General features: G+C 46.4%; 2 protein-coding genes and 4 long non-coding RNA genes across 9 annotated transcripts in view; 5 read left to right on the top strand and 1 right to left on the bottom strand.

Annotated features, from left to right (window-relative positions):
• Positions 1 to 29,406: 29,406 nt before the first annotated feature.
• LOC144149373 (uncharacterized) lies at positions 29,407 to 35,940 on the top strand. The gene is made up of 5 exons (XR_013318285.1): positions 29,407 to 29,581; positions 30,489 to 30,558; positions 31,926 to 32,012; positions 32,664 to 32,765; positions 35,840 to 35,940. It is a non-coding gene; the product is annotated as an uncharacterized LOC144149373 (long non-coding RNA).
• Positions 35,941 to 45,473: 9,533 nt separating this feature from the next.
• Positions 45,474 to 55,479, top strand: LOC144149215 (uncharacterized). The gene is made up of 5 exons (XR_013318234.1): positions 45,474 to 45,691; positions 49,427 to 49,496; positions 50,612 to 50,698; positions 51,964 to 52,065; positions 55,341 to 55,479. It is a non-coding gene; the product is annotated as an uncharacterized LOC144149215 (long non-coding RNA).
• Positions 55,480 to 61,396: 5,917 nt separating this feature from the next.
• Positions 61,397 to 73,985, top strand: LOC144149116 (uncharacterized). The gene is made up of 5 exons (XR_013318189.1): positions 61,397 to 61,580; positions 66,558 to 66,627; positions 69,508 to 69,591; positions 70,981 to 71,082; positions 73,836 to 73,985. It is a non-coding gene; the product is annotated as an uncharacterized LOC144149116 (long non-coding RNA).
• A 29,541-nt stretch (positions 73,986 to 103,526) lies between these two features.
• On the bottom strand, positions 103,527 to 138,109 carry LOC144149599 (uncharacterized). Its single transcript, XR_013318339.1, has 3 exons — positions 136,718 to 138,109; positions 125,207 to 125,323; positions 103,527 to 104,361 (listed from the first exon to the last, which is right to left on the bottom strand). It is a non-coding gene; the product is annotated as an uncharacterized LOC144149599 (long non-coding RNA).
• LOC144149598 (ATP-binding cassette subfamily G member 4-like) lies at positions 120,447 to 223,636 on the top strand. Of its 4 annotated transcripts, none has more exons than XM_077681237.1 (14): positions 120,447 to 120,798; positions 184,869 to 184,990; positions 194,225 to 194,356; positions 199,124 to 199,241; positions 202,575 to 202,764; positions 208,321 to 208,466; positions 210,989 to 211,112; positions 213,912 to 214,026; positions 214,946 to 215,112; positions 215,873 to 215,962; positions 218,137 to 218,305; positions 221,344 to 221,444; positions 222,352 to 222,507; positions 223,276 to 223,636. In XM_077681237.1, exons 2-14 carry the CDS (start codon positions 184,969 to 184,971, stop codon positions 223,633 to 223,635), a joined length of 1,890 nt encoding a protein of 629 aa, XP_077537363.1. In that variant the 5' UTR covers positions 120,447 to 120,798; positions 184,869 to 184,968; the 3' UTR covers position 223,636. The 4 variants fall into 4 exon arrangements, with proteins under 4 accessions (XP_077537363.1, XP_077537366.1, XP_077537364.1 ...); XM_077681240.1 differs by lacking the exon at positions 120,447 to 120,798 and adding an exon at positions 166,709 to 166,863; XM_077681238.1 differs by lacking the exon at positions 120,447 to 120,798 and adding an exon at positions 169,530 to 169,709.
• A 46,402-nt stretch (positions 223,637 to 270,038) lies between these two features.
• The window catches only part of LOC144149597 (ATP-binding cassette subfamily G member 4-like), a 73,760-nt gene continuing 55,440 nt past the window's right edge, over positions 270,039 to 288,358 (top strand). The window contains exon 1 of the mRNA XM_077681236.1: positions 270,039 to 270,288. The gene's annotated coding sequence lies outside the window, so the exon portion shown is untranslated. The remainder of the gene's footprint in view (positions 270,289 to 288,358) is intronic.

The raw sequence follows: 288,358 nt of genomic DNA, 5'->3' as shown, positions 1-288,358 counted from the left end.
TGTTTCAGTAGTCTGATTAGATGAGAAGCCGATAGCCCGACCACCGAAGGTGCATCGCTTCTAAAAATTCAACGTCTTTTTGATCCTCCCAGTAGAGTGGGGCTAAAAGTGATGCGATTCGCCTGCTACCGCATGATCCTACATGTAATCGTTCCCGGATTATCCTTATGAAACGTCCATTCAGGTAATCCAATTTGAGGCAGTTATTTATTGCTTTCTGTTGTTACGACACACCTTTCTGTCGTAACGACAGAGTCAATCTTCTCAACGACAAACATTCCTGTCGTCACGACAGCCATCATGCTGTCGTGACATAGCCAGCTGTCGTGACGTCTGTCGTTACTAGAAGACTACGACAAAAATGCTGTAGTAGCAAAGCTGGCTGTCGTGACGACAGAATCTTGTAGTAACTACAGAGGCATAAATGCTGTCGTGACGTCTGTAGTTGCCACAGGAACACGACAATAATGCTGTAGTAGCAAAGCCGGCTGTCGTGACGACAGATTCTTGTCGTCACTACAGATGCGGCTGCCGTGGCAAAATATGTCGCGATACATGAATCTGTCTACACAAGAGCCAACAGTCGAACAAGATAATTCTGTCGTGAGGACGGCTTTGCAACTGCAGTTGCAAAGCTGTTATGTGTTTATTTTTTGCGATGAAAGATAATATTTTTACCACTTTCCTGCTCACACAATCAACGACGAAATTAAACTTACAATTTTAACACCGGGGACGCGGAAGCAGAATTGAGTTTACTATTTTGCTTTACACATGAGCTTAAGACAGCCCTGACAACATGTAGTCCTTCAGCTCCAGGTGCCGACGAAATCACTTACACCATGATACAACACCTACACTCAGACACCCTTGAAACACTTCTACATCTATACAATAAAATAGGGTTTTCCGGTCACATTCCACGCTCTTAGAGGGAGACCATAGTAGTGGGTTTCCTGAAGGAAGGGAAGCACCCTTCCGCTCGTGCCAGTTACCGGCCCACTGCTTTGAAGTGGCCTGTGCAAGCTCCTCGAGAAGATGCTAAGCAGGAAGCTCGTGTACTTTCTTGAGTACAATGGTCTTCTCGGGAGCTTCAAGGCAGGTTTCATGGCAGGGGGTCCACTAACAATCAACTCGTCGCGCTCGACTCTGATATAAAGGATGCGTTTATTCGTAAATAGCTTTGCGCAACGGTGTTTTTTGACCTTGAGACGGCCTATGACACCGCCTGGAGCTACGGGATCTTTAGTGACCTGAAGTCATTTGGTGACTCAGAAAACATGATGAACACTCGTGGTAGTTACTTGTCCGAAAGAACATTTTGCGTGAGAGTAGGTAGCGCACTCTCAAGGGTTCATGTACAAGAAAACGGCGTTCCGCAATGTAGAGTTCTAAGCTGCACTCTATTTATAGTTAAAATGAATTCCCTTGTGAAGGCCTACCATTTCTTATTCAATGTATGTAGACGACGTCCAGCCATCTTTTAAATCAATCAATATGTACATCTGTGAGCGTCAAGTCCAGCTCGGTGTTAAAAAACTTGCCAGCTGGGCAGACAAGCAGGGTTTTAAACTTAACCCAGAAAAAAGAGAAAAAAGCACTCGTGTTGCCTTTTCAAGGAAGCGTGGGATTCATCCAGACCCAGATATTACCCTTGATCGCGTTTCGGTTCCTGTGAGGAAGGAACAATAGTTTTTAATGTGGTCTTGGTTGAAAATCTTACGTTCATCCTTCATAATAAACAGCTTAAACATAAATGCCTAAAAGATATCAACATTCTTAAAATATTGTCACACCAGTCCTAAGGAACGGACAAGCAACTACTCTTACGTATTTTTACTAACCTAATGTGGTCTCAATTGGACTATGGGAGTGTCGTTTATCGGTCTGCAACAAAAACGGCTCTAAAAATTCTCTACCCACTGCTGCATCTGGGGCTACGCCTTGCGTGTGGCGCTTTTCGGACCATCGCAGTTCCGAGACTCTACGCCGAGTGTGATAAATGGGCCCTGTATGACCAGAGGATTTACATGGACTTGTTATATTCGTCGAAAATCATGGCCCGGACTAACCGCCCTTTTAATTCCACCATTATATTATATCCTCGCAACAACTGTTTTTAAATCGTCCTTCTATCTCTCTGCCTTTTTCACTTAGGGTAAGCGAGGAAGCCTCTGAGATCAAGGTCCCCTTTTTAGATATTCACAAGACAACCATCACTGATTTTGTACCTCCATGGAATCTGCGCCCTGTGTTCTGTTACCTGTCTTTTACGCAGCTTAATAAGAACCGGGCACCAACAATTCCGATTCTGCAGCATTTCTTCTTTTTACAAGATAAATACCATAGTACAGAATTTTATAGTGATGCGTCGAAGACTACTACCGCTGTGTCTTTTGCTGCGCACGGACAGAACTTTGTTATCGGTTAAACGATGAATACCCAGAACAGTATTTTTAAGGCTGAAGCATACGGCATCTTAGTGGGTTTCGATCACATTGTTAAACACAAAATTCCAAAGTCCATCTTGTACACAGACTCCCTCAGGGTTGTACGTGCGCTATTTTCTAACAAACGATCCGAAGGATATATAGTTAATCTTATGTTTAAGGCTTTTCTATCCGCATGTACCGCAAACCTTGACATAATTATATGCTGGGTTCCAGGCCACTGTGGGGTCATCGGGAATGAGGTTGCTGATGAAATGGATGCCGGTGCTGCAATACAAGCACAGTAGATACAACAACACTACCATACAATGATATTAAGCCACACATCAGACAACTTCGCGAAACATGGCAAACACACTGGAATGAACAAACAAACAAGTTACACGTAATAAAACCACACTTGGGACCATACACAACCGACACACGCAAGAAATACACAGAAGTCGTTCTGGCTAGGCTACGGATAGGGCGCACACATGCAACCCACTCGTATTTTCTCCCGGGAGCTTCAAGACCCCTGTGCAGCAGGTGCGGAGAGGCCCTATCCGTAGTCCACATACTAATCACGAGCAAGGCACTTCACACAACACGACACAAACATTTCCCTGAATTATACAGACAACACGTTCCACTCCGTCCATCGTTGTTTTTGGGTGACAATGCCACGGTCCCTGTCAAATGTGTTCTTAAGTATTTCTCAAATATAGAGTTTTTAAACCTTATTTCTTATCATGAATAATCAAATCTGGCCCTATACACCAGCCTTCACCATTATCTTTAATTGATTTTACTATGTCCGGTTTACATGTGTTTATGCCTACCTTTTTGTGGTAATCACTTCTCTGTAACCATTAAATAACTTCTTTTCTGGCGCTCTTTGCCCTCGTTCGCCTTGCGTCAATAAATACCAACCATCATCATCATTATTCCCGTACTTTAAATAATTGTATAATATGTTAGTTCATTTTGAACTGGTTCTATCTATTGGAAACTTGTTTTTTATTATTGTTTGACAACATGATTTACCGCGACAACTTCAGACGATGACGACAGGAGACGCCGACTAAGGCGCATCTCCCCTAAAAGATTTCAAGTGGAAGTCGGAGTAAACGCGCCACTGGGAACACGAGCACTCAAGAGCGGGCTAGGAGCAGGACGGTTCTGAGAAAGGGCGGTGAATCATGATCAGGGAAAGGGAAACAGATGCATGGGGGGAGGTGAGGCTTCTGCCACACGTAATAAGACCGCCCCTAGAGAAGAAGTCACTGACGAGAGTGAACCGGAGACTCCTACAGCCAACGAGCGTAACGACTTCCGAGGGCGCGGTCTACAAGCTCCCAATTTTTCGTGGGAGCAGACAGTATTCATTTTGACCCTATGTGCAAAATCCCAGTTGTCACATAGTACCCTGGGCCACTTTTATTGATGCATCAACATTCATAATTACTGCTGGGTTATGCAACTGCAGCGATGAAATATATTCATGAAAGGCCTGCTAAAACGACCGCTACGTCTTCGCGTAACCTCTACCAAAACACTATGGTTAATCTTCGCAGATACTCTGGCTAGACAGTGAGTGTCAGCGTATTCGCAGTTGGGTAAAAATGAAGACAATCTGCTTCCTACCATAGGAGCTGATGCGTGCGTGGCTCGAGTTGGTGGGAAGGTTAGGATGATTTGATGTCGTGTAGGATGCGGGTTTTAAAGCTTTTTGTTAAAATTAAAATGGAAGTACAGTGTTTGTCTAAATTTGAATAAAACGTTTTGAGAAACTTTGGGCCGGCAAGAAGAATTTTGCTCATTTTTTTTTTATTCACTGAAATGCCGTTCAACATCTTATAGCATTTTTTAGTTTATTGAGTTGTCTTGCACACGCGTTAAGGTTTTGAGCAATTTTAAAAGGTTCTCTGTAAACAATTAGTTCCATAAGGATTTTCCTGTAATTGGCGAATTATGTAATTGTGGTAGCATTGTGCAATTCGCAGTCGGCGTAGTTGAATTTCCCTTGTATGATAACTTTACGGCGCAATAAAGACACACACAAGTACGAGTAAAGGACATACGCAGCGCTGACTTTCAAATGACAGTTTATTGACATGGAAGAAACATTTATACAGGCAGTATATAGTGACACTACAGCATAAAAGTAGATAAAGAAGATATCAAATGCACTACACTTAATCTGCCCGCCGTTGCTGTCCAGTGCCAACATGTGCTTCGTGTAAGTAAGCCATTTCCTTTGCAGTTAGTGAGATTGAAGGAACACGGATGCAGCCGTCCTCCAACCATACAATCTCTTCTGCTTCGATTATCTTCCTTGTGGTCTGATACAACTCCTACTCAGCACCGTACACTCTTCAAACCTCGGTACGCACTTGTGATTCCGACAATGCGCTGCCAAGTGCCATGGCAGCCCCCCTTTCCCATTGCTATCATGTTCCCGCAAGCGGTCATTTAGGCATCGGCCGCTCTGGCCTACGTAGCACTTTCTACATGAAAGAAGAATACCGTACACGATACCTTCGACACACTTCACATAACGATTCGGGTGCTTGGTCTGACATCCTCGACGTTGCATGGTGACTCCACTATTTACTCGGCACAGGCCGAACAATTTATGTGTCGCGGGAAGTGCCACGCGAACGTCTACTAGCTTCCCAATCCGTTTGAGGCCATGGGAAACCCAGTGAATGTGAGGCACCACTGTCGTTTTTTTTGTTTGTTTGTCGTCTGCTTATCTTGTGCAGGGTCATGTGGCAGTCGTTTCGATTTTTCCCTCTGATGAAGGCCCTCGGACACAGAAAAATAATAAATGTTCAGGATACCCAGATGCCGCAATCAGATGTGGCAATCAGACCACAAGGGTGATAATCGAAGCAGAAAAGATTGCACGGTTGGGGGATGACTGCATCAGTGTTCCCTCAATCTCACTAACTGCAAAGCAAATGGCTTACTAACATGACGCACGGGTTGGCGCTGGATAGCAACGGCGGGCAGATTAAGTGTATTGCATTTTTCATACCTTGTTTATCTACTTTTATGCTCTAGTATCACTATATATTGCATGTACAAAGGTTTTTTCTCATGTGAATAAACTGTCAGTCGTAAGCCAGCGCTGCGTATGTCCCTTACTAGTACTTGTGTGTTTCTTTATAGCGCTGTAATTTTAACATGTTGAACCAACTAGCCCAGACGTCAACCTTACTAAGTTCCCTTGTATATTGGCGCTTAAAATGTGAATTGTGATTTTAGCACTAGAGCAGTATTATAGGTTCGATATCTTGTTACGGCAAACGGTTCGGATATCTACGTTTCAAACCACTGCGTTACGTACAAACAGTAGGTGGTCAACAAAAATGCCTCCAATCCACGCTTGGAGTATGGTTAGAAAGCAAAGCTTTAAAAGACGGCCACAACAACTGCCCATGCGACGACACTTGAATCCCCACGCGTGGCTCAACAAAGAGTGAAAGCAGACATTCTGACATTCGTTGCTTGGAATTACCCGCGCCCTGGCGGCGACGCGGCGCGAGACAACCGAGGCAGCGAAGAGGTCACCGAAGATTGAGCGAGCACGAAAGAGGAGGATGAAATTATAACGAAAGGTGCGGCATATGGTCCGCCGCAGTGACGTGCTACGAGACAAGGCCGGCGTAATGGCGAGCCTTTGTGAGTTCGCTGATGTGGCAATCATTCTTCGTGGAACGCAGAAGGTTGTCACCCTGCAGGTCGCCCAGCACACAAATTTCGCACCAGAGAGTATAGTAATTTTCAGTCGAAATATTTTGTTACGATTTTTTGTAGTTGTTGCTGGGTTTGCGTTTATTTAATGTTCTCAAGGCTTAGTGTACATTAAGCGAGGCTGGTCTATATCCAGTAAACTAGGTTAGCCTGTCAGAGAAAGTCTAACAAAGAACAGTAAGCAGGGCCATGGAGCCACCGATGGTAACGGGCGTCTTGCCGAAAATTTAGGCCAGCTGCCATCAAACATTTCCTCCGAATGTCCTTAGTTCTAGCTCATGTTAATAATAGGCGGTGAAGGTCAGCTGAAACCATTTCATTATGGCAGGTTGGACATCTGACGTGCCTTTGGTAGTCCTCTTTCCATCGACAAGTGCGTACAGGAGTAAGAGCCACCCCCAGCCGTATCCTTCGTAGTACAACCTCCTCCATCCTGGTAACGTTGAGGGGTAGGAGAATCGAACACGAAGGTATGAGAGCACGTGTTCAGCGTCGAAGATACTCCTTTTTAGCCATTCGTGTGGCCCATGGGTCCCTTGGGAGCTCGGCATGGGATGATGGCGACGGTAAGTTGTGTGACAGGAAGACAGCCCATTCACTTCCTAGAATACTGTGGTGCCCTATGGCTCATGTCTCACGTGACTCCGTCATGGGACTCATGACGCGATCACCGTTCATGGCATTTTGGTGTGGAGCTGGTGGATTCGCTGGCAGAGGATGGGGGTCTGCGCAACCAGTTCCAGGTAGTGGATCACTTGCGTAGATTCGGTACGACGGCTGATGGTTGTCAAGGCTTCATTGGATGCGGCTGCACACAGTCGTACTTCGTGTATAACCTGCAATTCTATCAGGATTCGGGTACATATGACAGAGGCACAGAGAATGCGGCATTCGATGCTGCGATTCGTGGGGCTGGTCCACGCTGTGGCTCCGTGTGTCTGCGCATGAAGCGTAGGTGTAAAAGAGGCATTGATTGTCTTGTCCCGGGTTACTTAGGAGGAGAGAGAGCTGTAGTTTACCCTTCTTGGTCCGCCTTTTCTGCAGACAGCTTGTATTGTTGGAGGTTTAATCGTATAACCCCATGCTGGCAGGTCATCCTGACTTTCTGGAGGAGGCTGCCACCGCACCGGAAACATCGCCAGGAACGTTTACACACATCGGATACGTGCGCGAAGTTCTGGCAATTTTTGGACTGCCTGGGTGTTTCCACGTAGTTATACACCCGGTAGCGCGTGTATCCGATGATGACATGATCGTGTGTTGTTCCGTGCAGAACACGATTCCGTGCAGATCAAGAACTGTGCCGAATGGTTGTGGATCCCAAAGAGATCCACCCACATTTATCGAGTTCGAGCTGAGTCTACGCTTTCCACCTAACATTACGTCATTACGACCTCCTCGCTTTGCCCACGAACAGGACCTACGGCAAATACGGGTCGGTCAGGGACACGGTGAAGGGATAAGCTACGAAAATCCCGTATACAGAGTATCGTCACATGCGTTTCCCAACTACTTTCCAATATTCCCGCGGTTCTGTCTCCTCTGCAAGTTCGGCAAACGATGGAGGGCGCCATAAGGCCGACCTAAAACTCACCTTAAATAGATACGGATCTCCTCTCAAAGATCCGCCACGTAATATTGCTCGGCGTGGCTCTAGAGCCCAGCGGCAGAGGCAAACATACGTTCACCCAAAACTAGAAAATTTTAACCGATTCCCCAGAATACAAAATGTCTCACCAAGAGAATGGCAAAAAAGAAAGAAGATTAAATGGGAAGATTCGTTCAGCCACTGATCATGCGCCGGATATTTCAGAACCTACAGTACCACAAATTTACCCGCACCGAGGAAAATCAACACCCTCATCAGTACAACATCTAAGGCATTCTTCAACCTCGCAGAGACCCTTAAATTGCGTCGTCATAACGCTTTTGAATAAATCAAACAAACCCGACGTAGCCCGAAGAGAGGGAATACGGAAACAAAATCGGGATGAGCCACCGTATGAAACATAGGCTACTCCCCTGAAACGTGACGACTGCGCGTAACGATAGGAATGGCACCGGTCATGCGATTCGGCCTAATAACTCTCCTCTATCCAAAACCGGGATCCGAACCTACACATTAAGAGGCAATATGGCAGATGAACCTTATTTCCGGAAACTTCTAAAACCGTGCGACCGCAGTATACACCGACTCGGGCATGCACGAAAGTACAACACAGCAATTTCCGCAGTTGTCTACTATTTGGCGATTGCATGCCCCTTCAACGTAGAGGAACAAAGAAACAGAAGTCAGATGCATCCTCAAGAGAATCCCAATAGCGACAGTATCGAATAGAATCGTAAAATCATTGCGGATCCTCAAAGGCCGCTGGAGTGTTTTTGCAGTCAGGATAATTTAACACTCCGGTAAGATACACCCCTCCACAATTCAGGAAGCTATTAAGGTCGCCTGAACACCGGGACACAAATGAATGGAATGAAACGACGCACCAACCAAGAGGCCTGCGAGCTCGCATACCGTGGTTCTTGCTACCACCATTACAGAGCTGCACTCGAATAACAATGTTAGGAGCTCTTCCTCTTCTTCAGCACGAGAACACATTTTTTTCCGCTTGCTTTGAAGTGGTCTCAATTCCTAGGAGACACAAACTCTGTGGAGGGTGAACCTACACAAGTATCTAGAATCTTATGCGCAAAAAGATGTTCGGCGGAAACATATCACACATTAAACTAAGAATACTGCTAAAATCGGTGAAACAATAACCCCCTTCCATGGAAAGTAGCAACGTCCAAGGTTGTGCTCAAGGAGAACAACTCAAGATAAATCATCATAGTCAACAACAGCCTATTTAGGTCCACTGCAAGACGGAGGGCTCCTCCATTGACCACCACCCGTTTCCTTGGTCTGCGGCCCGAGTCAATTCCGTGCCACCTAATTTTCTTATTTCATCTCTATATCGCGTTAATGGCGTCCTTTCCTTCTAATCCTGTCTCTCGGTGTCCAATCTGTTGTCATTGTGGTGTCACCTGTTGTCCGTTCGTCGTACCCCATGGCCAGCCCAACTCGAGTTATTTTTTCTAAACCTGAACTATGATATCACCTATGCGAGTTTGCTTCCTAACCCAGTCAGCTAGTTTTCTGTCGTTTTTCCGGGTCGCTTTTTGTGTGATAACGGGTATGCAAAGTGTGGGTAACTGCTGGGCATAACGCCAGCCCCACATGAAGCCTGCGCAGCACGACCTCGTCCCAACAGCTCATTGGGAAGGTCAGTTGGACGCAGTGAACGTAAAGCGCACGTAGTGCGACAGGGGGTTTTGTATTCGCCCAGCAGTTCTTCTATGGTGGATACTGGAAGAAGTGGTAGTGGCCGTGACAGGTCTTTGTGGTGGGTGCGATTCGCCGTTTTGTGGGCAGGAAGCATATCATGGCGTGTCCACAAAACCCGGACAGGGCATGGATATGTGTCCATAATCACTTGAATGCGTGCGCCCAGGTTTGTACACCGCGCAACGAGACGCAAATCCCGAATCCCGCCCCTTGAGTCAGGATAAAGTTCTAGCTGGGCCCCACTAGTCAACGTCAATGTAACGGCCTGCAGACCTTCCCGAATAGCAGTACGTTCGGCTAGCAGGCTTTAGGGAGCAGAGAGTGTCTCGTACACGCAGCTTTGGTTTATGGCAGGGTAAGAGGGACACCTCAAGGCCGTGGTGACCAAGCAGTCGTACGCCCCAGTCTCAACAAAAGCCTGTACAACGAGCTGTTGCGTCGCAGGCGCACAGTCAGGGACCTGAAGGACGGCATCGCGGGCCGGTGAAGGCCAAAGTTACGGATATCTAGCCTTGTCAGATGTTTGTTGTTCGTCACCTCATGTACAGCCAGGGCGGCCTCGCGGTGGGAAAGGCTGGCACCATATCAGGTGGCTTGCCCATGTACAAGGCGATAGCTGCTGCCTCTGGAACCACTACAGGTTTCAGCAGGCGTGCAGAAAGACGCTGATGTATGAGTTCATCTATCATGTTTAGCTGGGCTTCTGTTTGGAGCTGTGGATATACCGTTAGGCGTTAGGCGGAGGAGCTCAGGAATGGTGCGTATGGCGGCTCTGTTAATGGTCCACATCCGATCCCGTTCCGCATGCGTCATGTGATGGAACTGTGACTGGTACACGAGCCTTCGGAGTAGTATCGAGAGCACTAGGAGACGGAAATCGTCACACTTCTGAGAGATGCGGCGAACAAGGTGGAGCATTCGTCAGGGTTTCTGTCTAGCGGATCGGAGCCACTGAGATGCTGCCCTGAGTCTGATATCTCCAATCCCAGAACACAAATGTGTCCAAATATGGGAATTGGCGACCCATTCAACTCCAGTGCGCTCGGAGATAAAGCAAGGGAGCAATGGCGCCAAGCATTGGCGGCGGGAAGCGCAGCAGTCGTCTGTTGAGAGAGGGTGATGCCCGCACACTCACACCATTTCTGGCAGTGTGTTAAGGCTTGCTGGAGGCACTTGGCTTGTCGTGACAAGCCCGGGTAAACTGTCCGTACAATAATGTCATCCACGTACTTAAGAAAATACCTCTTTTAGATAGTGGGGTGGTGCCCAACGTTTGGATCCTCGATGTAAGGCGCGATAGCGATACTTCGATTTCCACGGAGCGTTTTCGTGCGCCAATGCTGCAATACCGGTGGTTATTTCACGAGACCTAAAAGTCATCAAAAAGGGAAAGACTAGCAACGAGCATTTTTAATCGCCGTGGCCAAGGAGAGGCCAAAGCTCTCTTCTCTTCTATGGCATAAAATGTGAGCGTGAAAAATTGCGGATGCGAAGTGTTGATCAGTTGGAGGGAGGAGGCAATAGTGGGAGTGTATCAAAATGTTTATCCTGTGTAGTCTACGCCAGCCTGAACAATATTGCTTTTTTTCAAAGAGAGAGAGAGAAAGAGAAGGAGCGAAGATCTTTGTTTAGGAAGAATTAGTTCGGTTTAGGAAAATGGGGTAAAAATATGCAGAGGGGCTAAAAGCTGGAACCTGAGCCTACGGCACCGCTTATGCAGCAGCTCCTGCTCCACCGATGCTCGAGCCCCTTCCCTGGCCCTCTCAATCTGATCCCGCTTATATTGAGGTAACGAGGGGGCCAAAGCTGCCTCCCATGTCTCGAAGAAGTGGAGTATGCTATGTTTGAGCGCTTCTACCCTGACCATAACCTTTTACCTGTCTAGGCTGCGTGTAAGAGTGTGGGTGTTCCCCGACATTATCGGAAATTTAAATTAATGTCATCCAAAACAAAACCAACGAAAAACCAACACAGGTTACAGACTTGTGGTGGTTTTTCTTGGACGGAGTTTGTGATTCTTCGGCATTAAGAGCTCGTTGTAGAAGGGGAAAGATCGTGTTTCTAGGCATTATATAGCGATTAATCTTTGACGCTTTCCAAAGACGGCTATGTGGTAGTCTTCTTCACAAGGAGCACGGTATGTGAGTTGGTACGCCTCTTGGTCAGTGCGGCGCGCACTCCCAGATAATTTGATCAGGGTATCGAGGTGACGTTAACTTTTTCCATAGTGGTTGGAAATTTGTTAGCGAAACGCTCAGGTATTCTGCCCGAAGAAAACAGTATAATGTCCTTCGATGGTCCGTAATGATGTTACACTTCTATTTGATATTTACCCTATTCGGATGGCTCCAACTTCCACTTCTGTGTTCCTGTATGTTGAAGGTTTATGCAGGCCCAAAGATTCCCAGAGAAGTGAACTACAATAATTGGGGCCTCCTGCTTCCCTACATCCCAAAGTCGGTGTATGCTGTGGTGTGATGATATTGGAACTTTCCCCGAGACGAACTTGATCCTGACATATTGCTTCGTCTTGTGTAGGATTGGATCCATATTTATGGTACGAGAGAATTTTTATGCGGGGCCGCTGAATCGGTGCCACGTCTTATGGCGTGCAGTAGTTTCTTCTAAAAGGGGGGGTGCTGTCTCCTGTACCACTGCCCCTCCCGATTTTTTTTACCATCCGCTTTTCCACTGCCATGAGGGTAGTTTTTTGGGTTCATTGAAATGCATTAGGAAGACACAAGTTAGGAAGACACAAGTTCATCGTGATTATGGCTCCAGGTTGATGGGCTCTCCCATTGACCTTCACCCAATCGTGTCCTGCGCTTTCCGACTCCATTGCTTGCTTCAAATATTGTTATTTCATCCCTGCATCGAGTAAATGGCCTTCCCCTTCTTCTTGAGCCGTGTATTTATGTCCATTCTGTTAGCCTGGTGGTCAATGCTTTCTTAGTTCGCCTTACGGTCAAAACTGCCAGGTTGAGGACTGCCTTAAATGCTGTACTAATTGTGCTATTTTTTCTACTTTCTTTGGTGCAAGCGCATTTGTGGTACGCCTGGCTATACAACATTCGCGTCATCATCAGTCGTTGCAGGAGGCTTATCGTTCCTTTTTCTCTCTTTATTGCGTCGCTTTTGGTTGGGCATTTTGGTTATGGGAAATTGGTTAAATATTTCCTGTTTCTAGCGATTGTGACTTTGGCACTACCGCCTCTAGAGCAAAGCCGAGCATTCTTACGTGACTGTTGACTGGGAGGAAATTCGCATCTATTTTAGGGTGATTTTTAACTTGGTCGCTTGGCGCCATCTCTCCTTTGCCAAACCGATCTTGCAGCAGCGTAGAGAGAACCGTAAGAATATTAAGAAGTATTTTGAAAATTTGTTGTGGTTACAGGCTATGTAGTGAGCTTTCATTTAGTTCTTTCATGCCTTTAATACATGCCCTCCTTGATTTCTCCGAGGCCGGCGTAACTCCTTTTTCCCCATGCCAGTTAGGTCACACAATTCTGCTGTCGCATAGATCCCTAATGAAAACACGCCGCGGTGGCCCATTGAGTTAGGCATTGCGCTGCTGAGCCCAAGTAAGAAAATTTGATTCCCCGTAGCGGCGGCCCTTCTCCAAATGGAAGCAGGAAACCTAAACACGAGTGTGGCAGGATTTTGGAATACGTTAACGATACTGAAGTGGTCTGAATTCTCCTGGAGGCTTCCACTACGGCGTGCCTTGTCGACCACGTGTAGCTTGGGCGCATGAATGACCACGAATTAATATTCTTTCATCTTCTGGCGGAAACATGCTTTGGTGTGATAGAGTATGCTTCGGGCACGGCTGGCGACCGTGTCTGCCGGCTGTGCTACCACCGACTAGGCGTAGAACAAGCTTTACCGCGCAGTTTCGGTGCCTACTAATAACGTTTGTCCTGTCTTTCGTATCCGACATTGTATCGTTGTCGTCCTGTCCAAACTTCTCTTGTCGTTGTCCTACATTGCACATTCTGCGGAGCCATCCAATCTTTCTGCTTCAGCCGTAGCTTCCGAGGGCAGCGGTGACGTATTTCAATCGACGGCTGATGAGCACGGCTGATGGCGGACTGTTAGAAGGACCAGGGAATCCAGAAATAAGCCTAACAACGCTGTCGCGTTAAAAATCAAGATTGCGAGCCCCAGCTTTTCTTTCCCAAAGTCAGCGTAAAACACGCTCGCAGTAGCTGCTGGGAAGTCCATGTGTGGAAAGTTGCTACCTATCGCACGTGCGTGCAAAGACCCGATAGGGTTACGCGAAGAAGGCCCTCTTCTGCTTTTAGACTGGAGAGCTCAGTCCATACCACTCGGAGACTGCTTTGACCCTGGATTGTACATAAGCTTCCTTTCCGTCATACGGGCGGCGAATAAATTTCCAAATGCAGTAAAGCTTAAGGTAATCTGCTTTTAAGGACTATTCGATTAAATTTCGCGAGATTCGGTACTTGTGTAGCCGGTTTTACAGCATTTAAGTGGAACGCAAGCAGATATAAAGGCTTAAAGTTTTATGCTTGAATTTCTGGATGATCACGACAAACTGGTATTTTAAAGGTGTTGTGCCACCAAATTTGTTGCTTGTGCATTCTTTGTTGCAAACGTTTTATAATTCGTTAGAAAGCATGATACATGCTCTCACACGCACATATTCTGAGTGAAAAATTTATTATCGCACGATTCATGTGAACAGGATTCGGTTTCGGTTTCTGGGCGCCGATTCAAGCAGTGACGTCAATGCGTTGCGCCATAGCCTCCTTTAGTAGGTTATATAGGAGGCTATGGTTGCGCGGACGCTCTGCCACGCGTGTCTACCATGCGGCGCTGCGGTACGTTGCGACTTTACTGCGGCATCTGCTCCTCCACATACGTGCTTCACCACGGAAGTAAACACGCCAACTCGTCACGTCAAGCCGCGACAGCTCCGACCTGGATTCTTTGTCTGCATCCTCGGATGCAGACAAATGAAAACCATGGATTTGCAAACCATAAAAATGCTAAAAAAAACGCTAAAAAAAAAAAGCTGCCCCGCCGCGAATCGAACCGGCAACGTTGACCGGATTGGCGGAACGCGCGAGACCACTGAGCTAGCGAACAAACGATTCCGCTTTGCGATATGGCCGGTGTACTAGATGGAGGCCCATCCTTGGAGTCGTACGTCGGTGTTTACTAGCTAGTTTACAGAATTCCTGGCTTGTAAACTCACATTTTTTAAATAGCGCTTGCGCAGCAAGGTTCCGCGAAGCCCCCGCGACAGCTTATCGCCATCAACTCTGCTCTTCTGCGAAAGCGCTCGCAAAAATAAGTGTGCCCGGCTGCGACTGCGATTTTGCACTGAAGGGATAGTGCTTGCCGTACTTTGGTTTTACGTTTTACGTTAAAAACCTTTGCCGATACTGATCCCTTATTACCCAAATTACCCTACGTAACTGTTCTTCTGCACGAAACTGACCTTATATTTTCAACAGGCGAGCCGATCGCACACACATTCCGGGGTAGCGGCGTCGCCGAAGAGCACGGCCGAAGCGTCGAACGCCAAAATACGGATCGCATTAGCGCTAGTGTTGAGTTGTATGGGCTTCATGGAACTTACTGAGCTTATTACCCTCCAGAAACTAACAAAATAGAGCCGCGTTCATTGCGGCACGAATGTTGTCGGGGCGCAGTTCTCGCTTCTCGGTCGATTGACGACGCGTCGTGCGACCAGTCAGGCGACCGGTTTTGTTGGCGTCTTCGGTCGGCGAGTCAGTCACACTATGGCGACTTTCCATCGGGCGACGTATTTGTGTCGCCGTCGGCGTGGTGTGACAACGCGGTCTGGCAATTCGGCAGTCGGCCGATGTTTTAACTAGAGTAGTTCACTCTAGTTTTAACGACTCGCCGGCGTCGCGTCGTCGTCGTATCGGTATAGTGTGTCGATACGACCAAGCGACCAAACAAACTGTGGTAACTGGAGTTCACGTTCACGTCGCCCGAGTCGCTAGCGTTGTATGACGTCACAAACTTTGCGGCGCTGGCAATTCACTGACGTCATGGTTAGTGGCGCTAGCGATGGGTCCCGATTTCCAGAAGAGCATTTAGGTAATTTTTAGAAGCGAATTAAAATATATATTAAGCGCTTGCTGTACCCAGCACTTCGTGTTGAGGGTCGTTGCATGCAGAGGAAGCCTACAGCAGGCTTTTTACAGACTTAAAATTTGGTGGCACAACACCTTTAACTGAACTCCAGTTCCACTAGGTTCTGTACTTTTCTTTACAATTGCCATATCTAAACTCCTACAGAATGAATGAGAAATATATCGCTGTTATGGTTGTAAGTGGCCGGAAGAACTGTAAATACTCATGCAGTTGCGTTGGAATCATCAGCATCATTTATTATACCCTTAAGGGTCCCTTGCGGGGTATTACATAAGGGGGGAGCAAATACAGAAATTCCACAGCAGGTGATGGTTAATGGTACAGGCGTAGAAGTGAGGCAGATTCATAAAGAAATGGCAGCAACACAGCAAATATATGTACATGTGTACCTAAATGAGCTGTAACAATAAAGTAAGGAGCGACGACTCGTTTCAAAATGATTAATTTCAGAGTCATTTCAGAAGGCCATGATTTCCATGTTCTTCTCCCTGAACCTTGTTCTTGTTCTCCTGACGAAAGTAATCTCAGGCAAATTGCTACCACTTCAAATCGAGAATGTCTGCTGCAACGATGACAATGAAAAGCATTATGTTCTCATGGTTTTCCCATCTTACGTATTTGAGGCGATTTTTTTTAGAAATGAGCCAGATTCAGAAACCGAAACTGAGCCGGTTAAAGCGGCAGTGACCAGAAGAAATCGGCAACTTGCCTCTAAAAAACGGCGTGGCTGGAAAAGATTTAAGACAACACCCGGAAACTTTTACGCAGCTCATTGTTCGTCTTTTCTGATGGAGGCGAAAAGCAAAAACGCCCGTGTGTACGAGATTTCGGCGCACGATAAAGATCCCCAGGTGGTCACAATTAATCCGGAGCCCTCCACTACGGCGCGCCTCATCGCCTGCGTTGCGTCTGCGCGTTAAACCCCTCAATCAATCAATCATTGTTCGTATCGAGAATGAATTGGAGCCTGCTGTTTCACGGATCAATTTAATTGCGTAATGAACGCACTTTTTATCGCGTAAAACAAAATCAATGCTGGAGGTGCGTTTATTATGCGGGGTAATATTCCGGAAACTTTTGCGGAGTGAGAAAAAATGCCGTACGAAAAAAGATGGGTTAGATAACAAGCATTTCGCAGTAAATATACCCATACGCAATTGGTCAACAAAACGCGTCTTTATTGAACTCCACTCGACTTCGCTTGTCAAGGTTCACTTCAGACAATTCCCAAATGTCTACCGGCAGCACGGTTCCCATACTCAACTGCCTACTCCAGAGCCTTTAGCTTAGAACTGGCAGTGTAACTGACATTTCGGCCCATCACCGATTGAACGGTGCTAAGCGAGCAGAAAAGCAAGTAACGGACATTACTACGAAGAGAAAAAGTAGGGCTAGACGCTCAGCAGAGTGAACCGAATGAGCGTCGTTGTGATTGAGTGTCCACCGTCACCGCGCCGCAGTGTTTGTCGTTTTAAATCCGAGAGATGGCTCTAGGTTGCCAGCGCGATCATCATCAGCGGCAGCGAGTGAAGTGGGAAAGCTCCAGTAAGGTTTTTTTGTCGTACTCCGGGGTTGAAATGTTGGGGTGGCGTATATTACGCGGGTGAAAAAGAAACCTAATTTTCATGACTAAAGTTGGGGATGTGTTCACTATGAGAGTGCGTTCATTATGCGAGTAAATGCGGTAAGCCAGATGCATTCGCCCGATGGGAGTTTGCTTTTGGCTTGAGTGTTGAGACTGTTTCGTGGGTGTTTTCAGAAGTTTGTTTGTGTGTGCGTTTCGGAGGTGCCTTAATATGATTTCAGACGGCAATTAGGGGCTGGGCGATAGATCTGTCCTCACATGTCAATGACGAAGTGAACGGAAGGAGTGAACGAAATGAAATAGAGATGTGAAAAATTGATTTGCATCGCCTCCCTCGTTCCTACGGAATACCTTTGGTTATATTTATTTTTTAATCTAATATTTACCATTTCAATAACTTGACTAAATAGTCGCCGCTTGCAAACCCTGGCCAATCCCAGCTTTCCCCTTCGAGAGCACGAACTACTTAAATCTAAGTGATGAATAAGATATGAGCAGCCTATTTGGGAAACATTTTGGAAATCTATAGCAAAGCAATTAACAGCTCGCCTACTTCGTTAGTGCCATAAGACGTGCCCACGATAGTTATCGTAGGGAAGAATTCTAAAATAGCAGCTAATGGTTCCAAGAGGACTCACCTGCTCATGTATTGTTATACTGTTCTTGAGGCCCTGTTGATTTTCATGCAGTTTCCTCAAACTTCTATCGCACAATGCTTGAAAGTCAATTTAAATAAAGTTTTCATAAGAATGCAGCATCGACTTGAATGTTTCGATGCAATAAGAGCCAAGCCCGAACTTATAACCCTAATATTGCTCAAAGTCACGACATTAATTTCCATTACTTGTGGCCATAAACTTCCCCAGACTGACATTTAAAATATGTCATATATTAGTTGTTGTGGCGCTGCATTTTGGTCCAGTAACAAACTTCCGCTTGTTTCTCAAATTCGCGTTAGGTGAGTCTGGCTCATGTCGAAAAAAACGCCTGATTGGTTCCACCTATAAAAAAAACAGCGTTTGAAAGGATAAGTAAAAGAAAACACACAGCATTAGCGTCAAGGTCGACAGAAAGTACTCTTGCGCCACTTACTGAGAAAAATAACCATGGAGGAAAGAAACTCAGGAGAGGCCCCTAGCATCCCAATGCATTGCGAAAAGTGTGGAGGAAGTGGCGTCATTTTTCTTGAGCCCATGGACAATGTTGCTTACTTGTTTACAACTGCGGCGGCCAAATTTGGGCAAATAGAACGGACAATTTTTTAAGGCGCTTGGTATGTGGCTGCCTCGCAACGCTTGCAAACCAGTACAGTCGCTACGACAAACGTTTTTAGATTAGGCCAGTTGGAAAACTCCGCCGTCGGAGGCGGCCTTAACTCGTATGCGATCGCCATCCCGCGCGCCTGTTTCTATGACGACGACAAACGCTACTTTGCTAGGCTTAAGAGCTGAAAAATCGTCCTTCTATCTCAAAAACGAAGGCCGTTTTTCGATTGAAACTTTGGGTGAGGGCTAGAATGGGCAAATTGAAGGCGAAATCAGCAGCTTAGAACATGACATCGCACAGAGGAATTAGCGACGAAGCTGTTTTCGCTGCGAAGCGGGAGGGCAGGGCGACGCCATGTTAGTCAAATCAAACCGGAGATAGCAAAGGATGATGGGATAGAGTGCTGGGCTCAGTGGGCTCAAGTCATGGCGGGACTTGGCTTCACAAATGTGACGTCAGGGCCTCTCCTAACCTTTTCTTTCCTCCATGAAAATAACTCAGGAAAAGCTGGCCCTTCCAGTACCGCAGCACCAACGCAACCAGGTCTGCGAATTCAAAGGAGACGGTGAACCAATTGACGTTAGCATGGAGGAAAGAATACTCAGGAGAGGCCCCTAGCACCCCAATGCATTGCGAGAAGTGTGGAGGAAGTCACGTGAATTTCGTTGAGCCCATAGACAATGTTGCTTACTTGTTTACAACTGCGGTGGCCAAATTTGTGCGAATAGATGGGACAAATTTTTAAGGCGCTTGGTATGTGGCTGCCTCGCTACGCTTGCAAACCAGCGCAGTCGCTACGACAAACGTTTTCAAATTAGGCCGGTTTGAAAACTCTGCCGTCGGAGGCGTCTGCGTTCGCCAGCCCGCCAGCCTGTTGCTATGACGACGACAAACGCTACTTTGCCAGGCTTAATAGCTGAAAAATCGTCCTTCTATCTCAAAAACGAAGGCCGTTTTTCGATTGAAACTTTGGGTGAGGGTTAGAATGGGCAAATTAAAGGCGAAATCTACAGCTTAGAAGATGACATCGCACCGAGGAATTAGCGACGAAGCTGTTTTCGGTTCGAAGCGGGAGGGCAGGGCGACGCCATGTTAGTCAAATCAAACCGGAGACAGCAAAGGATGATGGGATAGAGTGCTGGACTCCGTGGGCTCAAGTCATGGCGGGGCTCGGCTTCACAAATGTGACGTCAGGGCCTTCTCCTAACCTTTCTTTCCTCCATGGTCGTTAGGTAAGGTTACAGAGTATGGGCACTCTTTTCTCCTACTGCTATGCGCCGCCGCCGTGATCATTGGTCTTTTCGCATCACGTGACATTTCTTTACTCTGGAAGGCTCGTGGGCACTGGCATTTTGTTGTTTATGCGTTTCCTGTCGTTTAACTGGGATACTGTCAGCTTGTCCTCTCTGCTCTCTGGGTGCGCCCGACATTCGTCGTTCTGAACGTGAATCAAACATAACGCGTTTGGTAGTATTTGAGCGGCAGAAGTGTATCCTAAGATGCCGCTTAGCTGCGTCTTCGCCAGTGTTGCTTACAAATCACCTAATAAACGTTAACTGTGAGGCCGCAGAAGCGGCTTTTCTCTCTCTCTCTCTCTCTCTCTCTCTCTCTCTCTCTCTCTCTCTCTCTCTCTCTCACACGCACACGCGCACGCACACACGCGCACACACGCGCACACACACACACACACGCACACGCACACGCGCGCACGCACGCACGCACGCATGCACGCACACACGCACACATGCGCGCACACACACACACACACGAACGCGCACACGCACACGCACACGCGCACGCACGCACGCACGCTCGCACACATACACACACACGCACACACGCACACACACACACACATACACGATAAAGCTAAGATAAAGCTAAGCTGATAAAGCTAAGCTGAGCAATGTTGAGTTTTACCTTACGGAAGTGGCTGAGGTGTGGTTTCGTAACAACGGGAGAACCATCAAAACATGGGGCGAATTCAAAACCCGCTTTGAAAAGGCGTTCGACAGCCCGGCGGTGCGGAGACTCCGCGCTGAACAGAGTCTACGTGTACGCGCACAGCAGCCCGGCGAGAGTTTCACGAGCTATATCGAATACACTTGTGGATTTCTGCAGGCGTGTCAACATGCATATGTCTGATCAAAAAAATATTCGGCACATCTTGAAAGGTATTGAAGTCGGTGTGTTTCTGATGTTGATGTCCAAAGACCCAAACACCGTGGCTGAGGTCATCAAGCTCTGCCAAAGCTATGATGAGCTGCGGCGGCAAAGGACGTTCGTTCAACAGTCGCTCGGGACAAGCGAAGAACTTTAATTTTGTCATTCAGTCCTCAACAACCGTCGCCTGAAATGAAGATTAAGGACTTCGTCCGAGAGGAGGTCGCTCGGCAACTTTCGCTATTGCATTTGTGGAGCAGCCCTCGGCAAGTTTGCCTCAAGCTCTTCAGAACAACATCAGGCAGCAGGTCGCCGAGGCCATTTCACCTGCACACCAGTCAACTACCCCCACTGCTTCGCTGACTGTTCCACCCATGGCTACTGTTTTCCCCCCCGTGACCACTCCGTTGTCGTACGCGGAATGCGTGGCAAGGGCTGCCCCTCCCCTTTTCCACTCGTTTGTCCCCGCGTATGGACCGTACATAAAACGCCTGGGCCGTTCACTACTCAGCCGGTTTCCCAGTTCTGCCGTCCCGCAGGTGAATCCATGGCGCACTCAGGACAGCTGAGCTATATGCTTTCACTGTCGTCTCCCTGGACATGGGGCACGTTAGTGCCGCCGTGCAATGCAGCATCTTCAACCACCTCATAGTCCAGTCTATGTTTCCCGGCAAGCTGACCGTCGCATACCTGCGGGACCGCCACCACCATCCTTCGAATCCGACCATTAGACGTTCGCAAGTCGCCGAGCGCCTTCGCCTCGTCGCCGCTCCATCTCTCCTATGCGCCGACAGTCTGCCCTTCATGACACGGGAAACTAATTTCCACAGTTCCGGAGGCACGAACTGCGTATGGAAGGAAATGTCAAAGTCCTCGTGTATCCCTGAAAAATGTCGTCGACGTAGTTGTTGAAGAAGTTTCTGTTCTGGCTCTTGTCAATACTGGTGCCGCAATTTCTGTTATCCGTCTGAAACTATGCCGCTATCTGAAAAAGGTTATGACGCCACTGTCCGGATTTTCGCTTCAGACTGCAAGTGCAGAACACGTTTCACCACTGGCTGCAGGCACCGCTCGAGTAGTTATCCAAGACACGGTGTACACAATCGAATTTGTCGTTTTCTCTTCATGTTTCCATGATGTTATTCTTGGATGGGACTTCTTGTCAAGCCATAACGCAGTGATCGACTGTGCTAAGGCTCAGACTGAACTTATTTCCCAGGCGGCACAGAAAGTGTGCCCCAAGACCGGCCCGTCTATGGCCGCTTTCTCGCATGTCCGGCCAGCATCCAGGTTCTGGCAGCCACTGATCATGCGTTGAACGGCCAACATTCGGCAACCAGCGCTTCGGCATTTTTCCGTCCGCCCGTGTCCGGACGCACAACGGCAGCTAACCGGCTGCCAGATATTCAGTTCTCTTACGGCTGCCGATGTTGAGAAAGAGAACGGCCGAAGTACGGCCTGAGGGCATCCGTTTTTTCTTCGGGAAGCGGTAATCGGCCGAAGCATGGCAAGCGACCGGCCACAGAATATGCGTATTCTTGCGGCAGTTGGTGTTCGAAAGGAGACCGGCCGGAGCACGGCTGCCGTGCATTCGTTGTTTCAACGGTGAACCGCGCGTGCGGCGGTAGAATATTCGTTTTCTTCGGGCAACCAATGTTATGAAGGATACCGGCCGACGTACGGCCCCAGAATATACGTTTTTCATTCAGTTAGCTGTCCTCGGCCGAATTACGGCAAGCGAATGGCCACAGAATATTTGGCAACCGGTGTTCAAGAGGAGACCGGCCTACGTAAGGTATTTGGTTATACGTCATTTTTTCGGCAAACGGCATACAGCCGAACAACGGCTCCCGCCTGGGCGCCGAGAATTCATGCACAGACGTGTTTGGAAGGAGACCGACTGGTTTTTTCCTGGGGGGAGAAAAAGCCGTTAGGGAGCCGAACGACGGGGACGCGTTTTTCATCCGCTCCGTGTTTCTACGTTTTAAATGAACGAACACCGTTTGTCAAACAGTAATGAGTGTTCTCGGTGAATGGGCAAGATGCAAGGACTCACTGGACATTAGCAGGGAACCTTTTAGGCCATCGAAATGTCATTTATTGCCACAAGAAGACTGTGCGACACCGACGGGTGAGCTAAGCCTCGTCAGTCATCGCCGCTACCACGCCTCTGCCGCCGGCTTCGTCGACGCATCAGCTCGAGGCTATTCGCCCCCTCAAGAAATGGAGAGCATTGGAGACATCGACCCGGCAGAGATGTCCGATCCGAGATGGAGATGGTTCACCAAAATAACTGGCCTTCAAGGGCGTCTGTCAAGAGAAGGCCTTCAAGAGAAGGCCAAAATAACTGGCCTTCTCCTGCGTGGTGGCCTTCAAGCGGCCACCACGCAGGAGCTAAACCGCCACCATGTCAAGGACTCCCCACCAAAGAAAGGCAAGTGCGAGCAAAAGCGCAAGTTATTCTGCTTACAATGAAACTGCGAAAAGCAATGTTGCACTATGTTGTTGGTGATAAACGTAGAAGAGACTCGCTCGTGCATTGGTAGGATAAACTTCATGCCCTCCACTATGTTACTTCATGGGGATTTTACGACTGCCTATTTAGAAAAAAAATTATTTTAAACTTGCGATAACAACACAGCCTTGTCACTGACGAAGCCTAGCTGTTAATTTAATTCCGATGTTTGAAGGTGAGCTTAGCTACTCTTGGGATATGACTCATTTGGTTAAACATAATCGCCAGCATCCTAGAAAACACGGATTTTGTCAGGATTTTCTTTCTCAACGCAGATTGTTGAGTTCACGCACGATTTGGCTCTTGCAATAGATAAGCTTAAAGTGGTTGACTGTATTCTTGGACTGCAACAAAGCAAATGATGGTGTTCCATATCACCTTCTGCGTAGTACATTTCATCCTATGAACAGAATGAATCGGTTTTTGCATTGTTATTACTATTGGCCCTGTACTGTGTAGTTTACTGGACAATAGCGAATGAACGTCATTCCGTATACCTGCAGCTTTATTCGAATTTAATAACATCCTGGTGTGCTGATTCAGAAAAGTTTTTGGAGGTTAAACAGTGTGGTAACGGCACCTTTACAAGAAAACCTTCATTCCAATTGAATACGTATACCATAAATTATGCTGCTGTGACAACGGCCGAGCAATGTAAATACCCAGGAGTTTATTTAGGGAGTGTTTAGAGGTTAAATAGGCAGGTTCACACCATAAAAGTTACGGCTGCATATCTTTTTGGCTTTCTGAGACGAAATTTCAATGAACCTCCATCTAACTGAAAAAAACAACCGTATTTCACTCATGTGCGCTCAATCTTGCAGTACGCATGTGTTTTCGTGGATCCCTACACCAAAGAGCTGGTCGATACGCTCGAAAACATACAGAATATGTCAGTGCGATTCGTATTAGGTAATTGGCACGCTCAACTTAGCATGAGAGAAAGTAAAAGGAAACTGAAATGGCAGGACGTGAAAGATCACAGACGAAACCACAGGTTAAACTTTTTTTCGTAATATCTATCATTCGAAAACTGGAGTAGAAGGGTAGAAGTATGTCCAAGCGCCATTCTGCATATCGCAAAGTGGGACCGCTAGCTTAAAGCAAATTATTAACTTTCCTTTAAAGGTGACGCCTTTCGCGATTCTTTTTATTTTACTTCAATTCTGCAGTGTAATTGTCTTCCACGTATGATCGCATTAACTGTTTATATTGACGATTTTCAGCGCGCTTTGTAGAATTATTTTGTTATTTTGTCTCATATTTAATACTTAGTGTTATGTATCTCCCTTCTGTAATGCGTGCAAAGGCAAGCAGGCATCAAATAAATAAATGAATAAATAAAACAATGAATAAATAAATTAATAAAAATAAACAAACACTTCTTTGCGACAGCGACCCCACCGTGTGTCGGGGCCGGAACGGGGTGTTATTAGTGAATACGCCGATGACATGCTACAGCACGCCGTCATTTGGCCGTCCCAAAGCCCATGGTCGTGGCCCGTGGTTTTCGTAAGGAAAAAACATGGATCTTTACTGTTCTGTGTTGACTACCACCACCTAAACAAAATTACCCGCAAGGACGTTTATCCACTTCCTCGCATCGACGACGCACTCGATTGTTTACACGGTGCAGAATTCTTCTCGGCCCTTCCTTTGCGCTCTGGATACTGGCAACTGCCAGTTGCTGAAACGGACCGCCCAAAGACCGCCTTTGTTACCCCGGATGGTTGATATGAATTCAACGTCATGCCATTTGGATTATGTAACACACCTGCCACATTTGAGAGAATGATGGATAACATCTTGCGTGGTCTCTAATGGCATATATGTATTTCTTACTTTGATGACGTCGTCATATTCTCTCCCGATTTCGCCACACATCTAACTCGTCTCCACCAGATCCTGACGTGTCTCACCGCTGCCGGCCTCCAACTTAACGTAAAGAAGTGTAGTTTTTGTGCGCGCAAGTTGACTATTCTGGGCCACGTTGTTTCAAAAGATGGTGTGTCACCTGATCCCGATGCCCCGTTCGCCCGTATGAGCGTGTTGGCACTGATCTATACGGCCCTCTTCCATACACTTCTTCTGATAACCGTTGGATAATTGTGGCAGTAGATTACCTCACGCGCTATGTCGAAACAGCAGCGCTTCCTGCTTCCACGGCCCCTGAGGTTAGTGGATTCATTCTGCACTCCCTCGTCCTACGCCATGGTGCACCACGGGAACTCCTCAGAGATAAGGGGCATGTATTCCTGTCTCAGGCCATTGAAACGCTCCTCGGCGAATGCAAAATTGTGCACCGCACCACATCCGCTTACCATCCCCAAACGAATGGGCTGGCAGAAAGATTCAACCGCACGCTCGGCGACATGACCATTCGAACTGAGACTCCGTGCTACCGTTTGTAAAATTCGCTTATAATACGGCTGTGCAGACCACTACAGGATTTTTGCCGTTCTTTTTGCTACACGGACGAGAGCCATCGTGTACCATGGATACCATCCTTCCCTACAGCCCTGATGCGTCCGAATGCCATCTTCTTACCGACGCAACGCGCCACGCCGAAGAGTGCCGCCTGCTCGCACGTAAATTAACGTCAAACTACCAAGCTCAACCGAAGCACCGTCATGACCAGGAGCGCTCACCAACTTCTTACCGAGCTGGCGATCTCGTTTGGCTGCGGATACCATCTTCCACTCCTGGTCTCTCCTCCAAGCTCCTTTCTAAATACCATGGTCCCTACCGTGTCGTCAATTCTCCCTCCCCTGTACACTATGTTGTAGAATCACTGACGCCATCGGATGACCTTCGCCGTCGCGGCCGCGAAACTTTCCCCGTCTCTCGTCTAAAGCCCTTTACGATCCTATTGTACTGCACTCGCCATAGGTCGCCAGGGTGGCTCTCTCTTCGCCGGGGGGTAATTGTAATGGCGAGATGTGAAAGGATCAACGGACCTCGATCGGCCAATCCCTTCTGGGATATACGCCGGAAGCACCCAGCTATCATTTTCCCTGTGCGTCCGTGTGCTAAGTGCACCGATCCACACCTGTGGACCGATTCGGTCACCGGGAACAGACTGTGCGGATTCCCTCTCGCTTTCACCGCTTTAGTGACTAAACCGCCTTGCAATATATATATATATATATATATATATATATATATATATATATATATATATATATATATATATATATATATATATATATATATATATATATATATATATATATATATATATATATATATATATATATATATATATAGTGGATTGCGTATATATACGTATATATATATAGATACAGTGGATTGCGAGACGCCACCGTTGCGCTTTTGTTTGATAACCTCACAGGTCAAATGAGGATTGATTTCGTTCGTCAACGAGAAAGATCTCATCGAGGTGCTATATTCCCTCCACGACCGTATTTTTTCTCTGCATCTTGAGTTGGCTGAGTGCAACACCTGTTCCTACTGCAATGACACTGTTGTCCCTGTTACTTGGAACACGTATATACATAATATGCATCATCTTCTATGCCTAATAGATGGCATCATCATTATCTGCACTGGATTTGTGAGACTGTCGCTCAGAGGGGCTGGTACCGCAAGCACAATATATTATTCTGTTTCGGCGTTGTTCAGACAAAATTAACCTTCGCTTGGAACTTGTCTGTACCGCTTACTTGCTTTTTACTGACAGGGCATTCAACTTCCTAGTAGCTCCTGATAAAATTGCCAACCCCTTAACATTTTGATTACGAACAACATTTTCCCGAGTGTCGGGGGGGTAGAGCTGTTATAGGACATCCGTTCCATTCGTTGCAACTGTGTTCCTTATTATGAAGCAGCCTAGCCTCCATTTTGAACACGTTTGTAGCAAAAGCTCCTTTACCATCTGCAACTTCTTTGTATTTCGGATGTACACGTCTAACAGTAAATCTGGAGATATCGCATCTTACCGTTTGTGTTGTAAAGAGATGCAAGACCCATTCGATTGCGGCGCCATCTAGTGAAAACTGCTGAGTTACTTGTTTGCTTATTTATTTATTTATTTATTTATTTATCTTTTTATTTTATTTATTTATTTATTTATTTATTTTCTTGTTTATTTATTTATTTATTTTCACGATAGAAAGAATACTCCCAACAGAATCGTGTATTCACACCAATTTTTTTTTAACCTCCTTGATTCACACAGGCTAACCTATGCCCATAAACGAGCTGCAACGTCAAGTCTTGGCCTAAATGCCAAGCTCTTCACTCTTCTCTTTTCCTCCGGCTCGCTTTCATCGTCTTCATAAGTTATCAGCTGCTATCCCCCAGTTGGGCATGTGGAGAAACGAGAGCAGCTGGGTGGTGCCTGTCCAGGGGCATGGCGTGAATAGGCGGGAGGTTGAGACACGATTTACAACAACATGCTCGGCGGAGGCGACGCGCTGGGGGGATAACGACAGAGCAGAGCACGCTGTGCGCCATCGCTAGTCACGCAATGATTTCTTCAGACGCAGCAGCTTTCTGACGTGACCGAGAGAACTGCCATCCGCGCTATGCCCAAAGTTCGGATTATACCTTTGGCCATTACTGTCGTATGTTTAGGACGCTGCCCAAAACCCTCTTGCAAGTTTTAGAACAAAACCTGAACATCTAGTTTTCTTCGAAACAGTTTTTCTTGCGATTTCTATTTCTATAGATATCATCATTATTCTTTTTCTCCCGCAGCTGAACGGTAGAAGGAGAAATTAATTGCAATGAAGACAAGGCTGACGTCAGGGTGACGACAAGGACCGAAGTCCTAGCTTGATGACGTGGCTCCACATATTAAAATGGTTGCACTACCCGCTGTACTTTTGTATGTTGGCTAAGAACCCCCCCAAAATTTGCGAAGGAAACCAAAAACATCCTGCTGAATATGAAGTTTTCTTTCTCATGACTCAATTGAACAACATGCTTGTAAATCGCTATTTACTTGCACCAGAAGCTCGATTTTTTGTTTTTACGCTGATAGGGTCGAAACATTAAAGAGGGCACTGACAAACTCCTTTAGGACAAACGAAAAAAAAAATCAGGGTTGAAATGGTTGTGTTGCAAGAGTCAGATATTTTTTTTATTTCATTTCATTAGTTCGTTTTTGTAAAATTGTTATTTTTTCCGATTTTTTGTTATTTTGGCTTTCGACTCCGTGTCCAAAAAAATGTGCCCGTTTAGGCTAGTATTTCGATCAGTTGCGCTACTTCCCCCATTTAGGCATTTTTGTGGAAATGGTGGACGATAAACGTTTTACCCATTTTTGTTATTTTTATTCGTATTTAGGACGTTCTTTTGTTGTTGTTTTTTGTTTTCGTTTAGTCTTCGCCTATTGTAAGGGATCTACAGGAAGCGTATTTGTGTTCCGTCCGTTTATTTTTCGGAAACTTTTTGTACTTTCTATTCTTGTTAATTCTTGGTTTTTCAAATATCGGTTCTACCAACTGTCTCTATACGGTCTATGAAAACGATTAAACGCTTTATTACTTACGAAAACTTTGCCTTTTTTGTGCAAATGCAGTGCGTTGCATGGTCCTGGGTGTGGGGAAACTGGGCAAAGTATGCTAAGCCTTTCAAGAAATTACAAAGTGTGCATACCGTAATAATTTGCCAGGCCTTGTAAGGCAGCGTGCGCTCCAGAAAATGTGTCAAAGGGTATCGCGTTGTACGTGACTGTTGCCTTCACTCCGTGCGAACTATTGTGATGAGGCGAAAAGCAACAACACTCGTTTGTACGAGATTTGGGGGCACATTAAAGATCTCCAGGTGGTCAAAATCAATCCGGAACCCTACACTATGGCTTTCCTCGTCGCCTGCGTTGCGTGGGCGCGTTAAACCATAAAATCAATTAGGCAATTAACAATTGTTATGCTTGTACATTTAAACTAAAGAAACCCGAGGTTGCACATGGTCGCTAGTCTTCTGTTTGGCAACTATACCTGGTAAATTTATTTTTCCGTCATTTTTGAAAGAACATCTGCTTGTTAGAACTTATTTTCGGCATAATTTATCTTTTTCATTCCCTCTTCGAGCAGTTTCTTTAAATTGCAACGTCCGGCGCATACGGAAGAAGCTCCTTGCCACAGTTGATTGCAAGCGCCCATGGCGGCTTTTTCCTGTTGTGCTCATTCCCACCAGGGGCAAAGTCCGATTGCTTTACCACTGAGAAAGGAACTGGCATTACGGTTAGGGGCCAGCCTCTCAAAGGGTGGGTGCAAGAACACGGCGGAGAGTATTTAAACGCGCTCCGCGAAACAGGCGCCCATCAGACCCTCAACCGGAACGTTTCTTTAACAAGGCCACTGCTCATACATTGCCGTGGATCCCCTGGAAAGCACACCCTTCCTGTCAAGGTAAGTTCACCTGCTGACGTGTGCACTAGTCTAAGTTTTGTCCAGATTTTTTGCTTAGCTCCTGAAGGTCATGCTAGCATTTGGGTCAGGTTTGTGACGAGTGCTATATGGAGGACGGCTTTCGGCACAGATTAAGTGAAATCCTCAGTTTGTGTACTACAATCAAATGCAAGATGCTGTACTGACTGAGACCTTTGTACTAAAAAGGTTTACTTAGATGGAATACCTCCGTATTCAGAGTATTCTACATACTACCTTTTTTTTGCTGAAAGTGACTCCAACAGAAGTTACTGCGATTTGATGAAACGCCAGGAAAACCGGACGTACAACGTTCGTAGCGGGAAAACAAGCTCAATTAGCAAGATAAACATCTCCCCTTGCAGCATACAAACGCATTTCATCACCTTAAACTCTGAACGTAGCAAAACTGGCAAATATGTCACATCGCGGTCAATCAACTGTTTTCTGTGAGGCACTCCGGTTGTGCCCTCTGTTATGCATACGATACAGACGGGAAAGCATGTGGTGTCGTCAGCTGGTTGTATTTTAACGGTATCGACAGTGTTCTCACCAACTCCTTAAGATGAACCGCCTCTCGAATTTCATGGCTCGGTTGGATTTCGCATGAAATTTATGACTTTCCGGAATGCGTTTCCCTCCAGAATGCGTTTTATTTATTTTTTTTTTTGCCAAGTAGAGCAATGGTTGCGTAAAAATGTGTTGACTACTTTGCCCATTACTTCCTACATAGGAGTGGCTTCCATTTTTATATATTTTGAGGCAGTATGCGTGCTTCAATGATGCTTCGCTCCTTGAACGAGTGGTCTTGTCTGCATGATCTACGAAATGGAAAGTAGCATAATCGCATTTTACAAATTCCTGCTGTGCCTAATATTTGTCATTTAAGGTAATCATGAACGGATCCATCCTAGCTACTGGTTTCCTGCTCCTGGTACTTCTCGCCATTTCTGTTTCAGGCAAGTCTTTATGTATTTTGTCCAGCTAATCCCCTCCCCGAACCTCTGAAGTTTTTATGCATTTGCATGCCAACAATTATGCAGCCTAAATATCCCCGTGCTGCCGTACAATACAGCGAATCGATTATCGAATGGTTTGCTTTGCTGGAGTGGGACCACACACGTCTCAACTGCATATTATATGCAAAGCCTGTGTATTCAAACTGTTTTTTTTTCGAACAGCGCAAAAAACACCGTGCAAGACGTCTACGTCTCTTCCACTGATAAGAAAATGAACGGATGCAAGACGTTGACAAACTATATTGCACTTTGGCATTATCTGCCATGCTACAGCAAGGTTTCTCGCGTTTTCCCACTACTGTTCTATTAGCAAATGAATGTCAGACAATCGCAAGATGTGTGCTTTTTAAATGTAATAAAATTATGACAGTAAGCAACTGATGTATACTTGTGAAACACCCTTACAGAGGACCCTGGTTTTCTCTGTATCCATAATCATAAACGCCTTATCGTCCCTTCCCGAAGAAAGTTGAGAGAACCGCAAAAGATTTCTCACATCAAAACTCGTCAAACTTCCCTGAAAAGTTTCGCCAAAAGTACGTGTTACCGTCGCTGAAATTGCGTCCAATAAATCGTTAAACCATCAAAGACGCTAATAGGAAACGACAAGCGAACTCATTTGACGATCTTGTGCACACTGAGAAAACGTATCTACTGAAGGCCTAAATGCATACCGATGCGTGCTTTACAAGATAAAGACGCTACTGTAGTCCTGATTCATAACCGATGCGGATTTTGTCTTGGCTAGAACCGTTCCTTTTTAGGGATTTTGAAGCAACGGTTTTGATACTACGGAAGCCCAGTTTCAAACACGCTGGGCGTCCCGAGCGAGGTCTTATCAGAGCTGTTTGAGTGACCAACTGGTCCTACGGGGAGTGCATTAGAATTTAGGCACAACGCAACACTCCCACGAATAAGGATTTCGCATGAAAACCTGGATATGTTTTTTGAATCTCCGCTAAGTTTTATGTGGTACATGGCTCTGAAGCAACCTGGCAGAGTTACCTTATAGCGTGTATGCTAAGCTATACGAAAAATTAACGATTGAGTCGTATCGCTTAGCATAGTAGCTTTCCGACAGATACCATAACACAATGATGAAAAATACAATAATGTTTAGAAGACAGCTCTGAATAACACGAAATTAAAAAAAAACTTTTCTAAGCAACCATATACGGGTTATATACCATGTATATGCGCGGGCTTAAGGGTATACCTTGTCATCTACTTGTGTTATTGGGAACCTCAAATTATGCACTAGCGGTCGGGAAAAGCTTCCTTATGACATTTTTCCCGTTCACATTCAGGAGAGCCTCCATGCCCTGAAATCTACTGCATTCAGGCAAGCAAAGTCGCCTGCTTCGTAGGAACCGATCACTGCCGCTGCAGCTGCGGTAAACCTCTTTCATTTTCCAGTTGTGTTCAATTGTCGGTATTTTTTTTCCTTCTCTGCAGCAAAGAGCACGTACCACGGTTGTTAACAGAAATGAAAAGAACGGGAGCCACAATAAATTACTTTCACTCGCGCTCCAGCTTCCCGCCAGTATACATTCACAGTCCGTTCTGCTCGCTTGCTGCGTGAGTCAACTCCTAAAATCAGTACCCCAGCGGACCTCATTTTAAACCCGTTTGACCTAAAATTGTTTCCCTAAAGGTTGACGTTTTACAGGGCGCGCCGAGTATTACCACTTAATGCTCTTATTTGGCAGTAAAATTGATCCTGCTCGTACAGGTTCACAACAGCTCTTTAAAACGACGCACACTAAATATTCTTTGTGAACCCCTTGCATAGCTCCGTAATGTTAGTACGACGTGTTTCGATTTTGTAGATGAGCTTCGATATTGCCAGCATGGTCTTACGGGTTCCGTTTGCCTTGTTGCTCTTCTTGGGAGTTCTATTTTGGCCCTCTCACGTTGCCCTACACGTAAAACACTAATATGGTCTTGTTTTTTCATCTTCCATGCACTGCCATGCCAATATCGGTAATTAAAATATTTCCTGAAAGGGTGCTCTCTTACTGGAGATCGTTTTTTCTTCCCTTCAGTGAATGACAGAAATACCTGCGAACAGTTGCTCGGCCGCAAGTGTCCAAGAGGATTCTCACTCAGTTGTAACATTACCGTCAACAAATGCACTTGCAGATGTGGTCAGTATTCCACCTTCTGTGTAAATACTCACACAAAACCATACCTAATGCTAAATTCCTTACGGAGAGATCGGACGCAGCCAGCAGGCTGTAAATAATGCTCTCCTAACACAGTCCTTCTACACTCATCTTCGGCTCCAGTATGAGTGGACTTAGCGGCAATATTGCCTGTTCTTGCTCATTTTGCAAGAGTGGAGCATGTTTGCCGACTTTCTAGCGTGTATACCTGCGTGTGCTCGTGTTTATCGCAGTGTATTAGAAGTAGGCACGCTTTTTTCAACGAAGAAGCGCTTAGTTACCCCCGCTACCAAAAACGCCAGCTCTCACTTCCAGGCGAGGAAAATAAGCAATGACAGGAGCCGAGCCCATCTAGTGCGGTGAGTGCCTAGCGTTCCAGCAACTATCTAAGCCTTTTCACGTGGAGCACAGGTTCCGAGTGGATTTAGGTATACTCCAAAGAATTCCCAGAGGAGAAAAAGTTGCCTTCGGGCGATTGAGTTTTCTTACGTGCTTCGAAGGCGAAAATATTGACTTACGCTTGCTATACTTGGCCTCTATCAGGCGGTTTTTGTAATGTCATACCGCGAAGCTAGGGTAATACAGGTTTGTCTCCTCACTAGGGAGTTACGAAATGTCTGTGCTGTCATAGTGAAATAAGGAAAAGAACGGAAGGCGATGAAGAGGGCACCGCGCGATTTCGCCGTAAACAAGTATTTAATGGGGGTCGCTAGGGGAAACCATGATGCTTCCCCATAACTGCGGGACTAATTCGTATATCCTAGTCGGTAGCAGCTGTTCGTGAATGAAAAGGCCGCCTAAATTTTCAAATATTTTGTTTTTCTTGAGCAGTTAACGAACGTAAAGCACGTTTGGGGAGGGAAAGAGATGCTTCTAAAATGAATAAGACCAGTCACTAAGCGGCAGAACTCGGACCCAAAACACACACCTAATACGTATAGCAATCTTAGTACATAGTTTTCCGCAACACTACCAAAAACACCAGCGCTACCAGACAGTTTTATATCATCCTATGAAGAAAGTATGGAGAAACAGTAAGTGACTGAGTAAAATGATTAATGAAGCCGGGTAAAAATAACCTTCAAAAAACGACAGGTGAGTGACCCTTGTTCTTTCCGGAAAGCCGCGAGAATTCACGCTGCTGGGGTCAATGAGACCAAATGTTCTTGAACTTCAGGCCTTCAACTTATCAGTTCGCACTCCCACTGCTCCGATGACGTGGAAGGAAGGGGTGTTGAATTCCTACGTAGGTGGTTTGTGCAGGGAGTCTGGCAAGAAAGGCAGTTGTAGGGGTATTGGGTGGAAGAAATGCGGCACAGAATGCGGATGTTAAAGCATATTTGGGTACAGAGTCGGCACCAAGGGGTACCCTCATGATCCTTAAGGAGAGGTGGAATGATAGTGAAGGCAGATAATTTAGTCTAACTAGTTCGATGAGGGACTGTACTGCCGACTCGTGAATTATGAGCGGGGATGCTTGGAAAATGATTTCGCGTGCAGCGGCGTGAGCCCTTTTGTTTCCGTGGAGGGGGGCATGTCTTGAAATCCGTATTTTGTACAGTAACGCTCATTATTAAAACATTTAACTACCCCTACTAAGGAAGGCTCAGAGGAACGAGAAAGCTTCCAGCCTTCGCTGGAAGTGCATCTAATCGATGGTCAAAAGTTCAAATGCTTAAATCGCAGACGGAGTGCGTACCGATGCGACTAAGTAAACCCATCCACTAACTCACTGAACGTATACCGGCACACGTGGGTTATGAAATAAAGGTATAATATTTTACTCCTTCAGCATTATCGAGGCTTGCATTGTACTCATCTGTCACCGTCCTTATTTCACAATTTTCGCACAACCCTTTTGACACCATACAAGCCCAGTTTCAAGCCCACACATATGTACAGAGATGTTATCAGAGCTTTCCGGTCCGCCAGTGGGTCTATGGAGAAAAGCAATAGGTTTTGGCAAAACGCAATCGATCCGACCACGAACGCTTTCGCTTTAAAAACACCTTTTGTGGGTCGATCAGTCGGTCGTACCGCATTTTGGTATTAAACTATCTGGGGACTCAAAGCAAGAGAACGTATTTCATTTTGTGACCCAGTTGTGTAAAAATACAACAGCGATACAGAAGCTGCGCCTATTCGAGACCGCGTACCCGCAATGAAAGGTTGCAACCTGGCTAGCTCTCTGTCGTCGTTCCCTGTTCTTATACCGAAAAGAAGGTGAGAGAGTTGGGCAGTGTTGTTATTTTTTTAAGTGCACATTCCCCCCGGGAGAGTGACATTTGACCTGCTGTCGTTTGAACGACTCTCGTATGCAGAGGGAATACGGCACTACTCCCTCCAACGTACAGATCAGGCCTGATCGCTTTTACGAGGCAATACAGTAAAATAGAAAGGCTAGGTATGCTTCCACAAAATTACCATTTCAAACGTTGTGGCACGCAAGTACGTAGTACAACACGCATCCAATCACTCAGTGGGAAGCACCGAAGCAATCTTCATATTTTTGCTGTTAGTACAGGGATCTACTAAACCTACTTGCAAGCTCGTCTTGTTAAAATGCATATGCTCTGGTGTAATCATGAAGACGTTACGGCGTCGGGCCACTGTTTTGAAACCACGTGGCTTGATAGATCAATAACCAGAGCGTTGTGCAACGGGGAGTGCTTTATTTGGCTTCTCTGTAAAAAACAACAGCCACTCGATGAAAAAGATTATTAAGTGGCCTGTACTTCATAAAGGGGCGTGCAACTTTAAATTATATCTATTCATTGAACTTGAGCACGGTTCGACATGTTTGTATCACATACTAATGTTTTACTACAGAACCAACAGGCTACAAGTGCGTTGATAGGCTGAGGCATAGAAGGCCGTTATCTGGCTGATTTCGGCCATTGTAGCCTTTTGATCGCTAGGTAGCCGCATAGGTCGCAATTTGCTGCCTATTAATTTTGAATAGCAATGCTGGATTGGCATTCTTTCCTCTATGTGCTCTTCACCTCCTTAATTTGTTATGTACAATAATGCAATAGCCGAACGTTTTTATTTTTCAGTGCGCTACTCATGATTGAAGATCTTGGATGCACATTTACTACGGCGGCCTGCGGGTTTTGGGAAAGTAGGTTTAAGTACCAATAAACGAATGTTCTTTACATTGCTGGCATTGCTGCGTTTTGTAGCTTCCACACCGCAAGTTGGCTGTCTAGATTTCACCTACCGTGGTGGGTATGTATTAGCAATGACATTACATTTCTGGCATCCATGAGCTACTGCATAAAGACTCTTGAGGACTGCATAAGAAGTGACGGCACGCGTCACGTGGCCCGCGGCTCTTACGCAATCTTCAGCAGAACGCCACCCCAACGCAGCGCACTCGGGTGCGACTCGCTTCAGGCTTTGCAGGATGCGCGTCATATGGTAACGCCAGAACGTTCTGAGTCAAATGGACACCGAACAGACCATTGTCGTTATTTGTGTGCCCAGTTTAAATAGTCTTCAACAACAGCAGGAACCATGGAGTATAAATTCTCAAATATCTGTATGTGAATTTCAGTGCTTGCCTCCAAGCCCACGCACGGGGACGTATCCTCGCCTTTGTGGCCCTCGGTTATAGGCCCTTATAGGACGGCGTTTTAGGATATCAGCGGTTAGCCTGTACTATAAAATGTGCAAGGGCATTTTTTGAACAATTTATTTCGTAATGTATCTAACAAGAGAACGTCGTGTCAGACGTTACTGACGGGCGGGTGTACGGACGGACGGACGGGGTTCTGGGGAAAGTCGCCATAGAATGCTTGCGCATAAAGATGTTAAACCTATAAAAAAAAAGACCGAGGCCTTTTCCGCTATGGGGGTTTCCAACTCAATATCACACCAGAATATCTACGCCCACTGCAGGACAACGGCCTCTCCCATAGATCTCCAATTATCCCGGTCCTGTACTAACTGCGACCAATTTATCCTCGCACACTTCTTGATCTCATCTGCCCACCTAACTTTCTGCTGTCCCCAGCTATGTTTGCCTTCTCTAGGGAGCCACTCTGTTACCCTTATTGACAAATGGTTTCCTTGCCTTCACATTACACGCCCTCCCCACACCCATTTTTTCTTCCTAATTCCTACAAATATGACCTTAACACGCGTTTGTTCCCTCGCCCACTCCGCTCCCTTCTTGACCCTTAATGTTACACCTATGACCTCCCGTGCCGTTTCTCGCTGAGTCGTCCTCCATTTAAGTTGAATTCTTTTAGTGAGCCTGCAAAGCCCTCCCTTGAATACGCCAAATAATATTACAAAAGGGTCATCAAATCCTGTTTTTGTGGAGGTTTAAATATTTCCTTACCAGAAACCCTTGCGACGACCCATCACCTAACTAGTTTATTTCACAGGTATCCAGCTCATTCCTACGGTACCAAGCAGCACTCCAAAAATTGATATTTAAGAAGCAATTACTTATGTAATTCCGTGGGTACAGGCCTCCCTGATTGATTGCGGACCAATCAAAGGGGAATTTACGTCAGGAAAGCTGCTTTCACTCTTGTGAGGGGCCCCTGACCCTTGTCCATCTGGCGGGGCCCGCGGCCATCATGGCGTGTTGTGCTATTGCCGAGGGTTTAAGAGTCTGGCGGCATGTCCTGGAACAGGCGGTGGTGAGTTGAGCGTCCACCGTGGCTTTGGAAGGCACCATGTGCATTCGCTTGTCAAGTTGGCGCCGGGCACCTACCGGTAAAATAGGTACAACCGACTTCCCGGCCTGGAGCTCGGCTGTTTTGTGGGGCTACAACGGTTGGGAAGTTCACCCGGCTTGCACGGGAAATTGCCCCTATGGAAAGGCGCGGCTGCAAAAACGCAGATAACTTTTACAGATCTCGGTGGACCCCGGTATAAAACACTCTCGTATTAAAAACGAAAAGGAAAGCAGTTTTTCGCGCCGTTTTTCCGCTGAACTGAAACGAGCTTCAAGAAGGAAAAATTGAGCGCACAAGCAAGATAAGAAAACGGGGAAAGAATAGTGGCAGAATAAGGTTCGTCAATTCATATCTTTGTAAATGTCTGGTTTAGTAGGATAGGTCGAGTTACATAGCCGCGGACCAGAGGCAAATACACGGGAAAAGTGTCACACCAGCTTCTACTGGGTTGTCTTCGCCACATGTTGTTGAACATATTGGTGACATTCTTCGGCGTGCTCCGCTAGTTGCGAAACCGGCGTAAAATCACTGGAATCAGGGTTGCAAGGCAGGATGGGGCCCAGTGTGCAGGTGTGCTCAAATCATGTCACTGTCTCTCTCCGTGGCCGTATTATGTGCATATTTTATGAACGCTAGTACGAGCTCCCAAATGGAGTGATACAGCGACACGTACATTGCAAGCATATCTCCCAGGGCGTGTTTGATTGGCACGGTAAGTCCATTGACTGCCGGGTGGTACGAGGAGCTCTTGTGGTGAACAACGTGGCATTGCGTGAATAGAGCTTCCACTGCGTCACTAAGAGCGTAAATGTGGCAGTTGCTGTACAAAAGTTCCTCTACATAGCTCTTCCCCTTAGGCAGAAGCTTTGCACGATTGTCGCTCCCTTTACAGGCATAAACCTTTTTAACTTACTAACCTCGAAACTTCCGTTTTATTAGTGGTCTGTACTAGCGGTACTGCTATTTTCGCAGTCCACAGGAAGATGTAACTGCGCATTCGCAACACAGCCGAGGGCATGTCTGGATCTTATTGAAGTTGAACGGATGAAAATATTGTTAGCATCCTTGGTCAATCTACCGCTACCGGTTGGCGGAGTCGTTCTTGGTGTGGGACCATCAAACTGCCTTCAGTGCTTACTCCTCATCTGTACATTACCATAATCATTAGCGAACGTGCTCCAGCCCTTCGCCCTTATCTCTGAATTTCTAATTATCATGGTGTGTACCAGCTTGTTTCTCGCTTGAGCATCGGAATAAACGGTCACCCTGGACATCGACCTCCCCGGTGAACCCTGTCCTCTCAATATTTATATGCGTGGAGAAAAGCCATCCACCGCGCTAATAGGAGCCACAACACCGATAGCAGCTGCCGGGTGAATCGCTGTGAGTCGCTGAGGTGGAGAAGCCTCACAAAGTTCTACAAGCTTTGTTCCACAAGCTTTGACTGCCCCCCTTCCCGAAGCCTTCGTGAGGTGGGAAGTTATAGAGCCCTCGATCATGCACCGCTTGAAATAAAACCGAAGGGAGTCGCAATAAATGGTATTAAAAATGGCAGTTTCTGTGTGCAAGGCAAATTATGAGCAGAAGAATGTATACTTTTTACTGCCGCAAAAATTAACACCTCCATCCCTATTCTATTGCCAAGTTATGCGGTGGAATATATGGCCTACTAACCTAACGCTAACTCTGCGTCGTTCTTTCACGCTTAAAAACCATTGACATTTTGCTAAAAGTTGGCTGAAATCAAGACCAACAAAACAGCCGTACTTCGAAAGATTCCTCATTCGGCACTCACCAGAGAATCATTCTGTCAAAATTAGGAGCACAACAGTAAGATTGACAAGACTTACTTCATAACGTGCGTTCGCGCGGGCAGCTTTCGGCATGTAGGAGGGGTGCCGCAATGCGCCCTGTACCGGGTGGAAGGGTAGTGTTATTGTTAATATGATCCCTCGTATTAGCCTACTTTACTTTGAAAAAAAAATAGCGCAAATCTCGATAACAAAAGGGAACTGGTATAATTGTATAGTGACCACGGCCGTATATACGTCACTATATACGTCAGTAGTGACCACGTCACCACGTCACTATTTGGTATAGTGACCACGCACTATACAAAATTCAAGATAACTTGGGTGTCATTGGATACTGCCATGGTTGATGTGCTCGCACCGCTTCTACCTTCCTACGTTTTTGGGTCCGACTCACCAACTGAAATGCTAGCATCATAAAATTATTAGAAAAATACCAAGAGAACAGTTCGGTGAATAGGTGTTGCTAGCAGTGTTTTGTTCCTTTTTTGCGCCTACGAGTCTCCGTTTTCCGTTTGGTACTTAATATTATCATTTGCGGCGCTTTACCGCACCTAACTAATCGATGTAGCGAGCTGTACCGTGCGCGAGACTTATTCAATGCCAGAGCCACCCACCGCTGGTGCCTGGCTTCTCGTCCTATATCAATCGTCACGGCCGCGATATCATATCAGTGCCCTCAAGACGCCTGTATCCCTCTGCGGAAATGGTACTTTATTTGCGTGATATTTTCGCTCTGGCTGTTATTAGCCTGAACGAACCCCCGGAAATTAAGAACCTGTTTATCCGGTGTTACGAATGAGCCCACCGATGGGCATGGTTTCAATGCTCCTCGACCGTGCGGCGAAGCCTCCACTACGTGCGCCTTTCAAGCAGGCCCCCTTTGTCGGTGACTCACGCTTGCCCGTCTCGACAAGCCTGGATCTGTGGCGCCTATCTATCGGCGCGATCAAACTGCGGTGGAAGGCCGACGCAACACGTAGAGACCTGCCCCAAGGACGTAGAAGCCCCGCGTCCTCAGCGAACACCTCCTCTCTCACCTCTCTCGGACTCAGCGTGCACCGCTACTACCGACTGCTCACGAACTCTGGAAAGAGTGTTGTGTGTGTCTGTGCCGTTCGTGTCGGGTGCACAATCTAGAGGGAATGCTTGTTTCGACCGTTAGCGCTTTGGGTATAAATAAGACTCCTCCAAGCGCTGTATTTCCTTCCTGTTTGAGTAGTGAATCAATGCTGTCACTATGCACGAGTCCTGTACTGTAACCTCGCACGTTAGGGCATTGTTCTTTGGCTTCGGCTCATCTCTCGCTATGAAGTAAACAAGCTAAGTTTTGCCTACGGCTTCTGGACTTCCTCACGGCTGCAACATTGGCAGGCCGCTCGCTTCAAACCATCAAACCATGCTTCAACACGTATGTCGGAGGCGACGGAGCTCGGCTCCGGTCAGCCTTCCCGTAAGCAACACCGGACAAATTTAAGGACTTATTAAAATTCAAAGCGGCGTCGATCTGAAAGTCGGGATTTGTCACGCAGAAGTGGGGGGATGTTTGAACAGAAATAGTTATACGAATGATTCGTACTTTCACTTAGAATTTTCTCTTGTGAAGTTGTAAGTGCAATGCAGAAAGTGGCGATTGTGAACCTATTCTACATCTACCTCCCTTTTCCCACTTCTTTCTTCTTAACAGTGCCGCCTCAGAGCCAGCAGTGATAGTGCTCCGTAAAGTCGTTTTCGATGCATATGTACCATTTGCAGGGGCTCCAAAGTTGTGCAAGCAGGCGCAGTTTATAGTATACCTATCACTATTTCAGCTGCTTTGCTAATCCATTAAAATGGCCCGTTAACGCTGCAGACTATTGGGTGGTTAGCGCAATCTCATATTCACTGCTGGTGTACTAGCGAACGGCAAGTTCTGCTGGGAATATGCTATATGCACTGCATTGGTCGACTTCCTGCTACCACACATGTACCCTCCCACAAACTGGCGATAACTTCTCGTGACAACGTATGGCTGCGTATTTGTAACCATCTCAGGAAATATTTGAATACGGACGAATATGAAGAAGGCGCAGATATTACGGGAAGGAACAGCAACACGTCTGTGGGTGCCCGAAACAAGAGCGTGCAAGGAGAGAAGAGTAGGATGACATCGGAACGCCGTAGAGAAGGTAAATTGGCTGAAGCTCCGGGTGTGATTTTAAAGGGCGAACTTCAACGATTGGCGGTGACCTGGCCGTAGCGGCGATACCCCGATGACCCGCCGCGGTGGCTCAGTGGGTAAGGCGTCGCGCTGCTGAGCACGAGGTCGCGGGTTTGATTCCCGGCCGCGGCGGCCGCTTTTCTGATGGAGGCTATAAGCAAGAACGCCCGTGTGTACGAGATTTTGGCGCACGTTAAAGATCCCCAGGTGGTCAAAATTAATAGGGTGCCCTCCAGTACGGCACGCGTCATCCCCTGTGTTACGTCGGCGCGTTAAACCCTTCAATCAATCAATCAATCGATACCCCGGTGGCTTATGCTGGCACATCGAGGTACGCCCCACAGTGACGGGCCACCCATTTAATGCCCGAGCTTCAGGACCACGATCTTTGTGCAGGTACCCTGCCTTCATTTCCTTCTTTGGGGCGGGATGCCACGTTTCTCCGGTAGGCAACCTGGTTCTCCCGCAACCATAGGCACCCATGAAGTTTCATACTGATATGTACTAGAGGGAAATTTGGCGCCACTGTCTAGGCAAGCCGCGCTTCAGCGAGTGTTCCATCATAACCAGGGCAGGCACGTCGCACTTGTCCTTTGTCTGGCTCATGAACAGGCTGTCAAGTTTCCTCTGGCTGCAAAAACGCAACAGTATTAAATGAGAAGATTGATCAAATTTGTTTGGTTATTCCACGTTGAATCTCCAAAAAGATTGTTTTTTTAGAGATAATTTAGAAGCTTCATGCAACACGAACAAAAAATATCTAACCGTATTTACTTGATTTTGGAATCGAGACAAAAACAAAACCTCGTGGTTAGGCAAGGTTAGTTGGCGAGGAACGTCGCTATCTGCAATGGCGGTGCCTTTCCTCTATGGGCGGCGCCCACGACAGCCGCGACTGCAGGGCCACATTTCCCTCTCGTGTATTTAGTATGAAACTCTGTGTAGGCACCTACGCTGTGCGCTAAACAGCTTCGGGTCGCGACGACTCATCGGGGGCATTACGTCTTCAGTGGGAGCCCCGTTCTTTCAAATCTAAGCAACGGCGCTCTAGCGCGACTGTGCCCTCGGGACAAGACCCGGGGCTTCAGTTTGTCGCCGATGGTCAAAAATACCTTGGCAATGCGAAGGCATCTCCGCAGCTCCATATCCCGCTCCTTTCCTGCTTTTATAGAGACCTGTGGTGCCAGCGTTTTTTAAATGCAGAGCATTTCTTCAACTCACGATGTTATACGTCCGTAACTCGGCGTCCGCACCATGGCAGCTGCGCCCTCTCCCCCACTCCTCCTCGCTCTCAACAACAGGTGCGGGCGCGCATGCGCGTGCTCCGGCGCTGAAAGAGGCGTTGCAGCAGCAGGTGCTACCTCCTCTCTCTCTACTGCGCGCGCTACGAATATACTCGTTGCCCGAGCGAAGGATACGCGGCCCGACGTTGACGTTTGGCCGCGGCTTCTCGTGCACGAAGTTCGGCGTCGGCAGCGCGCTTCAGACGCTTGCGTTCGGCGTCGGCAGCGCGCCGTCTCGCCGCCTTGTCTTCTGTCGCCGTCGATGAAGAGGATGGCATGATATCTTGAACTGGTACTGCAACGCTGTCGTTGGCTCGCGTCGCGGTACTGGTTGAAGGTGTAGCTTCCATCGCTTATGAACTTCGACGATGGCGCACTGCCCTCCCGAGAGGGATAATAAGAAAGAAAAGAATAATAATAAAGATCCAACCAATTGCCCCGCAGAGAGGGTGGGGTGCAAACGATGGCCATAAATAACACGTTACGTACTTACGCCTCTCGTCTCTCTCTCTCTCGTCTCGCAACCCAACTACCCAACCCCTACGACAACAACAACTACAACTACCACCGCCAACTACCACAACCTACGCCACGTGACCACCCCCAATGCTCTGCATTTACTCGTGTCCCTCGCGCGGGGGCAAAAACGGAGAATTTTTTGCGGACCTTGTCGGCGCTGCTGCTTGTTTGTCATGCTCGCTCGCCGTACATGCCACTTTGCATTTGACAACGCCTGAAAGTTCGGACACCTTGGAGAGTTGACACAAGGGCATTAAGTTATTTATAAAAAAGCATCCCAGGTTACAGAACGCGAGCTTTTTAAGGAACAAAAAAAAAGATAACTTGTAAACAACCGACCGTAGGAGTATAACATTAATACAGTAATTTATACCAAGAAACGCGAACACGTGTTTTAAGTTAGGTTTTTACGTTTCTTTTTCCGAATTAAACTTTGTAAATATATCTACTGCTCTTTTTTTTTTACGTTACAGCTGGCAAAATTTTGGCCAAGTGGGCGCAGCTGAAGAGTGACATTACCCTGGCTGTTATCGGAGTACGACTGCAATTGGTGGGGCCTCAATTCAGGACTTTATGCGAGCGTACAAGAAATAAACTTGTTTTTTCTTGATTCCTTTGTTGTTATTTACAGCTTTATGTACTTAAATGAGTGTAGTGAGGAAATTACTCGCGATTGATGTCGGATTTTGTTTGATCTGATAGAGATGCTGTTTTGCTGGAGCGGCTATGACAGCCAGAAGTGGACAACTGCGCTAGGTGTTGATCACGTGTAGTGTGCCTCCTCATCAAACAGTTTTCAACCAGCAGATGCTGAAGGAAGCGCACGGGCTGCGCCCTCATGAGTGATTAAGAAAAAGTTTTCACCTGAACATCAACTTCCCCAAAATTGAGGGACGTTGATGTTGCTGCTGAGGTCGGATGAGCAGCGCGACTATCTTGGCCCGGACTTCCTGCCATTCTAATATTTTATAACACGCGATGAGATCAAAAATCTTCAGAACAAATCAGACTAACCTAATTTACACGATTCCGGTTTATAAAAAAATTTGTATTCATCGCTTTTAACCCCCGAGAAAACCTTCACTTGTGGCTTATGTAAACACGCCGGTTAGCCATGTAGGCATCCAATAAAAACGCGTTGTTTTTGTTTAAACGCTATCAAAACGCTAGATAATTTCGCTTTTTTTTTCACTAATACGTATAGCTTAAAATGGTACATGATATTACGTTGCTACTGTGCGTCGCACACTTGTGTTTTTCTTGTAATAATGGTTAAACACAGTAATCACTATATCTTGGAAGGATAGACATCATTCTTCCCCAGTTTCAACTGGTCTTCCTCTTCTACATATTGGTGTTTATTTATTTTTATTTATTTATTTAGTTTTATTTATTTATTTATTTATTTATTTATTTATTTATTTATTTATTTATTTATTTGAGTACCTAGAGCGCCCAGGTTTTTTCGTTACAGTCGGGGGGGGATATAAAACTTGATACAGGGTATTTATACGATAACAAACTAGTAAGCATGCTCAGCTTGTATACTCTGCACAGATTCCAGTGAACACGTGGCCAACTTGGCAAAAGAAAGTACATAAACCGAAATGCAAACAGAAATTGACATCTTTCATTTCAACAGCAATCGCCATAGAGCATTTTGAAATTAGGTTGGTGGGGTTGAGACATTATATTCTGGTAGGTTGTTCCATTCTTGTGTGGTTTTCGGGAAGACCGAGTTTTTGTAGGAATTTATACGAAATCGATATTCGCTTACTTTGCGGGAGTGATCTAGCCGAGAGGATAGCTGATAGCGACTTACAGGGTAATATTTCGCGTGGCGTTGTAACGCAACGCACCGCAAACATGTTCCTCAACGGGTAGCGCGCGCTTTTTGCCTTTATGCAGCTCCACACTCGTGATTTTTGTATGTTCACAATTATGCAACCACTCGACAGACATCGTCGCTTTTCTTCTATTCAGAAATCATGACTAGTCTGCTAAGTTCGTGCAGATTTTATTCATGAACGTTTGCTATACTCAGTGCATTTTTTTCCGTTTTTTTATTGTTTCCTTTTTAAGAACTTTATCTTCCTTGCAACCTCTGGCGCATACGGAACCAGTTCCTTGCCGCAGCTGACCGCAAGCTCCTGTGGCGGCTTTTTCCTGTTGTGTGCTCGCCCGTTAGGGGCACAGTCCGATTGCTTTACCACTGAGAGAAGAACTGGCATTCCGGTTAGGGGCAGCCTCCCACAGGCCGGTTGCAAGAACACCGCGGAGTGTATTTAAATGGGCTCTCTCAAAACATACGCGTATCAGGCTCTCACCGGAAACGTTTCTGCGACAAAGCCGCTGCCACATAGATTTTCGTCGATTCCCGGTCAAGCGCACCAATCTAGTCGAGGTAAGCTTAACTACACATGCATTTACCAGTCTATTTTTTGTGCTGGTTTCAGGCTTGTCTGTCTAGGCTCAAATTAGCGCTGAAAACAACTTTTTGCCGAGTTCTCTATACAAGCCGAATTTCGGCGACAGATTCAGTCTACTCCTTATATTGTGCACTACGCACATTGAAGCAGCTGTACTGACTGTAACCTTAATTAAAGGAGCCATGAAGACAAAACAAAAGTTTGTTTTATTCGAAAGATTATGTGTTTGGTAATACCCCGAGCGCTTTCCTGAAAGCAAACGATACGTTATTCACTGAGAAATAAGGCAATTTAACCCAACTTTTTAAATCTCCCGCTAAATTATACATTTCGTCACGCGAACAATGGCGTCATATGAGCTGGTACATGAAACAGATACTTAGAATGTCGACTCTATATAGCACCCACACGCGGGAATCTAACAGGAACCGGAACTCATGCCGAAACTGAAACGGCTACCATTTTAAAAATACTAGTAAAAGCTATTACACCCGCAGCCCTAATCATGGAATCGCCTGATTCGGACAACAAGGCTCTTACCGAGGAGCTCGGTCTTGCATTTAAAAACCTCACACCACATGAACGCTCAGCGTTTCTAAGTGCACGAGCGGAAGGAGTTGTGGGATACACGGATGGACCGGAAAGTGACCATTCCGCGATACTTACGACAGATAACCGCCCCGCCGTGGGCACCGCTGCTTCGTCAGCCCCATCGCGACGGACGAATATAGACTTTTACGTATCTGCCGTATTTTTATTACGGTTAATAATATTTAAATTACAGTAGCAGTATCGCCTATGCCAGTTGACTGATGTCGTGTATGGGAGACCGTTCGCTGGAGCTCTCTGCTCGGACCAGAAAGATAGGAGCGTCAATGCGCGGTGTGTACGGTTTTCTTTTTCCAAGCTCAGAGCGTTTGACGGCGATTTGACCAAGTCGGCGACGAGCGGCGGCATGTCCATGAGTGAGCTAACGTAACGGTCCCTGCCGTAATCACTTCATCGGAAATGAAACGAGCGCACTCGTACTTCCTTCAGCTCCCTTTCTCCTCCGTTTGCAAAGTTCACAAAACGTAGCCACTTGCTTCGCCGGGGTTCGTCGCAGCAACGTCGCAGGACGCAGCAACGAAATTTCATTGCAAACTACTCGAAGAAACTGAAGTTTTCAGAGGATGTAAACTGAAAACGATCTTGTAACGGCCGCACCAAGCCAACACGACCATCATTCCGAAACTTCTCTGACGAGTGGCACTATCTCTTCGCTGCTTGCTGTTCCTTACTCTCCTCGGTTCTTCATAGTCTTCATAGCCTTCATATAGCCTTCATAGATTATGAGAAAGCATTTGACTCGCTTGAAACCTCAGCAGTCATTCAGGCATTACGGAAGCAGGGGATAGATGAGCAATATGTAAAAATACTGGAGGATATCTACAGTGGGTGCACAGCTACCATCATCCTTCATAAGGAGAGCAGTAAAATACCTATAAGGAAGGGCGTCAGACAAGGAGACACAATCTCTCCAATGATATTCACAGCATGTTTAGAAGAAGTATTCAGAACATTAGATTGGGTGAAGGTGGAGGTAAGGGTTAGTGGAGAATACCTCAGTAACCTCAGATTTGCTGATGACGTTGCCTGGCTAAGTAACTCGGGGGAAGAATTGCAAAGCATGCTTTCCGCACTGGACAGAGTAGAATCGTGGGCCTGAAACGTATATGCAGAAAACCAAAGTAATGATAAATAACCTCGGGACACCACAGCGGTTTGAGATAGGTGGCGACGCAGTGGAAGTGATACGCGAATATATCTACTTAGGCCAAGTTGTGACCCCGGATCATTACCATGAGGCAGATATAATTAGAAGGATAAGAAAAGTTGGAGGGCATACGGCAGACATTCTCAGATAATGAATGGCAGCCTACCACTGTTCCTGAAGAAGAAAGTGTATGACAGCTGCATCTTACCGGTACTTACCTACGGGGCAGAAACTTGGAGGCTCACTAAGAGGGTTCAACTTAAATTGAGAACGACACAGCGGGCAATGGAGGGGAAGATGATAGGTGTAACATTAAGGGACAAGAAGAGAGCGGAGTGGGTCAGGGGACATACGCGTGTTAAAGACATCTTAATAGAAATTAAGAAGAAATGGGCGTGGGCAGGGCATGTAATGCGAAGGCAAGATAACCATTGGTCATTAAGGGTAACAGAGTGGATCCCTAGAGAATTAAAGCATTGCAGGGGGCAGCAGAAAGTCAGATGGGCAGAGGAGATTCTTAAAAAGTTTGAGCGGATAAATTGGTCGCAGTTAGCCCAGGATCGGGGTAATTGGAGAATAATGGGAGATGCCTTTTCCCTGCACTATGCGTAGATAGGCTGATGATGATGATGATGATGACTCCCCTCGTTTCTATTTTTAACTTTGCTGGTAGGCAATATGACGCCAATTTCCTGTCAAGGGATTAAGATATCAATCAAGGTCGCCATTGTGCGTGCTAGAACGGTTCGTTGGCCCCGAAGAGTCTCGAACCCGAAAATTCGTCTGCGCGATGGCGAGATGTCCAGCATGGCCGACGGTAGTTTTGTACGCATTGGCGTACATGTTTGCGCGTTCGTTTGGAATTTCAACCGCTTACTCCCCCTTTCTTAGTGCCATAAAAGCAATGTGCAGTATGTTTCGTGGGCATATATAGCTCACTATGCAAACTAATCAGCCCTGCCAAACTTGCGTTTGCTTTTGCCGGCCATCACCAGTCGCACAGCATTCTAGTATGACATCATAGGTTCTGTTGCAGGAAATGAGGTAGTAGGTCGCTTGGGCATTCCTTTTTTTCGTAATTATGTAGCTTATTTGAGCGAAATTTCCCTCAAAAGTGGTGTCACTATTGTTCTAACGAGGCAGTCTTCGAATGAACCAAACTTGTGGTTTCTCTTCATGGCTCCTTTAATAATAAATAGACTAATTTAAACGCAATAGCTTCTTATTTCTGCAATAAAACAATATACGGACTGTTACAGGTTCCTACCTTCTACCTCGTTTTCTGAAAGTGACCCGGACGGTAGTTACCGCGATTTCCTGCCACGCCGGGATAACCGGGCGTTAAACCTTCGGCATGCGAACAAGCCCAACTGGCCACTAAAACAGCGAACTTCATTATAGCACGGCTTGCACCATACAAGCACTTTTCATCAGCTTGTACTCCGAACGTAGGAAAATTGGCAACTATGTTGCCTTGTGTTCGTATCAACTGCTAGTGGCAAGGCACTCCGGTAACGTCATTTAATTTTGTATGCAATGCAAAAGGGAAGCACCTGGTGTCATCTGCTCATTCGCTTTCAGAGCCATCGATATTCCTTTGACAACCTGCTAAAGGCGACCTGCAGCTCGAACTTGGTTGGTCTGAGGTACAGTTTATGGTGGCTACTATAACCATCTGGATCTTAGCTGGGTCATAGCCATAGCAGAGTCCTTCAATAGCAAAGCCGTTTTTTTTCTTTTAAAAGTTCTAAATAAATACTTCCGCCCCTTTATTCGTAACTAACAGTGGTTCGGTATACTTTATATTCATTTAGGATCAGTGTGCAACCGATTACCGCGTGTAATTAAAGCTTTGCGCCTTATATGAAGGCCCGCTTCTCTGCGGCTGACGAAATGCAAAGTAGCAGAAAAGCATTTTTCAATTTGCTATTTTGCGTACTGTTTGTCATTTCAGGCGGCCATGAAGGGATCCATCCTAGCAACTGGTTTCCTGCTCCTGGTACTACTCACGGTTTGCGTTTCAGGCAAGTCTGTAGAATATGTTCAATCCAACTAATGAGGGGACCAATCACCAGAAGTCTTTTATTCGTTTTTATTCCACCAGTTGTGCAGGATGAACAGCCCCGTGTCGCCATACAATATACTGAATGCATTGTCGAAATTTGTGTAAGCTGTAGCGGGACCACACAAGTTTCAAGGGTTTTTCAGGTGCTAAACATGTGAAAAGAAACCTTTTTCTTCAAAAAGCGCAAAGAAGACCCGTACAAAACGTCTAACTGTTGTCCGCGGACAACAGAAGACGCGGACGCAAAACACAGACAAACTAAATTGCCCCAGAGTACCTTTAGCGTTATCTGTCGCCACGCAGCAAGCTTTCTCATTCTTTCCCGAATCTTACCATTGTTTACCACTCTCCACTGGAAATACAAACTTAAGAACGAGGTCCTAAGTATAATGAGCAAATTTATGCCAGGTATATAGACTTCGCGCATTTATTGTATTAAAATTCTGAATGTAGGCAAAATTTACCGTTTTGAATTATGTTTAAAGAATGTTATCCGATGTGTTTCTTAACGCACAAGAATCCCGGGCAATGCTCATTGACCCGAAACCTGGGGAGGGATCAAGCATGCAATGTGTAAGTGTATTCGTGGCGCTTTGGCGTTTCTGCCAATGGAGATGAAACCATTGACCCTTGGGGGGTAGAGGTATGCAGTTTTGCTGTAAAAGGCTCGGGTCTTTGAAGCACAAAGCCGTCTAGCGCGAAGGGTAAATGAGTGTCCCAGTGTTTTAGTACCGTCAGTACATGAGACGACGGTTACGACGATGGCATGAAACGTTGACAGTTCGAGCAACTTAAGGGGCTTCACCCCTAAAACCTGAGTCTTCTTTCTGAATGTGCGGCAACTTCACTCTGGTGACCTGAATCTGATGTAACCTGAGGGGATTACCTTCTAGTTTGCATACTATGTTTTGCGACTAATTTTCGGATTAGAAGCAATAATGCTAAGAAGACAGTACAAAAATACGAAATAAAAGAATTTTCTGAGGTCGTACACCTTTTAAATTGACAACCTGGCATCACGTACAAATGTGATTCAGAAAATATTCATTATGACATTTTTCCCGTTTTCCTTAGGAGAGCCCCCATGCCCTGAAGTGTTATGCATTAAGGCAAGCAAAGTCGCCTGCTTCGTGGGAGCACGCGAATGCCACTGCAGCTGCGGTAAACCTCTTTGTTTTTACTCTTGTGTTCAAATTTAGGCGTTATTTGGCCTTCTCTGCAGCGAAGAACGCCTTCCACCGGTGTTGGTGAAATTCCAAGGCGCGGGAACCCCAACAAACGACCGTGAATTATGCACCACTTTCATGCCAGTTTTAAAATTTTGTGCGTTGTCACTCGCTAGCCTCGTGATTCAAGTTTGAATTTCAGTACCCTGGCATAGCTTATTCTCAGCGAAGCTGTTCTTGCTGGATGTTTTCGTGGGACGAAGTGTGGTAACGCGGCCGCAGTGACGTAGAAGATGACGTAACCGCGCGTGGATCAGAGCAAGTCCCACTTACGCATGCAGCAACCTAGGAGACGGCTTGAAAGAGCAGCATATATAGGCAAAACTTTTCCAAACCACAACCTCCTGTAGCAATCCTTATACTTGTCACAATGTTGAACAAAAAGAAAGCACTAAGCATATTTCAGAGGGTATGTCAATGCACAAGCGATGTTGTCATTTTTCTGTTATTACAAATTCACGGGTGCTATACTTTAAGCGGTGGCAAATACAAAATGCGCCTTGAAAAACAAAAATTACTTGCAACGGCCCATGTTGGCATTGTTGCGAGGTCAAAAGTTTCAAAACGTTCCGGTAGATGGCGCTAGCTCTGGCACATGATAAAAACTGATTCGCATAAGCGGGAATCTGTTTGAGGGCTTTGAGAAGCTTTCTGAAGCTTGAGCCTTGTGATTGGAAAATGCAAGAAAGTTTCGCTGTTAAAATAAGCGTTCGCGACGCCATGTCAGTCAAGCTGATCCTTGTTTGGACCGTTTGAACAAGAAAAGTTTTTCTACAGGTGGTCGTTTCACAAAACCACCCGAGACTGATCATAACAAGTTTGCATTTAGCAGCTGAAATGATCCTATTTCTACCGGTTAACAGCAGCTGTTTGAAACGACGCACACTGAAAATTCTGTCAGGACCGCTTGGAGTCTTTCCCTATCATGGTACAAAGGGATTCGGCCGTGTAGGTGAGCGTTGATAGTGGCAGCGATTACTTTAGTGTTCTTCTTGCCTTACGCGCTTTTAGTTCACAGTTCAGTTGTTTTGAGCCACTTTCTTTGCCCCTAAAGTAAAGCATTATTATAGTTCAGGTTCTGCATACTCCATACACTGCCGATAACTCCATACTCCATACTCCATACACTGCCATACACCTCGTATAAAATCTCTTCTGAAAGAGCACTCACCTACTCGGTATTTTTTGCGTTCTTTTCAGTGAATGACAGAAATCCCTGCGCACAGTTGCTCGGCCGTAAATGCCCAAGGGGACTTTCCCTCAGATGCACCTCCAACGTCAACAAGTGCACTTGCAGATGCGGTGAGCTTTGCGACAACTTTACAAATTCTCACCCCATAAATAAACTGAGTTGCGAATTTCTTCTCGGGAGATCGGACGCAGCCAGCACGATGTCAACCTTTGTTTTGTACAGCCGTCGTTTTACTTTCATCTTTGGACCCAAGGATAAACGCAACTATTGGTGCTGCAGTGCTTACCTGAGACATGCCTGTGTTCGCCGCATGTGATCATGTTTGCAGACTTGTCCTCCCGTATATTTGCGTGTGTTCGTACTTTATTCGGCTACATAATAAAAGTGGGCACGCGCTCTTTCATGCGAAAGCACTTGACCTGCCCGCCTCTCCCCCCCCCCACCCCCCACACCCCGCTATGAAAAACCGTCGCACTGAATTCAATCTAAACAAACGAAGCACGAATAGGAACTTAGCCCGTACAGTGCACTGAGTGTCTAGTGACCTAACCACTATTTACGCTTGTGTCATCACGGACACGGGTTCCCACATGGTTTAGGTACGATCTAAAAGGTTTCAAGAGGAGAAAACATACCTTAGGGGCATTGAAGTCTTCTCATGCGTTCCGAAGTCGAAACCATTGTGACATACGCTGTAATATTTTCTTGCTAGATTGCGTGTTTTTTATTGGTTCCACGAAGCCACGATAACACGGGTTCCTGTCTTTTCATTACCGAGTTCCGACGTGCTTGTTTGAGGCAATCGAATAAACTACAGAAAGGAAGGCGAAGAAGAGGAGGCACGTGCGATTTTGCAATAAAGAAATTTTTAATCGGTGTCGCGAGGGGAAGCCATGATGCTTTAAAATTTAACAAACGATAGCAGGTGTTTACGTGCTCCACGATTTTTTTTCGTGCACTACCCAGTGCAGACATGGCATCCTCAAATCTATACCAGCCGTCTTAGATTTAGAGGAGGCGTCGACAGAACTGCTACCTGCTTTCAATATAACGGCTTAACAAATATGTATATCGCAGTCGGTAGCTGCTGCTCTTCAACAAAAAAAAACACCACATAAATTTTGGAATTTGTTACTTTTTCCTTGGCAATTTTACTCAAGCAAAAAAGATGTCTGACGAAGATAAAAAGAGATGCGCCTCAGTTGGCTCAGACGAACCACTAACTTGCAGAAGCCCAACCCTACAACACACCCCTACTATGCGGTTAGCAAATTAAGTACAGTTTTCAGCACCTCTGGCAAAACTGCCAGCGCCACTCCTCAGTTTCGTTTCCTTTCAGCTTATGCAAGAAATCCGCAGAAAAAGAGAGTGAGTGAGTAAAACGTTTAATAACGGTGCGTAAAAATCAATTTTAAAAAATAAAGGTTGTGACTCCTTCCGGTAAGCCGCCAGCTATAACTGCTGCCGGCGGCCGCATGAGATGAAATGTCGGATTTCCGGCCGCAAACAAATCACTTCGCAGTCGCAGAACGCAGAAGGAAGAGGTGTTGGATGGTAGGGACATTCCCACATAAAGTAGTTTGTGCAGGAGTCTGGCAAGAAAGTCCGTTGTGGCAGTATTGGGTGGAAGGGTTTGCTACAGAACTGGGAGGCTAAACCACGTTTTGGTGGGCCGTCTGCGCCAAAGGCAGTCCATCGTAAGCGTTAGGGACAGGCGGAATGATAGTGGAGGCAGCTCCGTAGGTCGTGGTCGAGAATTTTAGTGCAGCCATCGGGGACGGTTTTGCTGAGGGGGAGTGTGGCCGACTCGTCTCCCTCAGCGGAATGCTATGGCAGGAACGGCAGCCGCCGCATCCCCTGGGCTGGAGGCGTGTGCTATAGTCCGTAGTCCGTACGTTTCGCATTCATAATTTAAAACTGTACATCCTTTCGTAAAGAAAGTTCAGAGAAGCGCGAAAGCTTCCGAACTTCGCTGAACGTGCATCCAATCGAATGTCAAGCCTTGGAAGACGAAATCTCAAACGCAGTAGCGACCCATGCAACGGTTCTTCGCGCACTGCGTGAACCCATCGACAAACGGTCTGAATGTATACCGACCGGTGGTTTATGAGATGAAGGTAAACTATCGTATTCCTTCTTCATGATAGAAGCGTTTATTGTATTATCTAGGTCACCGTTTCGTTAGCGCGATTTCCAAGTGACCGTTCTGACACAACGGAAGCCCGGTTTCAAGCACGCAAATGTGTGCAGGGGTCTTATTCGAGGTTTTCGGTCTACCAATCAGTCTACGGGGAAATATATTAACTTTTTGATAGAACGCTATCGCTACCAATCGGAACTCTTTCGTTCGAAAAGAAAACCTTTTTTTGTCGATGAGTCCCTCGCATCGCAGTTTGCTATTAAACTATTTATTTTTCTTAAAAAAAGAAAAATTCTATCCTTGTATGACGCAGTTGTGCAGAAATAGAACACATAAACACAATCTGCGTTGGTTCAATAAAGCGGACCCTCCGTCAAAGGCGGCAACGTGTCTAGGGCTGAGTGTCCTGGTTGTTTCTTCGTGTGCAGGAAAAAACATCGTACAGTTGGGTAGTGTCATCAATTTTTTAGGTGTACGTTTCCGCAAGAAGGAGGCATTGATCTTTTGAAGTTTGTATGAATCCACGTATGCGGATAGAGTGTGACGCTCACCCTCCAGCGCATAGGCTAGGAGTGGACGAGTTGTAGCAGGCAATTTAACTGTACAGTGAAATGAAAAGGCTACAATGTTTCACCAAAATGACAATTTTGTTGAAGTACGCATTGTGCATTGTTTCACGTCAGCGGAAGTGTTGACGCATTTTTTTCATGTTTTTTGGCTTTTGTATGGCGAATGTCTACGCCTACAGCTAACGTATTTATTTGAGGTACAAAAGCTCTAGTTGCACTCATGATGAAGTTAAGGCGTCGGGCCACGGTTCCTAAACCACGTCGCTAGGTAAATCAAGAATCAAGGCGCAGGTAGCAGAGTACTCTTCATGTGGCTCCTTAGTCAACACAACAGTGTTCAACAAAAAACAACGCCATTAATTGTCCCGCAGCACATGATCAGGCATGCAACCTAAATTGCTGACACATTTTCGTTTAATACGTGCGTTCTTCGACATGTTTGTAGTACGTACTTAGGGGTTAACTAAGCGACCAACAAGTTACAAGTGCGACAATACGCTCAGCCACAGAAGGCCGCCTTCTGGCCGATCCTGAAATTTCTTGCCTTTTTGTCGCTCCGTAATTGACAGAAGTTGCAATTGGCTGCCTATAATTTGAAATTACAGTGCTTATTATGCATTTATTTTCCAACCTGTCGTCTCCAATAATACAATAGGCGAACGTTTTCTCATTTCAGCGCGATAACGCATCATTCAAGATCTTGGATCCACCGTTACAACGATGGCCTGTGGGTGCGATATTGGCAGATGATCGTGGCCTCTGTGATAAAAATCATGTTTTTTTTCGCATTGCGGTTTTAGTCCAATAAATGGATGCTTACCAAGTTGCAGGAATTGCTGTATTTCTTCATCCTCGACATCATAACTTGGCTGTGTTGATTTCAACCACCGTGTCAGGTGTATTAGGAATGACATTACAAATCCAGCATCCATGGGGGACAAGATAAACAGACTGTTGAAGACTCCATGGGCATTGAAGCCAAGTATAGCGTTGGCCTAAACTTGGTAGGATTGACGCTTGGGCAAGTTGGTTAATGGTCTTGAAATAGGGGAACAGCGCAAAAGTGGACAAGCGCGAGTAGAAGGAAACGGCAATGGGATGTTGACTTACAACAGCATATTTTTCAACGTTCGGGCACCTACATACCCACACAGTCAAAAAATACCAGGAAAAGCAAGATTAACAAGATAGTGTCCCTGATTACCAACACTCGTCACTCAGAACAACCCGCTGTGCGCCACAAACACGTGCAGCACTACGTTGTGGTCAGATAATGCATCTCTCTTTCGGAAAGGGCCAGAGAAGGCATGCTAACGCAGTTTTCTTTTAGGCGTACAATTTCCGCGCCACGGAATATTTATGTGGTGTTTTTTTTTTTTTTTTTTGCTTTCCGTTTTCTATAACAATTGTTTCCGGAAATATTGCCTGCACCCGCAATCCCTAGAGTAGAGGCCCAGGTGGCCCCTGATCCCTTTGTGTTCGTTAAAGTGGTGCTCTTTTTGTCTTTCATTTGAGCGCCTTCCTCTTTCTGTGCATATGTTTAATACCCGACGGCAGCACCGAATAGACTACGCCACTTACGCAGTTAACAAACCGATTTATGAGCCTTTAGGACCAAGACTGCGGCGTTCTTCCGTTTTTGTTACCTTTTGAACACATGGATGACAATTTTTTTAGGAGCAGAAAACATCAGTTTCACCTTAGCGCGTTTACTTATCTTTTTTAAAATTATGCTCTATTCGATGATTGTAGAGAATAAGGTTTAATTTTACGCTGCTCTATTGTTCAAATACTTGAAGGCTGTCCTGCGTGTTTCTTTTTAATTTCTGCAGAAAGGACTCCGCTATGGATGGTAGCAGCTGCTTAGGGTACCCCGCTATCTGAAGACATGTCCATCTGCTTACTAAAATTGTCTGGCATAGAGTGAATACACGACTTATTTAACGAATTTCTTAAGCAAGTTGTAAAAATCGATCTTTTTACAGGCTAAGAATGGGATGGGTGAAACGGAAAAAGCGGCTTACTGGCGCGTGGTTCGTACGCCAAGCACATGTGATTTGGCGAAAAACGAAGCTTCATATATAAAAACATGGTTCTCTTTTCCACTGGTAATTCGAACGTTAAACCTAGTGGCTTAAAACATTCACCACACTGGTTTAAAACCTGAAACATTAATGGTTCAAAACCTACGTCGTCAGTCTTAAAAAATAATAAAATGTATTCAACGTCACATAAAACTCTAGTCGCATTTGAAATTTGCAGTTGGGCTGGCAGCAGGTTATCCAGCTAGGCTAAGAAACGGTTGCTGAGAATTGGTGCTATGCAAGAACCTATGCAAATACGATTAGTCTGAATATAAAGCTTGTCGTCCTATGTCGTAAATGTCGAGTTTTGGTACATATTAAAAATGCCTAAAAAACCTTCAACTGACAAGCCTGTGTTATTTTGAAAGGCAAAGTAACCGTAATTGTCTGTACGATCTTCAGCACAGAGTAATTTTTCCCTATGTGGCAGAGAGTAATGCAGATATTTAATGTCAAATGAGCAAGCCATGTAGCTCTGTCAATGCACGTCTCAGCAAACTCTATATTTTCATCAGATTTGCGCACAAGGAATGGGTCAAAAGTTAATGTTGACGAGTACCGAGTTTTCGGGATATTCATCGGCTGCCTAGCTATCATCATTCCCATAACCACTGCTTTCACCAAGGGGTCCGCTTCCCGATCACTAATAGCCATGTTCTATACGCCATCATCTTCTGTCGATAGTCATTATCACCTTGCAATCAGCGGGCTCGGAAGTTTCGGAATGGGCAGTTTAACAAAAGTGGTGTCCTAGAACAACCAGCCTCTCTGAAGTCATGGATGGTGCCTCTAATTCCGCCGTCTACATGTTGCGGTCCCACCACAGGAGCTCCTATCACGTCGGCGGTTGCTACTACGAACCAGCCCCATGGAGCTCGAGAGCTGCCACTGGGACAGCGAGGTTGCAGCTCCGGTCCAGTATTCCAATACTATCACCAGCCGCTAGCGCGGTACTCTGCTTTTGACTGTATCCCGCGGTGACGACACCAAAATTGTCGCCATGAGTACGCCCTGGCAAGCCCTCTCAACCGATAGAACCACGCATTCAAACTGCAGAATGTCGTATTTTACCTGAACAATGGGGCGAAGACCTGGTTTTTTAACACGAGCATGGCATGCCTGGTTCGACGAAATTTGTCCAGCAGCTGCGTCCAATTTTTGGCACATCCTTGGCTTAGTCGGATTGTGGACACAGCACCATCATTGGCATAGCCATTGTGAGCTTTAAGGGGTACGCTTCCCGATCCCTCTCGACCAGCTCCTTATCGCCATTAACATCTGTGTATAATCATCCTAATTTGCACTCCGCCTCCTCGGGAAGTTCCGAGTGGGCAGCTAAGTAATAATTATGCGCCCCGGCACCTAATGACGACGATGGTTGAACGCGAAGCTGTCTAGGGATGGATTCTTTGGTTGGCTAATCACACAGTGCGCGCATTGGCTACTCTGGAGATGGGCACCACTTTTCTAGAATACCCAAGCACCTCTTGGGTGTGCACTCCGTATGCCTAACATTTGGGATTGTGGTGCTCGGCACCAAACGTTACCTGCTGCTTGGATTTCAGTTTCCAATGTTTTCAGTGGGTGTCAGCTTGATGTGTTAAATCCTGAGATGTGATGTTAGGGCTAACGTCCTGAAGGCAAAAATGGGAAGTTCGGCACAACGACTCGTGGCTCACAGCCGAACGCACACCTAGCAATGCCTTTCTCCTCCTACGTCGGCCTGTCCGTAACGGCTGTGGATAATCACCTTACAACATGACGTTAGGTCAATTTACGTCCGCTGTCCCATGCCAGCGTCCCCTTTGCCCTCTGCTGGACATCATCCTTTAGAGGAGGCAGCGTAACAGAGTTGTCGCAAAGCTTTTCCGGGAAGCGTTTTAATTTTGCTACCCCCCCCCTGCGAATCCCCATGCACCCTATACCCCATGGTGTGGGAGTGCCACCTTAACCCAACTCTACTCCCCACCCCAACCCACCCCCTCAGCAGTGGGAGGGCCACCTGGTTAACGGCGACCTGGGTGACCAGCAAGAGCTGATATCCCGGGCGCAAATGGCGGCACGTGCCCAGGACCTCCTGGACTGAGGACGGCCCCCGCAAGAGAGGAACGGCTCAACTAACTCCATTCCAGGTCAATAAAACGTTTTCACCACCACACACCGATGATGATGATAATTGATGATTGCTATTGGTTTCCCCTGGGTGGCGGAGTGATGATGTGTCGTTTTACCGAAAGTACTAATATACCTATGTTTTATACTCTTGGTTTAATACAAGCGCTGCTCTCGGCAGGCACAAAAACTTGTTAGGCACAAAATGTCTGTTTTTCATGTTGAAGGTGGTAACTGTCCTAGGCGATATTCCCCTCTCTGCTTTTCATCCCCCAGTATTCTAATCTTCTTTTCGTCGCCTCGACAGCCTTTAAGTTAACTTCATCTGTGCAAAATGGAGAGACGAGCTAGTTGCTGAATATCCATGAGTGAAAATTAAGCGTAAATAGACACAGAGACGAGAAGCGCTGGTGTCGTTTCCCTTTCTCGTCCCTCTGTCTGTTTGCACTTAAGTTTCACTCAGGTATGTTCCTCTGTGCTACCCTTAAATCCTAGGGCTTCTGGAAGACAAATAATTCCTCATGTAGATTTGGATGCATACCCTCGCATTCCAACACTATCTGCCGCATAGTTTCTGTTTTTTTTTCCGCCGACCACACATACCCCATCATTTTGCGAATACTTCCCCAATGGTCCTGCTCTAGCCTAAAAAAGCAAAGCAGTGCCCTGAGAATTATCGTAGAAATTTTTCTTTGTGTTGTTCATTTTCTCAGCCCTGTACATCTCTAACGACGTTTTAGCTTGCATTTTTTTTCTTTCCATTTATTCGTTTCTATCAGTCTTGCCTCTTTTTTGCTTACCTTGCCTGTTTTGGATTCTCCACGGTTCTTTCCGTATTGCATCGTTAGCCTTCTAGTCTTCCTTAACCACTGCATGTCCCCGCTTTTGAAGTAAAGGTACCTAAAAACCTTAGCTGCCCACCTACGTTGATCCATTGTTCTCAACCTCCTCTCAAAACGTGTTTTGCTCTGTGCTTCTTGAACATTAAACGACGCCCAGCCCTTATCTCCCTCCACTGCTCCGTTAGTCGTTTTTCCATGCGCACGTAAAGCCAAACGGCCTACCGTTCTCTGCTTCACTTCAAGGCCTGAATTAATGTCTGATTTTAAGCAGAGTACATTATTACCAAATGTTAGACCCGGAACCATTCCTCCTTTCCCGATTTCTCTCACTCCTTCATATTTGTTATACGGCCACATAGCTCTAGGCTTCATGATAGCTTCGCTTCGCTTTCCCTTACCTTTAGGTTGCTCCTAGTGAGTTCGTGAGTTTGTTTATCCACACCCCCAAATATTTATATTTCTTCACTGTGGGAAATTTGCCATGCTGGAGAGGCACTGCGTCGCTTCTTTTCGGCAGCCAAAAGAAGTGGGTGGTTAACACGTTTTTAGCACCTAAGCACTCCTTAACTTGGCCGACGGGATTGTGGTAAAAGCAGGATGCTTATTAGAATCGACTGAATACGGAATTTCGACCCACTGCAGCAGTGACTGGAATGTGCGTACCATGTCAGGAGCAATGCACTGGCCATGAATCCTTTTACGCTATTTGTGGCAACAGCGCCACCAAAACTGAAATCTTCGCTATGTTTTTAGCTTGTATTATTTGCAAAATTAGCGGCTCATCGAGTGAAGATAGTAAGAAAAGCCAACAGTCCAGAACACCAGTGAAGGCATAGACGAACTAGTTTGTCTATTCTTCTCGGGGAAGGAATAATGTCGGATGGTAGGAGAGAACAAATATACCAACAAAACTTTATTTAAAAAATGATAAGAAGTATTAGACATGAAGAAATAATAATAAATAATATAAGAAATAAAAGAAAAGCCAAATTTTGTGAGTGCTGCCTTTCCCTTCCCCTCCCTTCTACTTTTTTTTGCCCGTGCTATTTACAAGCCACACAATTGGGTTAATATTCGAAAACAAAAATAAGGGTGTCAGTTTCTACGAAAAAAGGGTTGTTCACGAAAACGGGCACTGGTTTTTTTTTTCTTTTGTTTAGACATTACAGTGGACAAAACAAGAGTGCCTTCATGCTGAAAAATGACAAATAATGTTGTTTTGGCACCGCTCTCAATCTTTTCAATTTCTTTACAAGTGGGAGGGACACTGAGGTCCAAACATCCCACACCTGACAACAATAAAGTTATTTTTCGGATCTGCTTTTCACCCACGGCGTGTAATACCCCACAAATCATATTTCAAGCTACAACAGGATTCTAAGACGGCAGGTTGTTTTATTTGCTTGCTTCAGTTCTGCTCCCCGCTAGTCGTTGGCTATTCCTCCGTGTTTAATGCGCACGTGAGTTGTTATTTACTCTCTTCATTCCTGTATTATTACAAGAACGCACTTGATGTTATAGCGGGTTCGCCGTCATTGAGATTACTCATTTAAAAGTAAATATTGTTTGCGATGGTTAAAGCTTCTTGCTTCCACGCCATGCAAGCGCACGAGTAGAATCTTTCCTCTTGTTGCCTAAGAGGGGGCAAAGCCCAGGTGGCCTCATGGTCAAGGGAGCAACATTCCAGTTATTGGTCGACGCCACAAGGAGGACCCCGTGCGGTCGTGTAGAAACAGGTTCTTGCCACTATACAAGCGCAGATTGTCACTGGCCGGAGAAGAGTACAGGCACCGGTTCCCAACGGTCGTTCGTAAACGACGTGATACAGGCAGGCGTCTTTTAAAAGTCTCCGAGTTCACGTCAAGAATACAAATACAAGTAAGTCTCCGTTTTGCTGCCTTTTGCAGCTTCTGTGTTTCTTTGGTACGCAACTGGAAGCACCTGGTACGTAGCATTTGACGCGCTGCCAGGTAAACATTACAACACCACTTCCCTTGAGAAATATCGAGGTCCGCTTTGTTGGCGCGTTTCCCAGCCAGGTGTTTTCTCGCACCCCGTGCAAAAGGAAGCATAGTATGCGTAGCGGGAGTCAAGCAATTCTGTATTTCCTTTGGCGAAGCTTTATTTTGCAAGTCATCCCTACTGAAAAGTTCCGTATACACAGAATTATGGGAATACAGAGGTCATACAGAGTGTTACGCCCCCAAGCGTAATGAATGTAGATATGAGTTCCACAAACAGGAGAATCATATCAGTTCGCAAAATGTGAAGGTTTGGCTCAGTTAACGTGTTTTTATCTTCAATAATAAGCAAACTCACATTCCGTATGATTTCCGTATACTCCGTATATACGGAATTCATACGGACAATGCTTTTGCGGTTCCAGTGAACATACAGACTTAAAACAGGTGTCAAATTATTCAACAGGCATTAACTCTTCCAATTTCATGTGCTTCTCAAAAGTCTTTCTTGTTTTGTGGCGGCTTTGTGTCATGCTAGGACTTTACTCCGCATTCTCATAATTACGTATATACGGAACGTTTCAGGAGGGATCCGTGTTTCGAATTATTTCCAAAATAATTTGAATACGGTGGACCCTGGTAGCATAAAATAGGAGCGGGTTATTTACCTCACGATGTTTTAGGCAGAACACTACCTGTAAAATTTGTTTCCCTTGCAACTCTTTCTCCGCTATAGCCGAACGGATGCTGCTGCTACCCACTATGACAACTGAAGAATAGCTGTGTCACACAGAAGTTAGGTGTACCCATAACTTGGTCACATTGGCCATTACAAGGGTTACTTCTGTTTGGGTGATGTTAAAAAGACTCATATACGTCCTATATATTTGTGTAGAGGTAACGACTTTGTCCATAATCCACGCTGCAAACAACGGCAGAGCTTCTACTATACAAATGCTTGGTAATTCGTCTCAAAATAGGCGACGAATAGAAAAAACGCAGTTGTCCCTGCTCTCTCGCCGTTTCCTCCAGTACAGCTTCTGCATAGAAAGCAAACCAAAAATCTATTTGTTAGGTTGATAAATGGCAGAAAGGTTCACCGCAAATTAAAGAAAAAAGGTCTCCAATCAAACAGATAGGAGAATTAGCAATCTGCCATCGTTGCACTTCATAAAATACCCCTGCAGAACCCAAAATTACCAGAAATGTTCAAAGCTTCATTTGAAAAGCTATATCGTGTTATAGGAAAAATAGTGAATCTTATAAGCTCACTGTCGAGCACATTGAAGGTATACGAAACACTAATTAACTTTGTGCATTCGCAAAGGTAGCTGTAGAATTTACCATCGTCACCACTGCATCGAGGACATCTCTCGTCTTTATTGTTTTAAGAATCCCACAGTAGCCATGTCGAAAAGAATTCCTCGTGGGAATTTCTATCGACATAAATGGCAGGTACGCATATGTAAGGTGTTGCGCACAGACTTATCATTTGTAGCCCGATATATTTCCAGCATCACAAAAGACCCGAACATAACGTAGGCAGAAGGAACTCCATTTGCTACATCTAGCACCGTTCTGTGTTAGGGCTGTCGATTTGTGTGGGCGCCAGACGGGTAGGTAATGAAAGGGCGCATATGGCAAATCAGGCTTCTGAGCAAGTCTGTGACAAAGCGCGAGCTTCTGCAAATGTGGCAGCATAAATATCGCAACACTGTAACTCACAGCTCTACCAGCAGTGTTTTTAAAAAGCTGGTTACATCAGCGCTGGTAGTGTTTTTGGTACCTGTTTGAGTATTTTCGAAAGAGAAAATACGCTACGCGATTAGCCCACAATCAGGGCAAGCTCAACTTGGAGTGAAAAGGCAACACTGCCCTCTCAAGCAAATAAATGTTGCAGCCTTCACGCCGGGGGTTTGTAAATTATGCGGAATTGTTCAGGTGGCTCCCATAATAATTTGGTTGAGTTCGTGTCAATGCGTAGGCGATACTCGAGGGTAGAAAATGTTACTCGGAACACCAGGCTGAGCTTTGCTGGGACCTCTTCTCGAATTTTCCTATCAATTATGGGCTCAACCACGTTATAATTAAACTGCTGGCAGAGGTGCCTTTGGTAAGCGCTGGTTATGGAGGGCGCCGAAAACGCAAGCCCGTAATATTGAAGTGAGGGCAGGTGCAGTTCGTAACGTCGCATAGTACAAACCTAAGTAGTCTGACCGATGGCATTGATCCCAGAAGTGGTTAATATTTTTCTACTAGGACATGTGCGGTTTTGGTAAACTTTTCAACCAGTTGAAGTGATGTTGAACTCCACCAATTTTAAGAGAGGATCCACTACAGATGGAGTTTTTATTCTCTTCTACCTTTCTTCTGATAGGCCAGGCACAATGCAGAACTGACATCAATAACGCGAAGGCTGACTGACCAGGCAGATGAGCCACGTTCCCCTGTCTATACGCAATAGCTACGCTACACTGTCAGTATCACATGAGAAACGTTGCCTGTATAAACATTGCCTAACGCGTGAGCGAAAAATGGCCAAACAGCCAATGGTGAAAACAGTCTGCCCCGCCCATGAGACTTGTCATAACATATACGTATATCCAATTGTTAACATGCTTTATATACCAACCATTACTTGTTTTGATGATAATGTCACGGGAACCTATCAGTCGTGTAGTACATAACCAGTGTTCATCAAATGTTTTAAATGAGACAGCATTAATTATCTCATTAAAAAAAGCAGGGCAAGGAGGCGTAATGAACCGGGAGGAGCGATATCGAAAGAGCTTATACAGACATAAAGAAAAATACAGAGCAAAGGGGATTTCGTAATAAATTTTGCCCCCACCACTCGCCTACAAAGAGTAGAATGAGACATTAGGATATAAAACAAGAATCCTCCCCTGTTACGCTAAGGTGTTAGACGACCCTATTCGGATGAAATATAGAGGACGTGATTCTTAAGTTATAGATGATAACGCTTGACTATAGTGTTTCACTTTACGACATTTCTAGAAAGAAGCGAAGGTTGACAACACTGTGGGAGAAACCCGGAGTTTTATGCAAGATTGTATTAAGTCAGTGGTTTTACTCTTGAAAGAACAAAAATTGGCAATCTCAGCACAAATCAGCGCCATCGATCTGAATGCTAAGCCCCACTAAAGAGCAAAAAATGATCGAGCGTTTGTAGCGGCCGCACGGGTGGCAGTGGGGCTTATTTGCATTGTTGCTAACCTAGTTGCCGTAAAGTATAAGCGTGCATGGCTCACCCCCTCTCTGCATCCGACATATGAATCAGGTGTCATCTCGACGCGTCCCGTAACTGCATGTAGGCGTTGTAAAATTGAGCGTGGTTTTTGTGCTGGGCCCAGAAGGCGGCAAGAACGAATAGAACCGGAATAATTACGATGAAGTTGCCATTCTAGCAGACAGCCAAGCAACCGACAGTGAGCCAATGCCACTGGTAAAGGAAGAAAGCAAAAACTTTGCCACTTGAAATATTAAATATATAATTCCAGGAATGGTTTACATGTTGGCGCACGGCAAACGAGACAAAGAGAGAGCAAACATGCATTGCCCAGTCACCAATTTAGGTCCAGGTCAGCTAAATGGTGGGGGTTGATGCGTCAGTGTCCTCATAGTAGACCAGAATGACCTCGCATATCTTCTGGGCACGAAGACAGAGCGCCTTCTGGGCAAGTTCGTCTTGTGGGCTTTAGAAAACGGAGCAAGCCGTTCTCATCGGGCCGAGCCTCAGGTCCCCGAGTAAGAAATATCAGATTCTCCAGCATTCTCAAAAATACACCGCTACATTTTTTACTATGTGCGCGATACTGATAAGTAGGGAAATAAGTGAGGGAAAAACTGAGAAGAAAAGTGTTACAAAAAGATTTAGGAGGCGAATGGCGAACAGAACAAGGAAAAAACTAAACAAAAATGATGAACAGAATGGACGACAGACCAGCGAATATAACTATTATTTGTGGAGCGAGTGTCTTCGCGTTCCTGCTGGGATGGTGAAAATATTTGATACCGGGACACTTAACAGCGGTAATAACGTCAGAAAAACGTGCTCTGCGCAGCCTGGAAAGATAAGTAGTGAAAAAGTCCGGGATGAGAGCTGTAAGAAGCACTGCATGAGTTGGAGGTCGACAATGCCGAGATGGCGAGCAGTCACAAAGACGTTTCGATGATGCCTGCGACGAGGAGTGTCACACGGTGAAATCATTGTGAACTTCATCTCTACACGATTACATTTTTATGCCTTAAATTGAGTCAGTTGTTTGCCTTTGTTACTTTGTCTTACAAAGGGAAACTTGCATGAGGCATTACGGAAAGACTCGTAAAAAACTACTGGGTGTCTAACTCTGCGCCCCGCCAATCCGCCTTCGAACTTCATGAAGAGTGAAGCAATGGTAGCTCTGTTCATCCTAAGCTTCACATTGAGCAGCAAGATGAAGTGTCACTGCCCCCACGTCAAACGTCTTCCCTTTCCTCCTCAAAACGATATGTGAAGTTCCACTTTTGCACTTTTGCGTTGAAAGATGTCACCAAAGAGATTTCAAATACATGGAATACGTTGCGCAGTGATTTACTGTTTCACATTCCCGGTTTTTACCAATGGTTCTCCACATATCTTGCACAGAAGACCTATACTGAAACAGTGAAAAAAAAGTATATTATATCGACTTGAAATTTCAGCTTGAACAAAAAAAAAACGATAGGACTTAGGAAGGAAACACGGACACAGTGCTGTGTCCGTGTTTCCTTCTTAAGTCCTATCGTTTTTTTGTTCAAGCTGAACTTTCAAGTCGATATAGAAAACCAACTCGCGCAAACCCAAGCAATTATATTATGTCTTCGTTTCAGTTTACCATCGCTGTCATTTCAGGTAGTCATGAATGGAAACCACCTTGCCCTGGGTCTACTGCTTCTAGTCCTGGTGGCGTCTGCTGCTGCACGTAAGTGCACATCGATGACATTGAACTTGTTTGGGAGTTTCCGATGACTGTGGTGGAGGCGTGACCTCAAATGTATGCTATGCCTTTCGCTCATCTATTGCTGATGCTCTATGTCCTACCAGGTAGCTGTGTGTTTTCCCCAGTCACTGTGATCGCGCTACGTTCTCGACAATTGTGTCGTTCTTGCATTTCATTTCTCGTACTGACGTACACACTCCGGCAAAGGCATTAGATTTTGGGCAAGTAGAACACGCCGCCACGGCATCCGCAATCATTTTTTCGATGGACGTTAAGAGAATAAAAGTGCACTGCGTCGAGGTCTAGCCTCGCATGACAGACGCCAGGGTATTTTTAACTAAATCCTTGCGCTTCAAAATGACACGCCTAATAGAAAGTCTGATATTCGCTACCCTGTGCTGATGTAATATTTTGCTGGCTGGTTATATAACACTCCGCTAAAGCATGCGCAGATTCAGGGACGTTGATCATTCTAGTACTCAAGTACTAATTTTGTAGTGATATTTGTAGTTATTGAATAAATATACAGACTGGCGTGCGTAAATGATCAAGATGATAAATTATTTAATAAAGCATTGCCTAATTAATGTTTCCGGCATTGTGCTACGATGTGGGTATGCAAAGTGATGCTGAGCATCGGTGTACACGCCCAGGTTCTTGCAGTTTAAGCAAACCGTTCTTGAGCACTGATAACCATTCATGACGTAACAGCAAATACTTTGTCGCTAAGCACGTCTTTAAACACACAGCTACCGAAAATACCAAGTTTGAGAAAAACCATGGCTCCCGAACTAGCGAGGGTGGCTGGCACTAGTGTGTTTCTCTGGAACCGCGGGAGATAGGCGATGTCGATAAATAGCACACCACGTTCAACAAGACGTGCCCAGATTCTATGAGAGGTTAGGCTAAATCAGCGCCGAAACCACAAAAAAGTCATGCTGATCAGAGCCGGAGCTGCAGTGGACGCAAGACTTCATTAGGCAAGCACTTCTGGCATTGACACCCTTGGCAGGAACAAACCATTGTGAGGACAGAAGTTTGCATCCAACGGCAGCAGTACCGCATGCGTAGGAGTCAGACGTATTCAGCACACCAGCATCCTCCACACAGCGGGCATAGGCATGATAATATGTGCAACGTGCGGCGCGAGAACCGCGGAAACTGGTGGGCAATCACTTCCAGTCCGCATCATTGTAGCTTGTATGGTACACCAGCTCTTCAAGGATGGAGTAGTCAGTTCCTGTTTCAAAGATCAGGGTCAGTAAATGTATCAGGATTTGGAGGAAATCCACATATAAAACGGGGACGGAAAAATTGAACTCCTCTAACCATATCGTAAAAGATTGCTGCTCAGAACGCCCCTCTCGTATGCAAAGCCCGTTGTCAATGGTCACAGGTGAACGTGAGAGAGGGTTAGTGTCTGTGTTTGAGTTCAGGTCATTAGTGTATGAGGATATTATACTCTTGGAGATGAAGAGCCCTCTTTCGTACGCGATCAAATGATTCTTTACGTACGCTGGGGTCGGTTATGACGCACATGAATGAACACGAAATTTGACGATACCGACTCGCAAGCTAAGCACTTAACAGGGTGTCTTGCTTCCATTTTTTGTGGGTCCTACTCACATAATCACACTCGTACTGCTCAAAAGCATAGCTTTTTTGGTTGTCCACAGCCGTGAGTTTGAGGCGGCTGACGTCAGTGTTAGTCTTTCTTGGGGTCGACGAGTCAAATCCCGAGTCAAATCCCAAATCCCGCCAATCCGACAACGCAGCTTCTTCGACACGCTTTAACATTCTGACGACCATTTAAAGGTATAACCGAGTGCATTCAAGAGGTTGCAGTTTTTTCTGGGGTGGTGGTACTGATAAACTCTACCCTAGCCTGGTTTAGCGATGTCATATCACACGTACTGCTTGACTAGAACGAAGCCTTGAAATATACCTCGGCAGGCGGGCGTATTGTGTCTGTGGGCTTGTGTAAACCCGTGTGTGTGTGCGCGCGCATAAATATGTGTGTGTGTGTGCGGGCATGTGTGCGTGTGTTTGCGTGCGTGTGTGCGTGCGTGCACGTGCATGTGCGTGCATGCGTGTGTGCGTGTGTGTGAGCACCGTGAGTGCGTGCGTGCATGGGTGTGTGCGTGTGTGCGTGTGTGTGTGCGTGCACGTGCGTGTGCGTGCATGCGTTTGTGCACGCATGTGTTTGTGTGTGTGCGTGCTTGCGTACGTGTGTGTGTGCGTGTGTGTGTGCGTGCGTGCGCGTGCTAGCGTTCGTGTGTGTACGTGTGTGCGCGTGCGTGCGCGTGCTAGCGTTCGTGTGTGTACGTGTGTGCGCGTGCGTGCGTGTGTGCGTGTGTGCATGCGCGCGTGCGTGTGCGCGCGTGCATGTGTGTGTGCACGTTCGTACGTGCATGGGTGCGTGTGTGCGTGTGGGCATGTGCGTGCGTGTGCGTGTATGCGTGCGTGCGTGTGTGCGTTTGTGTGCGTGTGTGTGGGCGTGTGTGTGTTGGCGTGCGTGCGTGTACGTGCGTGTGCGTGCCTGCGTCCGTGTGTGTGCGTGTGTGTGCTTACGTGTGTGTGTCTGCGTGCTCATGTTTTCGTGTGTCCGTGCTGGTGTGCGTGCGTGCGTGCGTGCGTGTGTCTGCGCGCGCGTGTGTGTGCGCGGGCGTGTGTGTGCGTGCGTGTGTGTGGCGTGTCTGAGCATGTGTGCGTGTCCGTGAGTGTCTGCGTGCGTGCGCGCATGCGTGCACGCGTGTGCTTGTGCATGTGCGTGTTCGTGTGTGTATTTATTCGTCTGGGGGCTTGAGCGTCTAAGCTCTTATCTGAAAGCCCCACTTGTTTTAAAACTATCGATTTCCTCAGGTGAACCCGCATGCCCGCAGTTGAGGTGCCGGGGTGGAAACAAGGTCGCCTGCTTCGTGGACAATCGCTGTCAGTGCCGTTGCGGTAAGGAAACATTTTCCCCCGTATATTCAAGGACCTCAGTTTACTCCAAAACATAAAGCATCAATGATTTCTGATGTACTCCTTTTTAGGGTGACCATCCTAAATCTGAAGGGTTGTTTTTTAGAGTATTCAGTTTCTATCATGCTCTCTTTCCAGAATGTTTGCGCGACAATTGCAGCTATAGGCGTTAAAGGCGAACATATTTCTCGCTCGCCGGCATGCCAGAGGATGGGTGGCTTGTGGCGGTTCCCTTTCATTGCAACTGCCAATATTCTCAATGGAATATTGTTCGATGTGCAACTCTCTGGTAACAAGTTCACGTCTGGACATAACGATCTCTAACGTGGCTCCCGGGCTACATATGTTAAAACACAACGAAGGCAAAATGCAACCTTGTTCGGTTTTAAAGAACTGCCCTTTGGTAACTCACTGCGCGCTATCCCTGCCGCGAAAGAGGCTTTTCAGCGCCTTATTGCAAGAACTGTAGGAAAACATTATGATTTGGTGCTACACGACGTCGCAGTGACGCATTAGAGTGAGCAGGGACGCAGTTCAAGTAATATTAAAAATAGTTTTCAGGAATTTAACTTTACCACAGCTGTCATGTGATACGCACAAACAGAACTAGGAGCCCCGCTGCAATCTTACAATATTTTTTGGTGGTTGGCTTGGTTGGCGCGGCCAATAGCGCAGTCAATATTCTGTTACGTCATAGAAATACCACGACAAAGTGTCTGCGGAGTTGGGAAAGCTTCATCTGTTTTCCTGTAATATCTCTTATTTTTTAGGGCAGCGGAAATATTGGCATAATTGTTATCGAGACAAACCAGTATTTTCGTGAATCAAGCTTATTTGTCATCCTAAAGCGTCTTGCAACGCAATGGGAAAAGCGCACATCACACAGTTTAGGGGGGTCCTCTGCACAGCGAAGCGTTTGGAAACGCGCCCCGGAGTGCACCGCCGCCATACTTGGTTCCCTTCGTTGTTACCAATTAAGCAAAAACGTTATTTTTTGTATGTCATGAGATACAAATGGGCTCACCAGGAAGTGTACCTCACGTGTTTTTTTTTTTGTTTTACTACCTGCACGTTCTCCTTTCCTCATTTTCCCCTAGAGACCTTCTTACAATAGATTCAACATTACTAAAGAATGAGTTGCCGACTTACCATGTTTCCTCGGTGGTCATATAAGGGGAACACCTACAGTTCGATAATCAGTACAATTAAAGAAGCAGGGCCCATTAAATTTAACGGTAACAATTAGAAGCCGATAGCTTTGATAGAAGCCAGTAGTATTCATAATACAAGAGGTTCCCCCGTCGGGCAATTGTCCCAAAACAGATCCACATGTTTTCTAAACTTTCGCTTTCTCTTCTCTTCTTAATTCAGTGACTGACCGCGATCCGTGCGCATCCTTGCTCGGCCGTCCTTGCCCGAAAGGACGTAGAGTGAGATGCACCAGTGACGGCAACCATTGCACTTGCAGATGCGGTAAGTACTTTATTGTACCGGTTATATTCAATCCCGATGGCCTAAGAGGTGACACCCCGGCAACCCCGAATCGCGCCTGTTGAGTTCTGAGCTGTGTTCTGTACCAAAAAAGGAGCACCTTAGGCCCCGCAAGCCACCGTGGCGGGAACGTCATCTGGGATCATCAGATGCTCAAAGCTAATTTGTAGCTTTTTTACCTGACGTGCCCGCAAAATTAAAAAAAAACGATAAAACGTGTATCGGTAAATACATTTTCTGGTGTACGTTGAAACCACATAAAGGCACAATCACCATCATCATCATCTAACAGTTATCCGTCGATAGGTGGCTGATGCGGTAACTGCTGTACAACGCTCCTGTATGCTTATAAGGGGTTTTAAACGTATAGGCCGGAGCTGAGCGTTTTCAACGGTGAAATGTATGCCTCAGTCGGAAGGTTTAATTCAATCGCAGCTATTGCAACTATGAATTTTCCTGTAAACGTACAAAGCATTGATCATTCTCCAATGAATAAAAAACACACACAGTTCAGGTTTCGCTAACTCCCCTTGAGCGCCTTGCCCGCATCGTATTTAGCCACCATTGGAATGCCGCAAAGCCATCAGTCTGGCTCAGTAGTCTCTGCTGGCCTCATGTTTCGAATGTGCACGTTACCTATCTCAAAACTTTCATTATATGATTCGTGTTATTTGGTGTGATACCATATTCATTTCTAACAGCGCATATTTTATTTCTGTCAATATTAAGCATCTTTATGTGCCCTTAAACTCCCTCCTCACTTACATAAAACTTTTAATGGCATTTGCGGGTTCAACACGCCGAAGCTACAGCTGGGCTACGAACACCTAGTGGGTGGCTCCGGATTAATTTTCACCGCCTGTGGTGTGTGTAACGTGCACCGAAACATTAATGCACGGGCACTTTCACTTTTCGGCTCCATCTGAAAAGCGGCCACAACAGGCAAGGTCGAACCCTCGTCTTTAGACGCAGCAGCACAACGCATTAGCCACTCAGCCACTGACAGACTGCAGTGGGTCCTTTGTACGTAGAAGCTGTAATACCTCGCATGGCGAAGTTTTCTGATTCGTGCGTGCCCATTGTATTTCGCGTCCATTTTAAGCAAGAAGTGATTTTGGCGGATCCATGCCCAACATACTTTCATGTACAGCCGGTAAAACGCTTGTCTATAACCGCGATTTCAACTTCAACCAGCTACATCCGAAAACTGCCGAAACATACTCGTTTCAAACATGTCGGAGACAAAAGCGAAGGGCTAAGACTTCAGAATTCCGAGGTAGTTTTATTCAAATCCCGCTCCAGCGGGGCTGGATAGGGCTGAGAGTATGAACGCTGTGTTACAAGCCTTTTACCGGCTGTACGTGTGTGCGCGCCTGTGCATAGACCATACAGTAGTGGACAGGTAGAGAGCGAACAAACAAATATGAACACCCAGACAAAGAACCAAGTTTATTTTTTGTGTGTCCTAGAATGGCGCCCGCCTTGCGTGTTTAGCAACTGCAATTACGAAATTTCATTTTTACGTCTAGTCTGTGCGATAACATGAGATGCAGTTCGAAACAATATTATGACCTCAGCTTTTTTGTTTTCCCAATTTTGAGCTTGTTTTCTCACGCCTCTACACTCACCTCCAACTTGATCGTTTACTTAGTTTCGAGCCTGTATGATCGGCCTATCTAGGCTGGTCCCCCGTTTATGTGAATAGCTAACTCTTAACCATTCACACCAGCTCCATATTCCTCGGGCCAGTCGGTTCACTCCTTTGAATGCTTGCCGGGTCGGTTTTTTTAATACCCCGAGTACAATTTGGGGAGATCTTGTTGACCTGTGCCCATCGGTAAAAGCTTCAGGGTAATGTGATCGAAAGTCAGAATCAGGAAGTTGAACGCTTGCCTCTCTACTTGTGTGCACTATCACGGAACGCGACTAAACCGGGTGCGGCTATTTTGCTTCAATTTGTGTGCTTCACGGCTTTATGTTAGAGCACCAGGCGAATGTTTTTATTGTTCCCGATATTGTGTCACCCGCTGGACGTTTGGGAACGTTAATTAAGTAAACCAACGCCTCGCGGTTCCCATATTTTATAAATAAAGAAAGCCCAGTTGAAGAAACAAATTCCAAGCTCAGTGCCAGACGCTTCCATGGCTTGTGTGATTTAGTAGGTGGACATGGTGTCCAAACAAAAGTTAGGTTCTAGAAATACTTATGACAAAAATGTTGCTTTTTTGTACAGGTCACAAAAGGCGGGAGCTGTTTGCTGCTTGCAGTTCCATGCCGTGATGAAATTTGTAGCCTTGCGTAAGAATCTAGATTAGTGCGGATAATGCTGTAACAGGAGAAAAATTCTCAATACTAATATATTGATACCAGTAAGGTATTTAAATATTGAGTATCCAACCAGAATAATGTTACTAAGTTACCGTTCTCATTTTTCCCCTGCCCAGAGATGGCACTTCAGGAATGAACCCGTCTCACACGTACAGGAGTCTGAAAGTGGGTGAAGAAATAGTGCGAAAAAGGAATAAAATATGGATTTAGCACAGAGACGCGGTTTGCCAGGAAACAAGGTTTTCCAGAAAGCAACCCAGGGAACACAATTATATTAGATGGCGAAGACTCACATGCTTGAGCTCTTAGACTGTCTCTTTTCTTATTTCTATTTGTCACGCACGTAACGCGTGTACTTAAAGTTTTATTCAAAATAGCCAAGAAAATGTTATTTTGTTCTTTTTCAGCTCGCTGAATAGCCTGGTTTTGTGTTCCATGGTTTTCCCGGCGGGCCGGCTGCAATGTGCGTATTCACTGATCGTCCTGCCTTCGTTCGTCGAGGGTTCATCTGGAGAGTACACCAAATAAAAAGTCGGATAGCCTTCAAGAAACCGGCACTTCTGTGGTGTTTAACGCAAAGATGTGTATCTCAGTTTCCTAGTGATTAATGTGCAATAACCTCTTACAGCGACAATATTATGTACCAGAGGAGATTCAGAGGAAAGAGACACGTTACGTCTCATTTTTCGGTTGTACCCTGCCCAACATGTGCAGTGCACTTCTACGTAGTATAAGAGAAAGACGAATTGCTTACCCCATCTGCTACTATTGACCAGTCGACCCTTAAGTGTAGCGAAGACTTCATTATGAAATTTAGCTAACTAAAAACTTTATTACCTAATAATGGCGTCATGTGAGGCGTTCTAAGTGCATAGTTAAGCCTAGAGTCACTAAATAGGCTTCTAGAGTACCGTCACTGAGGCACGCAATTGAGCAAGAGCGGCCTTTTTTTGTTTATCAGTGTGTCAGGTTGCTGTTTCTACCACCTCGTCGCAAACTTTGACCGAGTAGTTTGCAAGCCACACTTCGGAGGTGACGTTCACACCGAATGGGAAGAATACGTGCAGACCCCATCAGTTCAAACACGTTTATTTACTGAGATAACATATTGAATCCTTATTAAGTCTATATTCGCGTTCCTAACGTTGGTCGCTCGCAGCACAGAGCAGGGAGGAGAAGCCAGCGCTACCAAAGTTGACCGAATCAAAACATATAAACAACAAAAAGGACTCCTGGCTTGAACCGTCGCGGTGTAAACAAATGTCACGGGATGTGAACTTTCCAATGATCATGGAGGCGGCACGTAAGAATAGAATAAAAAAGTGCTCATACTCTGAACCCTTTCCCAGGCTCACTCGTTAGGGCTTCAATGTCGCCAGTGAGTTAGAGCCTATTTCAACCGATTAATTAATACTGTAGCCTTTGCTGTGGTATTCCGATATGTTCCGATATGTTCCGATGTGATGTTCCGATATGACTGTCTCTCTGCTCCGCAAGGTGGACTGGTATGCCCTGGCGCATTATATAATTTCCCGAGTTGAGAACCGCTGTTCTAGCGCTGCATCTGGAAGGAAAACACATTGCTATTGCAACAGCTCACCGATAGTGATTCTCTAGTTACAGAGATGTCCTTGTAAGGGAGACGCAGATAAGCTATCATGCAGTGTCTTGCGAGACATCCGTCTGTTTGCGAAAAGCGGCGTCCCATGACCGGCGGAATTCGAGACATGCTCAAAGCAAAGAACGTGACCACAAAGCCTGCCGAACGCATCGTCTGCAAGGCTCATCTTATTGTCCGACGGAGCAAACCATTTCCGCACTTTGCACGAGGATGATGTAGCCACAGGTAATATGACTTGATGAATCTTGGCCGAGACTCCAACCCCTGACCTTCCAAGTATGTGTCGGCATTTGAACCCGCAATTTTACAAGCGTCGGTCGGGAATGAAACCCACGGCCCTCGAAATATGCCTCGGGATTCGAACGCACTACATTCCAAATACGTCTCGGGACTTGATGCTGCGGTCTTCCGAGTATGGCTTCCGACTCAAACACACTACCCTACAATTAAACAAGAGATGACGTCATGTGATAGAATGATGTTAACGTCATACAACACCAACGTCGGAATAGTATCGCTTCCCGTGGCCACAGTGCTCGCCCGTCTCTATCCCTTTCGTGCGAATTGTCAGTGTGAACCTAATGTCCCAATGACAATAAAGGGGCGACTATGCCCGGTAAGTAATACTCGGTGGGCGGTATGAGGCCATTTGAATTTCCTAAGTGTGTGTTAATTATGAATTACGCTACGTATCAGACATCTACATGCGGCCAAGCAGGTATACGCATAACGTGTTTATAAAAATTTGCGCCTTGAAAATGTTCAATTGCAGATGGAAAGTTGGAGAATATTTGGCTTCCACCCTTGGTGCTCAAATGTTTTTTTAATACCAAATCCTTAAGTACCCCATTTTGCGAAAAACCGCCATTTTTCTTTTGAATAAAAAACCCAACGCGTGTGATTTGATGAGCTGTGAATTCTCCCCTCCCCAGAAGAACCCCAACGGGTTAGCACTGCACTATCTTCCCTATGTCTTCACCCGCTCTAAGATAGTCTGATTAGTCGAGCCCTAGCCCGTGCCCCACAGAGTTCCCACATCGTCCACTATATAAGAAATAAACCTTCCAACCCTACCTACCCACGTTGTAGGCACGGGTACCCTAACAGCCGCTACTACACGTGAGACGACGCAGGGATTTCAGAAAAAGGAAAAACATGCTTCGATTCCCTTTTCCTATTCCTTGGAACTTAGGTAGAGTGGCAATCTCCCCCCCCCCCCCCCCCAAACTACCCAAAAGAGGAGAAAACTAGCTCTTCGCAGGCAAAAGAAGCCAATCGGGCAGAGCCCATTCTCATTACAACATTTGGTCATTTCATTAACACTCACAATAGAAGAGTACTGGGAGGCCCTCTTCCAGCACATACAGACAGCGCTTGGGGATGGCGCGCAACAGGAGTCCCACCCCAGGTATGCAGAAAAATCTACAGCAAAGTAAATGAAGAGGTACTCTCTGTCTCTCTCTCTCTCTCTCTCTCTCTCTCTCTCTCTCTCTCTCTCTCTCTCTCTCTCTCTCTCTCTCTCTCTCTCTCTCTCTGCACGTTGCGAGCAGTCGAACATGTTGTCGTCGTCGTTCTTCCTTTCGCCGTGACGCATACCCACTTGGGGGCTGGCCAGAAATAGCAAGGTTTAAAAGGCTAGTTTTGCAGCTTCGAAAAATGCAGAAAAGTATAAATTGGCAACACATAATTTGTATAAGAGTGGATTCTGCATGCCGCGTGACACCTGGCGACACTTGAGTTAAGAAAAGAAGCTGGTTCCAGTAATTTGCGCCAAAACACAAAAAAGCAAACGAAAAAGGATACGGAAACACGAAGTTACAGTAAAAGGGTTGTTAATAACCATCGTCAGGCTTTCACCCTCAAAGCAAGTAAAGACACTTAAGTACAGCGGATATATTTGCACCTGAAAGCTGACTCCAGTCAACCAAGTGTAGCCAGAACTACGGACCCAATATAGAGCAACACATCGTTGGAACTGAGCAAGTCTCCCCTCCAATTTCCTTTCCCAACAATGATGATGATAATAATTACAATAATTATGACTATTTGAATCAAAACAGAGGAAAGGAATAAGACAAAAACAGAGTCATCTGGAAGTAGACTTAGTATAGTTGATAAACTATGGGGCTTTGAAAACCTTTGAACGCAAATATTTGTATAAGTTTGAATTGTATATGTATTTTTTAGCATTATTCTGAATTTTTTAATACCCGCCGCCCATCGCCGCTGCGTTGCTCTCAGCGTGGCAAACTGAGCCTCCATGCCAAGAATCAACGGCAGCGTTCAGTTAAACAGACACAGTGAATTAGCTTTGACGATACTGCCTGAGTCAGGGGCATTTGTTCTGCCAAAATACTCGATTTCAGTGGCCAAATACGCTCACAGCAGCTTAAAAAAAACATCGCACCTGGGGAGAATCGAACTTCCCACCTCCACAACGTGAAGCCAGATTCTACCTATCATCTATCCTAACAGATGGCGCATTCGTGCAATATAGACCGTTGCATTAAAAAAACACATAAAGGAACAGGAAAGCGTGCAATTCAAACTTTTTAGCTGGGGACAAGTTTTTTAATTATTGTTTTTTATTTCACATACAGACAAAAGTATGCTGCCGTGCTACTCTATGTCATGGTTGCCAGAATTATTTTTGGGAGGGACACGTACGGCTCGCAGATCTAAAAATTTCGATTTAAAAAGTTCTAGGGCGTTATCAGCAAAACCTTTTCTCGTCAAGGTGATGCCCTTTCAAGTGATGCCCTTTCAGTTGGGATAGAGAATATACACTCGACAAAAATCAGTTGTCCGTCCCTTTAACGCGCCGAAGCTACACTTGGGTTATAAGGCGCGCTGTAGCTGAGACACCCTGTTTAATTTTTAGAGTCTGGGGATCTGTAATCTGTGCCGAAAATTCGACGCACGGGTGTTTTCGCGTTTGGACTCCATCAGAAAAGCAGCCACCGCACCGGGAACCAACCCGCATCCTTGGGTTCAGCAGCCCAACGCCTTAGACAGTGGGGTACTATTACTTTTTTTCTTTATTGCCTTGCTTTGACAAACCACTGAGGTACTGTGACGGGTGCATTACAGTAGCAGTACAAAACCTGGGGGAGTGGTTCCTTAACCTGTTTCACCTAGTGGCGACCGGACGACCGATGCCATGGACGCCAGGAGTTGCTCGACGCCCGAGTAGTCGCATGGTGATTCCGTTCGCCCAAAGCTCGGGGAGGGGGGGATAAAATAAAACGTAGGGCTTCTCCACCTCAGACCCCAGCCTGCAGCCTTCAAGAAAATTTATTAATAGCCGATACAAAGACCCGCTGTGCTAAATACTACTCAGATCGCCTAAACCATGCACACTGTATGTATCCCTTCACTCACGACACCACTCACTACGCACGCAGTTCACTCCACAGTTCTCCACAGTTCACTAGTACACACACTACTAGAACCCCTATTACTCTGAAAGATCACTGTAGATCATATCCTCGACAGTTCATGACAACACGTCACGATCAATACAACAGTCAATAGGGTAGAACAGACACTTTCTTTTGTGCGCATGCGGCAACTTCGCCCAGTTGGACCAGCAGGTGCTGTGTTTCGGGGTCCAATTTAAGCAAGAAGGTCAGCCACTGCTCTGCATTAGCGGTGGTTAAATGCGCTTGTGGAGTTGGTGGCTGACCCTCGCAAGACCAAAACACCTGAGTGAGTGTGGCTCACTGCGTGCACACCTTGCACTGATATTTTTATCGTTCGGTATAGATGCAGCCTAATCATGCAGCGTTAGGGAATGCATTAGGCCGGAGTTGATGCCAGACAGTCCCTTCCGACACAGGCTGTTCCCTCATGGGCCTCAGCCATCATCATCAACAGGTGAGTTTGGTTTGTAACGCACCAACTGCGACCGATTGGATGAGGTTACGTGTATGTAAAAAAACCAGGGTATCACCAATGGGTATGCCGAAGCCTCCCGTACATGGCAGGTATTCAAATTTCATCCGTATATTTTTTTCCAGTTGACCTGGACAGCAATCTATCTGACTCCTCTTGAGCCTGAAAAGCATGCGGAGGATCACCGTAGTTGCTGCCACTGTGTAATTCTCCAAGGCGGCCACAAGCGAATATACGCGTACGCTTAACCGACTTCGCTGGCCAACGTCCGTGCGGGTGGAATTGGGAGACACACGCATGACTCACCGCTTGGTTAAAGGTGCGGAAATATTTGCGTGCTTTCGGAACCTCGTAGCACACACGGATTGTAACTTGCATGTTTCGCCTCGAAAAAAATGCGCTTTACATACGACCTGATAAAAAAAATAAAGCCGTTCCACTCAATATAAAAGCTGTCGGAAGTGCAGAGCAGTGATTCGCCATAATGGGCTGCAGCGCCGTAATCCGCCCACTACTACAACCCAATGCATTTCAAATTTCCCCCTTCGTAGTACTCGAGCGCCTCCTGCCTGAAACTTCATCAGCTGGAGTTCTATTCTTTTTGCGCTTGCTTTAATTTCGTATGCTGTAGCTGTTTTAGTTCATTTCGAACGCGTAATTTTTTTCTTGAGCGGCTGGAGCCTTTCTGCGCCAATTCTAACACGCCATTTCTTTCTTTCGCGGCCACTTTTTTCTAAAAAAAAACCAACTCAACCATCGTTCCCAACTAAAAGAACGCGGGGGTTGCCGGTTATACACACATATTTTGCCTGAAATATACCTGCAGTTTTCTTTGCGCGCGAAATAACGGGGAGATGTATGACAAGCGCCAGCGGTTCACCAGGTTTGAACGGTTATGACTGTTTAAACCGCGTGGTTTTCGAAGCTTCAGCGTGACTCCCTGACCCCGGTACAGCAGTCTATACTTGCGTCCGTTCTCTAGCTGCTGCGCCTGATTCCGGCACTCGCATCGACCGCTCGCGAGCTTAGACGACAAGGCGAGCCCATAATTTGCTCTGCACTTAAAACTATTATTGCAGGTCCTTCGATGAATCGCAGTGCTTCTTGATCCCATCGTATAAACTGCGTCGCTCCTCGTGTCTTCCGTTGTTCAAGCCGAAATTACCACTGCGCAAGCTTATTTTGTGTTTGTGTATTGAATATGAAACTCTGCAAAATGAGCTCCGTTAAACGCGAAAAGTGTGAAATGCCCTCCCTAAAGTTTGCTTCCATGGTGCTGTGGTGTGATTCTCGCTCGACAATCTAGCGCACTCGAGTTCAAATAGGGCTCAATCCCCATATCTCTATTAAAATCATCTACAGGATTTCCCCTGTATTGTTTTCAGTAGTCTTTTGTCCTGTAAAGACGTCAGTACAAGAAACTTTGTTTTTATTTGCAGAGGATATGTTGCGTTATCATTTGCTCTGATAGGGTATTATGTGCTATTATGTTAGACTAGGCTGAGCTAGTATTCGTGAGACTACATTATGTTTGGTTAAAAGTGAGCTGCACTCAATCTTTCTCTGCCCTCATTTAATCGAAATAAAGACATCATTCTCTTTGAACCACATGTGCCGAAAACCAAGCTTCGTAAGCCCGGAGCACACTAAATACCCTCATTGAAATGAGCTCTGAGCAGAAGACTTTTGCACCTGGCGTTCAGTCGCTTGAAACAAGTTCAGGCAAGCCTGTGACGGAACTGGGAAACCTGTCCCGTGGAGCTTGCGTTTCTCAGACAGCTTGCATGGCGCTCTGCCTTGCGCATGGGTGCGTTCGCCGGGGAGCTCTCTGCAACACCACCACGCTGTACCGCCGTCGGCCTTACATGTTTAAAATTGACCGTGTAGGTGAAAACATCGTCAATTTTTTTAATACAATGAAAGAGATTAGAATCCCACAATATAAACGCTAACTTGGACTGGATCTCCAGTTAGCAAAACTCATTTTACTTCAAGATACTATTTTTACTAAAAACAAATAGCGCTAAACGCACACTTCGCTGTGAATTAGTAAATTCTTGCATCGGTCACGAGAAAAAGGATCTTTTTTATTTCTTCCATCCTTGTACTTACCAGTCCAATATTTGTCGTATTTGGGCCGGCCCAGCACTACCTCCACTCCTAAAGGCGTCAACATAAGTTTGACGACCTAACTAAAAGTGTTGTGCGTGCGGGAAAAAAAATTTTGTGACTTTTTCCTCACTCGCTAAGTGAAAAAATATCATCCTTGCTCGTTATAATAAATACATCCGCTCAAAGATCGGCCATCGCCTTCGTGAAGTGCGAAAGCTAATGAAATTTCTCCTCTCCTAAACAACAAACTACATTTCTTAATCCTGTGATAAAGTATTTACTTTTGTTGAGTGTTCGATTTGGTTTACTTCAAAGCAGGTATTATCAACTACAAGCGTGTCTGTGGTGGAAGCGGAAAACATCAGTAAATAGGTAACGTTTTCGGGTTTTCGGGCACCATCCAGCTGTGGAAGCTGACATGTCTTGAAAGCGATTTTGCAATATGAGCCTCGATGTGCATCGAGGTGAACCTTACTGCGCAGATATCCACAAATCTCTTCACGTAAGGGAAGAGTAAAAGCAGTTTGTAATTGATCGCCACTCGTGCGTATGCTGATGAAATACCCCGTCCACCTCACTGCGGTTTACGTGGACGCAGCTTGCTTTCGACGGCAGGACGCATACGCTGTGGCACTAATCAGCCATTCCAACACTCCTCCTCTTAACGCCCTAACAGTCCGCACCATCCGACCCGCTGAGGCGGAAGAGGCGGCAATAGTCCTAGCCCTTACACATAGGCCGCCCCCTACCACTATCATCTCGGATTCGAAAACGGCCATTCGAAATTACGCCAGAGGCATGATCTCGCCCCTGGCGCTTAGAATTCTCCTCAAAAATCGCACTACCGTACCCATAGAGCTGATCTGGACTCCGGCCCACACGGGCGTGGGGGGAAATGAGGCAGCACATAGGGCCGCTCGAGAGCTCACCGTCCGAGCAGGCCCTAGCCTCGAACCCTTTCACGGAGCCCTATGAGCTCGGGACAGTCTCTTAACCTTCCAAGACATTACGGCACATTTCCGCCTCTCACGCCGACAGCTCCCTCCCGCACACCCGGATTTATCCAACAGGGAAGAACGCCTATGGCGACTGGTGCAAACCCATACCCTCCCCTGTCGCTACCACCTGCACCGTATTTATCCTTCCGTCTACCCCTCCCCCCACTCCCCGGCCTGCGGAGCAGTGGAAACCCTGGACCACCTCCTTTGGAATTGTCCCCACAACCCCTTTCCCCCCTTACCAGACGGTGGGCACTGGGCTGAGGCGCTAGGCAGACCCAACGGGTCGTCACGGCGAGGGCTGCTGCGGTCACCGGTACGCCGGTCACCACGCCCCCCTAAGGGGCCTTTAAAGGCTCAATAAAATGTTTGTCCTCCTCCTCCGCGTGATGGATTCTTCGCTTGGCCAATCCCTAGGCGCATCCTGCCACAATCAAAATCAGAGGTGCCTGGCCAGGCATGCGCAGTGGGTTTGCGGACGGCGGTCAACAACTACAAGGGCGGGAGGGACACAGCCCCGAGCACGAGATGCTTCGCATCTAAAACCTCAGTTCTTCTTTCATTCGGTACTAGCTGCCTCGGCAAAGCAAGCCAAGAAGTTTACTTCCTCCTTCACGAATTCTACCGGAAGACTTATATGCTAGCGGATTCGTCCAATTATTTATCTGGCCCCGCCCCTTAGGAGTGCAGTTTTTTATCATTATATTCCTATTATAAAGAACACTTTTTTAAATGATTAGACAAACCCCAAGCCTTGGCCAATCCCCTCAGTGGGTACGTCTATTACAAATGGAGAAGAAGTAGAAGAAGAGGGCATAGTCTGGCGCATTCCCGGACACTGCCCACTACCCCGTCTCCGCACGAGTATCGTGCGCGGAAGCACCAGTTTTCTTAGGTCACCAGAGCGTTCTTAATCCCCGCATCCACGCCACCTCCGACAACAGTGCGCATTATGCAAGCCATCGCTGCGTGCGGTCTCCTCCTTTTTGTGGCATTCGCGGCGACGGCACCACAGGAGGAGCAACGCCCTTTGGGTAAGCTCTGCTTCTTTGGCAACGCTCATTGTCCGCAAAAAAAGTCACAGCTGGGTTCGTCCCCGCATAACTAATAGACATTCGCCATTTAAAACCAATAAATTTCTTTCAGTGCAAATATTAAATGGGCTGAGTCTATTCTCACGGCAGCCGTAAGAATTACCTCGGGGAAATTCTCACGGCAGTTTCCATAAAAGCTGGGTGCCCTAAAATTTGCTGAATTATATTATGTCGCGACGACACCTAGCATAACATAACCCCACTGAACTTAGCGTAACCTAGCCGAACGCGTCATACACAAATCCAGCTCAACTGCAATAACCCTAATCTAACCCAGCCCAACGACACAGAACACAACCTATATTAAACGTAATTAAACCCATTCTAGAAGTCCTGTGCGTCGATGTCTTGATATAGTAAAAACCAGAGTAAAAAATTGCATCAGTAAGACAACAACCCCGCTCTTACATAGGGGTGCAGGTATGGAAAATGTGCAGCAAAAAATTTAGTGCCCTTCCACTCTGTGAAAAATGACCAGCAAAGCTGCCGTGCCGAGCCTCAACGTGCGTTTTGACTGGGCCGTAGTCCAAGGGGTGCACGGAGCAATACACGTTTGTTTGTAATTGGCGATTGAGCATAGTTCCTGGTTAATTGACGGAACGAACTTTTTGCTAACTAGTGTTTTGTTCCGGTGAACAAACACGGGGCTGTCCGTTTCTCTCCCGTAGTATCCCATATGTATTGACAGCGGACGAGAATTTCACAATATTTTCAACTTCACTGTGAACCACGTAACTCTCGATGTGGGAAAGCCATCTTACAAAGATTAAGCGTTCAACGATCCCCTTAAAGTCTGCTTCACCTCCTAACCCAAATGAATTGCGGGGAAGATTTTTTAGGACGCAGCCCTTTGGCGCCCGTCTCTGAGCTCAGCCGCGTCGGTGTCGTCGTGACCGGGCGAACAATGGGAAGACCCACGAGTTAAAGAGAGCAAAGAAGGAGAATGTCGGGAAATTAGGAGGGGAGGGCGGCTCGCCGTGGCGGCGAGATCCAGCGCCAGCCGAATGTGTGCTGTGTGGGACGGGAATGTGCAGTATACTGTGCCCGCACGAGGCGCTCGACGCTTGGCGAAAAAATTGGGCCCATCTCCCCGCGAGGGGGACTCGAGTAAATGCGTCGCAAAGGGGGTGGGTGTATTGCGTTAATGTTTAGTGTTTGGGGAGTTGGTGGTAGTGAATGCGTTGTATCAGCAGCTTCTTGACGTAGTTTGAATGAGTCAAGGATATAAGGCGCGTTCGTAGCCTCCCATTCTGTGTCGGCTTTGTGGCGCAGGGGGAAGAGCACCATGTACCTCGCGTTCCGCCCACAGGTAATGAATGCGTTGTATCAGCAGCTTCTTGACGTAGTCTGAATGAGTCAAGGATATAAGGCGCGTTCGTAGCCTTTGATTCTCTGTGTCGGCTTTGTGGCGCAGTTGGAAGAGCACCCTTGCGTTCCGCCCGCAGGGTCGTGGGATTGAAACCAGGCGCCGATAAGTATTATTCTTTTATATATTGTAGGGGGAGGGGGCGGACCTGTTGTTGAGACCGAGGACAATGATGTGCGTTCGCTTAATGCTATGTTCAGATTACCGACGTAACAGCCGTATCGTGCGCTATATGGACATAAAAAAGGCGTTTCACGCAGTTCGGTTGGCTGGGACCTCAAACAACAGCATTATTTAACGATATTACGACAGTGGCGACAACAGTCTGAATCCGGCCTAAGACGCAGTTCACGGTCTCTTCGTGAGACGCACGCCGCCGCCGCCGAGGCTCACCTCGCGAGAACCCACGAGTGAGTGCTGCCCCAGTGCACTGGAGCCATCAGGAGTGAGTGCTGAACTGCGAGTGACGCAACCGGTCGTCCGCTTCTGCAGCTGCTGTTGTGGAACGCGCACATGCGTTCTCAGCCTGAGCGACGCAACTCATGGAACTGCTGTCGTCTGCCGCTGCTGCTAAACGAGCTGCCCGAACAGCTGCCCCCAAATAAGGAAGTATCGTAACCGCCAGCCAATTTTTTAAAGGAAACATAAGCCGTCTTGTATTACAATATGAAAGCCCAGGAACCTTTTTAATTGTATAGGACTTTCTCCATGCGCCGTGGTTGTGTCGCGCAGTTTTACGATCCTGGGGATTTCAGTGGGCTCCGCAACGTGGCGTTACGCTCGCTGGCGATTCTTGTCTAGATCGTTCTGTTACCGGAGGCCCAAGCGAAGGCGTGACCCCAAGCACAACTGGTTTTCCCATACCCACAAATCTAAAAGGTTTATTCTAGGCACAAACTTTCCTAAAGTATAGGAGGTTTCCGGGCCTTTCCAAATCAATTCTATTTATTCTAACCAGAACCTTGAAAAGTGGAAATCACAGGCTCAAATTATAAAAAAAAAATACATGCGCGAGATCGGGGGCACAACCATTCAGCAGTAAATTAAATTTTATTCGCAACAGTCAGATGAAGAAGGAACAGTTATAGCCGGGAATTGAGACATACACACGGCACCGGCTTTTATCTGCGTGACAGATATCTACAAATTCAATGGCTATAACACGGGACGCCACTCGGGCATAAGCAGTTCTTCGTGGCACTTAGGCACTTACAACACAAACGTTAGATCCAACTTACGCATTCAGGATTCCCGCTTCTTTCGGACAACAAAATTAGTAAATCTCGGCTTGTGTGGTTCCGACACAAGTGCGACCGTATCATCTACGAATATTGAATCTGCCGTATACTGTTCAAAGCTGAGCTGAGAGAATTAGTAATTCTTTACCGCCTATAATGGCTGCAGGTTCAGACCGCTCTATCAGGGATATCTCGCTTGAGCAAAACAAGGCTGCGGCTAATCGCACGGCAGCCGTGAGAATTACCTCCGGGAAATTCTCACGGCACTTCCCATAGAGGGTGGCTGGCCTAAAATTTCCTGACTGATATTACGTCCCAATGTAACCTAACATAACATAACCTCACTGAACCTAGCGTAAGCGTCATAACCTACCCAAATCCACCCAACTGCAACCAATCTAATCTAACCCAGCCCAACGACAGAGAACACAACCTATATTAAACGTAATACAACCCATTCTAGAAGTCCTGTGCGTCGATCTCTTGATATTATAAAAACCGCAGCAAAGAAGTATTAAAATCATGATTACGGAAAATTTCTGAACGCTCTAAAAAAAAAAAAAACATCGCAATGGCGGACTCGAACCTACGCCTTCTTGTTTAAAACCAAGTACTCTACCACAGCGCTACAGCGGCAGCTGCTAATACTGCTTTTTAGACTATATTTATTCCATAGAATCTCCGCTAGCGTGCTTAGCCAATGAGAGGGGACTGCCGTGTGAAATTTCAAGCGGTAATTATCACGGTTGCCGGGATAATAGACACCACCTTTCTGTCAGTCAATGGTGCCTCGTTCACCTTTAGTATCACTCGAACTACTACAACCTGAAGCGATTGTTCAGCGCTACGACCCACCGTGGTGGCTCAGTAAGTAAGGCGTTGTGCTGCTGGTCACAAGGACGCAGGTTCGATTCCCGGCTACGGCGGCCGATTTTCTAATAGGCGAAAAGAAAAAAACGCCCGTGGGTACGAGATTATCGGAGCACGTTAAAAATCCCCGGGTGGTCAAAATTAATCCGGAACCCTCTACAACGGCGCGCCTCACGGCCTGCGTTGCATCAGCGCGTTAAACCCTGCAATCAATCATCAGCGCTACGTCAACCTATATGACAAATTGTGCGTTGGTTACTTAAACATCTGTCAAAGAAATTGCGAAATTCGAAAATATTTAAATGAAAACGTTGTTCTTCGTATCTTCTGTGTGCTCCTCAGCACAATCAATGTTTGCGTATAAACACCTCCGCTACTTTCTTTGAATGCAACAGGATTTCAAGAAAGGTAAGTTTTATATGACATCTACAATGGTGCTTTTCTACAGCTTCTTTTGCTGCTTATTCTTAACTGGTTCCGGCAGGTAATTCTGTCTGCTTGCAGAAATGGCGCACAGCCCCTGCCCCAAGACCATGTGCAGAGCTGACATGCAACTGGCTTGCCTCGTCGCCGAAAGGGGCATCTGTGACTGCCATTGCGGTGAGAACTCACGCTTTTGGTTCACGACAGCATTCAAGGAGAATACTGCGTTGGCTGGTCATGTATTCCTCATGGTCCCATTGCACCAAGATTAGCCGCCTGGTGATTTAAAAGAACGTTGCAACAACGTTTGTGTATTTCGATTAGGGGCGATGCACCTTAGGGGCTCGGGCTGTCGGCGTCTCATGTCGTATTCTCATGTAGTCACAGGTACTAGAACCTCGGGACACTTGTTTTGCAACGCCTCGCGCTAAAATGCAATGCGTACAAAAAGAAAACACCGGAACACTCGTTTCCCAACGTCTCCTTCAACTTCTTGTCATACTAAGCTTGCTGCTGCGTGTGGCACGACAACAACTTACAGCCAGTCTGTCTCTCATTGAATTGCTTACATTCGGTTCAACGCAAAATAGCGCACCACCCCGTCAGCAAGCGTGCGATTTCTTCTCCTACCGGCGCTTCTCCGGCGCCCAATTAGCGGGCGCCGTGTTGCACGAGAGAGACTTGCAACCCTTGAATACACTTATACACTGCATCTTTTGCCCCTACGAAAATTTCACGTTAGTGGAGACGGCCCGTTTTTCTTCCCTTAACGCGTTCGATTTCTCTTTTCATTAGAAAAGTCGCCTGAAGTCCGAGTGTGACAGACCGACTCCCAGGCAGGCAGGAAGTAAGGCAGTCTTTGAGAAGGCTATAGTAAGGTTAGGTAGCATAGGCTTAGTTTGCATAAAGGAGAGGTTAAGGTAAGGGGTAAGTGAAGGGCTTGTAAAGTAAGTTATGTAGGCACGTTAAGCCGATAGCTTAATAAACTATGTAGGCCCAGACTCCAGTGTCCTATGTACGATATGGTTGTTGAGGCAGGGTTCGCACCTCTCCTTCCGAAAAGAGAAAGAGCGGGAAAAGATGAAAAAATGCAAAATAGAGGAAACAACGAAAAGAGTGGGATACTAAACCAGGAATTACATCAGAACTAAACATAAAAAGCATTGGTTTGTCATAAGTGCGTTAGAGCACAATTCTTTTTCTTTATCATTGGGAAATGGCTGATCGTCTGTGTGCGAGCAGACATCGAAGCGCTGTGAATAGGTGTGTAACATCCGACAGGCCTTATCATTGGTGGTCGTTAAGTATTAATGAGCGGGGTTAGTGTCCTCGTAGTGGCCTTGTATAAGAGGACCTCCCGTGGTTCAGAAAGGTTTCTCTGGATGTCGGGGATGCCTTGCACCTCCCGCCCCTCCTTCTCCCGCGTATGCCATCAGCTTCTTCTAGCCTGAGTCCATGCAAGCGCGAAAAGGTTTCGTTGGATCAAAGTGCGTATACCGAAAACCTATGCAACGTAAGTCTTCAACAGGAATAGCCAACACTTTTTGCGTAGTTTACCTTCACTCAAGCCAATTTTTACGGTAGCTGTAGCTGTAAAAGATTACCCGTGGTCTATGTAATTCGTTCCCGCGAAATTCATCTCCCCGTACTTTTGTTTGGCGTGCTTTGAAATATGAGCTATTATAAATACATCAGCCTTCTCCGCATGTTTTAACAGGGTTCGCGGGCACTGGCTGCAGTTGTACTCAAGGAGACAGGAACCTTCTTAATGGAGCGAGGATATATATAGGGCGCGAAAGGACCCACTGCGACGAGCGCGGCCGAGCGACCAGTAAAGCTGTAGACTGGGCTAGTTGGTGATTCATAGTGAGCAAATGTAGCGCAGCAGAAACACACGGGACGGAAAGAATATACACATACGAGCGGTTACTTCCAACTGATTCTTTATTCACAAGACGGCAAATATATATGCTTAGCCTTAGCAGGAACAAAAAGTACGTAGGAAACAAAAACAAAACAACAACAAAAACAAAAAAAATACAGACAAAAAAAGATCGAGTGCACCCAACACGCGCCAAACATCTTCACAATCACAGTGACCTGTCGCGTATGCCGTCACATTGCAGAAAAAGTAATTCACGGTCAGATAACGCAACCGACGGATTGCTAACACAGTCGTTTGCTAACAGTCGTTTTTCCGACCCGTGTGTTTCTGCTGCGCTAGATTTGGTCACGAGCGACCAGATAATCTCACAGAGAAAAACCAACGCCGCCTAATAGGCTTCCTAGCTTAGACTCCGAAGGAGAGAGGAGCAGCACCTAACGGATGGTAGCGTCCATAACTCGTTCGTGGCTACGCAGTGAAATGCCGAACGTGCATGGTGGCCGCGCAGTGTGTGGTCCTGCGGCACCTTCCGCTAGGCTTACGGGTTAGGTAAACCTCGTAGGCGAAGCCCTTGTCATATTATCTGGCTGCTGCAGGAAGCGACTTTTCCCGTCCCGTCTTGATCTCACCCCGTGGCCTACCTGTAGAGTTATTCGCTTCATGCATCTACTTTCATCATGCTATAGTTCTCTAGGTTGCTTCAGCTTAACCGGAATAAAACTTTTTACTCCCCGAATGTTCTGAGTATTTTGTTTGACAATATTTTACGCACGTTACAAGAGCACAACTCGCCAATGTCTATTTTTTTCAGTTTTGCAATAATGGAGGAGCTCATTCTTTTATAATTCACTGAGCAAGTGTTGAGCTGGTAGTAGGGCACGTCGTACTACCCAAAGCGAACAAATTTAACTGCAGGTGGGCCCCAGTTTCTAAAGCGCAATAACTAAATAATCATTCTGCAGATTTCGTGGTATGCCTTATTTTTCTTTATGTATTTTTACTTTTATTTTTAGTGTTATTTTTTTTTAAATTTTGTTATCATTACACTTCAACAAACATTTCCTCATCTTCCCCCAACACCCCTCTCCGAAATATCATTTATATCACCTCAAAGCTAGTCAACACAAACGAAAAGAGCGGCGGTTGTGCATAAAAAAATGCAAACTATAGAGAAAAGCAGAAAATCGACACCCGTTATGGGTGTTCCGGGGGACACTAGGGTCGGGTGACTCGAACACAGGAACGCCAGGCCACTTTTCAGAATAATATTGTGGAACCGTCAACCGCGTTGGGGCACCAGCCACTTATCCGTACTACAAGCCGTGAAAACGGCGAGCACGCGCTTCTGCATCTTCACACAATGGCCCGGAAAGGCGGCAAGCTTATTCAAACAAGTACATGTACCAGACACTGCTGGTCTCTTAATACCCATAAACTTTGTGTCACGCTACTTACAAAACACTATACATAGGATTTTGGGCGGCTCTCGCACCGACCTTGGGAGAAGAGGTAAGAATTGCTAGAAAAAACTGTGGGTGATCCCTCTGTCATAGCAATCGGTGAAACGGCAAATTGAAATTGGCCGACAACTTCAGCTGAGCCTGATTTGGGGGTCGGCGGCTGTCTTGTGGGTGTGCTTGGTGGGTGACGGCCTCTCGTGAATCGCTTCCGCAAAGGTGTACAGACGTCTTTTCAGTGACGCATATGGCGTCAGTGAAATCTTGGTGTATCCCGGCATAAAACACTTCCGTGCTAAAATATAGAACCCGAAGGCGAACAACCCTAAGTATAACGTACTCTTTAGTAATAAAGGTTGCTTCCCCGCAAGAAGGCGCTCTGGGAAGAGGTGCACCCTTTACAGGTCGCTTGATTTGTTGAACTCGCGTCATTTCCGTGAGGGATATGATTTCAGTCAAATCGTGGCGTATGCCATAAAAAACACTTCCGTGTTAAAAGAAAGAAGTTCGTTAGGATTAAAGCCGCCGAAAGATCCCTGTATATATATGGTGCCGCCCCTAGAGTGAGCCAATCAGCAGGCCTCGGCACTCGCTCCAACTTTCGTCTTCCCTGCATGTCTGCGTTCATCCAGATACCGCACCGTTCACAACCGTTCCATGCTTTGCAAGCGTTGGCAGCAATGTTATAAAAGCGGCGGGCATAGAAATAATGACTAACTAATCTCGGCAGTGCACAAGCGTCCCGTCATGGTGAAATTTTGTCTCCTAAAGGAAAAGACAAGCAGGATAGCTACGGAAATATTTTAATGCAGTTGTTATTACGTTGGGCGTACTCAGAGCACCCATAACCTGACGCCGGCTGCTCTGAAAGCAGAAAAGCAATCTTTCAGCAGCCGATACACTCTTCACTTACGTGGAATCGTCAAAGGACTTCCGCAAGCGGGATGAACGGATGAAAACGTTTATTTTTCCCCGGATTGGTTGCGGGAAGGTGCGAGGCGGGAGTCCTCTGCAACCCTCCCCTGTCAGGCGCAGGCCAGGCGTCATTGGGCTCTGACCGCGTTTTCGGCCACATCGACTTCCCGAAGCTGCACCTCCGGTTCCTTACTGTGCAGTACGGTCTCCCAGTGCTCTGGCGTAGTCGGGTTTAATGCTCTTGGATCGCTCATATCTTTAAGGGGACGTACCCACAAAATGTGGCCGATGTCTGCAAATTCTGCACAAAGCCTGCAAGTGTTGACGCACAATCGGGGGTAGCAATAACTGTACTACAGTTGGTTTGGGATAAAATTTTGGCACACGAATGCCGAAACACATAAAAAATACTACCGATTATCTGTAAAAGAATCATTCCACTTTTCATGGTGGTTAGTAATTAAAGGTCAGGCCTCCAGCGATGTTTTGTTTGTCGTGTTATTTACCTGTACCTGTTCACCTCGTCTAGCCACACTGACCAAACCCAAACGAAGACGCGACGACCGCCGCAGCATCATTGCTGCGTGGAGCGTGGCCCAGCGAACATTGGACGTTCGGCCGCGCAGTTTTTCTGCCGCCCGAAATTAGTCGCGAAACTTCGCCCCGCGATTTCTGGCCGAAACGGAGCGAAACTTGCGACAACCACCAATTTTCACCGCCACGAAAAATGGGTTGTAGCTCGTCGCATCTTTCCCAGTTTGCGGCTGCAAAGTCCCTGCATGTGGTCAACGCACTATTTCCAACTAAACCGCCTCCTAAGGAAGAGGGCATGCTTCTACAGATGGTTAATACAGATCCCTTCTCTTCTTTTATCTTTTGTTTACTTCAAATTGAGGAAAAGAAATGGATGGACTAGGGCTGGCCATGTAGTAGGACGAATTGACAACCGGTAGCAGAGGGGATTAAGAGAGACGGGTCTAGAAGAAGGGGAAGACAACTGACCCATTTTCGGGAGGAAATAAGAAATTTTGGAGGCAGGCAATGAATTCGGGCAGCGCAGGACAGGAGCGTATGAAGAGCATGGGGAAAGGCTTTCGTCCTGCAGTGGAAATAAATAGGCTGATGATAATGTTGAGTCATGGAAGTTGGGCAAAAGGCTGTGAATTCATTTTCTGTTTTAGTGGTTGTGGGTTGTTCCGTACCTTGTGACAAGAACGAAGCAATGAAGCTCAATGATATTGGAAAAAGAGCCGCAGCGTTGCGGCGCCGCACACACAATATATAGTTGATTATATCGGTGCTTCCTGGAAGGACACAGGTGGTTGTATAGCTTTACATACTGCTAACGAGTAGTTCAGAGCCTGGTGTTTCCTGCGCTGCCCCCACAAGGTTAGTCACAAACCGCCAATGTCGTTGCCGATGACGGTTCTTAGCGGTGCACTTCTGGACGATGTACATCGCATCCATAACAACGTCGGGCTGGAAGAGCATGAACGAGGCAGGGATAACTGTGGAATACCCACTTAGAGGGCCACTAACGCTTTTTTTAGCGGATAAAGTTTAACCTCTTTAGTAGCGGGCGTGACCAAACAGAAACCTGGAGAGAAGTAATTCTGAACTATACAGCATTAGATGAGAGGCCTTAATGTGAATGAGCTAACCCATTAATTTATTTGGTCGTAGTGCAAGCTAAAATTAATTATCAACACTAAGGAGCTCCTACTAAGCGGGTACTAGTGGCGATATCTGCGTGCCGTTGTCGTATGCCTGCATTTCTAGAAAGAGGGGGAAAGCAAGCGTTTTCTTCCTCATCAGGTGAACAATTCGTCGTAAATAATGCCTTCTCGTGTTTAAAAAAAAAAACATTTTCAGTCAAGGAAGAGGACCCGTGCCATCTGTTCAGGGCCACCCAATGTGATCAGAACGAGTGGCTCAACTGCACCGTAACTGGCGTAACCTGTTACTGCCACTGCCGTAAGTTCGGATTACGCTTACAGCTGCGTTCACATGGCGTACGCTTCAAGCGCGGTACAAAAAAATTACACGATATTCATTCCGTTCCAAAAGTGAGTGTTAAAAGAGACTCTGTAGCAATATTAATTGCCTTTTTTAAGTGCACAGTGCTGGACACCTGCACTGCCTGTGGCTTATAAGAAATAGGAGTACATCTAAGTACTCTCTTATGAGTTCAGAATGCGAAGGAAATAAAGGGACCCTTGCAGTGACTTGTAAACATTGCGGGATTACTAGAGCAAATTGTAGTCCGCAGTCCATAGGCCATGTTTCGACCACTCTGAGTTCGTTTATGCCAATTTATTTAGTAGAAAAATCAATTCGGAAACGCTGTCCTCTTCTCTGCGTCCTCACCCATTTTTTTTGTGGACTTCTCGTGTGACGTCAGGAGGAAATGACTTGGTTTGACTGCACTACTGCACCGCTAGCCGACCTTCCGACATAGTCAATCAGCCCAGGGTTAAGTCGGCCGGCCGCAGACGGTTCGTCGCAATTCGTTCGCTCACTTGAAACTAAGCTACGGCACATTTGTGAATGGAAGTATGTGCATTTCTTTACTATGTTAGTTTGTACACTGTATGAAGCCTTGTTATTTTGTACACTGCATCAAGCTCCAAGTCCAAGTCGCTCCATACAAGCGCTGCACAAGCGCACATGAGGCGCTTTGCTGACTGGTACGCCAGTAGGAAAATCAAAGTCCACTTGCAGGCGGAAAAAGATTCAGAGAATCCAATATAGGTACTCAAATCAACTCAAACTTTTACCGTACAGCGTAAAACTAGGGAGCAGGAAGCACTTTTTCCGCTGAGGGAACAAGCACAGCGGTCAGCAGCACCACCAGACATCTGCGAACGCTTTTCCGTCTAAAAAATGCAATTGCTAGACGTGAGATATTGTGGAAATTTGGGGGACCCTTACTGCACGAGCGCTAAAAAACAAATAGGCACCTAAGGTGCCCGAAATACTAAAACAAAATAAAAGTGTAAACTGGCTATGCATTATATATGTTATATTTCTACCGCCGGCAGCGCTGGTCCGTAGCCGATCAATAAAGAATAAAAAGACCGTGGCCGTGTGGTCTGAAGCGCTGGGCAAGTTATTTTGCAAGACGCAAGTTCGAATCCCCGAGGGTAGATTCTTGGTTTTTTTTTTTTTAAGTTGATTTTTTCGTTTTGGGCTGATGTTTCCTGTACTGAGTTCACCATTTTTGGACCGAAAGAAAACCGAAACCGAAACGTCTTTAAATGCTAATCCTGGACATCGTCCAATCACGGGGCACCTCCTCCCGAAGTCCAGCCTTTACTTGGTGCGGCCGCCACAGACCGCGTATAGCAGTGTTTCTCATTTCCGGCTTTACAAAATAATTACCGGCTTATCATCCGGATAAACGATGAAAAATGTTTTAATTTGAGCCAGTGTACGCAATGCAAGCAAAAACGGGAGCTTGATAAATTCACTTGAGTGTCCCTTCAAGTACACTCATTGACAAATGAAATGTGAACACGAAAACACCAAGCAGAACATACAAACAGCACAATTTATTTCCTTGCAAGTGAAATAGTCACGTGGCATTCTTATAATATAAAAATTGAAAATGTGTCTTACCAAATATACCACCACTGAGTCATTACTTTACCTCCACTATCGGTAATGTTTGATTTTGCATGTGTTGGTTATTAATTTCGTGTTCTCATCTCATTTGTCCATGACTCACCATAGAACGCTGCATGGTCCCCTTTCGAGTTTTGCTGCGCGAGCAATGCTATTGACTGCTGCTGCGGGCTATGGCTCGCTTTGCGATAAAAATTTTGTTGGTTCTATCTCAGCTTCTACATCATCATGTTGCACGTATCACAGTGTCATTTGGAGGGGTTTTCTGAGAATCTTCCAGCCACTCACAGTGAGCAAACTAATGGGTGACTATTTGTCCACGAGGTGACGGCAGCGCGATTGGTGCTTGCCGCCGGGGTGCTTCCAGCGTCAGCCAACCAGCGGAAATATTCATAGCAGGTTGCGCCACCACCTGAAGACTATTTCAATTTTCGCCAAAAAATAAAAATGGGTATTCTCCCCCTCTGCGTTTCCCGTTGGGCTCCGCAGGTATAGCCGTCGCCTAGCGGTGCAACCATTTATTTGTTTTAATACTTCAACCTGACGCTGCTATTAAACTCTTCGGAGCCGTGTACCTGGATTTAGAAGCTAGTCGAAGCTACAGATTCAACCTGCGTCGTCTTTGATTCAATAGAACATTTATTGCTAAAAAATTAAATATAAGAATCCATGCGGGTTTCTGTTGCTTTGCACAGGAACGAAAATAACAAACAATAACTCACCGTGAACTAGACTACAAATCATCCAGGGGGAGGGACACCATGACGCTATTACGAGAACCTTATATACGTCTACAGTTCCATGTAATTTTATGCCTACGAAAAAAGCTGAAACGCGGATGCAAGCGTGACGGTTCGGCCAACGAACGTCCTGTTGTGTGTGTTATCGCACGTGATCACAACTAAAGACCCTTGCCTTTTAGACCTCAGGCTTCAACTTCGGACGCTGAACGCATAAACAATCATCTTTAGCAGATAAGGTATGAATAGGCTCTATTTTTAAGACGAGAACATGATGTGGACCTTGATATTCTACGTGCCATTACCTTGATATGCATGTTGTATTGATTAGTTATCAATTTGCCCCATCTTCAAGGTCGGTCGAATCAATAGAAAATTGTTTGCATGCATGTATGCAAACTTTCTTGCATACCTGCATGTTTGCATGTTTGTATATACTTGTTTTCATGTATGAAAACTTGTTTGCGTACGTAAAAACCACTTTGCATGTTTGCATAAGTTTGCATAAAATTGTATTTATGAGTTGTGCGTGTTACGCACGACCTTCAGCGGCCGGATGAAAAGGCTCGGCCTGCATACCTGCTTTTGAAGTGTTTAACCATTTATATGGATAATCGCTTCATTATACAAAATATAAAAGCACATGGGAGGGGTTACATTACATTCAGTGCTCTTTAACTTCTTTTTCCAGAGAAATTAATTATTAAATAATTGAATCGTTAGTGGAACTTAAGCAAAGTGCCTTTTTGTTATTCTTACGAGCCGAAGCGGAGTTGGCTCTGGCGCACTCCGCCGTGGAAGCCGGAATGAAGACGACGGCGTCCGGAATGCCACATAGCCCCGGTTTTCACTTGTGGCAGGCATCATTGCCAGCCATTAAATCGCCGAGTCACCTACCATGGTTCATGGCTCTCATCCTGAATGAAGACAATGAAGCGGCTCGGCACGGCCCACTTCAACGCCGATACGGGGCGGAGCTGTGGGCCAGGACGGAGATGATGACACCGCAACCCACACCTCCCTCCCAAACATGTTATGCGGCGGCAGAACGCAAGACATTAACCATGGTAGATGAGTCGGTGATTTAATGGCTGGCCATGATGCCACAAGTGAACCCCGGGGCTATGCCACCTTCCGGACGTCGTAGCCTTCATTCAGGCTTATATGACGGAGTGGGCCACAGCCCGCTTCTTTGCCTTGTAACAAAATTAAAGGAACTCGGCAACACTTACGATAAATGCTTCACTCTTCCTTCCTGTCGGGAAGCATTGTGAAAGATGTACTTATTGCCAGCATGGAGCGGCACGGCATTATTTGCTCGTCACAGTAGACCCGCTTTCCATTTCTTCTTTGTTTTTGTGACCTTATAATGTGGCCATCAAATGCTGCCTTCGTTCATTGCTTCAATAGGAATGGAGCCGGCCAATAGCCGCTACAGTGCTCTAACGCCGTAATTCAAGAAGCCGAATAACTCTGAGATTGTGGAACAGAGGGAAATATTTTGGGAAAACTTTTAGAGCATGTGATGGGCATTTAGTGGCAATTTCTAGCTTCGGTACTTCATACCCCACACTTCTACGTAATAGATGTGTTGGTTGACCACATTCTGTAAGAATTTAGGATTTAGAAAAAAAAGGTTGAATAGTGTCCCAGCGTCCTTTAAAAAACAAGTCGACTGAGAGCTAGACGAGCCAACTGCTGCCTTTGTACCTAATATTAACCACGCCACTTATGAGCACCTAGCTACGACGTTTTAACGTTCCCAATAGATTTTTTTCCTGCGGTTTGTGTCCTCAAGTGCTCTACCGCGACAGTTCAGAAATAGCTGTTTAAAATGTACCAAAGTTCATCTGTTCACTTTCCTGTTTCTGTTTTCTCCCTGCGACCAGAAAAACTAATGTCAAGATAATAGCTACCTTGGCATCGGAGATACCCTCTGGAGTCCATAACGGCCGCTTCTGGTACACTTTTCCCGGAGAATGGGTGTAATAAAATTTGGTGGTCATCGATTGTAGCGCATTTTATTACACTTCTTTCAACGTGACTTTTAGCGATTCCTTTACTCACACACGATAGAGAGAACGGACAGAGCTCGGAAATATGTACCACATAAATTGCCACTAACAACCAATACGTCAATTCAAAGTATGGAACCATATCTTCTGCTACTACTGTATTACAAATGTTCGGCGGCAAGCGAGCAAAGTGTTAGGGGGTTTCCAGAGGGAGGCAAGAAGGTGTTTTCTTTATTGCCTTCAGTCATCATTAGCGTCAACAACACATTCAGCAGTAGGAGCAACCACCACATCTATCAAGTGTAACTGCAGGACAAATGCCTGACATCGAGCTACGTGGCTGGGATGTGCACTCTAGCACACATTCCAATACCGTCCGCGCTGATGCGTGTGGACACTTCTCTCCTCCGGCCATGACAGTAGGGGATGGCCCAGCAAGACTTGTCACCAGCGTAAAGGAGGAATGTCAAAGGGGTACAGCCGACCTGCCCCAGTTAACCTGGCATTTTCACGTCTTTCGCAACGGCCGCAGGAAGTTCCTGAAATTTTATGAAATCATTTTCCTTAAAGTCTACGTCCCCACTTTATTGAATATATACAATAGTTAGGCAACTATTGCGAGTGAGTGAGCAGGAGTTTCGTTCAGTGTTGCCAGCTGGATTCTACTCGTTGGCTGCATTCATCCAGCGAGAGCTGCCATGTCTTGAGCTGTTGCACCGCGGGATCATACCTTTCCATACACCCTCCATTTTTTCTCCCAATGGCATTCCTTCCTTTAAGTAATGACTCACCATCATCATCATCGTCGTCAACACTACAATCTTCGCTTGCCCCGAAATATCGCTTGTGGTATTAAGCAGCGCCCGAGTGCGGCTCAGAAACGAGCGCAGTTACTCTGACCTGATCCCACTGCATCTGCACCACTGTTTTTCCCGCTGGTGCTGAGCGAGGTGTCACGCCTCACGGCCTCTAGAGCTCGCACACTCGTAAAAAAAAATACAGTGCAAGCAATTTCGCCTTCATAACTGGTCGATGACCCTTCACGGACAGAGTGAAAACCTGCTCATAAATGCTCGCGAAGGACTGGAACACAAATGTTGATTTGAATCTCCCGCCCTGAGGTCGATTCTACGAGTCTCGCGGAGAAGCATGCAGATGGCGCCACGCGGCCCCCTAGAGGCAGAAATGCTTCCAACTCGTTCGCGCCTCTCCAGATGAATGGCTGGAAGCCATCAAATCCAAGCCCATCTCCAAGAACATGAACCCAGCGTATCATGGTGGCCGGCGGGAGGCAAGAGCTCGTGCTCTCAACAGGCTTCTGGCAAAAGAAGGGGCTATCTTCACGGACGCCTCCATGAATGACGGTACGAACCGGTCAACAGCAACGGTGACAACCACAAAAGAGCTGCTGACGTGTGCATCCGCTGTAGTTCAGAGCATTGAAGAGGCAGAGGAGCTGGCGATTGCTCTGGCCCTTACTCTACAGGACAAGACCAAGGTGGTCACGGATTCCCAGCAAGCCTACAGAAGCTTCCAGTGCGGCTGGGTGTCCCGGTTGGCCCTCCGAGTGCTCAAGGAGGAAAAACCTCCGAAGGAAAGCGTAGAATTAGTGTGGGTACCGGCCCATTCTGCGGTGGAGGGTAACGAGTTTGCCCACCAGCAGGCCCGAGCACTGACTTACCGGGCCACGTCCGCAGCAGAGGCAAAAAGCCAACCATTGCTTACCTACAGGGAAATAACCACTTATTACAGGCACGACAGGAGGACGCTACCAGCACCCCACGCAGCACTCACGAAGGAACAGCAAACTATATACCGGCAAATCCAGACAGAGTCCTTTCCGCACCCCCGTTTACTCCACCGCATGTTCCCAAACCAATTCGAAGAAACTTGCCCAATCTGTAAAAACCTAGGCACTCTCCAGCACATGATAGGAGAGTGTAGGTTTAGCCCAAATAACCCTCCCCCCTTACCCGAGTCTCGCCCCACCAACCCCACTCTACCCTTTAACGAGAGATGGAGGATCTTGCTGACCAGCCCCGCCCTGGAGGATCAGCTACTACTGGTCACCAGGGGCCAGGCGGCGAGAGCTGCATATGGATTCCCGTGAACAGGGAACCACCTCCGTCCAGTGTGGAGTTCGGGACGAACGACTCTTAAATAAAGTTTCTTCTCTCTCTCTCCAAACACAGAAACATCCCCCTCGCGAGAGGCACGATCAAATGTAGAGCATTTCCGGGGGCGCACGACGTTAAGTAGTTTGCGTTACGTTAATGTTGTTGCATTTGTGGCAACTGCTGACGAGAGAGCGCTCGTCAGCAGTAATTTGAACGCGTCAACGATATAAGGCGTGTTCGTAGCGTCCCAATCTGTGTCGGCTTTGTGGCGCAGTGGGCACAGCACCATGCACATTGCGTTCCGCCCGCAGGGTCGAGGGATCGAAACCTGGCGCCGGATAGTATTTTCTTTTATATAGTGTAGGGGGAGGGGTGCGGACAAGGACGGTGTGGACTACGACGGGACAACGCGGGTGACATCGTGAGTTACTGAAATGCTCTGCATTTAAAAGGGCGTGCGGCGTAGCATATTCATACATTCGCCTAGCAAAATTCGTCAGAATTGGAAGAGAACAAGGTGGGCGCGTAAGCGTTCCTTGTGGTGTAGTTACTGCGAAAGCAGTAGCGTCCGATCGCCGAATGCGTCCGTCATTACGCGGCTATTTCTTCTCACACTTATACTGACTGGGCACGTACCCGCGTTTGCCTCGCCACTGACAGAGGACATTTAGCGAGAAAAACGTACTTGTTATGTTTACCATATTGGTATTTCTGCAACTAGCATACCCAAATTCTCCATGTAGGCTTCAAGACTTCTTTCTGAAAGCCGTTTTAATTATCCGACCCCATCGCCTTCACTGGGTCCATCTCAAATAAGCTAGAAACTAAGTTGTGGGGCTGTTGCGAGGCTGTAGTGGTGGTGGTGGTGGAAACATTTATGGGGCTCAGCCTCCAATGACCACTGGGCCTCAATTAATCTTGGCCTCAAGTTGACCGCGGGTCTTGGGGTTCTCCAACCACGCAGAGAGTAAGAGGAGAGAGGAGACGAGGAAGATTTGAATTTTGGGCACACCCTACGATGATGTGAGAGAGAGTCTGGCTGATTGTAATGTTGGCATTGCGCAGATTATTAGCCGGGGTACATAGAATGGACCCCGGTTGAATGAAGGAAAGTGGTAGTTTGAAACAGTCGGAGGGTTGTTTTGTCTCCTTTGGGAGGATTTTAATGTAGAAAAAGGTAAGGTTGTCGTATAAATCCCCCTTACTGCGTAATTTCTTGAGTGAAGAATGATAAACCTATGTTTGACGATAAGTGATGAATGGAATGAACGCCGGTAAATCCACTGCCTGCAAACGGTGGGGGAAAAATGCAGGCTTCCTGGCCGGGAAACGTGTTGCCCGTCAATGAAGAGTGGGCCGGTGTCCATACAAGGGCAACCACGTTTTTGGATCGATGCCGCGTGAGGAACATTTAGGTCCAAGGGGCCACGTTCCCCACCAAGAAGCTTCGTAATACAGCTTATGAGTAGGTTACCATGGCCCCAGTGGACAATAGTGAGGACAATGACTAATTCTGCAGGTACCCACTCGGAGGAATGCTTGAATGAGGCTAAATAGAAGGACGTGCAATCGTTTGTGGTGGTCGTGGTTCTAGTGGTGGTTTCAATTGGCGGCGACTCGGAGTTTGAATCCAAGCTATACCAAAACTTACCCTTTTTTCAACTTAATTACTCAACCGTATTTAGGCAAGTTTACCTAAAAATGTTGATGTCTAACGAAGTGTTTTTAATTTTTTTTTTGTTCTTTGAAGCATGGCAATTTTGTCTGCTATCTCGTGCAACGACGGACGATTTTCGGCCGGCCGACCAGCCTAATGTATTTGCAATATTATGCCTCGCATAGCGGCCATGAATTCTGTATTTGTTGGCGTGTTCATAACCTAGTGCTTCATATTATTCCTCTTACCTGTTGCAGTTTTTTTCTGCGGGGTAAAGTCCTTCCTACCTTACTTGGCTGCTCTGGGGTGGATAGAAATGTATGTCCCTATTTCGCCATTAGTCATACGAAATCTACTTCTCTAGCAAACTGTTTAACAGAATCATGGCTACAGCGACATTGCGCTTAGACATAGTATTTCCTATGCGTTTTTGATATTCCCTATGGAAGGAGTGTGGTTTGTATGGGGTGTTCACACTGCACCACTTTGACTTGGGACCTTTATTTCAAAACTGAAACTTCGGACGTTTATGGGAAATTACACTTCAACAACGCCAGTTCGCATGCGCCAGGCTAAAATCTCTTGCCGAGTAGTGAAAATGGCTGTTGATGTAGGATACTTTTGTGGCGGGGATGACAGCTAGTGAATTATTCTTTTTTTGGCAACGTTCACCTTGCCTTTTAACCTAGAGCACGGATTTTATAAGCTCGTAGGTATTGTTAAGACTTGAAGAAGATATATTTATATCGATCCCCCCGGATAAATCTCAGATACACAGTTAAGCCAGAATTACATTTTGCCACAAAGAGGAAACAGCCGTACTACCCCAGTCATTTCAGTGCATAGGACGTGGTCATGCATCCTACTTCTGCTGCTAGGAAAACAGTTGTATTTGATATTATACACACGCACAAATGATACACCGTAGTCTGAATTCATGTCTGTGGTACATTAAACAGGTCTTGAAAGTTAATGTAATAATGGTCTCCTTTATTGAACGGCTGAGCTCTTTGTTACTGCATCAATCAAAGGAATCAACGATGCGCGGCTGCATGACAATTGCTCAGATGAAATGCTACAAGCAAAAACGGCCTCATTGCGTCTATTACAACCATGCAACGTACAATACACGTACCCGTGATACTTGCCTATCCCCCTCCCCCCTGCAGTTCACATTTCGGTGGTGCCGGTTTACTCGGAACGGCGTTTCCGCTCCACACCACCAGGACACCACATCATCTTTTGAAATTTTCGTTACAACCCTCGTCCCCATCTACGCCTGTTTCAAAAGCTGCAAAATCGACTAATAATAGCTCGAGCCCTGTTCAAAGCAGTTGCACTTCTAACTCACTATATGACAATGCCTGTCATTCTCTTTGAGGACGGAGAACGCACATTTAACTCTTCAACTGGCAACATCAGAAAAAACAGCGGAATTTTTTTTGCTGGTTTATTTCTTCTTTAGAGCAACCACAGAACCAACTAAACAAGTTCCATGATTTTTCATAAAAAACTAAAATGATAGATTGGGTCAACAATTTTGCTGATCTGCAAGTTAAAGGAGCCATGAAGAGAAAATACAACTTAGTTTAATTTGAAAGAACTAGGATTCAGTATCTCACTCAGCTCCATTACAGCCACAACAGGTGTTTTTTTAACGAAAAAAAAGCAAGAAGTATTTAAAAACTTTCAAATTTTGCGCCACAGTGACGTGTTATGAGCAAGAATGACGTCATACGGGCCGACAATAAAACCCAATTTTCAGTGCGTTAACTGCACGTTAGCATTCAAGTGATGCGGTCAAATGGAACTAGAGGCCCCATTACAGACGTCCAGTCATGTGTCGTCGCGACAGGTCAGTTAGGCGGCCGCCAATCGCACAAACAAGGTTCCGTGACGTCATAGAAAAGTTGCGGGAAATTGGCTAGGGGGTCGCGACTGCTTCACACGTTTCCTTTCATATCTCCGTTATTTGTTCGAAGATTGCGATGATATTGGTATCGTTGTTATCGGGACTAAGCAGTCTTTCTAATAAACCCAACTTGTATTTTGTCTTCATGGCTCCTTTAAGGGTAAAAAGGCGAGGCTTAAAAAACTCTTTTTGTTCTTGGAGCTTTCTAACGCATTTACTCTGGTGATGTTTTTATCAGTTTTCAAAAAATTTAGCAGGCTTGAAAAGTCAGAAAGCAGTTGTTTCCGCTCTTCACACCGCATTTAGCGCACTTGAATCCAGAGACGCCCTTGCGGCACATTGGCGATCCGGCCTCTTGTCTGGATTTCTTGGTTCGACGAAGAACCAAAGGTACGTCCTAGAGCTGCAACTGGCCAGTGGCTGACCGTGTCTTAACGGGCATCATCAGAAGCCATTGCGTGTTTCCTCTTGGGAACAGAAAGCTGCAGGGCTTTCATGCGAGGTCTTCCAACTGGGCGTGGTACAAGAACTTGGTTCGCCGATTTCAGGGATTTGCAAACCGAAATACGAAAATCTTTGACAGGCATAATTTTTTTGTTTAGGGAAAAGCAGTCCCCCTTGCAGAGAAGCCGAGCGTTTACTATTCTAACGTCCAAGGAATTCGCGAAAAGTTCCACCTTTGTCGCAATCATCATCATCGTCCGAATCGGGCACGAGGACGCCATAGCGGCCTTTTGCTTTCGTTGATCGAGGGCAGGAGCTACTAGCTAACAATGATCATTTCCAGAGCTCTAGACTTGTTCTGGTTGAGCGATCAGGGCTACTGGTCACGCCATCGCCGTGGGTTGGTGGCGCTTCTGAGGTATCCGCGTGCACTGTTTTATCACGTGTGTCATCATAATTGGAGTCACGTTCACAGCCACTTCAATGCTGCAGAACAAGAGCAACACCCCACTTCGTTCCCCGCATTCCATAGATGATGTCTTTGTCCATTCCTGCAAAGAAAAAATCGCTGAGTTACACGAAAATTCCCTCGCGCCGTTCCACTTTCAAACATACCATATTCGTGGCCCAAAGCTTTGATGGTGAAAAACTGCTTAGTATTTATGGCTCTGAGTGCTCGCACCATAGCTTATCCAGCTTTTCTCTGCGATAACAATAGCCGCCAATAATTACAATGATAAAAGCGCCTGAACCGAGGCATGCAGCAGCCAAACCCTTCATACGGCACGCGCGGCGTTCCTCAACAATTTTGTGGACCGCGGTAACGGTCTGCTTTCTTAGCGTCCCGGCTAAACAACACAACGATATTCATATAGCGGGTTCCTCATACCTTTTTCTACGTGTTGAAAAAATCTCGATTTGCTTACCGTGTGGGAGCTCTGGGAACCCGAGCCAGAATTCTGTCGTGGTGGAGAACGTCAGCAAACCGCGAACCGCTAAACTAGTGTCAAGAAGGGATCAACTGGCCACCTCTGTCGTCGTATTTACTAAGTGGAATAAGGAACGTGTCCTGTTGCTCTAAACGTAGCGAAATAAGCTTTCGTTGGGCACGCGTTTTGAACAGGAGTGGTTTTTCCTTGGGTCTACAATATTGTTGATCTGCGGAGAGTCCTCGTGCACAGAAGCGCGCATGACTGCAGAAGCAACAGAAAAGCCTCCGCCGCATAACGTGCGGCTGCCGCCGTTTCAACCTCAAGTTCCACCCCGTCGAGTAGCTACGGATCTTTGCCGAATGAAGAGCAACCTGCCTGCTTGGAATGCCTATTTGAATCAATAATTCTTGTTCATCTTGAAGTGTCTTCGGGGGCGACGTTTTCGCCGGAGTCGTTCACGTCCCATTATGCGCAGATTACCGGTTGCCAATATTTACGTCGACAATGGGGAAGGGGGGGGGGGGGGGGGAGGGTTATAAAAGGAGAAGGGGCCACGCGCGTGAACCAAGGTTTCGGGCCCTCATCGCTGACGTGTTTGTTGTGCTGATGAGAGATATCAACATGGCTGTCTTAAAGCCCAATGCGACCTGTCTGGTTTCCTCCGTTGTCGAGTGGTTTGGGTTGGAGGTTGAGATAGTGAGTAAGGTGCCAACAACGCGGAAGGGAAACTGACAGCGTCCAAAGCTTGTCCGTTAAAATAGAGCTCGAATTTTTACAAATCTTATTCAGCTAATTGTCCAGAAAGTTTGCTCAATCGCAAATTACAAAGAAACGTGCTTTGTTTTCTGGACTTCTTTTAGAATGCCCAACTTCGCTCGGTATCCTTCTTTACGGAGTGCGAGGGCGCTGAATTTTGTTACCTCTTTCAATTCTGAGCTTTCCTGAGAACATTCTCATTGAGCGCGTCCCGTACTCACATTAGGTAGACATGGAGCATCTAACAGAAATATTATTCAACTAAGCGCATCACAGAGCTTCTAAAGAATATTAAAACATTTTTCTGTGTTTAAACGTCTGTGCTGCAGTGTGCTACAAATTTGCGCCATACGACGACATCAGTCAATCCATATAAACCTACTAGTCGCTTCCCTTTAGTTCAGCGATTAACGCGTTCGGTCGCAACATTGCCAAAAATGGCAACAAGGTCAACGCAAAAACTTCAAACGTTCTCTGCTCTGAAAAAAAAAAACATTTAGCATCCCTTCCTAAAGAATGTTGAGAAAAGTGCGACAGCGAACATTTTTCGCGCACTAAGGACGCGCATTACAAATGTATACCGCTGCGTAATTCATGAGAATAAGGTATACTATCGTACGCCGTCTTCGTGATCGTGGCATGTATTGTATCCTCCAGAGCCTTTCCTTTTTAACAATTTTCAACCTACCATTTTAACATAATAGAAGCCCGGTTTTGCACACGGACAGTTTTCTTGGCGGTTAAATGTCATGTAATTTGCTTCGGGATACTTTTGGTATCCCAAGAGTGAGAACCATTGTGAGTGCAGAGCACTTTAGGGGCTTGCCTTGTCGTCGTAGTTCGTCCGCTGGACCCAAGTAGAACCACATGGTGTTCCGTCGTCGCGGCGTAACCCAGACGCTTCAAAAGCCAGTCAGGATCGTTCGAAACTCGTGAACTGCTGGCGTTTGTGGTACATCTCGCTGTTGTTTAGCGCAAAGAGAACTGCAGGTACATTTGAGGCAGAATACACGTAATTAACCGGCAGCGCCCGCGATCACTTAGTTAGGAACGCTCGTTGGGTTGGTTTTCACGATAGTAAGCAAAAAAAGTGGCAGTCCAACGCCGGCACGTGCGGGGGGAAAAGCAAGCGGAAAAAAAGAACAGAACTCCCGCTGATGGAGTTTCGGGCAGGGTGTGCGCGAGTACTGCGAAGGGGCGAAATTTGATTGCACATTGGGTGATGGCAGTACGCGGATAACGGCGCTACAGCCCATTATGGCGAATCACTCCTCTGCACTTTCAAAAGCTTGCACACTGAATTGAGCGGCCTTAATTTCTTTTTGTAATCATACTCCCTCAGTAGAGGCTCATGCGTCGCTGCAGATTCCTAATATGGAAAAGCCAGCTTGCAGATACAAACTTACTCCAACCCCCTGAAAGTCGGCTTCAGCACTGCACATGAATGCTTTGCTAAAAAAAACCGCATTTCCCCGAGGGGAAGGATGTGAAAGTGCGAATGCAGGAGTTGAATTTGCGCGGTTCGGTAATGTTCGTGAAAGAGAGATCACACACACACACACAACTACAAAGAAAGAACGATGCATTTATTCACAGACACCTATTTGTGTTGTCGTTGTACTTGATTGCTAGAGCGGATCTCAGCTTTGAAATTTCGTGTCAGCACTCCTTTAAGCGGGTGCATTAGCCCTTCTCACGCCCGATTCCTGGCCAATCCCCCACGTGGGTATGTGCCATGCACAGACACCTATTTGTGTTGTCGTTGTACTTGATTGCTAGAGCGGATCTCAGGTTTGAAATTTCGTGTCAGTACTCCTTTAAGTGGGTGCATTAGCCCTTCTCACGCCCGATTCCTGGCCAATCCCTTACGTGGGTATGTGCCATGTCAGCGGCCAGGCAGCGCGCGCCCATCTCCCCCCGTTGCCAAGGAAGAAGAGGAGATTCCTGGCCAATCCCCCACGTGGGTATGTGCCATGTCAGCGGCCAGGCAGCGCACGCCCATCTCCCCCCGTTGCCAAGGAAGACGAGGAGCGCGCGCACACGCTGCTGTTGCTATGCGGACGGCGGCGGAATGCGGACGGCGGCGGACGCTTCAGGCTCGCTTAAGAAGTGCATTCGCACTTAAAACCATCTCCCCAGCAGCAATTTAAGCCACCTCATCTGAAGATGTGAAGAGCCTGGGACCTTTTCCTTTACATTTAGCTTTTCGGTCCACCAAACGATTTATAAAAAATGCGTGAGTTTTTTTAAAGGACACCATCAGTCCAACTAAGACAGCTTTCCCTTTAAAATATAAGTAATGCCTCTTTGAGTTGGCGGTAACAAAACTTATCCAGTTGCTCAAAGCCATTAAAGGAAACCGCGAAGGCGTATATCGGAAGTGTTGCACGGGGGAGCTGAAACGACTGCATGCATAACCCGTCGAGGAAGACGGCTTGTTGACGTGACTGCCTGCGCACTGGTGCGTGACGTACACATGCCCTGTCTCCTAGATCAGCAGGCAACTTTCCGCTTCGTCGAAGCGCACTGGATAGGCGAAGGCGAATCCTCCCTTGCGAAGCGCACGCCTGTCATCACCATTTGCACAACCAGATTTTAGCATGCAGTAGAAGGCGCAGTACAATGTTCCCGTCTATTCGTATCGCTGTCAAACATGCGGTTTTAAGTTCTTACCGAGTTTACAGGAAAATACATGCTTTCTGAACGGCATACGCGACTTCAAAGGTTTTCAAATTTTGGGGATTTGAAGCACCCACGCTACACGTGGGCGTACAGCAGTGCCGTAGTGGATGGTTCCGGATTAACGTTGACAGTCTGGGGATCTTAACCTACGCCTAAGTGCCGACACGTGGGCGTTTATGCTCTGCGCCTCCAGCTTCTATCTGAAAGCTACCCCGCCCCCCCCCCCCTCCCACCCGGCCGTGACCGAACCCATTTCATTGGCGCTGGCCGATGTTTCCACGAAATGAATGAACCAGCATTGTGTCAACCAGTTTAAGCCATTTTGGTGAGCTCATACATTGTGTGAGGCCACTTGAAATAGAACAAAGTATGCCATTGCCATTTCAACCTCGAATGTCTGGTAGCCGGTTGATTTGCCCTGGAAACGTGCGTAAATTCAAATTCCATGGGATGCCCAAGTGAAAAAAAAAGCAAAGTTTGAAATAATGAAAGCTGTACAAAAAAATGCCTCGTCCTCCAGAGTAGATAAGAATTACTCTGAAATGCTAAGTTTTATATTTTGTATAAACCTTAATACGACTGTTTTTCTGTTATACGCCCATGCGAAAGGACTCGGTAATCATGTACTGAGCAAAAACAAAATAATGACCAAGCGACCTCAAATTACCTCAGAACCACGAACAAAGTGGTCACGACAAATGGGTCATGTCTTTTCCGTCATGCATATCGTTGAGGCAACATCGGTGCGTTACATATGCTGACAGTGGTCTTCGAATGGTGCACGTCTCCCATTCCCAGAATTGTCAAGTTTTTTTACGGTCAACGCGTCCCCCTCGACTTCAATTGACAAATTATGGTTTAGGGATTTTGCACCCTAAATTCACCGACCCAGCCTGGGCATGGCAGAACTGTGCAGCATGGTACAAAAATTGCGAGAGCTTCCGAAAGAAAGCTGAGACAAGCGCAAGAGCTAAAGGTGCGTCCATCCTTCGTTGAAACTGCGTCCAATCGGTCGTAAAACTTTCAATGACTCAAATCACAACCGAACAACCAACCCATACGACAACTTATCGCGCACTATGTAAACGCATCTACAAACGATGTAAATGTATACCTATTCGTGGTTTGTGGAATAAAGGCACAATAAAGCCCTCCCTCTTTGTGACTGATGCCTATCTTTTCTTATCTAGAAAGGTTCCTTTTATTTCACAATTTTCAGGTCATCGTTTTGACACAATGGAAGCCGGTTTCAAGCACGTGCGGTATGTCCAGAGGTCTTACCAGAGCGTTGCGGTCAACCCAGCAGTCTATGGAAAAATTCAGGAGTGTTTTTTTTTTTTTTTGACAGGACGCCATCCGTTCCACAAACACAGCTTTCTCTTAAAAAGTTGAGTCATGCCACTGAGTGAAGGTGGCTAAACTGTTGAAGCTCTGTAGAACACGACACAAAAAAGACACAAAATTTAGGCGTAAGGATATATTAGTGAATTTTATTTCTCTTGGAGCATTGACAATGGTCTTCCCTAAGAAAAAGTTTTCAGTCTCGGACACGATACGTACCAAACCATAAATATTGTCACGAGAGGAAGATGTATTCCACAGCGGTACATAGCCCTCTGGTTGCACTTCCCACAAAAAGGGTGTCTGTGGGCACAGTCTGCGTGCCGTCTCTCAAGGCCGCTTTGTGAATAATGTGAATAGATCGCTTATTAGCTTCTACCATGGCTCGCGTCATTTGTCTTGCCGCCACATTAAAATATCCTCAGAGGGATAAGAACGGGTAGTTGTTAAGGGGTTGTCTTTCCACAGACTTGCGGACGCCAGCTGCACGCGCCTCAATAATTGTACTGAGTTACGTTTCCAAGGAGAAACCCCAACTTGTGGCCTCAATGGCGCCTGAAGCATTCCCAGGCTGTGAAACCGTGTTCCGGTGGCGTGTTTCCGTTCTCCTTCGACCTGGGGATCTGGCAGAAGACGCTGTTTGTGGGAAAGCTGCGGGGCAGCGTTCGACCTTGTGGAGAGGGAGAACCGCGGAAACGCGCGAGTGGCCGGCGAGGAGGCGCCTTCCTCCTCGCTCAGCAGCCAAGAGAGCAGTACGTCGTGAGTCACGCGAAAACCCTGCCGTCAAATGGAACCTGTGAAATGACGTCACTCGAAGAGGTGACAACTGATGCCAGAAGCCGACCCCGCGGAACAGGGGACCTGTAAAAAGCGCAAAGGCTCATGGGTACTTACGTCGTCTGCGCCTGCAACTCCGGGTCGAATACTCGCCTGGCCTCCCGAACGCCGGCGGCTTTCACGCCCGTGTCTGTCTGTTGTTTATTTGTCACAGAGTGCTTACCTTTCAGAAAAGCCCCTAGTAGGATTCATCGTTAGTATTCTTGAATACGCGATGCATAGGTTTTTTTGTTGTTCGGTGGAAACAGATAAACAACTGCACACACGCGCGTGAAAGCCGCCGGCCTACGGGAGGCCAGGAGAGCTCTCGAACCGGAAGTGGCGGGACTCCCCGGGAGCAGACAATGTACCAATGAGCCCTTGCGCTTTTTACCGGTCACCTACTCGACGCGGCGAAGGCCAGGGAAACAGGAGCGAAAGGAACCGGCCTCTTCTCAGCTAGCAACGGCAGCGCGAGACCCGTCGACGTGGAAGAAGACGGGAGCCCGAGGGTGTTTTGGCGAATAAACCGCCTTGAGGATTACTGCCCGTTGGCTCTGCCTCTTGCCTGCCTCCGATTTCGGCGCCGTAGCCACGGCCGCCCTGTGTGAAGGATTCTCCGGGTCAGACCCATAACCACAACCTCGCCATTGGTTTATTTGGCTGGCCGAAGCTGCACAGTAACATCTGCAGCGCTGTGTGCTTTGTCCAAAAGTTGATAAATCCGCGTGAAAGGTGTTATGCACTGGAATTGGCTGCAGTTCCTCAAATCAACGAGCCTCCGTTTAATGCGCATAAACCTTTGTACGTCTAGGGCATGATTGGGTAACAGACCGTCTCTTAGATAGTAAATCTAGCCAGGAACGGTGTTACAGTCGACGGCCAGGGCAGCAATGTTCTGTGATCCATTTCGTAAATACCTTTTTTGTGTGAATAATTGTGAATATGGCTTATTTGTGCCCTTGTGTGTCGTAATTTTCGTCTTCTGGTGTCTTTCTCTATAGCCATACCCGCCGAGTACACAGAGCGATGTGTTCAAACCATAATGATTCCTTTATTTTTCCATCCTTTGAGATGAGAGAGCAGAGTAAAAAAATTACTATCCCTTCCTAAAGAAAGTTTCGAGAAGCGCAAAAGCTAAAAGTGCGTCCAACCTTCGATAAAAGGGCGTCCAGTCAATCGTCAAACTTTCGAAGACCCAAACTGCAAGCGAAGAACGAACCCATGCGACGAGTTTTCGCGCACCCAGTAAACGAATCCACCAACGATTAAATATATAGCGATACGTGTTTTAGTAGATAAACGTGTGCTATTGTACTCCTTCTGATTGATCGATGTGTGTAGTATCATATCTAGAGCCACCCCTTTTTCGCGATTTTCAAGTAGCCGTTTTGACGCAATAGAAGCTTGGTTTCATGCGCGCGCCGTTTGTCCGGATATCTTATCAGAGCTCTTCGTGCGATCAACTCTGTGTGAGGAAACTCATTTAGTGGTTTGAAAGAACGCCATCGGTCCGCTAAAAAAGTTTTCCCTTTAAAAGAGTGTACGAACAGCTGGACTAAGTAGCCCCTCCCGCTTCTTCCCCAAGGTGAAGTATATTATGGCATACTGTAGTTCATAGCAGCGCACATTGCAAACATGAAACAGCACAAATTAGAGGAAAAACAAACAATCCGCAGTTTTTTTCAATAAAAGGAAGCGAGCGACGCTACCGTTTGCACAGTTTTTTCACGCAGTCTTCCCAGTAACGGAAAGCGAGCCGGAGTCCCGGATACGCACAATTCTTCATGAGTTCGTTAAAAAATTAAAATGAGAAATACAGGAACAGTTACTTGCGGAAAGGGAATTATATTGTCGTTGCCACGCGTAGGCGCAGGAAAATACATGAAACTACAATGCGAATGTATCCCTTGACCCAGGAAAATTGCTTCGAAGGAAAACGAAAGTGCGCATTTCCTTGTACGGTGTCATTTCGACGGTAATTTCGGTTATGTGCCAAAAATGTAGGAGTTGCAGAAGTTTTAAGGGGCGAAGCCCTTCAGAGGCTGGGGCTGTTCGCTTGTCCTGTTGTCATCGTGGTCGTAATCGTCGTCTCATGTAGTCATGGTACTAAAACACCGGGGAACTCGCTTTTGCCTCGCGCTAGAACGTACCGCGTACTAAAAAACACCGGGACACTCGTTTACGCCTCGCGCTCGAGAGATTCGTGCTTCAAAGACAAGAGACTTTTACAGCCCAACGGTTTCATCTCCATAGGCAAAACGCCAAGTCGCCAAGAATACACTCCATGCTTCGCCCCTCCCCAGGTTCACGTTAGTGAACATGTCCTGGGGCTTTGTTGCAGCATTTGGCTTCCGTAATTTTTTCCGCACTCTCGCCCATTGACCGAAGGAGCCGGGTTAGTATCGGAAGACGTGCTCCGAAAAGCACGTGACTGCGAATCTCTTCTGTGGACGAACGTAGGATTACTGAAACCCAATACCGCTCTGTTAGCCAACCAACACCTCGTCAAATGTGCGTAGCCCCGTGGAAACCGGATAGGGCATCAAATCAGCGCCGCGCTGTCCTCACTCGGTGGGAAAATAGCCCCCACGAGCCGAGATTTTCGGGATTATCAGCAATATAGTCAAACGATCGTTATCTTCAGCCCTCAGACTAATGTGAAAACTCTAACCATAACCCACACCAATCTGATCACAAGACTTGACAACATAGCCCACTATGAACTTTAAAACACTGCTCGCAGCGCGAAACTCCAAGAAGAACTCAGTTGTGTCCAGTTGCATATGATTACTTTCACATTCGCAACTTCTAGGACGGGGTTGTGTGCCCTCAAATTTTTTGCCCGTTATATGTGGAACTTTATTGATTGATTGTGAGGTTTAATGCGCCGATGCTTCACCGGCGATGCTCCGCGTAGTAGTGAAGGGCTCCGGATTAATTTTGACCACCTGGGGATTTTTAACGTGCGCCGAAACTTCGAACACACGGGCTTTTTTGTTTTTGGCCTCCAACCCAAAAGCGCCCGCATGTGTGTAACTTCAGCCGCGCTGCTCTTGTTCATGATGCGGGACAATCCCCTTTTCGTTCTGTGTAGCTTTATCCATTTTTATGCAGTTTTCTGCCTAGATGGAGTTATGTCCATTTGTTTTAAGAGTGAGCGATATGACCTAAAAAAAAGAACTGTTTATACTAGCGTCGGTTATGTGCATGTGCTTTAAAAAAAAAGCTCAACGGTTCGTTGCTGTGAGTAACCTTGTCACGTACTGCGTGTGCCGCAACTACTGCTAGTTGCGAAACATCTTGTTATGCATACTCGTGATAGGATACCTGAAACCTAGACATCCCGCAGAATAGTAAAACCGGAACAAGTGAACTTAAATCATAAAACTACAATAAAAGCCCATTTCTTAAGAGAAAACTGGTTAAAACGCGCAACTTTCTCCAATACAAATGGAGTTATAGTGAAAGCCCACAATCCAAACTCCTTCGACCGTGTCGACATGGCGCAATCGGATTGACAGCGGCTTCGTACTGCATGGAACCCAGGTTCGATTCCGACAACGGAAAGTGTTTTTTTTTTTCTTGACGTGCTTGCCGTGCCTTTGGGAAACTTATTGCGTAAGTTGTGTTTCCGGCAGTATGTTATGGGCGTAATGCGTTGGATTTTGGACTTTGACTTTGGTCTTTGAGGACATTGGCTTTCGACCGCGGAAAGATTCGCGTTTTAGCCATCTTTCACTTCACCTACAGTCATCATCGTCAGAGAAAGTTGGCTTTCCTGTGGTGTATTTTTGCGCAACGTCGCCATCACTTAAGCAAAGAAAGCTTCGCTTTGAAGGCACTCGTCATGCATACGCACGCTGCTTTCTTGCTGCCGGATGTTGTGGTCAGATCATCAGCAGACCCCGGGAGTGGGGAGGCCGGCGTCAGCACAGTCGCCGAAAGCACGGCCAGTGCACTTATTTTCGCCCGCCCTCTTATCTTTCCTACATTTTGTTTGTATGGTAAGCCGCGTGAAACAGTATCTCCCCAAACCGCCGCCACGCTAGCCGCAGCATGTTACCTTGACTGGATCGCGCGGTTGGCGACGCGCGGTTTGATGTCGCCTCGGGGAGAGCTGCGTGTGAATGGAAGCACCGTTTAATAAACTGTCGTCTACAGAAGTTAAAACTGTTGAGGCGGTCTGCTCGCATTGTCGAATTCACGGCTTGTCACTTCGTCACCTTTCACTGTAACACCTACAGTCCGTCGCAAATCTCCGTCAAACGCGCGGATATCCCGATTTTTTGCCCGGTCGTAGACGAAGTAGTTCACCTCCAGGCTCAGCCCAATGGCCTTGCTATGCACACAGTCCACGTCGCCACAGCTGAATTCGCACAAATCATTCCCATTATCGCTCGCATTTCCTACAACCGTGCTGACCTCAAGAAAACACACCTTATGCCCTGTCTGCTCGCCAGATTCCTACCGACCGACCGTGAGTAGGAGATCCCACACGACCAAATACGATTCCGGACCTCCGCAGCATCTGGCTGGCAAGTGGGGCTTGGCACCGTGGTGACGTAGGTGGTGTGCACTTGTCAAGGAATTTTTGAAGCAAGATTGTCACGAGGTTTGTTCAGGAACATAGACTCCAACATCCAGTGCCCAACTAGTTGATATGGAATACCTGAACGTACGTGAGTACTGACGGGAAGAGAATGCCCAGTCGAATTAAGAATTGGAATCTGTATGTGTAAGTTTCGTACCACTTTTGTTTTGTGTTTTTTTTCTTTGATGGATTAGTTTTCGCTGAAGATAGGGAATAAATAAAAAAAACGTCTTCAGGGTACTAGGGTCTGTGGTCGTCTTGGATTCCGGAGAAGCATGGCTCGATTCAGAACCAGAGCTTACTGTATTTTTGTTCTATATTCGAAAACCTTAGAAATTCGTCTACCTTTCAAATCTCCGTCCAATGTCTCTTACCCTGTGCGGCGGTAAGCTCATGAAACATTTGTTTCACACTCGATTGAATAACTACATAGAAGACCACGGAATACTGCAAAGTTCCATGTACGGGTTTAGACTACACCTGTCCGCTCAAGACATTCTACTTGAATTAAAAGAAGACATCATCCTCCTTATTTCCAAATACCACAAACACTGCATACTTGCTGTATACATCGAAGGAGTCTTAGATAATGACACCCAAGATGCCACCCTACATGGCCCCGCCACCCTCAACCCCGGTGCGAACACCTACTACTACGTAAAGCATTTCTAACAGACCGCCCCGCCACAGTGGGACTTGGGCACCTACGCTCACCTAAATTTACCGTCTTTCCAAGTGGTACCCCACAGGGGTCTGTCGTTTCCCCATTCCTTTTTGCATCGCTATCAAAAACCTATCTACGCAACTCTCCACCATACCCGACCTGAAGCATGCTCTGTGCGCAGATGACTTAACTTTATGGACAACAGGATCCATAGGAGACCAGCAAGAAGCCCTTCAAACAGCTGTTGATTGCACATGCAGATAATTGGAGGAACGAGGTCTCACATGCACACCTGAAAAGCCTGGCCTCAGTGCCCTACAACAACGCACAAAGGACAGAAGAACCTCTCCTGTACCAGACCATGAACTGCATTATAAAACCTTTCTTATTCCCGCTGTTACCGACTTACGCATACTCGGACTCACCATACCACAGGACGGATCGGGCTCCCATACAGACCAACAACTGCTATGCACCATGACTCAGATAACCCAATGAATTCGCCGTATCGCACACAAATGAACCGCACTGAAGGAACCAGACCTCATCCGTCTCATTCAAGTCTCGCTCATAAGTCGTGTTACGTAGGGCACGTCTTACCTGTCCATCAAGCCAACCGAACGACGAAAGCTATTTATTCGCATTCTGGAAACCTATAAGATGGCCCTCGGACTTCCTAAATGCACATCGAACGCCACGCTGTTACAACTGGGCTTGCGCAGCACCTGGGGCGAGATCTGTGAGGCGCAACGTACTTTACAACTGCAACAGCTTGAACTCACTAATTCTGAATGCGCGGCCCTGGTGCGGCTTGGACGTTAATCGCCTGTGGTATCCAGATGCAGAATACGTATTTCACTGTCTATATAGAACCACATCCGCGTTACCCCAGTTAGTCGAAATGGGCAACCAACCTATCACATTGGACGACGAAGGCCCACGCCAACTATGTTCTGAACACTGCATGGATTCATAAGAAGCTTGTGGACACTTCCTGCGAGGCACTCTCTCTGGAGCAGCCCTCCACATTCTCAAAAATGAGACTCACTTACATGACCTCTTCGTTACCTGGGCACCAAGTCATTCAGGCATAGTCGGTAATGAAGCGGCATATACCGCGGCTCGAGTATCAGTACGCGGGGTCATTGCGGACAGCCACAAGCCTATTCCAACCACCCCATCCACTATCCGCTGCAACCACTACTAACACATAAGGACATACTCTCTCACTACCGACTACCGTGGCAATAGCTTCCTTCCCCACATAAGCACCTAACAAAGGGGGAAGGAGCCATACTTCGCCACCTCCAAGCTGACATGTCCACGACAACACACTCAGCCGCAGCACATTCCCAACCTTGTACTCACCTCAATACGTCTCCTGTCCCGCATCAGGCACACTATACCACATAATGTGGGCATGCCCAAACACCCCCGATCTTCTTCCCTATCCCAACCCTACCCGTTCACGGTGGGCGGCGACCCTGATCAGCTCCAACCCCTGCTCACAACTTCCGCTGGGGAATAGGGCACGGAAGACCAGCTACACCAAGGGAGTGCTGGACTGAGGACCACCCTCATTGGACCGGACTGACGACAATCACAACGGATGGGAGTAATAAATATTTTTTCCTCCTGCTCTCTTTAACGTGATTAGTTACTTTGTTTACAGAAGCTTCGCCGATAAAGATAGCGTAATCGTGAGCTGTCATTTGGTGTGTAAGAGCTACTCAGAGAAATGTTCGCAATTCCGGGTATTCACTAGCCTTTGTATTTCTTCTTTGAGCAGTATGGGATTTTCCATCCTATCATTTTGTATTTTATGTGCCATAGATGCCGGATTGTCGACCTACACAGCTAACTGGCGTTAGCGCTATTAAGGGGAGCCCGCAACAATTTTTTCTGCTTTTATTGACATTTTTATTTCCAACAGAACGTAGTCAACCAACACATCCAGAACATAGATTAGGGGGTTGCAAAGTACCTGAACCAGAAATTAGAGCTCGATGCCCGCCAGGTAACCTAGAAACTTGCTCAGATTATTCCCTCTTTGCTATCCCCGCGTTAATTACGACATTACAGCGGTATAGAGGCTATTGACCGGCTATTGACGTTGTGGATCTTTCACGTGCGCCGAAACATGGAACACACGGGCGTTTTCGCTTTTGCCTTCCTTTGAGAAGCGGCCGCCACGGCCGGCAATCGAAACCGCGTCCTTCGGATCAGCAGCAGCATTCCAATCACCGAATCTCGATCATAACGTCACTTTTCCCCAATGCTTCTTAGTTATATGAGCTCGTCTTATTTAGGAGGGCAAGTTTGTTTCCATTAATATTTGTAGGCGTATTAATATGTCTTTGGCTACGCGTTCCTTATATCCCCCGAAACCGAGCGGAAGAATGAGACCTGGCAAAGCTTGCAGGCACGCCCCTGAGAAGCTGAACGAAGACGCCGCGGCAAATCATACGCAAACCTCCACGAACAACACAGTGCCTTGAATCGAAAGTGGTGGCAACGAGATTCCCTCTTTGTAAGAACCTGAAGCCAGGCAAGACGCCGTGAGGTTAACGTCACATAGTTATGGGAAGAACGGACAAATCTATGTGCCGATACGAAACAACCAATTTCAAAGGCAGATCGTGAAGAGTCAGTTTCGAGTCACTTGCGTCAACTCACGCTTAACGGGTCCTTCGAAAATAATATCGATTTTTTTACGGCACAGATTCATAGAAGGCAAAAGACAAAACTATTTAGCTTACAGCGATCTCACTTGAGCTAACAACACTTTTGAGCTGGCAAAGACTGATTATATTAATGTGGAATGATTAACCAACTGTCATCATCAACAACAGCGAACTCAGGTCCACTGCAGCACGAAACCCGCTCCCATTGACCTCGAACCGTTTCTGTTCTGTGTAGCTCGAGTCCACTTTTTGCCCCCAAATCTCCTCATTTCATTCGTCGATCGTTCCAATGGTCACCCCTTCTTCTAGAGGCGTCCCTTGCTATTCAATCTATCCGGCTGGTGGACCACAGGTTGTCATTTTCTCTTATTACATGGCCATTCAAAAGAAAATTATACAACCACTGTCGGTCATTACATAATGAGCTGACACTTGGCGCTTACTAAGCTCTCGAAAGACGACTCACGTGGGTTTAATGTGCCATATGGAACCAACATATTAGCAGTAACACAGAGAAACAGCAAACGATCTTACTGGATCAGAGAAAAAACTTGAGTAGGTGATATCATGGTTGAAATAAAGAAAATGAAATGCACTTGGGCCGGCCACGTCATTAGGTGAAATGAAAATCGATGGACTACCAGGGTGACATAGTGGGCAGCGAGAAACGGTTCTAGAAAATGAAGGAGGCCAATTACTCGATGCGAAGACGAAATAAGAGAATTAGAAGGCAAAGAATGGACTCGAGCGCTGCGGGACAGGAGCGATTGGAAGTCAATGGGAGAGGCCGTCGTCCTGCAGTGGACTAGGTTGTTGGCTGCTGCAGATGATGATGCAACATCCGGGTCTCTGATGAAGGTAGAGTGGCCGCCAGCTCTGTGTTTCTCCAGACTTGCACCACCAGTGGAAGCTGCGCCCTTATTTTCGAAATGCGCGATCACATTGGGGTTGCCCCAGAAGAACATTATTCGCTCGCATGTTTGGTTACTACAAATCTCCGGCATATGAACGAAGCAGTAATTCTTATTCGCGGTAAGAGCCCAAGTTGCATTAAATAACAATTTTACCACTTGACGTCGTGACCAGACCTCAGCCATTCGCTTTCCTGCCTATGCCCTTTTCTACGCAAGGAGGAATCTTGCGTCACCAGTTTTCGAAAAACGGTACTAGAGCGTTTTGCTCGCCGAAGCTACACCAAATGGAGTACAACGTAGCGGAGTGCTCTGGATGAACTTTCACCACCCGGGGATATTTAACGTGCGCCGAAATCTCGATGCATGGGAGTTCCTGATTTTCGCCTCCATCACAGCAGCGGCACAATGTCCGGCGATGGAGCCCGCGTCCTTGGGCTCTGCTGCAGAACGCCATAGCCACTGAGCCAACGTGGCGGGTCCGGCACAAAATGGAACGGCGCAAACGATTAATATACGCAACATCGAGTTGAAGGACCGTACTCACCTCTTAAACGAGCCAAGAAGAGAAAATACAACTTCGTGTAAATTGAAAGAACTAGGATTCAGTATCTCACTCAGCTCCATTACAGCCCCAAAAGATGCTTTTTAACAACAAAAGCAAGAAGTATTTAAAACGTTCAAATTTTGCGCGACAGTGACGTGTTATGAGCAAGAATGATGTTATACGGGCCAACAATAAAACAATTTTCAGTGCGTTAACTGCACGTTAGCATTCAAGTGAGGCGGTCAAATAGAACTAGAGGCCTTATTACAGACGTCCAGTCATGTGTCGTCGCGACAGGTCAGTTAGGCGGCCGCCAATCACACAAACAAGGTTCCGTGACGTCATAGAAAAGTTGCGGGAAATTGGCTAGGGGGTCGCGACTGCTTCTTTCTTTAATATCTCCGTTAGTTGTTCGAAGATTGCGATGATATTGGTATCATTGCTATCGGGACTAAGCCGCCTTTCTTATAAACGCAACTTGTATTTTGTCTTCATGACTCCTTTATTGCGCAAGGCACGCCATCAGCGGCGGCAACGACCGCCGCTGAAAGCGAAAGCGGATGCCGTCTACCCCGTATGCAAACGCTGTCCTGACCGTAGAGGTCACGGTATCCCATGTGTAGTGTTCCCGGAACCGAAACTCAAGCGGCCCCGCAGAGTCGATTGCAATCTGCCGGGCCGACAGAGAAACCAGCGGATGCTTGATGCGGCTGCGGTATACGACGCTGCCGCGACTGTGCCGTGTGCGTTGGCCCGGAGCCTGAGTGGCTCCCTCGGTCGCTCCTGTTCGCTGCTTTCAGCGCGGACGCTAGCGACAAGATAAAACAATCTTTATCCGCAGTCACTTCTCAGAAATCTGCCTCTGCACTTCATGTTGGGATTGGCTCACAATATCTTTCGCAATTCCGTTCGGGCAAGCTTGGCTCTGAGCCGTCTGTAATACGCCACTATACCGTAGAGAATTCTCTCCTGCCACAGTTCTACGCTTCAATTTCGGCTGTGACAACTGCTCCGGGCTGTCGTGACCGCAGGCAAAGGACGAAGAAAGACGCCTTCTTTAGGTGAGTGAATTCCGCATAAGATTAGCACAACGTGGGACAACGTTGCACACCGAAATAGGTACAATATTTTCAGCATTTGTTATTGCACCGTTAGCAGAATGGCGATTCTTTCGCTAAGCTGTTGGCAGTAGAGAATTGTAAACCACACGTCTCATAGTTCATACGCTGAGAGACCAAAATTCCTTCTTATTCAAGAACGATCTCCGGGGCGAAAGTGTCATATTTACTCGTTCTTTTTAAACAAACACACAAGTGACAGCCTGGCCTGGTATGCTCCTTTCGGAAACTTCAAACATGTTGCAGCAGAAAGCAAATGTATTCTCAGTAGGCAAAGGTTTCTTCCCAGAAGGATGATAACTTTAAAATAAATAGTGGCCTTCCTTACCAATGTGGCCTTCCTTACCTTCCTTACCAAATAAATAGTTGCCTTCCTTACACAATACCAGCGCTGTGCAATGAAACTAGTGCTGGCCTTATGCCAAGTGTGGTGGGCCCAATGGTTACGCAAAAGTCGTCCATTATCCCCTACTCAGGTTTTGTAACAATACAGATACATAAAACAATCCAACTGCGACTTACCGAATTCCCGGCACCGGGGAAATGGTTTGCTGTTGGCCGCAGAAACTTAACTTCGCATACTTCAAATACAAAACTTCGAGAGGACATCCTCTCTATGATAATACTTTGGTGAAAGCACACACTATGAAGACTGGTGTCAAGAGGAAAACATGCACTTATACATGGATGGGTGCACGTATGTAATAATGTATATGTGTACGCATGTTTGTATGGATACATGTATTTATGTATGTATGTCTGAGTGAGAGAGAGAGAGGGGAGAGAGAGAGAGAACAATCTTTAATGAAGTCTGGCGATGTTAGCAGTTCTAAAATGCCTAACTTGCTATGCCAGATGAGGACGTGATAAAGATGATGGGGATGACGTTGAAAAAGTTGATGCGCACAGAGGCGTTTAGATATTTACCGAGACTGGTCTAGACCTGTTTGTGGCAGGTGTGTGTGTATGCATGTGTGCGCGCGGGTTTCCATGCAGTTTAGAGTGAGAGGCCCCTAGAATACTATAGGTGAAGGCCGCCGTGGCTGTAGGGCGCTTAGCTGACCATTCCGGGCTACTCTCACGCTCCAGGAGTAGTGGAGTCACAATATTCTCGAAGCTATAATTTTCATCGGCCTGTTTCGGAAATACGTCACTTCTGTACTGAAATAAATAAATAAAACTCTCTCGGCTTGACAGCTAGTACCATCCAGTGAAAACCAAATGAACTAAAACGGATTTCTTGTTCATTTTTTTTATTTCAGTAAAGAAATTTTATATTTTTTAAGCGAACCAAACTAGCCCGTTAGAAACGATTTCATGTATCTGTAAAGCTTTTTTGCATCGGTACACGAGGACTTTTACGCCGGTGGGTCATGAATTTGTAAGTGCGATAGGAATGTCATCGGGTGGTTCGCGTTCAAGTGAAGAAGATGAGGACAGCAACGGTTATTGTGTTGTTTGGGCTGAATTTTAGAAGAGCGAGACAAACGCTTTCAGATACCTGTCTCTATGCTCTCCTTCTGGCATTGTTCGGCATTGTAAACATTGTAAACAGCGTGAATATGTTGTACTATTTGCTTTTCCCTCGCAACAATATTACTCTGACAAGAGTTAGCTGCAGATCATGGCTTGACAGCCCTTTTGGCGGCGTGAGAGACGAGGGAATGGGGGGAATGCATTAGGAGCGCGACACAAGGGCTGCAATCAGCAAGTTGCGGTCGCATGGGCGGGACACGAGCTCGTGACTTGTTTATAAATCGAACCACGATCGCGGAATGGGTATGCATGAGGAACGATTTGATCTTAAACATGCATAACGGTGAGGTAAGTAAATCTCTTAACTTGGCAAGGAGATCATCGCCTCATGCGGCGATAAAGACGTGCTTACCTATATTAACGTTTGTGTCGCAAACAGTGATATTTATAGCCATTCAACTTTCCGGTATTCGCTAAAGAGTATGCCAACCGTAAGCGGGCTCGTCCGCACACGGAAATAAGAGTCATCATGAGGAAGGATAGTCTTAACACCATGAGGATTCACGTTGAAGATTTTAGTAAGTATGCGGTGCACGCTCCCACGGCTCCCTGTTGCCACTTCGAGTGATGCTATTTTTTAAGAAGCATTGAGTTGGCACATGTCGCAATATTTCGAAGGCCAATTGAGTTGGCACAAGCGGTACCAATTTAGCTACATGAGGTCCGGAGACACAAAGTGTGATAAGATTTGAGAATGATTCACGCCATTTCTTGTTTTCGTCGGCTTAGCTTTGAAGAATAAACGCTTCCGGCTAATCGTTTATATCTACTGGCAATTACTCCGAGGGGAGGTGGTATTTGCTCATAGCGCGAGCGAATTAAGTGTTAAGCAACACGGGTGACTTGTGGTTGCCAGACATTGGCCGCACAAAATGTCGTCGTAATCTAGGTCAGCGGCATGCAATACGACCTATCATTTAGCTGTCATCAAGATGAAATTACTTATAACAAAGGTTAATTGCCGCGCAGCTGAAATATAAGTAAGACCTACAGAAATTCTAAGAACCATCTGCCGAAGCGCAAGTATTTTTGCGGGGCGTGTTCGTGTCAGTCAGCTCACATTTTCTTCGTGGCATTGAAGGAACACTTCAACCTTGACAGGGTCGTTTTCTTTGGGTTTTTTGCTGTGTGTGAGTTAATCTTCTCAGGGTGCTGGATAACAACTGCGTGATCTCGCGTGTTCATTTTCAGTTCCTTGTTTTGTGTTTGCGTTATTCGGGTGAGACCACTGATTACGTGTACTTTTTATATTTTTGCTTTTCTGTTTAGTTTTTCGCGTCAGAGCGCCTCTGGATTCGGCAAAATCTGCAATTTCATTAAGTTATCTATTTTTCAAACGACTTTAAAGCTTTTTTGGTACAATTTTATTTCCCGCGAGGAGCGACATTCCCTAAATTTTTCCATCCATTGCCAAAGTCTTAGATTTGCATGCTGGTAACCAAACAGGGTTACTTGCCTTTTGTCACACTCCTCGCTTATTTTCCTGCCTGTGTTCTTTTGTTGCAGTTATCTACAGTTGCACCTTTTTGACGATTATATTTATTACTTTGGTAATTGTGTATTTTGTACAATTAGAAGGCATTACACTGTTAGCGTTGCGGCACTCGGCAAGAGATGCTTCGGTAGAGGATCAAGTGCTAAATTATCATCTACTTGTCCAAGCTTGCAAGAAAACGTCTTTAAAAACTGTTTGTATTAAGTCGTAGCAGTGTTTCACTAGTTACCCGTGATTTGTGCAGATCTTTGAAAATATTGTTACGTGGCAGCAGGACAGAGATGAGACGAACGATGAGACGGGGTAAAGCGGTTTACTTACATTATTTACATGGCGGCCAATACCGAGCTCGTGCAAGGCGGCGCTCCCACATCTTTTCCCGACTGCGGCCCTTTCTCAACAGCTAGACGATTGCTCTGGAAGGACCACATTGAGCATTTGTAGATGACTTTTTTGATTCCACGTTTATTATCTATTGGCGCATCAAATTCGGGGTTTGGAAAAATGGATATATATAATTGCATTCAAAATATTCTTTCTGCTTCAGGTCGTTTGAATTGCTGAAGGGTGCTAATTAATGTGTAAGTCGGGTTTTATTCACCACTAAGTTTCCTTTCACGGCCTCTTTCCGTAAATAATTTAGTATTTTGAGGTCCCCACGTATTTGAACAACCGATTTACCCCTGGCCAGTCCCCCCTTGTGGGTACGTGTTAAAATCATTGAGAACATCATCATCATCATCATCATCATCCTCTTCCTCCTAGTTGTCAGCGTCATTGATGATGGGTCATGGCGCCATGGGGATGTACCGCAGCGTCCCGTGCATCACACCCCACCACCCCCCCGCCCCGGTGGAAGCCTGGGCGAGGTGACGATTGGGATGCGAATGGACAGCGCGATGGCAATATACATTGAGGAATCGCTTGTCGCCACGTATGACGATGACGTGCTTGGTGATGTCTGGCCCCGCAACAGGGATGTCTTCAGCGGCAACAAAGCGTCGTAGGTTGTCAGAGCCACATCGCACGAGAAGGCTGGGGTGACATCGTCGGGTCGTCTCGTCACGGCTGGTCTCGGCAGGTCTTCATCGGTGTCTTACGGCCTACGGAACGGTGTGGGGGACGTTTTTTATCTGTGTTCATGGCGAGGCTGGGGCTGCCCGACATGACCCACGTACCAGCGACTATCGCGTCCAGGCCGTGACTGCGCGAAGCGGTGGCTGGTGTGAATATGGTCCAGCCGCACACTCCACCGAATGTTACGTGGAGGCAGAACAAAGATGAGACGAACGATGAGATGGGATGAAGCGATTTACTTACATTATTTACATAGCGGCCAATACAGAGCTCGCGCAAGGCTGCGCCCCCGCGTCTTCCTCCTCGTCGTCAGCGCCATTCATGGTTGGCCGTGACGCCATGAGGATTGTCCGGAGCATCCTGTGAAAATATTTATGCACAATTTTACTGCTACGACAAGACCGCTAGCGCCGCCTATGTCCATTATAATAATTGGGAAATACCAACTATATATAGGCAAACGCTCTCCAAACTGCTGCCTCTGGCGGCAAGGTTCATGCATGTCAACACTGCTATGCTCCCGTGTACTCAAGGCGGATTTAAGACGCAAGGCCATAACGAAGCCTGACTATGTTTTTATTAAGAGTACCCAATAACTTCTGGGCTACAAAAATAGTCTACAAGAACTGGACAAGAGGGTTGCGACTTCACACTGTTGGGACGTAGCGTGGGCGGGACGTCACAATTGCCCTGCTGCCATGCGGTTCTTCATCTCGCACTTGGATCTGCGGGAAGCCTGCAAGACCACAACACGTAAATTCTCAGAAATAGTTACTACAAGCACAGAGGTTTAACACTAACAGTCATTAACTCTAAAAAGCAAAAACAAAAACAACAACATAGGAGTGCGGTTAAAACGATACTCCATCTCTGAAAAGGGTACACAAGAGTACCCATGCCGCTAATAACATGAATTTGCGCCATGGCGTCATATCTTTAAAGCAGAGACTACTTGTCTTCCTCCCAAAGTTTTCCCGTCACATAATAAGATAAAACCCCGCCAGCCCAAGCCTTAAACTGAAGCGTGACGAATTCGCTTCCCTTGAATGCTACGCCCTCTACGTCAACTCTTCCGTATGTAGTTTAGGCCCTGGTCTTTTGGAACGGCGCGGTATGGTATGGGTTACTATAGTGTCTTACTGAACACCTGGAAATAAAGCTTTGTTGAGCTGAACAGGCCACACAACGAGAGATGGCAGCACTAACTCTTAGAGAGAGGAGACGAGCGTCTTCAATCAGGGAACCGGTCTCAAAGGGCAAACCCAGATAGCCTGGTAAAAATATAAATATTTGTTAACGAAACGTCTGAAACATTCATGACAGTGTCCTTGCACGGAAATATTTAATACCGAAATGGCCGGACACTGTCGGATTGGTCATTTCGCCAATTAGAGAAAAAGTAGTGACCGGTAGGGTAGATCACAAAGACGCGAGCAGACAGTTCCAGCTACAGTGTTCCAGAAACACCATTGGGGTGTATTCAGATAAGGACAGCCAAAGTGGTGCCCTGACCATTTTTGGTTTGAAAAGTAGCTTTTTGTGTAGCGCATAGTATCCTAACCATGGAATTGGCATCAATTTAGCGAGAAACGCCATTGTTGGTTAACTAAAAAAATATTTAGAACGCGATCCGGCAGGGCAACTTTCTACATTGCTTGGTGTGCCAATGTTGGGGCCCCGCTAAACAAATAACAATTTTCTCTAGATCTTCCTAATTTTCTTGGCCTAATATTTGCAAACGTTGCTTTTAAAAAAATTCAATTCGGCATCCTAATATTTTTTAAGAAAATATTTCTCAAACTTAGTAACCAGCGCAATGTCGCTTGAAAGTGTAACCTCTAAAAAAACATTTTACACATAGCCATCAAGGCTAAACTGTCTAGTTTTTTAGACTTATTTACTAGAGGCTCCTGAAAACTTCGTACCCTGCTCATCGCGCTAGAAATAAATTTTTTTTCATATCACTACTTCGTAAAGTGCAAAAATGAACCAACTTTCCACGCCATTTAAAAAAAACAATGTGTATCACCTTCCGCGATATTTACACAAAATGGCACTGAATAACTGAGTATTCTGAAAAGCTGAAAATGTATTGCGTTATTTTTGTTTAATTTGTGAAAATGAGTTCTCATACAAGTAACTTTTTATGTCCCATCAACATTGGAGTAGAAGTTCGCAGTGAAAAAGGACAAGCAATTGAGGCTGTATTTACAGATTTTAGAAATATAAAGCAACTGGAATAACTAAAACTTACCATAGAAGTCTTATTTACCCATTGTAAATTTGATTGTTGCGGAAGGCATTAATTTATATGTGAGGTTTTTCAGCTTGTTCTTCCCCTGAGTAGGGTGGCGATGCTTGCAAAACTGGCGTTTTTGTAGATCTCTCTTGTAACGCTTGCGTACTGGCGTCCGGCTGAAGGTACGAGCAATTTTATGTCCTTGACGTTTTGAGCACGGTGTCGAATGCAGCATCGTAGCTCAAGTTCGAAGTGCAACCGCGGTACAATGCCCATGACTATGGCTGCAGCGAGACACCTATTCGGCGGTACGACGACTAGCATGGCACATAGCGGTAGTCGTAGCCAGCGTGCACGACATTGTAGCTTGGCAGGAACGCACTGACGGCTCGTTGGTGTGCCTCGCTGTTGTACCAGAGACGAGCCGAGTCTTTGTAACGGATGGATGCGGCGTCGATGGCGGCGTCGGCACCGAACGGCAGAAATACGCTCAAGTGCTATGGACATCGGGGGGTCCTGAAGGTGTACGTTTGATGCAGGCATGTCGGGCTGTGATGGCTCTCGCGGGGTTGGAGACTGCACACTGGTGGTACGTAGGTGCGTATTCCTCGGGTGACTGGGAGGCAATATTGTTGTTCAAACGGTTTGTGGTGTCACGCCATCGAGAATTCGCGAGTTCGTAGTCTGGCTTTGAGACACAATGCGCGTCTCCTGCAAATCATGCTGCGACTGCAGTGGAGCAGGACATTGTGTCAACGTCGTTGTGAAGTTAACGTGCAAAACTGGAGGTGCGGGTGCCGTGGTTAGGAATGATTCACGGTTACGGAGCAAATCCGCTCACCCTAGCCCTCGCATGGGGTGGTAAAAAGGGAGGAGGATGGCTGCGGCAGGTTGGCGTCTGTGATGACGTCGGCTGTGCGTCTTGTCGTTGTATGTGTGGCTGCCGCGCTGGAGATGTTCTCTAGGGCGCCTATTCTAGAGGCCGCGGACGAAGGCGATGGCGCAGAGGGCACAATAGGCGACTGCGGAGCGTGCGCAGAGCGTGCGTGTACCTCTTCTGGTGCGGGTCGACAACGGTTCCCGCTGAAGCCGTAGTGCGCGAGCACGGCAGTACAAATGTCATCGTAGGGGGTGGCGCTGGACGGTGGCAGGGCGAGGACGCGCCGGAGCTGTAGCGGAAGTGTCTTCCAGAGGATGGAGTGCTTCATAGGCTGTATTCCGACGCGGTTGAGCCAGAGGGCAGCCTCGAGCTGAAAGAACCAGCCTCTGATGTAGCGTGGCTCGAACGCCGCTATTGGCGGGTGCCCCCACGTCTCCTTGTCGGTGTGCCGCTGGCCGGGTAACAGGCGCGGAACTCCCGGGTCACCATATGTAGGGGACGTCCGGGTCACCACATGTAGGGAGCGGACTCGGACGGTGGGGTTGATGCGGCTTCCTACATTTATTTGGGGAGCGTAGGCCCAGCCAGAAGTGGGAGCGGCCAAGACGAGCTACCGCCTAGCTGCACAGTTGTGTTCGATCTCTCGTCCCGTGGAATTGATGACGCTGGCCAGGCACAGCAGATGATGATTGTGACGCCACAAATTAATTCGAAAGATTGCCTCATTAGAATGATACTGACGCCACTTGTAACGTAAACGTCGCTCAAATAAGCTATATAATTAGGGAAAAAAGGGAATGGCCAAGCGACCCACTAGCTCATTTCCTGGCACAGAACCTAAGATGTCATATGCGGCAGCTCCGCGATTGGCTGAGGCCGCGAAAAGCAAACACAAATTAAACAGGGCTTACAAGCCTGCTGAACGAGCTATTCGCGCTTAAATTAAAGGCACATTCTTTATATAGCTGTAGAAATAGTGTGGTAAACAGTGGAAGTTATGATAGTACACGTAAACACAGGAGTATCGATGACCGCTGTTGGTACTGTGCGCACTATGCTTGTTTTAGCTACACAGCGCTGCGACGTTTTGGGGTCGTCTCAGGCGTCACTGGCCGATTGGCGCAAGGGACGGTGTCTTACGCGACCATATTTGTCGAGCGAACACCCCGTTTCACGAAACGATTATTGTCTACCTTAACAGAGACAAGCCAGTTACAAATACGGCCAAAAACAAAGCAAAGGCAGAAAACGCCCCTTCGAAGTATGGCGGCGCCATCTAGGTTGACTAACGGTAAGCGAGGCTCTGCAATCGGCAGGAGAGCGTTCTTGTGATGTCAATTCAGACGTCGTGAAAACAGACGTATTTGCGGGAAAATTAATATTTTAACCTAAATTGATTAATTTCTGTGTGAATAAAGCATCATTTCCTTCCGCACAAATGGGGGGCACTATAATACACGAAATCTTTCGAATAAAACGAACTTGTATTTTGTCTGCATGGCCTCTTTAAACACAGTTATTTGCCTCTGCTGTCATTGCAGTCGTTTACCTTCACCAGACAATTTTCGCGTGCAGCACCAGCGAAGGTTCTGACCAGTGCTTGTCGACACTTTGACGGTCCTGAGAAGCAGAAAGGTGCACCAATCCCTTAACCTTGAAGTATCCAAAGTAAAGATAAGTGAGATGTTGCAGTGGGATAAAAGTTTGTCCTTCTAAGAATTACCCGCCGCGGTGGCTCAGTGGCTGTGGCGTTGCGCTTCTCAGCACGAGGACGCGGGTTCGCTTTCCGTCGCGGCGGCCGCTTTTCTGATGGAGGCGAAAAGCAAAAACGCCCGCGTGTACAAGATTTCGGCGCACGTTAGAGATCCCCAGGTGGTCAAAATTAATCCGGAGCCCTCCACTACGGCGCGCCTCATCGCCTGCGTTGCGACGGCGCGTTAAACCCTACAATCAATCAATCCGTCATAGAATTGCACAGGAAATTTTGAAGAAGCACATCACTTTACAATTCCCGGGAGCCTGAAGGGTGGACAGTTAGTTTTGTGCAGTTCGAGCTTCGCATGTACCAGGTACAACAGAAATGCACCCCCTTGACAGTGACGATGGCATGTAAAACAACATCAGCAGCGTGGTTACTTCCTTGTTAATGGAGTAAAGTACGCATAAAGTGCCATTAGGCAGTGTAAAAAACTTAAAATATGAGTTGCTGACACAACTAAGGCGAGGCAATAACGAAATATTGTTAAAATGGCAACCCTACTCTGGTAGAAGACACAAGCTGAAAAACTTCAATTACTTTAACGCCTTCCGCTACTAACAGGTTGAGCAATGGGTACTCTGATGAGTTCATTTTTTAGAATCAGGCACTTCATTTTCTAAAATCTGTAAAACAGCGTCATAATTATTTGATTGATTGATTGGTTGGTTGATTGATTGATTGATTGATTGATTGATTGATTGATTGATTGATTGATTGATTGATTGATTGATTGATTGATTGATTGATTGATTGATTGATTGATTGATTGATTGATTGATTGATTGATTGATTGATTGATTGTGAGGGTTTAACGCGCCGACGCTTTACAGGCAATCGGGAGCACCGTAGTGGAGTTATCCGGATTAGTTTTGACCACCTGTGGGGTCTTTAATGCAAGCCTAAATCTCCAACCCACTGGCGTTTCACCTTTTCACCTCCATCAGAAAAGCGGCCGCCACGCCCGGAAAGTCTACCGGGACCTTCGGGTCAGCAGCGTAACGTCTTAGCCGCCGAACCACCCCAGCACATAACTATTGGTCTTTTTTCACTGCGAACTGCTACTAAACTGATGATCGGACATTAAAAACTGTGTTGCAAGTGACCTCGTTTTTCAAAGTTAAAAAAATATGCAATGCATTTTTAGCTTTCTAGAACAGTCAGCAAATGAGTGCTATTTTGAATTAATATCGCAAAAATGGAAACAGTGATTTTTTTTAAATAACATCGAAAAGTCGTCCATTTTAAGAAATGTTCACTAAGTTTTCGCACTAAAAAACTAGAAAGTTTGGCCTGCACGCCCATGTGTAAAAAAACTTTTCTAGAAGGTGCACTTTCGAACGACATTTCTTGCGCTATTATAAGAAATATTTTCTGAAAACATATAAATAAGACGAACTCAACTTTTTTATATCCAGCAGCAAAATGCGCAAATGTTTGTCCTGAATATAAAAAGATTTTAAAATATTTCCTTTCTGTTTTACGGGTCCCCAAATTTCCCACACAGTGCAATCTGGAGGAACCCATTGCGTTCTAATAATTTATTTATTAAATCAACTATGGTGTTTCTCGCTAAAATAATGTGACTTCCATGTTAAGGATACAGTGTACTACAGAATATTACAGTTTCATCTAAAAAATTTGTCGGTGCGCCACTTTCGCTGTCCATATTAGAACGCACCCACTGAAGCGTCCCACCGAAATGAACTTTCATGTCAGGGACACAGTAATCCCGTGTTGTCCTTTAATCATGCACGTCATGCAGTCTTTCGTGTAATCTCGCGACAGGCTATTTGAGTAAGAAGAACAGTACTACCCGCTGCGTTCAAATAAAGCCTGTGGGGCAAATCTGCAAACAAGTCCATGTGTGACGCAAATGAGGTCGCGTCTAAGTGCGCAAAAGAGATAGTTGTATGAGGATATATATATATATATATATATATATATATATGTATATATATATATATATATATATATATATATATATATATATATATATATATATATATATATATATATATATATATATATATATATATATATATATATATATATATATATATATATAAGGTTAGTAGAGATAGAGACACACGAGAAAGACGTAGAAAATAGAAATGAGTTTACTGACGGTTGTGTGTAGCGAATGAGAATAGGAAATGAGAGGCTCATTGAAATAAGGCAGAAATAAGGGTTGGCAGTCAGCAAAACCTCGGAAAGCAAAGGGAGGTCATTCAAACAGATAAAAAATTTGGAAAGTGGAGAAAAAATGCCCACCTGGCGGGTATTTTTTCTCCACATTCTTTCCAAATTCTTTATCTGTTTGAATGACCTACCACATCTTCCCCTTGGCTTTCGAGGTTTGCTTGACTGCAAACCCTCATTTCTATATATATATATATACATCTATAAATATTTAAATATATATATATATATATATTGTACGACCCTCCTTCCAAGGGTTCGCGAGCTTGTCCCCGCCCGACGAAGTGACGCCGACACACAAGGAACAGAAATAACCGGTTGATTCCTAGCAACAGAAGTACATGTGGGAAATACATCCGCATAGAATAGAATGGTCATGGGAGCATCACGACTTAAGAAAGCCTGCTGCCTCCACTGTGCGAAAATTAAGACGGCTCCCCCAACACTCACAAATATTTCCGAGTCCATTGTCCTAAGCCGCACCGTCCACGCTCAGCAGATGCGCTGCTTAGTCCCGCATGGCCAAGGGTCGTGGTTGTAGCTCACGCCTTCGTTCCGCTTCCATCCCGGCGATCCACCGCGGCCGGGCTCCGTCGTCCAACTCCCCCCACTGCTCTTGTGAGCGGCGCTTTTAGCCACTGGGTTCGTTGTGCGCGTATTCCTGGTTTTACGCTCTCTGCACGTGTCTGTTGCAGCTCACTGTTCGTCGCACACACATGCACGGGCACATGGCGCACTGACGTCACTATCAGCATTCGACGCGCGCGCACTGCACCGTAATCACTATACGTCGGTGCACGTAGGGGCTGCGTCCTACAATATATACATATATACATATATATATATACATATATACATATATACATATATATATATATATATATATATATATATATATATATATATATATATATATATAGGGCCGAATGAGGTATTATTGCCTTTTTTTATGCAGGAATAAATAATAGAAAATTCAAGTCGAGAAAAAATGCGCCGTTTTTTCCGGAAGCGGGAATCGAACCCACAACCTCCGCATAACGCGTGCGGTGCTCTACCATTGAGCTAGTTCCGCGGCGACTCCCCTCTCGACTATACCGCGGGGTTTTGTATTTACGACTGCTCAGAGCCCGGTCAACTAGCGCCGCCCCTCGACCACCGCGGGAAGACGTAGAACGTCTTTTCCCAGCGGCCGCACGTAAGACGTGGTCGGAAGTCGGGGATAGCCAAAGGCATTTCAGACTGCTGAAGCCAGAACCCTCGTAATGCATTTTGTAGAACAGAGACGTACGGGACGAGGGTTCCGTAAGGACACATATCAAAGTTGCAGTCCTTATTGCCAGTGCTGTTTGGCGTTTTAACAGTGTTTTGTAGGGCCGAATGAGGTATTATTGCCTTTTTTTATGCAGGAATAAATAATAGAAAATTCAAGTCGAGAAAAAATGCGCCGTTTTTTCCGGAAGCGGGAATCGAACCCACAACCTCCGCATAACGCGTGCGGTGCTCTACCATTGAGCTAGTTCCGCGGCGACTCCCCTCTCGACTATACCGCGGGGTTTTGTATTTACGACTGCTCAGAGCCCGGTCAACTAGCGCCGCCCCTCGACCACCGCGGGAAGACGTAGAACGTCTTTTCCCAGCGGCCGCACGTAAGACGTGGTCGGAAGTCGGGGATAGCCAAAGGCATTTCAGACTGCTGAAGCCAGAACCCTCGTAATGCATTTTGTAGAACAGAGACGTACGGGACGAGGGATTCCGTAAGGACACATATCAAAGTTGCAGTCCTTATTGCCAGTGCTGTTTGGCGTTTTAACAGTGTTTTGTAGGGCCGAACGAGGTATTATTGCCTTTTTTTTTATGCAGGAATAAATAATAGAAAATTCAAGTCGAGAAAAAATGCGCCGTTTTTCCCGGAAGCGGGAATCGAACCCACAACCTCCGCATAACGCGTGCGGTGCTCTACCATTGAGCTAGTTCCGCGGCGACTCCCCTCTCGACTATACCGCGGGGTTTTGTATTTACGACTGCTCAGAGCCCGGTCAACTAGCGCCGCCCCTCGACCACCGCGGGAAGACGTAGAACGTCTTTTCCCAGCGGCCGCACGTAAGACGTGGTCGGAAGTCGGGGATAGCCAAAGGCATTTCAGACTGCTGAAGCCAGAACCCTCGTAATGCATTTTGTAGAACGGAGACGTACGGGACGAGGGATTCCGTAAGGACACATATCAAAGTTGCAGTCCTTATTGCCAGTGCTGTTTGGCGTTTTAACAGTGTTTTATAGTGCCGAATGAGGTATGATTGCCTTTTTTTTATGCAGGAATAAATAATAGAAAATTCAAGTCGAGAAAAAATGCGCCGTTTTTTCCGGAAGCGGGAATCGAACCCACAACCTCCGCATAACGCGTGCGGTGGTCTACCATTGAGCTAGTTTTTTCGCAGTAAACTTGTTTAGTTTTTTATTTGCGCCCCTTTTTACTATTTAACCTTCACTAGCCTAATCGTTTATATATATATATATATATATATATATATATATATATATATATATATATATATATATATATATATATATATATATATATATATATATATATATATATATATTGTGTCATATTAACTGTTTCCCCCACGTAGTCCGCTGTACACACTGTAATGCATGCCCTAATGACGTCGAATGGAGATAAACTTCTCGTTCAAGATGCAGCAAAACTAAGTTTTCGGACAGCTTCATAAATTGAAGACTGAAAAAATCTTGAGCGGCATCTCATTTGCGTTATAAGCTATTTCGTCGTGCTGGCCAGATACGGTGCAACGTCAAAAGCGGCGTCTTATGTCGCTCTTTCCTGAGGAGAGTATACCATCTTACTAAAAGAACAGCGCGCACTGGGGGGACCACTGTCTGCAGGGAACATAATGCCCCCAAACATTTTGTTGGCTGAATGTAGCCAGAAACCTGTTATTGAAATTCCTATTCACTGCGCGTGTGTGACCAGGAATGTTAAAATAAAATTCCCCATTGGCTGCGGACAGAGGTACGGGGCTTCGAACGGGTAAGCCCTCATTCCCACAGCCGTTGTTCACCCCGTCACGTCACCGTCACGTCACCGTTTTCCGTCATTGGTGCCGTTTTTCGGCCGATTTCTCACCAATTTCCGTCAATTGCAGCAATAATCGCTGCATTCTATAATAACTTTTAAAGAAAACCCCAAAAGCAAAGCTGAAACGATAAGCGTAAATTAATGCTGCGTCGAGCTACTTGTGCGGTGTTGCTCTGGGCTTGCGATAACTATAGCTTTCGCAGCGCTTCCAGACGCCAAGGAAGGAGTGAAAGCGTTTATGCTTCACAGCTGCTGCGAGCTAAAAAGATTTAACGTGGTCAACTTTCGCGTTTCTGACCATGTCGTTAGGCTCAACGTTTATGGAACCACGCGATACGGTTAACTAGTTAACTATAGGCCCAAAGAACGTTCTCTTATAGATTGGCCAGTACATATGACAGTAGGCATCAGAACCTCAGAACCCAACCACCTATCCCAAAAGGGGTCATCATCATCAAAGCCCATCAAAGCAAGACGTGCAAATGTTCCCATTTGCTTGGAAATACAAGGATAATCACTAAGGGCAGAAACCATAAAAATAAATTTTCCAAGCACACACAATGGTGAGAGATCTGGCTGACCAGTGTGTGCTCTGCAACTGTTTAAAAAAAATGAGCCGAAAGCTATCCTCTTGAAAAAAAAGGAAAGAGCTTTTTCCGAGTCTCTTGTTCTGGAAAAACATTTTGGTTGCACACGTGCCGATTGATTGATTGTGGGGGTTTAACGCGCCGACGCAACGCAGGCGATGAGGTGCGCCGTAGTGGACGTCTCCGGATTAATTTCGACTCCGGATTAATCTTTAACGTGGGGCGAAATCTCGCACACACGCGCGTTTTTGCTTTTCGCCTCCATCAGGAAAGTGGTCGCCGCGGCCGGGAATCGAACCCGCGACCTCGTGCTCAGCAGCGCGACGCCTTAGCCACTGAGCCACCGCGGCGGGTACATGTGGCGAACCATTTAAAATGCAGTTTAGATTTTCCTGTGGCAAGCGTTATTTCCCGCTCACTATTTATTGGTTTCCAACGCCGGATGCCATCATCAGCAGCAGCAGCCCACTCAGGTCCAGTGAAGGGCGAAGGTATCTCACAATGACTTCCAACCGCTCCTTTCCTGTGCTGCTTGAGCCCACTGTTAAACACCTCCAATTGCTTGCCATAGCTTTCTGTCGACTTTCTGCTCTCCGCTACCTACAAAACTGTCGCGAATTTCTAGAGCAAAAGCTTTCTTAGTGAGACCGGTGGCGTCCTGTCTAAAAACTAAGGCATTTCACATTATACCAGTTTGGTAGAACGAAAAGCTATGATAACATATCTGGACAAATGGCGCGTGCGTGAAACCGGGCTTTGATTGTGTCAAAGCGGTCACTTGAAAATTGCGAAAAAGGAACGATTCTAGAGGAGACAATTCAGGCAGCGATCATGAAAAAGGAGCTCAATAGTATGCCTTTATCTCATAAACCACGTATCGATATACACTTAGATCGTTCGTAAATGCTTGTACTGAGTGCGCGAGAGGTCGTCCGATGGGTTAGCCCTTTGTTTGCATTTTGTGAGTTTGAAGGTTTAACGATAGATTGAACTCACCTTTGGTGAAGGTTTTGACGTAGTTTTGACGGACGTTTGATGTAAGAAAGCTTTCTCGCTTCTCTAAGCGCTGTTTAGTAAGGGATGGTAAAGTTTTATACGGACCACTTTTCTTCGATAAAGCTGCGCAGCACTCCGCGTTCGCCATCTGCATGAAAGGATACCTGGGAAAGGAACGTGTTTGTTTACAGCGGTTCACTACGGCCCACTCACCTGCGGAGTCTATGTCAAGGATGCACATTAGTCTCGGCGACGGGGGCTGTCTCAAGGGCACGCCTGTCTAGCGGCTTGTTATTTGAGTCGTACGCAGCATCCTTTTTTCCTCACACTTATTATTTTGAGAGTGTTTTCCGGCGCCAATGTTCGCGGCGCGAGTGTGTGAGCGTTTCTGTGGGCACATTTCTTCGGAGCGTAGACGGCAGTGTCAAGGGCGTCATCGTCGTTGCATGACTGCCGAACGGGTTATTATTAGAGTAATAAACGACGTCGACATTTCTTTTGTGCTTGTTTCGTCGTGACTGTTGGCTAGCGACGCTTTAATATGGCGGGTTTTTTTATATCCATCGCAATAGACGCTGTTACAAGGGCGTCGTAATTCTGGAGTAATTCTGTAATGGCGCCCCTTGCAACCGACCTGACCAGTACGGGAATGCAGTGGCCAGCACGTGGGGGCTGTAGCTGGAAGTTATTGTACGGGAATTCGAATACTCGGTTTGTTTCTCCGGTATGGCAACAAGCCACCTCTATTGCGCAGTAAACGTAGAGAGAACCACCATTTCCGGTGCAAATGACCCACTTCAATAAAGCCGCGCACTTCCCGTTTCCTTGAGAGCAGGAACAGCGACACACGAGCCAAGAAGAATAAAAAATTGGGCTAGTTGGTACAATAAGAAAAGGAAAACGGTGCATAAAACGAGGACACAAGAAAAGACGACTAGACACACAGGGCGCATACTAGGAACTCATTTTGTATTTGACTTCTCTCAAGAAAAGCGATGGCCTGACCCTACAAATTTTCTTTCCTGCGAAACCCCTTAAGCTGTACTGCCCGTTCAGAGGCATCGTCACTGAGCGGGGAACTTGGCAACGACTACTCAGGTGCTAACTTCAGAAATCCTCTCGCAATTAGGGGCTGACGACCCATTTCTTGTGAGGGGCCCGCACATGGTGTCCGAATATGTCTCTGAGGAGCCCTTGGGTAGCCTAGGTATACGTTCTCGGTGGACATGAAGGACTTATATTTTTCTCTGCCACAGGACCTGTTATGCGACGCAGTGAGGAAAGCCATCGATACGCATGGTGAAATTCGTTTTCAGAATGCCTGCGGGATAACCACCACTAATTGCATAGATGCCCTCACGTTACACCTGCGTTCCACAATTATCGTCTACAAGGACGCCTTATACATCCAGACTCGCCCCGGTGGCTCAGCAGCTAAGGCTTTGTGCTGCTGAGCATGAAGACATGGGTTCAATTCCCGGCCGCGGTGGTTGCTTTTCTGATGGAAGTGAAAAGAAACAACGTCCGTGTGTACGCGATTTCGGCGCATGTTAAAGATCCCAAGCGGGTAAAAATTAATCCGGAGCCCTACACTAGAGCGCTTCTCATCACCTGCGTTGCGTCTTCGCGTGAAACCCTACAATGACTCATTCTAATACATCGAGAAAGACGGCATATGCATAGGGTCGTTGTCGTCTTGCCCCAATACTCAGTGAACCCTTGCTCGCACGTTTCGACAGAAAACTTCGTCAGTTCATTCCGTCACTCCGCACTAACATCGCAAAGATTTTCCGTTTCGTTGACGACTTCCTAGTGCTGTATCAGCTCAATTCAGGGGGCACTACACATCAAGTTGACGAAATGTGTGAACTCTTTCGTTGCGCCCTTAACGTGTTTTTGTTAACTATAGAAGCACCGATTTGAGGCTTGATGCGGTTTCTGGAAATGGAGCTCAAGGTGACAGTGACCATGAGTGTTGAATGTATTCCGCTCGATCCAAAAAAGGACGGCTTCCGTTCACGTCAGCACACACAAAGCTGGTATAAAAGGGGAACCACTACATCAGCTCTAGGGAATGCGTTGCTGCGCTTGTACCCACACCAAGCTGAGGCGAGCTTCCGTTCACAGGTTGAGCGGCTGAAAGAAGCAGGGTTTCCTCGCGACCTTCTCTTGGCAGTTGGCAAGAAGCTTCTTGTCCAGTTATGCACCAAGAAGACGTGCGAATGGGGCAAGGCTGACAAGATGGCCGTGTTACCTTACGTACAAAATGTTGGGCACAGGATCAAGAAACCTAGTGAAAGGGCGGGGGTTCGTGTTGTTTTTTCAGCACTTAACAAGCTACACAAGTTGTGCAAGAGTGTAAACTCCGACGAAATTAGACATGCGGGGTGCCGGAAAAGACACGAGAAGCGCTTCTTAACTGCCAGGCATGCGCCATCTATGAAATCCCCTTGTCCTGTGGGCGTTCTTACATTGATCAAACGGGCCAATGAATTAATGATCGACTGAGGAAACACACTAACAGCCTCCGCACTTTCACCGGCAGCAACCTGGCCACACACTGTAATGACTGCGAAGGCTGTGCGCCACGCTACGAATCATGCGAATGAGGCGTTACATTGGTGCGTGCACGAGGGAGATTTTTGAAGCGCACATTATCCTGAAAAAAGGCGAGGGTTGCGTCAGTTCACCGTCGGTGTCTCTACTGAGCACCGATATCGCGTATCTTGACAGGACACTTGGAGGTGATATTTAGTGTCCTTGGACTGCCCGGACCACTTTTATTTTTTTTTTTTTATGTATGAAGCGATTACGAAGCCTAGTGTCAAGTTCCTTGCCCCCCCTCTCCCCTCCCCCATGTTGTGCTGAGTTTTTTGGCTGTGGCTTTGGTGCTTTTTAGTGGTTTATCTTCGTTCTGTGCCCTATGTTATCGCACATGCGTAGATCGCAGTTTTTTTTTTGTGATGTGTTTTTTTTCCTAAAACCAAAAATCAGTTGCTGGTCTGCGCCCTGTGTTTCTAGACCTCTTGCGTCTTCGTTTTATACGCAGCTTTCTTTTTCGTAATGAAGCAAGAGGTCCTCCGTTCCGGAAGCACCTTTCTTCCGTTTTTGTTGTAGTCAAATGGAGGTGATTAAAGAGGACGAAGGTAACACCCGCACTCTAGACGAGCGCATCAAGACGAAAAGACAACAAGAACAAGACGTTTAGCTGTGTTCAAATCCACCTGCGATTGGTCGCACCATCTTGAAACCTCATACAGCTTTTATTGCAACCCGTTTGTGGCAGTTACACCCATGACAATAGCAGTACAACGCCACCGGTCCACGTACACTCAATCACTTCAGCGGTTTGTATTAGCAAACTATTTACAAAAGTAATAAAAAGCAGGGCCTTGAGGATTGCGGCACATCAGCGGGAGATTATGCCGTATCATTTATGACTATGCGCTACTTACGGGAAATCAGATATTCTTCAACCAAACCAAAACACCGGGTTGTTATGCCGAATATAGACAACACGTGCAACAATTGCCAAAAGCTTTTCAAACCTACAAGAACAGCCTTTAGCCCCAATACTTTCATAAAGAAAATTTGAATCGGCATTTCCACCTATAAATTGTATTGTTACTGCTTTATAAAATGCGATCCTAAAATCCCCCGTATTTCATTTTACAACTGTATTTGTCAGCACTCTATACTTTTGTTCCATCTTGTAGGGAATTGCCTGCACTTTTTGCTCGTGGCGTATTCCCGGTTATAGCTCATGACCCCCGCTCGAAATGGCCAGACTATCCCTCGTGTTTATGATTTCAAGAATGAAAACTTTACAAATCATTTCATGGATTTACAGATAAGCTCAGAAAGGTATTGTTGAGGAGGCTGAAATGATTTCTTTCCTTGAAACTATTAGTGCGAAGCTTCCAGCTTCCGCACAGTAACACTGGCATAATTGTAGGAAAATATAATGATACACATTAGCGGCGCGCACTAAAAAGAGCGTTAATTTTGCTCAAGGGAAAGTTGCTGTTTTTAAGAACCGGTCACACTTGAAAATTGAAAATGAAAAAAAAAAACATCTGATAAGTTGAGTTGAAAATTTAGAGATTAGGGTGTACCTTGTAAGGGATAACAATGATCAAACCTGCCAAATCTTCTGCAACATCTATCTCATACATCCACATCCAGAAGGAATAATCTCGCCTCGACGACAGGTGGGTGTTTTTAAGGCTGTCGTCTTTAGGTTGGAGTTCGGCGAACTCTACGATAATGGGCAGCCAGCTCGCAGCACATGTTAACTTCTCTGCGTTACTTGTCATGTTAATGTGAGCCCGGTCCCTGGTAGCGCGTATCACAAAGTTTGCCTTGAGTGTCTGAATACGGCGAAGGGCCTTCATTATATGTGTCTCCGTTCTTTTACCGGAAATTTAAGAAAGCTGGTTAATAAAGAGTAGGAAAAAGACGATGCGAGCGTAGTAAGCTCAGCAACATAGTGCTAGTCATGCTCTGTCGCAAAAAATCGATTCTGTGGGGACATTCGCTTAGTGCGAACATAAATCCGTCAACCCTTTTGAAGTAATGATGTTTTTATGTTTACGTGTAATTTATGTTTAATATGTATTAGATTACAGTTAAACATAGGATATAACGAAGTCGACAATATTTCCAATGTTCCTTTGCTTTTAGGTTCTCGTTGCGGGCAGGTTTTGAATTAAGGCTCGCCTGAATGCAGCAGAAACGAAACCAAATTGCTAGGCATCAGTGACCTCTACGAACTCACACTTCAATGATTTATTTCGTAGCAAAAAAATGCCTGATTGGCGCCTGCTGCTTTCCGTGAGCTTCGATAACACATGGAATTCCAAATAAGAAAAGTCAATCACCCGTATTTGCAAACGCCACTAAAGCATCACTTTTGCCTTTTTGCGCTTTTCGGTCCTTTGCTGCCCTTCAAGGACCAAACTTATCTTCAAAAAGCCTATTTTTGTGAACTTGGTGCTCTTTTGTGCACTCAAATCACCCATAGGGTGCTAGCTGGGATACTCTACCGGGCGCCGATGTTCTTGTTTCTCTCCGCTAAAGAGAAAGAGGGTGTTTAAAACTGCTAACATGTTACAAAAAAATTGTTTTCTGGTAATAGAACTCATCACTGACGAACCGACACCAAAGATAGGGGGGGAGATGCACAGCTGCACGCCGACAAGAAGGCTTAGCACCTAACTTGCACCGCCATCCCAAGTGGAAAAGCACGGCCGTTTACGGTGCCGGTGAAATTCGCTAAATTAGTGTATCTCTAAGGGCTATTTCTGTGTGCATGTTTTTACGTGAATGTCTCGCTGGCGACGCATTTGGTCATCCGGGTTTTGTTATATCCATCGCAATCCACGCTGTTCCAAGGGCGCTGTGCAACTGGAACTCTCCGCTTGTTTCCCAGTACGTGTAAAGGGCCGTAATTCTATGATGGTCCCTTTGCAACCAACCCGACTTGTTACACCAATGCAGTGGCCAGCGCGAGGTTAAAGCAGCTGGAACGTCTTGTACCGGGATTCTAATACTCCGTCTGCTGCTTCGCAATGCAATACGCCACCTGTGTTGCGCAGTAAACGTGAAGAGAACCTTTATTTTCGGTGTCAATGACCCACTTCAATGTAGGCGTGCACTTGCCCTTTGTTGGAGAGCGGGAATAGCGACCGACGAAGCAAGACGTTCTCCGTTCTGGGTACACCATTCTTCCGTTTTTTGGTCACGTCAACTGGGGAGGATTAACAAGGCGGAAGCGAACGCGAGAACTTTATACAAGTGCAACAAGACGAGAAGACGTTTAGCTGTGTTCAAAGATCACCACCGATTACTCACCCCAGCCTGAATGCTGATACAAATCGCATTGCAACATATTTGGGGCAGTTATAATCGTGACTATAGTGCAACGCCCGCCGTCAACGTACACTGAAACATTTCAGCTGTGTGTATTCGCAAACTATTAACAAAAATAAGTAAAATCCGGGCTCTATGGATTGCGAAACAGCATTGTTGTATGATAGCGTATGATTTATGAATATCCCTTACTTACGTGCGGTAAGATATTCTTCAACTAAACCAAAACAGCTGCTAGGTATGCCGAATACATAGATAGCATAGGCCACAATTGGGTCTGTGTAACTACATCAAGCGCTTTTTTAACCTAGAAGAACAGCGTCAGCCCCAACTCTTGTAAAAGAACAGCTGTATCAGCATTTCCACCTATACATTCGCGTGTTACTGCTTTATGCTGAAATTTTATCCTGAGATCACCCGTATTTCTTTTTAAGGAATCCTCTTCTAAGCACTCCGTATTTTGTTCCGTCTTTTAGGGTATTGCGAGCACTTTTCTACCAATTAAATAGACCCAAGAATAGCCTGAAGGCCCCGGCTGCGAATGGCCCTACTGTCCTTCGTGTTTGTGATTTCTACAATAAAAAGTGAGAAATCAATTCCCCTGATTGACTGACAGGTAAGCTCAGAAAAGCAAGATGGAGGCGGCTGAAATAATGCTCTCGTTTCTTGAAGCTGTAAGTGCGAAGTGTTGAGTTTCCGAACAGCACCACTTAGATTATTGTCGGTTAATGTAATTGTACACACCAGGGCCGCACTCTAAAAACATCCTGGATGTTGCTCAAGAGAACGGCGCTGTTTAAAAAAAAACGGCTCTTATTTTGAAATCCAATATGGGGAAACTCCTTATAAGTTGAGGTGAAAATTGAAGAAACGGGGTCTACCTGAAAAGGATAACGACGATCAATCATTCCATGTCTTATGCAACATCTATCTCAATTCTCCAGAACCAATATTCTCACGTCAACACGCCGAGGCCCCAATCCCCGCATAGGGCTGTCCTTTTAACGTCGGAGTTCGGCGAACGCTATTGATAGATATGGCGCAGACAGTGTCAGGGAGCCCATTTTAACGTTCCCGCATTACTTGTCTTGTTAATGCAAACTCGGTCGCTGGTAGTGTGTATGAGGAAGTTTATCCAGTGCGTGTTAGTATAGGGCCAGAGGCCTTCACAATGTGTGTCTTCTTTTACCAAAAAATAACGAAAGCTGGTTAACGAAGATGCAGGTAAAGACGACGCGTGGTGAAGTGCACACAGCAACATCGTGATTCTCATGTATTGTCGAAAAAAATTGAATCGGTGGGAACGTTTGCTTAAGGCAATCGAAAGTCCGTCAATTTTTCGGACATGTAAGTTTTTTTATGCTTACGTTAATGTTTACGTTTACGTTTCAAAGAAAAACTTGCTACGTCTACCAGTCAACGGTTCTTTCGTGGCGTGCAGGACAAGAAAGTCCCAACGCGGCTGGGGAGGCGGAGGGAGCCTTTCAGTCACGGAACACAGTGTAGATGGCGCGGAGGAAGGGCGCTATTACCCAACTATTTCCGTGCTCACCCCGGCTGGCGCGTCGGCGGTATCCTTCCGTCGGCTTTGTCGTCTGATTTAGCGGCGACGTCGGGCCTGTTTTGGACTTGCTTCGCGATCATTGCGTGCTTCGCACTCACTCATTAACTTGTTGGACAGTTCCTCCTGGGTAACCCCCCCCACGAATTAAGGGGTAATACGGCAAAGATACTTTAAGGATTGGTTTGCAGGGCAGGAAGACAAACTGTAGAGACCACTTACAGACATCTGGCCGCTTGAGGAACGGAACATTTTGCGCACTGCTTCCTACAATTTGGGTTGTGTTTCCTGAATTGCGGAATACCAATTCTATTGTATTTTAACAGGTATTACAAAAGACGAATGGAGCAACCGGTTCTGATAAATAACTATTATAAAAGTTCCGTCGGCTCTCTCGCAGTTATTAAACTTACGAAACTATTTAGATTAAATCTGTATAAGTGGGTGTTACTGAGCTCACAGGCCGAATTGTTTCGGTGTCTGCGCTTCTGTTGCGCGGTGGTGTAGCCCCGATCTGGCACTTCAGGGTGGCTGGGTTCTGCTGTCTCACCGTTAGAAACGCGCTCCCCTCCATTTTCTTTCTTCTGACGCGCGGCCGGACTACATCGGCGGCGCCCACCGCTCGAGCCCGGCCGTTGCCGAAGCTGATGCTTTCGGGACGGCGTCCCCGCGATTCCCAGGGAATGGCTAACGGAATCTTTGGCTTCAATCTTTCAAGAGCCACATGTGAGGAATAAAATGACGTCGCATGTGGAATTGTTGTGTGTGTCGTTCGCAGTTCAAGAAACAGATTTTGCACTTGTCGTCAACGCTGAAACCTGAATAAGCAAGTAAATGTGCACAATGCGTAGGGATTATTTTACTTAGCGTAATAAGTAGTACGGCCCTAAGGCTGTCTTCAGAGTCCCTCCTCCACTCCGTTTACTCAATCCACTCAGCTGAGAGGAGGATTCCGTAATGCATACGCATGGGGGAGTCGACTTCAAGAGTTCCTTCTTTACTGGAGGCTCTATTGCAGCACTAGTCTGCTTAATCGAATTGTTAATTAGCTGCCGTAGCCGATCTGCTCGCTGCAAAACCATTAAAATCCTTGACTGTTTTAAATTCTTACGTCTATCACAAGTTCTTACCGACCCGTCCACACAACATTCCAGAGAAAGGACGGGTTTCTGCTAACAGTTAGCCACAAAACTGCTTTGCTGCCCACCAGGCAATGAACTTGCAACAGAACCCGCCAATTTTTAAACCGTAAGCTTACTTAGTGTAACCGATGGAGTCCTGTCTAAAACCTTATGCATTTCCCCATAGACCAGTTGGTCGAGCGGAAATTTCCAATAAGATCTCTGAACACACGGCACGTGCATGAAACCCGACTTCCATTCAGCCAAAATGGTTACTTGAAAATCGCAAAAAAGGAAGAGTACCATACACGCATCAATCATGAATAAGGAGTACAATAGTATGCCTTCATCTCACAAACCACATATCCATATGCATTAACATTGTTCGTAGATGCGTTTACTGAGTGCGTGAAACATCTTGGCATGGGTTCATTCTTAGTTTTTGTTTTGTGTCTTTGAAGGTTTGGCGGTCGATTCGACGAACTTTTAGCGATGCTTGGGGTTGCACTTTTGATGTAGTGTTGATCGGACAAAGTTTTCGAGCTGTTCTAGACGTTCTTAGAAAGGGACGATGAAGTTTGTTTTCTTCGGCTCACTTTTTTTTTCATTGAGCCTGCGCAGTACTCGGCGTTCACCATCTGCATGAAAGGATATCCGTAAAAAGAACGTGTTTGTGTACACGGGTTCTTGTCGTCCGACTTGCCTGCGGAGCCGTCTAAGTGGGGGATGCAAATAAGCCTCTGCGAAGTGGCTCTCTCGAGGGCACGCCTGACTAGCGTTTTGTTATTTGAAAACTTGTTTCTTTGAGGGTGTTTTCCGGCATGGATGTTGGCTGCATGAGCCTGTTTGTGTTCCTGTAGGCACATTGTTTCTGAACGTAGACGGCTGTGTCAAGGGCGTCATCATCGTTGCATGACGACCGAGCGGGCTATTATTGGAGTAGTAAACGACGCGGGAGCTTCTTTCATTGTGGATGTATCTTCGTGACTGTTTGCTGGCAACGCCTTTAATAAGTTCTCCATGTCCGGTGCCGATGACCCACTTCAATGCCACCGCGTAGTTGCCCTCGGCGACGGAGCGTGAACAGCAACACGTGAAGCAAGAAGTTCTCCGTTCCGGGCACAGCTTTCGTCCTGTTTCTTCACGTCAACTGGACAGGACTAAAAAGTGCGAAGAGAACGCTAGTTTCTGTCGTTTCTGTGTCGTTTCTGTTTTCTACTTTTGTCCCTGTTGTGTGAGCGCTTTCACCTTCAAGATAAATTTATGATAACGGTTAGCCACCAACACTGCTTCACTGCAAAGCATGCAACAAACGTGCAACAAAAGCGCCGCCAATTTTAAACCGAAAGCCTATGAAGTGTACCGATGGTGTCCTGTCTAAAAACTAGTGTAGTTACCCGTAGACCGGCTGGTCGACCGAAAAGCTCTCATACGTTTCATCAACACTCGGAACGCGCATGAAACCGGGCTTTCGTTGTTTCGAAAGTTTTAGTTGAAAATCGCGAAAAGGGTCGGTTCCTTCTAATACAATACAAGCATCGATCCCGAAGAAGCACAACTGTCTGCCTTAATCTCATGGACGACGCATCGATATAGATTTCGATCATTCGTAGATCGGTTTACTGAGTGCACGAAATATCGTCACACGGGTTCATTCTTCGTTTCCCTTTTGTGTCTTTGAACATTTCGTTATCTATAGGACGCACTTTTAGCGAACGTTCTGGAGCACGTTTGACGCAGGTTTGATGTCAGAAAGCTTTTGCGCTTTTCTCAGCGTTCTTTAGGAGGGGATAATGAAGCTTTTTACTGCTAACTTGTTCCGATGAGTCTGCATGAAAGGATATCCCGAAAAGGAACGCGTTTGTTTACAAGGGTTCACCCCGGCGAACTTACCTGCGGAGGCGGCCAAGTCGAGGATGCAAATTACTTTCTTCGAAGCGAGCAGTCTCAAGGGCGCGCCTGACTACCGGCTTGTTATTCGAGTCGTAGGAAGCATCCTTTTTTCTTTGCGCTTGTTTCTTTGAGAGTGTTTCCCGGTGTCCATGTTGGATGCACAAGGCTGTTTGTGTTTCTGTAGGGCAATAGCGTCTGGGCGTAGAAGGCTGTGGCAAGGCCGTCATCGTCGTCGCATGACTGCCGAGCGGGTTATTATTAGAGTAGTAAACGACGTAGACATTTTTCCCGTGCGCTTGTTTCTTCGTAAATGTTAGCTGGCAACGCTTTTAGTAAGCCGTATTGTTTCATATCCATTGGAATTGACGCTGTTCCAAGGGCGTCGTGCAATTAAGATTCTCCGCTTCTGTCCACCTCGTGTGAACGGCGGTAATTCTAGTATGGCCATCTTGTACACTACCCCACCTGTACGCGAATGCAGTGGCCCACACGTGGAGCCAGTAGCTGCAAGTTATTGTATGAGGAATAAAAAAACTCCGTTGTTTTGCCATCGCAACCCGCCACCTATGTTCCGCAGGGAACGTAGAGCGAACCTCCATGTCGGGTGCCAATGACTCGCTTCAATGTCGCCGGGTACGTGCACTCTGCGGGAATGCTGGAACACCGACACATAAATAAAGAAGTTCTCCGTTCCTGGCACACCTTTCTTCAATTCTCCTCACGTCAACGGGACTGGAATAAAAAGGGCGAACATAACGCCAGAACTCTAGACGAGCGAAACAATACGAGAAAACGTTTAGATGTATTCAAAGATCACCTGCGTTTACTCACACCAGCCTGAAACCTGATACAAATCTTATTGCAACACATTTGGGGCAGTTACAATCATGACATAGTGCAATGCCCACCGTCCACGTATACTCAAACATTTCCTCGGTGTGTATCGGCAAAATATTTACAAAAATAACAAAAAGCAGGGGTCTAAGCATTACGTAACATCACCCAGCGAGGATGGCGTACGAGTTATGACTATGGGTTACTTACGCGAAATCAGATATCCTTCAACCCAACCAAAACGGCGTCTAGGTGTGTCAAATGTGGACAACATATGCAACATTTAGTTGTCTGCACTACATCAAACGCTTGTTTAACCTCCAGGAACAGCGTCTAGCCCCAATCCTTGTAGAAAAAAAAGCAGTATCGGCAATTCCACCTATAAATTCTCTCAGAACGGCATTATACTGAAATTTTATCCTAAACACACCCGTAGTTCTTTTCAACGACTCCCATTGTAAGCAATTTATAATTTTGTTCCATCTTTTAGGGTATTCCCTGCCCCTTTCTGTCAATTGTTTCTAAATCCAGGAATAGCTGATGGCACCGGATCCAAATGGCCTTCATGTTTGCGATTTCAACTATAAAAATGAGAAATCAAGTCACCTGATTGATATATAAGCTCAGAAAAGCAATGTGGAGGTGGTTGAAATAATGTTTTCGTTTCTTGAAGCTGTTACTGCGAAGCTTTCAGCTTCTACGGAGCAACACTGGGATAATTGTAGGTCAATGTAATGGTACACACAAGGGCCGCGCACTAAAAATACCGTGGATGTTGCTCAACGGAACGTCGTCGTTTAAAAATAACGGGTTACACTTAAAAATTTTATATGGGGAAACTCCTGTTAAGTGAAGGTGATAAGTAGGTAAACGGGATCTACCTGAGTAGGAACACGACGATCAAAGCTGCCAAATATTATGCAACATCTATATCAATTCTCGAGCAGGAATGTTCTCGGGACGACACACAGAGGCCCCAATCGCCGCATAGGGCTGTTGTTTTGACGTCGGAGCGCCGCCAACTCCACTAAGACGTGGCGGCAGGGCCAGGCAGCTCATATTAACGTTTTAGCGTTACTTGTCATGTTAATGTGAGCTCGGTTACTGGCTGTGCGTATCAAGAAGTTTATCCAGGGCGTCTGAGTGTAGGTTGAGGGGCCTTCAAAATGTGCGTCTTCCTTCTTTCACCAAGAAATAAAGAAATACGGATAACAACGAGTGTGGTAAAGACAACGCGAGCGAAGTGCACTCAGTAACATCGTGAGGCTCATGCAATGTCGCAACAAGTCGAAACTGTTGGTACATTCACCCGGCATACGAAATTCCATGAGTTCTTTTGGACAAATGATGTTTTTATGTATACGTTTCGGCTATTTTTAATACTAATTAGGTTGCTATGAATCGAGTAGTTATAGGCGGGCCACTGATAGGTTACCTCTGGCTTTGAGGGCTCCAATTTGATCACTTTTTCGATTTAGCCACTTTACTGCATGAGAAAAAAAGCAGGTGTCAGAACGCAGCTGGTATTGAATGCGGCAGTCTAGTGGCCCCCAAAAATCTGGCAATAAATGTTGTGAGGATAAAAGAAAAGTCATTTTTTAACCATCTGGTGTTTCGTTTCGATGCTAAGTAATACATTTTCAACGCCAGCACTATTTCACACGTCAATCATAATCTACTTTCCCGGCAGCGCCTTACATGGAATCAAGGAACACATTCTGTAGCGTCCGTGTAAGCTGAAACCTGTAGAAACGAATAAATATGCACAATTCGTACGATGAATTTGCTCAGCGAAGTAAGTAATACGACCTCTAGGGCCGTATTCTGAGCTTCTTCTCCACTCTATTTACTCCCTGCACTCGGCTCAAGGGGTGATTCCGTAATGCTTATGCATGGGGGAACGATTTCAGGGTTCTCCTCGACTGGAGGGTCAAGTGCAGGACTAGTTTGCTTATTCGCGTTGTTAGTCAGTTCCCGTAGCCGAGCTGCTCCCTGCAAAACTAGTTTAAATCCTCGACTGTTTTAACTTCGTACCTCTATCAGAACGTGCTTACACACCCGACAGTAGGTGATTGGAAAGAAAAGTCGGGTTTCTGCTAACGGTTAGCCATAAAACTGCCTCACTGCAAACCACGCAATATATCTGCAATAGAAGCCACCAATATTTAAACCGAAAGATTGCTTATGCAATAGTTACACGCGCTCAGTTAACCACTGTTAAGAAAATCGCGGTTAAACAAAACAGCAGTTTGCTACTTTACATGACAGACGTAAATGCGGTTACCCCACTAATCATGGTTACCGCAAACTGAGCTTCGCCACCTCAGTTCGGTCACGCTGCCCGCAGTTGCCGCAGCTGCAGTGTTCAAAATCGCACAAGTCAGTTCGGACGCAAGCGACAGCGCATCAGCGGAGGCGAAAAATGAGTCACCTGGCGTTCCGAGGAGACGAAGGCCCTCAAATAGTGGGTGCCCCAAAGCTGGCCCCAAGAGGCGCTTGCGTTCTTTGCGTCGCTCTCGCCGTCAGCGCGACCGCCCGCCTACAGTGGCTTTTTCCCCGATCCACCCGATCAACTACGACAAAAACCGTGCCAAATTTGCGAATTCCGCGCATCGTACGCCAAAAAAATGGATAAAGCAGGATATCATGAAAAGCTTTCAGCACTCGGGAACGATCCGCTGGCGTCGGCCGTGTCTGCGAACATGCCGGCGCGCCTGTCATGTTCTATGTATTGTGATATGTATTGTAATTCACAGTTGTAGATATAGCGGCGGTCAAATAACCACCGCGATGCTAAGCCTAGAGTTCCAAACACCGAGCCGACCCGAGAAAACCACGCCGGTTGCGAGCTGTTGGGGAAGCCCCTCTCTTGCCACGCGCAAGTGCGTCGCGTTTGGGTCTGAAGCGAATGTCCTAACGATATTTTCTTTTGCCTACACTACTTCTCTTTTGTTTTTATTGTGACGTTAAAAGTTTGTTAATTTATTTTTGTTACGCTCACAACAAAGTGACTGCTGTAGACAAACATGGAATTTCGCGGGTAACAGCCAAAACCGCAGTTTGCGATAACGACGGCTAAAATTTAGTAACCATGGTTAAACATTCATGCGGTTACTTCCGCCGTGTAGCTAGGGCATTTCCCAATAGCCTGGTTGGTCGACCGAAAAGCTCTGATAACATCTGTGAACACACGGCACTCATATGAAAGCAGGTTTCGATTATGTAAAAACGGTTACTTGAGAATCGCGAAAAAAGAACGGTGCAATACGAGTAAAAAAGTCTTCCGTCATCTCATAAACCTACTATCGATACGCATTTACACGTTTGTAGATGCGTTTACTGAGTGCGCAAAATATCGTCGCAAGGTTTCGTTCTTCGTTTCCGTTTTGGATCTTTGGTTTGACGATAGATCGGTCGATGCTCTTTTGGCGAAGGTTTTGACGCACTTTTGACGCAATGTTGATGTGAATAAGCTAACGGGCTCAGCGTTGTTTCGGAAGGAAGGTAAAGATGTTTTTTTTTTGCTCTTTTTTTTTCGATAAGGCTACGCAGGACTCCACGTTCGCCATTTGCATGAAAGGATATCCGAGAAAAGAACGTGCTTGTTTACAGGGGTTCACCTCGGCCCACTTACCTGCAGAGCCGTCTAAGTCAAGAATGTTAATTAGTCTCTTCGATGGGGGCTGTCTAAAGGACACGCCTTCCTAGCGGCTTGTTGTTTGTGTCATACCCAGCATTGTTTTTCTTTACACTTGTTTCTTTGTGAGTGTTTCTCGGAGTCGATATTGGCGGCACGAGTCTGTGTTTCTGTAGGCAAACTGTGTCTGTACGTACATGGCTGTATCAAGGCCGTCATTGTCGTTACATGACTGCCGAGCGGGCTATTATTAGAGTAGTAAACTACGCGGCACCCTTTTTTCTATGGGCTTGTTTCTTCGTGAACGTTAGCTGGCGGCGCTTTTAGTCAACAAAGTTTTTTTATATTCATCGCAATCGACGCTGTTCCAAGGGCGTCCTGCAACCTGGCCACCCCGCTTCTTTCCCAGTACGTGTAAACGGCCGTAATTCTAGGATGGCCCTCTTCCAACCGACTGGACATTTTACGCAAATGCAGTGGTCAGCACTTGGTGCCAGAAGCTGGACGTTATTGTATGAGGATTGGAATACTGCGTTTGTGGCTGCGCGATGGCAACACGCCGCCTGTGTGGCGCAGTGACCGTAGTGCGAACCTGCATGTCCGGTGCCAATTACCCACTTCAGTGCAGCCGCGCTCTTGCCCTCTGCTGGAGAGCGCGAATAGCGAAACACGAAGCAAGACGTTCTCTGCTCCGGGTGCTCCCTTCTTTCATTTGTGGTCCCTTCTACTGGAGAGGAGAAATATGCGGAAGGAAACGCCCCAACTCTAGACGAGCGCACCAAGACGAGGAGAAAACCAGCACAACACGTTGAGCTGTGTTCAAATTCACCTACGATTACTCATACCAGCCTGAAACCTGGTATAAATCTTATTGCAACACCTTTGGGGCAGTTACAATATTGACAATAGTATAATGCCCGCAGTCAATGTGCAATGAAACATTTCAGCCGTTTCTATTGGCGATATATTTACGAAAATAAGAAAAAACAGGGGCATAAGGGTTGCGGAACATCAGGCGGAGATGATGGAGTACCTTTTGTGACTATGCACTACTAGCGGGAAATCAGATATTCTTCAATGCAATCAAGACAGTAGCTATAGGTGGGACAAATGTGGACAACATCTGCAACAATTCCTTGTGTGCAACTACATCAAACGTTTTTGTAACCTACGAGAACAGCGTCTAGCCCCAACCCTTGTAGAAAGAGAAGCTGTATCGGCATTTCCACTGATTTATTGTGTTGTTACTGCCTTATGTTGAAATTGTACCTTAAAATCGCTCCTACTTCTTTTCAACGACTCCATTTGTGAGCACTCCATGTGATGTTTTTGTTCCATCTTTTAGGGAATTGAATGTACTTTTTGTCCATAAAATTAACGCAGTAATAGCGAATGACCCCTGCTCCAAATGGCCCCAATGTCCTTCGTATTTATGATTTTAACATAAAAATTAGGAGATCATTTCACCTGATTGACAGAAGCTCAAAAAGGCTATGTGGAGGCGGTTGAAACAACGCTTCCGTTCGTTGAGGCTCTTAGTGCGAAGCTTCCGGCTTCCGTGCATCAACAGTGGGAAAATTGTACGTTGGTTAATACAATGGTACACGTAATCGGCACACACTAAAAATGGCGTAGCTTTTGCTCAAGAGAACGCCGCTGTTTTTTGAGAAACCGCTCACATTTGAACATTGAAAATGAGAAAACTCCTGATAAGTGGAGTGGAAAATTGACTGAGCGCGTTCTATCTTATAAAGAATAACGAAAATCAAACTTGCCAAATATTACGCAACTTATATCTCATATATCCAGAAGGAATATTCTGGCGTCGATACAAGGTGCATGGGCGGTGGGGGGGGGCACCAATCGCCGCACAGCGCTGTCGTCGTTAGGTCGGAATTCGGGAAACTTTTCTAAGGCATGCCGCCATCCAGTGCCAGGCAGCTCATATTATCGTCTCCGCGTTACTTGTCATGTTTATGTGAGCTCAATCGCCAGCAGCGTGTAACAGAGAGTCTATCCTAAGCGCCTGTGTAGGACGAAGGACCTACACAATATCTGTCTTCCTCCTTTTACCAGGACACAAAGAAAGCCGGATAACATAGAGTAGGGGAAAGACGACGCGAGCGAATTACACTCAGCAAGATAGAGTGGGACATGCACTCTCACAAAAAATTGAATCTGTGAGGACATTTCCTTAGTTGGCACGACATTCCGTCAATTCTTTTAGACAAATTATGTTTTTATGTCTACGTTTATGGTTAACACTCATTACATTACTATAAATCGAGGAATTAAAAGCGGGCCACCAGTTTGTCGACTCTAGCTTTAAGAGCCGTAATTTGATCGATTTTCTGATTTATCAACCTTACCGCATGGGAGCAAGCACATAGGTCAAAACGCCTCTGTATTGATGACCGCAGTGTAGTAGCGTCTCAAAATGTGACAAGAAAAATTGGGGCAATAATATAAAATTTTTTGTTACCGATAACGTATTTTGAATTCCACCATTATTTCACATGTCAATCATAATCTACTGTCCAGAAACCGCATTACATGTATTAATGGAACGCATTCTGCAGCCTTCCTGTAAGCTGAAACATGAATAAGCTAATAAATATGCACAATCCATACGAATTATTTTTTTTGCATACTAAGTAATGCGATCCCCAGTATCGTATTCTAAGACCCCCCAGTACTCTATTTCCTCCCTCCACACGGTGGAGTGGAGCATTCAGCGATGCTTATGCTTGGGGGAATCGATTTCAAGGTTCTCCACGACTGGAGGCCCGAGTGCAGCACTAGTCTCCTTAATCGGGCTCTTAATTAGCTGCCGTAGCCAATCTGCGCCCTGAAAACCATTACAACCCTTGACTGTTTTAATTCTTACGTCTATCAGAATGTGCTTACCCACCCGTCAGCACAAGATTCCAGAGAAAAGACGGGTTTCTGCTAACAGCCACAAAACTTCTTTACTCCACACCAGGCAATAAACCTGCAACAGAACCCGCCAATTTTTACACCGAAAGCTTACTTTGCGTAACCGATGTAGTCCTGTCTCAAACCTAATGCATTTCCCCATAGACCAGCTGTCCACGGAAAATATCGAATAACATCTGTGAACACACGGTACGTGCATGAAAACCGACTTCCATTCTGTCAAAAATTTACATCATCTTCCCGCGAGGGGAACCATGGGGTAGATGCAACGCATCGATGGTTGCCGTTGCGTTTCCGTTATGTTAGCGATGTCAGCGTGTGGAATGCTGTTGTTGTGTATCCTATTTACGCAGCATGTTCACTCCCGATGCGTCGCATCTACCCCATGGTTCCCCTCGCGGGAAGATGGTGTACATTTTATGCAGAAATGAATTATAGTCGGGGGTTGTCGTGCGTCCCTTGGCCGGCTTGCGCAGCGCATCTGATGATGATTGTGGCATGATGCCCCTAGGGATTGGCCAACCAAACAATCCATCACGAGATAGCTTCGCGTTCAACCACCATCGTCATCTTCCCGTAGGGGAACCGCTGAAGAAGAAGGAGAAGAAGACAAAGCGGCGAAGAGGAGGGCTGCGTGAGTTTTGGCTACCGTTATCCTCCTCGGCCGGTGCACCTTCCCGATCTGAACCCGGTTGAAGAGCGGCGCAGCGCGTCTGATAATGATTGTTGCATGATGCCCCTAGGAGATTGGCCAACCATACAATCCATCACGAGATAGCCTCGCGTTCAACCACCATCGTCATCTACCCGTAGGGGAACCGCTGAAGAAGAAGAAGGAGAAGAAGACAAAGCTGCGAAGAGGAGGGCTGCGTGAGTTTTGGCTACCGTTATCCTCCTCGGCCGGCGCATCTTCCCGATCTGAACCCGGTCGAAGAGCGGCTCATCGCGCCTCGACTCCCCTTCATGAGCATCAGGCGGCTGACTCGAGGCAACGGGCAGTTTAGAATCAAGGGACAGGCGGTGAACGTGCCCATCGAAGGTTGTGCGGTGCCTTCCTCGCATGGTACCCGAGGACGTTGCGTTCGACGTTCGCATTTCTGCATCCTCACAATCCCCCTCGGGGAGGTGCGGGGGAATTTTTTTAACCGAGCGCGAGCTGCGCGCTAACGCACAGCTGGTACGGCGACGGGAGCGAGCGCAGCCGAGCGCAAGCTGCGCGCTGACCGCGCTGACGCACAGATGACGCCGCGGTGAGAGTGGCGGAGCGCGCAGCTGCCGCGGCGAGGAGAATGGGGGAGGGATGCGGACTACGCCGCGGCAACGACGCGCGACAAGGCGAGTTAAAGAGGTGCGTTGCATCTAACACGGTTACTTGAAAATCGCAAAAAGGAAGAGTACAATACACGCTTAAATCATGAATAAGGAGTACAATAGTATGCCTTCATCTCATCATCCCCGTATCGATATGCATTCACATCGTTCGTAGATGCGTTGACTGAGTGCGCGAAACATCGTGGCATTGGTTCTTTCTTACTTTCCGTTTTGGGTCTTTCAAGGTTTGGCGATCGATTCGACGCACTTTTAGCCATGGTTTGGGTGCACTTTTGATGCGCTGTTGATCTGAGGAAGGTTTCGAGCTGTTCTCGGCGTTCTTTAGAAAGGGACGATGAAGTTTGTTTTTTCGGCTCATGTTTTTTCCAATGAGGCTGCGCAGCACACCGCGTTCGCCATCTGCATGAAAGGATACCTGGGCAAGGAACGCGTTTGTTTACAGGGGTTCACTACGGCCCACTCACCTGCGGAGTTGGCATATTAGTCTCGGCGACGGGGCTGTCTCAAGGGCACGCCTGTCTAGCGGCTTGTTATTTGAGTCGTACGCAGCATCCTTTCTTCCGCACACTTATTTATTTGAGTGTTTTCCGGCGCCAATGTTCGCGGCGCGAGTGTGTTTGTGTTCCTGTAGCCACATTGCTTCTGAGCGTAGACGTCTGTGTCAAGGGCGTCGTCGTCGTTGCATGACTGCCGAGCGGGCTATTATTGGAGTAGTAAACGACGCGGGAGTTTCTTTCTTTGTGGATGTATCTTCGTGACTGTTTGCTGGCGACGCCTTTAATAAGATGCGTTTTTATATCCATTGCAATTGACGCTGTTCCCAGGGCGTCGTGCAATCTCCATGTCCGGTGCCGATGACCCACTTGAATGCAGCCGCGTAGTTTCCCTCGGCGAGAGAGCGTGAACAGCAACGCGTGAAGCAAGAAGTTTTATGTTCCGGGCGCAGCTTTAGTCCTTTTTCTTAATGTCAAAGGGACAGGATTAAAAAATATGAAGGTAACGCCAGAGCTCTACACGAGCGCAACAAGACGAGAAGGCCCCTAGCTGTGTTCAAACATAACCTGCAATTATTCCCACCAGGCTGAAACCTGATGAAAACCGTGTATCAACGCATATGGGGCATTTATAATCTTGACAATAGAGCAACACCCGCCGTCAACATGGACTCAAACATTTCAGCCAGCAGTTTATATTCACAAATTATTTACAACAATGCGCTAACGAAGGGGCCTAAGCATTACGTAACATCAGTCAGTGAGGATGGCGTACCATTGATGACTATGGGTTACTTACGCGAAATCAGATATTCTCCAACACAACAAAAAAAGCCTCTAGGTATGCCGAATATACAGACAGCATATGCAAGAATTAGTCCTGTGTAACTACATCAACAGTTTTATTAACCCGCAAGAACAGCGTGTAGCTCCAGCCTTTGTGAGAATAAAAAGTTGTATTGGCCTGTCCACCTATAAACTGTGTTTTTACTGCTTTATACCAAAATTTTGTCGTAAAATCGCCCTTGTTTCTTTTCAGCAACTGCAATAGTGAACTCCTTACAGTTTTGTTCCATCTTTTCGTGCATTGCTTGCACTTTTCTGTCAATAAAACAGACCCAATAATAGCTGATGGCCCTGAATCCATATGGCCCTACTACCCTCGTGTTTGTGATTTGAACGATAATAAAATAAGAAACCAATTCACCCTACTGAGAGATAAGCACAGAAAAGCAATGTGGGGGCACTTCAAATACGGATTTTGTTCCTTGAAGCTGTGAGCGCCAATCTTCCGGATTCCGCGCAGAAACTTCGTGATAATTGTACATTGATGTAATGGTACACATAAGAAACGCACACCAAATATAGCGTAGAGTTTGCTCAAGAGGACGCGGCTGTTTTTAAGAAACCGCCCGCACTTGAAATTTCAAAATGGGAAGACTCCTGATAAGTTGAGGCGGAAATTCAGTGATCGCGGTCTACCTTATAATAGATAGCGATGATCAAACTTGCTAAATGTTATATGCAACATCTATGTCTTATCTCCAGAAGGAATAATCTTCCCTCGACACGCAGAGGCACCGATCGTGGCATAGAGCTGTCGTCTTCAGGTCGGAGTTCGGCGGGTTCTACTAAGATATGCCGGCAGTGCCAAGCAGCTCAAATTAACGTTCCCGGGTTACTTGTCATTTTAAAGGGAGCTCGTTCGCCAGGTAGCATGTATCAAATGTTCGAAGGTTTATTCAATTCAAAAAGAAATTTTACATACGTTTGTACAGACGAGGGTACCAAAGCCGGTAGGCTGAAACAGAACCCTCAGTAGTTCATTACTCGGGCAGCATGTTATCGCCGAGAACAAAATTTCTATTCTCAAATATTTACGGAAATAAATGTAACACTTCAAACATTAGCAGTTTCAAAGATTCAATTTTACAAGTCTTTCAAGTGGATTTTACATACCTACTACCATTTTAAAAACTACTACAAAACATTCTCTTTTTTCAGCAACGAATATTGTACTTTGTCATTTTTTTATATTTACACCAAGGAACAAAGTTTGAGCAGATGCATCGGTAGAAAAAACATCTAATTGAACCCTTAGAGAAATATTTTTAGTGCTGGTTTAAATTCAAGTAATGACATTGATGATTTCAGAGTAAGAGGCAAGCTGTTCCTGAGTTGAAAAGCGGCAAAGTGGGTACTTGTTTCCCCATAATTTGTATGAATAATCAGAAGCACAAAATTATTACGGGAAGCAAACCTTGTGGGATTGATATTGCGTACAGAATGAACGTCTATGAAGTGAAAGGAAGTTGATTGTTTAGAATTTGAATAACATGATTGCAAGATTGTACCTAAACAAGTTATCAATGGATAAGATACCTAAGTCATTCGGCAGTAACGAAACCTCAGCACCAAAATGGCTGGTGGTAATGATACGTATCGCTTGGTTGTGAGTGTGGTGAATCGATTTTAAGTGGCGTCACAAAGTTAGGTGTCATCAATGATATCAGTAATGTATCAGAAAGTTTATCCAGAGCGTCTGAGTGGGGCGAAGGCTTTCAATATATGTGTGTTCCTCCTTTTACGATGAAACAAAGAAAGCTCGTTAACAAAGTGTAGGGTAAAGATGACGCGAGCGAAGTACAATAAGCAACATAGTGCAAGTCATGCACTGTCCCAAAAAATTGAATCTAGGGGGGGGGGGGGGGGCATTTGCTTTGTGCGAACCCATTCCGTCTCAATTCTTTCGGAAAATGGTTGTTATTTTTACGTTTAAGTTTTGTTGAACATTCATTAGGTTCGTGTGAATCGAGAAGTTATACGCAAGCCACCGATAGGTCACCTCTAGCTTTTATAGCCGTTGTTTGATCAATTTTTTTATTTACCAACTTTACCGCGCGGACACATACGCAGAGGTCTGCTATTGACGACGGCAGTGTAGTAGCCCCTACAATGTGACAAGAAATGTTGCGGGGGATAATCCAAAAGCTTTTAAACCATTTCGTGTTTTGTTTAGACGCGAAGTTATATATTTTGAATGGAAGCATTATTTTATACGTCAATCATAATCTACTTTCTAGGCAGCGCCTTACATGGACTCGAGGGACACGTTTCCTGTAAGCCGCAATGGGAATAAGCAAACAAATATGCTCTATTCGTTCGTGTTAATCTTCAAAAAAAAAACGGTGGTTGGTTCCCCTGTCATAGGAGTCGGTAAAGCGCGAAAGTGAAACGTGCAGCGGAATCTGTAGCTGAGCATCATTTGCGGGTCGGCGACTGTTTTGTGGGCGTGCTTGACTAGCGATGTTCTGGTGGCGGGTCGCTTCGGAAAAGGTGTACTGGCGTCATTTTCGTGACGGATATGACGTCAGTGAAATCTTGGTGTATACAGGCGTACAACCTTTTCGTGTTAAAATATAAAAACCGGAAAGGAAGAACCCTAAGCATACGTACTCTTTAGTACTAAAGGTTGTTTCCTCGCAAGAAGACCCTTTGTGCAGGGGCGCACCCTTTACACGCAGCTATCTTCGTTGTACTGGCGTCATTTCCATAAGGGATATGACGTCACTGAAATCTTCGTGTATGCGGGAATAAAACATTTTCGTGTTAAAAGAATAAATATTATCGTCAAATCCCATCGCGAGACCGTTTCTAGGAGGGCCACCAACGAGTAGGCGGAAACATAATACGTCTGCGATGTCAGATATTTCTGCAAAAATCTACCTCTATCCTATACAGCAAGATGGCATAAATACTTACCTGAACCCGTAAACTTGCACAGTGCTTCTCAGCGGAACAAAAACCTCACCCAATCTTTCCCTGACTGACCAGGCCATATGCTTTCTACTAACGCCACGGCTGAGCTACCGCGACACTGTGAACACGGATATTCAAGGCCGAAAATTCATCAGAACCTCTCGTGTAGGGTGTTTTCAAGCACAACAAGCAGCAAAACTATAAGTATGATAAACGTGGAAGATTGTAACATTATAGTAAACACACTAGCAGATGGACCACAGCGTCAAGGCGAGTTAAGATCAAGCTCGAACACCCACACCTCCAAGGGAGGTGTGGACATGAAGTGAACAGGCGCTCGGTGCAATTGCGTATTTCAGCGTCGATTTTTTGTGTGTGGGCACGGGCTCCAAGATTTTCCGGACATTGCGGTTTCACGTTTCCCGCCTATTCCTCTTTTGGCAGCATAGGTCACAGTAGATGCGGCTATAGTGTCACTAGATTAGGATTCGCAGTATCGGCACTCTTTTCTCTTATTGTTCCGTGTCGGCCCCATGGACATTCCGTATCACGTGACATTTGTTTACACTGGGACGGTTCATGGCCGCCGCCGTTTCGTCATTTATGTGTTTTAGTCGGCAAACTCTGCTAAACTTATCTGGTCATCCCTGTTCTGACGTCGTTCCGAACAATATTCCAAGAAACGTCGCTTTGCAGCATTTCAGCTGCAGATGAAGCAGGTCCGAAAACGGCGTTTTGCTGCGTCTGCGGCAACGTTGGAAAGCTTACTAACGACTCGGTCAAAGGTAGCGCCGAGGCGGCAGACGCGGCGATCCGGGAACACTGATAAACATCAAAATGGCCGCCGTTGCTCACTTCCGTGCATCAGTGACTGTATTCTGAAATCCTATTTTGTGACTCAAGATGCGGCCCAACTGAATGGAGTTGATTAGACTCTATAGTTCATCTCACAAGCTAGCTGCAGCACTGTGGAGGCTACATTGTTATCAATAGTGCGCCCACTGAGGGCGCCTAATCCGCCGTGAAGGGGGTCCTGAAAGGACACTCCCTTCTCCCCTCTCGGCAAGTGGCACCGCACAGCCCCGGCGCCTTTTGTCGCTTCCTTCGCGGTGAGTTAGGCGCCCTGAGGGGGACAACAATGTCGCCTCCACAGTGCTGCAGCTAGCTTGTGAGATGAACTATAGGTGCCTTGATAAATCTGTAGAACCACCTTTCATTCTTGAATGATTAAATTTTAGCACTGAACTGACGTTTACACTGGAGAAGAAAATTAGAAAAACAGAACGATCACTGCATGTGCGACAAAAACGGGTTACTTGTTTCGAGGCCCAGAAGGAACAAAAGCACAAAATAAGCGGAACTTGCACCTACGCCTGCATAACTGGAAATAATGAGCTGGGTTATCATATCACCTGTAGTGCACAGCGTTCTGCATAAAATCTGCGGCGACAAAAGGTAAGCATGAAAACAAACAGAGGAAAAAGACCAGTTGGGAACCATGCGCCCTTCTGAAAACAAGGAAAATTAAAACAGCGTACAACCGAGTGCAATTCTGCGATAATTGGTCTGCGTGTTGATCCTAAGCCTACATCAACAACCCAGAGAATCACTGGTGACCTTCCAGAACTCTGCAATCAACACCCCCGTCAGTGCCTGATAACCAAGTACAAGTGGAAAGGCACGTGCGAAGTGGAAAAGAACTAAGACAGTACACTTATCTCCATGCTTCACCGTGCCGGAAGATTTGAAGCAGCTTGTTATCTAGTAAGCCTATGCGTTCTTGTTGGAAGTTTTCGTTTTGAGTTTACACCAAGGAGATAAGACACGTGTCGCGTTTTTTGCTGTATACAGATGCTCAACTCAACAACACAATTGCCCTATGTAGTTAGTCAGATTGGTTTCTTACGAGCCATACGTCGCCGCCGACTCTTTTCACAATTAATTTAATCAAGCTGTGTATGAAAATCCTGAAATGGTTGATTTTCTTACAGTTGCGGACTCCTGTTGTGCTTTTAGCCTCTTTTAATATGGAAACCCTCACTCCCCCCCCCCCCCCTTTCGTAGCAAAGGTGTTTGCCAGCCACCACCTCCAATCAGTTGTGCCCAAGGGTACCTTCGTTCCGCTACACATGCTTCGTGCTGGAGCGATGGAGCATTCCAGAGGTTCGGGAGTCCGGAGGATAAATAGTTTTCATTACTGTCCATAACATTGTGGGATTAGGACTCATGGGTTACAATTAAGATACTCTGCAACCCTCCGATAAATGCTTTCCCTGTAGCCTTCGCGGATAGAAGCACTGCGAAAGCGACAGTTACCACCAGCCGGGAGCCACACTGCGAGGTTTGCTCGCCGCATCACAACTATCCGCCTTCCGTTTCTGGGATGCTTTTGTTGCATTTTTCTTAAGCGGCCGTCAAATGCGTTCATTGCTGCAACAGAAAGAAAGCCGGCCAATAGACGCTGCAGCGTTTTAATGATGTAATTCGAGCACTCGAAGACCACCAACACGTACCGTCGGAAAAAGAGAGAAACTTAGCTTGTGCGGGATTCAAGTTACCTGATGTACATACAGTAGTAATTTTTGGCTTAGATACTTGTGACCCCTTAATATAGGTGGCGAGTGTGCTTGTTGACTACGTTATGAAAACATTTAGGATAGAAAAGTAAGTCGAAAAAACTGTTGCAAGGTCTCGTTAATAAGTAAAAAAATTACGAGCACCCGTAGCTTCTTTTTTGAGTTACGAGCGCGAAAACATTATTGTTCAGTGGAATGCGGCTTAGCGCTCCTTGGAGTTTTCCACTGAGCGTAATGGGAACTGTTGAGCCGCTGAGTGAAATCACTGGAGCAGAGGATTATACAACGGGCCGCTGCCGAACATCGCCGAACCCGGTATTCACAACCACAGCTGCAACTATCCGCTTTCCACTTGGTTCAGCGCGTTTATGATCGTGAGCTTAGCTCGGGCTGTGTAGCTCCGGGCAGCCGCGGGATCACATTTTCTCGGCGTCTGACGATGCCACCGAGGCCAACGTCGGCTTTATCGCTGAAACGTGACATCAGTTACACGTACCGAAAACTGCCTGACCAACGCCGCCTGTATTAACATTGCCTGACGCGTCGCGCGCTTTTCAATGGGAAGGGTAGGGACGCTTAGTTCAGGCACTGATCCGCTATGTGGCGCGCGCCGGCGGACATCTCGCCTTACGTCACTGCTCGCGAGTCGCGAACGCTGCACCCACTTCTACGACGTGTGTCTGACAGCTTGCCTGTTGGGCTTCAAGGGCCGTTTCGCTTACATCTTAGCCGCGACGGGGCGCTAGTTCTGTGGCGCACTGGGGATCTCGTTCAACGTGTCGCTCGCTTCATACTTGCTGCATTTTTCCAAAGATAAAGACGGAGGCGGGCTCAAATAGTGTAAGAACATACTGATTGTCGGGTAGACATATAGCTAACAGAAAAACGATATTTTCGGATGAGGCAGCCATTTTTTTGCTGACATTTTTCTTTCTGGAGTATTTAGAGAAGAAAAAATTGCGTGCACGTTTTTTGTTAAGGCGCTCACTTCTACGATTAATTTCTAATACTATCACGTGCTTGTAAACTTCAGAAAATTATAGGAAACAAAAGGATAAGCAGCTGGAATCCCGCCACGCTGTCCGGCCGCTTCTACAGTACAGTCCTCAATTTTAGAAGTGCGTACCGATGCGGAGTGCGAACAGCGGGGTCAAAACAATACCTAAACGCGGAGGGAATAGATGTGGGATGCCCCACTCAGAAAATTTCAGCGCCTGTGATCCGTGTAGATAAGCGCGCAAAGCCGGCATCAGCCTGCGGCAGCGCAAGGGATTTTGCTTCGTGACAAAGGAAGTTTTATATCAGTGACAGACCAAGACAGACAGGCATGGTGAAAAACAAGAAGGCGTAGGAGCGCCGCCTCGGGAACGATAAACAAACTTTGCACTATTTTGCAGAGTTTCCGAGAAGCGGCGCTGGCTGGCGGACAGAAAGCACGCTGGAAGGCTACGGAGCGGGGAAGGGTAGGAGAGAGCAACAGGAGAGTGGCTCTTTGGCCATTTTTCGCTCACGCGTTAGGCAATGTTTATACAGGCGGCGTTGGCCTGACTAACCAAGGTCGCCACCTGGCTCACGCCCAGCAGTGCCACTCTGCATTTATTTATGAACCTTCATTCCCCCGCGGTTTTTGTTCCAACGGCTTCTATACATTTCGAGCGTATACCCACAGAGCCAATAGCAGCGCACCGAGGCCATCACACCTTGACCGAAACGCCCTTTCTGAATTTCGCTTAGGTCCTGTCAGCGGTGTTCAGCTCGAAACGAAACGATCCCGGGCACATGCTATAAGATTCAGTCTCGAAGGGGCCACTTACGATCATAGAAAGGATCTTTGCAAACGTTTAAAATGGACAGTAAAGTAACGTAAAGCATAAGTGTTTCATTTTTCAGCAGGCAGTGTTCCAATGCCTGTTGTGGTGGCACGAGGTACGGGCGTTGCATGCCTTTCACTCTTAACCCATTAGGACACAAACGGTTCTGGTGCTGATAGGTAATTAGGGAGCCTGGCGGACAGTTCCATTCACGTGTGAGACGCGGACGTACGGCACCGTCGTCCGTAGACAGAACTTCATAAATGGGCACTGCGGACGTCTTCGCTTAAAGACTGCAAGAGGTAATCGGGAACGTGTCAATTTATCTTCATCAAGGCGAGTTGATCCTAAGCACAAGCTGCAGCTTTTCGGAACAAAGGTAGTTGTCCAAGAAAGAGAGGAAAAACGAGACAGCGAAACGCTAGCTCCGAAGGGAAGGAACTGGCGACGAGGAGCAAGGAGTGGGGTATAACTTGCACGGGTCATGCGTTGCCCACCTCGTACCGGCATTGAAACTGAGTACATAAGATTGAGATGTCTCCGACTGAGTAATTGGCATGAGGGTGAGGGGGAGTTGAAATAAACACGTTGGCTGACCGAGGCTAGGCGCTCTTCGGTTCCTGATAGGAGACAAAAGTGCTTTTCACGAGGTGTGGTGGGAAACGGCTCTTCGCAGTTAGCAAGCACCGCGACACAATAATTGGGCTTTTGTTTATCAGATGGGTTTCCCTGCTATCATAGCAGCGGAAGGATTTCTGACCCGTTCACAGTGGTGAATCCAGTATGGCATTAGGGGAGAAGCCGGGAAATATTTGAGCGCTAGCGTCTATTTTATTTTTTAGAAGTACTTTGGGAAGGAGTCCGTAACCCTGTCACTTTTTGGTATAGGATAGCTAACGGATCACCACGTTTTCCCTGAAATCTAAATCAACGCTACGGAAGTTGATTCGTTAAAACTATTACAACCACATAACACTACCCCGTCAGCACAAGTTGCAAGATAGCGCTGTAAATTTTGCATTCGTGACTAAAAGCCACAGGGGGATTCTTGCAACTAATTTTCGCTTCGTAGTAAAATAACAGTCTCTTAGCGATTTCTTCAAAAATTGCCCTTAATATGACCTAGTTGCTTTTAACAGTTTATGACCGAAGTGTTCTTGCGGGGCCATTTTGTTCATAACTTTCCGACGGCTGATGCTTGTAATTTAATTTTCGCGCTTACTTTTCTCTTGCTAAGTCCTGTTTTTTTTTTAAATTTTCGGTGAAGTGTCCAACTATCACGTCTGTAGGCTACTAAAGGCTTCCTGCGGACAGCGGTTCATGTGTTCACAGCCGATTCATCCGAATTCATCATAACCGATTTACGAAAGTGCCACGGTATTCCGCTTTTGTCAGAGTAACGGTACCAAGGCCACTTCAAACAAAAATTTCAGTTCTTCCTGTTTTTCTCTGCGACGAACGTAGCAAGAAAAGCTCACTCCAAGCAAAAAATAAAAGGGGGTGCTGTTTCTGCCGTCAGTCTCGCAACCCACAACGGCTATCTCACATCCACGTCCCTCTACACCTCTGAAGTTAAATTCACCACACAGCACGCCCCAGAAAAATAACAGGCCAACAACAGCTATGCCAACAACACCTTGCAACAGGTATGTCTTCTTTCCGGGCCGTTGTTTCATTTGCCTTTGTTTCAGTTGAGTCGCACACTGTTGTTCGAGCATTGAGCTATTACTAAGCCGGCACACTCTCTCACACACAGAGAGAAAGAGAGAGAGATAAAGAAAATGTTTATTGAGAGCATTTATGATGTTCAATAAGAGTGGTACCCTCTCCACAGGAATCCATGCGCCGTCTTAACATCGACTACCCTCCCGGTGAGCAGGGGCTGGTCCGAGAGGCAGATGCCGGCCAGCAGGTTCACTCGCGGCTCTGGAGGGTTGGCGGTGAGGAGAAGGAGTGGTAGGAGACATCGTGGAAAAGAAAAGTTGCCTCACCTCCTCAAAGCGAAACTACCTGTCGGCGTAGCCATGCCGCGGCGCGTAACTGCTGCGGACTTATTATACGCGCAGTCCTCCTCTCTCACACAGCCGCGAACTGGCGGCGCACTAACAGCGCACGTGTGTACAGCGCGCCAGACGATTGTTAGCGTCACTAACGATTGTGACCCGACCACGCAGCGCGAGGCCAAAGGACTTGAGAGCAACGAGAGACGAAACGCTAGAATCGTACGCAGTGCGTGCGCAAACGTCGTCGGGTTGTGCGCGGCCGCCGCATCGCTTTTCGTCCACGCTGAAGGCGGAGTGAGCGGGGAACGGCGAAAACGGTCAGTGTCTCAAGAAAAAAAAAAGTTTTGGAGTTCAATGCGCCGAAGCTGGGCCTGGGCTATGAGGAGTACCGCATTTGAGAGCTCCGGATTAATATTGACCACCTGGGGATTTGTAATGTGTCCCGAAATGTCGGCACGCGGGCGTTTTGGCCTTTCGCCTCCGTTGAAAAGCAGGCGCCCCTGCGGCGAGTCAAACCCGCGTACTCGGACTGAGCAGCCCAAAGCCTTAGCCACTCAGCCACAGCAGGGAGTCACGGTCAGCGTCTGGCATCGCTCCCTTCGTAGGCTGCGTCACTGTTATAATCCCGGGTCGTGTTGTTTCCTTTGTAAACCCGATTACACCTTACGATGTTGTTCCGCTGATTGGGTTTTTTTTTTTGGTATTGTGTTGCGCAAGGGAACTGCGGTTGGGTCGCAGTAACGTGTTACTGTAAAATTTGCGAAAAACGCAATTTTGTTTTTGTTACAAGAAATCGGAAGATACATTCGCCCGCAGTTTGCAGCTTTTCGCTAGAGGATACATTGTATGGGCTGGATGCTATAGGTTAACGTAGATATTTAGTTGGCGCTCAACAGTGTTTGCGCGCAATGGAGGAGGTTTCATTTCCATACCCAGCTTTCCCGACGAAGGTTCTGAGAAAAATGATAAAATCATTGCAACAGAGTGAAATTCCGCATTGAGCAAGAAGTCGACTCGGATACGAAAGCTAAAATGGCTTTGAAGAGCTCTAAACAGTTTTTGTAGAATTTATTGTCAAAATGCACTGCCCACACTTTGCATTGCTATGGTTTCCATTGCTTCATAACCTAGTAGAGCCCCGTGCTAACTTTCAAAATCAGCACAAAGCAACCTTATATCCTCAAATACCTTGCAGTCAAAAAGACCATGCGTTACACCCACTTCCTCCATAGCAACCACTTCAGATAGAACTGCGATGAGCCGGAATGCTGCACCTGTGTGACACAGGGCAACAAGGTAACAGCTGTCACTCTAGTTTCCCGTGCACATAGTGTTCACATATACGCCAGACACACGCTCCGTGACTTCTTCCATGATATGTTTGCATCGTTTCCCCATGAAAGTAGCGGCTATTCTTTCGGGTGCCAATGCGAATCCCTGAAAACTGAGAAGAAAAAACCTGTAAATTTTCCCATCATTAGGCGAATTTCGCTTAGTTTTGTTGTTGTTGTTGTTGCAAGGAGAGCCAGCCTTTGCTTGCGTTAGACGTAGATTACTTCAGGGACACTTCTCTAATCTCGGGCTGTTACCGAGAAAGGTCTCAGTGTGTTCTAACACAATCGTATCTGGTCAAGCGCAACGCAGCCTGAAGCCAAAACGAAAGCATTGCGTTTGTCTTTCAATCGTGCTGTACTAGCCACTTTGCACGCCTCGAGTGGCCCAAAGCAACGCTCTCATGGGATGCAATATACAAGTTATTTAACCTGCGGGGGTGGCTCAATGGATAAGGCGTTGTGCTTCGTAACCCAAGGACGCCGCGGCGGCTGCTACGCTGATGGAGGAAAATGGAACGCCCTTGTGTCACAATTTTGCCGCAGGTCAAAGACATGGGACGGCCTTCATTATTACGGGGATACCCTCTACGGGGCTCTTTTTCGCGCAGGTTTATGTTCGACCCGTACAACGCCCAAAAATTATATTCTGGCACTTCCAATCGACAGTTTAACGCAATTAAAAGGACAGATGATTGTTCGATCAGTCGGGCAACCTCACTGATATAAGAGCCCACACTTTCAACGGAACTCTATCAAGCCAAGTGCCAAAGATAACACACTTTGAACTCAAAGGGCAGTACGTCATTGTCTGTTGCCGCCGCTGCTAAGCGATGCTTGTTATCTACAGAAAAGTCAACGTCTACGTTAGAAGAGGCGTACTTGCTTTGAGTATTTTTTTTTCTCAATTTGTCGCGGCGTTCAGATGCTCGTAAATTATATTTCCCGCTTAACTACTATCATTTCTTCAAGTTGGAGTTTTAAACTCTTGGTAAAACGTGTCTAAACACCGCCTACTCTACGAGAGGCTATCCTGTGGATGTCGTTGATGACTTTCAACGGCATTCACCACGAACCACTAACACAGGCGAGTCTAGGTATTCCGCTTTTATCACACGCGCCACTGTACACTAATGCACCTGATGAGGGAATTGTTTACTCATTCGGGTTCCTCCGCTAGGAATTTCAGGCCAAACGCTCGCTTCAAAAGACACGTTTTTGGCTGTCACTCTGAAACCGTTCAGTCTATCTGACGTAAGCTCTACCTTTCAGACTAAAGCTGTCAAACAGTCAGCCGTTTCAAGTATACCCCGACCACAGGGGACAACAGGTATCTTTTTTTCAAGCGGCACTTCAAAGCAGAACGGTGTTGAATCACTCTCTTTGTACTCCGCTTGTATCTGACCTCCAGATGCACCTCCATATGTTGCAATCGGTATCTCTTCCACCGTGGGCGGCTTAAATTTCGCTTTGTTGCGTTTTGTTTGAGCACGCCTGGACAGACCTTGGGGGAGAGAGAAGTTGCCGCTCCTTTTCTAAAAGAAACAACTCGGTCCGCCTCTCTCTTGTTCCCTCATAGTGGGTGTGCGTTCCGACGTTTTGCCCTCCTCTCCTACGCAACCGCGCGAATCTGCGGCGGCGCGGCGGATTCTCGCGGCTTTTGTACGACGTGCCGCACACGGAAGGACGCGAAGCGACGAGAAGGAACGTGCCACCGCCGCCCTCGGAGATACGTTCCGTCACGTGCGCGCGACCTGTTGTGGTGTTCGCGGATGCTACGCCGCTTTCGTCCACTCTGAACCCGGAGTAAGCGGGACGCCACGGCCAACACGGTCAGTATTGGGCAGCACTACATTCGGGGGCCCCTTACCTTTTATGAGCCCGTCACGTGTTGCTCCATAGGTGACCAAGATTGGCTGTTTGAATGCCGCTGTGTGACATGGTTTGGCGATGCGCTTTTCTGTTGTTTCAATCTTGTAACACTAATGAACGGCGGTCGGCCTTCCCGTCACTTCTTGAATCCTGTCTTGAAATTCGCCGAAGGCATATGCGTCCTGTCCGTTGACAAGGTAGATCGGAAGACAATTTTGCGCGAAGAGTTACGTTGGAGTGTAAAGTCACGATCAAAAGTTTACGGACCAGGAAAATTTCAATTTTAGTTTATTTCTCTTCCTATAGCAGCCCGACAAGCGGTCGAATACATGCGAGATGTCGTATAAGTACTGAACTAATGAAACATTCCGCACATAGTACTCGGGGCTGCCGCGTGGCTCACACATAACTCAAAATTGCTTGTGCGTTCGTGGTCCGTAAACATCTTCTCTTGGATGTACATTGTACGATACACTAAACAATGCATCATAGTTCGTGCCCAACTATAAGTGCGCGCGATAAAAGTGACCTTGTCGATGCCGCTAATTTGTCTTAGACAAAAAAAAAACATGTCATAACCAATGAATCCATCAATTTATCAATGAGTCAAAATATTTTCTAACAGAAGTAAGCCATATTAAAATGTTAGACTGTACAAATTGAGGTCCCGAAGGCAAAAACTCGGCAAGCTTCCATTGCGTTTGTGATGGAGGTACCGAGACAAAAGGGGAACAGCTGTGGCCAAAGGGACGAGCCGCCGTGACCCGTTCTGAAGCGTGCTTTAATCAAACATACCACTGATAATTATTATGATGGGCACGAGGAAAGCGAGGCGTCATATTTTCCAACATCCTACCCGCGTTAAGATGTCTATAAGTTTATCTATGTGTGTAAAAACATGCAAGGGAAGCAGTCCAGGTGGCACGCGAACGTCATTCGTGTCCGTAGAAGAAAGCAGTGTCGGGCATCGCCGGCTCTGCTTCCACAGATGCTAGCTGTGCTTCTTACGAGGACATAGCGTAGAACTGTTGCCTGGGTGAGCACCCACGAAAGTCTTCTATCCGACGAATACACTAGTGCTTGTCTATGCAAAACGCTTTGATCGCCAACAGGACTTTTTGTTCTTCGCAGAAGTTTGCTTTCGTTGTTCTTTGTTCAGTTCTGCAGACTTTTTTTGAATTCAAAAGCACTGTCTCCCTTTGTCTTCTTCGCTTTAATCTCTCGGCTGTCCTTGCGCTGTTGACCAATCGGTGTTTTATATTCATCCTTAGAACCCGAATCCTCTTGATTCTTGGGTCTTGAATGAGTCGTGTTGCACGATGAACCAGTCTTCATTTTATTTTCATCAGGTATGGCGGCTCCTTTTGCGCTTTTCTCGAGACATTTGAGATGTTTAAGGTGATGCACTGGACCAGGAAACCGGTAATATAAATGGACGAAACGGAAATACGCTTCTTCCTACTTCATGCCAGTTTTCGGTGCCGGTAATAAATGTGGTTTCAAGAAGACACGCCAACATATTAGTTGTTTCTGATGTCAGTTCACGGCCGTCGGAGTCGTCAACTGTGGTTTCTGTCAGTGCCGGTCTCGGTGCACCCAGAATCAGTCCTACTTCTTTTGGGCAGTTATTGTCCATCGGACTGCACAAGTTAGTTGCGATACATAAATCAAGACTCTTGTCCTTTGCAGGTGGCACACATTCAGATTTCAGTTCGCGTTTGCACTGGTCTTCTTGTTTTTAGATTACAAGAGTATTATTGTTTTCGTTTTCTGTTCACGTATTTTTTTTCGCTGCCTGACGTTATTCGGGTATTGATGAACATAATTATATCTTGCCGGTTAGTTATGGTCTCCGTTGTTTTAATTTCCAGTTCAACTATTGCCGATATTACCATGCCCTCAACATCAAATGCACCAGACATCTCCGATTCAAGCTTCTCAATGTCCACGGTATTTTCTACTTCTCGGTTAATCTCGGTGAACGAATTGTTTTCTTCAGTCAGAGTTTCTAGCAGGTTAGTCAACTCACGTATGGGTACTGGCTCCACGCGAAGAGTCTTCAACCTTGCCGATCATATCTGTCAGTTTCTCCCGGACGATCCGCCGCCTTTTGTATAAGGCCTCGATGGTCTAGTGCCACAGACGTACATAAAGATGGGGATCGGACTCACGGGGCGGAGGTCGGCGTGGTCATTGCGGCAGGTACGTGGCCGCGAAGGCGCATCTCATGTGTGTGGGCAAAGGTGCAGCACGAATACGTCCGGTTCGTTTCTTCTTCTTCTAAAGCCGGCCCCTAGCTTTATCGATGAGTTAGTCGGAACAGCGGCTTCATTCTTGTTCTGCAGACTGGTAAGGCGGTCGAAGGTAAGCCAAAATCCGCTAGGTGTGGTTCACATCTGGAGGTGAAAGATGGGCTGGGAGAGAGGAGAAGCAGGTACGTCCCAGCGGCGGCAGAAGGCTATTGTATTTCGACATATGCAGCGAAGTCAGCAGATACGCGGCCTTAGTTTGCCTTTGAATTATGCTATACTAACCAGGTCGCTCAGGACGAGTGGCACAAAACAAAGCTCTCGATTAACGCAATCTACAATCTGTTAACCCGCCGTAGTAGCTCTGTTACTGAGGCGTTGCGCTGTTTAGCCCGGCGACGCAGGCTAGATCACAGCCGCAGTGGCGTATACGACGAAGACAGAAAAGGAAAACGTCCGTCCGTAAAGATTTCTGGACACGCTGATACTGGGCATGAATCCGGAGCCCTCAAAGCGCTGGTGTATTTTGTTGGTGTATTTTGTCCTGAAGACCAACTCTCCGTCATGGAACAAAAGTATAGTACTCCTTAAAGACTAGGTGAAGTTAAGCTGCGCCGAAGAATATTGTAAACAGAGCGGGCGAAGGCTGCTGTTTATGCGGTCGCGCTATCGGTAAACTCGGACCTGCGCATTCTTCTATTGGAAATGGCTCAAAACAAAGACCCTTGGATGCGTTGGCTTTCTTAAAGAAACGAAGCCTGTTAATAGAACACTATTAATTGTGGCCATTATTCAAGGTGCATTTTAACTTTCAGTCAGTTATCAGCAGCTGTAGCTGCTAGCATTCACTACGATGAAAAAATGTGTATAAGTGACAGTAGACGTAACTACCTCCATGTAATGTAGAATTATAAACACAGTATTTGCCCTAGGCTCTGGAAAACTGAAAGTAGTGAAATAAGCGACGTTAGAAGCTCGGTGTAAAATCACTTTAACTTCAATTCCATTCAATTCAACTTTATTTACCAAGAAGGGAATACATTTTGATTTGTAATACATCATCTGGGCCCATAGCAACCTTGCTAGTGGCGGGCCCATGCAATAAATACATCATATTGTAGTAACTCATATTATAGAAATGCCCTTGGGCAAATTCTGCGGCTAACATAGAAAAATTGCCGTGCAGGCTACCCGCTCAAATGCCTGCTCGTGTCGTGTCCGGAATGTGCAGAGTTAACCGTTCCATTAAAAACAGGGGATTTCATTCTATAGCTCGACCATGCTTGATAAGATTCTGTTTTTAAACCACCACCCGCCACTCATTTCGACAGCGGAAGAATGTGAAAACCTATCTCACGAACGTGGAATTTGAAGTGCGTTCAAAAGATGCGGCACGAGGGTTTAAATCGACGCCAAAGTGTCAAATGTCCACAGATCAGAGTGTAATAAATAATTACAAGTATACCCCTCACAGCAGCCACAGGATTTTCTTCTAAACGCAGAAAAGGACATGGTAGAGCCTGGGTACAGCCGACATACAAATATTACGCTAATTGAATATTGAAGCGCGGGACTGGTGGAGATTCCATAAATGTTTTTTTTAGCGGAGTCAAGGTGATGTAAACGTAAGGTAAATTCTTGTGGGAAGTAGTGTTGAGAAGATTGCTTAAAAACAGACATTGAATCACCTAATGAACATTACGAAATAGGATAATTCAGCACTGGCGGCGTGCAATGTTTCGGTTTCGCCATTACTTTATTTGTTTTTCCTTATGTCTGGCCCAATCATATAAAGCTTTTCTTTGAAGATGCACCACTGTTATTTGGAAAAAACATAATTTTTAATTTCAACTGGTTCGCTAACGGGTTAGCTTCCGAAGGAGTTCGTGAACCGGTTCCGCCCCGTCATTTACTTGAAGCGGACCTGAACCGGAACGAAATGAATTCACCGCCACCGAACCGTAACTCAACCGGTATTTTTCTGGTTCGCAACATTGGCTACAAAAGTTTCGCTTCTTCAGAGGGTTTAATGGGGTACGGCAGTCTTTGGGGAGAAAAATAAACATCAATAAATATGTCCTACGTGGTTTTTATACTTTATGGCAAAAGTTTTCTTGCCGTGGTTTTTTGCTTCTCAATTTCATCACACCTCTAATGCCTTACACTTAATTTTCTTCCCTGATACGTTGGTTTCGCTGTTTCCGGGTTTTACATTTGCGTGGAACCGAGTGAAATTCGGGCCTAGGCTACGAGGGGCGCTTCTGTTGGCGGCGTTTTCTCTGTTCCGAGCCCAGAAATTTCATCGACCTTCTCCACAAGCAGTTCACACACGTTCACGGATATTCCGCTTTCTTCAGACTCGCTGCTACACCAAAGTACGTTCAAATAAAACTGTTCAGTGTTTCTCTGCTTTGGCCGAGCATACTTTGAAGAAAACGCTCGACGCAAGAAAAGCAATGATTTTTTGGCATTTGGTCTGTTCACCCTCTACGCCTACATAACCTCCACATACCATGCTCTTAACCCTTTCCGCCATGGTTTTTTTTCTATAAAAAATGTTTTGTATATGTTTTTTGTAATAAATGGACATCATAAGCCTGCAAATGAAGAGTTAACCTTGTGATGCGAGTAATTAAACATAAAAATTTAAATTTTACTGCAGCAACTTTTTTCCTTGTTTTCCTGAACTTTGGAAAGCACTGAGCCCACATCGAAAAAATAAGGCTGGTAGTGCAAGTATTTTTAGATTCACAGCCATGTAATGAAAATAAGATTTCAGTGTTTGGGGTCACCCTTACGCCAATTTGACCATCACGTCAATGCCTTCCTCTTTCTAGCGTTTAAGCTCAGGAAACAAATGAAGGCACCATTGAAGAACTATTTCTCAGAGAACTAGCTGTTCTGGTTTTGTTCTCAAATTGCTAAAAGGCTTTGGGTTCACGTCCTAAATTGAGGACGCCAGTCCCTAAAGGATAAAATCATACGAGAGCCCACCGCTTATAACGACTACAGCTTGTAGCAGGTATCCTTTATTTCCGTGTCGCTGTTTGATTTCTATTGGTATTACTTGGTGCGCACACAGCTATTGTGACTCTGTTCGGAGATAGGAATTGGTGGAGGGGAAATGGGGCTCACTTCCTGTAATGAAAACCCCGCAGTCCGCGTAGTCGCTGTGGCGCTTCGCAGCGTGTTTTCTTCCTCGCCCAGACATCCGCGAACCGGCGGCGCAGGGCCGAGCCGCCGAGTCTCGTTAAATCAGGGCAGCGCGTGTACAGCGCGTCAGACGCTTTTGACACTACCACGCAGCGCCAGGTCAAAGGACTTCGAAGCGACGAGAGAGGAAACGCCAGCTCCGTACTCCGGCGTGTTGTGCGCAGATGCTGCGTTGCTTTCGTCCACGTGAAAGGCCGAGTGAGCGAGTAACGACGGCAAACACGGCCTCTGTCGGGAACCACTTCGTTCGTAGACCTGCTTCGAATTGATGATCCTGTGGCATGTCACGCGCATGGTGACCCCGGTTATTCATTTGGATGTTGTTCTGCGCTGCGGTTCCGAGATTTATTTATTTATTTATTTATTTATTTATTTATTTATTTATTTATTTATTTATTTATTTATTTATTTATTACAGGTTCCTAAAGCGCTCATAGGTCATTACGGTAGGGGGTTAATTTTCGAACAGTATAGTGTACCTGAAGGTGCCAGTAACGACTGAACACTTATTTGCGTATTTAAAGACGATAGTTTTTCTTGGGCTACCAAAACCCCGCCATTTTGACCTGTCTGTCATTCTGCCTGCCCTTCGATTGAGCCGCCCGGCCTATCACATACCATACCATCAGAAATCAAGTCACCGAATACGACTTATGTTTTAGCGAATGTTTCATTGGGGTTGGGTCACGCATCCACGGTTTTGTCCTTTTAATTTTGTTCTTTAACGTTTCCTTTGACAACATCGGTGACAGGGAACAAAACAATATCTGAGCTGTGACCGGCCCACCGTGCAAGTGGGGCATAGGTAAATGTGCCAGTCACATGCTCCCAAATGTATCGCGTGTGATATTGACAACATTTCCCTTTAAAGGTATTTGCCGTTTTTTGGGCGACAATATAAGTTCGTGGTGGCCAGAAAACAAAGTAGCTCCTATGTTCTCTATCAATAAATCGATTTCGCTGAATAGGTGTTTTTAATCTGGAGCGACAGTTCAATTTTTGCTTGTATCAGTAAATCATTATCACAGAGGAGACCCCTGTAATTTCTAACTGTTGGGGAGATTTTGCTCATTGTGTTCCCACGCAAGCCTATCTTGCTATCTGTGACGCCGCCTGAGGCATAAACTGAAGTGTTTGTTTGCCTGTCAAGCTTGTGATACGAACCACCTTGAATGGGACTAGTGGCAGAAAACGAAGCTGTCGCTGCATGCAGTCGATAAATTAGCCCGACCCAAACACGAAATGATTTCAAAGGCGCGATTCCCTGTTAAAGCAGCCGACATTAACTCTCAGTGTAACTCAAGTAGTTAGCGGAGTGCCAGAGATTGAAGGCTTCCAGCTGAAAGTGCTGTTCATCATTGTTACACTGTTGATCAGCAATGCGGAAATTGACAGCCAGGCGTTGTGAGGGAGAACAGCTTAAGATAAGAAAAAAATAAGCGAGAATCACCCCATACCATAATATCTCACTAAGTGGGTCTCTACGGGAGGCATGAATTGTGAAGAATATTTACGAGTAGAAACCTTCGTTGTTCTAAATATGGCTTCTAAATGTTCGTAGAAATGTACTGTGTGGTCTCTCTACCTCACAATATGCATAACGCTAGCTTTGCACAAGGCAGGCATTCATGCACACTGCGAGGAACCACCGCGGATTCGAGCTATTCGAGCACGCTCCCGATACTGAAACGCCGTCACCCAAATCAACACCGCCTCTGTTGGGCAGGTGGAGAAAGGGGCGACAAAGGAATATGCCCAGGGTACGGAGGGAAGACGTTTATTTTATACTAACGTTCTAGACACATATTTTACAGTCCCAATTACACCATTTACAGCACAGGTACGTACTTCCCGTTAGGTGAAAGGGGCGAGGGGGCGCCACGCGCAAGTGCGCACGTTTCGTCGGCGCAGAGCCAGTGGGCTCTTCTGTCAGGGCAAATTCCGGGGTGCGCGCTCGTTGTGCGCGCGCGCATCGCCGTGCTGGCCGGATCGGCTCGCAGCAGCGAGGGAGACGGGGCCCATTCGCTCACAGGCGCGTACCGCACGGCGTGTTCATCGAGTGGTAGGTACGGCCTTACTATATGCAAGCGTAGGGACAACAGGAGCAGCCTTGGGCACGGGCCGCAGCCGGAAGGGCTGGTGGGCTTTCGCCGGCGCAACAGAGTTGCCGCCGGCTGGTAAAGAAAGCGTCACATACCTTCGGCCAATGCCTTCGGCGTCCTGGAAGCGTCTCTCCGAACGGACCCCCGCGCAGGGCGCGCGTTCGCCTCCCAGCGAGAGTCGGGTTCGGGCCTCGTTCAAACGGACCAATGAGGTGAGGTTAGCTCCGCTACCAGGGCGGAGCGCCCGCTGCGTGACAGTATTTTATTTCCGCAACGTCCTCTGCAGGCTTCACCTCACGCAAGAGTTTGAGAGACGGCTCGGCTCTATACAGAGGCGCCAAGACGAGCCGGAATTTCGGAGGAGAGAGGGGAAAAGCGCCGCGTGATGGCACAAACCCAGTGATCGCGCAATGGCTATGGCGTCAGGATCCCCACAACTGAAACCGCGGCTAAGCTTCGTGAGACTCCCTGTGGGTGTTGTTTCTTCCGTTCAAAGCAAACGTACAAGTTTCACCATCATTCAGCACAGACCAATTACCACACGCGTTGGTGTGTTCCGCCTACATCCGACGCGCGGCTGTATCGTGACAGGAGTTAGAGAAAATTTGCGCTTCTTTGGTTTCTGTCGGAGTTGGAATTTGTAGGAAAGCATCACTGCAAACGGCACGAAAGAAGCGTTTCTGCCATCCGTCCCTAAACCCTCCGCGCCTACTGAACTTCACATCGAAAGCTTAACCTCCCAACCTAACATGAGCTGACGGATCCCCGCACCGCTTGTACGCAGCACAGCTTGGAACCGCTTGCACAGCTTGTTTTATTTCGCTTTGTAGTGTTTTGCTCGCTCAAGGATGTCGCGAGTGTGTGCTACGTTAGACACTGGGAGAGCGGCAGATGTTCTCTTGTCGAATAGAAATCATGCACATTTCCGTCTAACACGACGACGGTTGAACGCGAAGCTTTCTTGTGGTGGATTACTTGGTTGGCGAATACCACACTGTGAGCATATGCTCTCGGGGGGTACCCATATCTTTTCCAGATTAGCCACAGCAACTCTCGAGTGTGCACTCTGCAGGCCTAACGTTTGGGTTTGGGGTGTACAGCGCAAATCGGTACCTGCTGCTTAACCTGCGCTTCTGCAATGTCGAAATGGAGCAATCCAACTAAAGAAAAAAAAGAAATAGAGCAATCTTTCAGACGCCCGCTTTATTACGCGAGGGATTCTGGTTCGATACCGTCCACGGGAAGCGTTTTTTTTTTTTTTTTCACCTCACCGGCGATCATTCATCGTCGTCAGAGAAAGTTGGCTTTCCTGTAAGACGTATTAGCGTACAACGGACGCTGAAGCTTCGCTTCAAAATTATATACTCGCTTCACGTCCCCCTGTAGGCACGTAATCGCTGGTCACCCCTTCGCCTTTTCCCCCTCACCCACGAAGCGATGAAGCGGCGACGCCGCCACGCCGTGGCCGAGTGTCGTTTAAACGGGCACGCCGTATGTACAGCGGCCTTGGAGCGGCGAAAGAGAAAAAGCTGCTGCCGTATTCCGAGACCCGTTGCCCTACGTGCGTGCCATGTCCTGTTGTGCGGGAACTCCGCGTCGCTTTCGTCCACGCTGAAGGCGGAGGGAACGGGAAACGACGGCGAACACGGTCAGTGGTCGCGCACCGCTCCATGCATTCATAGGCCGCTTCCTTGTTATGAGCCCGTGATGTGTTGCTTCGATGGTGAGCCACATTGGCCGTATCGGTGTTCCTCTGCGATGTGATTTGGGGATGTGTTTTTTAGTGGCGAAGCTAAGTGGGGGCTGGGGCTGTTGGCGTGTGATGTCGTCGTCGTAACTGTCATGTCATGTAGTCTGGTTAATAAAACACCGGACCACTCGTTTACGCCTCGCGCTAGAACGTACCGCGTACTAAAAACACCGGGGCGCTTGTTTACGCTTCGCACCAGAACGCTTTGTAACACGTAGTAGAAAACACCGGTACGCGTCGCGCTTGAACGCTCCGATACGCACGCTAAGAAAACACCGGGACACTCGTTTACTAATCACGCCAAAGAGCTTCACGCTTCAGAGACAAGGGACTTTTACAGCAAAGATGTATACCTCTACCCCGCAACGGTTTCATCTCCGTCGGCAAAAACACCAAGGCGCCAAAAATACACTTACACACCGAATGCTTCGCCCCTCCGCAGGTATCACGTGATTGGAGATGGCCCGAGATTTTAAATTCTTACAAAATCTTAGCCCCCAAACCAAGAGAGATTTGGTTTTTTTACAACAAAGCTGTATATAGGTATTTTTGTGAAAATTTCGGCCTTCGCGCACACAGTTGCCGCGAGAAAGAATTTTGCATCTTGCGGCAAAGGCAACGTTTAGCGAGTGCTCGGTAGCTTTCAATCCATCATAGGTTTTCGGAAAAAAAGTCATACCTAAATTTGCCGCAACGACGACTCTCTCATTCCTCCAAGTTTTTTTAGGGGCGAAGCCCCGAAGTGGCTCGGACTGTCAGCGTCTCATGTCGGTCCTAAAACTTTCGTTTACGGCTCGCGCTAGAACGTAACGAGTGCTAAAAGACCGCACCGGGACACTCGTTATCCAACGATTCGCGCTAGAGCGCTTCGTGCTTCAAGCAAAGCTGTATACCGCTACCTACCGAAGGTTTCATTTCCGTAGGCAAGTGCGCCAAGAATACACTTATATACAGCATGTTTCGCCCCTCCCCAGGTTTTGCGTTAGGGGAAATGACCCGGGATTTTTTCCGGTGTCATAAAATATTTCCCGGCGTGTAAACGTAACCAGAGTACCCTCTGCTGCAAATGCATGGTCGTCTAGGGAGAAAGTGTCGTTGCATGAAACGGCTTTAATTCTTGTGTTATCAGACCTATCCCGAAACAAATTGTGTGAGAATAAATTTAGCAATTCTTGTAAGAAGGTATGCGCCTTTATTTGATCATTTACGCCTAGGTCTACTCTGGCCGGAAAACCGTTAAATATTTTCTCTATTACGGCTATCTACTCGGCAACATCACACTCTGGCATCCTAGACATATTGGCACTCACTCTAGCCACGGAAAGCTACAAACGTCGATGTAAGCTCAATTAGAGTGTATGTTCCGGTTGGTAGAGATTATGACAGTGCTGTATGAATAAATACGACGTTTTGAGTATTCAGTGTGGTCTAAATTTGCTACCTGCGGATAACTTGATTGCAATAATCGATTTAAGAAGTGATCTGACTCTTGATGGCGTTTCGACAGAAGAAGAAGGAAGAACATTTACTGACCGCATGAGGAAGTCTTGGAGCCACGTCAGTCCAGAGAGCGCTTGGAAAGAAAACACCCCTTATATTGTCTTTTTTTTCTGTAACACCTTTTCTTTGTTACCTCTTAATATCACTGCGCGAAGTACGAGATAAGAATCCGAGATTACTTCATTGCAGATGTTCGTCGCGTGTCCAGATTTTTCTTCTTATCAATCTTCACGCTTGACGTTTCCTTCGGCGACTCCAGGCCTGCAAAGACCACTTCTGTGACACGGAAACAGAACAATTTCACAGCTGTGACTAGTATCAGCCGCAAATGTCGTTCAGACAGGCGTCAATCAGGCCTTCCCAGGGCTATCGCGCGTGATATATTGTCCTCCTTGCGCTTTCAACCTTTCTGCCACTCTTTGCGGGCGACAGTCCAAGTCCGCGATGACAAAACAAAAGATATCTGAAAGGTTTTAGATTAATAAAGCGAACTCGCTGCGTAGGTATGCCGCTAGAACAAACGCCGACCTTTTCTTCCATTAGTTTATTATAATGGCAGGAAGACTCCTCTTATCTCGGACTGTTACCAGCTAGACGTGGTTCATTGTATTCTAACACAATCGTATCTTTTCAGCTGAAACCCCCCTTGAAGCACAAACTGGTGCTTATTTTTCATGTCAGCCATGCGATACGAACAATATTGCACATGACGAGTGCTAAACAGACGAAATGACATTTCCGGTTTAACAGAATGGTCATCCGTTATTTTGTTTCCCTTGTGTGTTCACTTGTCTTTTGCTTGTTTCTTTTTGTTTCCTTTTCCTGTGCGCGTTACGTAATGTCTTTCCCCCGTTCACCCCTTGGCTTCTTGGTATGTTCAACGTGTTACCCATGAACACTTGCTGAAGCTTCTTTCAGCCTTTGCCTAGTAGTTTACAGATCATACGTACCGGTGGTACAGACGCACACCGTTGAAGCTATAAAGCTCAGCGTATCTTCCCATCAGGATGTCCAACGTGGTTATATCGAGCCATTAAGGTAAAAAGAACAAATGACCTCACCTAACCCTTGGTTCATCCGCTGGGTACCTTCTAATTATAGCGCATCTGCAAGGCTCCACAGCAGGGAAGAGGGGGGGGGGGCAGTACTCGCGCGTGCATTCCCAATTAACAGCGTGCCTGGGTGCTTTCCTTCCCGCTATTGACTGGCTATACTACGAACACAGCTTCGCGGTCTTACAGGCTATAGGTAATAGAAGCGTGGCGGGAGTTGCACTGGTGCTTGAATTGCACTTTGCAGTATCTTGGTGTATTTCTGCGACAAAACCCGTCATAATGCCTCAAATATTTTGGAACGCATGATGTGGAAGCGCCCCGATAGGTAAATGTTGGGACAACAAGAGAGTCGGCGATCTACGAATTTTCCACGCCGTGGAAACACCTAATTCGGTGGCCCTTGAGTAATACTCTGCGGACAAATCCATGAGATGTTTCCAACGCGTGCATTACTTGGCGTTGTAGTTAGGTAACCGGCGACCTTAATAAACCTGCTGAGATATCAGGAAGAGAAAAGGTAAGGTCGTTGAAGGGCTACGGCATTACTCTCTGCTGAGCATCGATTTCTGGTCATGGCCGCCGCCCTTTTAATGGACGCGATAGACAAACGCGCCGGTTGGACTAATTTTATGCCGACACTGGAGCTAACTTGAAGCACAATGGTTAAAGTGTCTTTTTTAGACAGATCGTTACTGGGCCGTAATCCCGTCTCCCTAATAATCTCTCTCTCTCTCTCTCTCTCTCTCTCTCTCTCTCTCTCTCTCTCTCTCTCTCTCCACCCAACTAGAGCACACATAATGCCCCCCCCCCCTTTACTCCTCGCAATGTCGCTTCTGTGAGGCTACGGGCACGCTTCATCATATTGTGTGGGGCTGACATACAACCCCAACCTGCACCCCCTGCCCTTCCCCTCCCCTGAGCACTGGGAGAGAGCACTGTCCAGCTCGGACCCTGACGACCGGCTTTGGCTGGTGAAGAGAGCCCGAGAAGCCGGACGGTCTTAAGGGGTCATGGAATAAGGACTCTTCCCCAATGCGAACTGTTTCATTGGGACACTTATTCCTTTTCTTACTCCTCCTCTTTCTTGAGCCTCACTAAAACTTTTCAAATGCAGGCAAATCTAGTGTCTGCCTTTATCTCTCAGCAAAATTTTCCAATTACCTCCTGATTAACGTTGCACTCGTGTTTTCCTGTACACTTGAAGGCACAGCTGGTAAAATTTCTGTGTGTACGTAAAATGTAATGGATGAAACGTTAATCGGAAAACAACGAAACTGAAGTCAAAGGCAACACAACGTTGAGGACTTCCCTAAGCTGGCTGCGCCACTGCCCGAGGTTCTATTTGTTTTTTTTTCTAAAAGTGCCAGGAAAACGTAGAGCTGGAAACATGCGGCAATGTGCTGGGCACTACGAAATCACCTTTGCTACGAAATCGCCGCCTGACCTGGTGCCGACGTATCAGAGGAGCAGGAAATTATCGCCCCGAGGAACACGTGCGTGAGCCCGTGTGAAGAACTGCAAATCTCCGCAGACTCTGACGTCATGCTTTCGCACGGGAAGATCGGTGGCTCTCTCCGCAATACTTTACGTCTGGGGAAATGTTTCTTTGCCCCCCTTTCCTGTTTTGAAGGTAATTGGCCCTCTGCCTGCGCCTTTGGAGGCGAGATGAGTGAAAGGCGGCGAGGAAAAAACGTCAGTCGCCGCCTTATGGTGCCCTACCCCTTTTGATGTTCCACTTTACCAAAGACACCTGTTTTTTTAAAGCAATGTTTGTGTGTCTATGATAAACCGTTATGGTAACCCTGTATTCCGGCTGGTTTGTTTGGGGGAACGCAACCGGCCTGTTTGTGGGGTTCCCCACCTAATTTTGCATCATGTCATTGGTCCATTGTCGGTATAGGTAGGCAATGTCCAGCCAAGGGGAAGTTCCGCACTAGTTGAACGGCTATTTAGCCCTGTCCTAAAAGAGGCAGGGGAGGACGGCTGACAGAGAACTGAATTTGTGCAATCCCTGACTTGTTGTAACATCGTTGACAGAGTAACGACGCGACTTTCACCTCCGCCACGTGCAAATACTTATTTGGTAAACTGCAAAAAGTGTAACTAAACCTTCAGTTTTTATTATAAATAATTGCCTCCACGTCATCCGAAATCTTCACCAAGGAGCACTTCATCGAGGAGGAGCAGAGACCACTCATTCTTCACCCATTCTATATAGAACACCATCAACACAGCAACTGCCATCGTAGCCCACGCACAGGTGTTCCTTATAGCAGTGATAACCGGTGGTGTAGATGTGTCCTGACCGCGTATTTCCTAACTCTTCGCTGCACAGCGCCCTACGTGGCATGTGTCTCCTGGCGATAGAGAATATTAATTAAACGTGGTCATGGGCAGCGCCCCGAACTTAGAGCTACCTAACACATACTAAATCACCACTTATAACAAACATAACGCGCAAAATGGAGTTCTTCCGCAATAAAACAGGAATTGAGTTTCGAAAAAAATGGCACTAAAAACGCCAAAAGCCAGCATGGGAATGCTCGAATCCTCGCCGTGAGTGCAAGGAGCGCCCAGAAGAGCAAGGAGCGCCGAGAAATCTTCCTCGAAGCCATAGAGCACAGAACAGCAGCTCAATAGGATAGCACGTGCAGTGACATCACACATGTCACATGGGACGCTGTACAGCGAAGCGTTTGGTAACACGCATCTTGACCGTTTTTAACAGAACAACGGAACAGCGGGGTATAAACTTTACGTTCAGAGATATCAATACGTATAGAATACGTATTAAAGGAAAAGTCGCCATCGATAGCAGGATCTTGTGCAGATTTTTCAGATATAGCTGTCGCATGTAAATACATTTTAAATAAATTAACGACGGTGCTAGCACACACAAAACATATAATAGCGTGCTAAAATTTTCTTGTGGAAGTAGTAGCGGGGACCAATATACGAAAGTAGCACATGAAATTCGTTGTGTTCAAGACACGAGAGTCCATCTAGTACAGAATACTTCCATACTTAGCGAGCTCTCGTACATCTGATACGTGTGTATTGGAAGCAAAGGAATCCACATCTGAACGCAAGGTTTTTGCAAGCTTTAGCTGCCGCACTCCCGTTCCGCTCCTTGCCAAACGACAAGCAGCACAAATGTAATTACTGCTCCACTGCTGGCTGACTCGACATGTTTTAGTTCGCTTTGCATCCGTTTAGAGACATTCAGACTCCAACACTTTTTTTGGCGCAGGTATTTGTATGGTACGGCTTGATGTGCCTGGACCACCTTCAACAGAGACGGATGCTGGCCGCTGAGAATCCGGGCACCTGAAACTAATCCACCAACAGCCATGGATTCCACAAAGCTACCAGGTATGTACAGATATGGGTTCTGTGCTCACATGAGACGCGCAGGATTTGTAATCCAGTTGAAGAGTTCTATTTTGTGGGAGGTTGAAATTCACAGTACAATTTGCCCGCTATCCTTCAAGAGGTCTGCTGTTATCTGATCCTCGCCACATTCTTTCCCCCTCGCATTTCTTTCAAAGCCTCCTTTGCTTCTTCTGTAGTTACTAGTGTGATTTCTACCTCCTCTGAAATAATTCCTCCTTTGGTGTAATCCTAAATGTCACTGCTATCCTTCATATCTCTATATAACTCTTCGGCTACTATAACTATTTTATCCCTATTTGTGATGACATTGACGTGCTTGTTTTTAGGTGCATACATGGAACATTTCCCCATGCCTCGACGCCTCTTCACTTCTTTCGGGCAGCCTCTGTTGTTTACAGCGCGCTAAATCCTAGAACAAGGGACAAGAAGGGACCGAGTGTGTAAGGGAACAAACGCGGGTTAAGGACATGTTAGTAGTAATGAAGAAGACATGGGCTTGGAGAGGGCATGTAATGAGAAGTTAAGATAACCGTTGCTCATTAATGGTAACACAGTGGATCCCTATACAGTAAAAGCTCGTTAATTCGAATCTCACGGGACCGGGAAAAATGTCCGAATTATCCGAATGCCGAATTAATGAATGAACAGGAAAAACAACATTAAAATCACGTTGGAGAAGCATACCTTTATTTGCTGAACTATTTTGTAATAGTCGTCTGCTTTTTCGCGCAGATTCCGGCTGACATTACAATTTTTCTTAACTCTTCCAAGTGGCCAACAGCACGCAAACTGTTGGAACTGCTCAGGCAAACGTCCTCCAATATGAAAAGCGCCTCCGCGACTTCTCGTGAGGTGCGATGAGGTCGCGGCTGCACCTCCTCGCATGACTCCTCGTCAGAATCATGGTCTTCCTGGGGGCCTGTGACATCATTAATAATTTCTTCATCGCTCAGGAGACCAGCATTTGTCCGAATTAAGCGGTGCGGGGACGAATTCTGACGAATTAACGAAGGTTTGGTCCCATAAACTAACATGCGCTTTGGCCGGGACCAATAGAGCCGTCCGAATTATCCAAATTTCCGAATTAGCGGGTGTCGAATTAATGAGCTTTTAGTGTAGACGGCAAGCGTGGCAGAGGGTAGCAGAAACATAGGTGGGCAGATGAGATCAAGAAGTTTGCGGGGATAAATAGCTCGCTGTTAGCCCAGGACCGGGATAATTGGAGATCTATGGGAGAGGCCGTTTTCCTGCAGTACGCGTAGACAGGCTGATGATGATGACGATGGTGATGATAATGATGATGATGATGAAATGTATGATGTGAAAGCAATAAACGTCCCATTCCGCGAAGATTTGGTGTCGGCCGAGGCGTAATCCACAGATGGCCTCGAAAATGGCCGAGCCATAATGAGACGTCACAAATAAACCACCCTTCTGTCGCAACGACAACGATAGGGGGACGTGAACTCTTCCAAGATCAAGTCCAGCACCAAAAGAACCTACCCAGAAGCGAGCGCACCCTTTTTATTTATGATGATTGATATGGTCCTAACGCGATTCCTACCCTAGGCGTACTGTAGCGTGGTGTGATGTGGGTCCTCTGGTGTGGCGCAGTGGGATAGACGTCGGCTCCATAACGCGAGGAACCCAGGTTCAATACCGACGACCGTAAGGGTTTTATTTTTTATTCACTTCTTCATTTTTAATTCTCTTTCATTCTCATCTTTAATTTCACGGTGTTAGCCATGCCCTCAAGAAGATTGCCAGTAAGGCGGGTGCACGGCCTGTATTCTCTGCACCTAAAAAACTGGGCCGATTGTGCGAGCGTGTCAACACTGAAACTACGAAGGTGAGCGCAGGCCTATGAAATATAGGACACGCTAAGTTCACTCTGCTGAAAAATTGGGCCCATCTCCCCGCGAGGGGGACTCGAGTAAATGCGTCGCATAGGGGGTGGGTGTATTGCGTTAATGTTTAGTGTTTGGGGAGTTGGTGGCAGTGAATGCGTTGTATCAGCAGCTTCTTGGCGTAGTTTGAATGAGTCAAGGATATAAGGCGCGTTCGTAGCCTCCCATTCTGTGTCGGCTTTGTGGCGCAGTGGGTAGAGCACCATGTACATTGCGTTGCGCCCGCAGGGTCGAGGGATCAAAACCAGGAGCCGGATAGTATTTTTTTTATATAGTGTAGGGCGAGGGGTGCGGACAACGACGGTGCGGACTACGACGGACGTCAACGCGGGTGACATCATGAGTTACTGAAATGCTCTGCATTTAAAAATGGTTTTTAAAATCCTGTTGTCTCCCTATGACTGACGCATACCGAGCAGACAGGCCGCTGCCCTAATGACCGCCTGAGGGAGCATGCGTTCAATTCTATTCTATTGTATTAACTTCTGGCCAGGTGGCTGTATCGGGGGACGGACGGACGGACGCACGGACAGATAGACAGACAGACAGACAGACAGGCGCGCTGAGCAGACAGAACCGGTACGCTGAGTCCGTCGCTGCGGAGAGAACATAGAGTAATATGCACTGGCTATGTTGTTGCAAAGTGTAGACCGTCTACGAGTGCGGCGAACTGGGAAAGTTGGTGAGTGTTCATTGTGAAAACAACGCATCCATAACGAAGACAGAGAAGGGAAAACACAAACACGGCGCTGCCTTAGATCGTCTGCTTTAAACCGCGCCTTCTTTCCTTTACATTTATTACCTATGCGGACAATTGCGTAACTGCGGATGAGAGCCGTTATACTCCGGTACATGTGCCGCACGACCGCACTACCGCACTGCTATGCTCACGAGGAAAATTACTTATGACAATTTCCTTGTAACCTAATACAAATAAATGAATTTGCAGACATTTTTGCGGTGCAATATGCGGAATATCGTGATAAAGCAGGAAGCGTTTTTCTATACAAAGCGCTGTCGATTGGCGGTAATGGCTACCGTGCGTGAAGGGAACACTAACGCTTCGGAGCAAATGTACAGCATTCAAATTACGGGCCCGGATTTCCCCTCGCAATCCCTCGCACTTCTGGCGCTGTCTGTTATAATTTCTTCTGTTGCTGGATTATTTGTGCCCAGCAGCGCCTCTAGCAAATCCAGTGTGAACTATTCCTCTTGATGAAGGCGATTTCTCGACGTCCAGGACGCGGTATTAGCTTCACGCCGTAGCCTAGGCAGTGATGCGACCGGGAACATACCCCTAACTAACGCTTCAGTGAGCCAAAGTTTACACTGCGGTCACTCCATCCTTTGTCCTCCCGACGGACAAATTGGATGCGAAGCAGCTTAAGGTGGCGCCTGTTCCCTCTGCCGTTGTGTGGGCGACACTGTGCGGCATCCACACCCCCACTGCGCATGCCTGGCCAGGCACCGCTGATGATGATTGTGGCAGGATGTCCCTAGGGATTGGCGAACCAAAGAATCCGTCAGGAGATAGTTTCGCGTTCAACCACCGCCGTCATCTTCCCGTAGAAGAACCTCCTCCCGCAACGCCGCGATGAGTGCCACGTGCAACGCCGCCGTTAACGCCACCTGCAATGCCAGCGTCAACGCTAGTGTCAGCGCCGCGGAGAAGAGGGCACAACAAGAACAAGAAGAAGGAGCAGCACCTCCTCCTGCCGTGATCGTCCAGCCGGAACACGAAGACGTCGACCTCATCCCGAGCCAAGACTTGGTCCGCTTGATCAAACACGCGAGTCCGTGCGTAAGTGCCAGGACATCATGGACCGGGACGAATACTACAGCTTGTTGACGATGACAAACGCAGAACAACATGAGCTACTGCGCGATATCATCCACCGGCAGACGACGCCGTCAGCACCTCCGTTACGGGTCTTCTTCACCAGACCGGGCGGTTGCGGCAAGACGTTGGTCCTCCGGCTTGCCATGGACCTCTACAACCGGTACAGCAACACCGGCAACAACACCACCTGCAACGCGTTCGTCATCTGCGCGAGCACCGGAAAGGTGGCTGTGGCAGTGGGAGGAACCACGGTGCACGCGGAATTCATGCTCTCTCGGAAGACCACTGTCCCCAAAAAGGACGGAGGCCTCAGCGCCAGCGAGTTGAACACCTTCCGTGTGGCCTTCCGTAACGTGAAATCCGTGATCATAGACGAGGTGAGCATGATGTCTGCGGACAACCTAAACGCACTCGACTTGAGTCGACCCCATGGCTGCTTCGTATACTACTCAGTATTCCCATCGGGAAGATGCGAAATTTTTTTCTCCTACTGCTTACTCTGGCACTTGCGAAGACGCGGTAGAGAGTCTTTATTTCCTCACACGCCTAACGCATGACCACACTGCTATGTTGCCAAATTACAAGTTACACACGGTATTACCTAGCCACGTTGTACAAAAAAAAAGGTTTCATTGAAAATGAGACGGCGCCAAGCGCGCAGTGACGCGAGAAGCGAGCTTATGTTCCTGCATATAAAGCGTTCTCCAGCGCGTTGTGGGTGGGGTGCAGTCTGCTATGTGCGTGTGTGTAGCATTTCGCTAAGACTCAGTATACAGGATTGAGGATAATACCCTTTGTCGACCCTCTCAGTGCTGGATCTGTAATATATTGATGACAGACAGACAGAAAGACAGACAGACAGACAGACAGACAGACAGACAGAGAGACAGACAGACAGACAGACAGACAGACAGACAGACAGACAGACAGACAGACAGACAGACTGATTCATAAGCCTCAGAGTATGTATACAGGATTCCGGATAATACTCTCTTTTCGACACTCCTAGTGCTGGCTCTGTAATACATTGATGATAGCAAAACAGACAGACAGGCACACAAACAGACAGACAGACAAAGAGACAATGATTAATTGATTGATTAATTGATTGATTGATTGATTGATTGATTGATTGATTGATTGATTGATTGATTGATTGATTGATTGATTGATTGATTGATTGATTGATTGATTGATTGATTGATTGATTGATGCACGCCTCACTAGCGGCTGTAGTGAAGTGCACTGGAGCAGCATGCATTCCCATTAGAAAACCGGTATGTCGACGTCAAGGAAATAATATAGCCACACGCCTTGGGCTAAGCTGTAAGGAATCAGTTATATCGCAATAACTAACGCAGCACTTGGACTAATATTCTAGTATGGTCATGCCATCACTTGTTCTTAGGCGGAAAATTTCAAGTTTCGCTCTGGATAGTGCACGCACTCGGTGTTATCGCAATAGTTAGGTCGTCTACCTCAAACAACACCTTCTATCTTTTCCCTCAGTACGTTTGCGGGAGAAAATGCGGCTGACAGTTTTCACGTCCTTGCACGCGTCACGCATGATAAGGCTGCTTTGTTGCCAAGTTAGTTTCCAACGCGGAGCTGGTTAGGCTGAGGCAAATCCGTCCGTCGCATGAAAAAAATCTGGAAGCCTTAAGAAAAAAGTTGTGGTTAAGGAGCTCCAGGGAATCTAACCCGGGACCATTACGCCACGAAACCGGCAACCGAACCACAGGGCCACAACCAAAGGCCCGAGGGGTTAGCAGCGGCAGGGAACAACACCATGTTGAGCTATTTCGAAAGAAAAGGAAACGCTTGCCGTGGCCGTAATCGAACTTGGGCGCCCCGCGTTATGAAACCGACGTCTTTCGGATTGAGCTATCATCTTCACGCTGTGGTCGCACAGACCTTCCTGTGGGTTCGTAGCACGGGCGTTCGCAGTGGAGTTGGCCGGTTGTTCTAGAGCGCTCAAGCTGTCGACTTCGGGAGAGCTGTGAAAGTCTGCGGACGAAACTATCCGGGCAGTCACGGAGAACTTTCAGTGATAAGTTCTGCAGATACCGTATTTTTGCGATCCTAAGCACCCCCGATTCTAAGCACCCTACCGCACTTTCGGGAGAAGAAAAGGAAAAAAAAGTTTGCAAGGAAATCTAAGCATCTCCTTTTTAAGCAATCATCGAAAGGCGTATTTCAGATGCGTGGAAGTGGGCCCAGTTTAACATTGTGGCCAAGTCATTTATGAAGTTTTGAAGTCCCTGTCCCTCTTTTGAAGTCCCTGAAGTCCCGGTTTGTGCTCGCATAATACGATATTTCCCTGTCCCTGTTTTCGAGTCCCTGAAGTCCCTGTTTTAGCTCGCCTAATACGAGATTACGCGTCTTGCTTTAGATTATCCGCGCTGTGACTGGTAAACCGTTCTGGTAAATATCCTTCCCTAGGTTTAGATTAAACGCCATAAAAGCGTAAAGAAAACGAGGATTCAGTGTATGGGAACGGATGTCCTGTTGTCGGCCATCCTACCACTGCGTGATTCGGTTTCTTGCGGGTACCAGTCTAGCATTTCCTGTGCGGAGTTAACGCTATCTACTGCTTCGCCTGGAACCATGACGGAAAGAATAGCTTACGAGAGGTTGTAACGTGTCGTTGCGGTGAAGGCGCTCCGCCATTTGCGCAGGTCGCGATTTTGTGCTTGTATTGTGCTCGCACGCGCCATATCCTCCGCCGTCGCTCGCCCCACTGTCGTCTGCTTCGGCTCTGCCTACCAACCATTGCCTGCAGGCAGGGCCGCGGTGTTACGTTGGCAGATTAGTCGGTCGTGAAAGGGCCCCTGAAAAGATACTGGTCGTGTTATCAAAAAGATTTGATTAATTTGGACGTAGTTCAATGGAGCGCAATACAAAACTGCTGGCCTTAGTACTGCTTCACGCGGTTACCCCAGTCTACGTATCATTCGCAATTCCTCAAGGGTACACCGCAATTGGCTGTAAATTTGGGATTTTTTCTGTGGCGACTGATCTATAGTTTCGAGTGAACGCTGGAATGCTCCACAGAAAACGCTTCGTGCCTTCAATGTGACCTTGTGTGTGTGTGTGTGTGGTGCTTTACAAAAGAAAAAAAAAGGGCGACAGACCGAGACAATAAATCCCTCTCTGGGTGAGGGAAACTCAATGAAGACTGAATCGGGGAGAAGGAACTTCGGCAAGGTCATGCCAGCGCCTTGCGTGTTTGCGGATAGATAGCATCTAATCGCTCGGTTGTTCCAGAGGGTGTGGGGAGCAGGTGTACGGGGAAAGACTAGGGACATGTGCCATCGGTAGTGTGCGTGCTCTCAGCGTGGAGAACCAGCTTTCGCCCGACAAGTTTCGGCTTCACTCTACACTCTGCACGTTTACTGCGCACTCCACGTTCCCTTCGCGCTCGTGCAAACGAAGCAGAGCAGCGTCTCTCTGTTGCCAGCGGTGCCATCGCAGCTGCGGTAGTTGCTGCCGCAAAAGCGGCTGTGTAGGAGCGGCTTCACCAGAACCTAGCTGTAATTGGACAAGCTTGGTATAACCGCGGTGAACCACGGCAAACATTTATGAAGAAAAGTGCCTCTGGAAATACCGTTTTCGTCGCACCATCCTCCCTACCAATTGGCTTGCTGCGGCAATGACGACGCTCCGGTAAGTTAACAGAACCCATTTTAGCGGTGTGGCAAAGCGTTCCACCTATTCAATCTGCGTGTGACCAAAGGAAAAGTTCATATCAGTCATGGAATTGAGATAGCACAAAAACCACATCACCAATGGCACGTTATTGAAGTGGCGCAGCGGCTGCAAACAGCGCGTGGTGCTTTTCTCTTCTGCTTGTGATTGTATAAAAACTGTGGCAGGGAGTGATAATAAATATTCGAAAAATGAAATACCTGTAGTAAACCACACAATGCGTCGCCTGATAAGGCAATCTATGTCGATGATTTCACGTTAGTGTCCGAAAGGAAACCCATTCTAATTTCACAATTTTCGTCAAAGTTCTCTACGTGATATTCTTTAAGCAGCAATGGCATCAAGCTCCTCATCTGATCATACCATACTGAAATCTAGAACAATGTTTGCGTTGATCGTTGTTGATAACAATTAACCGATTCCGGAACCACTCGGGCGTTCCCTTACCTCTGGTCAAGCACGTCCATCAAATGCTCATTCCGTTGGCAAAGTTTAATGCTGATGTAAGAAATGCCTACCAAGTTCATCTTGATATCCGGTATTTTATTTAACGACTAGTTTCCTACCAGTTGTGGCAGCTTCATTTTTTATTTTCTTTGTGAGGTCTTCAAAGCCGTATTTGTTGTGGAACTGCCACAGCGCTGCTGCAATACCTTCTGTTTCCAATCAAATCCTAGTTTTAAATGTAATTTTTAGAACAGTAGGTGCTCACCAAGAAAACACAAGGCAAGCGATGTTTTTTCAGCAGTGATAATAGGTGCCGCGTCATCTTACCAAACGGCGGAAGTTCGGATGCGATATAACTTGCATCTGCAGTAAATAGCACGACACTCATCGATTTTTTTTCCTCGGAGATTTATCGTTACATATTGTCGGTAATCCTTGAGGTGTTCCCAGCGGTGGCATAATGTTTGTTGTCGTTGTTTGAAACAGCAATATGATCGGGACCACCGCTTCAAAGGGAGACAATCAAGAGTCGTTTTACTTTTTTTGGTACTCAAGTATATCCGTTAAAAAGAAGTTTTCATAGTTTCCATGGTGTCAAAGTTTCGGCTGTACAGATATAGTTCGACCTTAAAGGGGCCATGAAGAGTAAATAAAAGTTTGCTTCATTAAAAAGACTGCTTCATACCAATTACAATAATACCCATTTTGATCGCAAACTCCGAGCACATAGTGGAGTACATATATAAGGGGAAATATGAAGCAGTGGCGACTCACCATGCACTTTCCCGCGATTTCTCTATGACGTCACAGAATCTTGTTTGTGGGATTGGGGGCCGCCCACTTAGGCCACTGCCAGCACATATGACAAAGCGTTTGTGGTGTGGCGTCTGCTTACGTTTGATCGTTCATATCATTTGCAGGCTAACAAGCAGTTAACACACTGATAACTATTGGCCAGCTCGAGTTATCAGTATGGGATTCTCCTCCGGAAGTCCGATGACTACATTCGGTCCGGAAGTCCAATAGGAAGATATGGGAAAATAGAGCGGCAGTCTTGGTCTCGGGCACTCCGTGGACCATTCAGGACTGATAATGGAGCAGGCTCTAGCGCTGGCCAACGTTACGTTCATACGTAACTCCAGCTCGTATTACGTCACCGTAGCGCCAAATTTGAAAATTTTTATGTGAAAGGTGAAAGCAAACACATAATGGTCTCGGTGAGTCAAAAGTCAGCAATACGAGAGAACCAAGGCTTGCGAATACGCTGGAGAGTGTCAAGTGAACGTTTCGCCGTTTTTTCTGGGCTTGCAGACGTGGCTGTGGAGATGAAGCCTCGGATTGTGCCAGCGGAAAACACGGATAGCCTCGGCGCCACCGATGGAACTGTGACACCAACCGCGATAAGTTGGAAGAATCTCAGCTTCAAGGTACCCAGTGGGAAAGGTCAGTAAACGTATTGAAGGCATGATTTCCTAACTCTCCGTGATTTTTTTAAGCTTCAAAACTCACTTCACACGCCCTATTCCAGTCCAAAAAGGCCCAGTGAGGGCTTTCTCAAAAGATTCGTACCACCTGTCGAGTCGTTAATAAATGTTTGCTGAGTACGTTGGGAAGCGCTGTTATCATCACGCTCCGCAAATATCATCATATTTGCCCTTGCAAGCTGCGGTGTCTCCATGTCTCTAACACTGGAAGACGGCTCTCATTCATGGTTCTACGAAAAGGCCTATTTTACTTCTCCCGGAGTTCGTGAGCCATATTACAACGGGCAATATGCAACATCTCTCAAACGTGATCCTATTCATTGAATTCTAGTAAAATAAATTACGATCGCGTATATTCGGACGCCAAATTGTCACCACAAAAACAAAACTACCATCTACGCATTTAGCGGCGGCTTCATGAATACAATGAACTGAACATGTCCTCCAACGCAATTTTTCTCTACAGCTGGCCTTACTGAAGAGTTAATTGTTTACTTCCCAGCACAAAAAAGCATATTCTGTTGTGAACAATAAGCTATTACACATTTCTCTTTCGATACCCGCTCAGTAACTCACACATACATGTACCGTTTCGCTTTAGGGTAATATTCAACTCCCTTCCGTTTTACCGCACGCAGCAGATTCGCGGCCACGAAATTCCCAGCACGTAGCGCACGAGACGTCGCGTAACACAATTTCGATTTTTAAAGATAGAAACAGTTAGGTAGAATAAAATCGTGCGCATGGCCACAACTGTTTGGGGCGCCACTGCCTGCTTCCTAAGCTGACTGTCTAGATTACAAGTCGAGTGCTGGAGTATAACAGCTGTCATCAAATGACGTCATTCTCATCATGGTTAGCCAAAGGTCGCATGTTGTGTGCTAAAAGGCAACCAAAGAGTATTTGGGCAGCGTCAACGTCCATACGAGACAGGGAGATGAGCTGGTGGGAAGATCCGGGCAGTGATATACGGGCATAGACCTATGACGTCAGCACATGGAGAATTTACTGTTATTTATAGTAAACAGCAGTCAAAGTTCAATACAACGCGTGGGCATCTTTAATCAGCCCTAGGTATGGCTACGGATAAGAGCAGTGTTTCAAAGTACGAAGGTTTCGGGTGCTTATCAAAATTGCCCTGGATATTTTGTCCCTTATTTATAGCTTACATTGTAATTAAAAACGGCGGAGTATGACGATTAGGGTTATGCGTCTTTAACGACCCATTTAACATTATCTGCATGCAATATCATCTGCAGATATTCATCGTTATCATCAACAGCTGCTACTGTAGGTCGCATCACCTCGGTGTTATCGCCTGTATACACATTTAAGGCATTTGCGCGTACAGGGTTCACGCCGGAACGTTTTTGTGGCGCCGCTATACCTTGTACACGCATAACGATTGCGCCGACATAAACACGCCCGCGAGAGTTCTTTGACAGGCATCTGAGCCACCTACAGGGTAACTGTCCCGGCGTGTCCGGCAGCAAACAGGTATCTATTCCAAAGGTATCTATACCACGTAAATGTAGAGGTACAACTCTAAATTGGCATCGGAGCCCTCTTCTGAAATGCTGTCAAAGGTACGGCCGCGAATTGCGGAAGGTCAAGCCAGCGCACTTTTGCCCTCCATGCTCATAAAACAGCGGCATCCGTATACGTCGTTCGCGGGGGTCATGCCGCTAAAGCGTGCAAGGGAAGCGAAATGGGAGCTGTTGCTGTCATGCTTTCATGCTACGCTGCCCCGAAGAAGGAAGCTGTGTGCCGGGCAGTCAAGTACGGGCACGGTGAAGCAAGCCCCTTCCGTGTCTCGGATATTATGAGAAAGGTTATCACAAAGCAAAACACCTTCAGAAATTGACGAGGAAAACTGGGCGTGCTGGTACATAATGTAGGTAAAACAGCGCAAAAAAAAGACAAAGACAGAGAAAGACACTCGAAAAGGACTGCGCTGAACTATCAACTGGTTTTATTTTGAAATTGAGACAATATATAGAGCCGTCCAACCTAAGGTTTACCTGCGCATACGTAGAAGGGTTAGTTCTTTCTCAGACAAGGTGATAGAGACCACGCAGACGCATGCCTCATGAAGTGTTAAAATCTGTTCAGATTTTACACTTTCACGTGAGAGCCGTGATTTGCACTTTCTAATGATAGAAGTGCGTTGTAATTCTGGCAAACAGTCTTACAAATCAAACAATGGCTTGCCAGGAAGCCCTCTGCATTTTTCCCCTCCCGCGCATTTTTTACATAGTTTTTTACAGTGCGGATTTTTACATTTAAAGATGGTCAAACTCCCAGTTTTGCCAAATACAGTTTGACCAGTTGAATAAAACCAGTTTATAGTTCAGCGCAGACCAAGTCATGCATCTCTCTCTGTCTTTGTTGTTTTTCTTTGCGCTGTTTTGCCTAGACGTTCAGAGATGGCGACATTGGCTTTTGCCAATTAAAACGAGCAGCTTTCTGCCGGTACACGAACGCTGATAAATTACATATCACTTTATTTTGAATAAAGTAAAACTAGGCGATCGGCTTTAAGCGATTCAAATGTTCACGTACACTGCGACTGCTTTGCTGTTTCCCGCTACTATGCGTGCTAAACTTAGCTTCGCCAAGGTTAGGGGGGGTTATAACGCGTTGCGAGCATATAAAGAATCAGTGAGCGACAGCGCATGGTATCCATGTGTCGAATTCAAACTACTCACGCAGAGAGGAACATCCCGCAAGAAATGCTTCCTACACGGGTTAGACTATATCCGAAAAAGGCGACAAGCAACGTGGATTCTAGGATTCGTTGAGCGCGATTTGGATGGCGTAATAGGTCAAACGGCCTCCTGCCTTCAGGCGCAGTAACGCAATATGCGAAAAGCGCATTACGCCAGCATCAATGGAAGGCTAGACCTATGGGATTAAGCGGGGTGCATCATTATTAATAGCTTGCTTCCACTCAAAGCTCGTACGACAATTTATAATGCCCCATTCGAAGATTCTAGTCATGATCGGATGGATTAACGCGCCCCGTCAGACCGAGGTAGGCGAGTTCACGTCAAAGGTTATATTAAAATGCGGGCCTTTAAAGAAAACACTTCACGCGAAGACGAATATTTGTGAGCTCGAGTGAAGGACGATTAGATTTAGTATGTGAATGTGAAGGTCGAGCATTCGTCATTGTCAAAAAGAGGATTTTCAGCTTAAACTGTCGCACTTGCGGCTGTGGCTGCAACAAATTCTGCGTCTCCTCCCATAGATAAGTGTTTCCTTCATAGTATCGCCAGCTTGGCTCTGAACCAACCCGCAGGGGAAATTCTACGGGTTCCTTTTGAAGACGCGGGTTTAGTAGGAGCCAAGGTTCTTGCGACTAGGCCAATCCCAACTATTGTTATAAAATCCGCATCTTTGTTGGAAGCCGCCAACCCCTGGATCGGGGTAATTGAGGTGGTCCTCACATAGATCCTTCCCATCAAAACGCAGGTACAGCTTTGCTTGCTCGCTTAGCCCCGTTTTTGTATGTCATAACGCCTCTAAGGGCTTTCACCATTTGGATAAATACTTTCATATACATCGTCTTTGAGAGTCAGGCATTTGTACAGCAAGTCAAACACATATCTGCCCATTTCTGCAGCCACAAGGCCTCTTTCATGACAATCAAGAACTGGGAAAGGAGTGTTATTTGAAGAAGGAATATAATGCGAAGAATAAAATGGGTCTGTAACAGTACATATAAGTCTGTCGCAAATTTTTTGCCACATTTTTTTGCGTAGTCGAAACAGCTACGCAGCTGCTCTCAAATCCTACATTAAGAGTAATGCAATCGTAGGCGACTTTTTACTGCAGGGCCGCAATACGTCACTTCCGGGCACAATACGTCACGGTAGCTCAAAATTTGAACCTTCTTCAACATTTCTTCGGTTTGGTGGTTAAAAGATGCATTTCGTCTGTGCAATGTACCTGAATACATTACGAAAGGTTAGTTCTTCCAAATTAAACTAAGTTGCATTTTGGCTCCATGACCCCTAATAAGAATTTCTTTTACTTGGGCCACGGGGTCTACTCTTCAATGTGTGCTGCCGACAATCTTACAAGTAAGTACTCAGGTATACGTACAGCTTGGCAACGGCTGCCAAGAACGACTTTGCGCCACAATTTCCTTGAATTCATGGGCTATTTACTAATCCTTTTTATGGAATAGAATAAGGTAATGATCTAGAAGAGGTAGGATTTGATCCATCTCATGAGAGATTTATTTGTTTTAGCAACGGCTTGCTTGAGGTTGATAACCTCACATTAAGGGAATAACTTCTACAGAATATTGGTAAACCTATGAGTAATTAGAGCAAACGACTTTAGTAGGCATGGAATGAATAATTATTTCTTGAGTTTAACGCGCCTGGGCTATGGGCCGCGCCGTAGTGGAGGGCTCCGTATTGATATTGGCCACCTGGGTGTCTTTAACACGCGCTGAAATCTTGACAAAGGGGCGTTTTCGTTTATCGTGTCCAAAATAAATGCAGGAACCACGGTCCATAATGGAACCCGCTTTGTGGGCTCCGCGGCACAACGCCCTCAGCAGCACAACAATGGCAGGTGGTCACGAGATGACGCCCCTGGTCCGCGTTTACTCTCCATCAAACATTATGTACCATGTTTACAATGTGAAAATAACGAATAGCATTTGGCAACGTAAGTTTTGCTTTTCAACACTCATGGCGTCTTCTCTTCGCAGGTACAAAGCAGCTTCTACACAACGTGGCGGGAAATCTAAGGCCTGGTGAGATGACGGCAATAATCGGACCTTCTGGAGCTGGCAAGACGACGCTTCTAAACGTTCTCTGTGGTTTCCAGTAAGTTGTAAGAGCCCGTTCAAAATCGATATGTTTGCTTGGTTAAATCAAAGGTGCAGTGGTAAGCAATGGTCGATAGAGCACTCCAGAAAGCGGTTCTCGGATTGCTCAAGAAAGCTGCGGCAGTTATTATCAAATAAGTGATCACTTCAAGAAGTCACACAAGATGGCGTGCTGAGACCCTGGTTACTCAATAGATGCCGCCACTGTATGGTACAGAAATGTAGTGACTGTGACCCGCCGCAGTGCAGGCAACACGACTCTTTCTCGCCTGGAATGTACAGTTGTCGGGAAAAGTTTTTAGGCCATGCCAAATGGCAAAGCAACACAAATTAAAAGTACAGGTGCCCCAAAAAGTAAACAGAGCAGGGTTTCGTGAAATTAGAACATTTCCATTTTATGCGGCTACCAGCATATATAGAATATGTCCGGTCCGAATTTCTTCTAGAATGACTTGAAAAGTCCCTTAGAGGTTGCTGGACAGGCATATGATTGAAAAATCCCATCAAAATCTCCAACCCGTGCTCCGTTTACTTCTTGGGGCACCTGTACAAGCTTACCTCCCGAGAGAGTCTGAAACGTTTTATGCCAGAAAGCTGGAGCAATTTTTTTTCTGACACTCATCAAATATTTTGTGGAATACCTTGTAGCCCTGAAACATTTGATGTGGCCTAGAAAAGTTTGACCAAGACTGTACGTCGTACACAAAGTCAGAAGCATCTTCTTATGCTAGCCCTTGCCCAACAAAGTGGTTCAAGCGGTCACCAAATTGAAACCATTAAAATCATTCATAATGAGGCTTAGAATCGACGGTAGGAAGGAGAGGAGCGTGAAGTGTACGGTGCAATGTTTTTCTGGCAGTGGCAGAGAGGCTGTAATTGCTAGTTGTTGGCCAGCGGTGATTGTTGATACGAAGCTAATGATCGTGTCCTCGAGCAGTTGTAAATCTAAGCGAATATTTAGCAATTCCCAAAAACGGAACTGATATTTACTACTTGTAAAGAAATAAACGGTTCATATGAAGGGATTGCACTATTTTTCCATTGAATAAAAACATACAGAAGCTACCCTGCTAGATGCATTAGTAATATTATATTTTATATTGCGCAAATTTCTTCCTACTATATCTGCTTCAATATCTGTGCAATGACAGTAATATTCTGACAAGGCGAGCATAGCGCAGTGAAATCTCGTTGATACGTTTTTCACGGGAACCGGAAAATAAAACGTATTATCCGAAAATCGTAGTATGCAAATAGGCTAAAAAAAGAAGAAAAACATGCATGCTCTATCCGCAACTAAGTTTTATGGAGCAAGAATAAAGTAACTTAACAATTCTTCTAGAATTTAGTTTAAGTTTTCTAATTGTGTTGTTCGACTAGGACCAGAATATAACATCGCTATATTCGACGTGACATCCGAATTTGTAGAATATTTGCGCGTATTTCTTTGCCCTTACTACGTAATCCTGTCATATACATTCACAACCAGAACATGCTTCATGAAAATCGGGCTACACCCGATTTTTCCCTGAGCGGACCTTTTCAAAGTAGCGATCTACCCAATTGTGGGTTGAGGTCTCGACGTTATCAACCAGTTCTTGCTTCAAGCATGACTCTACCGCTCGCTGCCCCACGCTGGCAAACGCTGACATTGCGGCGCCTTGCTAACGCAAGCTGCAATGTCGAGGGAACTCTCTCCTCCGAGATGAGACACGTTCAATGATCGGACAGGTGTCGAATAGAGGCCAGCATGTTGCGCATGCAGATGATAATGTATGTAAAGAAGGATGTACAAACATTCGATGACCGTTTTTTCGCAAAAAAAATGTTTAAGTACCTTGAAGTTATCAATGCTCTTTCCTGTCATTATTACCGTTTCATTTCCAAAGAAACGCCAAATTTTCGCTAATATTTGCTAGAAAGCCGCGATGTACTTCCCCCCCCCCCTCCCGATCACTGGCTTGAAACCAACACCAATTTTAACGCGTTAGAGTTAAGAAGTTCATCATACCTACTGATAAAACAAACTTTGTGCATTACATAGTACAGTGCATCTGTATATTTACCGCGAAAAAACGCGAATTTCGGAAGGATTTGAAAAAAAAATATCACATTTCTTTCTAGTTATACGTTTCAGAAAAAGAAGAAATTGGAACAAAACTATATTTCCTTCGCTAGTTATTACCAATCCTTTACAAGTAGCTGACGTTGCACGTAATGCATTCAGCATACAGCCGACATAGATACAAAATGAATAAAACAATAATTGAAACTGATTCATCGAGCTTGTTGTCGCCGTATGTGAAATTCGCTGAGGCCTGTGGGTGCACACTCCCCACAATATGGTTTCCATCTTTTTTGGGTTTCTGTAGAAGTACGATCCATGTGACCATCATGGCTTTTGCCAATCTACAAATAAGCAGGAATGCCCAATCCAAAGCCCAAGAGATGCCTTGAACTTGCTACTCGCCCTACCCTGAGAGTTGTAGTGCTGGTAATCAACTTCATGATCGGAGCAAACGAATCATTTCCTCCTGGGTGGGTGACATCTCTAGTTTGGGATGCAATCTTGCCGCGACCGTCGCCTCGCCATTTCGACAAGCTGGAGTTGGTCGTCAGGGTCGGGGTTTGTAAGCAGCGCCTCCCACTGCTCCTTACTCGTCTGGGCGACGGGCGCTACGCCGGTGTCCACACACTTCCACACCAAGTAGTATAGGGTGTTCGGAACGGAACTGTATTTGCATTCCATATCGTACGACTATACCTTCTTGTAATTGCTATCAGCGCACGGTCGCCCGACGGGGACGTCCGAAGAGCAATGCTCTCGGGCTACGACGTCCACCGCTGCGTTCCCCGCCAGATACTGGTGTCCCGAAGTCCAGATGATGTAGACTTCTTGTGGCTGCGCGATCTTCCCGAGGACATTATACGCCAACATCTTAACACGCCTCTTCTGACAGATTCCGCAAACAACCTGGCAGTCATAATTACCTCTCTATATTTAATGACTCTCTAACGTTAACATTGGAACTGCAAAGTAAAATACCTTGGTAACTTTTGTTCAAAGTGTAAGATCCAGCTGTTCCTGTGCCACAATCTCTGTAGCGACATTATGGTGCCCCTCACTTTAAACTACCTAGGTTTGCGCATATATATTTGATATTTCATTGGCGAGAGGGGTTTATAGTAGGGGGAAAATGATCAACGGATTTGCCTGCACTGTTTGGAGGGTGAGGCCATTGCTCGTACCGGTTACAAGAATTTGTAGAGCTATCGGTGGTGACGCAAACTTTCCTTATGTTTCGCTGTGCTCTTTTCTTCCGCTTCGCAGAAAAAGAAGCTTCCAAGGAGACCTGTTCGTAAATGGCCAACCGCTCAAGGACGGAAGCTTCCGGAAGCTGAGCAGTTATGTCGTCAATGGCGAAGACCTCCTCCCTCACCTAACCGTGCGCGAAACAGTTGACGCCGCGGCAAAATTAAAGCTTCCTCCAGACTTCACCTACAAGCAGCGAAGCGCCATGGTACCAATTTTTGTATTTCAAAGAAACAAAAAATATGTGCTATTATACAGTAGCAACGCGTGGGGGCTTGATTGAATTAAATATCGTTGTAATCATTATTATTATCATCATCACCAGCCTATCTACGCCCACTGCAGGGCAAAGGCCTCTCCCATTACTCTCCAGTTACCCCGGTGTTGTGCTAACGGCGACCAATCTATCCCCGAAACCTCCTGATCTCATCTGCCCATCTAACTTTCGGCCACCCTCTGCCACGCTTGCCTTCTCTAGGGATCCATTCTGTTACCCGTTAATCACCAACGGTTCTCTTGTCTTCGCATTACATGCCTTGCCCACGTCTATTTCTTCTTAATTTCTACTAATATGTCCTTAACACGTGTTTGTTCCCTGATCCACTAAGCTCTCTTCTTGTCCCTTAATGTTACACCTATCATCTTCCATTCCATTGCTCGCTTAGTAGTCCTCTATTTAAGTTGAACCCTCTTAGTGAACCTACATGTTTCGGCCCCGTAGGCGAGTACCATTAAGATGCAGCTGACATACACTTTCTTCTTGAGGGAAGATGGTAGGCCGCCTTTTTTTTATCTGATAATGCCTGCCAAATGCACTCCACCCCATTCCTATCCTTCTAATTATCTCTGCCTGATGGTATTAAATATGTGCTGACACTGCTGGTATTATGTTTAAGCCCCCCCCCCCCCAAAAAAAAAAGCCATCTCCCTCTTCTTCCCCCGACTTTTCTTGTTATGCCAATCCTTGGTAATGAAAAAAAGAAAGACTTATGGCACGCTGTGCGTGTACTTTTCCGCATAGCCCACATTTTGGAAAATTTTGCGACTTGTGGCAACTTAAAATTTTGTCAGTTGGGTTGGTGCACATCACATCAGCTGTGCGTAAAGCCCAGATGCACAAATTTCAGGCACTGTTGAAGGGGATAGTAGTTGCCGGAAGGGGGATTTGTAAGGGGGATACTACTACGGGGAATACCCGAGGATGATGTGCGAGGGGGATACTAGTTGCCAGAAAAAATTGGTGTGCAAATGATACGCACGAACATACTTTGTTGTGGGGACCCCCTAACGTTTGGAAACACAGAAAGATCCTCAGCACACCCTTGTTTGAGACCACTGTTTTATATATTAAATTACAGCTATAACACAATTCTGCGCTACTGACTTCTTACTTCTACTCTGATATGTACATTATCAACATCTGCTAGCATTTGGCAAATTAAAATATGTATCTACTTCAGGTATTAGACTGTTCAAAAGTGTGGGCATTCAAGATCGCAACTTCACTCTTCTCGTTTCATTCTAGTGCGCATCCCGTAACATCAACGTGGTAGCTATTTAGAGCGAGATCATCAAATGTCTATGCTCGAACAATTGCATTGTGACGTGGAGAAAGTCAAATCGGGGGTGGAAAAAAATTAGCTTGCCTTCACTGAGTTAAAGTCGACCGACACAGGCACGCTCCTTCCCATACCCCCTACTCCTCGTTCGCATGTTCGCAATAAGATACGCAAAAAAATGCCGCTATGCTCAAAACAAGAAACTCTAAAACACATCATCGGAGAATGCACTAAACTCAAGTCCCCCCCCCCCCGCAATTCCTGCTGGCTCCGTCAGCATAGAGGATAGTGATAGGAGATCTTGCTGACCAGCCCCGCCTTGGAAGGCCAACTTCAGCTTATTTACAGGGGCCAGGAGGCTCGGGAAGCTTATGGGAGCCTCTGTATACGGAACCACTCCGACTGAGCTAAAATATATCCGTGGCATCGCTTTTGAGAACAATAAAGTTTATTCTCTCCCACGCACCTGAACGATGGCGTTAACAAAGAAGTTGCCTGGCGTTCACTAATCGCAGGGTTATGCTTCATAGAACTTCTCAAAACCAGCAAATCGTTCCCGTTCGCATGCACTCTCGCTGGCGCTCCCGACGGGCGGCTTCTTCTTCTGAAGTCCACCTGACTTCACCCATTTTCCAAACATCCCAGAAACGGTCGCACAGTGCACTCACTATGTATGCGCTCTCCTCCGAATTATCTGTTGGACATGTGCGATCTCTTAGTCGACTGCTCTGTTATACTTAACTCGGCCAACCAGTGCTGGACGCACGCTCTCACCCGTGCTTGGGCCAAGCCGATCTGCTCTTGGTGCCCGCTCCCCCTCTCCCCACTATGCTGCACCTGTGCTTGGCGCTTTCTACCCCCCTCGCCAGGCTACGTCATCTCCACATTGCTGCACCCGCATTACCACTCCCCGGCACATGCATGGTTTGGCCAAGAACAGCTTCTCTGTTAATAAAATTAATTCGTGGTTGGAGTGAGCGCAAGCCAGGCAGAGAAAGCCTGGTATCAGATAAGCAGCACCGCCAAATGAGGGTTTACTGCTACTGCACGTGTAATACGAGTGGCCTTTAGGTAAAGGTACCTACGGGGACTAACGGAGAGCTACTCGCGATGGGCAGCGAGCGAAAAGAGCTTCGGAGGTTGCTGCCCAAGAAGCTTGTAACAGGGTGGCGTGTCCAGCCCCAAAAGGCACGAAAAAGCTTGCCTTCATACGCTTAAAAAGTTCTAAGCATCCCCGGCAATTTCTTGAGGAATGACAAACCTGAACGCAAACGCTGCGATGGTAATGCAGCAATTGCTTTATCAGTGAAGGTTTTTTTTTCAAAAATTACCTACGAATTAGTAAGGTTGAAAACATTTTACACAAACACAGGGATGGTTTAGGAACACTTCTCAGCTTTTTAATACGTTTTATTCATTTGTCTGTTACGTATTAAGAAGAATTTCGGGGGATACTTATCTATGACAATAGCCGAGCAACCAGTTATTAGAAAGTCAAAGAAGTTTAACACTGAATGCAAATGCGAAGATTGCTAATAATCAGATACTGTGCATTTCAGCTCAAAGCCATACAGGAAATCCCACGGCACCTATCTGAGCTTTAAGAAATGCAATGAGGCTATATGGGGTCAATGCTGTAGGGGACGTGTGTGCATTCAGAGCCATATATTGAGACAATCAGGTTTATTACAGTGCGGGAAAGCCAATTACACCTCAGCCTCTAGTGCACTGCATAGGTGGCCCCACAGGGGCGCGTGGCATTGCAAAATGGCAGGGGTAGATAGACGCCAAGTGTGGCGACCAGTATCCATTACGAGGGAAAGAGGCCGCGGAGGTGGGGCTGTAACCATACTTCCTCGCTTCACTGCGCCACATACTATGCCGTAAAGCCAGCCTAAAAAGATCAAGCTTATACTGCTGCCCACAAAGTCGGTTTCGGTGATTGATTGAATATGAGGTTTAACGCGCCGATGCTACAAAGGTGCACGCTGTAGTGCATGGTTTCGAATTAATTTTTACTACCTGGGGATCTTTAACGTGGTCTGAAATCTCAAACACAGTGGCGATTTCGCTTTTTCCGCCAGGAGAGCGGCCCCCGCCGCCCGGAGTTGACCAAAAAGTCAGTTTCACCTACAAGTGCAAAGGAATTGCTGGGGAGACATTCTTTCAGTTATAATATACACGGTTTACAGAGCGGCTGCCTCCGCGCAGCCATGTTGGATAGTGTGACGTCACTTGACATTGGTAGCCTCTAAGAACGCGTTTCTCGCCGTGGCCTTCCATGGGCAATCATAGGGGGGGATTTATGGGTGAATTGTGCAATTATTTTCGACTGTCGCAGTACATGGTAACATATCGGACGACTAGATATGGTGTCCCAACCTTCAGATACGACTGATTCCCGACAAGTGGTCCATAAATCTGCTTAAACAATTGTTCCGATCGGCGCCATCGTCTAAGCTCGTGTTAACGTGTTCCATGGCTGTTTTGTGGCGCTATATATTTCGATGTCTACGCACACAACAACGATGTCGGCCACCTTCAGAGGTCGGCCACCTTCAGAACGCTGGGAAGTATTATTCGGCCCCAGGAGCGACGTCAGACCCGCCCTACCTTTGTCATTTCCTATGTGAAGGCTCACATGGCCACATACTCAGATGTGAAGGCTTACATGGCAATTGTAAACTCAAATGGGGTTAGACAGGAACACAGCAAGATCGCTTCCAGTTGGTATTGCCTCCCATCTTCACACTTGCACAAATAACGTCTTCCTTTCTTTCCACCTGTCAAAAAAAGACCCCATGCCCACCTTCCGCCCGCCCCCATTTGCTGTCTGGCCCTTGCCATATCGGCTTAATGCAACTGCGCCATCCACCTCAAAAGGTTGCCGACCCCTTATGTAACTGAAGCGTCTTTAAGCCGCTGGTTGCCTTACTTTTTTCTAATGAGCGTGTACGCATTCGTTCCCACACGGATTATTAAGAGAGTTTTAAAAAACGTTGATACTTCCGCCTCCAGCACATGACAACTGCCGCTACACCATAGCTCCATGATTGCACTGACATGCATAATACAGGCGTGCAGTGTGACGAAACACATGCAATGCTTACTGAAGCCATGTTTCTGCGCTCGTGACGAGTAGGCAGGATGGGTTAGCGGCAGCACCCAACTGCGGCGCTCCTGTGACGCCGTAGGTGCAATGAATGGCGTTTGGTTTGGTTAGGTATTATACTCCGCGAGGTTAGGTATTCAAAGGGAGTTTAGGTATTCTGTTCCGTAGCAAAGCTGATGTGTGCTAGCAAACAATATTAAAAAGTGCGTGAGCCACACCTCCGATGGTTTACGCTGCCAGCCTTATTGGTTTCGTCGCGACGATACGCACGCAAGGCGTAGACACAATAGTAGGCAAGGTTTAGAACAAGCAGCAGAAGACTGATTGGTTCACCCTACACTACGTCGGCCGACAGCCCTCCGTTGCACCGGGGAAAATTCAGCCTTTCCGATGTTCCTTGAACAAAATTCCTCCGTTGGAGCTTTCCAGCACAACCGAATTTTCGTGTTGCTCTCGCCGTGCGGAAAGCGCTGCACTGCGAAAGACCGTACACACTGACAGTCTTTATGAAGTTGCTGCCAGTGAGACTTCTATAGCAATACGTCCTACACCTTGAAGGCCCGGTCGAAGTTAATACATCTGACTACGGCGAACGTTTCCCCAGTGGCGTCCACATGTTTAACTGCGCACATCACAGAGCACCATGGCAGACTACGGCGGAAACCGAAACCTTCAGGTGCTTAAGGCCAGTCATTGCGAACGCGGCGCTAGCGTCACCTACTGAAAGTCTGCCCAACTTCTCGCTGTTAACAATCTATAAGACATATCGAAATATGGAGGCCCTAAGACCTTTTTTTTTAAATTTTCATATAAACTTTTTTATGCGCCGAACACAAATACCCCAGTTTTCGTTCCACACGGGTGCGAGAACTGGAAGAGTAGACTTTCACAGCTTCGCTGAATAGTTATTTTATTCTTCATATACTCTCAACCTGAACGCTAAGGGCTTAAGTGCATGATCAAAGTTCTTATGAGATGGTTACCGTACAGGCATTCAGCCTCTTTTTGCGTAGCTTGTGATATTGGGCAACAGAGAATGTACACTTGATAATGGCAATGGTGTGCCCTCCCACAAACGTCCCGGCTAATGCAGGTGACGAGAATTCTCAGGATGTGGGGGCTGGACAGTTGCGAGAGCCGTTACGCAAAGAACCTTTCGACCGGACAGCGAAAGCGGGTCATGCTTGCCCAGGAACTGGTCAACAGCCCGCCCGTGATCTTCCTGGATGAACCTACCAGGTAAAGCTGAGATTGCTTTGCTGTAATTTAGGACGGGACGTACAGTCCAAATAAAAATGACGGAAATATTGCCAAATGTTGAAGTAGGGATTTTCATACTCCCATACATAATAAATCTGCTTCTATGGTTGGACACAGGTTAAAAATGGCAAAAGAACATGTGGTGTATTATTTCACCAAAGCGGCAAACCCGTGATATGAACATGTGCAACCTTTGAAAGAAGGTTGGTCTTAGGTATTGCGTGAGATCACGTGCTTCCTTCACCAGGTTTCACTTCAAAAATTTGCACTCGTAAGCACATTGTCTTTTAGTTTTCTTTTTGCCCCTGCTTTTATTTTTTGCCCAAAATACTCACAGCAACAGTCTCTCTGCACCGTATGGAGAAATAGCCGGTTGCATTGATAATGAGCCGAGGATACTTCTGTTGTTCTGTACTTGTAGCCGAGTACAGCCTTATTTGAAAAAATATTTACATTGTTTGCACAACCATTACTTGGGGGCAAGTTTATGCATACCTTTTCTGTAAACGTTTTCACGCTTGGATTGCCTATAGTGTGCTTCCCTTTGGTTCAAACCACTTGAGGAATTTGAGTGGCCTTATGCTTTGACAAGCAGCATTTCTGGCATGATGACATTATCATCGTGGTTCAGTGCCGACGCTCTTCAAGATCTGCCAAATTTAACCATTGGTTTGATACGATGGGGCAAATTTTAAGCTATTGCACAAACGGGAAACAAGTAATATCCAAATCTGGTCGGAAATTTTTCAGCTGTTGTTGCAGCCCACCAACGCAAAAGAAAATATTCGGTGATAGTTCATTTAAAATATTAAAAACACTGGACTACTTTGACATACGCATTCAGTGCTTGAATGGTGCGTGAACGTATTCAGATATGTTGAATGGTGAATGTGTGACAACGTTTTGTGTGTAATAAACATATACTTGTGGCAAAGCTTTAACAGCTACCAAAACATAACTTGCTTGGAAATGCCATGGCTTTTTCTTGCTGTAGGGCCGAGATTGGCCTAGTATGCCGAAAACGTGAATCGTGGCAGTGGCGTGATGCTTGTGAGATAGTCCCTGTTGAAATAAAAGGAACCCACATTGTCTGTTTAAAACACAGCCAGCTTTTCAGTGTAAATATAGTTCCATATGAAGTATTTCCACCCAGTTGTATTGGTGTTTCTTTTTTAAAGATATTACCATATACAGCGATACCTTGTCATTGCAGCAAAAGCAGGTTATAGTAAATACAGTATACAGTGTAAACGAACCACAGCCCTGTCATACTCCCTCAACAGTTTGTGTTCAGCTGATACAAAAAACAACGGGATCACCTAAGCTATTTCTTATTCTGCGAAATTGTGTGAGTATCCATTCTCGCTTAGTAATGTCAGTGAATTCAAGGCCACTAATTTTCTGCTTCTGGGGATAGTGTTTCTGAGCTGATATTGTCACGAAACGAGCAATGTACTTTGCGGCTATTCGTTACTTTCTCCGTTGATATGAGAAACAGCCTTCGCCAATCGCCCGTAAGGTTGTCATTTGATAACTTTAACGTTAATAGTCTGGCGACATGCCACGTAACGTCAAACTTCCTGTACTCGCTTGCAGGCAATGTTAATGTTAACAAGTTTCTTGGTTCACTTTCTGGGGACACAACTCATAATATGACCCAATTAGCTCTTTAGAGATGTTTCTGCGTTATTATTGGCATGGGTAATGGTTTTGGCCGTTTCCTATGCAAGTTAGAATAATGCCTAAATCTTAAAGGTGTGTGAGTATTTAAACATTGAATGGTTCAATAATAGTGTTTGATTTTTAATTATGCGCGAAGTTTATCCAATCGAAATATTTGAAGTTTTCAAAACAATAAAAGTTTGTAATAATAACGCAGTAACGATGGCTCTGCAGAACAAATATTAAACTATAAAGCTTCACCGTACAGCATCCTTCTTGCTTAGGGTGGTGCGGGGATCACTTTTTTGCACGGCGCCACTGCTGCACACATAAGCTTAACAGGAGTACCCATTCCGCGAAACAAGTGTATCCTATGTTCCCAACTATGTGTATATTAGTTGAAGTGGGACCCTACAGTTGTAATTGTGTAATATTTATAGGCCGAAAAGAAGTTTCCTGCCACACAGGATACTCCCTTTCGCACAGACAATGCCACAGTCAATCACAGCTGTAGTCTCATCTCATTACTGTAAAGTAGATGGCTCCTCCTAGATCCAAGAGAACACGTTCGAAAATCTTCAGAAAAACATGGAGCTAAGAGCTAAAGAAGCGAAGGTAAAGCAATCATTCTGACCAGGAAAACACACCACCTCTAAAAATGGGGGAGTAGGCAAGCTTCCAACACTTCCTGGTTTAGAAAAGGTAACATAAATGAAAGCTTCGCATTAGTGCTGGCTTCATCGGAACATGGTTTGCCATTTTTACTTGATGTCATGCTGTCCTAATCAGTGTTTGGCCGAGTCATCGTCAGTGCTTTTTTTTTCAAACTTTTTCTGCAGTGGACTGGACAGTTCAAATTCATTGCAGTGCATCTTGACACTAAAGCAGTTTGCACTGAGAGGTCATACTGTAGCCTGCTGCATTCACCAACCGAGTTCAAGGATTTTCCAGCTTTTTGACCGGGTAATAATGAGGTCACAATTTATTTCCTTCTTCACAGTACTTCCACAAGTCAGATTTTCTCCTCATTCACGTGTACGGTTACTGTCACACTTGCAACAAGAAATTTTTCGTTAAAGTAAAAAATTACAAATGATGAAGTTTCACAAACCGAAGTAACGCTTCGCTACACAGTGAGAAATGAAAAAGGAACCCAGGAAATCCTCTGAATATACAGTTGAACACGGATATATCGAACACGGATATATCGAATGATTGTCTATATCGAACAGTGCAAACATCCCCTTGAAAATCCCATGCAAAAGTATAGGGGTGTTGTGCGTGTGTATCGAACTCCTGATCACAGGCAAATTCGATATATCGAATTCCGCGCCGAAGGTGCCCCTGAAAGTTTGCTTCCTCTGATGGGTGGAGCTGATGATAATGTTGACTCATCGCAGGAGCTTTAAAGCTTAGTGAGACAGATACGGCGTCCGCGGCATTATGTCGCTTCGATGGCCTTCACCAGCTGTTTTCACGCTAGCACGAGGGGCAGCTCCATGATAGCTAGAACCCGGATAGCGGTTGGGGCGAAAGGACATAAAGGAGGAAAAGAAATTTTCCGGAGGCACTCTTTTTCAGTGATTGAGCTGTTTGGTGGCTCGTGACGGGGGACCGATGCAGCGTTGTATGTTTGTTTTGTTCAAGGAATTCTTTTCGGAGCAACGAAGGCGGGAATTCGTCGGGTGCAGGCTGTGAAAAGATGTATGTTGAAAAGGCGTTCTGAATTCCTCGCAGTCGTTTTGAGGGCGAAGAACGCATCAACGTTGACGTAAAGCCGCCCCGGCTCTACCGGAGCGTGTCGGTCGCAAAGCGACTTCGTTGCACGCCTCCAGATGAGGGAGGTGTTCGGTTCGCATACTGAAGATAACGACACTCAGTGCCTGACAACGTTCCCAACCGCCTACTGCAGCCGAGGTTACGTCAGCGTTATTCGCCTCTGTTGGGGCACAGTGTACAGCGTTGATTTCCTCATTTGTGCGTGTTTGTAATCTTGAAGACAATTTGGCGAACTTTACGACGCAGGAGAAAAAAAAACAAGCGAAGCGACAAGACATTTCAATGATAAATTAAGTGCGGTGGTCATCACGCTGCGGTTCGGATTTTCCGTGCTTTGAGAGTCGAAACGGTAAACTACCGTTTTCCACGATTTCAGACAACTCTCAGTGATATGCGGAGTTGTCAGATCATCTTCAGATAGGCGTATTTTATATATCGAATTATCGATATATCGAATTCTTTCACAATCCCCTAGGAATTCGATATATCCGTGTTCGACTGTATTATGAGCCCTTTGTGAATAATTCTGGATCTATTTACACTGGTTGTTGAAAATGGCGTATTTTCTTAAGGGAAAGTTCAAAGAAAATTTCAGGCGTGTATGTGTATTTTGTGTGCGCAGACATATGTCCCTCAGAGCCATATGGCTTTACGGGCAAGAGAAGTTTCTCCTTATCCTCATTCGGTGTAGGTCCAGCAACGGAATTTGTGCACATGCGGTAGTGACTTTATTTCGAGATCTCAATAAACAGTAACAACTGATCAAATAAACTAAAGACAAAAATCCGTACCCTCACCAACCTCTCATGGCACAGGCGATGGTGCCAGGATAAGTGCAATGCATCACTTGACAAACACCTGTTGGCTAAATAACCCAGTTACCCGACATCGATGATTTAAATTGCCCCACCCAGAAAACATTTATGTACTCAGTAAAAAGAAATTTCCTGAGTGGAATTTAAATCCAGTTTATCAGACCGCATCCGAAACGAGCCAACAGCTTCCCACGCAGGCTTCTTGTCAGACTAGTTCGAAGTAGACTAACAAAGTTCATGAACATTTCAACTTTCTATCTTTGACTTGTGCCGCTTTAAATCGTTGTATTTTATGTTTGCAAGTCACCAAACTGGCAGTTTTTAAATATTACTTGCACAATTACGCCTTTCGAACCAGTACAGTGGGTGAATAGTAGCGACTACATGGGGTGGCCATCCATGGTCCCGCATTAATTTCACCCGACCTACAGACTACTAACCCCACCGAAAGGAGCACGCCGGCATATTCTTCCTACCTTTTGAAATATAGATTCGATATAGCTTCTTTCCGTAAACGGCCATCGCTATGTACATAAGTAATTACGAACCAGGACAGATCTTCGGGTCATTACAAAAATAGCCGCGTCAAAATGAGTTGCGCTCCTTTTCAAGCAAACATCGAGCAATTAAATTACGTAATAGCGTTAACAGACGAAAAATTCGCCACTGACCAGTAATTTTCTCAAATTTTCTCGAACGAGTCCCAGAGACGGGTTTATGAGATTGGTGCTTGCCACAAAGCCCGCCAAGAATCATGAGATTGAATCATGAATATGATGCTTCTCGTTCTCCTTGATCCCAATGTTCGAGCACTGGAAGCATCGCGGTCACTACAGTGTGTTAAGATGCCCCTGACACCATGACACCATTGACGTTGACGTGATGTAGTAGAAAATACCCCATCTCCCCCTCCGGCGATGAAAAATTTCAAGGCATAGAGTGTAGCTAGACTAATAAATACATATCACAAGCAACAACAACTTTTTGTCACTAGGCCCATTCTACTTTTCGGAAAATGGCGTCTTCAGCCTGAATGGAGTTCAATAAGTCTTCAAATGAAGAGTTTCCGTGTAAAACAAGATACGTGTTGTCTGCGTGGTCCATTTAAGCTGTCCTTCTGGAGGGCTATGGTGCATATCCTCACAATTATTTTTTGTTTTTGCCACAGCTTTACGTCCTTGCGGATGGTTACTGCATTTATCATGGCAGTGTTCGCGATCTCCTCATATATCTGACAGCGAACAACTTGCACTGTCCACCATTCTACAATCCCGCGGATTTTGGTACGCAACTTTAATTCTTTTGTTTCCTTCGTAATGATGTTCTTGCTTTATTCATATAATTTATTTCGCCTTTAATTTGCACAGCTGCCCTTGTGTTTACTGCTATTTCTGTGTAGGCTTAAATAGGTTCGACTTATCGTTTTATGAGCCTTGCTCCCCCTGAAATCATTGCGTAGCAATAATGTAAATGTGCTTAGCCCAACAATGTTATAGTAAAGCTACAACGTAGCAACTTCAAATTAACTGCAACCATGGTGACTTCAGGAAAGCAAGACCATCAGTCGAGTCACATTTCATACAGCGTACACGGCAATACTGAGCAGGTTCGGTAAGATTTCTAAGCGCCAAGTCGCTTTTTCAATCAATACGACACCGGTGGACGTAATTTTGGGGGCAGTAAATACGCACTTGTTGGTATGCTTTCCTTTGTCGTGTTATAAAATAAAGTTTTCGCAAACATTTGCAGAAAATAACGTACGCTTTCCGTATGAACCACATCACTTGTCGAATCTTAGTGAATTAATGGCAAAACGTCGGTGCTTAAAAGTTTCAGACGTTTTCTAAGCATCTCTTTTTAAAGTCGTTACTGTTACGGCAAGGCTAAAACTACGAGATATGCGGTTTACCACACCCTTGCGTTAAGATTTTGAAAACGAAGCAGTTATAGGGTTCTGTTGCAACCGCCCTCACTCGCAAATATTATGACTTAAAAACTTAAACTAAATGTAAACTGTCAATATCATACCCCGTTGGCATACTATTTGACGTAGAAGACAATGCCAAAAGTGGAAAAGGCAGTAACTAACGATTAATACGTGATAATGAACCCCTCATAAGCAACTTTTTTCGGTGGCTCGTTGGCACACCGGCTGATGTTATGTTGGAGTTTCAAATTTTCCCTCTTTTTCTTAACCCACAGTAATTGAAGTCGCGTCCGGGGACCACGGCGATCTCAAGGAAGATCTGGCGAGGTGTACACAGCGTCAAGGTGAACTCGTACCGTATAATCCTGCACCAAAGTCACTTTCGAATGGAGGTGGAGATCTCTACGAACCGGTGGCAGTAATATCACCCTTGCTTAAAAAGGTAAAACTTCGCTAGCAACCACAAAGTTATTGTCACAGCAAACTAAAATAATAGTGTTGAAGACTATACTAAAGTTTAAAAGCGTTTTTGTAATTACAAGTTACAACCTGATCGTGTATTGCCATAGGTAATATCAAAATATAAAAATTGAACGGCAAAGCTAACCGGATACTATGTCAGAGGATGCTGGTTTCTATGCAATAAAGCCAGGTTCTTCTTTTTCAGGTATTTTACTAAATACCGAGCCCTGCATTCTTCCTGCATTAATTGATGGAATGCCTAAAACAATCTTTATAATAGCAATTAAGTATATTATATATACTGCAGTACCTAACCTACCTTAAAATTGATCTTGTGACCTCTGTTTGGCATCGTTTCAAAGAACAATGCCTCAAAGCAAACACGTTGCTGATGTTTCTTGTCTCCGTCCGCATACTACGAAATGAGACATGTCGATGTGGATTATGGGCTTGATAGATAAAATCAGCTGCGCACATGTTACTAATAATGAACCTGCTGAGGCACGTACCCACACGTACATACGTATAAGATACGCACGTTAGAAAATACCGACGACCAGGTGTAATCTTCGGGCTCTGTGCGACAATGGGCTCTGTAGTACATTGGGCTATGGGCTACAATGTTCCTCTCGTGATTTTTTTGCTAGCTGCCTTGCTCACACCTAAAGTTTGTCTGAAGATTGCATGCCCTCACTACTTTTCAGCCAAGATTAATTAAAATGTATTTTTATTTGTCTTAGGAGGACCACCGGCTAGTAAATACAGCTCCGTTTTGTGTCCAAACAAAAGTCCTCATCAAGCGCTGCTGCGTCTCTCTCATCAGAAATCCGGTGAGAATAGAAATATTTTTCGGGCATGGCAGATTTAGTAGCAGTTCGTTAGGCCCAGTTCTGCCAAGGTAGCCTTTATTTCAGCTGCACATTCCGCATATTCATTTAATTGGTTGTTATTTTGCTGGTTTCCTCCCGCAGAATAACAAAATGAAATTGGGGATGACTATTGGATTGCGTAATACAAAACTGTTGTGCAATTGTAGATTCAGTTTAAGACATTTTGATGTAACGAGTACCATTTACACAAGGTGTGTTGAGGTCGGTTTGCGGAAGCTGTTTCAAGAACTCTCTCGCGATGATCTGTGGGAGACATCAAGTCATCCTACATCTAAAGCTGAATACAAACTAACACAAAACTTTTACCGCATATTCAGTGAACCGATTGTGGAGTGCCACTCCACTGTTGAAATCTTGCAACCACTTTTCGTGTAAACGTCTGCAATGGGCTTGTTTTTCCGGGCCACAATACCCCGAAAATTACTTCACGAAGTTTTCAGATATCGTTCAGTATTTAATTGTTTTGCTTATTGTTCCCTATTGTTTCTTATTATATTTTTCTTGCTTTTTTATATTTCCCACTAAATCGTCTTGCTGAAACTAAGACTCCATTTTAAATTAATGGTTACCTAGAGTTTTTCATTCAGTGACAAGGATTGCTGCCAAATATCAGCCAAATAGCAAGCGTTTGAAAGACAATTGCAGACTAGCAGAAAGTGCGAGGGCACATCAAGGGAAATGCTTTTGTGCCATGTCCTATGCCAATTTTTATAACCTCCATAAAGGGTCGATATCATATACGCTTCAAGCGACATTTACTCAACGCCATACTCTTAATGCGATGGCACAGTCTCCAAAAAAAACCTATTTATTTCTCGGCCTCTTTGTTGTTTCCGTGGATTTTCTACTCGTTAAAATAATTTTATACAATTAGAAAAGGCAAAGAGTAAATATGTCTATTCTTCAATCCGTAATTTTTATATACGGTGCACTCTATCATTTGATGTAGGCAATATAAACTTATTGACATGAAAATGAACAGCAACAGTTCAGTAGTTGCCAGAGTGGGAACCTGCCTGATTGAAAAGACGTGTTTTGGGTGGATATCGGCGCACGATCCTATTCAGTACTTATTTCTTCACTTTTTCACCGGACTCCCTCACCTGTACACTTGAATTCCGCTCAAAATCAAACTCTAATAATTATTCGCAGGTGTCCAGCATTCACTCGGCCTCAATCTAACATCTTTGTTGTTATTATTACACTTAGAAAACTGTGTCACTGAAGATTCTACGTGCTTTATTAACACAGTATTACCTGTATGTCTTGTAAAAGCATTTGGCTAACGAAGAAAACAAAATGAAAGCTTGTATTCCATATATTATATCGCAATTGCAACTGCGTTAAATTTTATACACCGTCTCAAACTACTGGTTTATATGACGTGCATTCGAGCAAATTTAGGACACACCTGGGCTGTTTTGGATCCTGTGCAGGTAATTCTCGGTAACAAGATAGAAAGATATAAAATACTGAAGAACCGGGCGCTGGGTTAGTCAGGAGATGGTACCGAGGACGCGAGAGCTGTATGCAATAGAAACAGTTGATTTGAAATCTGCGTTAATTCCGTCATAAGAAACTGCAATTAAAAGCCGTATAATTGTTTCTAACAATAAAGCTGGAATTAGGTTATTTACTTGCAGGCATCAAGCTATGCTTCAGATTGAATTGATGATTATTTTAAACTAAGAAAATACCATTTCAGGAGTGGCATCTTGGCGAATTCTTCTGTGTTTAAGCCAATATGTAGTGGAATTGGCTCTCAAATGTGCAAGTGTCCTCTGTCAATGCATTTTTCTGAACCGGTATCCCCCCTGCTATGCGGCGTTTGGATTCCGCAAATATATTCCGCCGTGAATGCTAATTTCTTTTTTGAACCCGTATCCCCCTGCTATGCGCCTTTTGTGCGTCGAAAATAAACGTTGAATAAAGAATAAAACTCCTTCTAGTATTATTCAACTGACCCTCTTTTACCACAACGATCAGTATTATTCAACGGACCCACTCAGAACACAACGATGAAATTGCAGTTTCAATTTAAAGTGCACGCTGTTTGTGAAATGCAGCTAACAATGACGGACTTCTGGTGAACCGAAACTTCTCCGTCGTTTCAGCTGGTGTTCCACCTCCGCCTAGCCACGCACATACTTGTCGCCGTGTGTATGGGCCTCCTCTACTATGACATTGGCGGCAAGGCTGAGAACATGTTCAACAACGCCACCCTAGTCTTCTTTTCCGCCATCTTCCTCACATTCACCGGCATGATGCCCGTCGTCCTTAACTGTGAGTGCAGCTTAAACATATCGAAGGTGCTGCCAATCCATAATGTATGCTTTTAAAAAGCTATGTAGACAAAAAGCTTCTTCGATTAATTTGAAATAATTAGGCTTCGGTAAAACACTCAGCTCCATTCCAATCCTGAAAGAGGTTTTTTTTCAACGTATAAAAAAATTATCAAAAACTTTAAAATTCTCGCTACCAATACGCAATATGGACTGGAGTGACGTAATGGAGCGGGTACTAAAGCAAAGTTATCTTTGTGTTTACTGCACGCTAGCATTAAAGTGATACGATGAAATGGAACTATCTCCCTTTCCCTCTCGTCCTTCTTTTTCGTATTCTGCCCTCCCAATTCAAAATATGCAAGATCAACTCACCGAATCATCTACGCTCAGAAGCAGAGGCCCCAGTAAAATCGTTTTGTCTTGTTTCTTGGCGGTGGCTCAGTCAGCGGATGTCAATCGCACGAAGAAGATTCCGTGATATACACATTTCGCCAGAAAGTGTGGGCGTAGGCGAGTCACTACTGCTTCATCGGTTTTAATTAAGTTCTCCATTATCTGTTTAAAGTTGGTGATAAAGTTGATATTATTGGTACCATGTAAAAGACAAATTTTTAATCAACGAAGTGTATTTTGTCATTAGCTAAAACCATTGCCACCGCCTAAAATATTTCTCTGAAAGCTTGACTCATTGACTGCAAAGTTTCACGTCAAGTTCGCGATCCAAGACCGTTTATTTTTTTACGGTGAGTCCTGCATTGAAGTGAACGTTTCGCGACCTAATAAAACTAGCTGTTCTCTCTATAGGTGCTTACAGAACATGCTTTTGTGACAGTAGGAAACTGGCGCACTCTATCGGTACAAAGACAACTCGACAAAAGTGGCTTGAGAATTGTTGGCACGTGGGAACGGTGCCAACCATTCTCAAGGTACCCCCCATAGCAACGGTGGGAGAGGTTCTAAGGCAGCTGTATAGGTCAATTAAGGCTGTTTTTTACTTGATAAGGTAGCAATGAGGGACGTCATGTAGCATATATCGATGCTAAAACAAATAATTAAAGCAATGCCACCTTGCAAAATTAAATAAAAATTAGTATGCCACTGGGATATTACTTTTAAGTTCATGTAGTACCGTCTCAACGCTGATAACATTTTAACAGTTATTTTGAAAATTAACGGAATACGCGATAGTTCACGACGGGGTCCTCCCATTTAAAGTGGCAAAATCATGGTTACAATTGCTTGTGTATGCTTATATCACTTTTCGCACTTTCCAATCAATGATCCCCGCAGTAATCAAATTCAGTTAAAACAGTATTTCCTGCTACAAATGGCAGTATATTATTTGTTCCTGAATTCACTTTTGGCTTTAGTGTCGTATCCACTAAGGTCAATTTTCCTACTTTACGGACTACGGGCTTTTGAGCTCACCATTTTGCAATCCATACTCTCAGTGCACTAATCCCTGCTCTATATTGGGCGTGAGAGTATGTGTTGATAGAAAGGCGTCAGGCCCAAAATATATATCGTATCACACACCTAACCAGCAGTTAAAAAAGTGTTCATTGCCTCTGACGTTTGACCTTTATACTTGTCAAATTCATAAACGGGTCATCTTTTATAAATTATATGCTTCCACGTTTTTAAGTTTAGTGATAAGTACGGACAGTGCATCACCGCGCCGCAGTAACGAAAAAACATTCGGAGGAAATTATTGCTCAGCACAATCCCCGAAAACGTTTGGTATGTATGGAATTATGTGATACCAAATTTATACGTTTACCGGAATAAACACAAGGATATGTGGCCGCAACGCCGAGTTGTAGAGTACGGAATTGCGTCAAAACGTTTTTTCACAGACCTTTCCCCGGTACGACCGCCAGAAACGCCAAATCATGGTATGCATGAATTCCGTATGTGCGGAGTATACGGAAAACACCCGGAAACCATAAGATGCCGTATTTCGCACTTTAAGACCGAAACACGAAAACTGCGTCGAACGTTTCTATTTTGTGAAATTTTATTCTTTTGTTTTTTGAAAGATAATATGCCTTAGTTACGCCTTGATGTGTTATACTGCTTGAGAATTCGTCATTCCCATAATTTCGTATACACTGAACGCTTCACCACAGAAGTTCCAGTGCCTTGAGCTCAATTGCAATGGCCAAGCCAATTCCTGGTGTGATAGAAGGATGTGAGCAGTGTACAGACTAACACTTCCGTTCCAATTACAAAAAATTTTAACGACGCCTTTAGCTTCAGGAGACATTGTCTGTCAGCATGTTACCTATAGTAAGATGCATTACGGAGTTTTCCACTCATAGCGACCCGTTAATAATGAATTTTTACCAATTGCGAGGCAATCTCTGCACATTTCTTGCCTTCTCTCCCAAGAGGAGCAAAATATGGCAGGATAAATGTTCAACATAATCTGAAGGAGGCTAACACGAGTAGGTGAAAACACTCTGGTGAAGACATCCAAGGCAAGACATTTTTGTCAAAGCATCCCTAAGCGCCATAAGATGCCTTGGACACAGAGAAGGAAAAATGGGTCAATTGATTATCTACTTACTTCTCTCATCAAGACGTGGCAGCTGCTTAACTGTGGTGATAAGCAAGTTCATTCCATCCCGGTTGGAAGCAAACTCAATAACAGGAAATCGGTGCAACCGAGGTGCGTGGTAGAGTTCTGTCCGAAGTCAACTTCGTGCCGAATGAGCCCCTTGTAACTCCTAGTTAAGTTGGGGCATGTTTAGCATTGCCTTCAATGTTACAGGACAGAAAACATGAAAGATGGGTTGGAAGTATGTGCGAGCTCACTCAATAAAAATGTTTTACGAGCTCCTGCTGTGCTACAGCTCTTGTTTTTTTTTTAATTAGGAGGTGCTCAGTAGAATGCCAGGATATTGGCAGAAACACATTTTATTGGGTGTTTCCGCCAATAATATCCACGCTGGCCCATCCAACGTAACCAAGAGCCAGTACTATACGTTTCCCCCTTTTTCTCAACTCATTACATCTGTTTATGTCCAACTGCAGACCCATTGGAAGCGGCCGTGTTTACACGAGAGCGGAACAACTCTTGGTACACGTTAAAGGCCTACTACCTGTCAAAAAGCGTCGTCGAACTTCCTTTTCAGGTAAACTTTTTGATGACTGCTGACGTAAGCATTATTATCACTGAATTTCCGGAAATAATGTTCGGCTAAGAACTTTTCTTTTGTAATTGTTCATGTAAAAATTTAAATGCTGTATTGGTTGTTGACATAAAATGGAAAACATTAGTGTATCTCTGAGCAAAAACGTACTCCGTTTGTAATTTCTATGAGGTAATACTAGGATGAATGGTGCTTACAAGCAATGTATTTTCTTATTTTGTTGATGTTCGACAACAGGGGCGTATTTGTACAACAATTATGATTACGTTTTATCAAAACCACGTTTTGTGGTTTCGATAAAAACTCATTCTTCAGCCTTAGTTGCACGCGTCGCCACCTTGACTATGCTGAAAGCAACCTCGGCATGTTCAGCCCATCATCTAGTTACCCCCAGCTTTGATACACATTTTAATTTTCCTACGCCCGGCATGGGAAACCATTACATACATATGTGAAAAAGACAGCCCTATTGAACAGAGAATGCTTTACTTTTGGCATCTGTCAGTGGATTTGATTCGAACAGGGTCCTCATGACTTCATCAGACGTCAAAAGGCGTTGCTATTGCTGGCGTTTTTACTCATTGTGACAATTCGTAACACAGCTCTCCTGGATGGAAAAAAAAATAATCACAAGTTATAGGCAGCCCCTTTCGTGACTTCTTTGATCCTCATTGGAGAGTGATGCCCTTAGTTTTAGTTTGCCTTATTGTTTTCTTAAAGCGACTAGCCCTTGCTGTTGTAGAACAATACACTTAATGGGTATTTTTATGACTGCTTTATTGGCGAACTACGAAGACGGAACAGCAATTGAGCGCGAATTTCATCTTCTATAAAAAATACTACCCATTCTTATACTACCCTCTTTTTTATGTTCCCTTGATTTTCAAAGGTGGCCTACCCTGTCATCTTTGTGGCTATTGTATACTGGATGACATCGCAGCCTCTAGAGACGAACCGCTTGTCCATGTTTTTACTTCTGTCCGTCCTCCTGACCATCGTCGCACACTCCCTTGGAACGCTCATCGGTGCCTTCACAAGTGTTCAGGTATGAAGTTGACGAATGCTAACTTGAGAGAAAAGGCATCGCAACGTCCTAACCCATTCGAATGAACGTTATCGCAATAAGGAATATCTACCTCTTTACCGTTTTGCGGAAAAATGGTACGCTATAGCAGTCTAGATACGAATAAAGCTTTTAAACAAGAAACTGATTCGGATTCCGCTTCATATAGCATTATGTACAGCCAGACGAAAACTGTTGTCACAGCTTTATAGTCGTGAAATGCACAAATCATTACGGTAAATATAGTTCACCTGCACTGTAAGAGTTAGCCGCAGGATGGCTCCTCCGCAATGCTTTAAACCCATAAATCTGCTTGACAAAATGAGCAAATTTGGTGGCTCAAGGGAGCCACCATGCCATCTGTGTAAAACAGTCCGCGGAGTAGGCGCAGTGTCTTTTTTTTTTTTTAGCCGCATGATATGCAGGGCTTCGTCATTCACCCAATTTTCACATTTGCTCAAGCTGGTTTGTCAGTGTGGAGAGTTGCAGGGAAGCCGACCTGGGCATTTCTTTTAGAGTGTAACGGCGCCCTGTGAACAGTCTAGGAAATGCCGTGAAGCTTCGCAATGCTCTAAATTTATTCGTCCGAATATTGTTTATTGGAAATGAGATCGAAGCAACATTGAGCCCTTTGGTTTTTTTATTATTTTCTTTTATTATACTACCACTTGTTCACAGATATACTCCCCTCACTCAGTACAACACCAAAATAAAGGCATATTTCTCTTTTCTTGCACCTCTTTCGTCCAGGTTGCTGTGTTCCTTGCACCGGCGGTAGCTATACCAATGTTACTGTTTAGCGGCTTCGTCGTCACTCTACGAGCAATGCCTAGCTACCTGCACTGGGTGTCCTACCTGTCATTCGTGCGCTATGCCTACGAGGGCTGCATGATGACTCTGTACGGGTACGGAAGACCTGAGATGCCATGCAACGATGAAGAGTCCACCGGACCCTGCCTGTTCACAGACCCCATGGAGTTCATACATTTTCTCGGTCTCAACGTGATCGCAGTCGAACTTTGTGCGGTCGCTCTACTTGTCTTTGTCGTGCTCCTAAACGCTGCCACATACTTGGCCCTTAGACTGCGAGTAAAGCGTGCATTCTGTTGAAGTGTGTAGGGTGATGGTGCTTTTTTATACTTGCTCTCAACACTGCCCTAGAAAGTTTAATGATAAATATTCAGCTTTAAGAGCACCTACCTTTCATTGCATCTGAGATTCTTTATACATATATCGCAGCCACAGCGATTGCGGGACCAACCGTCCTAATTCTGATCCCATTGTGGCGAGCTCTGATCTGGGTTTCACAAGTCATTGTTGCAACAACATTGTGATTCATTGTTGTATTTTTCATTGTTGTCTGGCAGGATTGGAGCATTTAAGATGTACATATTACTGATAGAGAATTCCAATTTTCTTTGAACTGCTACGTCACGCATATCTAAAGATCATTTGGCTATTTTATAGTGGTGTGCATGGAATAAACGTAACCATGTCAACAAGCCTGGACGTTGCAAAGCACTCAGTGGCTTGATTAGGCTTATTAGTGTGCTGTGGAGTCCACGAAAATTTTAGCCTTCCCGCTAATTTCGGATAAGTACTTAACATACAGCATATCTTCGACGCGGGGTAGAGCCTTCGAATTGACGGAATTGATGTAAAACATGCTTCCATTCCGGCGCACTGAAATCCCAGTAGTGAATGATTTAACTGTGCCTTTCTTCACTTGATCAGCTTGAAATGATGCTGAAATGGTGACGATGATTACGCCACTCTGCCTAGGCATTCTGTATCCCTGCATTGTAATTTGGATGTTTTACACGGTCAATATATTCATCGCGGTAGCGTTTGTGAAAACAATACCCTATTAAGCCACCAAACGTGCGCCCTTTTCTAACTGTACTCTAACATAACTTAATAGACAAAACTTCCATGCAATTTCATGTCGAGTCACGCCGACGAACCAATTCAGGAGGGGGGGTGCTGACATTTCTGCTGTTTTCTACCAAAGTGCTCTTGAGGGATCAAGCCATTCCCGCTTAGTCAAATTACCGCTTTGTGGAGACTCCTGTAGGTGTGTTTCCAGATATGTGATACAGCCAGCTCCTCTACCTTTCCGAGCCAATCCTTGCTTCCACAACACATTACGCAAAGTGAACATCACTGCCTCTTCTTCCGTGCCCCTGATGTATTTATCAAATACGGGAAAGAAACATGACAAACATGTTACACTGTGGACTTAACGGCTTAGAAGTCCTCACGAGGGTTGCTTGAGTCCTAGGATGCTTACACAGTCTTCAAGCTCCGATGGAGCCCAGTGAAGTCGCAAAGGGAATCAACTTCTACTTTGGTCTTCTTTCATTTTAGCAGCACCCCGTTAAGATAAAAATGTCGCCCATCTGGGCTTACCGGACGAAACACATTCCCAGCAGTACGAAGATGGCACAGCCAACCAAAAACAATAATTTTTCACAGCATGCAGATGGGTTCTCAAGGAATCCAGACATTGAAGAATGTGGCCACCCAATAATAACGGCGTGGGTGTTCGTTGAAATTTTATTATAAGTTAGGAGCGTCAAATGTGCAGTGTAGCAAATGCCATACGACATGACAAGGATAAGGATGTATTACAACTGCTTAACAACTATCTTAACAACTGCTTAACAACTATGCACGTTATCTCTGCGCGTTTCGACATTTTTGGAAAAAAAGCTAACGATAAAATTCCCAGACCTATCGGTTGAAATTGAGGCGTCATCCTATCCATGCTATTAGGTCATCTATCCATGCTAATAGGTCATCCTATTGTTCTAGCTACTCGCTTGACAGGACATTTTGTTCTCATGTAGGTACAAAGCCAGCGTTTCTTCTTCACACTGTCTTCATCTCCTGGTTCGCTTGAAATACTGTTTCTGTTGTTTTGAGCAACAGCTAAAGCAATAGCGCTAATAACCGTGCGTGGCCTTGAGGTCGAGTCGTGGGTTTAGACGGTGATGGCTTCGGCTCGAGCTCCAGCAATTCTAACCTTTGCCAAAACGCGTGTTTATCTTTTAATGATTTAAGTTGTTCTCTTGAACCAACCTTCCTATGGCTGGTTTTTCAAAATAAGAATGCTTTGATACCCTTTAGGTCAATTGTGTTGCGGGGTGCGCCCGATACACAAACACGCGAAATTAACGGTCTGCATCACGCGGAAAGTAACCGGTTTGTACGTATCTCAGAGCAAAAGTTCGCGTCCTTGACATTCTTTTCAAGATTCTACACATTTTGGCGCATAAGGACGTGAGTATGGCGGGGCTACCTGCACCGCCCCGTCTGACGCTGCGTGCGACTGAGCGACAAAGCACCAGCACCTCCTCGCGCCACAATTGGCTGGCAACATGAATCGGTGCCGGCCGCGGGAGACAGCGTGTTGCCACCCGCCCGAAAATAAACAAGGTTACACATGCGAGACGGAGAGGACGCTGATAGTTGTTTCAACATAGTGTTCGGAGATGGGATGAGCGCTGGCAGAAAAAAGCGGATGTCCAAAATCTCTCCAAGTTCCCTGCAACCCTACAACACATTTGTCGCCCATGGACGACTTACAGCGGCGCTGTCTCCCCCCCCCCTCTCATCTCACATGATGCGTATTAACAGCGAAGCGGTTGAGCGAAGCGTTAGTGCGTGGCGCCCGTAGTTAAAAATGCCAATAAAAGGCCCAATTCTTGCGCACGCGTGCTTCGAGCACCCATACGTGAAGCCTAGCATACCCACGTAGAGAGGTTAGCCAACATTGGCTACAAAAAATCAAGCATTCTCTGTATCGTGGCAACACTTGCTTGGACCGAGAAAGACGCGTCATAGCGTGCGTCACTCGTTCATTTGTCGTCGTGTCGTGCGCATGCGCTCGGTACTATAGAAAAGCCGCTACTTAAATGTCGAAGCTGCTGTAGGGGATTATTGATTCCGCATAGCCCGGACAGGGATAGTTCGTACGGCCGAGGGACAGGCCGCGCTTCGAGAGGATCGGCGTGGAAAGATCTGCTGGAGACGACAAGTGGCGCTTGCACAGTGGTGTACAAAAACGTGGACCAAAACAACGAGATAACTCTGTCCTTGCTGAACATAAGGTCATTAAAATGCCATCCCGCCTACGTCAACCAGGCCACCACAACAATTTTAAAACTTAACTTTGTGTCCGTCAATAATCACCTAGTTCAAGTCTTGCAGGTGAGTGCAAGCTTCCGTGAATTTGTATGAATAGGAGAAATTGTATCGTGCAGTGTTAAGGGGGAAGTGGGACAAAAAAATGGTACACAGCAAGTGGGATTTCATTGGCACTACCTTTTACGGCTGTCACGTGCTTTCTTCCCCCCCTCTCTCCTTAAACCTGACGTTTCTATGTATATCACGGCCACACGGAATGTTCACTTACGCGACTGATCCGGTTCGGCGAAGATGGGCACTCTCAATGAAGGTGGTAGAACAGATGTTTGGACAAGAAAGTATCGGCCCGTGTTTGTAAAGTAATGCAGAAAACTCTGCTCTCTGCTTCCTGTGATTAGTTCCTCTTTCTACGCTATTCCACCAACAAAAAATGATATGGGGGGCAGAGCGCACCGATTGCGGGATACGTGAAAGCCTGACACTGCGTACTACCATCTCATGCACTGAAGTTTCCGGACATAGAAATACAGCGAAAAAAACTAGCAAAGATCTCAGATTTTATAGGTTGCAGAATGGGAAACATCTATTTACTCACTTGCGTGAAAATAGCTCCAATGAAGGATGGGTAGCATTTTTGGAATAATTCAGTACGTATGCTGACTAGAAGCACGCGAGCATAAGACTCTACCGAGGCATTTCTGCAAGGCAATATTAGATGTAAGAAAAAGTACAAAGCACACAGAGAAAATGCCCTCGCTATACAAACTTCAAAATGGTGAGATGCAGTCACTGACCACAGTCACTGGCGTGGGGAACTCAGCACGTGCGAAGCATGCTGGGTCTTTTTCTTTAAAAGAGACTAGTATTTCTGGAACCCAATAAATAAAGAACTTTTACTGTCTGTCTGTCTGTCTGTCTGTCTGTCTGTCTGTCTGTCTGTCTGTCTGTCTGTCTGTCTGTCTGTCTGTCTGTCTGTCTGTCTGTCTGTCTGTCTGTCTGTCTGTCTGTCTGTCATACAATTCACCCAGAAATGTTACGGAAGGTCTACTCACTTCTGGGGGCCCAATCGGCAACCTCCCATAAATCACCGGTGAATCACCCGACTCAGGGTTGGGTGCCCGATTAGTAATGCGTGACTTTCAAATTTCTAGTAACCTTTAATGACTACACTACAGAGTGCGGCACAAAACCAAGGGAAAAAACATGAGAAGACACATTGTGCGCTAGTGTATGTCTTTAGTGTGTTTGTAGCACAGAGTGCTTCTTTCCGTGTTTCCGTTCGTCGTTTTTCTGCAACACTTTTAAATCCTGGAAATTACGCATCAATTCGCTCACACAAAAATTCACTATTGACCCGTTGGAGGGTCTACATATCGGCGGAGGTTGGGAAGAGAGAGGAGGCGTGGGGAGAGACAGGGGAGAATGAACATGTAAAAGGAACATGGGGGGAGCGGAAAGAGTGAAGAAATTGGGAGGAATGACGACGGGAAAAGAAAAGGGATGCGGCAGAAATAGGGGTGAGGGTTGGTATTTGGCGGTGGAGGGTTGGAGTTCGAGGTGGAAGAAAAAGAGGTATCATGGAAACGAAGGAGCAGGGATGCGAAGAGTAGTTGGAGCAGGATCCGGCTCGAAAGGAGAAATATATTAGCCACAAGAAAGAGAAAGGAAAGGCGGAGTAGTCGGAGGAGTGGGGCGTTATGTGACCGGGTTTACAGAAGGGATAGCAACTTTTGGGGCTATTTGCTGCTCCCGCTGTGGGAGTTTGCTCGATCCACAGGCACTGACCGTCGAATGTAACTCACCTCCTCCCCCTTTACCCATTTTCCATGCAGGCCACCATGTCATCCTTTTCTTAATAAAGCTCTTGATTGATTAGTTTGCAGCTTGGCAGGCATATACGCCGCCTTTTTTTCCCCTTTGGTGTTACACCTGCGAAAATAGCTGGTCAAACTGAGCATGCATCCAGCTTGAGCTAAACGATCGTTTCTCCTGTGCCGTCCTGCCGAGGCCTCCTCAGCTGCTGAGAAGGCAGTCCTCACGTGTTACTGACGAACGCAAACCGAAGGCTTTCGTGATCAAGTCTTCACCGCCGGTTTTTCATCGTAAAGGTAAAGGTTTACAATGTAACTCCAGACAGCAAGCAGCGGTAAGTGAGGCTGCCAAGCATCAGTCATCTTGTCGTCGTACGAGCGAATTATGCTCGTACGTCTGTGAACAGCGTTGCTGCCGACGCAAGAAGGATGTAAATTGTTCGGACTTGTTATAGGCCAAATAAGATGAAGACGTCACACTGTGTACTAGAATCTTTCTTTTTAGTTTACTCCACGGACGCTCCACACTTACTCAAAGCCCCACCTTGTGTAGGGGCTTTGCTTCGGTTGGGACAACCTGCGTCGTAATTTCAGGGTAAACTTTAATTGCGCCCACAACAAAGGCTGCTGCCGTATACCATCCATAATTTAGCGCAATTCTAAAGGCTAAATCCAACCAACCGGGTAGAGAGCGCTGGCATAGACCCACCCTACGCGGAGATAATAGTTCAATGCTTTAAAACGAATGTTGATCAATGGAGTGGGCTAAACTGCGCTTATTTGTCACCGTGCATAGCCAAGCTACAGCTGCGCTACATTAACAGCTCTATCGATGGCCCTTGAGGAAAAACCCGTAGAGCGCATGCACATTCTCTCTTTTGATAACCATTAACTCCGTGCATGCCGATACGATTTACCAAACTCGCCAGAGTGGATCACGGTAAAAGTTTGCGGCGGGGTCCGCACAGTGTCATGGGATCGGGTGATTCAGTACCGCTTTAAATCGCAATGATCCTTCCGTGTCAAACTTCCGTCCAACGAATTCTCCTCATAAACCCCTTGCTATCTCTGTACTCTTTTCGAAGCCATGGCTTTAGTAAATGTGAAACAGGACTTCAATTCCCCCCACAAATGTGCTCTCTCTTAACACTGTTTTTGACACATACTACATGTATATACATATTCACCCTAACCTCACAAGGGGGACCATTGCTTCTGCAATCATTTTATTCTCGGTTCACTCAGAAGCAATCCTTTTACAAGTACGGACCAACACCCGGCTTGCATCTGTGAGTCATCTCCTCTAAAACATCCCCCCCCCCCAGTCCCGCAGGAACAAACACACGACTCGTGGGACTTTTCAGACGCCAAAAAATTACGAACCCATAAACATAGAGAGCGACTTACGGCCATATTCCCGTTCAACGAGCCTAGAACGAGCACGGATGTAACGTCATCAAAGAGGCCACCTGAACCCGCCATGAGGAAGGCGGCTCCTAACATCCCCCGTCATTTAACTTTGTACTACCGTTTCCTACCGGAAACACCCATTTCCGCTGTTTCAAAATGACAATATTGTGGGAAGCGAAGCTTTCAAAATCAAGTCGAAGGCCAAACGAACCAACCCAGAAACGAAAGGACCCTCATCAGACCACCTTACGATACACCTAAGGTATTTCATATAGGGACGGTTTTATGCACTGTGATTGTGCTCTCAAGAGCTTTACTGAAACGGGCTTCCTACGGCTGTCCCTAGCGTTCAACTGTCATTGTTGTTAGACGAAAAATTGCATTTTCTGTCTAATCTTGTCCGTCTATTCACCTTTCTCCAAATCCTACGGCTTCGACCGTGTTCTAATAGCGCAGTCAGAGAGACGTCGCCTTCATAACGCGAGAGACCCAGGTCCGATTGTGACCAGGGGAAGCATTTCAATTTTTCTTCACTTCAAGCATGGTCATAACCATCAAGAGAGAGTTGGCTTTCCTGCAAAGCGTTTTGGGGGAACTACAGACGATATCAGTGAAAGTATGAAAGGTTCGCGTTAATAAAGTAGTATTCCGTGCTGCTGTGTACGCTATGATTGTGCTTGGAGATGCCATGTTCCCGCTGGTGTCATCGCTGCCATTTCAGACCACAACGTCCGGCGAGTACGACATTAAACGACAATGCGCAATCAGGACCTTCCTCCTCTTCCACGAGCTCCACGCGCGGCAAATGGCGTGGCTCCAGCGGCCAACTTGGGCGTGCGTTTTTTATACCACAAAAAAAGAATAACGGCCACAACAACAACAACGAACATTTATTAAAAGGAATGGCTCAAGGCCACATGGGGAAGAGGAGGGAGGGGAAATGAAGACCTCAATAGTGTCCCAACATGGAGGAGTCCAGAACGAACCGCCAAAGTGCGGATAAAGTCTGTTTGATGCGGCCCTTCGGACGGATCCAGTCCTCGTAAGCGAGTACCCAGGCAGGCCGATGTGTCTCACGTGGCCCTACGAGACCTATGCAGTCCCATACAAGGTGATGGATGGTTGGCTTCAGTGACTGCCCACATGCGTAGCAGACGTACGAAGGGTCGGATGGTGATGCCACCGCAGATGAAATGTCTTCGGAATCTGCTGCCGTGGAATTGCCGCTCCTCATTGTTCTATTCGAGGCGTGCCTCCACCTGGCCATGACGTCATCTGTTAAAGCGTATCCGGAGCGCGCACGGTTCAGGAAGACATGTGCAGCGCGGCTAAGCCCAGGAGGCACTGGGTCCGGGTTGATGGGCACTGTTGAAAGGATCTCCTGTCGGCGGCGCTGTTTGCGGCAGCGGCGTTCGCCATCGGGATCAAAGCAGAACTCCTCAGTGAGGGAGCCGTCAAGCTGCGGGCGGAAATTTCGGCAAGCCTCGCTCGCCAGCTGATGGGCCCACTCACTACCGAGGGCTCTTGCGTGCCCGGGTGTCATGCGAACGGTCACAGTAATGCCAGTGCGCAGTCGCAACGTTGCACAGGAACGTTTAATGTTATGAGCGACTGAGTGCCGCCTGGGTGGTCCAATGAGATAACGTAAAGCCTCTGCGCTGTCCGTAAATATGCTGACGTTTCGGTACGTTTGGGGGAAACGGCCACAATGGCCTCGTTTCGTCACTCCTAAAAAGTTTTTTGACATTAAAATGATACTTAAGACAAAAGATGTCCACAGCGGTGCCACCCCTCATTTATGTGGGAGCGCGCCCGCACACGAAGACGCACGTCACGTGTTTTGGCATGGTGTTTAGAAGACAATACGACGGCATGTCAGGTCTGTGGAGAAGTTTAAATAGGGCTACGGACACAACGATACTAGGAAATTGTCGAACTACGCCAGTAGTGCTTGCAATACTAAAAAAAATATTCAGCAAAATGTAGAAGGTAGATCAGGATTGTCACCTGCTTGTTCCTGTTCCCGGAGGCCGCTTGCCAGCGCTGCTTCCAGAGCTATAAATAGCAGGGCTTGCTGTTACTCCGGTGATGATCTGGTGAGCGCACTCTCCCAGTGCCTCGGGGTGGTATTTATGGTGTATTGAACAGGTTCTGCATGCGAGAGTTGATGGCGCTTGGGGGTTACAAAGCTGGAATAGGGGGCCACTTACTCAGTTGGAAAAAGATCTTACCAAATTTCGACGTAGACTATCTGCTTTATTTTTTACTGTATCATCAACATGATCATCCCCACCACTAGCCTATCTATGCTCACTGCAGGGCAAAGGCCTCTCCCATTAATGTCCAATTATTACGGTCCTGTGCTAACTGCGACCGATTTATCCCCGCAAACCTCTTTAGCTCATCTGCCCATCTAACATTCGGCCACCCCCTGCCACGTTTCCCTTCTCTATAGGTCCACTCTGTTACCCTTAGTGACCAGCGGTTATCTTGCCTTGGCATTACATGCCCTGCCCACGTCCATTTCTTCTTCTTAATTTCTACTAATATGTCCTTAACACGCGTTTGTTCCCTGATCCACTTTGCTTTCTTCTTGTCCCTTTATGTTGCACCTATCATGTTCCGTTCTATTGCTCGCTGAGTCGTCCTCAATTTAAGTTGGACCCTCTTAGCGAGCCTCGAAGTTTCTTCCCCGTAGGTGAGTGCCGGTAAGACACTGTATAGGACAACTCAAATTTATATGTAGGTGAACATAAGGCCAACATGTGTTTAGGTTACTGACCTTCCAATGCCTCTCTTCTTAAAAGTGCCTCAGTGTGAGTGACTAGGGAAGTCATGAAGTCAGTATGCGTTAGTCTCAGCATGCGTCACGAACACCCATCCGTCAGTTAACCTCGTCAAACTTTTCATTCTCTCCGTGATAATGAAATGAAGCGTCATGCATGCAGATTTTATCACGACTGCGGGAATCACTACGGACTCGAACACATAAGTTGTTCTTAAGCGGAGAGCCAGAGTAAAACGCCACCTGCGCCTAAAGAGGTTCAAAATATTTCAAGCAGCTGCGAATGCGCAGCAGCGCAGCCTGAAGAGCAAAAAAGTGGCAGGGCAGAATAACGAACTCTGAGTGATCGTGCGTAAGAAGGCAATGTGGGGAAAACCGGAAAGAACGGATTCCGACGCAGCAGACAGCCGCACCGAACCAATCGACATGAGGCTGTCTTTGGTTCTCACAGTCGTCACCCGTCTGGCAGGAAGTAACCTGTAGGTGGCTTTAAGTAGACCTTCAGAAGCATATTTATCAAGACCATAACCATAACACCAGAATACCAAGCTTAAAGGGTGAAGTTTTTTTTTTTTCAATGGTTTTGACCTTTGCCTTCAACTCCACTATTACGTCATCCCGACATATTCGTGGAAAAGAAAGAAATTCATTTTGTATACTCACTTGGCAATTAATCTCAGCTTGGCGGACAGTCCTTTCCTTTCTTTTTATAGCTACGGGGTTTCCTCGGCTATCGATTGTAAAATATTGTGTCGTGTTTTGAGGGAGCAATGAAGGTAATATTACCAATTTGTTCATTTTGAAAAACAAAACTGGCTATAGACCCCATTAGCTCCATTCTAGTCACGAAAGACGTTTTCTCAACTGACACAAAAGTAGAAGAAATATTTAAAAGCTTTCAAATTTTGCGCTAGTATGGGCACAAGCGACGTAATAACTTCCAGCAATAAAAACGTAGATATCGGTGTGTTAACGCTGCACGTAATAGCATTCAACTTCTGTAATCGAATGGAAGCGCATGCCCTGCTACATTGGTCCAGTCATGAATCTTGAAATGGCTAATCGCAGAAACAAGGTTCTGTGATGTCTTAGAGAGATGGCCAGAAATGGCAGGGGAGTCTTCGTTGCTTCACATGTTTTCCTTATATCTCGATTATTTTGTTTTTGCTTGCTATAAATTTCTTTTCATTCTGATCCATGAGGAGTAGCCTTTTAAATGAACTGAAGAAGTATTTTGTCTTCATGGCCGCTTTAACGCGACTCATTTCTCTTACCTTGACGTGGTAGGCCTCCCTTCCTTTCCAATTTTTTTCCCACTTGTACGACCTACTGCGGTAGTTATTGTCTCTTTTACGTGCAGATCACTTAGGGACCCGGCTTGTGGTCGTACCTCTTTCGCTGTCACGCTATCTAGCCACTGCACTCACGCGGCGTAGCGGCGTAACGGACCCAAAAAGAGCCCCGCGGAGTGGCGGCGTAATGGATCCGAACAGAGGCTTCGAAAAGATAGCCGCTTGTCCCTCGATTCAGCCTTCTGGCCAAGAGTTAACGGCATGTTAGAACAAGAGGTTTATATAGTCATATCGGTTCGAAACTCCTGAAATACAGGCACTTGTCATACATCTCCCCATTTTTTAACGTAAAGAAAACTGTAGGGACATTTGAGGCAAACTCTGTGTAAATTGACCGGCAGCACCACGTCGATTTAGTTAGGAGCGCTCGTTAGGTCAATTTTTACGATAATGAGCGAAAAAAAGCCGCTGAAGACAAAAAACAACGCGTTCCAAACTTCTTAGTAAGGCTCCGGCACGTGCGAGGTGAAAGCAAGCACAAAAACATGTGTTTGATGACTTTTTCATCATCATCATCATCATCACCAGCCTATCTACGGCCACTGCAGGGCAAAGGCCTCTCCCAGTCTTCTCCAATTACCTCGGTCCTGTGCCAACTGTGACCAATTTATCCCCGCAAACTTCTTGATCTCATCTGCCCATCTAACTTTCTGCCGCCCCCTGCAGCGCTTGCCTTCTCTAGGGATCCACTCTGTTACCCTTAATAACCAGCGGTTATCTTGCATTCGCATTAGATGCCCTGCCCACGTCCATTTCTTCTTAATTTCTACTAATATGTCTTTGACACCAGTTCGCTCCCTGACCCACTCCGCTCTCTTCTTGTCCCTTAATGTTGCACCTAGCATTTTCCGCTCCATTGCCCGCTGAGTCGTTCTCAATTTAAGTTGAACGCTCTTAGTGAGCATCCAAGTTTCTGCCCCGTAGGTGAGTACCGGTAATATGCAGCTGTCATACACTTTCTTCTTCAGCGACAATGGTAGGCTGCTATTCATTATCTGGGAATGTCTGCCATATGCACCCCACCCCATTCGTATTCTTCTAATTATCTGTGCCTCATGGTTGGGATCTGGGGTCACAACTTGGCCTAAGTAGATATATTCGCTTACCACTTCCACTGCCTCGCCACCTATTTCAAACTGCTGTGCTGTCCCGAGGTTATTGATCATTACTTTAGTTTTCTGCATATTAATTTTCAGGCCCACGGTTCTACTCTGTTCGCCCAGTGCAGAAAGCATGCTTTGCAATTCGTCCCCCGAGTTACTTATCAACGCAACGTCATCAGCAAATCTGAGATTACTGAGGTATTCTCCATTAACCCTTACTCCCACCTATTCCCAATCCAGCGTTCTGAATACTTCTTGTAAGCATGCTGTGAATAACATTGGAGAGATTGCGTCTCCTTGTCTGACACCCTTCCTTATAAGTATTTTACTGCTCTCCCTATGGAGGATGATGGTAGCTGTAGACCCATTGTAGATATCCTCTAGCATTCTGACGTATTGCTCATCTACCCCCTGGTTCCGTAATGCCTGAATGACTGCTAGGGTTTCGACCGAGTCAAATGCTTTCTCATAATCTATGAAGGCTAAATATAGGGGTTTATTATACTCAGCGCACTTCTCTATCACCTGATTGATCGTGTGAATATGGTCCATTGCTGAGTAACCTTTACGGAACCCTGCTTGTTCTTTAGGTTGACTGAAATCTAAGGTTGCAGAAATTCGGTTAGCGATTACCTTGGTAAATATCTTGTAGACGACTGACAGTAAGCTGATCGGCCTGTAATTTTTCAAGCCCATCATGTCGCCTTTCTTATGGATTAGGATGATGTTCGCGTTCTTCCAAGATTCCGATACCATTGCGGTCATTAGGCATTGCGTATACAGGTTTGTCAGTTTTTCAAGTACAATTTCTCCGCCATCCTTGAAGAGGTCTGCTGTTATCTGATCCTCACCAGGTGCTTTGCCCCCTTTCATTTCTTTCAAGGCCTTCCTTACTTCTTCGGTCGTTACTGGTGGGATGTCTATCTCCTCTGAACTACTGTCTCGTTCGGCATTATCCTGTATGTCCCGGCTACTGTACAGATCTCTATAGAACTCCTCGGCCACTGTGACTATTTTATCCCTATTTGTGATGACATTGCCTTGCTTATCCTTAAGTGCATACAGCTGATTTTTCCCCACGTCAAGACGTCTCTTCACTGCTTTCAGGCTACCTCCGTTTTTTACAACGTATTCCATCCTCTCCATATTATACTTCCGTATGTCAGCTGTCTTCCGCTTATTTATTAACTTCGAGATCTCGGCTAGTTCTATTCTGTCAGCTGCGGTAGAGATCCTCATGGTTTGCCGTTTCCTGATTAGATCTTTCGGCTCATGTGAAAGTTTACCAGTATCCTGTCTAGCCATAGTGCCCCCGACTTCTACTGCACACTCCGTGATAATGCATGTAAGGTTGTCGCTGGCTTCCTGTGTCGTAAGCTCGGCTTCCATGTTAAGGGCGGAATATCCGTTCTGCAGCGCGATCCTGAATTCTTCTACTTTATGTCTTACTGTTAGCTCATTTATTGGCTTCTTTCATACTAGCTTGTTGCGGTCCCTCCTCAAATCTAGCCTAACTCGAGATCTTACCATACGGTGGTCACTACACCTTACCCTTCCGAGCACTTCCACATCCTGCACAACGCCAGGGTAATCGCATAATATGAAGTCTCTTTCATTTTTGTGCTCCCCATTCGGGCTCCTCCAGGTCCACTTCCGACTCTCCCGTTTACAGAAGAAGGTATTCATTATGCGTAGGTTATTCCGTTCTGCAAACTCAACTAGTAGGTCCCCCCTGCTATTTCTACGGCCCAGACCATAGTTCCCAACTGCCTTGTCTCCAGCCTGATTCTTGCCTACTTTAGCATTGAAGTCCCCCATAACTACGGTGTACTGTGTTTTTAGTTTAGCCATTGCCGATTCCACATCTTCATAGAAGCGTTCCACTACTTGGTCGTCGTGGCTGGATGTGGGCGCGTAGCCCTGCACCACCTTGAGCTTGTACCTCTTATTGAGCCTAATTACAAGACCTGCGGCCCTTTCGTTAATGCTATAGTATTCGTCTATGTTGCCAGCTATGCTTTTATTGACTAGAAATCCCACTCCCAGTTCTCTTCTGTCCTCTAGACCACGGTAACATATGACGTGTCCATTTTTCAGCACCGTAAAGGCTTCACCCGTCCTCCTAACCTCGCTAAGCCCTATTAAATCCCATTTAATGCCCTCTAATTCCTCGAACAACAGCTCGAGACTTGCTTCGCTAGATAAGTTCGCGCGTTAAACGTTGCCAGGTTCAGATTCCATTGGCGGCCTGTCCGGGTCCAGGGATTCTTAGCACCCTCTGCTAAGTCACAGGTCTGACCGCCGCCGTGGTCAGTTGCTTCGCAGCCGCTGGGGACTGAGGGCCGAGGGTTAATTGGCGTATTCATGTGAGGTTGTGGCCGTTACTACACCAGGGTGGCCAACCCTGCTTTGGTGAGGGAGTGCGTTGCCGGCAATGGTCGCCGGGATCAGGCCGCACCCCAAGCCCCAATGTGCAATTCCAGAATTGCGTAGTTTTCCAGAGTTTCGCAATTCCAGAACTGCGTAGAACATACCACAGCTCTTTGCTTCCAACACGTAGCATCGGCAGGGGAAACTTCGAGAACGCGACTGGCTTATTCTGTTTTCGGAGCTGGCTTTTAACTACTCGGCGCGGGCCACCGTGGTTCTGCATACTTCACAGTTAACATTTCGACACGGCGGGGTCATCCCTCTCGCTAAAGAAAATGAAAAAAAAAATAGAAAGCAGCCCGAGCAACATACCACAGCTCTTTTCTTCCAACACGTAGCATCGGCAGGGGAAACTTCGAGAACGCGACTGGCTTATTCTGTATTCGGAGCTGGCTTTTAACTACTGGGCGCGGTCCACCGTGGTTCTGCATACTTCGCAGTTAACATTTCGACACGGCGGTGTCATCCCTCTCGCTAAAGAAAATGAAAAAAAAAAAAATAGAAAGCAGCCCGAGCAACATACCACAGCTCTTTGCTTCCAACACGTAGCATCGGCAGGGGAAACTTCGAGAACGCGACTGGCTTATTCTGTTTTCGGAGCTGGCTTCTAACTACTGGGCACGGGCCACCGTGGTTCTGCACGCTTCGCAGTTAACATTTCGAAACGGCGGGGTCATCCCTCTCGCTAAAGAAAATGAAAAAAAAAAATAGAAAGCAGCCCGAGCAACATACCACAGCTCTTTGCTTCCAACACGTAGCATCGGCAGGGGAAACTTCGAGAACGCGACTGGCTTATTCTGTTTTCGGAGACTTTTTCATAGTGATCCGTAAAACACGAAAGTGAAATGTGCCTGCAAAGGAGCATTTATTGTGCATCCCTATGAACTTGCACATCGCTATTTATATTAGGTCGGTATGGCACCGTTACAGGCATCAACGTTAGACACTGGATAGCACGAGCCTGAATAATGCGTAAATCCGACTAAAACCGCAGGCCCTTGAAAACCGTGCGACCGAAACAGAACCAAAACCGAAACCGAAAGCAGTAGGTGGAGAGGGGTGCCTCAGTTCCCCCGCGTCCCGCGTACCATGAAGTCGCTGGCATCGAGGCGCCAATTGTGGGCACTCATAAGTGTTATGATGAACTACGTCGCTTCACTTCTCCTAGCCGGCAGCATCTCCTAGATGGCATCTGAATGAAGGAAGTGGTGAGAAAGATATAAGGCGCTTTCATAGACAAACTTCCGCTTGAATTCGTAGCACAGTGGGCAGAGCGATGTTTATCTCGCGTTGCGGCGAGAGAGTTCATGGCTCAAATCCCGGCGCAGACGCCTTTATGGGACTATTTCTGGCGATGTCATTTCCGTGACGGATATGAAGGCCGGACAGACCTTTGTGTACCCGGAAATAAAACACTCTCGTGTCATAAAGACTGAACTCCCACTCGTGCTGTTGCAGGAAAAGGGTGCGTAAGCACTACGAAGACGGACATTTGAATTGCACTGGACGAGACCTCTCTTCAATTCATCGAGACAAGTTTGAGACAGGGAAAGACCGTGAGGTATGGTAGCAATGAGCGGATAACTGCACCAGAGCCCCCCTGGCGGATTAATCACCACTCTGCACTTCCAACAGCCTTACGTTGAGCGGAACGGCTTTATTTTTTTTTTTGGGGGGGGGGGGCGAAGTTCCTTAGGGCCTTGGGCTGTTGGCGTCTCCTATCGTCATCGTAATCGTCATCTCGTGTAGTCACCGTACCAGAAAAACGGGAAACTTGTTTACGCCTCACACTAGAACGTAACGCGTGCTGAAAAAACAACACCGGTACATTCGTTTAAGCCTCGTGTTGGAGTGCTTCGGGACACGTATTAAAAAACATCGGGACCCAAGTTTACGCTTCTCGGTAGAGAGCTTCATGCTTCAGTTACAAGAGACTTTTACTGCAAAGCTGTATACTTTACCACCCAACGTTTTCATATCCGTTGCGAAAACACCAAGGCAACAAGAATACACTTTGAACTATATGATTCGCCCCTCCTCAGGTTTCACGTTAGTGGAGATGGCGAGGGATTTTTCTCAGTAGTATATCAGATTTTTCCGGATTCCTTTCACCGTGTTTCATCAGTAGCAACAGTTGCGCTAAAAGCAATAGCGTGCATTTGGTCGAATAGAGTAGGTGCTGCAGCTGAAACTCACGAAGCAATTTGGTACACTGCCTACGGCACAGGATGGATCGGAGTAAGCAAACACATTGTTGAAATATCCGTGATCACTTTCCCCATCTTTACCCAACATAAACCTACCTCAGCACCAAATATCTATGGCGGTTTACTACTCCGAGAGACTATGTGCATGCGTATGGTTAAATAGTAAATTTTAAGGCGTATTTGCCGAAACCGAAAGCCTACTTAAGAAAACTAACGCTGCGCTCGGCAACTCACAAACAATTCCCCCTAAGCTTTGCTTAGCATTCCTTTCCATTCGCTTTCCTATCATTGTTTATTCAACGAGGCCCCTAACTCGAACTTCTGTCTCGTTGTTTATTTTCGTTCGTGGGTTGGTGTGTGCGGGTGTTTGTTTGTGCATGCGTACGCTTGCGTTTGGGCGTGCGCCCTTATGTTCAATTAAGAGTGGCTTGGCTTAACATCGAAAGGACAGCGACAGGTCAAGAAATATGCGCGCGCGCGCGGCACGCACACACACACACACACACACACACACACACACACACACACACACACACACACACACACACACACACACACACACAAACAAACAAACACACAAACACACATACACACACACACAAACAAACGCCCGGCCACCCGCACGAACGCACGCACGCCCGCCCACAAGCACGCGCGCGCGCACGCAGGCACGCACATACGCACGTACGCACAGAAACACGCACACAAGCACGCACGCGCACACGCACAGACGAACACGCACACGCACACTCACACTCGCACACACGCACGCACGAACTAAGAATGATTTCTGTACTTTGGGTAGCAGACGTTAGCTACGCCAATGTGTCTTGGATGTAATTTTATACACAGGATTCGTATGCACGCAGGCACGCAAAAACTAAGAATAGTTTCTGTACTTTTGGTGGCAAACATTAGCTACGCCAATGTACCTTGGATGTAATTTTATGCACCGGATTGGTATGCACGCACGTACGCACGAACTAAAAATAATTTCTGTACTTTGGGTGACAGACGTTAGCTACGCCAGTGTTCCTTGGATGTAATTTTATAGAGCGGATTGGTATGCACGCAAGTACGCACGAACTAAGAATGGTTTCTGTACATTAGGTGGCAGATGATGTCAGCTACGCCAATGTACCTTGGATGTAATTTTACACACCGAATTGGTATGCACGCATGTACGCAGGAACTAAGAATGGTTTCTATACTTTAGGTGGCAGACGTTAGCTCCGCCAAAGTTCCTTGCATGTAGTTTTACATACCGAATTGGTATGCACGCACGTACGCATGAACTAAGAATTGTTTCCATACTTTGGGTGGCAGACTTTAGCTACGCCAATGTCCTTTGGATGTAATTCTATTCCCCGGATTGGTATCTGCCTAAAGATTTGTCTTACGTGCATGTCACAGCTTTAAAATGTGTTATAATTGGTGGCCCTTTAAATCAAGAATCGGAACAAACTGAGGATACTTTGTCCCAATACTACAATAAAAAAGGCGAGGAAAAGGAAGTAAATATCAATATAGATATTTTTATAAGTGGTTTGAACAGAATGGAAAAGATTGTCTGCATGTCTGCTCACTTCGTTGCACATGTCATCGAAAGTCGATAGTCTTCTGCCGCCTCGTACGCACAAATGCCTCGCGTCTCTTTGTCCATCCAACTCTCAAGCTCTTCTGCTCTCGTCTGGCTTCTATCACGATAAACACGAAGGAGGTTTGCTGAAGTCAATACAATATCACCGCGTTCCACTGCTCATGCGCCGTTTAATGAAGCCTTTTTTTACTGTTATACTTCTTAGAATACAGCCACGATATCTCGCGTCGGGCGCGAGCGATTTTCTATTTGTGCTCAGATCGTTCTTTCAGGGGTATTTCTATTTGCTATCACCAGAATCAACAGGCTTGTGTTTTTTAATATAGAGAACACTGTGAAATGCATTTACGTTTTGACGTTCTGCCTCAATTATGCGTAATGTTTTTTTTTTCTGAACCATTATGAAGAGTATTAAGCCTGTATCCATACTTGCAGGTTGGAACAGTTTTTTCCTCTATTAAGTTCTCGTTCCAGCTTTGTCCAACTTTTCACTTTGCGGTTAAATTAAGGTACAGCCATCCAGACAGACCGACAGACAGACAGGCAGAGCAAAGTTTCCGCGTTAAGTAGCCCAATAAAGGCTATCGCCTTTAAAACCGCCATGGCCTAAAAATGTGTCGCTTTTGGTGCAGTAGTCCCATATCGCAGCAGTGGGCTACAAGGGACATATAGTCAACCGCAAAGCACAGCGCATTGATATACTAGCGCATTCGTTGACATCACAGATGCGCAAAAGCAACACTTTTTTCCTTCTTCTTAATCCGAGCGGAGCCGGAGAAGTGTCCAGCACTTGACTGCACGAAGGAAGGCCCCGACTGCATCACCGTCAAGGACCCAGGCGACGTGTGCCAGATGCCAGGTTGCCACTAGCTTTGACGCCCTGTACCACCGTATCTGTAATTGTGACCAACTTGCAAGTGATAGGTAATGTGACCAGGGGTGCTATTCCAGAAGGCCCGAGTTTGAGCGAAACTCGGGCAAGGCGGAGCTGCGGTGATAGTATTAAGCTCATGATAATACTTCGGGGCAGGGTTGGAAGGGCCTCAAATCAGCAAATAGCAAGACTCGCATTAAAAATGTGATTCATGCTATTTGCTGAGTATTGAGGTGACGTAATGGGTCCAGAGTAGCGCGCACTGAGGATGCGGCCCTAGGGCGTGGCGCATATTTCAGTGCTTTCTCTCGCTCCACTGATGCACTGGTGGCTACGGGGGGCGCGCCAATCGAATTACTTCATTTTATTGTACTTTTACTCTATTAAACTGTATTTCACTACGAAGCCCGTTTTAATGTTTAGTTCATGCGTTCATATGATCTTTTTGTTTGGAATTTCTCGTCCTAGGAAGTAGTTTCTGCCGTTGGTGGCACACAGAGCATTCAGTTACTATGGCCGACTGGCAAAAAAAAACGAAAGCGGGTGATGAAAGCGCGCCACATTCAAAACAGTTGCTGCTCGTATTACGTTATCGAAACTTTCCGATTTTCTACGCAAACTTTTCTCGGCGTGGTACGGTGTGCTTACGTGCTTTTAAGGCGAAACCGTGGTGAGACGTATTAGCAACTTTTTTAATTTATTGTAGTTGCGCCTTTTTCCTCGCTTTCGTTTCTTTTTCTTTTGGCACGGGTTATTTTAGACGGCTTTTTTTTCTGCTGATGCGTGTTTGCGTCAGTTTATTATCGTTCATTTGTTCGTCTTAGTGTGCAAGCAGACTGGAACACGCCACAGCCTCCCTAGCGTCGGGGTTCGGCGAGGGTCGTGTGCACCTGTCCTACTCCCGTGTCATCACGTTCAGGCTTCACGCTGCACGCACTATTCTACAACTGTAACTGTTTGAATTCACAGTGTTGCGAATTTTACGAACCGGGCACGTTAGCTCCTCAAAGGTCCAAATTCCGGGCCCATCCCCCAAGTGGCTATGTGTTACGAAGGAAGGAATCGCAACAAGAAAAAAGACTTTTCAGGTTTGGTTGCTTTATTTCATTTGGCTCTTCACAGCTCTCCACAGTCGTTTTTTTTTTTTTTTCGCAGAGTTCCATCCCCTCACAACCCTCCCTTCCTTCGCGCCCTTCCCTCTGCTCCCGCTTACCCTCCCTCTGGCGTAACGCGGTTGCTTCAATTCTTAGATCTCCCCTTTACTCGCTTTCCATGTTCTGCTTCCGATCACACGACGGTGACGCTGAACAGAACCCGTTGAAAGGTGTTAAGATCGCCTCTCACAATAGGCCCGCCCCGTTGATTGTATTGTAAGAGGATAATGAAAAGATGCAACAAACCATCAAGCTATCGGGGTATTTGCCGTACGAGCATCGACCATGTGGAACAGAAAGGCAGGATTATGTCCAATCCAGACACGGGGATATGCGCCAAAGACTTGCCAGGGGAAGAAGATGCACCCGATAATGTGCATGCGCGAGAAACGAGCTAGGTTATCTCAATTCTCGGACCTGCATTCCCATCGGCTTCACCCCTGCGAATACCCCACCTCCACCGACTATCGGTGCGGCGACTGTCTCCATGACAGCATATGTAATACGTATAAGATATCCTGTCAGTAACATTTTCACAAGAAATGCGCGCTACGCAACCCCTCGAGGGAGACTTTCCGCCGTGCTGATGATAAACAAAACGCACAGTCGTGCAACGCTTCCTTCGAAACTGTTTTGCGAGCAGACGATAACTGAAGCGCACGCTCCGGCTACAGACGGATAGACGTGCGGTATGAATCTGCGGAAGCAATGTCCGCCAAACCACCTGAAAGAAAGGCGAGGTCTTCAAAACATGTCTGCACTGATTATATTGCGCACACACTCGCTGTCAGTCGACTGGTGACGGTCGATGGTGCGGTCGCCTTCCAACGCTTCTCCAAAAGCTGCCCGCCGCATTAAACCACAGCGCACAGTACACTGGCTCCTCGACGGTCATGGAGCTAAAGCCGTTTCAAAGTCATCGCAAACTGGGGTCTGTCGCCAAAGGACTCCACAACCAATGCAAAGCACTTTTCGGGATAAAGAAACGGGACCGAAATTCCTATTTCGTTTAGGAGACCTGTCGGGGCAGAAATATGCGTGCTACGGAGACCATAAATGTAAACCACGCCGCAGAAGCAGACACCACAGGCGTCCCGAGAACTCGGCCGTGCAAAACCATGCCCGAGTTTCCTCCGAGTTCTACTGTCAGTCAAACACATCCAGCCCCTTCTGGGGCGCGGCGTAACAACCGAAGCCACACCCATCCATGGCGCCCACTTTGTGTGGGCGTAGCGTCGTAGCCACGAAGTCGTCCTCTGATGCCCGCTAGCAGTGACAAGATATTAGCACAAAACAAAAATGACGTCTCCAGGCCACCGTCAGCCAACGGTGCCACAGTTTCGGGGGTGTACGGTTCAAACTGGAGTTCACTATTGCACAAGCCGACAATAGAGGCAAAAACGGCACGATTTTCCCACGGGAGCCACCTTCATACACTGTGAAAGCATAGTCGACGACTAATGACACAACTTCAATGCCTCAAACGCCGCCGCCAATTGTCAAACGCGCTCTTCAATTGACACGGGACGATTTCTGATAAGCACCCGCCGTGCACACTCAAGCAAGCCGTAAACAAAAGCCATATTTGATGGTCGGGAGCACGGCGCGTTCCATTCGCTACAGTGGACCCGTTTGATTACTTGGTTCGCGCTTGCGCAGAGCTGCACTGGGACTGCCCTCAGGCCACATTTTAAGCATAATTCCGTGGAAGAACAGAACACCGAGCAAAACGGACCGCCCCTTACCGGGCGTGGGCAACAGCCACGCTGGGGATGTCAATGTATCAGTGAGGTTATCTAGTTTATGCTCGGGAATGAGTATTGGAGAACGATTTCAGAGGGTGCTGCATGCGGAAGATAGCACACGCCGTACTATCAACGTAAGCGGCCCCAACACAGCGCGCTGAATATGCAAGCAGTTCTGCGCGCAATTCCGGCGGTTTTGCTCAAGGTGTATCGAATGCTCCACTATCTCTGCTTTCATATAACCTAAGCCGCTGGAAACTCAGGAGTAGGTGGAACTCGGGCCTTCTGGAATAGCGCCCCAGGTATTGGTAATGTTCTCTGCAAGTTATCGCTTGTGTAGAAAGAATATTAATTTGTGCACAAAAAGATTGACTGCTGTGTTTTTTCTAGAAATGCGTAACTTTAAAAACAAAATAAACAACCAGGTCTCGATTTCCTTTAAAATTGGGGAACAAAGACTCCTCAAGAGATTCGCCAATAGTGCTGAAAAACATGTTGCATCATTATGTTTGTAGCGAAGTTATAAGCGGCTGAAACCGCGCATTGCAGACACGTCTCTGTGCCGTGAGATCAGCGGTAACGGGATTTGAACCCAAGTTAGGATGCTTGCATCGCAGGAGCGGAACTACTGCACTACCAGAACAAGCGGTTCTGAGTGTATAAATTGTACCACATGCTCGTGGACATAGCTTTAAACAGAATGCACCATGCGTCGCTTGGCTGTGCTGACTAGGAAACGCCTATACGCCTTCGGGCGCACTTTCGACGCAGCTTTGATGTGAGACAGCTTACGCGCTTTGGTCGGCGTTCTTTATAAGATGGAAGATCAAGTTTGATTTTTAGGCTCACGTTTTTCAAATGAAACTGCGTAAAACTATGCGTTCGCAATCTGCATGAAAGTATAACAGAGAAAAGAACGTGTTTGTTTACAGTCGTTCACCTCGGGCCACTTACCTGCAGAGCCAGCAAGTCAAGGTTGCACATTAGCCTCTTCGGAAAAGCGTGCTGTCTCAAGGGCATGCCTTCATAGCGGCTTGTTTGTGTCGTTCGCGGCATTCTTTTCTCTTTACACTTGTTTCTTTGAGAGTATTTCCCGGAGTCGATGTTGCATGCACAATTCTCTTTTGTGTTTTTTTGTTTCTGTCGGCAAGTTGCGTCTGAGTGCAGACGGCTGTGTCAAGGGCGTCGTCATCGTTGCATGACTGGCGAGCGAGCTATTATTAGAGCAGTAAACGACGCGGGATATTTTTTTTTCTATGTGTTTGTTACTTCATGACTTTTTTCTGGCGACGCTTTTACTACGGCGCGATTTTTACATCCATTGCAATACGTGCTGTAATCAAGGCGTCGTGCAATTGAGACTCTCCGCTTCTTTTCCCACTACTTGTAAACGCATTAAATCTAGGATGCTCCCCTTGCAACCGACCCGACTTCTTACGCGAATGCAGTGACCATCGCGTGGAACCGGTAGCTGGAAGTTATTGTACGAGGATTCGAATTCTCCGACTGCTGCTTCGCCATGGCAACACGCCACCTGTGTTGTGCAGTGAATGTGAAGCGTACCTCCATGTGCGGTGCCAATGACCCACTTCAATGCAGCCGTGCACTTGCCCTCTGCTGATGAGTGGTAACCGCGACACACGAAGCAAGAATTTCTGCGTTCCGGGTACACCTTTCATCCCTTTTCCTGACGTTAACGAGACAGGATTTAAAACGGAGAACGTAATCTCAAAACCCTTGACGAGCGCAACAATACGAGAAGACGTTGAGCTGTGTTCAAAGATCACCTGCGATTACTCACACCAGCATGAATCCCGATACAAATCTTACTGCAACACATTTGGTGCAGTTACAATCTTTACAATAGTACAATGGCCCGTGTACACGTACACTCAATCATTTCAGCGGGGAGTATTCGCGAAGTATTTACAAAAATAGGAAAAAGCAGGGTCCTAAAGATTCCGGAACATCAGCGGGCGATGATGGCGTACCACTTATGAGTATGCGTACCTTACGTGCAGTCATATATTCTTCAAAGCTACCGAAACAGCGGCTAGGTGTGCCAACTGTGAACAACATATAGAACAATTGATTCTGTGCCACTACATCAAGCGCTTTTTTAACCTACAAGAACAGAGTCTACCCCAACCCTTCCAGAAAGAAGAGCTCTATCATAATTTCCACCTATAGATTCTCTTGTTACTGCTTGATAATGAAATTTCATCTTAACATCACCCGTATTTCTTTTCAGCGACTCCCATTGTAAGCACTCTAAAATATTGTTCCATGTTTTAAAGGTATGCTCTGCACTTTTATGTCAATGAAATACACCCACGAATAGCTGATGGCCAGGGCTTCAAGTGGCCCTGCTATCCTTCGTATTTGTGATTTCAACAATATAAAACAAGAAATCAATTCACCTGATTCACAGATAAGCTCAGAAAAGCAATGTGGAGCCGGTTGAACCAATGCTTTCGTTTCTTGAAGCTGTTACTGCGCAGCTTTCAGCTTCCGCGCACCAACGATGGGAGAACTGTAGGTTCATGTAATAGTACATTTATTTTTATTTATTGATTTATTCATTTATTCAAAGTACCCCTAAAGGCCCTCACGAAGAAGAATATTACATAGGGGGTGGTGAATGCAGCCGAAATAAACATACAAACGAAGATATACACTGGTAGAAATAACATAAAAAGGACAGCGCATGCGCAAGCGCAAATATGATAAATATAATATTAGCTCGAAGTAACACGTAAAAAATAAACTCGGAAGAAGCAACAACAATTGATTGATTGATTGTGGGGTTTAACGCGCCGACGCAACGCAGGCGATGAGGCGCGCCGTAGTGGAGGGCTCCGGATAAATTTTGACCACCTGGGGATCTTTAACGTGCGCCGAAATCTCGAACACACGGACGTTTCCGCTTTTCGCCTCCATCAGAAAAGCGGCCGCCGCGGCCGGGAATCGAACCCGCGACCTCGTGCTCAGCAGCGCAACGCCTTAGCCACTGAGCCACCACGGCGGGTAAGAAGCTACAACAAACAAATTTCTGTAGAGAAAGAACAATCTGTCAAAGGTTATACAATCAAAAAGCGATAGTTTTGTTTTCAATTCACAACTTCTTGAGTATTAGTTAATTAAATTTAACAGCATAAATGACGGTAAGAGGCGCACACTAAAAACAGCGTGGATGTCGCTCGAGAGATCCTCGCTGTTTTTAAAAAGACGGCTCATACAGGAAAATAGAATATGGGGAAACTCCTGATAAGTGGAGGTGAATATTCAGGACACTGGTTCTACCTGAAAAAAAAAATAACGACGATCAAACCTGCTATATCTTATGCAGCATCCATCTAAATTCTCCAGAAGGATTATTCTCGCGTCGACAAGCAGAGGCCCCAATCGCCGCATAGGGCTATCGTCTTAACGTCAGGGCTCAGCGGATTCCACAAAGATATGGCGGCAGCGGCAGACAGCTCATATTAACGTTTCCGCGTTACTTGTCATGTCAATGTGACCTTGGTCGCTGGTAGTGTGTATCAGGAAGTTTATCAAGAGAGAGAGAGAGAGAGAGAGAGGGAGAGAGAGGGGGGAGAGAGAGAGGGAGAGAGAGAGAGAGAGAGAGAGAGAGAGAGGAGAGAGAGAGAGGGAGAGAGAGAGGGGGGGAGAGAGAGAGAGGGAGAGAGAGAGACAGAGAGACAGAGCGAGAACGATCTTTAATGAAGTCTGGCGATGTTAACCGGGCTAAAATGCCTAAGTTGCTACGAGGTTGATGACGTAATGAAGGTGATGACGATGATGTTCAAGAACTTGATGCTCACAGAAACGTTGAGTTGTTCAGAGACTGCTCTAGACCTGTGTGTTGCAGGTACTCTATCAGAGCTTTTGTTGCCCGTAAACCACCTTTGGGACGTGCCCATGGTCCTAAAACGTCCTTTAGCTGCATGTCCACGGAAAGCGGCAGTCCCAAAGACACTACGAGAGACACTCTTTGAGCATTCAATCGAGCACATTCACAGAGCAGGTGCTGGGGGGTTTCTCGGACATCACAATGTAGACAGAGGGGTGATGTAGCTCGTTTTATCTTAAAGAGCAAGTTGTGCGTGTATTTGACATTCAACCGCATGTCATGTAGCATTGCTTCTACCCGCTTGGAGAGCCCTGGTGGAATTATTTTGAACTTGAAGATGGGATCAATTGAAGATAGCGGTGCGGAATGACGTGATACGTCAACCCAGGCTGCACGCTGCATGTTCCATACCACGGTGAATGCAACGACGGATGCATCTTTCCAACAGAATGGTAGGGGTATTGCCAATGCACGATAGTTATTCGCAAAGGCGGCCCCAGTGTCCGATTTCACGTTTCCAGCTATCACGCAATAGCGTCTCAGTACACGGCGAAGGGCCTTCATCATGTGTGTCTTCTTGCTTTTGCCAGAAAATAACGAAAGCTGGTTGACAAAGAGTAGAGTAGAGACGACGTGAGCGAAGTGCACTCAGCAACATCGTGAGAGTTATGCATTGTCGCAAAAAATCGAATCTATGGGGGACATTTGCTTAGGGCAAACAAAATTCCGCCAATTCTTCTGGACAAATTAGTTTTTTCTATGTTTACGTTTAGGGTATTTTGAATAGTAATTAGGTTACTATGAATCGAGGAGTTAATCGCGGGCCACCGATAAGTCACGTTTAGCTTTGACAGCTGGAATGTGATCACTTTTCGACTTACCAACTTTACCGCATAGGAAAAAGTGCAGCGATCAAAACGCAGCTGGTATTGAACGCGGCAATGTAGTAGCCGCTAAAACTCTTACAATAAATGTTGCGGTGATAACAGAAAAGTCATTTTTTAACGATTGGTTATTTTGTTTACCTGAAAAGTAGTATATTTTGAATTCCAGCATTATTTCTCAGTCAGTCATAATCTACTTACAGGCCGCGCCTTTCGTGAACTCAAGGAACGCCTTCTGCACCCTTCATGTACGCTGAAACCTGAAAAAGCAAGTAATTGTGCACAATGCGCGGGAATTATTTTACTTAGCGTAGTAATATGGTGCCGTCCCTGCGGCCGTAATCCGGTGAGGGGAGGATTCCGTAATGCATATCCATGGGGGAGTCGATTTCAAGGTTCTTCTTCCCTCGAGGCTCGAGTGCAGCACTTGTCTCCTTAATCAGGTTGTTAATCAGCAGCCGTAGACAACCAGCTTCCTGGAAACCATTAAAACTCTTTAATATTCTCACTTCTTACGTCCATCAGAACTTGCTTACCTACCCGTCAGCCACGGATCCAGAATTTTTGAGGAGGCGCAAAAGGGCTTACTGTGGCGGCGCCATAAAGTCACGGCGCCGGCTGCGGCACCGACGCACCCTCTGTGGCGAGGCGCCAAAGGGAAAAAGACAAGCATTTCCCAAGTGAGAGGGAAGATGGCAAAGTGCGAATGCCCGAGTTTGCCCGAAATTACCCGAAGTTACCCGATTTGATCCGGAGGGGCGCTATGTTAAAGTCTTTGGCATTCGCACGTTACGTACCTCTCACTTGGGAAATGCTTGGGACCGTTGCTACGCCGAGACCGTTGCTACGCACGCTCTCTCTCATCCTCCGCGCCGTTGCTAGGGGAGAGGGGGAGCGCGGACTGCGGACGAGTGATTCAGGGAGCGGCGCGCCGCCCGCAGCTACGCCGAGCAGGAGACCGTTGCTACGCCGAGACCGTTGCTACGCACGCTCTCTCTCCTCCTCCGCGCCGTTGCTAGGGGAGAGGGGGAGCGCGGACGGCGGACGAGTGATTCAGGGTCGCTTATAAAGTGCATTCGCACTTAAAAGCTCGCCGGTTCAAGGTTAGTCAGTGCATAGCCGGCTCAGCGATGGCTCAGCCGGCTGCCGCCGTGGGCACATGATGCCGACTAATCCCTCGCGCGACTGGATTTTCATTGGAATCGCTTTGCAGCGGAAGAAATCATCGCGTTTCAAACATTTTAAATGCAGAGCATTTCAGTAACTCACGATGTCACCCGCGTTGGCGTCCGTAGTCCGCGTCCGCATCGCTCCCCCTACACTATATAAAAAAATAACACATGCCGGCGCCAGGTTTCGATCCTACGACTCTGCGGGCGGAACGCAAGGTGCACGGTACTCTACCAACTGAACCACAAAGCCGACACAAAAAGGAAGGTGACGAACGTGCCTTATATTCTTGACTCATTCAACCGTCGGCCAGAGGTGCGGCCTCTCCCCCGCGTCCTCCTCGCCTTCTCTCCGCTCGCAACGCCCTCTCTCGCCGCGTTCGGTTCGGGCGCACAACAGGTGGGGACGTGCGCAACACCCTCTCTCACCGCGTTAGGTTCGCGCGCAAGAACAGGTGGGGCGCTCGCATCGCGCTCTCTCGCCGCGGTCGGTTCGCGCTTAAACCACATATGTCGTTCTGTGGCGTGATCGTGACGTCAGCATCACGCGTTCGCGTGGTGGCGATTTCGGTGCTATAACACTCTCTCGCGAGGGGCATTGGATTGGATTCGATTGGATTGGCTTGGATTTGGATTGGATTGGATTAAAGTGGATTGTGTTGGATTGTGTTGCGTCATAGCCGCGCCACGTTGCGTCATAGCCGCTCCACGTTGCGTCGTAGCCGCGGCAGGGGGTTCACGGCACGTTTCACCATCGGCTTCATCGACAATGCCTACGCTGGAAGACAACAATTACAACAACAGCAACCAATACGTAATCCATACGACTTGCAGGCGCCCCCCCCCCCCCCCGCAGAAATGCTCTGCATATGTTTCTTTTTTTCCTAGGACGAAGGGGCTTTGAGTTTTTAGAACGCGAAACCTGCCATTTAAAAACAACATGTGGTTGAGAATCTAGGTATGGTTAGCCCTGTGCGACACGCATTACGATGTAGCCATCTGGAAAATTTGTAACTGCCTATGTATGTTTTTGATAACGAAAATTTCACTTAAAACCCATAAACAACTCGATCTCATGAGTAGGTAATAAATAAGGTGGTGTCCTAATCGTAAACACGCCATCGTAAACGTGACCACCGTTTTGTAACCGTTGCAACAATAAAAAACGTATATACAATATTGGAATCTGTAGCCCTTATATATTAAGGTAACAGCTCCAGTTTTGCTTTAATAAACGTTTGGAGCAGACAGAAAAGTAATACCAGCAACATCTACTGAAAGCACCGTAAAACGCGGAGGCGTTCATCTTGCGCTCTGGTTTCGGTAAAGCATTGGTGGATTGTAAAGGCGCGGCATATACGACATGGCAGCACCACTCCGTAGAGTGGGAAATGCGAATGCTGGCTGAGCAGTTCAAGTGGGCATGACGACAATCGTAACTAACAAAAATGCTCCTAAAAGCCACGTGGACAATTGTACACGCCGTGTCGCAAAGGGTTAGTTCCAGTGAATGATGGTTCTTATCCTCTATGCCATTAGTTGATATTTCCGCGAACCATGTATGGGTTTGTTTATTTATTGTTTATTTTTACTGCCCCGCCATGCCCGAGTCTGTTGTCTGTGTCCCAAGCGAAGCGCATCTTCCATTATTTATTTTTTTAAGCCGCACGGGCTATCTCATTCAGATAAGCATGGCTGTTTCGCCCTAACGCCACTAGCCCAGAATAGTCTTCTTTGATCTACAATGTTCTGGATGTAAATCGAAGGTTCCAGAAACATTCGCGCCGAAAGATAAAAGCCCGCAGAGCAAACACCGCGGCATTCGAATTACCGACGCTCGTTTGCGCACGTCACTTTGCTGACTACTGCTTCGACGCATGTGTATTCTTCGAGTTGTTACGGGAGCACAAGTCCGCTCCAATAAACCTATTTTCCTTGAAGACAACTGCGACGTTTTTGGCTTGGTGACAATATTTATACTGTCCTAACTTCGCCGCCCTGCCTGTGCAACATAAGCGCGCAAATGTGAGAAGCCGCACGCAGGAGGCGAGAGCGGCGAGAGTGAACCACTCGTGGCGGGAAGGCGGCGTCGGGAGACGTCGTCTGGTCCGGGATTCCTTTTATTGTTTCGTTTTAAGCGTTCTACGGCTTGTAACTAGGGCAGTGTTTATTATTAACTGCAGCTAAAATGTCCAGAACTTCTATTTATTTATTTTACAGAAAGAAATCTGGCAATTTTCACGATATATTCGATCATACTACGATTTTTGTGGGTTGCGTTCGTAGAAGAACATGTAAACTTTGCAACGCGCTTGACGCCCCATCTTTTGTGCTGCTCCGCAAGCTGCATTTCCTCCTCGCCAGACAGTGACATTAACGCGCCGCCCGCCCGCGCTGTCCCAGCCCACCAGATTCTCCTTCTCAAATACTTCTTTCTCCGTGCCGTCAGCCCACGAATCTAGAGAAAAGTCGGGTTTCTGCTAACGGTTATCCACAAACTGATTTAGTGCACACCAGGCAATAAACCTTCAACAGAAGCCGCCAATTTTTAAACCAAAAGCTTACCTAATGGGACCGATGGCGTCCTGTTTAAAACCTCATGAATTTCCTTATGGACCACTTAGTCGACCGAAAAGTTGGAATAAGATCTCTGAACACCCGGCAGGTGTATGAAACCGGGATTCCATTGTGTTACAACGTTAGTTGAAAATCGCGGAAAGGAACGGTACAATGCTCGCATCACTCATCAATGAGGAGTAGAATGGCATGCCTTCATCTCATAAACCACATATTGATATACATTCAGATCGTTCGTAGTTGCGTTTACTGAGTGTGCGAAACTCCCTCTCCGAAACATCGTCGCATGGGTTCGCTGTTAGTTTCCGTTTCGGTTTTTTAAGGGTTTGGTGATCGATTGGACGCACTTTTAGCAATAGTTGGGGCGCACTCTTGATGCAGTTTTGATGTGAGAAAACTTTCGAGCTTCTCTCGGCGTCATTTAGAAAGGGGTGATAAGGTTTGGTTTTTTCGGCTCACTTTCTTTCCACTGAGGCTGCGCCGCACTCCGCTTTCGCCACAGGGATCAAAGGATATCCGAGAAAAGAACGTGTTTGTATACACGGGATCCCCCCGGCGCACTTAGCTGCGGAGCCGTCTAATTCGAGGATGAAAACTACTTTCTTCGAACGGGGCTGTCTCAAGGGCGCGCCTGACTACCGGCTTGTTATTTGAGTCGTACGCAGCATCCTTTTTTTCTTTACACTTGTTTCTTTGAGAAGGTTTCCCGGCGTTGATGTTGGCTTCACGAGGCTGCATCTGTTTCTGTAGGTAGATAGCGTATGAGCATAGATGGCAGTATCAAGGGGAGTCATTGTCGTTGCATGACTGCCGAGCGGGCTATTATTGGAGTAGTAAACGACGCGGGACTTTGATTATTTATGGTTGTTTCTTCGTGACTGTTTGTTCGCGACGCTTTTAGTAAGACGAGTTTTTTATATCCATCGCAATATATGCTGCTCCAAGGTCGTCGTGCAACCGGGACTCCCCGCTTCTTTCCCAGTACGTGTAAACGGTTGCAATTCCAGGAAGGCCCCCCTTGCAACCAGCCCAACTGTTTAAGCGAATGCAGTGGCCAGCGCCTGGGGCAAGTAGGTGGATGTTGCTGTACGAGTATTCGAATACACCGTTTGTTGCTTCGCAATGGCAACACGCCACCTGTGTTGCGCAGTAAATGTGATGTGGAGTGAACCTCCATGTCCGGCGCCAATGACCCACTTCAATGCAGTCGCGCACTTGACCTCTGCTGGAGAGCGGTAACAGCGACACACGAAGCAGGAAGTTCTCCGTTCCGGGTACACCTTTCCTCCCTTTTCTTCAAGTCAGCCGGACAGGATTAAAAAAGGCGAACGTTTGTTGCTTCGCAATGGCAACATGCCACCTGTGTTGCGCAGTAAATGTGATGAGGAGTGGACCCCCATGAACCTCCATGAGGAGTGAACGTAACGCCAGAACTCTAGACGAGCGCAACAAGACGAGATGTTTATCTGTAGAAGAAGTGACAACTGGGCTAGTTTGTAATGCATATGGGACATCTTGAAGGTAGCGCACTTAAACACGCTGTGGTTTGTCGTTTCTTTCACTAGTGTCCGTGTTTAAGTGCGCTACCCACATTTACCCGGCACCCCTACTTGCTCGTTCTGCGGAGGTTACCCAAACATATTCCACACAATATGGGCCTGTGATCGACATCCGAAGTTGACCCCCATCCCGAATACAACTCTAGCATCCTGGGAGGTAAGTCTGGCTGACCCCAGCGCTGCGACACAGCTCCTGCTGACGTCCAGAGCGGAGGAAGCCATGGCCACGTCTTCCCAAGACGGCTAAGGGTGCTCAGGAAAATAAAGTTTACTTCCTTCCTTCCTTCAAGATGTCCCATATGTTTATCTGTGTTCAAAATCACCAGCGATTATTCACACCAGCCTCAAACATGATACAAATCTTGTTTCATCCCATTTGGGGCCGTTACAATCTTGACAATAGTGCAACGCCCGCCATCAACGTACAAGCAAACATTTCAGCGGTTTATACTCACAAATTAGTTACCAAAAGAACAAAAAGCAGGGGCCTAAGCATTGCGTAACATCCGCCAGTGATGATGGCATACCGTTTGTGACTATGGGTTACTTGTGCGAAATCACATATTCTCCAACACAACCAAAACAGCTGCTAGGTGTGCCGAATATGTAGACAGCATATGCAACAACTGGTTCTGTGTAACTACATCAAAAGTTTTATTAACCCACAAAACAGCGTGTGCCCCAAACCCCTGTAGGAAGAAAAGCTGTACCGGGATGTCCACCTATAAACTGTGTTGTTGCTGCTTTATACCGAAATTTTGTCCTAAAATCACCCTTATTTCTTTTGACCGACTTCATAGTTTGCTCTTTTAGAATTTTGTTCCATCTATTAGGGTATTGCTTGCACTTTTCTGTCAATGAAATAGATTCAGGTATAACTGGTGGCCCGGAATCCAAATGGCCCTACTATCCCTCGTGTTTGTGATTTCAACAATAATAAAATCATAAATCAATTCACCCCATTGAGAGATAAGCGCAGAAAGGCAATGTGGAGGTGGTTTAAAAACGGATTTCGTTCCATGAGGCTATTAGCGCGCACCTTCCGGCTTCCGCGCAGAAACTTTGTGATAATTGTAGATTGATGTAATGGTACACATAAGAAACGGACACCAAAATAGCGCAGAGTTTGCTCAAGAGAACGCATCTGTTTCGAACAAACCACTCGCGCTTCGAATATGAAAATGGGAAAACTCCCAATAGATGGAGGTTGAAATCGGGGTCTACCTTATAATGTATACCGATGATTAAACTTGCCAAATGTTATATGCAACATCTATGTCATATTGCCAGAAGGAATAAGCTTGCGTCGGCACGTGGGGGCACCAATCACTGCATAGGGCTGTCGTCTTGAGGTAGGAGTTGAGCGGGCTCTACTAAGATATGACGGCAGTGCCAGGCAGCTCTTTTTAACGTTGCCGGGTTACTTGTCATATTAAAGGGAGCTCGGTCGCCGGTAGCATGTATCAAAAGGTCCAAGGTTTATTCAATTTAAAAACAAGTTTTACATACGTATATACAGACGAGCGTACCAAAGCCAGTAGGCTGAAACAAGACCCTCGGTAGTTCATTACTAAGGCAGCATGTTATCGCAGAGAACAAAATTGGTATTTTCAAATTATTACGGAAGTAAACGCAACCCTTCAAACGTTAGCAATTTCAAAAATTCAATCTTCCAAGTCTATCAAGTGGATTTTCAATACCTACTACCCCGTTAACAACCACTACAAAACATTCACTTCTTTCAGCAAAGAACCTTGGTGTACCGTGTCTTTTTTTATTTACACCAAGAAACGAAGTTTGAGCAGATACATCGGTTAAAAAATAGCAAGAACATCTTATTGCACGCCAACAAAAATACATTTAGTGCTGGTTTAAAGACAAGTAACGACATTGACGATTTCAAAGTAAAAGCCAGGCTGTTCCAGATGTTGAATAGCGGTGAAGTGGGTACTTTTTTCCCGCAATTTGTATGAATAACTGGGTGTAAAAGCTTATTACGGGAGGCAAACCTTGTGGGGTTTACATTGCGTACAAAATGAACGTCTATGAATTGAACAGGAGGTTGATTGTTTAGAAGCTTAAGTACATGATAGCAAGATTGTACTTAAATAAGTGATCAATGGATAAGATACCTGACTGGTTCCGCATTAATGAAGCAGCAGCAGTAAAATTCCTGGTGGTAATGATACGGACTTGGTAATGAATGTGGTGAATGGATATTGTTACATCACAAAGTTAAGCGACATCAGTGACATCAAAAATGTATCAGAAACTTTATCCAGAGCGTCTGAGTTGGGCGAAGAGTTTTCATTATATGTGTGTTTCTCCTTTACGAGGACATAAAGAAAGCTCGTTGAGACAGAGTAGGGTAAAGACGACGCGAGCGAAGTACACTGAGCAACATAGTGCAAGTCATGCACTGTCACAAAAAATCGAATTTGTGGGGGCATTTGCGTGGTGCGAACCACATTCCGTCCATTTTTTCGGGAAATGTTTTTTTTTTATTTTTACAATGAAGTTTTGTTTAACACTCATTAGGTTACCATTATCTAGGAGCTAAATGCAAGCCACCGATAAGTCACCTCTAGCTTCGAAAGCCGTAATTTCATCAATTTTTTGATTTACCTACTTCACCGCATGGACAAATTCGCAGAGTTCATATAAAAGCTGCTATTGATCACGGCAGTGTAGTAGCCGCTAAAAATTGGACAAGAAATGTTGCGGGGATAATCGAAGTTTTTTAATCATCATTTCGTGTTTTGTTTCGACGCGAATTTATATATCTTGAATGGCAGCATTACCTCATACGTCAATCATAATCGACTTTCCAGGAAGCGCCTTACATGGACTCTAGGGAGACGTTTTGCAGGCTTCCTGTAAGGTCCAACCTGAATAAGCATGTAAATGTGCTCTGTTTCCGAGTTAATCTTGAAAAAGAGTAAATATTCATGGCAAATCCCATCGTGATGCCTTTTCTGGAAGCGCCACCAGTGAGTAGGCAGAAAAATAATACGTCTAAGCTGTTAGATGTTTCTACAAATATCTACCTCTATCTTACACGTACCTGTAAATTTTCACCGTGCTTCTCAGCTGAACAATAAACTCACCCCATCTTTCGCAGACTAACAGGCCACATGCTCTCTACAAACGCCACGGCTGTGTCCCGAGACACCCTGAACGCGGATCTTTTAATGCCGAAAACTCCTCAGAATCTCATGTGTAGGATGTTTTCAAGTACAACAAGGCGCAAAACGATAATTATGATAAACGTGGAAGATTGTAACATTATAGGCAAACACACTATCAGGTGAACCGCAGCGTCAAGAAGAGTCAAGATCAAACTCGAACACCAACATCTACAAGGGACGTGTGGGCGTGAAGTGAAAAGGCGCTCGGTGTCATTGCGTATTTCAGCGTCGAATTTTCGTATGTGGTCGCGAGCTCCAAGATTTTCCGGACTTAGCTGTTTCGTGTTTCCCGCCATTTCCTCTTTTGGCAGCCTAGGTCGCAAATGGCTAGTGGTTCTACTCCGTTTCATACATCAAGTGCAACGCTGTGAAGGCTACGCAAGTAGTCCGCAAAGAAAGAAGGTGTATCGCTCCTCGCGGTTTTGTAGCCGTGTGGTCTAACGCGTCGCTCTGGAGAAAAGACGCTGAATTTTTAAGTGCATGGGTTCGACACCGCGTTCCGACGTTTCTTTTTATTTTTTATCACATCTTCTGCGAGTTTAATTCTAAATCTTATTTCGTTCCCAGTAACTTAATGCGCACATGCGGAAATGAACTGCACGTATGGTTTCATTGGATGCATACCGTGCTCATTTGTGCGGGCCGAAACAAGCTCGCACCGATGTTTGCCCAGCAGTGGCGATTTTGTCGCGATTCTGCCGGATCGTCAGTTTACCTCGTTGATTCTATCGAGAACTTTGTGTAAGAAAAACACGTTAATTCATTGATTAGTTAGCACAGCTGTTCCAACCAGGGCGAATTACCAACAGGTGCTCACTTTCAACTTTTGTTTTTGCCGTTGCCCTGATGATCCACTTCTTTCTGGGCCTGTCTTAAAACACTTAGCATGTTATTGATTATACCGGGCCGCCAGCAGAGCAACGGGTTCAGTTTTTACCGAAACAGCTTGGAACCGACTTTGGCACTGCACTGTGGAGTAGCCTGAAGCACTTGGTGCGAATAACGTACCATTTTTTATTCATGGGAAAGGCCAGAAAGCATATTTCTGTACCTTAGAATACTGATTGATGGCACAGAAACGCATAATACATATTTTAAATTTGTTATTCGCCCCTTCCCAGTCCGAATATATGCAACTTTTTTGTGAATTCTTGTGCGTGATTTATTTATTTTTTCACTACAATGTTGCACGCCGGATCAAGAGTTATATTTTCTTTTGTGATTGAAAATGGAGCTCTTTAAGCTAGGCTCTTATTCGCAAGAGAATCATAGATAGGTCAATTGTTTTTACATACCCAACCTTGATATGGTCTTTTTTTGTGTTAAGGAAATATCTATGGTATAGGTTAATGCTGTGACAAAAAAAAAGTACTAGCTCATGAGTTGGAATTTGTTGCCATACATAAATGCATACGGATTGTGTGTCGTACACAAATATTGCAAGAGGAGGCTGACTTTCGCGTTTTAAAAAACAAACTCAAACTTTATTTATAGGAGAGCACCTCTGGTCGATTTCCTGGTGGGTTCCGACTTCTTCCTTTCGTTTCTTTCTTCCACCCAGTTTTTGCAGGAGTTATATGACTGTTCCGGCTGTATACACTTTCCGACCGAACAGGACAGTACTGCAATGTAGCACGGGTCATAGCACGGGTCACTTGGTGACGTTAAACCCCACAAACAAAACCACACAACGAGGAAACACAGTTTGCTTTGTCGCGGTAACAAAGCCTTCTCGGGGAATCGGCTCAGCATGAAGCAGCCCGAGCAGGCTCGACAGGAAGGTGTCCACACTCCAGCTCTGGCAGTTGCCCCTCGTGAACAAAGCCGCCACTGAGAGGTCACACATTCCTGGGAAGTTCATCAACGATTCCCCCTGCCCTGTCTTCAGAATTTCTTGATTGCCCGCAGGTACCTGCGGTGCCAAACAATGATGCCAAGATTCCATATTCTCTGACCATAGGTGAAGCTGATGGCCTTCATTAACCTCCTCAAGGTGGTTTTCGTGAAGTTCGGCAAGTCGTCGTTTTCGTTGACAGCCTTTCGCACACTGCCCAGTGTCGGGATCTCCCTCTTTGCGTACATGCTCTGCACTTTCAGACGGATAGCATGGAATGTGAAGCTGTCATGCTTGAGGGTTCGCGAGCTTGATATCATCACGTCGCGAGGTCTTCTTTTTGGCGACACCAAATTACCACGCACACACTCCGCCTTCAATTTAGCCACGGTACGTGGAGATAATCCAGTGTCCTCGCTCACAACGCTCAGTACTTCCTGCACACAGTTCGCCGTGAAACGCATCCTGGTACGGGCGTACACATTTGCAATTACTTGCTTGGCGTTCTTTGACAACCTTGATGTGCAAACCCTCGAAAAAATGCGTACAGGAGACGTGGCCGAAGCCCGAAAGCTGGACGCCATTTTTTCAACGCTGCCTCAAAGAGTAAACAAAAAACGGCGTTCAAGGTTGCGCGGAGAGCGAAAACCTGATACGAAAGCGACAAACATAAAATACAAACTCGCATATTTCGATCGTTTGTCCGGCAATACGGGTGTTTTTTGTGAAGCTGATGATAAATATTTATGCTTTAAGGTTGCCGGCGAAGCATTTATTGTTTCTGGCTCACCGCAAGCAACCCACTACTTTTGGTCGCGCAAGCACACAGCGCAAACAAGAGCACTAGCTTTGGCAGCGTTGCACTTGATGTATGAAACGGAGTATAGATTAGCTTTCGTAGTATCGTCACTCTTATTTTTTATTGTTCCGTGCCGGCGCCATGGTCATTTTCGAGTTCGCATCACGTGACATTTGTTTACACTGCGACAGTTCATGGGTGCCGCCGTTTTGCTGCTAATGCGTTTCAATCGGTAAACTCTGGTAGATTTACCTTGTCATCTCTGCTCGGGTGTCGTTCCGTACAATATTGAAAGATACGGTGCTTCGCAGCGTATCATCTTAAGAAGTAGGTTCGAAGACAACATTTTGCTGCGTCTGCGGCAGTGTTGTTTAGCTTACGAACGACTGGGTCAAAGATGGCGCCCAGGCCATAGACGCGGCAATGCGGCAACACTGATAAACACCAAAATGGCCTCCGTTGCTCACTTCCGTGCAAAGTGACGGAATTTGGAACTCTTATTTAGTGAGTCAAAATCCGGCACTACTGAATGTAGTTGATTAGACTCTAGGGGCCATGATTACTGAATGGTTGAATTTTAGCGCTCAACTGACATTTACACTAGCGAAGAAAACTAGAAAACCAGAACGCTCACTGCATGTGGAGTGAGACCGGGTTATCATGTCGAGGCCCAGACCAACAAAAGCACCAAATGAGCACAACTTGCGCGTACGCCTGCAAAACTGGCGATAATGAACTGTATATCATATCACCTGTAGTGCACACTGTTGTGAATAGAATCTGTGGCAGAAAGAGCTACGAATGAAAACAAACAGAGAAAAAGACCAGTTGGCAACCGCGCGCAGTTCTGAAAGCAGTAAAAAATGAAAGCAGCGTACAGCCGAGTGCAATTCGGCGATAATCATTACCCACGTTGCCTCAGAGCCTACATCAACAACACAGCGAATCACTGGCGAGCGTCCAGAACTCTGAAATGAACACCACCGTCAGTCCCTGACAAACAAGTGCAAGTGGAAAGGCACGTGTCAAGTGGAAAAGAACGAAGACAGTACACTTATCTTCATACTTCACACGTGCCTGAAGATTTGAAGCCTCTTGTCGACTAGTAACTCGAGCTGTGTTTTGGAAGTTTTCGTTTCACGTTTATACCAAGGAGATAAACCACGGGTCGCGTTTTTTTTGCATACATTTGGGCTCAAGTCAACAATAGAATCGCGCTATGTAGTTAGCCAGCTTTGTTTGTTACCAGCCATACGTCGACGTCGACAATGTTTACAATTAATTTATTCAAGCTGTATATGAAATTATTGAACTGACTGATTTTCTTGCAGTTCTTGACTCATGTCCTGCTTTTAGCCTCTGTTATTATGGTGCGCCTCTATCCCCTCGTAGCAAAGGTGTTTGGTAGCCTGGTAGCCACAACCTGCAATCTGTTGTACCCAAGTGTACACTTGGGCGGAACGAACGTAGCGGAACGAAGCTACGTAGCTTCGTTCCGCTACAGATGCTGGAGCGATGTATCACTCCAGACGTTCGGGAGTCCACAGGCTAAATAGTTTACATTACTGTTCGTAACGTTTTGTGATTATGACTCACGGGTTACAATTAATATACTCTGCAACACTGCAGATTAATGCTTTCACTCTTACCTTCGAGGATGGAAGCACTGCGAAAGCGTCAGTTATCGCAAGCTCGGAGCTGCACTGCGGGATATGCTCGCCGCAGCAGAACTATCCACCTTCTGTTTATGGGATGCTTTTGTGGCATTTTTTTAAGCGGCTATCAAATGCGTTCATTGCTGCAGCAGAAAGAAAGTCGGCCAATAGCTGCTGCAGCATAGTCATGACGTAATTCGAGTGCTCGAAGACCGGCAACACCGGCGGAGAAAGAGCGAAAATTAGCTTGAGCAGGTATTCAAGTTATCTGATGGAGATACAGCCGTAATTTTTGGCTGAGGTACTTATGACCCCTTAATATAGGTACTGAGTGTGCTTGTTGGCTACGTTATGAAAGGATTTTGGATACAAAAAAAAGTCGAAAAAACCGTTGCAAGGTCCCTTTAAAAAATAAATAATTTCGAGAAATCGTGAACTCCTCTTTTGAGTTATGAGTGCCAAAGCGGTAATGTTCAATTTAATGCTGCTTAGCGCTTCTTGGGAGTTTCCCGTTGACAGTAATAATGACTGTTGAGCCGCTGCGTGAAGTCACTGGGGCGTAATTATTCAGGGGCCGCTGCCAAACATCTCCGAACATAGTATTCACAGCCACAGCTGCAACTCTCTGTTTCCCTGTGGTTCAGCGCGTTTATGAACGTTAGCGTAGCTCGTGCGGTGGAGCGCCAGGCAGCCGCGGGACAGCCGTTTCTCGGCGTTCGACTGAGCCGCCAAGGCCAACGCCAGCTTTATTGCTGAATCGTGACATCAGTTACACATACCGGAAACTTCCTGACTGATCAAGTTCGCCAACTGGCGCACGCCCAGGAGCGCCGCTCCGCCTTTATTTGTGAGTCTTAATTCATTCCCCAAACAGTTTTTGTTCCAACGGCTTATATACGTTTCATGCGTATCCACAGATCCAATAGCAGCGCACCGAAGCCACCACACCTTGACCGAAACGCCCTTTTGGAACTTCGCTTAGGTCCTGTCAGCGGTGTTTAGCTCGAAACGAAACGATCCCGGGCACAGGCTACAAGATTCGGTCTCGAAGGCACCACTTACGTTGATAGAAAGGATCTTTGCAAACGTTTAAAATGAACAGTAAATTAACGTAAAGAATGGTAAAATCCTTCATTCTTCAGAAGACAGTGTTAAAATTCCTGCAGTAGGGGCAGGAGCTAAAGGCAACGTATGCTTTAAACTCCTATCCCATATAGGGCACAAACGGTTCTTGCCCTGTTAGGTCATTAGGAAACCTGGACAGACAATTCCATTCACGTGTGCGACCCAGATTTACGGCACCGTCGTCCGTAGAGGGAATGTAAGAAATGGCAACTTCGAACGTCTTTGCTTGGTGCCGACAGGCGGTATTCGGGAACATGTCTATTTTTCTTCATGCAGGCGAGTTGATCCTCAGCACAAGCTGCAGCTTTTCAGAACAAAAGTTGTAGTTTAAGAAAGAGAGGAAAACCTAGACAGTAAAATGCTGGCTCCGAAGGGAAGGAATTGGCAACGAGGAGCAAGGAGTGCTTGTATAAATTGCATAGGTCAAACGTCACCCACCTAGTATACCGGCATTTAAACTAAGTACATAAGATTGAGATGTCTCCGACTGTTTAGTTGCCATCAGGTTGAGGGGAAAGCGAAATAAACACGTTGAGTGACTGCAGCTTGGTGCTCTTCGGTTCCTGGGAGGAGACAAAAGTTCTTTCCACGAAGAGTCGTGGGAAACAGCTCCTCGCAGTTGGCAAGCACGGCAGCCAATTATTGGTCTTTTGTTTATCAGATGGATTTCACGGCTATCGTGGCAGCGGAAACATTTCTTATCCGTTCGCAGTGGTGAATCAACGGTGGCATTAGAGGAGAAGCCGGGGAATATTTGGGCGATGGCGTCTATTTTGTTTTTTCTAAGTACTTTGGGAGGAAGTCCGTACCCCTGTCACCTTCTGGTATAGGATCGCTAACGGATCACCACGTTTTCCTTGAAATTTAAATCAATGCGCCGGAAGTTGATTCGCTAAAACTATTGACAACCAGATAACATTACCCCGTCAGGACAAGTTTCAAGATAGCGCTGTAAAGTTTCCATTCGTGACTAAAACCCACAGGGGCATTCTTGCACAAATTTTCGCTCGAACTAAAATAACAGGCCGATTGCGATTTATTCAAAAATGGCCAATAATATGACCTAGTTGTTTTTAATGGTTTATGACGGAAGTGTTCTTGCGGGGCTTTTTTATTCATATCTTTCCGAAGGCTGATGCACGTAATTTAACTTTCGCGCATACTTTTCTCTTGCTAAGTTCTGTTTTTTTATTATTACTATTTTCGGTGAAGTGCCTCGCAATCACGTCTGCAGACTACTAAAGGCTTCCTGCAAGACACCGGTTCCTGTGTTCAGAGCCCATTCAACCGAATTCATCGTAAGGGATTTCCGAAAGTGCGATGGTATTCCGCTTTTGTCAGAGTGGCGGTACCGAGGCTGCTTCACAGAAAAATTTCAGTTTTGCCTGCTTTTCTATGCGACGAATTTAGCACGAAACGCTCACTGCAAGCGAAAAAAAGGGTGCTGTTTTTGCCGCCAGTCTCTCAACTGCCGACGGAGATCTTACCTCCACGTCCAAAGCTACACCTCTGAAGTTGCATTCATCACACGACACGCCGCAGAAGAATAACAGGCCAACAACAGCTATGCCCTCAACTGCGTGCAACAGGTATGCCCTCTTTCCGGGCCGTTGCTTCATTTTCGTTTGTTCCGGTTCAGTCGCACACTGTTGTTGTGACAGTGAGTTATTACTAAGCCGACATTCTCACGCACGCACGCACGCACGCACACACACACACACACACACACACACACACACCCACACACACACACACACACACACACACACACCCACAGAGAGAGAGAGAGAGAGAGAGAGAGAGGGAGAGAGGAGAGAGAGAGAGAGAGAGAGAGAGAGAGAGAGAGAGAGAGAGAGAGAGAGAGAGAGAGAGAGAGAGAGAGAGAGAGAGAGAGAGAGAGAATGTTTATTGAGATCCTTTATGCTGTTTTGTAAGACTGGTTCCCTCTCCACAGGAATCCATGAGCCGTCTCACCATCGACTACTCTCCCGGTGAGCAGGGGCTGGTCCGAGAGGCAAATGCTGACCAGCAAGGTCACCCGTTGCTCTGTAGGGTTGGCGGTGAGGGGAAGGAGTGGTAGGTGACATTGTGGGAGGGAAAAGTTGCCTCACCTCCTCAAAGCGAAACTCCGTGTTCGGCGTAGCCTTGCCGCGCCGCGTAACTGCTGCTGGCTTATTATACGCGCAAACCTCCTCCCCCACGCAGCCGCTAACCGGCGGCGCACGTGTGCACAGCGCGCCAGACGATTGTAATCGTCGCTAACGATTGTGACCCGACCAAGCCGCGCCAGACCAAAGGACTTGGGAGCGAGGTTAGAGAAAACGCTAGCGCCGTACGCAGGGCGTGCGCGAACGTCGTCGGGTTGTGCGCGGACGCTGCGCCGCTATTCGACCACGCTGAAGGCGGAGAGAGCGGGCAACGGCAAACACGGCCAGTGTCTCAAGAAAAAAACCTTTTTGAGTTAAATGCGCCGTAGGCGCGCCTGGGCTATGATGAGCGCCGCAGTGGAGAGCTCCGGATTAATTTGTAGCACCTGGGGACCTGTAATGCGCACCGAACTCTTGCCACACATGCGTTTTTGCTTTTCTCCTCCGTCGAAAAACCGCCACCCCGGCCGGGAATCAAACCCGCATCCGTGGAATCAAACTCGCGTCCGTGAGATCAGTAACACAGCGCCTTAGCCACTGAGCCACCGCGGGGGGTCAGGGTCACCGTCTGACATCACTCCCTTCGTAAACTGTGCCGCTATTATAATCCCGTGTCGTGTTGTTTCCTTTGGAAACCTGATTGGCCACTACAATGTTGTTGTGGAACGTGGTTCGCTGATGCGTTTTACGGGCGAAGCTCCTAAAGCCATGGGTCTGTCCATCCCTTGTGTCTCGTGGTACGTGACCGCCGCATGCTTTCGGAGATGTCGCAAAGTGGGCCGCGTTGCACGCGCAAGAACCGGCTGCAACCGGCAGCGCAAACTCGGCACCGGGAGCGCGAGCTTGTCTGTGTTCGCCAACGGAGGCGCGAGCGCACGTGCACTGCGAGGGAGAGATCACGCAAGAGATCACGCCACGAACGCAGGCAGTCGTTCTCGGAGATCGAACGAGACGCAAGGACCTTTGCTCGTTTCCGCTCGTCTTGTTCGGGCACAAGTTCGCCCTAAATAAAAGTTCTTTCTTTACTGTTGTGTCCCATCCTACGTGACAAATTGTGGTGAGGTGCGGGGTAGTCCTCGATGGCGCGGGGTCTTTCACCAGGTCTGGGCCTGGGAGCATTGACTGCGAAAATAAAAGTTGATTTGTACAATGTACGCACACAGTCTTACGTCTTTCTTAATGATGTAATGGGCGAACTTTCACGGGAGAGTTACGGTTACCGATGATCTCCCCCTCTCGAGCTTCGCCCCACTTATCATCATTCATTCCGTGGATATGGCGTGATTTTTTTCTTGCTATTGTGTTGCGCTAGTGAACTGCTGTCGGGCCGCAGTGACGAGTCACTGCAAAGTTTCGCGAAAACGCAATTTTGTGCTTTGTTACAAGGCATCGGAAGATACGTTCGCCCGCAATTTCGAGCGCTTGGCAAGAGGATACATTGTACGGGCTCGATGCTATAGCTTAACGTTGATACTTAGTTGGCGCTCCCCATTCTTTGTGCGCAATAAAAGTGGTCCTGCCTATTACGCTGATTCCCCTTTAAGCAAAAGGTTTGTATTTAATGAGACGATCAATCAAATAAACGATTTTGTTCAATGCGTTAATCATAGTACAATCTTATAGAGCACACAGTAGGACGTCTTAACGCCAAAGACTGCATCGTCATTTTCTAGCGCCATTTGTTGAGGGGTTTTCCTGCAGTTATGCATAAACCGTCGAAATCAGAGACGGGAATCATTTCCGGGCCAGTAATTATCCATGTTTCAGAACATTAGCCTCTGGCGTCTGAAAGAAATATTGGCGTTAAGTGTAGTCAAAAATAGCTACGAAAATCGAAGTAAAATATTTGATAGCGAAATTCCCAGAGGTTATGATGTAATGGTATAAGTAACCACAATATCGTATGTAAATTTTAGCGCGAAATTTAGTACTTGTCGGTACTTTGAATTAACGTTATCAGTCATGTTGATAAAGTTGACAGCGTTTATACAGAAAGGGAAGGAGAAGGAAAATAATCTTTTCATCTTCGCGCACTTGAGCCTTTTCTTCACCTCTGCCAGCTTCCCAAAACCCATTTCCATACCCACCTTTCATGTTCTACACTCTAAGCGCTCAAAAAGCTAGTAATATCATTCAAGATAGTGAAATTCCGCATTGAGCAAGAAGTCGACTTGTATACGAACGATAAAAAGGCTTTGCAGAGCTCTGAACAGTTCTTGTGTTATTTATTGCCGAAATTTTCTGCCCATACTTTGCATTGGTATTGTTTCAAGTGCTCTCTAACCTGGTAGAGCCCCGTGTTAAGTTTGAAAATCATCGCAACGCAGCCTTTCATCCTCAAATACCTTGCGTTAAAAAATACATTGCGAAATAGCTGTGCGAAAATACCTTGCGTTGCACCGAGTACCTCCACAGTAATAACTTCAGATAGGACGGTGATGAGTCGGAATGCTGCACCTGTGTGAGGCACGGCAACAAAGTTACAGCTGTGACTATAGTCCCCCGTGCAAATAGTGTTCAGATAGACGCCACACACACGCTCCGAGAATTTTGCCGCGATACCTTTGTATAATTTCCCCCTCAAAGTAGCGGCTATGCTTTCGTGTGAAAGGAGAATTCCTGAAAACTGAGAAAGAAAAAGAAACCTGGATAGTTCCTCATCATGAGGGTAAATTTGCCTAAATGTTTTTGTTATTATCGTCGTTAAAAGGAGAGCCACCGTTTGCTTGCATTAGCCGTAGATTCCTTCAGGAGACACTCCTGTAATCTGGGGCTGTTAGCGAGAAACGTCTCATTGTGTTCTAACACAATTGTATCTTGTCAGGTGTAACGCAGTGAAAAGCCAAAACGAAAGAATTGCGTTTGTCTTCCAATCGTGCTGTGCTAACCATTTTGCAGACCTCGAGTGGCCGAAAACAACGCTCTCATTGGATGCACTCTACGTTAAGCTGTCAGGGTGGCTCAATGGGTAAGGGGTTGGTCTTCTTAACCCAAGGACGCCGCGGCGTCAAATCCTGGCCGCGGTGGCCGCTACCCTGATGGAGGAAAATGAGAACGCCCCTGTGTCACACTTTTGGCGCATGTTAAAGATACTGGATTCTCTTAATTAATACGGGGTTACCATCTACGGTGAGCGTTTTCGCGCAGTTTTAGCTTCGACCCGTACAACTCCCAAAAATTATATTTTGGCACTTGCAATCCACAGTTTAACGCAATAAAAGGGACCGACAATTGTTCGGCCAGTCAGGGAACTTCACTGATGGAAGATCCCGCCCTTTCAGCGAAGCTCTATCTAGCCAGGTGCCAAAGATAACACACTGAGAACCCATATGACTGTACGTCATTGTTACCGCCGCTGCAAAGCAATGCTTGTAATCTACGGCACAGTCTATGTCTACGTTACAAGAGGCCTACTTGCACTGAGTATTTATTTCTCAATTTTTGGCGGTGTTGAGATGCTCGCAAATTTTATTTCCCGCCTAACTACTTTTATTTCTTTAAGTAGGAGTTTTACATTTTTGGTAAAACGTGTCTAAAGACCGCCTACTCTACGAGAGCCTACCCTGTGGCCGACCTTAACGCCTTTCAACTGCATTCACCACGAACCACTAACACACACGAGTCCAGGAATTCTGCTTTTATCACACGCGCCTCTGTGTCAAGGAATTGTTTACTCATTCGGGTTTCATCCGCTAGGAATTTCACGTCAAAACTCTGGCTTCAAAAAAAATAAAACACACGTTTTTAGGTGTCGCTCTTAAACCCTTCAGTCTATCTGACAGAAACCCTACCTTGCAAACTAAAGCTGTCGAACAGTCAGCCGTTTCGAGTATACCTTGACCACAGGGGCAACAGGTATCTCTCTTCCGGCGGCACTTCGAAGCAAAAGGTTTTGCATCACTCTCTTTATACTCCGCTTGTGTTTGACCTCCAGATGAACCTCCACATGTTGCAACCGGTATCTGCTCCGCCGCGGGCGGCTTAAATTGCGCTTTGTTGCGTTTTGTTGGAGCACGCCTGGAGAGACCTTGGGGAGAGAGAAGTTGCCGCTCCTTCTCCATCAGAAACAACTTGGTCCGCCTCTCTCTTGTTCCCTCATAGTGGGTGTGCGTTGCGACGTTTCGCCCTCCTCGCCGACGCAACTGCACGAACCTGCGGCGGCGCGCGGGATTCTCGCGGCTTTCGTACGACGTGCCGCACAACGAAGGACGCCAAGCGACGAGAGGGAACGCGCCACCGCCGCCTTTGGAGATACGTTCCGTCACGTGCGCGCAACCGTTGTGGTGTGCGCGGATGGTCGACCGCTTTCGTCCACTCTAAAGCCGGAGTAAGCGGGAAGCCACGGCGAACACGGTCAGTATTTGACAGCACTACACTCGCGAGCCCCTTACCGTTTATGAGCACGTCACGTGTTGCTCCGTCGGTGAAACCGATTGCCTTTTTGGATGCCGCCGTGTGACATGGTTTATAGCGATGTGCTTTTCTGCTGTTTTAATCTTGTAGCACTAATGAGCAGCGCTCGGTCTTCTCGTCACCCCTTGAGTCCTGTCTTGAAATTCGCCGAAGACATACGTGTTCTTTCCGTTGACAAGGTAGATCGGAAGATAATATTGCACGCAGTGCTGCAGTTGAGGTATACAATGTACGGAACAATGAAAAATTAAGCATAGTTGGTGCCCAACAATAAGTGCGCGTGAAAAAAGTGACCGTGTCCATGCCTCTAATTTTTCTTAGAGAAAAAAACATGTTGGTGATCAATGAATCCATTAATCTATCAATCAGTCGAAAGATTGTCTGATAGAAAGAAGTCGTATTAAAATGTTATAGTGTACAAGTTGAGGTCCCGAACTCGGCAAGCTTCATTGCGTTTGTGACGGCAGTTCCAAGACAGGAGGGGAACAGCGTGAAAGGTGGGCTGGGAGAGCGGAGGAGCAGTTACGTCCCGGCGGCGGCACAAAGCTATTGTATTACCACATCTGCAGCGAAGTCCGCAGGTACGCGGCCTTATTTTGCCTTTCACTAATGCTATACTAAGCGGTTAGCTCATGACGAGTGGCAGAAAACAAAGCTCTCGATGAATGCACTGTACAAGCTATTAAACCCCCGTTGTAGCCGAATAACTAAGGCGTTGTGCTGTTTAGCCCAGTGACGCAGGTTAGATCACTGCCGCGGCGGTGTATGCGACGGAGGCAGGAAACAAATACGCCCTTCCGTCAAGATTTCTTGCACGGTAAAGAGCGCCAGATTGTGGAAATGAATCCAGAGCTCCCATATCGCTGGTGTATTTTGTTGGTGTATTTTGTCTGGAAACCCAATTCTCCTCCGTGGAACAGAAGTATGGTACCCTTGAAAGTCTAGGTTGTAGTTAAGCTGTGTCTAAGTGTAATATAAACAAAGCGGTCAAAGGCTGCTGTTTATGCGGTCACGCTATTGCTAAATTCCAACCTGCGCATTCTTCTGTTAGAAATGCCTCGAACATTGTCCCTTGGGTGCGTTGTCTTTCATAAAGAAACGAAGCCTTCCAAAAGAACCTTCTTAATTGTGGCCATTATTCAAGATGCATTTTATTTTTTAGTCAATTATAAGCAGCTGTAGCTGGTTGCATTCACTTCGATTAACAAATGTGTACAAGTGACACCATACGTAAGTACCTCCGTATGGAGTCGCATTGTAAACACAGTATGGGCCCTAGACCCTGGAAAACCTAAAGCAGTGAAATAACCGCCGTTATAAGCTCAAATATTAATCGCTCTAAAAAGCCCCTGGTGTAAAAGTCTGCGACTAACATCGAAAAATTGTCGTGCAGGCTACCCGCTCGTGTCGCGCGTGGAATGTGCTGAGCTGACGTTTCCTATAAAAACAGGGGAGTTAATTGTAGAGCTCGACCATGCTTGATAAAATTTTGTTTTTAAACCTCCGCCTGCCACTTACTTCCACAGCGGAAGAATGTGAAAACCTGTCTCACGAGCGTGGAATTTGACGTGCGTTCAAAACATGTGGCACAAGGCTTCGAAGCGACGCCATAGTGGGAAAGCTAGTTGACCTATAACAGTATATCAGAGTGTATTGAATAAGTACAAATAAACATCTCACAGCGGCAGCGGAGTTACTTCTAAGCGCAAGAACTGACAAGATAGAGCCCGCATAAGGCCGACATACAAACATTACGCAAATGGAATGTTGTAGCGCGGGACTGGTGGAGATTGCCTCAACGTTTATTTCTACCGAGTCACAGACGTGTAAACGTAAGATAAATCCTTGTGGGAACTTCTGATGATAAGATTGCTTAAAAACAGATATAGCCTCACCTACCGAACATTACGATATAGGAAAATTCAGCACAGGCTGTGGACAACGTTTCGGTTTCGCCAATACTTTATTTGCTTTTCCTTATGTCTGGCCTATTCGCATAAAGTTTGTCTTTCAAGATGCACCACTGTTATTGTAAAAAAGCAGAATTTCGAATTTGAACTGGTTCGCTAACGTATTAGCTTTCGAAGGAGTTCGTGAACCGGTTCCGCCCCGTAATTTAGTGGAAGCGGACCTGAACCGGAACGAAATGAATTCACCGAGAGCGAACCGTAACTCAACCGGTATTTTTTCTGGTTCGTCACATTGGCTGCAAAAGTTAAGCTTCAGAGGGTTGATTGTGGTACGGCAGTTTCTGGGGACAAAATGAAGATCAATAAATATGTGCTACGTGTTTTTATGCTTTATGATAAAAGTCTTCTTGCCATGTTTTTTGCTTCTCAATTTCATCATACCTCTAATGCTTGACACCTAATTTTCTCTCTTGATATGTTGGTTTCGCTGTTTTGGGGTATTAAATTTCCATGGAACTGAGTGAAATGCTGGCCTAGGCTAAGAGGGGTGCTTCTGTTGGCGGCGTTTCCTCTGCTCCGAGCCCAGAAATCTCATAGGCCTTCTCCACCAGCAGTTCACACACGTTTATGGATATTCCGCGGTCTTCAGACGCGCTGCTTTGCCCAAGTGACTTCAAACAAAAATGTTCACTGCTTCGCTGCTTTGGCCGCGCTAAATTAGAAGAAAACGCCGATTGCAAAAAGCAATAATTTTTGGCATCAGTCTGTTCTCCCTCCACGCCTACTTAACCTCCACATACCATGCTCTTCACCCTTTTAGCCCTGATTTTTTTTTCTATAGAAAATTTTTTGTATATGTTTTCTGTAATATATGGACCTCATAAGCTTGAAAACGAAGAATTAAGCTTGTGATGCAAGTAATTAGAAATTCAAACTTTAACTTTTACACCAGCAAATTTTTCCCTTGTTTTCCTGAACTTTGGAAAGCAGTGGGCCCACATACAAAAAAAACAGGCTGGTAGTGCAAGTATTTTTAGATTTACAGCCATGTAATCAAACTAGGACTTCGGTCCTTGGGGTCACCCTTATTTGAATTTGACCATCACTGCAATGCCTTCCTTATTCTAGCGTTCAAGCTCAGCAAAAAATAAAGGCATTCTTGAAGAACTATTACAGAGAAAACTAGCTTGTTTAGTTTTTTCTCAACCTTCTAGACATCTTTAGGTTCAGGTCCTAACTATCGGACGCCACAGCTGAAACGGTTAAACAATGCGAGTACCCGCCCTTTATAATCACAGCTCGCATCAGGTATCCTTTTTTCCCGCGCCGCTGTTAGATTTCCGTTTGTATTACTTTATTCGCTCCCCGCTATTGCGACTGTGTGCTGAGAGAGGCATTGGTGGAGGGGAAATGGGCCTCACTTCCTTTAAAAAAAACCCTCAGTCCGTGTAGTCGCTGTGGCGCTTCGCAGAGTGTTTTCTTCCTCGCCCAGGCAGCCGTGAACTGGCGACGCACGGCAGAGTCTCGTTAAACCCTGGCAGCGCGTGTACAGCGCGTCAGACGCTTTTGACACTACCACGCAGCGCCAGGTCAAAGGACTTCGAAGCGGCCGGAGATGAAACGCCAGCGCCGTACTCTGGCGTGTTGTGCGTAGATGCTGACTCGCTTTCGTACACGTGAAAGGCCGAGTGAGCGAGGAACGACGGAAAACGCGGTCTGTGTCGGGAACCACCAAATTCATGGACCGCTAAGATTTTATGATCCCGTGGCATGTCGCGCCCATGCTGACCCTGGTCATTCATTTGGATGTTGTGCGATGTGGTTCGGGGATTTATTTATTTATTTATTTATTTATTTATTTATTTATTTATTTATTTATTTATTTATTTATTTATTTATTTATTTATTTATTTATTTATTACAGGTTCCTACAGTGTCATAGGACATTACTATAGGGGGGTAATCTTGGAACAGTATACTGTATATAAAGGTGTCAGTAACGACAAAACACTTATTTGCGTATTTAAAGACGACTGTTTTTCTTGGGCTACAAAAAGACGGAATTTTTGGCCTGTCTGTCATTCTGGCTGTACCTCGTTTCAACCGCCCGGCCTATCTTATATCATGCCATCACATATCAAGTCACGAAATACGCCTTATGTTTCAGAGAATATTTTATTGCGGTTGGGCCACGCATCCTCAGTTTTGTTCTTTTAATTTTGTTTTTTAACCTTTCCTTTGGCAATACTACCTTTAGCGAAACCATATCTGTGACAGGGAACAAAACCATGTCTGAGCTGTGACTAGTCTACCGTGCAAGTGGGGCGTAACCGAATGAGCCAATCACACGCTCCTAAGCGTATCGCGTGCGATATAGGCAACATTTACCTTTTAAATGGGCACTGAAGTGATTTTTAAACATTGCGGGATTACTAGCGCAAATTGTAGTCCGGAGCGCATAGGTCATGTTTAGACCAGTATGAGCGCATTTACGCGAATGTATTTACTAGAAAAATCAATCGAAAATGCTGTCGTCCTCTCTGCATCCTCGCCCATTTTTTGCGGCGTTTTCGTGCGACGTCAGGAGGAGATGACTTGACTGAGCTACTGCACGGCTCGCCGACCTTCCGGCAGGGTCAGTCGGCCCAGCGTTTAGTCCGCCGGCCACCGAAGGGTCGTCGCAATTCCTTCGCTCAGTTGAAACGAAGTCATGACACGTTTGTGAACAGAAGAATGTGACTTTCTTTACATTGTTAGTTTGTACACTGTATCAAGCTCCAATCCAAGGTCGCTCCACACAAGCGCTGCACAAGCGCACATGCGACGCTTTGCTGAATTGTAGGCTAGTAGGAAAATCTAAGGCCACTTGAAGGTGGGACAAGAGTTAGTGAATCAATATAGTTACTAAGAAAATAAAATGAACTGATACTTTTACCGTACAGCGTAAAACTAGAGAGCACGAAGCACTTATTTGCGCTGGGAGAACAAGCACAGCGGTTAGCAGCAGGACCACACATTTGCGAACGCTTTTCCATTTAGGAAATGCAATTGCTAGACGTGAAATCTTGTGGAAATTTGTGGGACGCTTACTGCAACAAATAGTCACCTAAGCTGCTTGAAATTCTAAAACTAAATAGAAGTTTAAACTCATTATACATTGTATACCTTATATTTCCAAAATTGGCAGCGTTCGCCCGTGGCCGAGTGGTCTGGAGCACTAGGTATGTCATTTTTCAATTGGGAAGTTCGAATCCTCGAGGGTACATTCTTTTTTTGTAAGTGTATTTTTTCGTTTGCAGCCAATGTTTTCTACTTTGAGTTAACTATTTTTGGGCCGTAACGTTCACTGGTCCACGAACTAGTTAAAAGAACCCGCGCAGGCTGACACTGACGCGCTAGCGAGTTCTCGTTGGCGTGTTCTTGCCATAAGAACCGAGTGCTTGCGGGAAGTGGGCAAAGGCCAGAATCAACAGGCTCTTGGCCTGGGGCGAACACGCTTTTTACGATACAGGCATGAGTTAGACAAGCTCCAAGTGTAGGGGAAAAGCGCATGGCATTTGAGCGTCTGCGGTACGCGGAGGGCGTTCATCTATGCGTAGGCCCCGGCTAGTGATTGCTACGATTCCAAGCCGTCCTGGGAGGCTTATCTTAGGCATTTTACAGCCGACAACATGACCGAAGTGAGGTATGACGATTTCTGAGGTATCGAGAATGCCCATCCAACGATGCGATCGGATGCCAACCATGTTGTTTTACAGAACCGAAACAAATAAAAAAATTCCCCCGCACCTCCCCGAAAGGAATCGTGCAGAAATGCGAATGCATTGGGTGCACCTATGAGTGTGTTGCGAGTAATGGCGTAATTAATGACGAGAGTGTGAACGTAATCATTTATTCATCAGCACCTGTTTGTGTTATCGTTGTACCTAACGGCCACAATCACTGCCTTGTGATCGCTAAAGTGCACGGTCAAAGGGTCTTTGAGAAGCATACGCGCGTCACAGTTTCGCGTAAAGACCAGATCAATGCAACTCCCGTGAATGGTAGTGGGGCACGTGTCGAAGCCGGCAGAGAGACAATGCTTAGAGTGCCTGGTCTGCATGTACTCGACCAGCCACTCGCCACTCTCATTGCGCACGTCAACGTTGAAGTCGCCAACCAAGACCAGCACCTGTTTGTGTTATCATTGTACCTGACGGCCACAATCACTGCCTTGTGATCGCTAAAGTGCACGGTCAAAGGGTCTTTGAGAAGCATACGCGCGTCACAGTTTCGCGTAAAGACCAGATCAATGCAACTCCCGTGAATGGTAGTGGGGCACGTGTCGAAGCCGGCAGAGAGACAATGCATAGACTGCCTGGTCTGCATGTACTCGACCAGCCACTCGCCACTCTTCTTGCGCACGTCAACGTTGAAGTCGCCAACCAAGACTATGGGGTCAGAGGGTTTGGAGCGCACGCGCACACTTTCCATAGCCGCGTCCAGCGGCGCGGCAACGGCGTCTCTAGCGAGGTTGGGCGCGAGGTACACGGTCACCACAAAGACTCCGTCTCCGGTGTAGGCAAGGGTGTACAAGTCCTTGTACGGAGACGTGTCTCGAACGGGAGACGTGGCAACGGCGTGCGATATCAAGTTCCCATACACGTTAGACACGAGACTAACACCGCAGTACTCGCCGTCCTTGCCGCTTCGAGCAAACTAGTACAGCTCGCTTCAAGCGCATGCGTTCGGCATTGAGCGCGGAGAGATAACACCTGCGGGCGCACGCCGACGGAGCACGACAACCCCCGACTGAGAAATGCATTCGCATTTACGACGACGACGACGACGACGACGAAGGCAGAACTACGAGGCGCGCGCTCACGTGCGCTCGCGCTGGAGGAATGCAGGCGCACGCCGCTCGATGGACGCAAGACAACCCCCGACTAATAAATGCATTCGCATTTAAAACTTGTTTCAATGCTAACGTTGAACATCGTCCACTCAAGGTCATCTCCTCCCGTCGTGACAGCCTTTAGTTGGTGCGGCCGCCGCAGACCGCGCATGGTAGCTTTTAAATGCAGAGCATTTCAGTAACTCACGATGTCACCCGCGTTGACGTCCGTAGTCCGCACGCACCCCTCCCTACTATATAAAAAAAAATACTATCCGGCGCCCGGTTTCGATCCCTCGACCCTGCGGGCGGAACGCCATGTACATGGTGCTCTACCCACTGCGCCACAAAGGCGACACGGAATGGGGCGCTACGAGCGCGCCTTATATCGTTGACTCATTCAAATTACTTCTGACGAGCGCTCTCTCGTCAGCAGTTGCCACAAGTGCAACAACATTAACGTAACGCAAACTACTTAACGTCGTGCGCCCCCGGAAATGCTCTGCATTTGATCGTGCCCCTCTCGAGGGGGATGTTTCACTGCGTCTTCTCTCGGTCGCGGGACCCGTGGCGCCATCTGGCGGAGGCGCGTCACAACTCGTAGCACTTTCTTTGAAAAAGCGCCTCGAAAGCGCGGCAAATATGAAATAGAGATGACGCGCTTTCGAGGCAATCCGCCGACGCGGCTGCTTCTTGCTTTCGACAGCTCCACGCTTTCTTGTTTTCTTTCACTTCACCCACGATCATTCAACATCATCGTCAGAGGAAGTTGGCTTTCCTGCAGGGCGTATAGACGTAAATCGCTTTTAAAAAAGTCGCATGAGGCTGATTAGAAATTTTGTAAGTTGGTTTCTTCGATTACGGCCGATGTTTTCTAAAGTGAGTTCACCATTTTTGGGGCCTAACGTTTACTGCTCCACGAACGAGTTCGCAGAATGCGTGCAGAGTGACACCGACGCGCTAGCCAGTTCTCGCTGGCGTGTTGTTGCAATAAGCACCGGCTGCTTCCGGGCAGTGGGCACAGGCCAGAATCAACAGACCCTTGGCCTGGTGCGAACACGCCTTTTTTCTTGGGGAAGCGGTGTTCAGCCGAAGCACTGCAAGTGACCGGCCACAGAATATCCGTATTCTTGTGGCAGTTGATGTTCGAAAGAAGACCGGCCGGAGGGCAGCTGCCGCGCATCTGCTCTTTTAACGGTGAACCACACTTTGGGCGGCAGAATACTGGTTTTCTTAGGGCAACCGGTGTTATAAAAAAGACCGGCCGGCGTACGGATCCAGAAAGCACGTTTTTCTTTCAGTTAGTGGTCTTATGCCGAATTAGGCAAGCGAACGGTCGCAGAATATTTGGCAACTGGTGTTCAGGAGGAAACCAGCCTACGTAAGGTCTCAGGTTATACGTCATTTTTTCGGAATACGGTGTACAGCCGAACAAGGGCACGCGTCTGGGCGCCGAGAATTCATGCACAGACTGGTCTGGAAGGAGACCGTGAAGAAAAAGCTGTTATGGAGCCGAACGACGCAGACGCGTTTTGAATTCGCTCGGTGTTTTTGCGTTTTAAATGAACGCGCTTCGTTTGTCAAGCAGTAATGAGTGTTCTAGGTGAACGACCAAGGTGCAAGGACTCACTGGACATTACTAGGGAACCTTTTCTTCTTTCGCGCTTTATAAAATAATTACCGACTTATCAACGGGATAAACGATGAAACGTGTGCTAATTTGAGCTAGTCTACGCAATGCTAGCAAAATCGGGAGCTTGACAAATTCATTTCAGTGCGCCATTAACGTATCTGCCATTTTTGGGGCGACAAGATAAGTTCGCGGTGGCCACAAAACACAACACCGCCAAAGTTCTCTATCAAAAAAGCTAATTCGCTCAATAGCTTTATCTGGAGCGAGAGTACAATTTTTTCTTGTACCAGGAAATCATTATCACAGAGGAGACTCCTGTAATCTCGAGCTGTGGGAGAGATTTTGCTCATTGTGTTCCCACGCAAGCGTACCTTGCTATCTGTGACGCCGCCTGAGGCATAAACTGAAGTGTTTGTTTGCCTGTCAAGCTTGCGATACGAACCCCTTTGAATGGTACTAGGGGCAGAAAACGAAGCTATCGTTGCATGCAGTCGATAAATTAGCCCGAGCAAAAGAACAAATTATTTAAAAGGCGCAATTCGCTTTTAAAGCAGCCGACGTTAACTCTCAGTGTAACTCTAGTAGTTACCGGAGTGCCAGAGATTGAAGGCTTCCAGCTGAAAGTGCTGTTCATCATTGTTACACTGTTGATAAAGAATGCCTAAATGGACAGCCAGGCATTATGAGGGAGAACAGCATAAGATAATAAAAAAAATAAGCGGGAATTACCCCGAATGACTAGTTCTCACTCAACATGTTCATACGGGAAACGTAAAGTGTAAATGATACTTAGTATTCTTCATTTTTCTAATTCTGGCTTCTAAACTTTGGTTGAAATGTGTTTAAATCGCACCTCAGCTCCGAGAGCTGTGGATGCTGTGTCCTTCGTTCAGAGCCCACGAGCTTCACCAGCACACACAGAGCACACACCATTGCCACACACGTTTGTGTATTCCCCCTACACCAGACGCGCGGCTGTATCGTGTCAGAATTTAGACAAAACTTGCGCTTCTTCGGCTTTTCCTCGCAGATGAAATTTGTAGGAAACCGTCACTGCAAACGAAACGGCCCGAAGGTACCGTTTCTGACATCCGCCCCTAAACCCTCCGCTCCTACTGAAATCCACACCCAAAGCATAACCTCCCAACCTAACATCTGCTGACGGATCACCCTACAGCTTGTAAGCAGTACAGCGTGTAACCGCTTGCACAGCTTGTTTTATTTCGCTTTGTTGTATTTAGCTCGCATATGGACGTCGTGAGTGTGTGCTACGTGAAACACCTGGAGAGAGGGAGGTGCCCTCTTTTCGAATAAAAATAACGCACACCTCCGTCCTAACCGTCTAACGGGAAGCTTTCTCGTGGTGGGTCATTTGGTTAGAGAATCCCACACTGAGAGTATGGGCTCTCTGGAGATGCGCGCCACTTTTCCTGAATATCCACAGCAACTCTCGGTTGTGCGCTCGGTAGGCCTAACACTTGGTTTTGGTTGTACGGCGACAGCCGGTACGTCCTGCTTGGCGTGCGCTCCTCCCACGTCGAAATGAAACAAATCACAATGAAAAAAAAAGAATTTGAGCAATCTTTCAGACGCCGGCTCCACAACGCGAGGGACGCAGGTTCGATACCGGCCACGGGAAGGGTTTTTTTTTTTGTTAACTTTACCCGAAATCATTCATCATCTTCATCAGAGAAAGTTGGCTTTCCTGCAGCGCGTATTGGCGCACAAAGGCAACAGTAAGGACACTAAAGCTGTGCTTCAGAATTATATAGTCGCTCCACGTCCCCCGGTAGGCGCGCGGAATCGCTGTGCGCTACTTAGCCCTTTCGCCCTCACCTACGCACCGATGAACCCGTGACGCCGCCACGACGTGGCAGAGTTGGCCGAGTCTCGTTTGAACGAGCGCGCCGTTTCGATACAGCGCGTGACACGTGGCCTTGGAGCGGCGGAAGAGAAAAATCTCCCGCTGTACTCCGAGACCAGCTGCCGTACGTGCGCGCCAACGTCCTGTTGTGCGTGAACTCTGGGTCGCTTTCGTCCACGCTGAAGGCGGAGTGAACGGGGAACGACGGCGATCACGGTCAGTGGTCGCGCAGCGCTCCACTTATGGGCCGCTTTCTTCTTACGAGCCCGTCGTGCGTTGCTTCAATAATTAGCCACATTGGCCGTATCGGTGTTCACCTGCTGTTCGTGGACGCGTTTTTCTTTTTTTACGGCGAAGCTGTCTATACCCATCTTTATGAAAATTGCTGCGCCCGCGGGCACCGTCCGCGGACACCAAAACGTTAGCAAAGCCAACGTTTTGGTGAGTGCTCGGTAGCTTTCAATCTATTCTAGGTTTGCGAAAAAAAAGTCACACTAAAATTTGCTGCAATGACGACTCCGCCGAATTCCGCCGATGTTTTTAGGGTGCGAAGCAACTTAGGGGCTGGGTCTGTCGCCGTTTCATGGCGTCTTCTCATGTCGCTCTTAAAAAAACCGGGATACTCGTTTACGGCTCGCGCTAGAACGTAACGCGTACTCAAAAACGCACCGGAACATTCGTTTTCCAACGCCCCGCGCTAGAATGCTTCCCACTCCAAGCAAATACCTCTACCCCCAACGGCTTCATCTCCTTGGGAAAAAAATTCACAGCATATCCACGGGGTGAATGATGATGAGTGGGCGAAGCTCCTGAGGGGAAATCATCGGTAAAACCGTGACTCTTCAGTGAAAGTTCGCCCACTACATCTGTGTCCGAACGTAACGTCTAGAAAGTCTCGCTTAAATCGCGCGTCGGCACCTTGGGGCTGAGCTCGCCTGATGCGTTTTGCAGACGCCTCACGAGCTCTCACTGCATCGGGGTCTGCCTGCCGATACGCGCGCTTTCTCGCCGCTTCCCGTTCTCTGACGTTTTGGAGATCCTCTTCGCGCCGCAGCCGTGCCGCTTCGCGTACGGCAGGGTCCTCGCGCCGTTGCCGTGACGCTTGGGCCTCTCGTTCTCGAACGCTGGGATCTTGGCGGCGTCGTCGCGCAGCCAGACGACACGCTTCGGCCTCCCGCTCTCGTACGGCAGGATCTTGGCGGCGGCGTCACGCAGCTTCACGGAGCGCTTCTGCCTCGCGGGCTCGCACATCTGCAGCCTTATCCATCGGGCGACTCCGAGCGCGCGCCAACAGCGAACGGATTTTATTACAACGCTCCCCGCCATCTAGTAAACAATCCAAGAACTAAACTAGAGGTAGCCACGCCATCTAGTAAACAATCCAAGCGCATCTTTTCATCATACACAAGTACCGCCATCTAGTAAACAATCCAAGAACTAAACTAGAGGTAGCCACGCCATCTAGTAAACAATCCAAGAACTAAACTAGAGGTGGCTACATACATACGTTGAGGATGGACAGACCCACGCCTTACGGAGCTTCGCCCCTAAAAGCGCCAAGGATACATGTATACACGCATGCTTCACCCGTCCCCAGGTTTCGTGTTAGTGGAGATTGCCCTGGATGTTTTACCGTGTCATAACTATTTCAAGGTGTATGTGTTCACTGTAACAAAAGTACCCTCTGCTGCTGATGCATGAACGTCTACGGATATTGGGGTTGCAGGAAAAGGCTTTGACTTGTTTTATCAAAACTACCCCGAAAGAAATTATGCTAGAATAAGTTTGAAATTAACTGTAAGAAAGTTTGTGTATTTTTTCGATCAATTAAGCCTAGGTGTATTCTGGCTGGAGAACAGTGAAATTTTTTTCTCAATTCTATCTATCCGCTTGGCAACATCATACTGTGGCATCATAGACATATTGGCACTAACTCAAGCCAAAGAAAGCTACAAACACCCACGTACGCTCAATTAAAAGGAATGTACCGATTGTCAGAGAGTATTACAGTCCTGTATAACATAAGATATTTTGCGTATTAACTGTGATGCAGAGTTACCTGCGGATAACATGATTCCAATAACTGATATAAGACCTGATCTGACTGTTGATGGGGTTTCGACTGAAGGAGGAGGAAGAAAAATTACTGACCACATGAGGAAGTTTTGGAGCACGTCAGTCAAGACAGCGTTTCGACAGAAGATACTCCTTTATTTTCTTTTTTTTTTTCTTGTAATACTTTCTGTGAGCCACCCCTTAAAGGAGCCATGAAGAGAAAACACAAGTTTGGTTCATTCGAAAGATTGCCTCGTTAGAACCATAACGACACCACTTATAACGCAAACTTCGCTCAAATAAGCTACATAATTAGGAAAAACGGGAATGGTCATGCGACCCACCAGCTCATTTCCCGCAACAGAACCTATGCCGTCACATGGGCTAAGCTCTGCGATTGGCGGAGGCCGGCAAAAGCAAACGCATGTTAGGCAGGGCTTACAGTTTGCATAGCGAGCTAAATGCCCGTGAAACATACTGCACATTCTTTTTATGACAAAGAACGGTGGAGTAAACGGTTGAAGTTCCGAACGAACACGCAAGCGTGTGCGCCAATGCGTACGAAACAACCGCCTGGCCGAGCTCGACATCTCGCCGTCGCGCAGACGAATTTTCGGGTTCGAGGCGCTCTGACCTTGGAGGAAAAATGCCGTAAACACCGCGCATTGACGCTCGTATCTTTCTGGTCGAAGCAGAGAGCTCGCGCGAACGGCTTTCCACACACGACACCGGCCAACTGGCATAAGCGATACTGCTACTGAAGTTGAACTATTATTAACCGTAATAAAAAAAATTCCCCCGCATTTCCCCGAGGGGGAGAATGTGAAAGTGCGAATGCACGGTTGTCGGCCCGCTTGCGGCGCTTGCGCTCGGCCCCCGCAGCCCACCGCCTCGCCGCCTTCTCTTCCATCTCTTCCATCGGGTTTGTAGTATCACGTGTACACCACGCAGTTATCAAGCCGCTATAACGCCGCTGAGTCGCCAACGCACGCCGCTGACGACGTAGTTTGAATGCGTTAAAGATATAAGGCGCGTCACTAACACTGATATCACCGTCGCGTCCGTGGCTTGGTCGGTAGAGCGTCGCGCTGCGGCCGCAAAGTCCTCGGATCGAAACCTGGCGCCGGATGCTGTTTCTTTATAGAGGAGCACTGCGGACGCCGACGCCGCCGCCGCCGCCGACGCCGGCGGTGGATGGTTTGGGGTCGCTTATAAAGTGCATTCGCACTTAAAATACGGCACATACGTACCAGTCTGTATTCGTCCGTGGCGACGGCGCTGACGAGGCAGCGGTGCCGACGGCAGGGCGTTCGTCTGTTGTGGCTATCGCGGAATGGTCGCTTTCCCGTCCACCGCGTATCCCACAACTCTTGCCGCTCGTGCACTTAGAAGCGTTGAGCGTTCAAGTGGTGTGAGGTTGTTAAATGCAAGCCGGAGCTCCTCGGCGAGAGTTTTGTTCTCCGGATCAGGCGATTCCATGACTAGGGCTGCGGGTGCACTAGGTTTTACTAGCATTTTTAAAATGGCCGCCGTCTCGGTCGACTCCCGCGTGTGGGTGCTATATGGAGTCGACATACTAAGTATCTGTTTCATGGACCGGCCCGTGTGACACCATTGCTCACGTCACCAAATGTGCAATTTTAGCGGGAGATTTAAAATTTTGGCTTAAATTGCCTTATTTCTCAGTGGATAAAGCATCATTTGCTTCCGGAAAGCGCTTGGGGTACTATGAAACACCTAATCTTTCGAATAAAACAAACTTTTGTTTTCTCTTCATGGCTCCTTTAATATCCCTCCGCAATGAAGCGGATAAGAATCTGAGATTACTTCATAGCAGGTGCGCGTCTCGTCCACAGAATTTTCTTCTTATCAATCTTTACGCTTGACGTTTCCTTCGGCAATCCCAGACCTACAAATACCTAGACCTGTGACACGGAATGGCCTGTGACACGGAAAAAGAACAATTTAACAGCTGCGACAAGCCCGATGCGCAAATGGGGTTCATACAGGCGCCAATTACGCCTTCCCACACCTATCGCACGTGATATGTTGCCATCCTCGCGCTTTCAACCTTTCTGCCACTCCTCGCGGGCGACAGTCCAAGTCCGCGAGTACGGAACAAATGATAGCTGAACCTTACATTAATAGAGCGAATTCTCTGAATAGCTTTGCCGCTAGAACAAACCCCGACCTTTTCTTGCATTAAATGAATAATATGGCAGAAAGACTCCTCTAATCTCGGGCTGTTAAGAGCCAGAACTGGTTCATTGTGTTCTAACACAATCGTATTTTTTCAGCTGAAACGCCCCTGGAAGCCCAAACTGAAGTGTTTGTTTTCTATATCAGCCATGTGATACGAACAATACTGCACCTTACGAGTGGTAGAATACAAAGCTTTCTGTGAAGAAATTTCATCATTTATTCAGAAACAAAGGGCGTATAGCTTACAAGGCACTTTCACTTCTTCGGCACGTCGGTCGGTGCCCTCACTTTGTTAAGAGTCAATACTAACGAACGCTTAGTAAACAAGGTACCAGGGATAGCAGGCTTTAATCGTTTTTAGAGCCGTACGTAAGCAAAGCTGAAAGAAGGACGACTGAGGATAAGAACAAACAAAAGAAAGTGGCTCGAAAAGGATAACTAAAGGGTAAATCTATTGCACCGGGAGGCAAGAAGTGCAAGGACATTTGCAGGCAGGATTGCGTTGAACAGAATAAGTGGATGTTCTGTGCGGAGTGCGCGCAGTAACGCAAGCGGGCAAGTATGATTTCAGGGCGGCTTCTTTTTCATAAAGCCGGAGTTCTCACACCTAGCATTCCAGTTCCTGGTAGTTCCAGGCATTCGTTTGAAGCACCCGGAATCTTCGAACGGTTCACCCTTCTGATCACACGGACGCAGTGAACATTCCCGTTCACGGTGGCCGTTTTTCAGGTGGAGGTGAAAGCAAAAAACTGGTGTGCATGTATGGAGCTCTCGGCGCACGTTCGAAATCCCCAGGTGATCAAAATTAAACGGGAGCACGCCACTACGGCACGCATTATAGCCGAATTCTAGGGGCCCCGCAATAAAGTTTCAAAATTCTAATTTCGAGGATATCAACGCATCTACAACACCATCAGGAGGTGTTGAAGAAGTGGGGGGACCCACCATTCCAGTTTTTTCATCTTTAAGTATTCGTCCTCCGTTAGCTGTATTTTTAAAGTGAAGCTGTCTTGTGCTAGGTAGTCAGCAAAATTTCATGAGTTAGCAGGTCACGATCACCAAGAATCGCACATCCTAGTTTCAGAGCGGGCGTAAAATGCTCTGCAGCTCTCAATGTAATTCCCCTATCTAGAAAAAAATCGTACGAAAATAGTCCGCTAAGATGATTCACACGCCAAGATTCAGTTGCTTGTTTTAAGCAGTTCGCAGTAAAGTTGTAAACGATACAGAATTACCACCTGCTGCGAATTCACGTCCATCTACGGAAGGAGTATGGTAAATTCATCGTATAATTAACTGAATGTGGTTATCCACCAATACAGCTTCTCCGATCTTCCAGTTGTACAGTAGTCGAAGGGCTCTAATTTTTTTTTTGTAAAACACATAAGCAACGGACTCACCCATGCTCACAGTCCCACCAAGTATCGTCTATTGTTCGCATATAAAAATTATTTGGAGGTGTAATATTAAACTACACTACGATGTTCATAATGAATAGGCACACAGGCAAATTTTTTTATTTTTTGGAAGTGTGCTCTTCTTAGTCGCTATAGTTCTTGCTCCAGTATTTTCGGTTTGGGCACCTAGACATGTCGGACCGAAATAATGCACTTATAGGGCAAAAACTGATGATTTATTTTCTTTTTACTGCACAGAGCGTTTGGAACTGCATAGGCGGCTATTTTCTAGCTGGTTCAGAAGTACTGCACATGCAATACGACATAGGGGTGTGGCGGTATACTGCCTGTAACGTAAGAACGAGAATATGTACGCACGTGTTTGGAGAGAGAATCGTGTACATATAAACAAGGATTCAAGTTTGTCGAAACTTTTTAGCATTGTGACTCTTACCACATTTCAAGCGATTCGCTAGTGATTTCAAAATATCGATTTCTGGCCAATCACGAACATACAACCCGCATTATGCTAACCTTAACGCGCTGCCATAGAACAACACTGAAGTACTCCTCTACGCCTCTCAAAATAAGCTGCTATAAGGTATACTAAAACCAAAACGGCACAAAGCTGGCGTTAATGTGGTCGCACTTTTAGCAAACTTCAGGCTCCGCTCCGTACAGTTAGGTATTCTGCAAAATAATCAGACCTAAAAGTTTTCGCTTTCACGAAAGAGCGAAAAGTGCCAGTGAAATCCTAATGCGAAAATGGAAGGTGACCTCGCATGACCACGGCGCTGTCACAAATGAAAACCTCCGGAAACGAAGAGCAAACCAAAGCACAGCAGCCGCGTGTAAGTGATGAGTAATAATTACCTAGGTAAATTAATGCATATTTAGTCATTCACATTATTATTAGTACAGATAATTAGCGGTAGTATGGTGAATAAGAGGAATTCCGATGAATTGGGACTTAGAGCAATGACTAATGAGGGGGATTAAGGTGGATTGAGATGAATTAATATGTACCAGGGTGGACTAAGATGTATTAACTTGAATTCGTTTGTAATCAAGGGGTATTTACATGAATAGCGGTTGATTAAGATGAATTAAAGCGGGCTAAGATACGGGCTAAGGCATAACACGATGAATTAAGATAGATTCAGATTAATGAGGGCGGCTTGACATAGATTAATGCGGATTAGGGAGGATTTGTATGGAAAATTGCCTGCCTGGTGTGTTGGTGGCTGGACGTACATGAGAAGGTATTCGTCACAATATTGCTCAAGGCTTCATGTGCAAAGCCACTAACGCAGTACCCGGGAAAAAGTTTTATATGGTGATAGTTCACGGAACATTTTTTTCTGGAAAAAATCAGCCGTTGTATTCTATGACATTCACTACGATGAATTAAGTGGGGTCGGGCACAATTTCGGGACATAACGTTCTGTGATGCAAAGAGTGTAACCCCTGACCTGAAAAACTCAAAGTGAGAAAATGACGATAGTTGTGCGATCTGAAAAGAATCTCGCTAAAGAGGTCTTTCAGTCACGTTGAAGGCAAAACATTGAACAACTCCCGTGGAGCCTCTTCGCCCGAGTGCTTGCTCACGTTGCGGCGGAAATATACACAGCTGCAAAATCCATTAAAAGAAGAAACGTCATTCCAGTTCGCCCTTGCTTGCAAGGTCTTTCTCTTTTCAATCTGAAGCCTGCCACTCATTCGCACAACGCAATTAAGAAATACCCATGCATTTAAACTTTGACGCGCGTCTAAAACAGCACGTGGCTTTAAGTAACCCGCACAACTCTCCTACGCGACGCGGAATTCTGGGAATGTTTCTTTTTGTTCAGGCGCGGCCTGCTGTCTGTTTCGGTTGGCAGCGTGAGCTCCCGGTGTAGGACTGCCGCATTCTTCACTCGTACACGATAAGGAAGCCATGTAGGCAAAATACATGTTGGGTTCATTGAAAGGACTTTTCTTCCCCGACAACAATGATACCAATTTTATCGCAGACTTCAGACAAGTAATCGAGTTCTGAAAGAAAAAGCTGTCTTTGCTCAGCTAACCCTGGATATC

The sequence above is a fragment of the Haemaphysalis longicornis genome, unplaced genomic scaffold, assembly GCF_048455015.1.
Source record: "Haemaphysalis longicornis isolate Haplotype H1 unplaced genomic scaffold, Haemaphysalis longicornis Haplotype H1 scaffold_8, whole genome shotgun sequence".
Taxonomy (NCBI): domain Eukaryota; kingdom Metazoa; phylum Arthropoda; class Arachnida; order Ixodida; family Ixodidae; genus Haemaphysalis; species Haemaphysalis longicornis.
The sequence above is the reverse complement of the archived record's forward strand: the minus strand, read 5'-3'. Positions and strand labels throughout refer to the sequence as shown.

Coding starts and splice junctions, on each gene's coding strand:
- LOC144149598 (XM_077681237.1), top strand. CDS start 184,969: ATGGATTCCACAAAGCTACCAG. Junction 218,306..221,343: donor GATGCCCGTCGTCCTTAACT/GTGAGTGCAGCT, acceptor GTCCAACTGCAG/ACCCATTGGAAGCGGCCGTG. Junction 221,445..222,351: donor TCGTCGAACTTCCTTTTCAG/GTAAACTTTTTG, acceptor TGATTTTCAAAG/GTGGCCTACCCTGTCATCTT.